This window comes from Mus caroli, unplaced genomic scaffold, assembly GCF_978045245.1.
Source record: "Mus caroli unplaced genomic scaffold, Mus_caroli_1 scaffold_20, whole genome shotgun sequence".
Lineage (NCBI taxonomy): Eukaryota > Metazoa > Chordata > Mammalia > Rodentia > Muridae > Mus > Mus caroli.
In genome coordinates, this window is record NW_028227275.1 from 35577317 (window position 1) to 35832500 (window position 255184).

The 255184-nt window shown below is 45.6% G+C and overlaps 1 protein-coding gene and 1 non-coding gene across 15 annotated transcripts; one reads left to right on the forward strand and one right to left on the reverse strand.

Annotated features, from left to right (window-relative positions):
* The first annotated feature begins 29218 nt into the window (after window positions 1–29218).
* On the forward strand, window positions 29219–29322 carry LOC115030026 (U6 spliceosomal RNA). The gene has a single exon (XR_003835619.1). It is a non-coding gene; the product is annotated as a U6 spliceosomal RNA (small nuclear RNA).
* Window positions 29323–48193: 18871 nt separating this feature from the next.
* Kank1 (KN motif and ankyrin repeat domains 1) lies at window positions 48194–243366 on the reverse strand. Of its 14 annotated transcripts, XM_085834081.1 has the most exons (17): window positions 243050–243366; window positions 224890–225036; window positions 224606–224765; window positions 207031–207117; window positions 164791–164918; window positions 159682–159840; window positions 104166–104285; window positions 70693–73371; window positions 60406–60603; window positions 59723–59831; window positions 58376–58621; window positions 56836–56923; window positions 54640–54859; window positions 52305–52447; window positions 51590–51790; window positions 49721–49819; window positions 48194–49200 (listed from the first exon to the last, which is right to left on the reverse strand). In XM_085834081.1, the coding sequence occupies exons 7-17, from the start codon at window positions 104200–104202 to the stop codon at window positions 49138–49140; spliced, it is 4083 nt and encodes a 1360-aa protein (XP_085690207.1). In that variant the 5' UTR covers window positions 104203–104285; window positions 159682–159840; window positions 164791–164918; window positions 207031–207117; window positions 224606–224765; window positions 224890–225036; window positions 243050–243366; the 3' UTR covers window positions 48194–49137. The 14 variants fall into 14 exon arrangements, with proteins under 14 accessions (XP_085690207.1, XP_085690208.1, XP_029328242.1 ...); XM_085834082.1 differs by lacking the exon at window positions 224606–224765; XM_029472382.1 differs by lacking the exons at window positions 224606–224765; window positions 224890–225036.
* Window positions 243367–255184: the final 11818 nt, after the last annotated feature.

Sequence of the window (255184 nt, forward strand, 5' to 3'; positions counted from 1 at the left end):
GGAGAGAGTAGGTAACGAAAAGGTCTGGATTGTATAGAGAAGGGCCTCTGGGGGAAGGGCAGCCCAGCCCCTGGGCTGGGGAGTTCAGGGTAGAGGGCAGGGTATGCTAGCCATACACACTGTAACAGGTCAGGACTGAGGGATACTGGGAAAATCCAGAGGCCAGATTTGCTTTGATGTGTTAAGTAGGCACCGCAGTGCTTGTAGGAGGTTTGAAACTTAACACCTGCAAAAGCCAGAAAGAAGAGGGTGTCCGATCCTCCAGAGCGGGAGTCACAGAGGGTTGTGAGCTGGGGGTTCACCAAGTTCCTCTGCCACGGCAGCCAGTTCTCTCCAACCTCCAATAAAATTTTAAAAGTTAAAAAAAAAATGGAAAAAAATAGATTTAAAACGGACGCGGTGGCATAACGCTCAATACGCCGACACTAACTGAACTGTAAACTTTGAATGCGTGGAGTTGATGGTGTGAATTAAACCTCGGGAGAAGCTGTACCTCAGATGCTGTGGTGGGAAGGTAAGGAAGATGGGGAGGAAGGAGGCCTAGAAAAAACCCAGGAGCAGCAGAGGCAAGATTGTGCCCGAAGGGTACAGCCCGGGCTCACCCTAAGAGCTTCATCTTAGTCCGTGCTCAGCCTTCAGATGGCCGAGACCTTGGGGACAGCTCCTTCAGGTCTGTGTGCTTTCTTTGCCTTGCGATATGAAACGAAGGGAGAAAGGAAGGAGAAATGAAGTGAGAAAGGGAATGGACCTCCTGACGACTTAGGTCTGCAGTTTGCCTCTTGGCTAGGCTGGAGGAGGAGCAGTGGAAAGCCAGAGATAGGCAGAGCGCAGATATTTCCCGGGGCCTTTCCCTCCCGTCCTCCTGCTCCGCATCCTGCCCTCCCCTTGACCTCCAGGTCTTTGTTCAGCTTCCATCAACCTGGAAGTCCTTGCAGTAGGACTGCGTGTGTGGCTCAGATAAGGTCAAGGTCACGAGGCGCCCGGACAGGAGCCACGCAGGCTGCTGTTACTCCATTTCTAGTGAGTTGGTAGACCTTGGAAAAGAAGCAGCTTGAGAAAAAAACACGAGGGGAAACCCACCGCGACCTCTCCAGGCAGAGAGGGCTTTTTCTATTCCTTTCTAGTATCTACTTAGAACATCCCTCATTAGCGTTCATTAGCATCTGTTAGTATATGGTAGTAAGCTGCACTTTAATTTTTTATTGGGGTGAAGTATGCATTTCCCCCCACCTTTGCCATTTTTAGTGAACCATGCAGTGGCCTTAATCTAGTAACATGGCTGTGCAACTGTCACTGTCATCCATGTCTATACGTTAGTGAGACAGAATACATAACAAGTTCAGAATCCCAAATGTTCCTCCCTGCAGCGTCTGACATTTGCATGTGCCTTGTAACTGCCACCAGGCCCTTGTCATCCATTTTATCTTAGCTCTTTGCTTTTGCTAAATGCAAGCCTTGCTTGAGGAGATGGGCTAAAAGAACAAGAGCATGGATGGTTCTTTTGCTGGAGACTTAGGTCTTCTGCAGCTCGCAGGGTCAGTATCTCAAGGTTTCATCCCTGCAGGCTTAAGTCCCCACGGACTTGGACAGGGAAGGCACAGTGCAGGGACAGGAACACAGTGCTTCCCAGATTTACTGTCTTCCAGCTCAATAGACTTCCCTTGTCCCACATCCCAGAGCCACGTCACAGATTGAAACGTTATCATTAGAGAGTTCTCAAAATTCGCAGTGCAGCCGGACAGCCCAGGATTCTTCTCAACACAATGCCAGGTGGCACTTGCTACTCCCTGTCCAGCCATTTGTCGAGCAAGACATCCACGTCTGGGCTCTGACAAGTGACTTCAAGAGGTCCATTTTCTCATTCTGTAGAAGATGAAGATGTGGAAACTTAAAAATGTTTAGAATTTGATTTTTGTTTTATTTTGGTTTGTTTTGGTTTTGGTTTTTCCTTTTCACTAAGTTGGGGATGCTTAGAGGTAAAGGGAAACTATAGGATTAGAGTGCAGTTTATCAAACAAGAAAGAGATCAGTGCCGGGCAGTGGTGGTGCACACCTTTAATCCCAGCACTCAGGAGGCAGAGGCAAGCAGATTTCTGAGTTCGAGGCCAGCCTGGTCTACAGAGTGAGTTCCAGGACAGCCAGGGCTATATAGAGAAACCCTGTCTCAAAAACAAAAAAGAAAAGAAAGAAAAAGAAAGAGATCAGTGAGAGGCTGGAAAAGGAGTTCCTGCCACATATTCAAAGAGGCAAAAAAAAAAAAAAACAAAAAACAAACAAACAAACAAAAAAACAGGAGAATCACTTTCATCCCACAGGTGGGGAGAAATTACATGAATTACATGATTTTCCCCAGAAACCCAAAAGAGGACAAAACCAAATAAAATGCAAAACCTTTCCACCCCAAGTACTCTGTTCTCCCTCCCTCCCTCCCTCCCTCCCTCCCTCCCTCCCTCCCTCCCTCCCTCCCTCCCTCCCTCCCTCCTTCCCTCCCAACTCCAACTTCACTACCTGCAAATGGTGCTGTGTGTTTTTAACCTTCATGTGAAGTCCTTGGGCATCTCTTGTGTTTTATTCACTATAGAGCATGCAGGAAATAGTCAACAGAGACACAAGGAGGAACTGAGTACAAAGGCCCAGATTCTAACACTGGAAAGGCAGAAGGGGAGGAGGTGGTCTCTAAGGAGAGTCACCTTGCTCAGAGGGAAATGTATTCCTTCTGTAAGTTCCTAAGGGAAGAAAGAAAGAAAGAAAGAAGGAAAGAAAGAAAGAAAGAAAGAAAGAAAGAAAGAAAGAAAGAAAGAAAGAAAGAAAGAAAGAAAGAGAGAGAAAGAGAGAAAGAGAGAGAGGGAGGGAGGGAGGAAGGAAGGAAGAAAGAAAGAAAGAAAGAAAGAAAGAAAGGAAGGAAGGAAGGAAGGAAGGAAGGAAGGAAGGAAGGAAGGAAGGAAGGAAGGAAGGAAAAAAGAAAGAAACTCCAGGGAAGATCTAATAAAATTTGGTGGCGATGGTGTCCTGAGACACAGTTTCTCTCACGTTGTAACTAGCCTGTAACTCACTATATAGCATGGGCTGGCCGACACTTGAAGCATTTTCCTGGAAACTGGGATTATAGCTATAGAAGAAAACAACAAAACAAAATACGTTCTTTTATGGCAAGAGAAACAAGCGTGAGAAACAATTAAGGGCAAACAGGAAGTGTGCTGAGATTTTAAATTCTGAGCTAGATGTAACCGGGCGACCGATGGCTTGCCTAGCATGTGAGAGCCAGCATCTATCCAAACATCAAATTCTCCTCTCCTTACAGAAACTAAAGGTACGTACAACCATACATCCATGTGCTGGCATCTTTTGTCAGATCAAACCATGGGCACATAGGCAGAGGGATTTCAAAGTTAGCGCTGTGGACACTCTGACATCAGAATAAGACTCACAGAATGTTACCCCCCTCCCCCCAAAAATCTGATATTTAAAATGTATTAATTTTTTTAATGTGACTTCATCTATGCTCAAAGTGGAAGCATGTTTTATGGCTGTTCAAAAATGGCTGTGATCTCAGGGAGGGTTAAACTTTTGCTTTATATACACATTGATGTATTAATTAATATCAAACAATATTAATACATATATAATATATATATTATATATATATATATATATATATATATATATATATATATATTGAGCGGGTAAACCAAACAGCAGACCAGGCCAAGGTGGTTCCACGTGAAGAGGTTTACTGTGCAGAAGTAGAGGGGCGGCAAAGTGGGTAGAAGGGCAGAGAAGAAGAAACAGAGAGAGGAGAGAGAGAGAAGAAAGAGAAGAAAAAGAGAAAGAGGAAGGGATGACCTCCTAATTTATACAGAAAATGACCTCACACCAGTGAGGGTGGGAAGTGAGCCAAGTGGGTTGTGGGATTGAGGGTCGTTGTCCTGGCAACACAGGTCAAGGGTCACATTGTTAGGCCGGGGATTTGGGCTTGGAGTGTCCTGGTACTAACACACATGTCATTTTTGTTTTCTAGATCTAGTTTCATTTTCAAATACTCTACGTCGTTGCCATCTGCTTACTTGATCTGTTGGTTTCTGAGAGATATGGTCCCAGGGACGGAGATTTGTAAGTTTCGTTTCTTATGGTAATGGGATCTTCCACCCACCCTCCCCTGCAATAATTCTGAAAGCTTGCTATTAGAGCATGAGGACCAATGGATATTACCTTTTTCTCAGTGGATTGTGACTTTTAAGAAGAGTGAAGTACGTCTCTTTGATATGTTTTTTATTTAATTTATTTATTTAATTTATTAATTTATTTATTTTGGTTTTTCGAGACAGGGTTTCTCTGTATAGCCCTGGCTGTCCTGGAACTCACTCTGTAGACCAGGCTGGCCTCGAACTCAGAAATCTGCCTGCCTCTGCCTCCCAAGTGCTAGGATTAAAGGCGTGCGCCACCATGCCCGGCCCTCCTTGACATTTTTGAATATTTTTGGACTTTAACATTGTTTTATTTTATGTGTGTGAGGATTTGCCTATGTGTATGTATATGCAGCAAGCACACCATGTTGGAAGGCTCAGTAGAGGGTCTCAGATCCCCTGGAATCAGAGTTAGCAATGAGCTTCTATGTTGGTGCTGGGATTTGAACCAGGGTCCTCTGAAAGAGTAGCAAGTGCTCCTGACTACTGAGCCATCTCTCCTGACCCCTCCCTGACATTTTAAATAATTTATTTTCTTGTATATTATTTTGTGGGAGGTCAATTTTTTTATTCTTGATCTTGTTCTCCTTTCTTCTGCACCAATTCATTCATCAACATTTTCTTTTCAAGTTGTATTCATTTTTATTTTTATTTTACATACATGAATATTTGCCTGCATGCACACCATGTGTACCTGGTGCATGAAGAGAACAGGAGGAAGCTGGGCCTTAAGTTACAGACAGTTGGATGTAACCATGTATGTGTTGGGAGCTGAACCCAGGTCCTCTGCAACAGCATCCAGGGCTCTTGACCACTGAGCCATCCTGCCAGCCCCTCTCATTACTACTTTACAGTACAGATTGAACCAACAGTAAGAAAAACCTGTAACTTTAAAATGTTTAAAGTTAAAAAAAAGTCTCCTAGATCAATGGAACAGACTTTAGTTACAAAAGCAAACAAACAAATAAAAAACCTTCACAGATGTATAATTCACAAATTATAAAATTCACGTTTCAAGTGTAAACTTGACTCTGTCTCCATGATCCATTTTAAAACATCTTTATTCCTTGCTGAACTCGTAATGAATTGTGCTTCAGGCCTGAGTGTATATGGCCTTTCCCAGCTATAAACCCACAGGTGCCTTAGAATCTGAGAAAGGAAAGAAAAGGAGGAAAAAGGAACAATTATAAGAAGCATGTGTTATATACACAGAGAAAAAATTTCCAGCCATAAAAAAAAGAATATTGGCCAGGCATGGTGGCGCATGCCTTTAATCTCAGCACTTGAGAGGCAGAGGCAGGCGGATTTCTGAGTTCGAGGCCAGCCTGGTCTACAAAGTGAGTTCCAGGATAGCCAGGGCTACACAGAGAAACCCTGTCTCGAAAAAAAAACAAAATTGAAAATATAAGCGGGCAGAGGTCTGTGAGTTTGAGGCCAGCCTGATCTACATGGCAATTCCAGACAAGTTGAAGTAGGCGGCTTAGTTTTTCAAGAGACTGCCAAAGCATTTCCCAGAGTTTGCAAGGTAGGGGTCATTTCTACTTTCAGGATGAAGTTATTGATCAGTCAGTGCCTCTGGGCGGTGCCAAACAGGTGGTGTTGTGTTCATGCCCACTAAAGTGCAGAGTCATCCTGGGTCTGCATTTCTGCTCAGAATGGAGCCCAGTGCTGTTTGTAAAGCAAGGCACAGTCTGCAAACCCACACATAGGGAGTCACTTAGAGTGGCACGTCCCGGCTGCTTGGGCAAAGTCACAGAAATGACTCCACATAACTGACCCTCTGTGTCCAGGGCTACAGGTTCCAGGACATTGTCTCCCACTGTGAACACCCAAATCCACAGGTGCTCAAGTCTCCTGTTTGAAATGACAAGTATCTGCTTAGGACTTATGTCCATCCCATGTTACACCCCACTATTTATTATAAGTTATCTCTAAAAGCTTAATTCAATATAAATGCCACGAAAATAGTTGTGGTACTGTATTGTTTTCTGGAATAAACAAAATAAACAGAGAGAGAGAGAGGCAGAGAGACAGAGAAAGAAAGAAAAAAGAAGTCTGTCCTTTTTACAGACACTTTATCCCTCTATGCTAGAGATCAGATCCAGAACCTATCACATACAAGACAAGTAGGTCTACCACTCAACTATTCCTGCTGTCCTGAGACGCAATTTATTTTATTTTATGTGTTTGGGTGTTTGACTGCATTTATGTATTTATTTATTTATATGTATGTATGTATGTATGTATGTATGTATTTACTTATACATACATACATACATACATACATACATACATACCATGAGCATGCTTGGTGCCTAGGGAAGAGGGCATCAGATCTGCAGAAACTAGAGTTACAGATGATTGTGAGCCACCACTTAGGTGCTGAGAACTGAACCTGGGTCCCCTGGAGGAGCAGCCACAGAACCATCATTTCAGTTTCCCAGACACAACTATTTCTATCCAATATTTTCAATCTGTGGTTGTTTGATCCACGGATGTGGAACCAGAAGACATAGAAAGCCATCTGCATGTGGGTGGGGTCAGGAGCGTGGTGAACGAATGCCCACAAGAGGCTGTGGCAAAGGAATGGAGGAGCAGCTGATGGGGGGTGAGGGAGGCATTAAAAAGAACCAAAGGATCTTTCTGAGGAATTAGCGCTGTGTGGAGGCCTGAAGGATGAGTCCTAGGTACTCAGGCCCAGACCGTGTGGAAGCAACAGCTGAAGGGAAAGACGTGTGCTGTATGTCCTTGTTAGTCACAAACTCACACACACAGAAGATCTCGGAGCTGGGTTCCATTCAGTGATGCTTGGGGCTTTACCTGGGTTTTCTCTGAGCTGGGTAGGCCACCCTCACCATTCCCACTTTGAAAATAAAGAGCCATGTCTAGGTTTACAAAGTAATGAAGGCAGGCTGTCAGTGCGTTTGTCTTAGTCATTGCACTCCTGTTCTGAAGAGTAACCACGGCCAAGACAATTGTTAGAAAGCATTTAACTGGAGGCCTCCTTACAGTTTCAGGGGTTTACTTCAGTATCCCTGTGGCAGGAAGCATGGAGGCATGCAGGCAGGCTGAGAGCTACATCCCAGTCGGTAGGCAGAAAGAAAATTGTCCTCAGGCCACACTTCTCCAGCAAGGCCACAGGTCTTTCTAATCCTTTTAAACAGCCCCATTCCCTGACGACTAAGCATTTAAATAAATTAGCCATTGAGGGCCATTCTTATTCAAACCACCGCACTGCACTTCAGCCCCGCTTAGCCACATCTTGATGCAAAATGCATCCAGTTCAACTTCAAAAGACTCCATAGTCTATCAAGGCCTCAACTGGGTTTAAAAGTCCAAAGTTTGTTTTTGGTTTTTTTTGGGTTTTTTTGTTGTTGTTGTTTTGTTTTTAAAGACAGGGTTTCTCTGTGTAGCCCTGGCTGTCTTGGAACCCACTCTGTAGATCAGGCTGGCCTCGAACTCAGAAATCTGCCTGCCTCTGCCTCCCAAGTGCTGGGATTAAAGGCGTGCGCCACCACGCCTGGCATTTTTTTTTTTTTTAAGTCCAAAGTTAAAAGTCTTTTCTGAGATTCAAAGCAATCTCTGTAAAATCAAACTAAAAAAAAAAAAAAAAAAAAAAAGCAGATCACATGCTTCCGGACGACACAGGGATTATCATTCCAAAAAGGAGGAAAGGAAGTATAGGAAGGAAATACTATAGCCAAAGTGAGACTGAAAACCAGCAGGGCAAACTCCAAATTCTGCAGCTCCATGTTGGATGTTAAGAGCACTTCCCTTGAGAGCTTCGTTCAGCTTTGTTGACTATAACACAGTTCTCCCTCTTGGGCTGGTTCCACATCCAGTCTGCAGCTTGCCTCGGCAGGTATCCCACGACACTGGAACCCCACAACTCTGACAACTCCAGCATCTTGGGGGTCTCCAGCACGATCCAGGTTTCACCTCACAGCTTCATGCAAAGTCCATGCAGGGGCACCCTTGACACCCGCCTGGTCTTGGTGGTTTTCCTAAGTCACAGGTGGATTTCCACAAATCCTTTCTTGTATCCTTAACCACAGTGCTGAATGTCTGCTGTTTGATGGGTCTTGGAGTTGTTCCCCTCCTATGATTACATTTGCATCAACTTTCTGTTTTCTGTGGGGGTTTTTTCCCCTCTGATTAATCTTTTCTTTACCTCCTTTTCAGAAGTTGGAAGCTTAGCTGGGTAGGATCTTGCCCTGATGTGACCACTCCCTTTAAATGCCATTTAGCATCAGGCTTGTCTCTTATCTCCTTGAGCACTGGGTTTAGTTCAATTTACACACCCTCTGCTTTTCTCCTCCAACTGTTATCTTGAGTTTCTCTTTGTCCAAGTTGCTCATTTTAATTATAGATCTTCATAAGAATCACCACTAATAACCATGTGATATAGTCAGTACTAGACTGGCTGTCTTGAAATCTCTTTTGCCAATCCCATTAAGCCAAAACTCTTTGATTTCGTTCTCAGGAAGATTTTTTTTTTTTTTTTTTTTTTTTGAGACAGGGTTTCTCTGTATAGCCCTGGTGGTCCTGGAACTCACTCTGTAGACCAGGCTGGCCTCGAACTCAGAAATCCACCTGCCTCTGCCTCCCGAGTGCTGGGATTAAAGGCGTGCGCTACCATGCCCGGCTTTTTTTTTTTAATTTTTGACAAAGACAGAAAGCAGCCACATTCTTCAAAATATCACAAGAATGGTCTCTAGGCCACATACAAATATTCTTCCCCTGTAGCCCCTGGAGCTGAGGAATCATAACCTACATCACTCTTAGCTCCACTGTCTTCCATGCTCCTACTAGGATGGCCCAGTAAGCCCGACTTACAGCCTCCGTCTACTTTTCTAGTTCAAAGTCCTAAAGTCTCCAATAAATATCATGGCCAAGCCTGTCACAGCTATACCCTGCTCCCTTGTACTAACTTATGCCATAGTCACTGTTATATTTCTGTGAAGGGACAACATGACCAAGGTAAATATTATAAGAGAAAGCATTTGATTGGGGGCTTGCTTCAGTTTCACAGGTTAATCCACTCTCACCACTGCAGGAATCGTGGAGAGGGAGCTGAGAACTACATTTTAATCTAATCTGGCAGAGACAGACAGACAGACTCTGGGCTTGGCATGGGCTTTTGAAACCTCAAAGCCCACATTCAGTGACAGACTTTCTCCAACAAAGCCGCATCTTCTAATCCTTTTAACCTTTTCAAATAGCGCCACTTTCTAGTGAGGAGACATTCAAATGTACACACACACACACACACACACACACACACAGAGTTGTTTAAGTCACTTATGTACACAAGGGAACATCAAAAGGTGCTAATGGGGGCTAGAGAGATGGCTGAGTGGTTAAGAGCACTGACTGCTCTTCCAGAGGTCTTGAGTTCAATTCCCAGCAACCACATGGTGGCTCACAATCATCTGTAATGAGATCTGACGCCCTCTTCTGGTGTGTCTGAAGACAGCTATAGTGTACTCATAAAATAAATAAATCTTTAAAAAAAAAAAAAAAAAGGTGCTCATGGTCTTATTTCAAGCAGCAGCCTGGAGCTCATCCGAGGACCAGGCAAAGAACTGGCTGTTTCAAAATCAATGGCATTTTGAATGGGGCAGAGGCTCCCGGAGGAAGCGGTCTTAGCTGGAGACTTAACTCGAAGTCACCATCATAAATAAAACTTGTTTCATTGGAACTGTAATAAGGTTCTTACGGGTGCAATGAACTGAGTTGCTCACTGCAGTGTGTGGGGTTTGCTGTCAGAGTTTGACTAATGCAGAGTTAGTGCCATAGCTATTGGCAGCACAACAAATTTCTATGGAAATTACTTTTAATATTGAATGACTACAACTTAATAGCCACATTTTAAAAAAGATTGGCTAAGTCAAAGAACACTAGCAGTTCTCATCTTTCATGAAATTAAAGATAGAACAGCCAACAGGGTGGGCACACCAACCTATCCATGAAAAACAGTTCATTCATTTTCTCTTGTTGCTAGAAATAGTATAAGTGGGTTCTGCAACAAGGCTCCACGCAATGTTTCTTCTCTGTCTTCATTTATCTTCTTCTGTCTATTCAGGTTTTGTAACCAACAATTCTGAAATGAGCACTCAGAACAACAGCTACCTCACTCCATTCTGGAAGGGGCAGTCCTAATCAGGGCGTGGGGATGGATGTGTTCTGCTGAGAGCTTGCTTTGGGGTTGCTGGCTCTCACCTTTTTACTTCTCACTTGGAGCAATAAGGACAGGAGGACTCTCTAGGGTGTCTTTTACCAGGGAACTGACCTCACTGAGAGGGTAGGACCTGGGTTTGGTTTCTAGCATCCATGCCTGCATATCCAGCTCCAAAGGATCCACATCCTTAGGTACCCAAAGCCATATGAATGTGCACACACACACACACACACACACACACACACTTAAAAATAAAATAAAATTTAAAAAGGACTGTTTGTGTCAGGTAAAGTTTGACTTCTGGAGGCTGCACACAAAAACACTTAAGATTTTGTCTCTTAAGAACAGTTTTTTACAGCTGGAAAGATGGCTCAGCTGTTAAAAGCACATAGTGTTTTTGCAGAGGATATGAGTTTGGTTCACAGCACCTGAATTAGACAGCTTTACAACTGTCTGTTGGTCCAGATCTCTGGGATCTGATGCCCTCTGCTGGCCTCCACAGGTACTGCACTAATGCACAAACCCACACTAAGTCATACTCTCACCCATATATACACATAATTTTTGTTTGTTTGTTTGTTTGTTTGTTTTTCAAGACAGGGCTTCTCTGTATATCCCCTGGCTGTCCTGGAACTTACGTTGTTGTGAGCACCCGACTTGCCAGCAAGAAAGACGCCACAACAGGATCCTTCTGCACACGTTTATTGGGAGAGCTTGATTGCAGAGGCGAAAAGACCTGAGCCCCAGAACTGGCACTGCTCATATAGGCCTAGGAGAGGCGTGTCTACATCCGATTGGTTATGCTTTCAGTACCTCATTTGCATGCCTCCGGCCAGGCATTACTCGGCAAAAAACTCTACTGCACATAATGGCGTAAGTGGCTTCCCACACTTTGTAGACCAGGCTGGCCTCAAACTCAGAAATCCGCCTGCTTCTGCTTCCCGAGTGCTGGGATCAAAGGCGTGCACCACCATGCCCGGCTTTACACATAATTTATAGTTTAAAAAAATTAAGGCAGGCCCCATATCTAGTAGTAGATGGCTAACAAAAAACAAACTCAAAGGTATTTTTGGAGATTTTTTTTCTCTCATATGACTTTGCTGGGGCTTCTTCTCTTCCTCTTCCTCTTTGCCTTACTGATCTTTTACTTTATTTTTGAATATTATGGTTTCTAATTCTGAGTTTTTATGGGTTTATGTGTGTGTGTCTTGAGTTTGTGTAGTGTGTGTTGCTCATGTTTTTTTCTTAGTGTTTTATTTTTGCTTGTTTGGTTTTTCTTAATCTCTATTTGTTTGTCTTTTTTATTGTTTGCTTTCTTAAGAGAGAAAGAAGGGGTAGTGTTGGAAGGGTGGGGAGGATCTAGGAGAGATATGAGAGAGGGGACACTGCTCAGAATATATTATATAAAAATAACTTTATTGTGCCAGGCGTGGTGGCACAAACCTTTAATCCTAGCACTCGGGAAACAGAGGCAGGCAGATTTCTGAGTTCGAGGCCAGCCTGGTCTACAAATTGAGTTCCAGGACAGCCAGGGCTATACAGAGAAACTCTGTCTCGAAAAACAAACAAACAAACAAACAAAACAAACAAACAAACAAACAAAAAACCCACTTTATTTCCAATAATAAATAAAGTAAAAAAGGTTATACAAATAGGAAAAACAAAGAAAATACACTTTTGTGTGCACACAAGCACACACACATGCATGCACATACACACATACATGGACACAAACATACACACACACACACACACACACACAAGCATGCATGCACGCATGCACAGACCATACATACACTGTGAAGCAACAACATCTTTGAGTCATGAGTTGTACTGAGTAGATTGCCACACTCATTTATTATGCTAGGCTATGACACCTGGTTGTTTTTTGCTTTGGACCTGGTCTTATGGTGTCCAAGCTGGTTTTGAACTCCCGAGATCAAGCGTCGCCCTCAGCCCCCTGGCTGCCTACAAGCTGTGTGACGTCAGGCTCTCCTGCTCCACTGTTTGACAAAAACAGTTGGTTTTGGTCCAGTTGTTTCCACAAAAATATTTTGCAGGTATAATTTACATGATACTGATAATTTAAGTAGATTTATCATTGATAGTGTGTATGAGGCTTGCAGTCAGCTGAAGGGAACACTCTAAAATCAAAATCAGGTTTTTCAACGAAGAATGAAGTTCTGCCATGATCCTGGCATGGCAACCCATGCTGGCAATTCCTCACACCGGAGGCTGAACAATGAGGATGGCAAGACCCGTGCCAGCTGCCAGCTTGGGTTATGTAACAAGACCTTGCATCTAAAAAAAAAAAGAAAAATGACAGGCATTGTGACACAGACTTGAATCCCAGCAGCACTCGAGAGGCAGAGGCAAATGGATCTCTGTGAGCTCTGGTCTACATAAGTTCTAAGACAGTCAGGGTTATATAGAGAGACCCGGTCTCTAATGGCTGAAATCCAAAACGAAGAAGAAGAGGAGGAAGAGAAGGAAGGAAGGAAGACTCTACCTTAGTTCATACTTACCATTCCACAAATCTGACTGAGCTGGTAGAGGGCTTGCTTAGCTTGGGAGAAGTCATGAGCTCATCATGAGCATCACTGAAATCAAGCATGGTAGAATTCACCCCTAATCCCAGCCCTTGAGAGGTGGAGGCAGGACCATCAGTGGGTCAAGGCCATCCTTGACTCGTAGCAAGGTTGAGGCTGGCCTGGAATACAAACAACAACAAAAACAAACCTGCTTCAAAACAATAAATAAACAAATCATAGCCATATTAAAGGACGGATAGAAATCTGAGCTCCAATGTCTTTCTAGAAAATGCTAGCAGTTTAGTTCATTGCCTGCTCTTCTCTGTTTCCTTTGGTTCCCCCCTCACTAAGTAATTTGCCCTGGACTTAAGCTCATTGTTTAGCCTACTTTTCAAATTCTAAATCTTCTCTCCTGCCTTGTTCTTGCAAGTGGCCAGGGCTACACTCCTCCACCACTGGGACCAGCTGGCTACCGGGATCTATCACCATCTCTTTTTTTATGTTTTCCCCCCGAATGGAATCCTAGTGATTCCATTTTTTAAAAAATTAGATTTATTCATTTTTTACATGTGAGTATTCTATCTGCATGCATGTATGTGTATCATGTACATACTTCATGCCCAAGGAGGTCAGAAGAGGACATTGGATCCTCTGGATCTGAAGTTACAGATGGTTGTGAGATGTTAAGTATCTGTAAATATAAGTTATAGTATCTATAGACCCTAAGAACAGAATCCAGGTATTCTGCAAAAGCAACAAGTGCTCTTAACTGCTGAGCCATCTCTCTGGCTCTCCTGGTTATTCTTTTAAAGAGCTAGGATCAGAAGTGCTGTTGTCACACGGGCAGGAAGAATAACATTTTGAGAATCAACTCTGTACTGGGTATTAACTAAAGACAGTGAGCTATGCAGACAGTGAGCTATGCTTCATTACAGCTAGGAGAGAGGAAAGGGCAGTGCTGGGACTGGGAAGATGGCTCTGTGGGTGGGCCTTTGTCACATGCCTCAGGACCAATTTGAACTTTCACAACCCACATTAAGTTGGATGTTGTATTATTCATCTATTATCCCAGCATTACTATGGGGAGGTAGGCAGTAATGACAGGAGAACCCCTTGAGGCTCTTTGAGCTAGTTAGCCTGACATCACTGGGAAAAACAAGAAACTGTGTGTCAAATAAAGCAAAGGCATGGAGGTTGCCCACAGATTTCCATACATGTACCATGGCACACATGTATCCGTATTCACACATAGTAATAGGTGTGTGCACGTGTGCACTCGAACACACACAAAGATATCTGATATGCAAACAACCCCTGTGAAAGAGTCGTTTGACCCCTGTGGTGGTTTGATTATGCTTGGCCCAGGGAGCGGCACTATTAGGAGGTGTGGCCTTGTTAGAGTAGGTGTGGCCTTGTTGTAGGAAGTGTGTCACTGTAGGGGTGGGTTTTGAGACTTAACCTTCTAGCTGCCTGGAAGACAGTCTCTCCTGGTTGCTTTTGAATCAAGATGCAGAACCCCCAGCTCCTTCTCTAGCACCATGTCTGCTGCATGCTGCCACGCTTCCTGCCTTGACGATAGTGGACTGAACCTCTGAAACTGTAAGTCAGCCCCAATTAAATGTTTGCCTTTATAAGAGTTGCCACGGTCATGGTGTCTCTTCATAGCAATGGAAATCCCAACTAAGACAACCCCCATAGGGATCCGGACAGGTGTCACAGGTTGAGAACCACTGCATCAGGTGATCACACTAATGCCGCTAGAGGTGCTGAGTCTTGTGGTCCTGTGAATACAACTGCTCTCCAGAGCAACTTTGGTGGGGAACTTAGTTTGTGAGCTATACAAAATAACACTGTTCTACATATATGCATAAACATCGGGGTACCCTGCAGGAAAGCTGCCTTCAGAATCACCTCTGCACTTACAGCCAGCTTTGACTTAGTAATTTCTAGCCATGGTCATTTAAGGATATAGCATCCACAAGAGCCATGCCAAAGAACATGGGGGCAGGGAGGACTGTGTCTTCAGGGAACCAGAATTTCTTGGATATTAAGATTACCCTGGGGGCTGGTGAGATGGCTCAGTGGGTAAGAGCACCCGACTGCTCTTCCGAAGGTCCAGAGTTCAAATCCCAGCAACCACATGGTGGCTCACAACCATCCGTAAGGAGATCTGGCGCCCTCTTCTGGAATGTCTGAAGACAGCTACAGTGTACTTACATATAATAAATAAATAAATCTTTAAAAAAAAAAGATTTATTTAAAAAAAAAAAAAAAAAAGATTACCCTGCCGGGCGTGGTGGCACACGCCTTTAATCCCAGCACTTGGGAGGCAGAGGCAGGCAGATTTCTGAGTTCGAGGACAGCCTGGTCTACAAAGTGAGTTCCAGGACAGCCAGGGCTATACAGAGAAACCCTGTCTCAAAAAAACCAAAAAAAAAAAAAAAAAAGATTACCCTGAAGAACCGTGGAGGCTGCAGGAACAAATTTGTATGTCTCAGGAGCTGCCAGTACCTATTTTAGTGTGTGTGTGTGTGTGTGTGTGTGTGTGTGTGTGTGTCCTGTGTGTCTGTGCATTGTGTGTATTGAATGTGCAGTCACAAGCCAGTCACAGCATGTAGAGGTCAGAGGTAAAGGATCAGTCCTCACCTTGTTTGAGATCGGGGTCTCTCTCTGTTTTATCTGACAAGCTAGCTGGCCTGCAAGTATCCAAGGAGTCTCTACTTCCCATCTCACAACAGGAGTACTCACGTTATAGATGCATGGTGTTGTGCCCAGCTGTTACATGGGCTCTGGGGATTTGAACTCAGATCTTGACGTTTTCATGGCAACCACTTTACCCACAGAGCCATTACCATAGACCTAGAGTCTTATTTTTTACATTTTTAGATATGCTCTTAATACCTGACTTTAAGTTCATATAGCTTAGTTTTTATTTTATTTTTAGTATAAACTACCTTCTGCTCTTTGAGCTTAGATTTTCTTGGTTCTGTTTTGTTTTGTTTTGTTTTACACGACAGGGTTTCTCTGTTGTCCTGGCTATTTGACTGTCCTGGAAGTTGCTCTATAGACCAAACTGCCCTCAAACTCAAGAGATCAGCTTGTCTTTGCTTCCAGAGTGCTGGAATTAAAGGTGTGTGCCACAATACCCAGTTCTAGATCCTTCATTTTTATAAATAAGGCAGTATAGTGCAGTAAAATGGCACCCCAGGTATTAGACTAGTAGTTAGAGTGTTAAAAAACAATCCAATATTATTTCTTTTATTTATAAGCCAGCTTTTATTAATAACCAGCAGCGATGGCCTTTAATCCCAGCACTCAGAAGGCAGAGGCAGGCAGATCTCTGAACTTGAGAGCAGCCTGGTCTACAAAGAGATTTCCAAGACTGCCAGCATGACACAGAGAAATCCTGTTTGTAAACAAACAACAGCTTCATATTTAACATGAAGAGAATTCTTTCCATCCATCACCCAGTCATTTTTTTTTCCCTGAAGCAAAATCATCTGAGTGTGTTTGAGTGGCATCCTGCAAGAGCTCATGTTTTGAAGTTCTGACTGCCAGTGTTTCTCAGTGTGCTCTTAGTTGAAGAGGGGGTGGTCTTTGCAGGTACAGTCAGTTAAGTTGATGTCATAGTGGGGTTGGGAAACCTCTAGCCCAATATACCTGTTTTTTATACAAAATGGGACATTGGACAAACTTGATCACAGACACATGCACAGAGGGGATATGATAAGAAGATGAAGGGGAACCAAAGTAATAATTCTTTAAGCTGAGAAACAGCAACAACTGCCAGCAAACTCCAACCTCTGGGAGAGGGGTCTTGAGTGAACTGCCCTCATTGCTGCCCTCAGAAGGAAGCAAGCAATCTGCCTGTGTGTGCTTCAGTGTGTGCTTCAGTCGTTTAGGCAGCCCCAGTGCGTGGGCGCACTATTCTACCTCCTGGGTAGCTAAGGGAGGGGTGAGTCAACTTTTTCTTCTTCTTTTTGTTTTTTTGTTTTGTTTTGTTTTTCTGAGACAGGGTTTCTCTGCATAGCCCTGGCTGTCCTGGAACTCACTTTGTAGGCCAGGCTGGCCTCGAACTCAGAAATCCGCCTGCCTCTGACTCCTGAGTGCTGGGATTAAAGGCGTGCGCCACTACCGCCCAGCAACTTTTTCTTCTTATAATCTCTTTTTGCCATAGAAAATTGCATATGACTTTGGACATATAGATATATAAAATAGGGTATATCAAATATTTACTGATAGTAAATCAGAAAAACATATTTAAAGTAACTCTTTGGTACACAGCCATGAAGCAGAGAGAGTAGGAGCACTAACTAGGATCACCATGGCCTTTTAAAGCCTCAGGGTCCACCCTCAGTGACACGTCTTTCCAACAAGGCCACACCTCCTAGTCCTTCTGAAACAGTTCTATCAACTGGGACCAAGTATTCAAATGGGAGCCTAGGGGGCCATTCTTATTCAAACCATCACAGTTCCTTTAAGAGCAGAAATCTTTTGATGTCAGTAACCACACTATGAAGATGACTGCTCCAGAGGAGAATAACCTATGCTCTCCTGAAGTCCGAGCCCGGGTGTGTAGAACAGCGCTCACTGGCATTGTGTGGTACGGTGGTGGCATATTCAGTGCAAAGTGTGCATGCCGTCTGTGCTCAGAACCAAGGCCGCAGCCAAGTGTGTAAAACAACAGGACTGAGAACTTCCTGAAATGCTTCCGGTTCATTGCATACTTGGAGTTATATTTTAGGTTGTTTTGCAATTAAAAACCTATTACGTTGTCAAATTTCTTATGACCCCCACCATTCAACCATCACATACACGGTCTAATAAGCTGTGACCTCGTTAGTAGATTAGAACTAATCATACCTGGTGCTTTTGGAACATACGGGGGAATCCTTACACATCCCACAGATACACAACATGGACAGCAAACCAAATGTTAGCTATGGATCCGAGTGCCACAGATTGCCAACGTTCAGATTACAAAGTTGTCCCAGTTAGGATTTCTATTGGCTGTGATGAAAGACCCTGACCAATGGCAACTTGCAGAAGAACGGTTTGTCAGACTGACACATTCAGAGTCATCGTCCATTGAGGGAAACCAAGGCAGGAACTCAAATAGGGCTGGAACCTGGAGGCCAGAGCTCGTGCTGAGGCCATGGAGGGATGCTGCTTTCTGGCTTGCTCTTTATACCTTGCTCAGCCTACCTTCTCGTAGAACCCAGGATTGCCAGCCCCAGGGGTAGCCCCACCCACCATTGGCTTGCTCCTCCCCCATTAATCACTAATTAAGAAAATGCCCTACAGGCTTGCCAGCAGCCAGAGCATATGGAGGGATTTTCACAATTGAAGCTCCCTCCTCTATGACGTCAGCTTATTATAGCTTCTGAGGATCTTCAATATATAGCCTTGTAGAACCAGAGCATGTTCAGAGAAACCTTGCTATGGTATGGGATATTCTTAAAGGATCCTGCCTCCGTCTGTGTTGGTAGAGGCTGTATCCTTTCCGTTCCAAGCTTCTGTGTTGTATACTGTATTACTGTCATTTTGGATTTTGTCTCTTTTCTTCCCCCAGCGCTATCTATGCCTTTAAATCTGGGGGGACAGTCACATTCTCATTCATTCTCTCCAAAGCTGTAGCTTCCTTCCGGTGACCCCACACACCACACATGCGCAGAGGCTATGGGGGGAGCTCAGAAGTGGTTGGCAAGTGGGATATTCTTGTTTCCTTTGGCTTGTTCACATGAGGAGAGAGGAAAGCACAGCTTTGAAAGGGAAATAGGGTTGAATTTGTTAAGTGGGCATGACAAGCTTTCTGTCCCAAGAGTCCAACAAGGAGGTGACCCTTTGGGGTGACTGACTCTTAGTTTCGCTCAGTGGTGAGAGTGCGGAATCCCCCGCACAAAATCAAGGCCAGGCTAACCTTTCAAAGCCTTTGTGCTATTAAAGACTATTTACCTGAGCTGGCAGGTGAAATTATGGCCCGGGGATGAAAACATGGAGGGCGGCAAACGGAAGAATTAGTGCCCTGTTCAAATTAGATTTGCCGTTCAAGCAGAGAAACCTTTGCCTGTTGGGGCTGCTGAGGGCACCTTCAGGGGTCTGCATCCAAGGACAAGGTTGAGAAGTGGCGAATTTTTACCATGTTTCAGCAAGGGCTCTTACCTACACCCATTTCCAAACCTGCCAAGCCAGAAGAGCCCAGGAAAGCAGGGGCTCAATGGGGCCACTGCTTTTCAAGTGTCTTCTTGGTTTTGTTTTTTTGTTTGTTTGTTTGTTTTCTGGTGTGGATCTGGTAATTATCTGCTTTGCCAGAAGACCTGCAGGTTTTCTTTTTCCTTCTGGGATGCTTTGGCTTTTTATTTTTATTTAATTTTATCTTATTATTTTATATGTAGGGGTCTTTTGCCTCCATGTATATCAGGGCACTACACACATGCCTACTGCCATGGAAGCCAAAACGAAGGGTCTTTGCTTCCTAAATAGCAAGGAAATGGGCAAGAATTACCAGCAAAAAAAAAAAAAAAGCAAAGCGTCTAAAAAACAGCTCTGTCACACTGCTTCCAGTGGCCTTTGAAGGGGGAATAATGGAATCGGTGACTGAGCGCTAAGGCACGCCGCATGCATGACTCATTAAACTGCCATTTTCAGCGCTTTGCCTTGCACTGTACAAATGATAGAATCCTATTACAATCTATGCTAAGTTTAGGCGCTTTTCTATCTGGAAAGCCTTGTGGTCCCAGCACTCACTGAGCTGTGAGCACAGACATCATCCGAAACCCACAGACAGTCATAATGGAGCTGAACCTGACAAGCCACTCGGGCGTGAGCCAGCAGCCCAAGACCCTTACGCCGGGATGCACAGTTAATTAGTACTCTTTTATTTATTATCTTTTCTCCCTCATTGGATACAGCTGACTTGCTACTTCCTGTGATGAGACCCGGGGCGACGGGTGGGAAGGAATAATTTTTAAATTATGAAGCAATTTCTTTGTTACAAATCTGAGCTCAGATGTAAATGCTAGTCATTGCTTTATACTAGGGCAGCACCCTTTGAACTTAAAAAGACGTGCTTTTCTCTCCTTCAGCTGGGGTGAGCAGGTCAGACCTAGCTAATCTTTGGCAGTCTCTGGTGGCTTTCTCGCTCTTCCTAAGGAAGCAGCCTACCTGCCCAGTGACTTCCCATGACCCGGAGTTTTCTCTTAAAACCTTCCCGATATTAGTAAACCCCACAGCCTGCTCCACTCTCCCAACTGACAGGTTTGCTCATCTGCTTATCCAGCCTTTCACCTGGGTCTCATCCAAAGAGTTAAGGATTATCTTTTTCGCTGTCTGTGGGTTTGAGTAGAGCTGGGCTGAATGAGTCAACAGGCTTGGATTTCAGAGCCACCAGGAAGTCATTTTTGATTCCTGCTTATTCAACAGCTCCTTCCCTTGTGCAGACATTGAAAAAAAAAAGTCACTCTTGGGAATTCCGTCTTTTGTCTTTGTTCCTGGTGAGGCACATTACATTTGTGGCCAGCAAAGCACTGTCAACTTCTGCAGGAGGACCTGAGTCACTCCATGGGATCCTGTCCTGGGAAGATGTTGGATGAGCACAGCGGGGGTGGGGGGGGGAGGGGGGAGGGAGAAGCTGTAGGGGAGGGGTTCAGGCTGGAATGAACACATCCAGAAGTACTGCTGATGTTCCATCCACTGGAGGCAGTGTTGACACACTGGAGAAAGGACTGGCCAGCGTGCAAACACGCACATGTCTGAAGATGCCTCTTGATTAAAAAGCGAGCTACGAAAGCAATTGATCTTCTTGTGGGAAACCTCTTCGAATACGTAAAAATGAAAATCAAATTCTAATCCTATGGTTCAGAAATATCTAACACTTTTCTCATGGAGATTGCTCATGGTTGCATAATAGCAGATCCCTTATCTAAACCAGGATCGGTTTTTGTTGATAGGAATGACATGGTAACGATTGGTAATCCCAGCTACTTCAGAAGCTGAGGCAGGAGGATGGTAAATTCAAGGTCTGCCTGGGCTATATAATGACATCAAGGCCAACATGGACAACTTAGGGAGACCCTGTTGTAAAATAAAAATAAAAATAAAAATAAACTGGTAATAAAGACAAGGAGATAGAGTTGTGTGGTAGAAGTTTCACTTAGCATTTGCAAGGCCTTAGGTTCAGCTCCTAGTACCAGATAATGAGGGAGAGAAGGAAGGAAGGGAGGAAAGAAGGAAGGAAGGAAGGAATAAATGGGAAAGGAAGGAAGGAAGGAAGGAAAAGAAAAAGGAGAAGAGCAATAACACTAGCTGACATTTACAATGCCTTCTAGGTCTCCTAAGTGCCTGCCGTTAACTCCTTGGGTCTTTATGGCAGCCTATAAGAGGCACGGGTACTATTCTCATTTTAGTGGTTGGAACGAAGTAGGAACTTGTCCAAAGCCGCAGCCAGTAAAGACTGGATTCAGAGGGTGAGTTCTTAACACTTCTGATCATTTCTCGGGCTGTATTGCCAAGATTCCATCTCTGGGGCCAGGGTTCCATAGCCTACGCAAGGCAACGAACTCGGGTGTTCTTGGCTTTTCTGGCACTCAAAACAAAGCACCTGTCTGGGCAGGAGCATTTTTGTCTCCCATTGCTGACTGAGCTAGCAGCTGAAGAGTCCATCGGGGGCAACAGGCTCGTCCATACACAGGAGCCTGAAATCCTTGATTCACAGTCGTGACTTTTTGTTTTTTGTTTTTGTTTTTCGAGACAGGGTTTCTCTGTGTAGCCCTGGCTGTCCTGGAACTCACTCTGTAGACCAGGCTGGCCTCAAACTCAGAAATTCACCTGCCTCTGTCTCCCGAGTGCTAGGATTAAAGGCATGAGCCACCATGCCCAGCTTACAGTCTCGACATTTAAGAGGTATGTAGACATGATTTCCTCTAAAGAATGTGTTGGTAAGAGATTAGAGCTCTGTGCACATTTTATCACTTGAAACCATCCATGAACATCTATTCCTGAAAAAAAAAAAAAATGAACGGAAAACTGCTAGTGTTTGACTGTGCTGTTTACCAAAACTCAGGTTGAAGTTTGGTTTGGAAGGGCAGTGGGGCTTTTAAGAGGTAACTAGGTCTTTGGGGGCTTCACCCTCAGAAATGCATTTATGTAGTGATGATACTTTTTAAGGCCTTCTGGTGCCTCTCGCACTAACTCTGTCCCACTCACGGGCCTTCGGGTGATACTTCACACACAACCAGGCAGCGAAGCGACACAAGGCTCTTGACAGCTGCAGCTACCCCATCTGGAACTTTTCAGTCTTTCAAACCGTAAGCCAGGCTCTTTTTCTTCCTAGTTAAGCATCTTTGGATATTGCTTTAGCAATGCAACTCAGACTGTGGTGGTTTGAATGAGATACCCCCTAGTAAGTTGTGGGCATTTGAACACTTCTTGGTGACTGTTTGGGAAGGCTTAAAAGGAATGAATGGCCTTGTTAAGGTAGGGGTGTCACTGAGGCCAGCTTAAGGTTTCAGAAAACTCCCCACCATTCCCAGGGTGCTTTCTGCTTCTTGCTTGTGGAATTGGTTGAGAGAGGCAGTTGCTCCAACACCATGCCTGCCTGTTTGCTGCCATGCTCCCAGCCATAAGCCTTTCCTTCTAGAAGTGGCCATGATCGTCGTGTTTTAGCACAACAATGAAAAATAATTAATTCATAGACCAAAGGGTAACCGATAGCGACATTACAGACGTCTAGTATACTCAAGAGTACAAAATCTTAAAATATGTAAAGAGAAACTCTTGTTTACATATGGGGGAAAGAGAGCAAAAAACAAAACAAAACAAAACAAAACCAAAAAAACCAAAAAACAGAACCTCAGAGAATATAGAACAGCACCAACTGGCCTGGTATTGGGAGACTGGAAACCTAATCCCCCCGCCCCCTGTATTTTCTGGGTGTTTAGCATTATACAGTTGTATAACTAACTTCTCTACACTATTGCCACATGTACATGCAGATGAAGAGAGCTTGAAGTCATAGTAAAAGAAAGCAGATTTACCCCTCTGTGCTCTTTGACTGTGGACACAATGTGACCCGCTCCTGCTGGCCTGCTCCCCCTCCTGTTGCCGTGCCTCAGTTTGATGGATGGTACCCTCAAACCTCAATGGACCCTAGATAAGGAAGATCCATAATTATGTCAGCAACTCAGGGAGCGGGCTCAGAAGTTGTTGGTTGCTGGCCTATCCAGGCGAGTTGATCCAACGAGACAGACTGTCACGAAGGAACACTGTGACGGCCCAGCCACAACCTCCAGCCTCCACAACTTACGCTTCTAAAGGAAGTGCATGGCCTCTGAGCTCAGCTCTAGCAAAGGTCCAACAGGAGAGCAAGAGAGGTGAACCCTCAGGATACAGGAGTGGCAACTGCTAGCGCAGCATAGGCGCTGTATCTTCTCTAATGTCTGTATTATATGTCTTTAAAGCTTTCCCCTATTTCTTATCATATAAAACCCTTTAATTCACCTACTTTATAAAAGTTATAACTGATTTAATATCAGTTACAAGGGACAATAGTTTTGGGTCATTTTCATTCATTTTTATCTTGCATGCTTAGACTTTGTAAACAAGTCCTGAACTGCAAAAAGAACCCCATGGTTACTGGACTGCAGATCTGAGATGGGAAAGACTTTTGTCTTAAAAATATTTGTATAAGCCGGGCGTGGTGGCGCACGCCTTTAATCCCAGCACTCGGGAGGCAGAGGCAGGCGGATTTCTGAGTTCGAGGCCAGCCTGGTCTACAAAGTGAGTTCCAGGACAGCCAGGGCTATACAGAGAAACCCTGTCTCGAAAAAACCAAAAAAAAAAAAAAAAAAAAAAAAAAATTTGTATAATTTAGTTGTCAAAGGCTGAAAACTTCAGTATGAGCTGGAAAGAAGGAAGGCGCTAGAAAGAAGGGAATTCATAAATACTGCTGTGCATCACGCGGCCCGCCAGGCGGACCCAGGTCCACATCTCCACCTAATGAGACCAACAGAGAAGGCTTATCTCTCCTAGGGCTAAAGACCCTTTCCTCCTTGTAGGGAAAGCCTCGAGTACTGCTCATTTGTCCACGCTTCCTCCTCTGTTCCTCTTTGATCACATTATTTGAAGACTTAAAGTCCATTAGTGCGGAGGGCACCTCTAGGCAAAATTGCTGCCCGTCCTCTCCTATAGATTCCCCACATAGCAGCGATGCAGCATCGCAGGCATTGGGCATGGTGGGCGCAGGGCTCCAGAGCAAACTGTGAGTGATCCCCTGGGTGTGTCTAGTGAATCCCATCATCCACCACGCCTACCCTGCCTCCTCTTCCTTGTTGTTAGAACCGCTCTTGGGCTTTTTAAGCCTTAAAGGAGCTTTGCCACAACAGATATTGAAGTGACTGGTATTAGCTTAGGACCCCAAGGACCACAGAGGGACAGAGGGCAGGGAACGAGAGAGGCAGTCAGGAGACAGAGCATGAGGCGGAAGGGGAAAAGGACAAGGAGGAGGGGACAGCCATGTTTTCCTCAAAGGACTGCGTCTGGATAGAGAGGAGACAGATGTGGCCCATAGGCAAATGCCAGTTTATAAAGGGAAAGGGGCAAACCCCAAGTTAGGATGACATGTTGGGTTTTAATTGGGCATGTTCACTAGGTGAGTCGGAGGGGGGCTTTTAATTGCTGGACTTCATTACTTAGGTAGCTGGGCCTTGGTAGTCAGCCTTAGCGGGAGGAAGTCTATAAGGGAATAGACTTTGGTAACTAGGTCTTAGCAAGGCTGAGGGAGAAGGGAGGAGAAGGGCAAGGCCTGTCAGAGCCATGTTTGTCGTGCTCGGGCTAGCTAGAGTTCCATCCTTATATCACTTAGCTTGGGAAACAAGTAGGCTGTTCCCTGGTTGAAATAATTAGTCATTCCAACTTGATGGTCTTGAAATAACGGTTTGGACTTTTATAAAAAGAAAGTTTCATAAAATGCTCAGGGAAAGGGAAATAGATTGTACTTATAATGTATTTAGCGGAGGAAATGTGAGGTAAATTCCTACTATAGCAGAAAGCGGAGGGGGGCGGGGCGGGGGACCCAGGTGTCAGGAAGCAGGACTTCATTCTCACTCGGGAGGCAGAGGCAGGCAAATCTCTATCTTTAAAGCCAGCCTGGTATATATTGTAAATTCTAGGCCAGCCAATTCTACATAGTAAAGTCCTGTCTCAACGTCTTCCCTCTATTGCCCACGGAAGGAAGGAAGGGAGGAAGGGAGGAAGAAAGGGAGGGAGGGAGGGAGGAAGGAAGGAAGGAAGGAAGGAAGGAAGGAAGGGAGGGAAGAAGGGAGGGAGGGAGGGAGAGAGGGAGAGAGGCACAGAGGGAAGGAGGGAGGAAGGGAGGAAGGAAGGAAGGAAGGAAGGAAGGAAGGAAGGAAGGAAGGAAGGAAGGAAGGCAGGAAGGCAGGCAGGCAGGCAGGCAGGCAGGCAGGCACCCACCTCCACTCACCCACAGAAGGAATCAATCAATCCTTACGTCTTTAAAGAGAGTTCATGATACCTGGGGTTTGGAACACCAGGATCCCGGAGGTTTTAACTGTGAGAACTTGATTTCTCTGTTCATTCGGGGGGTTCCATCCCAGACCCCACGTGAGGATCACGGGGTGAGCTTGTGTATATCACCAATGAGCCAGCCCCACAGAGGGAGGGTGGGGCCTGGAACTGCTTCCTCAGAGATTCCCATGTTTGTAGGAGGTTGAAACGACTGGGCTAGCCTGAGCTAGGGGATGGGAGGGTTCTATCCCCTCTTAGTGAGCAGGGATCCCATTCTTGACCCGGGCCAGCAGTGATAATTATCAAATCAGTAAATCAGTAGTTTTTCAAACCGCTCTTGGAGAAAGCAAGGTTTTAGGACCACTGGACCAAGTCTCCTGCCCCCTGGCTTTGAAAAGTGGTTGCTCTTTGCTTATAATAGCTGCTTTCCATGGGGATTTCCCTGGCATTTGGGTGTAAAGAGTATGCATTTTTAAAGCTGTCCAAATATCCATTTGTGCGGCAGACCATAACTCCTCTCCATAGGCTGCTATGCTTTATCAAGTAAATGATACACATCTAAAAACCTATCTGGAGAGACATTTACCTGAGGGACTGTTATTTGTGTGTTTGTACATGCGTGCATGTGTGTGTGCGTGTGTGTGAGTGTGAATGTGTATGCATGTGCCCTATAGTCCCATGGCACAATGGCTAAATAAATCTTCTAACCCTGATTTTAAATAGCACCTAGCAAGATGTCATTCTGTTGCTTTTACACACTGTGAAGCACCATAGTGTAAGACGGGCTCATCTAGCTGTTCTTATTATGAATTTCACATCTTATTTCATTTATTTATTCCAGTATGAATTTCACATGCTTTACACAAAGGAAAAAAATTTTAGGGCCCAGAGAGATAGCTCAATGAATAAAGGGCACACAAGCTTGCCAGCATGAGTTCCATCCCTGAAAGGAGAGAATTGATTCCCTCAAGTTGTCCTCTGACCTCTACAAGCATGCTGTGGCATATGCACACACACACACACACACACAAATAATAAATATTTATTTATTCTCTAAATAAATAAATATTTTTTAAAATAAGGAAAAGGGGATCAAATCTTACAGTACTGAGTGTGATGCAGGAATAGGGCACCCATTTCTCCCCCATTTTAATGTTGGGGCTTGAGCTCTGTCTGTCCTAGCAAGATACCTCACCACTAGCTACACCCCTGCCCCTGGTTTTCCCTCTTACTGGTTGTCTCAGTCACTGTTCTATTGCTTTGAAGAGACACCACCACCAAGGCAGCTCTTATAAAAGAAAGCATTTCATTGGGGCTGGCTCAGAGGTTTAGTCCATTATCCTCACAGTAGAAAGCATGGCATTAGGCAGGCAGGTGTGTGTGCTGGAGAAGTAGCTGAGAGCCACACCTGATCCACGAGCAGGGAGAGAGAGAGATCCACACTGAGCCTACTGTGAGGTATTTGAAATCTCCAAGTCCACCCACAGTGACATACTTCCTCCAACAAGGCCACACCCACTCCAACAAGGCCACACCCACTCCAACAAGTCCACACCCACTCCAACAAGTCCACACCCACTAATCCTTCTTAAATAATGCTACTCCTTGGTGATTAAACATCCAAATATATCGGCCTATGGGGCCATTTTTGTTCAAACCACCACACTGTTTTTTTTTGTTTTTTTTGTTTTTTTTTTTTTAATTCTTATTCACTTTTCCTTCTGTGAAGCTGGGTCAGTATGGAATTCAAGACACTTGTCCTTTAAAGTGCATAGCCTCTACCCCACCCCAACTCTTTCTGTCAAGATTCCTGACATGCTTTTTGGAGCAGGTAGAGAATGAATGGGGGGGGGGGGTACTTGGGTATGAGAACGACATCTGGGAGATAAGGAGGGAGTACTCATGAGTTATGGAACTTCACTAGGACATGGAGTCAGTGACAGAGCATCCTCACGTGTCCCTGTGGAGAAGAAGAAGAGGGACAATACTGAGTAGTTATTCAAGTTATAGTCAACTATTCCTACAAGTTCCAGCTGGGAGCAGCAGGCTCTTTGTAAATGTGTCTTTGTAGAAAGCCACTCTGATAATCCCATGCTTTCCCGGGACTGGTTGTAAGGTGTGTCAAGGTACTTGTTACCAATGGCAGAGGCTGATTTCCTTACAGCATCTGCCTGTCTTCAAGTCTAAGCAGGTCGAGGTGATGCTCAGTGAGTTCAGCTGACTGTCATCTGAGACCCGGCCTCAGCCTGACAAAGGCCCACTTCCTAGTTCAGCTCAGTCATCATCTGCCTAAGGAGAGGTGACCCAGGGCTAAGAAATGCCTCCGTGGTTAAGAGTCCTTACTGCTTTTGTAGAGGACGCAGGTCTGGTTCCCTGCACCATGGCAACGCAAACACCTCTAACTCGTTTCATGAGATATGATGCCCCCTTCTGGCCTCTATGAGTACTGCAAGAACATAGTACACAGACATGCATGCAGACTCAACATCCATACACGTAAAGTAAAATAAAAATTAAAAGAAAGAATCTCTAAAACAGATAAACAAAGGAATCACATATAGCTAATATGAACTAAGTTCCAGGGCTAGACCCCTTATGCCTATACTTTAAGTTGGCCCATCTGCTTGCCTGTCTTTTCTTTTAAAGAATGAGAGAGAGAGAAACAGAGAGAGACAGAGAGAGACAGAGAGAGACAGAGAGAGAGAGACAGAGAGAGAGACAGAGAGAGACAGAGAGAGACAGAGAGAGAGAGACAGAGATAGAGACAGAAAGAGACAGAGAGAGACAGAGAGAGACAGAGAGAGACAGAGAGAGAGACAGAGATAGAGACAGAAAGAGACAGAGAGAGACAGAGAGAGAGAGAGCACCAACCAAACAACTAACTAAGCAAACAAACAAAACAAGAAAGAAACAGATTTTTTCCGTCCAGTGTTTTTCCAGAAGGTAAATTGTGTTTAATAAGGCATGCGAATTGCATTGAGACAGCCCCGGCCTGGTGCTGTAGTTTGGTGATAGAAGATGTGCTGAGCAGGTGGTAATCGCCAGCCCCCAACATGTATGCATACATTTTTTTGTTTTAAAAAATAAGACAAACGAAACAAAACAAGACAAAACCCTTACCTCGAATACGCAGAGAAGTGTCATTAAGGGTAAAGAACAGATTAGATAATAGCCCTTGCCTGTGGGGTCGTGTGTAGACACCTTCCATCCAGACCATCTGCCCTGGCTGTGTGCTGAAGTGGAAGGAGACCTCAACAATCATGCAGAGAATGTGAGATTGGCTTCGAGCCGATCATCCCGGAAATAACCATCTGGGAGTCTATCCTCACCAGGATTTGGTTTCCTCCTGGGAATACAAATGAGACTTTGGGAGCTGGAGAGATAGCTGGGCAGTGAAGAGAATATACTTCTCTTGCAGAGAACCGAGTTCAGTTCCCAGCACCTATCTTAGAGTCTCACAACTGCCCGTAACTCCAGCTCCAGGTGAGCCAATGTCTGTGAACTCTGCAGGCACTTGCTCTCATGTATATACACCACACACACACACACACACACACACACACACACACACACACACACAATTTAAAATAATAAAAATAAATCTTTAAGGGGCTGGAGAGGTGGCTCTGAGGTTAAGAGCACTGGCTGCTCTTCCAGAGGTCCTGAGTTCAATTCCCAGCAACCACATGGTGTGGCTCACAACCATCTGTAATGAGATCTGATGCCCTCTTCTGGTGTGTCTGAAGACAGCTACAGTGTACTCACATATATAAAATAAATAAAATCTTAAAAAAAAAAAAGTGCCCGCTTCGGCAGCACATACACTAAAATTGGAACGATACAGAGATTAGCATGGCCCCTGTCAAAGGATGATACACAAATTCATGATGTGTTCTATATTTTTTTTAAAATGAGACTTGCATCAGTTGATTCTTTGGGGTTTGCTTGTTTGTTTGTTTTGCTTTGGTTTTTGTTGTTGTTTTTAAGGCAGTTTCTCTGTGTTGTCTTGGGTATTCTCAAACTCTATATAGACCAGGTTGTCATTGAGCTCAGGGATCCACCTGCCTCTGGCTCTCTTGTACTGGGATTAAAGGTATATGCCACCGTGCCCGGCTACAATTCTTCAGAGCTAGATGGATAATAAGTAACTTATACCACTGACCTCTCCAGAACTTCAAAGCCCATAGTCCCAAGGTCTTCTGAGACCTCACTTGGGATTTCAGATGGACTCTCCTATCCACCCATAGCCTGTTGCCATGGCACCTTAGCTCTGGGCCATCTGTGGTGTAGTGAATGCCCCCAGAACATCAAACACAATCTGAGGACCAAGTCCTCTCAGATAGCCAGACTAGGTCTGGCCCAAATCCAGTTGGGCCAGCTTCTCATTTTTGTGAATTTCGTGCTGGGAGTCTAAGAGCATCTTAAAATCAGCTCCATTTGGGCAGGCACCACCTGCCTCTCACCTGCCTGAGCACTTCAGAGGAGTAGACCTTGGTACTGGGAAGGACGCTAAAGTGGCTGCCCCCTGGTCCCACATCTGCTTTTGCTCGCTTCCACCGTCCTAAGCACTCACTGGCTCATACTTTTACAAATACTTTATGATATTTAATATTTACAATGCAGCCATTGGCTGTAGAGAGAACATCTTGTGTGTTGTATGGATGTGTCACCTGTCAATTAAAAATCCTATGGCCTAAGGCTTAGGCAGGAAGTAGTGGTGAGACCTCCAGGAGACAGAAAGGATGCTGGGATAGGTCAGGAAGATGTGAAGAGACAAATGGACACATAGTACCTGAGCACGGGGGTCTTAGTCAGGGTTTCTGTTCTTGCACAAACATCATGACCAAGAAGCAAGTTGGGAAGGAAAGGGTTTATTCAGCTTACACCTCCACATTGCTGTTCATCACCAAAGGAAGTCAGGACAAGACCTCACACAGGCAGGAGCTGATGCAGAGCTCATGGAGGGGTGTTGCTTACTGGCTTGCTTCCCCTGGCTTGCTCAGCCTGCTTTCTTTTTCTCTTTTCTTTTCTTTTCTTTTCTTTTCTTTTCTTTTCTTTTCTTTTCTTTTCTTTTCTTTCTTTCTTTCTTTCTTTATTTTTTTTTTTTTTGAGACAGGGTTTCTCTGTGTAGCCCTGGCTGTCCTGGAACTCACTTTGTAGACCAGGCTGGCCTTGAACTCAGAAATCCACCTGCCTCTGCCTCCCAAGTGCTGGGATTAAAGGCATGCGCCACCACGACCAGCTCAGCCTGCTTTCTTATCAAACCCAGGACCACCAACCCAGGGATGGCACCACCCACAATGGGCTGGGCCCTCCCCCTTGATCACTAATTGAGAAATTACAGTTGGATCTCATGGAGGCATTTCCTCAACTGAGGCTCCTTTCTCTGTGATAACTCCAGCTTGTGTCAAGTTGACACATAAAACCAACCAGGGCAACAGGTAACCAGCCATGTGGCAGTATGTAGGTTAAAATAATTAGGTCATTTTAGTTATGATCTAGTCAGAGAAGAGCCTAGCGATATGGTCAAGGTATTTGTAAACGTATCTTGAGTCCAAATCTTATTACTGGAAGCATGCGGGGCTGGGAGGCAGAACCAGGCCTAACTTCTACAGTCAGCTTTCTTTTTGTGTGTGTATGTACGCATGCTCATTGGTGTTCATGCGTGCATGTGTGCATATGTGTACGGGAAGCCAGAGGACAACCTAGGTTATTCCTCAGCTTTTATCCATTTGTTTTATGAGATAAGGCTGCACATTGGCCTGGAACTCATCAATTAAGATAGGCTGGCTGGCCGCTGGACTCCAGTGGCTCCTTTGTCTCTGCCCCACAGTGTTGGAACTACATGCCAACACTCTACCTGGCATTTAGAATGTGAGGTCTGGGATCAAACTTAGGTCCCCACGCTTGCAGTGCAAGCCCTTCAGTGATGTAGCTCTCTCCCCATTTGGCTTTCTTCAAGTGCAACAGTCACAGTCCCCGTTCAACAAGTGTAGAAGCTAAAGCTTAACCGTTATGCCCTTGCTCCAAGTCTGGGGTGGAAAGTGTGGCAAACGTGGTCATTCTGTCCAGTCCAAGAGCCCATGCTCTCTCCCAGCATCATGGTGGCACTTGTTCTTCAGGACATTCCTGGGCTCTCTGAATGATGAGGTGGTAGCCATGAAAGAGATGGGGGAGAGAGGATTCCATTCTTGGAAGTGTAATATGGAAGAGGCTGCAGTATCTTTTGTGGACACTAGGTGGCAGAAGACCACTGGACTCCACAGGTCCAGCTCTGCCAGATAGCTAGCTGGCCTGTGGTCTTGCTTCCTGCGAGCTGTACTTGTTAGGTCTGGCTATAAATCTTTAACTCTAGTCACCCAACTTTTAAAGGTTTCTCACTTTACTTGTGTCACCAAATACATGACAGAAACGACTTAAGGAACAAAGATTCATTTTGGCTCAGAGTTTGAGGGCACAGTTTACCATGGCAGAGAATCTGTGGCAACGTGTGCGGTGTCAGGAGCGGGAGTCTGGGACTCCTTACATCTTGGTGGACTTGGAAGCAGGGTGTTTGAGTCTGTTACCAGGCTATATCATAAGGCTGTCCTCTAGTGGCCAGCTTGTCCCTGAGGCTTCACCCCGGAAGGGGTTCCAACTTCCCAGAACAGCGCCACCCTGGGGCCAAGTGCCCAAGCACACCAGCCTGTGGGAGACTTTCATAGTCAAACCATAATATTAGGACGACAGGGCACAAAAGAGGGATTAAAAGCTGAAAAGCTGCCATGAAAGGAGAAAAGACCCGTGATACATTGTCAATACAGCAAAAGGCAAAAATTCCACTTAAATCCCTCTTTAAAAAAAAAGAGCTCAAAATTAAATCTTTGCTGTAGTTCACTTATAGACATTTAATGATAAATGTCATTTAATTCTGACCTCCCCCTCTTTTTCGTTTTTAAATAAACAAGGGCTGCTTCAGTTCTCTTCCTTCATTTTCCTGGAGAGAAAATGCTTTTCTTCCGATTGTCAAACGGAAGTTATGTAATCTCATTTCACAGGAGAGAAGCGGAGTTCTGTGGTGTCTTGTTTTGGTGTGACAGTATCTGAGAAATGTTGGTGCTAAGACATTAAAAATCATGTTGCGTAGCAGCAGTTATTGGCGGAAGTGGCCTCATCTTGTGAGTTTGTCTGTGAAGTGAATGAAGTGAAGGTGGGAGCTGGGTCTACTTTGTTCCAGAAAGCGCTCTGGAAACCATTATTTCAAGACAAATTAGGGACATGCAGTGGCCTAGAAGGGACTCTGTCTTTTTCAGAGTGGTCTGGCAAATCCCCTATAAAGCAATGGGTCCCTACCTTTAACTGCATGAAATCTAAAGCATTCATCTTTGAATGACACGATGGCTGGTCATCTTAAGCCCCCTGCTGCAAGGAAATACTCGAAGAACTATCCAGCGTTTTTTGGATCTATCCAGTAGTATTTTGGCCTGTGAGAGGTGAGAGTGGGAGCCACTAACCACAGGACCGGGAAGAGAGACCTCTGTACCAAAGCCATGCCTTCCTATCCCATGGCTTGGGATCTTGCACTGAGACAGTATTCTGCTTATTCAGTCCCTGATTAAACTGGATTCAGCTTCCAAATGGATGCATACACTAAGCTCACTCCTGACCAGTCCTGGGAGTCCACCTGCACTGTGACTAACACATCCATTGTTGTGACCAGTCCCTTGTTGAGTACTGTGATGTAGTTCTTGGCAAAGGAGACTAGTACCCAGTGTTCAAAATGAACTCAGGGCCCTTGGATCTCTACTGAATACCCTGGAAAGGAGTCTGAGAGATAGATGGAGTAACGCTACAGCTGAGGGTCAGAACCTCCTGTGGTGACTGGCTTGGCACAGTGGGAAGGTGGGAGGAGCTTAATGGGACTTAGATCTAACTTTAGAGGAAACTTCCTCAGACCTGCTTAGGGGATGAGCAGAGAGCCTTGGTAGCTTTAAGAGGGAATAATGTGCCACACTGAAGAGGCCTAGGAGAGACCAATTTAGACACACTCCAGGCAACCCAGGAGTGATGCTGCAATGCTCTGAACTGAGGAAGCAGCGGTGGGAGGAAGGAGGAGAAACTGGTGGGTGTCAGGATCCCCTGGCTGAGGTGGTGTGGTGAGGTACAACGTGACAGTATGGACACACTAGCGGCCTGTTGGGAGGTCCTGTCTGGGTGGCAGGTTAAAAGAACTGTTTCAGAGATAGGAAAGACAAAATACACAGGAATGAGTCCTGAATGTTCTAGATTGCACCAGAGAGTGATGACATAGCAGAGTCAGGTGCTGAGAACAGCACAGGTCTGGTGAGGCCCAGTGAGTGCTGCCGGCCAGAGCTCTCAGTCCTTGGAGGACAGCTTTTCTCCCTGCACTCTAAGGTAGCCTAGATCAGTGTTTCTCAACCTGTAGGCCGAGACCTGACCCTTGCACAGGGGTCTCTAAGACTATACAGAAGACATAGGCATTTACTTTATAATTTATAACAATAGCAACATTACAGTTATGAAGTAACAATGAAATAATTTTATGGTTGGGGTCACCACAACATGAGGAACTGTATTAAAGGGTCTCAGCATTAGGAAGATTGAGAACAACTGGCCTAGAGGTTCCTCAGAAGGGCCTAGTTGCTGGCCAGTGGATTGTATTCATTCGCTTGCCCTATCCCATCATAGAAACTTGCTGAGCTCAGTCAACATCACAGTGAGTCGCCCACTGTGTGTGGTAGCACAGCCATTATCCCTGTTTGTAGGGTACCCAAGAATGATGCTTGCTTTTATTTGAGCACCTCTGTACTTGTAGAGGGATGCTAGTGAGGGGAAGGAGAGAAAAGCATCCCAAACCAAAGAGAAAAACGAGCTTCCCCCAAGCAAAACTGCCACCATTTCCATGGTATTTGCGCAGGTTACAGAGCATCTTTGTCAGCGCAGGCTCCCGTGACGTCCCAGCTGTGACAGCCTCAGAGAAAGCAGCTGCAGACGCTCTTTGTCTTTCCTTCTAGAAGTTTCTTCATGGTCAATAAGTAGCCTGCAAGGACTGCTGCCTTCCTGTGGGAATGGATTCCTTCTGGTCCTAACTTGCACAAGGTAGAGCGTCAGGCTTCAGGGTCTCAGGATACTCAACTGTGAAGAACTCTGTTCAAGAGCAATGTGGTAGTTAGCTTAGTGCATCCGCTTGGGTAAGAATGCCCTTCCAGCTGATGAAATATCTCTAGGTGTGTCTATGAGGGAGTTTCTATAAGAAACTGAGAGAAAAAGGCAAATGCCATCCAGTAGAACAAAGACTTGGAAGGGCAAGCTCACCTGCCTCCGCTGGGGTCTCCATCCTCTCCCGTGATCTGACAGTGGCTCCCTGGGCCACAGGCTTTGGGTTTGGACTAGAACCACACCACTGGCTTTTCTGGATCTCTAACCTAAATAAAGATGGCGATTGTAGGGTTTGTTGGCTTTAAGGACCTCACAGGTCAGTCCCTCACCCATCACTTTCTCTGGGCCTGTGTGCTTTATTGGTCTGTTTCTCAGGTGGGCCATGACTGAATTGTAAGGATCTCACAGGGCTGTGTGCACAACTGAACATGGGAGGGGCTTCACTGAACATGGGAGGGGCTTCACATGGGAGGGGCTTCACCGAGTACCAGAGAATGGGCCAGGACCAGTAGGTGCCAGCCAGTCTGTGGAAGGAAAAACAGTGTTCTGGCGCTGTCTGCTGCCAATTACTTTTCTCTCTCTCTCTCTCTCTTCCCCCTCCCTCTTTCTTTCTTTTCCTTTCTTTCTTTCTTTCTTTCTTTCTTTCTTTCTTTCTTTCTTTCTTTCTTTCTTTCTTTCTTTCTTTCTTCCTTCCTTCCTTCCTTCCTTCCTTCCTTCCTTCCTTCCTTCCTTCCTTCCTTCCTTTCTTTCTTTCTTTCTTTCTTTCTTTCTTTCTTTCTTTCTTTCCTTTTTTCTTTCCTCTGTGTGTGTGTGTGTGTGTGTGTTCTCTCATTGTAGCCTGGCTGATCTGGAACTCACTATGTAGACCAGGCCATCTTTCAGCTTCTGGTGATTTTCCTGCCCCTGCCTCCCATGTGCAGGGACTTCAGATGAGTGATATCACTGCCAGCTAACCCTGATTTCTGAAGCACAATACTTCTGAGGCAGAAGACCTTGGGTGACTCTGGCAGGCAAGAAAGGTTAAAGAGAAAGTTTTAGAGCAAGTAGGCACGTGAGTTACCCAGGCATTTGAGCCCTGCCTGGGGACAGAAGCAGCAAGCAAGCTGGGAACTTGGGAAGGGCACCTTGAGGGACTTATCAGAGCTGCAGCCCGAGGTACAGAGGCAGCTGGTAAATACGCTCTGTTTACCTGATCAACTGATGTCCTTAGATTTGGTCCCTAAAACTATGGCCTAGAGAACTGGACAGCCACATGGCAAGGACACAGAGTCCCTGAGAACATGGACTTTCTAATGATATCTTTGTCCCCAGAGCTGGGAAATTAACTGCCTTGTTTGTTCTCCTGGAGACAGCAAGCTCCCTGCTCCCCACCCCCTCAGTTTCTCACTCCTTACGGTGGGGGTGATGGACAATAGGCTTAAAGAAAGCAGCTATGGGTTCTTTTTCATTCTAGAAGTTTCTGTCTCCATAGTTAAGAAGTCTCATGACCTAACTATAACTAGGGCAGACTTCCTGAAACTAATGTCCGACTTCTGGGCTTTGCACATCGCTGTCCTGGCTCTAGCTTATAGTGACTGCAGTAGACTAGAGGTGAATGAAACCCTGGGTAGTTGTTCTGTGAGAGCCAGGGCATCCCCAGAATCAGACCTGATGTTTCTAATTAAGTAGTAGGATCTAGAATGTTTCAGGGCAGTCACATGAGGCTGGAGGATTTCACTGTCCAGTAGTCATTTTGGCTTTACAGTCAGAGCGGGCTATTTCCTAAGCCCATGTGGTCACAGGACCGAGTTGATTGTATGAGTCAGGTATAGCTCAGCTTGCTGTCTTTTCCTGGCCCTGGGGTGAAGGAAGATACAGGGCACCAGAGCTGATACTTCCTGCCTGGAATCTTACACAAAGGGGACAATGAGGGGGCACAGCTGCCTCCTAGGTTTACGGTGAGGAGAAAGAGAACTGGTGTGGATAACATGCTCATAAGCAGAATATTGTATAGCTGAATATTATTTAGGAACTTTTGTCATTTCTATCACCGAAATGAGCAGAATATGAAATAAATGGTGTCAAGGCAAGATCACTCAGTAGCTTCTCATGAGGACAGAAGGAGGCAGGCCAAGGAGGCTTAATGTCTCTAATTAATTAGAATCTAGAATGTATCAGAGCAGTCATATGAGGGTACATATCATGTGTGTGTGTGCAGGGTGATGACAATGTTCTGGAAACAGAGATAATGGTGACAGGACACTGGGATGTGCATAATGTCACAGAATTAACATTATGGATGGTTAAAATGGCAAACTTTGCATTAGGTATATGTTACCACTGTAAAAACAGAACAACAACAACAAAAAAGCAACCAGGGATAGGGATATAGCTCATTGGTGGGTCATTTGCCCCGCAGCAGTGACAGTCTGGGTTCAGTCCCTAGGACTTTAGCCACGAGGGGGAAAAAGCAAGTCCTGAAAACAGAGAGGAACAAGGCTGCAACTACGAGTTTCCAGAGGAAGCCACGAGGCAGTGACCCTACCTCCCCACCTCCATCCTACCCAGCTCTGGCCTGCCGGGAGGGAAGCAGACGCTGTTCCTCCACCAGCCTCATGCCCATCATTTCCTTCCTGACGCAGCTCAGGGCAAACTCCCCAGCCCTGTGTCCTGTTCCCACAGCCCTTCCGCCTGCCCTTGCAAATGCTAGCTGCTTTTGGCCCAGGCACCTTCGACATTGCAACTCAGTCTTTCTTTTCTTTTTCTGTGTGACTGGTTGGTGGTCTCCTTAGTCCCCTCTGTGGCCAGGGACTGGCCCTCCTCCTGCTTTGGCATTTCTCCCCACCCACAAACCTGTGTTCTCTATCTGGTTTCCCAAACATTCCTCCTCTTCCTCCTCCTCCTCCTCTTCTTCTTCTTTTCGAGACAGGGTTTCTCTGTATACCCCTGGCTGTCCTGGAACTCACTTTGTAGATCAGGCTGGCCTCGAGCTCAGAAATCCACCTGCCTCCGTCTCCCGAGTGCTGGGATTAAAAGTGTGCGCCACCACGCCCGGCTATTTTAAACTTCTATTCTGCTCACCATGATGACTGGACTTTACTTCGTTACCCACAATTCATACACAGGTAAATCTTTATAAGTGATACTATTACTGTGTGCAGTACAACCTAAGTTTGCAAATGTGTTCTGCCTTTATAAAGTCTACATCCTGCTTGAGAAACTCCTTAGAATGGCTAGAGTGTGGGTGTGTTCATAACTGGCCACTAGGGGGAGCCGGTGGGTCAGGACTCGTTGAAGAACAAATTGGTCTGGTTTGGAAGTATGGTTGTCTCTGAGACTGACTAAAACCTGAGGACACATAGTTTCTCAGGTCCCTTTTCAAGGGACCTCCTTCTAGAGGGACCATGGTGTTGACTCGGTTTACCTATTGAACAAAGTCTACTTAGTTGATTTAACTGGGGAAACATTTTCTTGGCTTAATGTCTCCTGGGGGTTGTTTTAATTCAGTGTCTTATTTTATGGTAGTTGTTGATTCAATAGTTGCCTTTCTTTTTCTCAAATAAGGATGAAATTTGTGTCCCCTCCTCTCTACTTCCTTATTTCTTATCAAATTATTTTTCAGAAATGTGGCCTGCTACCGTGACACTTACCTTGAGCCTCATGCAGACTCCCCTCGATGGGTAGGTTCCACACTGTGCGCTGTTCCAGGCACCCTCCTATTAGCCCATCAAAGGAGGCTGCCTCTGCTTCTTGCTGCCTTGATTCTTTTGTGGGGAGAGATGTTTTCTTTCTTTTTCTTTTTTCTTTTTTTAAGATTTATTTATTTATATTTAAGTACACTGTAGCTGTCTTCAGACACCCCAGAAGAGGGCATCAGATCTCATTACAGATGATTGTGAGCCACCATGTGGTTGCTGGGAATTGAACTCAGGACCTTCAGAAGAGCAGTTAGTGCTCTTAACTGCTAAGCCATCTCTCCAGCCCTGGGAGATGTGTTTCTTATTTTTTTAAATTATTTAAAAATTTTTTGAGCTTATAATGGTGTTATTTCCCTTTCTCTTTCAACTCCAGCAAACACTCTCATTATGTATGCTCCCCTACGCTCTTTCCGATTCATAGCCTCTTTTTCTTTCATTATTGTTGATGGTGTGTATGTGTGTGTACGCATGCGCGCTCTTAAATACAAATACAGCCTGTTTCATCTGTATAATGTTATTTGTCTATATGAGTTTCCAGGGCTGAGCATTTGGTATTGGACACGAATTGATGTGGTTTTCCCTGGGGAAGAACATCCTTTAGTTGCCTGGAGCTCTTTGTCTAGGGCTGGGGCCTCACTGGCTTTCCCTCTTCCACATTAGCATCTCTTTGGGTGCACCCCTGTTCAGGTCACGTTTAGGCTGCCATGTTGGTGAGACATCACGTGCGTAGCTTCTCTGACATCTCCAGCAGACATAATCTCACAGCAAACTTCTTGAACTTCCGGTGTTTGTGCACTCTTTCTGTTACCCTCTTCTGTATTGATCCCTGAACCTCAGATACAGGTATCATGTTGTAGATCTATCAGTTGGGAATGGGCTTCATTCTTCATTCTGCATTTCAATACTTGTGGGCTTCTGTCATAGTCTTAGTCACAGGGAGAAGTTTCCTTGATGAGGGATAAAGAACTACAGTTTCCTGTGGGTATAATGAGAAAATTTAAAATGTAGTTACAGGCTGTGCTGGTTTAATAGAGGGATGGTTTAGGTTCTCCTCCAAAATCCATGATTTCAGTAGCACAGCTCCCCGCCTCCCCACTACCCCCCAACCTCTGCCCCAATAGTTGGCTAGGTTTCCAGTACGAGGCATGATTTCCTTCTCGTTGAACAGGCCTTAACACCTAATTAGAGAGCTGTTGGTTAATGGCAAGTGTGCCACTACTATACTGTGAGGGCTTCTGTGCCACGCTGTTTACAGTCATCAGAGCCAGGTAGGACTAACCGATTACTTCCTTCCTTTGAAAGCTTGGAAGTTGCTTCTGGCCATGAAAAGTTCGTCCCTAGAGAGGAGGCTTTCAGATCAGATCTAGTGTGAATCCTATGGGTCCTGTATCCTGGTGTCTTCAGCAGTAGGGATTTTCCGTACTTCTCCTCTGGAGGGCAACCAAAGACACCAGAAATAATGTTTTCGGAGTCTCTTAGATAACCCAGACCAACAAACTCAAAGGAAGATTCTCATGCCTAGTGTTGGGACTTTTGTTAAGTAGGCTATGGCACTTGGGAGGAGTACTGTCAGCCCTAGACAGGTGCATTTCACTTGAACGACATATGTATATTGATATACAGACTTGCATCTATTACAGGCATTCTTAGGTAGATAGTCATTTTGATTTTTGAGAAAAGGATGTTCCTAGACGAGACCCCCTTATAACCAGGCACAGGGGATGAGGGACCCATTTGGATGCAGACAAGAAAACCTCATGATCACCTATGCCAGCTACACTGAGGACAACGACCCTGCGTGCCTACAGAGCTGCCTGCTCTTGACTTGCTCCCTGAAGCAGATAGGAGTTATGTCTGCTGGCCCAGGACCACCTCAGTGTCTGTCTTCAGAAACAGACCAAGGCCATGAGGTTCTTCAGCCTCTGTCTGTGAGCACAAAGGGGTCAGATCGTGCGTCAACTAACTACATCATCTTTACTACTTCCGAAGTTGATGGCAGCAGAATTCTTATTCTGTTACCTCTATCTGTGTCTATAAGGCTGTTTCTCAAGCTTGACAAACAATACTGTGTGTGTTCCCCCTTTGCAGTGAGGCAAGAAGTAGGCATCTCCGCATTTTGAAGACATTCAGCATATAGTGTTGAACAGAGCAAGCCAGACAGTTAAACGAGCCTTAAGCAAAAGGAATTCTTTTGACTTCGTTAGTAAGTGGCAAATTCCTTTAACTTTGTTATTAAATCTTCTATGCCAGCTTCTTTTTTTTACCCCCACTGCAACAGTCAGGCATACTGGCATGGCCCCAAACCTTGCAAGACAGGTTAGGCTGCTGTTGGCTATCACAGGATAAGGGGGATGCCTGTCTGTCTCCTCCTAGAGACTGAGCCAGCCTTGTTAATTAGGAGCACCTCAAGGAAGCTTCATGGGCAAGAATGCAGAACCCATTTTGGACCTTTTCCCTGTTATAGGCCCCAGGAAGTAGCAATGGCTTGCAGTAAGAATGATCCTTAGCCAAGAGCTGAGGGGACCCGGCTGTGACTCGCTCCCCTATGATTCTGTCACAGAGGCTGTGGTGGTCTGGTTACCCTAAGCTTAATGCCGTCGACTCCTCGATAAGAATGTGATAGAAAAGTCTAGTTTTACCCTCCGTGGTCTCCACCTCAGGGCACCGTCTGAACTGGCTCCTAAGACTCTACGGTCAGGTGCTTCTCTCAGCTTGTGTTACCACAACAGTGTCTAAGTGGCTGCTTTCCCAATCTTCCATTCACATTCAGGCACAGCTCGCCTCAGGCTGGGTTTTCTGACGATGATAATAAATAAGCACGGTGTGCCTGAATCTTACGTCAGACCTTCATGGACAAGACTCTGCCAGAGCCAGTCAGTCTCTTGGTGGGTCAGATGTGATGTCTCCACCCTTCCCCACAGGTATCTTGGTGGGTTAAGGGAAGTCTCTCTGTCTCTCTCTTCAAGACAGGGTTTCTCTGTGTAGCCCTGGCTGTTCTGGAACTCACTCTATAGACCAGACTGGCCTTGAACTCAGAGATCTGCCTGTCTCTGCTTCCTGAGTGCTGGGATTGAAGACATGCACCACCACTGCCTAGTCAGAAGTATGTCTCTTGAGCTACCTGGCGTCCTGCAGAAGTAACAGTAGGGGATGAGCTCGTTGATAGATTTGTTTCATTTTATGCCTAACCGGCCCTTTAGAAGGTCCTTTTCTGTAGCGGTAAACACTTTGGCATATGACCTACAGTTCCTCTCACTAACGGTTTAGTTTCTCATTCTCGAAGGATCTGGGCTGGTCCTCTGACTTACTTGGGCCAGTACAATGTCATGGAAATGATGAGGTGCCAGATGAAACCCAAGCCTCCTGAATCCTGTCGTTCTGTCTCTTGCATGTTTGGATGGCCATGAGAACATGCGTAGGCTGGACACCAAAATCATGAGAATGAAATCAAGTCTTCTCTGATGCCCAGCCTGAGCGACCTACAGTGGTAAAAAGATATGAGACTGGCTAAGGTCAGGAGAGCCCCATCATGGACCCCACGTGAGCAGAGAGTGCTTACTGTGATATCCCAGGCTTAGGGATCATTCGTTGATTCTGGGGCACTAATATGGGCAAGAGTACTAGACCAGCTTGTCAAACAGTTATTAGGAACAACTTTCTCTGCTAAAGCAGGCTCCTGTACACTGCTCATCTCTTGTAGGCTTTTAACTCTATAGAGATGCCTAATATCTTTGTAGAGACAGAGTAGGTAGGTACACATTAGGAGAAAAGGAATCAAGCAAATTGGAGCCAAAGCCCACAAACGTGACTCCTTGTATTTCCAAAGATTTGGATAATGCTCTTGCTATGCAGTTGGAGCAGGTCACTGCTTGGACCAACATTCATCATGCTGGCATGGGACCAAGTTCTTCTCCACGTAGTGGTTAGTGACTGCACAGATAGTTGAAAGGGTCGCTAATGAGCAAAGGCAGTGTTTTGCTTTCCTAATATTAATATGGGTTAGAAACAAAGATAAAACTATGACCGAGCACATCTCTGAGTCTAAGACCCTGTGCTCTGGTGACTGCAGGACTATTGTTCTCTTTAGTTGAAGTCCCTAAACTCTGGCACATCAAGATAAAGCTAATCTCTACCTTTTAAAACATTTTGCAGACTAGACTCAGTCATTCACATCTGTAGTCCTAGCAGGCATTATCCGAACTAGCATGAGTCTGAAGCTAGCCTGCAATACACGGTGAATTCCAAGTGGTCATCTGGGCTACACAGCAAGACTATTTCTGAACAAAACCCACAACTAACCAACCAAAACCAAAAACCAAATCTAAATAGATAAAGCCAGCAAAACTGAAACAAACAAAACCCATAAGGACCAGGATCAAGAGTTTGTGAGGCAGACTCTGAGCGTTGATTATGTGTCTGGCCTTATATCCTGACAGTGATTGAATGGCTCACACTTTATTGATGTTCCTTTGGTCATCAAGGCCATCCATCAGTCAGTCTCAGTGATTGTACTTCCTAGAGTGGAGTCTTGGGGATTAATTTATAGACAGGAAAGATATAACCACGTTGGCTCCAGTGTCATAGTGAAACATTGAGTTCTTCTGCCTCTTTCTCATCTTAACTCAGTGTTTCACTCTAGAGCTGTGGCATGCTCTGTGTGCCTTCGGAACAATGGATACCCTCAGTTGGCTCCTAGTCCCAAAGGCTCCTGTGACTTTGCCTCACAGATGTGTCTGTCTCAGCTGCTGGCATGCATGTATGTCCAGGGTGGCCGCTGTCTTTGGCTGTCGAAGGACCATTGTGCACAGCGACAGAATGAGAACAGGGGAGGTCTCAGAGGCAGCTGCTGAGAGAAGAGAGCAGCTGTGTGGTGCACTGGGTCTTCCTCACTGGGATTCCCAGGCTCCAAAGGGGCATTCATCAGGGAGAGAGCCAAAGCACTGATGGACTCTGGGATGAGCAGCTGGGGGGGGGGGTCTAAGTGTCTGAGTGAATGTAGCCATTTTCTGTCTTTTTATAAGACTGCTATGATTTCAGTCAGGAGCACTGGCAAGTTCTGAAAGCCAGGTCTAGAGGAATGCAGGGTTTATAAACAAGGGATATGTTGGCTGAGCCGCAGAAGAAGAAGGCTTCTCATAGGCAAAGGCATCTTTTCGGAAGTATCTTTCAATTGAGAAGCGCAAATTCTACAAAGAGCACTGTGTCTACTAAGACTTAGTTTCTGAGACATCCGCAGGTGACAAATATGGACCCTGAGGTGATCTCTCAGCCCCACTCCTTCCAGATAGACCCCTTCAGCTGAGGTAAGGGAAGGGCGACTTACAGTGAGGGTTGTAGTCACTGTGTGGCCTCTAGATCAGCATTGGCAGTTGGGAACTATGTGGGAATGCTGATTCCTGGGCCATTGCTAGACTTTGTAAACGGAAACCTCGGGGACTAGCTCATGAACACTCCATGGAATTCTCTGGGCACTAGAGCTATAGAAGTCTAAGATACAATCTGACTTCCAGGCTACACAGAAGTGGCCCAGGAATACATTGCACACAGTAGGGATCTTTATTCCATGTAGATAGGATGTGTGTATTCCTGGCATAGAAAACAGTCACTTAAACTTTGGTGTTCTGTCTGCCAGGGAGTCCTCTGCTGGTCGGTTCTTTGTTGCCTACACCAACTAAGTGTCTTGGTCACAGCAGCATCCCATTCCAGGAACCAGCTTCAAGATGGCGCTGGAAATTTTAAATCATGCTATAGTTTCACGCTAGACTTTTAAAGTGTCCATCTGGAGTTGACACTTTCCTGCACCAATGTTGCACTGGCAGAGAAAATTGCACAGCCAAGGCTAACGTCAGAATCAAATGGCAAGTACACCCAATTCTGTCCCACCTCCTAAAAGCACTGGACCATGGGAGAGCATCCCTGCTGGCTAGAATCCTAGGTCGTGTGTGGCCCTCGGCACTCCTGGTGAACAGAGCTGTGCACTAACATTACAGACACTCTGTAGGGGTCAAGAGCTTCAAGTTCACAGCCACCCTCTAGCTCTTTGCATCTACTGACCTTTGGATCTAAGCCATCCATCCCTAGATCTTTGACCAGTCTTCTAACTAAAAAACACCCTGATACTAACATCCACGCACAGAGCATACACTGCAGGTATCACACAGGCGGGAAGCGACTATATGCCCGTGGGAAGCCCTGTAGCTCCCTCTGAGTCCCCTCCCCCACACCTCCCAGGCAACTCTCTCCTGATTTTCCATGGCCTTAAATTATTCTTTCACACTCATCCATTCAGCTAGTATTCATCAGCCAAGCCCTGGAACCCCTCAGTCTTGGCAAATGGTGTTAGAAATTCAAACACTACTGGGTGGGCATACACTGTCTGATGGGATTTTCCCTTTAAGTTACCGAAACTCTCCAGGATTCAACTTGGTGGATACTGTCTTTAATTGCCTGCTTATTTACATACAGCCAGTATTTCCAAAGACATCTTTGCTGCTTGGCACAGGAGGAACAAGTGGCCCTCACAGAAAGGACTTGGTCTCCTGTGCTGTTAAAGCCACCTGGAGTAACTCCTGTCCCTCCACCCCAGGGTTTTCCTCTCCGTTTAGCACCCAGCCTCATCCTTCCAGGTGGCTCAAGGACCCACAAACTGGACCCTTCTGGGATGTGGAGTGGAAAGCACCTACTGGCTTGGTTTAACTTAGACATTGGCTGGCAGTGCCTCTTATACAGGTCCCACGATTTGAAAATGAGGAGCAGACTTGCCTTCCTCTTGCCTATCAAGTCCCCAAAGGACTTACAGGAGAGGCAGCGGGATGACTAATCTCCCAAAACTCCCCAAACGCCCTCTACACCAGACATTCTATACACGTGTTCAAAACTAGCACTTGGCCTTCTAGTTTCTGCACTGCATCCTTGCCAAATCCAGAGTGGGTAGATCAGGATACCATCTGTGTCGATCATTAACTCTCAGCCCCAAGGGTACCGCTAGGGACTGCAGTGAGTGAGCTGGGGCCTGCGTAAGTCTGGGGCCACGGTGGCCAAGGGCTCACCACATCCTTTTGTGGTAACAACTCCAATAAAATGCACTTTGGATATATATTTTTATAACCTGCTGGCTTCTAAATTACAGCCATGCTGAATAAAGAGTACGGTAAACATGTGACTAGCTATTTCCTTCTGCGGAGTGTAAAATGAACTTGTTTCTTGGGCCAGGACTTTGAAACACTGTGCTTTTGGTAAAACAAAACAAAACGGGAAAGTATCATTAACTCAAAGCCAAAGCAAAGGTTCATGGTCTTCCTGACTAGCCATGATCTAGTGCCATGAGGAAGCGGGGAAGGAAAGAGTAGATGGAGAAAAAATACCAAGAACAGCCTGCTTGCCTGCTCGGCCTGTCACATGCCTCGGGTCTACTAAGCATGGAAAAATAGTGTGGTGTAAGTTGGGGTTCCTGGCCTTCTGTAAATAACTATCCCAGGAAGATCTAAATGCCCTCGACCATGGACAAGCAACGTAGAAACTAAGCATAGACGGCACAGCCAAGATACTCAGCGTTCCTGGTTATGACATAGCTCCGCCCACCTTGCCAAAACATCTGTGTAGAGAGGTAATTGGCAAGGCATTCTCAGGGTGGACCTAACTTGCACTGACAAAGTACCTGGGATGCTTGCAGACCTGAGGCACCAGATGCCAAGGGGAGAGCCAGAATCTGTGTTTCTCTATCAGCAACCCCAGTGAAATCCTTACCTGTTCTGTGAATGGAAAGCTTACACACAAAGATCTTTCTACATGTAGCAAGCAGGTCCCCTAGAAAAGAGGCACCAGGGTTTTAAAAAGGGCTGTGGTTAGCTGCTCATGATCTCCTTTATGGGAAAACCAACAGCTTTCCTTTTCTCTGTCTGCCATGCCCACAATAGTAGTTTCAGTGTTACAAAGCCAGGGATAAGGCTTCTCTCAGAGCACTGACATCTACAGGGAAGGGCTCAACGCATTTTTGTATTTGGGCACTTGTGTCAGCTGTGTGTTCCAGACAGATTTCTCCAGAAGCAAACTCCATCACCATGGTGATAGGTTTACTATGAGTACTGGCTGGTTTTGTGTATCAGCTTGACCCAGGCTGGAGTTATCACAGAGAAGGGAGCTTCAGTTGGGGAAATGCCTCCATGAGATCCAGCTGTGGGGCATTTTCTCAGTTGGTAATCAAGCGGGGGGAGGGGGGGTAAGGGCCCCTTGTGGGTGGTGCCATCTCTGGGCTGGTAGTCTTGGGTTCTATAAGAAAGCAAGCTGAGCAAGGGGAAGCAAGCCAGTAAGTAACATTCCTCCATGGCCTCTGCATCAGCTCCTGCTTTCTGACCTGCTTGAGTTCCAGTCCTGACTTCCTTTGGTGATGAACAGCAGTGTGGAAGAGTAAGCTGAATAAACCCTTTCCTCCCCAACTTGCCTCTCGGTCACGATGTTTTATGCAGGAATAGAAACCCTGAGTAGGGCCCCTCGAGTCCTGACAGTGGTTGAACATGTGGTCAGTGTCGCTTTCTTGATATCAGGATCTTAAAATTGCCAAATGTGTTGTCTTAGGGAAAATTCCAGCCTTCAGCCGTTCCATTTCCAGGGCAAAGGTTTCTAGGGAACTGGCATCACCTAAAGGTTTGGTTTCCTCTTAGACTGGATCAGAAGATAAAGGCCGCTGTCTCCTCCCTTGGGCTGCCCTTGCTTAGGGACGTGGCCCACACCTCCTTTCAGAGTCCCTTTGCAAAGTTGTGCCTCCGTAAACCACACACAGCTTTCCCAATGGGAGAAATCAGACTTATGTATACAGTGTGTGGAGATCCCAAGATAAAACACATTCGAGGTGTTATGAGAGCAAACACGACCTGGGCCAGCGCGCGCTACTCAGAGGTTAGATACACAGTGCACAAGACTTTACTCAGAGATAAAATAAGCACTTGTTTTTAATCAGAGCACAAGGGCTCCTTTCGTTTTTCTCATTCATCTACAATATTTTTTTAAGCTTTTTTTTTCCTTTTTTTTGGGGGGGGTAGAGCTGGGGATTGAACTCAGGGCTGTGTGTTTGTGTGTGTGTGTTCACGTGTGTTAGATAAACACCACCAGAAGACTCTATCCCAGCCCACAATCACAGTATTAATGCTTTTTCTGTTCAGAAAAACAAGATCCCCAGGATCATAAACCTCCTGAGAAAGAGCTCTTTGCTCAACAGGCGCTTGGGGCCATTAAGGGAGAAACAAAGCCCCGAACCACTTCCCTTCACAGACCCCCGCCACCCCCGTTAATTTATTTTACCTATTTCCGGTCCATGGGACTTTGGTTTTAATAACTTCCTGGGCCAAAATTTAGCCTGAATCCCAGAGCTCCCAGATCTGTCTGGGGAGGGAGAGAGCAGTTTGGAAGTCCCAGACTCTGTAACCTCATTCTTACAGTTCACACATGAGAACAGATTTCTGTCCTAGAAGCTCCCGGCCTCCTGCAGAGTGTTCAGCTGGCCCAGGCCGACCCGAGTCCGTCCCTACTACTTTTCTCATGACCCCTCTTAACGTTTCTCTGGAAGACACAAAACTTTCAAAAAGTCTGTCTGGCTTCCTCTCCCCGTTTAGCCAACCACAGGTAGTTACACCCCCAAATCGGTTCAGGACTCGCTAACGTCCATGCATCTGGGAAGAAACAGCTCTGGGGGCTCCCTAGAGGTTACCTGCCTGGTATTAGTGTATAAGGTTTTAAGTTTCGGCGTTGTGACATGCAGCCCGGGGGTATGGAACCTGTGTCACAGACTCGCGCACCCTCCGAAGGCTGCCCCGGTTGGAGCCCGAGGCCAATAGACCATGCTCTTGTTCTCGAAGCTCAAACCATCCATCAGAGCTTGTGGCCACTGCTGTTAGTCATCCGAGCCAGGCAGACAGCTGTCAGTGATGAAGCAGGGGCAAGCAACAGAGCTTAATGAAATTTTATTCTGAAAATATGGCAAGAGTCTAAGGCACTTCAAACATTTAAATACATATACAGGACCAAAGTAAACGTGGCGTATGACAGAAATACACAGAGAACTACACTCTGCCTCCAGAAATGCAAATCTGGCACCCAGTCCTCTAACCTAATTCAAACCTTTATCACCAGATATAGACACGGTTGGGCAGATGCTCAAAACATAACATGACATGTAGCTCTTTATGACTGTACTGTGGAATATAAAAGTTGAAAATACTGTTGTCAATTTCATATAGAAGTCTTTTATATAAAAAGCCATATAATACATCCACCTCGATAAACCAATTGAAAATATTTCTTGTAAGTTTATACATATGGTTTGAGAGTTCCATCTTCTATTTTTAAGCGGGGAAATTATCAGCGTGTGTGTGTGTGTGTGTGTGTGTGTGTGTGTGTGTGTGTAAGTTGCTGATGATCAAAGTCCTCTCCCTCAAGGTTCTTATTTTAAAAGACAAAAGAGAAGTGAACAGAAGCAAGAAGCACCCTGGAATGGAATACTGGAAGGACTTCCCAATGGCTCCACATTTCATAAGTTACTAAGCACTTGTGGAAAAGGTCAAAACTACAACGTCATAGAGAACCTGACATTTGCTTATATGGTAGAAATGGCCTGGTCAGGCCAGTCTACCATTTCCTACCACTGCAAATAACAGAGCCGGTTCAGCAGCCACGGAGCTGGGTCCAAGCTCTACTAGAGCGGAGGGCCAGAGAGGAGGCCATTTCCCAACAGCTTGGCTTTCCCTGCAGAAGCATCAGCCTTCAGCCGCTCCTTGACTCTTCTGTCTGCTGGTCAGCTTGGCGTGGTCCATTTACATTCAGTATCTGTCACCCCAACAGGAATAACTAGCAGCTTCGTGGTGGTACACACGAGGGCCATGCTTACATAATCAGTCAAAAGAACCTCGGTGAGTGGGACCAGGAGATGTCTTTCTGCCAAGCCTCGGCGTGCTCTAGAGACCAGGAAAGGGGGGACATGGAGGTTAATGACTTCAGGCAGATGTGTCCCCCCAACATTGCTTATTCACAGCTGACAACCATCTGTGTGCCGGAGCCAGGCGAGCTCTTCCTGAGAATGTGGGACAGAGATGTCCACCCTCTGCAGGCATGTTCTAAAGCCAGCTGGGCTAAGCAGGGATTGTCCAGCTGTCCTTGGAAGTCAGCCTCCTCCCACTCGGAGTCAATTCTGAGATGATGAGCAGCCTCCTGACAGTGTCAGGGACACAGTGACATGTAGCCATGAGCTCAACCTGTGCTATTTGGGTCATTGTACTTAGAATTAGCTCCTCGTGAAGAGCTGCTGTCCCTCAAGGATGACTGAGACCCAGCGTATCCTGGCATGGGGTAGAAATGATGAAGATTTAAGCTCTGGGCTAAAAACCCCATATTCAGAATCAACATGAGATTCCTGTGGCCTGTTCATTCCCCTGGGAATTCCATCCCATTTGTAAATGCCAAATGCCTGCTACTGACCGGAGACTGGGCTTTCGAGAAGTTGAGGTGGGCGTACAGAAGAACGGCAATGTCCTTGTGTCCAGCTTCCAGGGCTATGGAGAGAGCGGTGCTGCCATCCTAAAGAGGAAACGAAAACAACAGGCCAGGCTGAGTCTCTCAAGTCTCCATCATCTGGAAGGCAGCGAGCTGATAAAGTCCCCCAGGTCTAGCCATCCGTTCCGTACTTCAGGAAGTGTTTCTGGATCTTACAGGTTGGGTCGTGAGTGTGGAGGTGAGCGAGACTAGTCTCTGTCCGTAAGAGCTCAAGGAGAATCAGCACTGGCACAGGCATGTGTACACGAAGGTCCTCAGAAACTGAAGGGTGCCCACTGAGAGCCCCTATCCAACTGTCCCACCTGCCAGAGGGGCCAGTAAGAACAGGAGGGGCAGAAACTATAGTCTCTTTTTCTTACAACCACAGCCAGCCAGGTAAGAACTAGGAAGCTGTGGTCTTATAGCCTACTGCACCTCTGGTCATATCCACAGTAAGCACTCCACCCTGGAGGTCTGCCTGCAAACGCAAGTCTTCTGGAAATACCAGAGGGAGGGGGAGCACTGCCTATGGGAAGGAAGCAGTTTTTTGGGGGAGGGGGAGAGTAACTGATTTTTTATTAAATTGCAGACTCTGAGATGGATATGAAGCAATTAAGGCAAAGGACAGCACAGCTTATTTCCTGTCCGGTTTTGAAGTAAGGACTCTCGTTTGGTCATAGGAACAGGAAATGATTCCCATGTGGGTTGAATATTAGCATCCTGCCCTCCCACACTGCGAATCCAGGGAGCAGCTTCCCTTCCGGAGGTCAGGTGAGTGTCGCACTTGTGTATAAGTAAGGAAGTGGGTTGGGTAGCCAGGATTTCTGTAAGTCCCTGTCACACTACAGACTCATCACACAACGTGACAAGTTTTCAGAGAGAGCGCAATTAAGTAAAACCTTAAAACACACGCAACAGAGACGGCAGTAGGGGGGGAAATGAGCTGTGAACCCATGCTCTCTGAAGAAGTGAATGGAAGGAATTGCGTTGTCCCTGGAGGTGGGAGGGTATGGCCCTTCTACCCAGTGGCAACCTCCCCTGCTTTGCTTATTGGCGCGAGCTCAGTGGGATCTGAAATTTATGGCAAAGGAGGCTATTTCCCCTCTAACTTTATGGTGTTTTGAGACAAAGGATGCTCTAGGTTGAACCAGTGTTCGGCAGAGATAAGCTTTCAGAATGAGAACCATGGAGATCTGACCTCCATGCCCCAGCTTCACTTCCATAGCTCAAGTGCCAGTCCCATGCTTTCTCTTTGGCCTGGGTGCTCATGCAAGGTTTATCTTGGAAGGGGACAGACTGGGAGGGAGTTCAGTGAGGTTAAGTTTGGTAACGATGGGAACAGACCAAGCAGAAGTGGGAGAATGTGCTCAGAGTGGCCAAAGAACTCGTGGACTTCCTGGCTTATGTGTCACGTAAGAGTATTCACATTGATGAACCATTCATTGTACATCACCCATTGTCACTGCACTCAAATGGCTAAGTGTTCCATCCAAGGGAGAGAGAAAACCCAACCGTCTCCTGAGGGACTGCTCATACATTGTCTCTATACACTGCCTCTGAGAGTTGGATTTTGTAGGGCCAATCTGCTCACCCCCTGAGGAGCGAGCTCTGCGTCTTGCCTTCTTCCTTTCATGAACTCGAGGGTGAGGTACATGCATATATTTACTTTTGGCTAATGCAGTATCTGACTATACATGGTATACATAGCTGAGCTGGGCTATGAAGGGAAGAGGCCTGCACGCCAACACCAATCCACAAAGGAACAGGGAAGAGGGGCCCACACCCGCTCCTGGCTGGAGGCCCAGTGGCACTCACATTGTCTTCCAGGTGGCCATTGCAGCCTGGCTGGGCCAGCAGCAGCTTCACAATCTCCACATGCCCGTGTTCACTGGCACACATCAGGGCGGTGGAGCCCTCGTCGTCCTGGATATTGACATCAGCTCCACAGGCCAGCAGGCCCTTCACCATGTCTATCCGCCCATGACTGACAGCCAGCATGAGGGCCGTCTGTCCCGCCTAGGAGAGAAATGATGGTTAGAGTCAGAAGTGTCGACTGGGCGGGAGAAGGCTGGGGGGTGGGGTAGGGCAGGCGCCACACAAAGGCACTAGAGCCATGAGCTAAGGAAGGAGTCAGGTTTTCACCAGAACTCTGTGGACATCTCAGTAAAGCAAGGGAGATAGTTCTAAAGAGGTTTAGGATAGAATTGTGAACACATTTAGGCTCAGAGTTCTGACTCTGGCGTGAAGCCACGGCAGCCAGATCATTGGAATCAGTAGGCAATGAGTGTATGATGAGGACCCCGTACAGGTAGGGACCCTTGTGTGCAACCATGCTTAGTCCCCCTGCAAGCTTCCCAGGCAAAGTAGGGAGAGATTCGCAACATGGGACTGAGCCCACGTGTCACCCGGTATGCTGGTCGGTGCATGGACTACAGCTGTCAGTGGGCCACCAGCAAAATGCCCTGTCAACCTGGTCCTATGAGACACTGGCCAGGGTGCCGATGGTCAGTGTGGTGAATGAGGCACTAACCTGACTGGCCTTGGCGTTCACGTCTCCACAGCTGAAGAGTTCTTCTACAACCTGCATGTCCTTCTCTGCCTCCACGGCCGCGAGGGCTGCCAGCATGATGGGTGTGTACCCTGCCTTGTTCTGGTGATCCACATTGCACACGTCTACAAGAAAGAAATCTCAGCCGAGCGTGGTGGCGCACGCCTTTAATCCCAGCACTTGGGAGGCAGAGGCAGGCGGATTTCTGAGTTCGAGGCCAGCCTGGTCTACAGAGTGAGTTCCAGGACAGCCAAGGCTATACAGAGAAACCCTGTCTCGAAAAACCAAAAAAAAAAAAAAGAAAGAAATCTCTTTAGGGAGAGCCATCTGGAACCGTTAGCGTTCACTGGAGGTGTGATGTTTATAAGAACCCCATGAAATAAGTGCTCTGAAAATGACTAAAAAGGGAACAAATGTTTTAATGCCCTGTCCCAGCAGGCTGGCAGCAGGAGACATGACAGTAGGTGGCCACACCACAGGGCTCCCTGCTTGTGATAGGGTGATTATGGTGTGACACCCTGGCGGTGCGGGAGGAGGTTCTCAGTGTACTTGCTATGAAGCCTCAGCGGTAACGAGGGATCTAGACAGGCATATGTTCAGAAACTCAATCACATGGCTGCTAACCCTAGGGCTTGTAGTGTAAGATCAATATTAATGCTCCAAGTCCTCTAAGAAACTGCCAAGGACCACCAGACCCCGTGGGCTGGATCTCTTCTGTTCTTTAATTCTCGAGACGCTTCCCAGGGCTTTAATGGCATGCCAGGATGGAGAGAAACGGAAAGTAGCTTTCAGAGGAGCGAGTACCAAGTTAAACACTTCAGATGAGACGAGACAAAAGCTCGGCTTGGGATCCCTCTCTATTACGTAATGGGATGTACAGAAGGACCTCTGTGTAAAAAGCGAAGGCTGTGTGGTGGCAAAGTGGGTGCACACGTATACCCGCGGTCCTCAGGATCTGAGCTCCTCCACTCCTTCAGGGCTGAAGCCCCAGAGTTATATCTCATGGAGCCCAAAATTGCTCAAAATAGTAAGCACTAGAACGAAGTGATTACCTAAGACCATCTAACAGTGGAAGCAAGTCCGTTTGTCAGGATATCCACTCTAGGGAGTTCTCAGGGCAGAGAAGACACCATTTCAAGAGCAATTCTGAAATCTTGTTCTGAGTTTCCCTGGGTACAATCCATGCCCCTATTTTAACAGTATCCCTAGCTGTCTACAGTCTGGAGGGAAGGAACCTGTAACTGCTTCCTGTCATCAGATGGAAGGAGTCATTCCCTAACATGGGCACCGAAAGACTCGCTGCGCTGCGCTGTGCCGGGAGGCAGCTCAGTGTCAGAGTGCTTGTCCAGCACGCAGAAGGCTGCAGCTCCAACACCCACACCCCAAGAAAAGGGAATTCAGCAACTGAGCACAGTAACAAACGGTATGTGTGCTTGGATTATTATTTTTTTTTCTGTACTAACAACTCCAAGATGGAGTGCTGCATATCAGGCCCCTGGGTCAAGAGACAGTAAAGGAAACTAGACAATTTCATTATATACATCAAGTGTTGACATTATGTTCTCACTAGCCTTTACTGTGAATTCCGGGTTAGCTGCTTGTCAAAAACACTGTTGTGACGATGAAAGTGGTTTGGGGGCTGTCCCACCTGCAGCTGAAGGCTCCCTTCCTCAAGGGGCCCCTTCTGACCTGCCCTCTCACCTCATGGGTAATGTGACCCCACCACTGCATTCTGGGATGGCACGTTCCCACTACTGTTGTTAACAAGGTTCAGCGGTAACGGGAGACACTGCCTCTCATTTCTGTGATTCTTTTGAAGACGTTGGGCAGGGACAGTGATGATTCTGCTGTGGTTTTACTAGTCCCTGTCCTAACTCCTCACTTCTGTACAGCCACATAGTGGCTGGAGTATAAGGACAAACAGAGTGGCCACATGCACAAAAGCTGTGACTCTGGGCCTGTGAGTAACACTCTGCCTCCCAAACAACCCAGCCCAGCCGGTGTGATTCATCAAGGAACAAGTGTGAGTCACGGCTATTAGCAGGGGTACACCTCATTTGAAGACAGCTGACCTGCAGCAAGAATATCTTCACAAACTCCCTTCAAAATAGATGTGGATTCTGTTTCTTTATTGCCCAGGCTTGATGAACCTCAGGCCTCCCACCCATGACTCAAGAACAAACATTCTTGCCATGTCATGTGGAGAAGCAATGAAAAGACTTGAGGATGGCCAAAGAACTATGGTATGGGTCAACCAGCTTTATGAAGACAAGTCACAACCTGAGTGCCCTTAGGGGGACAACAGGGTCCTCTGTACCTGCATCCAGAAGCAGCTTGACGATCTGGAAGTTGGAGTGGGACACGCTGTAGTGGAGGGCGGTATTGCCATTGCCGTCCGCCATGTTGATGATGTACCGGAGCACATCCGGGGAGACAGCCTCGAATGCAGCGATGTAGTCGCCCACCATGGCTGGCACGGCGGACTTCTGACTGGACACTCGGAACCACTCGTGCTGGAGGGTGTTCAGACAGATCCTCTGCCAAAACACCAACTTGCTGTTAGTTCTATTTATAGCTCTCTCTCTCTCTCTCTCTCTCTCTCTCTCTCTCTCTCTCTCTCTCTCTCGTGCAACCAAAAGCCCAAGCAACCAGGCCTTTTATAGTCAAAATGTGTACTCTCAGCATCTGCTCTTAAAAGATGCTGCAACCCAGCACCTCAAGAGCAGCTTCAAACAACAAACTTGAACTCTCCTCTTCTGGTTTTAAATCGTCCCGTCCACACTGTGGTCACTAAGAAGCAACATGCAAGGGGGTTTAGAGCCAGAGCCAGATCCCAGAGATTCAATGCCAGACTCTACTACTTATGAATGCGTGATTCTGAGAAGCTTCCTTATTCTGCAGCTTAGTTTCCATGTCTTAAAAAAAACCCCAAACTACCACCAACAAAACCGCTCATTTTATAGTATCTATAACGAGGTCAACACTTAGGCCTGTCTCTACTTTTGAGCTGTTTGTGTTTACTGAGCTAATGGATCTTTCCAGTGATTGTTCAATGGAGTTAGGGAGAAATCAGCATTCCAGCAGCTGTGTTGCTTCCTGACCCAGTCCGACTAACTCCAACTTTTCTACCCCACCAGGCTGGGAGATGAGGCTGGCCTAGGCTACCACATAGCAAGTTCCAGACCAACGTGAGCTACAGTGTGAGGTGCTGTCTCACAGAGCAAATTGGGACAATCTAAAGTCTAGCACTAGTAGTCTGACCTGATGGCTGCCACTTTAGAGATACTTTTATTTGCTGTGTGTGGGCAAGTACACTCAGGTTAGATGCACATGCGGAGGTCAGAGGACAACTCGAAGATGTTGGTTGTTTTCTGCCACAATATGGGTCCTAGGGATCAAACTCAGGTTGTCAGGTTGACAGCAAGCATCTTTACCCACTCCACTGAGCCATCTTGTAGGCCCTGGAGACACATCTCTCAAGTTCTCAGATACTAAGGCTGGGTTTGGCTAGTGAGGTCTCATGGGCACATGTCCCTGTGTGCTTGTTTGTGTTCAAGCCTGTGACAGCCACATCCGGCTTTTAACAGACCATGCCAGGCCCTCGCCTCGGTATTCCAGCTATGTGTCTAGGATTAGATAACTCCTGAGGTCTCATTTGGTTCTCAGAGCTCCATAGTCTCAGAGCCTTGCAAGTCACCTGATCAGCGGCCACTGACTTAGATGAATCAGCCTCAGATGAACTAACCCTGCTGACACACAAAGACGTATATCCAGGTTATTATCAAATTAGTGAGAGAAGCCACATTTTCACAATGTCCTGAAGATGGAGCTGCCAATCACAGGCCTGGTCAGGTCATGCAACTACAGATCCAGCTGTCAGCACAGGAGTGAATCACCCGGCAGCACACCAGATTAGCCGCTGCCCCAGCAGTACCTGCATGTCCTGTGCTGTGCTATTCCTGACCAGTTAGACAACCACACTACCTGCTACTGAATTTACCCAGCTGTGAAATGACAGTGCAGTTATTTTTTCCATTTAAAAATAGTGACTGTTGGCATTCCACACCAGAACCTAATATATACTTTCCTAGTGGAAAGGAATGCTGACCTCAGCCCAGATAAGTTTCTTCTAAAACCTACGCTTACTTTTTAGATTGTTCAGGGATGCTGCTCTTGGGGTCAGAAGGATCTGTAGATAGAAGCAGAGCATGGAGAGAGAAGGAGATGGCCTGCAATTAGCCTTCTCTTTCTTTCTGCCAAGTATGTGCCTCCCAGATGGCTCCACCACAAGAAAAGTACAGGGTGGGCAAAGGAGTGGACGCTGGGCCTCAGGGAAACGGTGTGTTCCCTGAGCTGGGCAGAACGAGTTCATCCTGCCGGCTATGAAAGAAATGAGCGGCTCAGGGAGAGGCATGTACAACAACAGCTCAGGGGCAGGCTACCATGTTCCTGACCACGCTGCGCCGGGGCGATGCTGCAAAGCTGGGGCATTGTTCCTATCACGCAGACTTACCATATCTTTGCTGGCCAAAGCTTTGGGATCTTTTATGTTGTATTTCAGTAAGTTGCAGGCAGATAACATCTTTTCACTTAATTCATACCTAAAGAGGAGGAAGAAGAGAAAAAAAAACACACGGAACTCAGGGTATGCCATAGAACAAAAGGGATTTTTATCTCAGAGCCCACAACCATTTAATAGGCCAGGGCCATGAGCCAGCCTAGGTGGGTCCTGATGATCGGAGCGGTCTCCAGGCACTGGTGGCTGACAGCACGACAATAATCTGGCACCTCTGCAATGAAGGGCTTTGCCGAAGCGTGACTTCCAGATACATCAGCTTGGCCTTTAGGACATTACAAAATGACATTTGGAAAATTTTATTCTTTTTATTGTATGGGCTTAAAAAATTGTCTTGGCCAGGTACGATGTTGTATGCCTTTGATCTGAGTACTTGGGGGGGGGGGAGGCAGTGGATCTCTGTGAGTTTGAGGCCACCGTGGTCTACATAGTGAGTTTCAGTGTAGCCAAGACTACACACAGTAAGACCGTGTTTCCAACATGTGTATATGTATGTGTGTGTGTGTGTATATATATATACACACACACACACACACACATATATTACTCTTAAGGAGCTAGAGAGGTCTAAATTACTATATTCTATATTTCTTTATGGTGAAGTCATATCTAGTGACTCAAGTGTTTGTCCCACACATATGAAAAGCCAAAAATCAAATGACATTATAACTTTCTCAATAAAGCTGTTTGAAACTCAGAAAACATCTCAAACCCTCTGGAAACACTTACCTTGTGTTGACAGTGACCTTCCATTTGACAAATGTAATGGAATAAATGCTTGCTGAAACGTTCCAATTTATACCTCACAGAATAAAAACAAAACACGCTGACGTTTCCATCTTTCCTCGTTTTATAAGTGAAAGGTCCACCCTGACTAACAATGTCGCAAACTCAGCCCATTTCCAAGGTGCGTGTCTCAGCCAACCAGAGCACGTGAGATGACGTATAACCATCCCACATCTACTGTTGTTCCTTATCACTCAAGGCGTAACAAAGCTGAGAGTGCCTGACACACATCACCTTCCCAGTTAATCATTTTTTAGTTGAGGCTAAACGCCTTTTCCTCGCCTGCACAATGGTCCTGCGGTAACAATTCTGACATTCGCGTCAAGATAAAAATCTGAAATCGTAAACAGAGCGCTGGTCATCAGAAAGGTCAGCTATGTCTCTGTATACACGGTGATGTGTTCGAACAATGGATGCTGAGGTGGACAGCCATTTCCACATGCCAAGCTAGACAGCAAAGAGTTACCGAAGTTCAGCGAAAAGCATGAGCCACTCGCACTGATGAGCTCAGAGATCTGAAAGGCACCGTACCCTGCACTAGTACCTTGACCAGCTGTGCATGCTTCCGAGACACGGATAAGACTAAACACACACACATACTCGCAAACTACCTGAACCAGTTAATTCTATTGCCCGGCCGAGCACGGCACGCATGGAAGGCATCAGGGAGGGGAGGGGAAATGTACCACACCTCTCTCTGATTTCCTCCTTCTCAGGCTCACATTCTGGAACCTGTACTTCATCTTCCACCCTGGCAGACTTGAAACCTTCAATATTAACTGCGTGGTGCCCTTCTGCCATTCCCCGAGTGTCGAGGTCCTTCTCTTCCTCCTCCTCCTCTTCCTCGGGAGGGTACCCAATGGCGTCACACTCGTCATCTGACTCGGAAGAAGAGCTTCCATCCGAGCTGGATTCGTCACTTGAAGTTGTCTCATACCTAGGTGGCAATTGGGAGTTCAGGAGATGCAGGGTGCCCCCCTAGAGACCCAGCGACAGACGATCCTGGGAAGGGAAAAGCTGCGGCCTGACCCCAGACATCTTGCCAATGGTTTAGAGCCTGCACTTAGAAACTCAAAGCAAGGTCTATTTGAAGGCCTGGTAAGTTTACAATGGGCTTTGACTTCAAAGGGATAATTCCCAGTTGAAGACTGGTATCATATACCATTTGTTCAAAAAAAAAAAAAAGAGCCCTGATATCACCAGGTCAGAATAAATTGAGAGGAAAGTGACTTTACGGAAACCAGATCTGAAGTTGCTCTGCATTCTTCTATTTGTCCCATCCATTCTCCCACCGTCAAAGCGAACAGATTATTTAAGTAGCCAATAGCTCCTTTGAAATCTTCTGGACCACATCGTTCAATAAAACTGAAGATTTGTAAAACATGCACCATCATGTTAAATCTCTCTTGGTAGCCTCTTTGCAGTAAATACCCAACGCTGCACTGTTGCTTTCTCATTGAGTAATCAACTAATTGCTTTGCTCCAACAGGAGGAGGACAAACAGGCTCAACCACCTGGGCCAATAGCTGCTAGGCAATCTATGTAGAAAGCAAGGAACCAGAGCTATGGCCAGGTTACTCTTCAGTTGAAACATCCCAAAGTCCTGCTCCTGAACACGGAGAGCTAAGTCAAAAGCAATCCATTCCGGAGAAGTGGATGGGCCCATCACTGGGCCCTGGACTAATGCTGCCAGCCTCTTCCTGTCCCCTCCTGTATTCTAACATGTATAGATACAACTATCCAAATGAAAACAGCAACCCTAATGGCTTTTTACTGAAGACGTGTTTCCCACCCCCAGGCCAGAAGTAAGGAGATGTCACTTTCCCAGCTTCAGTGGGTATCCTTGAAAGAGGGACATATCCTTAAGGATAGCAAAAGAAGAGAAGAAGAGAAGCCCAGATGCACCTTTCTGAGGAGGGAATCTTCTATCATCAAGATGTGGCAGCATCCCAGAATAGGCACCCTGACAGCGACTTAAGTAGGTAGGAGGCAAAGGAGACAGGCGTCTCTGCACCCCAACGCCACCAGCATGCCTTACCCGCCGTTAATGCCAATGAACTGAAGATTCTTTTTGGCTCCATTCGAATCTTTATTCCCATCGCTTTTCTTCATGATGGACTTCAGTGTGTTTTCATTATTTGGACATACTGAAAAAAAAAAAAAGTAAATCCAAGTGATTGGTGTAAATCATGAGTTAAATGAGTGGGCTCTCTTTCCTCACATTTGTGAATGCAGATCTTAGTGTGGGTGTGTGAGAAACATCCATGAAACCCACTGGGAGAGTGTGTGCAAACAGAGAAAAGAATTCATCATTCTATTAATAACGTTCCTTTAAACACGGGGGAGGGAATCCATCAGTGTGCCCAGACATTACAAACATGCAGATAAGGAGCATTGGTACCAGGCTGTAATGTTTATAAAGTGATGTCATGTCTCAGTTCACCCTTCCTTAGGCATTGAGGTAGGGATCCTGGTACTTTTTCATCAGCTAAGATAACCTAAGGGGTAGAATATGCGGACTAGGATGTGAAGGAGAGGAAGGCTGTTTGTACAGTGCATAATCTGTAGCCAAGACATCACAGCTTGCTTTTGGTAAAGGATACTTTGGCCTAGCTGCCAAAACAACAAATTATATAACCTTTCTTCCAGGTCAGCATGTAAATTATCGGCTGGAAGGCTGGCAGTGTTGCCACAAACTGCACAAACTGCAAGAAGACTTACCATAGAGGCCAGTGGCTATCTGGTCATCTGTCAGGTTCACCGGGGGCAGGGTATTTCCCTGTGTGGGGAACTGCTCATGGCCCCGGCTGTGCTTGCCTTCTGCCGTCTCCTCCTCCACCCCAGGCTGGGATGGTTGTACATTTAACAGTCCTCCTGACCGAAGGCCTCCACACTTGCAGGTACATTCCAAGTGATTTCCTGTGCAGAAGGAAAAGAGTGCAGGCATGCAGGGTTAGGTTCGCATAGCATAGACTTAAAAGTCAGTTAAAAAACAGTTTCAGGGACTGGAGAGATTCCTTGGCTTAAGAGGGCTGGCTGTTCTTCCACGACCTGAGTTCAATTCTCAGTACCCACATGGCAGCTCACAACTGTCTGTAACTTCAGTTTCAGGGGAACTGTCACCCTCACATAAACATACATGAAGCCAAATCACCAATGCACATAAAAAAGTAAATTATTTTAAATTATTAAAAAAAAAAACCCACACATTTCTCTCAACCCATCCTCTTCTCTGGTGACCTCTTGTGCTTTCTGTTCAGTAAATCGCACTATTCATTTACATAGACTTGAACCCCCAAGGCCTTCAATGATTGTTAAGCTTGGCCCTTGCCCTTGGCACAATGTTGACCAAGGTTTGTCATCTGAGCCACTTTGCATCTCCTTTTTCTACTGTGGTTCCCTTCTGGTACCCTGGTGCAGAGCCGTGTTCCTACCCATCTCCAATACCATCAAGACTTTAGCTGAAACAAATCCTGGTACAATCTACAGAGCAGCCCCTCTCCCAGGGAAGCTTGGAAAACGGGGTACCCATAGCCTAGAGAATACATGGAACCACTGTGGCCTGGTACCAGCCTGCTATCCAACCTCATTTCTTTACTCCCATGGTCTTCTTGGGGAAGGAACTTCGGTCCCATGGTCCTAAGGTTGGGATTTCTCATTTCCGGACACCCTTCTCTGAAAGGCCATTCCCTTCTCAAATGCTGGCCACACCCTTCTTCCCTTCCCTCCACAACTGAAAGAACTTTTCTTTCCTCACTGCAGTTGTCTGTCCCACTATTCAAGGACAGGATGAGTTTTAGAAATACTTTCCTGTCAGCTTTCTTCTTGTCATGCTTACTAGATTATTTCCCCACGTGTAAAACATTTCATAGCTGTTTACTGGCCAAAGCAGACAAATTCACTTAAATTATATTTGTAATTCAATGTATCACAGAATTCTCAATCTGACTGACACTAAAATGATGTTTATCATAGGATTAAATTAAAAAGCAAATTAAAGCCGGGCAGTGGTGGCGCACGCCTTTAATCCCAGCACTTGGGAGGCAGAGGCAGGTGGATTTCTGAGTTTGAGGCTAGCCTGGTCTACAAAGTGAGTTCCAGGACAGCCAGGGCTACAGAGAGAAACCCTGTCTCGAAAACAACAACAACAACAAACAAAAAAACAAAACAAATTAATTGCAATACATGCATGTGTATCTGTTTGAGATAAGGTCTTACTATGTAGCCCTGGATGGCCGGGAACTTGCTACATAAGGTCAAATTGTCCTCAAATTCACAGAGCTCCTTGCCTGCCTCTGCAAGTCATTATGTGCAGCTAAATATAACAGTAGACATAAACATAACTTTATAGTGAGCTAATCTGTAAAATTCCACTAAAAGGAACGAGCTATGGAGATTAAAAATTCTCATTTATTTACTATTTTTCGATACTATATATGGATTAGCTGTATTAAAAATTGCTCTGACTTAGCACTTTAATTTTCAAAAATGTTATTCTAAGTATGCATAGAAACAAACAGGAGAAGGCTTTCATTTTGTCCATTTTTAAAACAGAAAGGAGAAGCTGACATCACAGTCTGGCCAAAGAGACTAGTGGGTGAGCAGAGCTACTGTCACTCATTCGAGAGAACGCTATGCAGTCTTTATGGGTTCTGTTTGGTGCTGTGACCAAAGTCTTCGCTCAGCAGGCTGTCCCCCAGCCTGGCACTTTGCCACTCACTTTTCACAGTTAGTTCTATCCACGCTCTTCCCGAGATGTAGACTAAACCAATTCCTTTTAATTCTGTTTTCCTAGGATGCCATTCCAGGAAGCCCTCTTTCCTCTGTTATTGCTCTGTTATTGTTATTCCCAGCCCCTGTGCACTTCCTCCTCGGGGAGCACAGGCTCCTTGAAGCCCTACTTGTTGGGTCTCTATTTGGGGTCCTCTGCACGGCTGAGAACAGTGCTGGACACCAGATTTCTTTTGGCAAGGGTTTGTGCAATTCACCTGGAAATCAGGGTTGCTGACTGAGGTCAACAGGTACCTCGAGGTCACCAGGCATCAAACCAGTTCTTGTTAGTCACGCCAGGGAGAACTGCTACTAGTATTGCTGGAAAATCTGTCCTAGGTGGTGTTCAAACTGGCCGGACTTGAATGACCTAGATGTGATTCCCTGAGCTTAACAAGGCCCTTTCTGTAGGCATGGGCATCGAGTGGAACGATACCTGTCCCAGCATGAAGCTCTGAATAGGACTGCCATGTGCAAGAAGAAAGGAGAAGTGGGGCTGGATATGCAAAAACCAGAGTGGCCAACAAAGTCCCATGAGATGATCTTAACCCTGGACATGCTTGGAAATCATGTTAGATGAAGAGGTGGGTTTTTTTAAAAATACAGGTAAGAGCTCTTACGTTGTCGTCATCATCACCATCACCATCATTTTGAGACAGGGTCTCACTATGCAGCCCTTGCTGACCTAGAACTTGCTATGAAGACCAAGCTGGGTCCTAGAAAACAGCCTGCCTCTGCCACTTAAGTGCTTGTTTTAAAGACCTGGGCCACGGTGCTCTGTGTATCTTTTAACCTCTCCCCATGATTTTGCTCAGCAGTCAGAACTGAGAACTACTCAACTATGATGAAACAAAACTCCAACTGGACTCCTGAAAAATAAGATTTCATACTTCCTCAGTCTCTGCTTATCAACTCGGCTGTGTATGGATTCTTAGAAATAACTGGCTGTTTAATGAACAGGCCTGGATCACCAATGGTAGAAGGTCCATAGCGAACATTGCATGTTACCCAGATAAGATTAAAACACAACAGTGGTGATTATGAACCCTGTCCCTGCTGAATTCTGGTCCTATAGCCCAGATGCTCCACATACCCAGTGGGGCATTAACTCATCTAATATAGTCATTGATACCAATAAAACATGAGCCTCACTTTAGGACTTGGCCAGGTTAGTGACGACTAGTGAGTGACAGAAATCCTAGTGTCCTGGAAAATAAGACACATTCATTCAATGCATTAATTCTAATTCTAAAGTGGGCTGGACTCAGGGTTTAGTATGTAGACAAGCTTAATATCTAAGGCAAACTATATTGAAAACTAAGTAACTCAAAGTGAAAACTTTATTTTATAGTGTTCTCAACTTTAGGAACCTCAGAAACAAATGAAACTAGGACCAAGACAGTTTTACAGGGCTCTTCCCCTCTGCTTCCTCTGTGATAGCTCTTCCTGGCTTTTGAAATTTTACTAAAATAATATTCTGGCAAGCAAATCCTTTTTTTTTTTTTTTTTTTTTTTGGTTATTCACAACAGGGTTTGGCTGTTCTAAAACTCATTTTGTAGATCAGGCTGGCTTCAAATTCACATAGGTTCACCTGTCTCCCGAGTCCCGAGACTAAAGGTGTGTACCACCATGTCTGGCTGCAAATCCATATTTCTATTTTTTTTTTATAGCTGATTTTAGAAAACACATCTCTAAACAATACAGCAGGCTAAACAGCTAAGCTGCAATGCCTACGTTTTAGCATTCTGACTGGATTTTAAAGACCATTTAGCGCCCCTGTCAAGAAGGAGTAGAATCATAATTCCTGATTCACCGTGGAGGCCATCCACGCCTTTACCTGTATCCCCAAAGAATAACTCTTTACCTACTGGCAAGCTGATGGGCACAAGCAGAGACCTGCCACTTTGGGTACCTACTGGTTTGAGGGAGAGACCGTGGAGATTCTATTTTTGGCACATGTCCTTTTTGGGAGAAAGTGTGTGGCTTAGATGGAGGAGCAGGACCAATCATCTTGCAATTCTGCTCCCAATGGAGGCATGTCGTTGTCAGAAACATACAGTCATTTCCAACCAAGGGACCCTGGGACCCCGTGACAGATCAGAGTAGCAGTTCGATTGTCCCTAGCACCGTCGTGATACTTCCCCGAGAACAGTTTAAAAGGCTGCTAAGACTGTATCTGAAGTGGGCATTCACTCAGAAATGACAATGCTAAAAGAGTGGATTAAGAATCAAACTCTCTTTCACCACAAACCCCACCCACATTTAATTATATACCCTCCCATGACTTGACCCAGAATTCCCAGGCTGACGGGAAGGCTGCATGAACTAAAGCTGGGTTAAAGTGTGCTCTGCATGCGCATGCCCCTCCCAGAGAAGCTAAGGTCCTCTTCCCCTCCCCAGACCTTGGAAGCCTTGACTACAGCTGAACCCTGGCCACTTTCTGCTTGCCTAACATCTCCATGGGTGATCATTCACATTTCTGCCAGGCCTCTCTTGGCTTCCCAAACAGAGGGAAAGTTATTCATGGCCCATCTGTATATCTTTTTGTTGCAGAGCTGCACTTTGTTTATGTTGACATTTATGTCCAGCTACTGATCAACATGAATATGTGGGGGCAGTATGGACTATAAACATTTTTACTAAAGCATGAATGACCCTCCAACTCAGGAAAAGACACAGTGATAACTTGATGAATTCTCTGCAGCTGCATTTGTCATTCCTGTGGACACCATGAAGTCAAGCCATTTGTGTTTCTTGAAAATTACCAACCGCCAGCCCTTAGCCTGACACCTATTACACGCTTCAAGCTTCTGTCAGAGAAGAAGTATCAAGTGAAGCCACCATCTTTTCCCAGAATACTTTTTGCAGTTCACTAATAACCATTTAGGAAGATCAGTTCGAGAGAGCAGAATTTTCAAGTCAGTGTCAACTAAAGGGCTGCCAAAGGAGAAGGCAGAGTTAAATCTTTAAAGATCTTTTCTTCTTAGCTGAAGGTCTTTCCTTTAACAAATCATTAACAAATGATCATTAACAAATGATCAAATGACCTGGGACTACAATTTCAACCTTGCAAGGGGCAGTTATCAGTTAAAAAAACCCCAAAAAACAGAAAACAAAGACTTACTTTTATTTTATGTGCGTGAGTTTTGTTTACATGTATGCATGTGTACCAAGCACATGCCAGGTGTAGAGGTCAGAAGAGGATGTTGGATCCCTTGGAATTGGAGTCACAGATGGTTATGCACCATCATGTGGGTGCTGGGAACTGAACTTGGGTCCTCTTGCATAACAGAGGACCACTGAGCCATCTCTCTCAGTCCTGTTTTGGTTGTGAGCTGTAGTCTTTAACTGTAGAACCATCTCTCCAGCTCAATTAGCTTAAAAAAAAAGTCACACTTTTTACTTCTGGCTAGCCTGGAATTCACTATATAAACCAGGGTATCTCAGACTCAGAGACCACTTGTTTCAGTTCCCTGAGTGCTGTGATTAAAGATGTGGGCCCACTAGAACAATATGCCCAGCAGAAATAATTTCTTTCTTTCTTTTTTACCAAGACAGGGTCTTATATACACTAGGCTAGCCCATTACTCCTTACATAGCCAAACTTCTGATCCTCTTGAACATTTGCCAAAAGTTGAGCCTCTACTCCTGGAGTATTGAAAATCATAGGCACGAAGGGATCATCATGCCTGTTTAGCTATTATTACTTTTGAAAGTAAGATAAAACTTATGCACTGTTTTTACCAAAAAAAAAAAAAAAAGCCAGTACGTAAAAATATTCCCAAAGTTATGGACGGACTCCAGATTAAGCTCCGATCACAGGGCTGGGGATGCAGCTTTGTGGCGGAAAGCATCCCTAGCAAGGACATGGCTTCATCTTAAGCATAGCTACAAACAACGCTCTGCTTTAAGCCCGTTTATCCCAATGCGCCTCTACATCTGGAGTGCTTATTTGGTGATGGGAGCGGGTAATGGGTGGTAGCAGTTAATACATGTTTAAATATATTCATAAGAAGATCCTCAGCTGCAATGGATGCCTTTTACACACAGCTATTTCCATAGAAAAATTCTGCTGGGAGAGAACCTGGGAGAAGTCTTCTCATTTGATGCAGACACAGGCCTCAGATAGCAGAGACAAATACACCCAGGACAAATACTCCCAGCCTAGCAGAGCCTCCCTACCTCCTGCTCCCCTCAGCCCCACTCCCACCCCCAGGCCATTTAACCACTGCAGGGTTCCAGGCACATTTGTTTTGGCTTATTCTGATGCTCTTAAAGCATTTTAAAAAGCAGCATAAACAGGAAAAACAGATACTAAGTGGTTTAGTACAAGAAAAAGAGCTAACTAGAAACACAATTCTGTAATTGTTTCACTTCCCATTCTTTTTGGTCTGGATTTCTTCCTACAATCTTACACAGCTGAGAGAAGGCCTTCAAGTTCATAAACTTTTCAAACGAACCCAAGAGAACCAAGAACGCAAGCACAGAGGCTCCTGTGAGTGTAAAGATGCATTTTCTATAAACGATGTGGTAGGCTGTTAAGTTCTGTTTGTATTTGTGCAGTGATAGTTGGATGTTTTTAGGGTATTTATAACTCTGAGTCATTTGTCTAGAATTTTCTTCCCCTTTCCAGAAGGAAAAAGGGAAAGAAAGGAAGGAAGGAAGGAAGGAAGAAAAATCCACTCTTTAAATCAACATAATTCCCTTTAGGAAAACAAAGCTTACTTCTTAAGGTTTTATTGGTAACAAGAGGGACTTCCTTCCTCCTAGCCAGGCCCAGTGTGCACCTGGACTTGGGCAGGCTGGGCCAGGAGGATCATTAAAAGGCTGGCCTGATCCCACAGTGAGGGCCTGTCAGAGGAGCAGGGAGTGAACTTATGTCCTCTGGCCATTTTAACAGTACCAGGGAGATAAATACTTCTAGTCAGCACCAACCTCTGCTGTGTCAAAAGCCATACACACTGTCCCTCAAATCCCGGGAGAATGCTTATGGCCACTTAGGTGAGAAAATACACAGGGGAATAGCAAAACTCACATTTTGCTAGAAAAAGAAAGTATGTTTCTGAAACACAAGGCACATACGCTCACTCTTGTACATAGCCACTACACAGGGGCATTCCAGGAGAAGTTAACGTTTCGGTTTTCTAAAGGGCTAACTTACAATCACACACTCCCAATGCAATTTTAAATAGAACGAGAGTATTCTGTGTGATGATGTGGTTAAAAATAACAGTTTGTAGCCAGGCAGTGGTGACACACACCTTTATTGGAAGTCCTTGGGAGGCAGAGGCAGGCAGGTCTCTCTGAGTTCTAGGCCAGCCTGGTCTACAGAGCTAATTCCAGGATAGCCAGGGTCAGGGAGGGAAGCAGCAATAGTTTGCAAGTAGACAAGTGATTCTGTCATTGAACCCTTAACTCTAGAAAGAATGAATTTGGGAGAGGGAGAGGGAAAGGGGAGGGGGAGAAGTCTCAGTGCCCCCCCCCCCCCCGAGACAGGGTTTCTTGATGTAGTCCTGACTGTCCTGGAAACCAATTTGTAGACCAGGCTGTACTCAAACTCAAACAGGTCTGCCTACCTCTGCTTCCCCAGGACCTGAATTAAAGGCATGCACCACCACTACCATCACCGCCATCCAGTAAGATGCTAAAGAGCACTTTTGCTTCTGAGGACCTAGGTCGATTCCCAGCACACGAACATTTATAATTCTAGGTCCGGGGGGGAATCTGATACTCTCTTCTGACCTTTGCAGGAAGCAGTCATTCCTGAATGATATACATTCAGGCAAACCACTCATACACACAAAATTTAAACAACAACAACACCCACAAAGGTTACTCGCCCAAGCTTTGCTTGGCAACTGCTCTGAACAAGTCCTCTTCTGGAAGGTTGAGGACAGCAGCAGCAGCGGCTTTCATTTAGCATGTGTGCAGCATGCGGCAGACTGCACCATGCTTCCCTCTTACAGTCCCCCCTGCCCCCATCCATCCCCCACTACAGGAAGGCGCAAAGATGACTGTTTGCAGACAGAATCTCACTCAGACTCCCAGGCGACTACTGATACTCTGAGACCTGTCAGACCCTGATTGTGGTGCTTTTGTTTTGTTTTGCTTTGTTTTAAGGATAAGGTTGTACGAATGAATGCCTTTTGGCAATGATATGTATTCTACACTGTGTGAGCAATTCTCTGGATTGCAATGGTTAAGTCACAGTGTCCTCTGACACTTCCTTATACACAGCTTACAGATATTAAGAATGCTGCCCCTTTCCTGTATCACGCTGGCCTAAATTTCCAGCCCACATATCCCAACATCCAATATGGAGTAAATTCTCGACCTAATTCCTTTCTTAGTAAATCTTGGTTACAATACATATGTGGCACGAGTTATATAAATGGCCTTGAAGGTTGCTCTTGTGTGCTCTGACAGGGGTCAGACTAACTGCCTGCTACTGAGACGATTTCTTCCTTTCATTCCTAGCTGCCACAAGACCTCGAGTATATTATCTGATTAATTAGGTTCATGGAGGGTCAGAGCTACACACTGATGCATGGAATGTCAGCGTGACCGGATACACTGTGGCATCAAATAAAACTTCCTGGTCTCCATGCTCAGGAGGCCATAAAAATGACTCCAGGGATCCGGCGGAGCATTCTCGACAAGAATGTGGGATAGTGATGGCAGTTTTGGGAGGAGATAGGCTGGGGCGAGCACCTTCTTATAACCCCTCTGCCATCTCTATCTGAGGCAACAAAGTTTTCTGTGACATTAACATCTGACATCATGATTTTTTTTTTTTAAAGGATGAAGAGGCAGACATGTAAGCCCCACACAGCATTCTAATCCTGTTTATTCGAAGATATAGAAAGGGTTTATGTTAGTCTACTTTCATGACTGTTCCCTTCTGGAATAAAGGGGCACACTGAGACTTCTGTGGGTGTCCTACTAATATCTATACCCCCCAAACTAACTTGATGAGCACCCTTCTCCCTAGGTAATGTTGGTTCATGAGAACTACAGCATCAGGGAATGGAAGCCGTGGACTGTGCCCAGGTCTTGTAGGGCACCGTGTACTGTCAGAGACTTAGAGCACCAGGTTCCAAGAACTGTCATTTTACTGAGCCTCTTAGGGAGCTGCTACATCCTAAAATGTCCCAGGGTGATGGCTCAAGGACTAGCTTCAACTTAAAGATAAACAGTCGAGAGCAGGATTCTCAATGGATAGGAAAAGACAAGAGGGTGTGTGCCTATCAACAGGAGCAAAGGAAAAAAAACCAACCCCGCTGTCGGTTTTTGCTTATAGGTCGCTTTCCTCAAAAGCACGCCTTCCACTCCAGCACTCCACTTGTTGTCCCCATAAATGGAAGCAAATTCTCTACAGCACTTGCTACTTACTGACCCGACACAGCTCTCTGGTCTATTGCTTGCTTAGAGGAGGTTCTAACTGGCTCAACTCCCTAACCTATCCTCAGAGCCTGTGCCGAAATGAAGTGGGAAGTCAAAGGTTACTCGCCATCTTAACAAGTCCATGAAGTGCCTACCCTCTCATAAAGGGTTAACCAAGAACATTTCCCTCTACAAGTTTTAATTGGTCGTATACTGATAATTATGTGTATAAACAATACGGGAGTTTTGAAAGCAGGTATAACAAATACATAACCAGAAGACAGACATGAAGCATCACATAACGCCTCAGAGGTCATCGCCAGGGAAGCCAGGTCTCGTGGACATGCTTCCCTGTGTTAGCCTGAAGCAAGAGGCCAAAGGAGCTAGGGAGACAGTGAGGTCAGCAAGGCTGCTTATCAGTCTTGGTCTCGGTTTGCATTCACCTCATCATCCCAAAGCTCTATGACTCTAAAAATGGCTCCAGCAGCTTAAAGAAAAGAAAAGGAAAGGAAAGGAAAGGAAAGAAAAGAAAAGGGAAGCCTTTCTTCCTAGAAGGACATTCTCCCTGCCTTCTCTCTTAGGGTTTGATGTGTTCCCAACAATTCATGATGGAAAATGTATCCCTCTGCCCTCAGGAATAGACTGATGTCGCTATCCTGGGGATAGGTGCATTCTTGCTCCATCTCACCATATTCTTTGCTATGACAGAGAAAAATAGACCTTGCTGGAAGCTGGTGCCATGCTTGGCGCTTCCTAGTCTTCAGAGCCTTGAGCTACGCAAACCCTTATTCCTTTTATGTCTCCCCGAGTCTTCATTCTCAGGTCCCGGGGTGTGGGGTAGGGGTACCGCTTACCTGTAATTTTACCCAGACTGGCTTTCTGGAAGTCAGGGTTCCTGAGCTCCTCAGTGCTTGCAGACTTCATGACGGAATTGATGGACGACAGGGTGCTGATGAGCTGCGAGTTGAGGGAGCCGATCTGTGAATGAGGCTCCCCAAAAGCCTCCGCCAGCTCACTGTAGTTCTCAGCCAGCAACGTCTGTTGCTCTGCCAGCAGCTTCTGCACGCGCTCAATGTAGTGATCCAAGCCAGTCACCATTCCAGATGCCACCCGAGGCTGAGGAGACTCCTCCGGGAGCTCTCCTACGGGCTCGTTCCCAACACCCACGCTCCTCCTGCTGCCCATCAGCCCCACAGTCAACTGTGGAGGCCCGCACGCTATGGTCCGCATTTTGAGACCAACTAGATAGTTGTCCTGAATATTTATCTGTCCCACACCCGACTCTTTGGTCTTCACAGCACATGGCTTGTCAAACTCAGAATTGCCAGACAGCACTGTCCCGACACCAACGGACCGAGTCTTAGTGGAGGGGTTGATGTCTCTGACGCGGCCTTCTCCGATGGCCACCGTTCGCATCTCCACAGTCTGGGTGCTGGTCTGCTTATCTAGAGTGCTGAGGAGAGTGTTGGTGCAGGACTCCACCAGGGTGGCTGCCTCTGTGTTAGTGCACTGGTCCACCCGCTCCAGATTCGTGCTGGTGTGCTGGTCTGTGGTATGGGGCACCGCCATGACAGCTGCTTCCTCCCGGCCTACAGCCTCTGTGTTCATGCTTCGGGAGGTGCACTCCTTGGGAAAGCAGACAATCACATCCACGGAACAATCTCCACAGCCAATGGACCGCACGTCTTTGAGGTTCAAGTTTGTCTTAAGGAGTGTCAGGTCGCTCCCAGAAGCCTCTGTGTTGCTGCCTGTTTCACAGACATTGACTTCCACACCCACACTCCGGTCACAAGTCTCAACAGACCTCCCTACGCATTGGTCATGCATTGCCACCCTCTCCTTCACGACCCACCAATTCATGGGCAGCTCGGGTCCCACGACTTGGTTCTTGCAGTCAGGATGGCAGGAGGTGCCTACGCTACTAGTTTGCACAGAGGTCCCAACACATGACTCCCTTGTGTCCACATGACTGCCAACCATTTGATCTCTGGTTGGCACCAGTGCCTCCACCAACTTGCTGAAGACAAGTGGCTGGGCCATTGTGGCCTTGTCAACTTTCTTCCTGGATCCGGCAGCCTGTAGTTCTTGCTTGAGCTTAGTCATCTCGCGGTCATGGGTGGTTTCTTTAAGCTGTACTTCTAGGCGGTAAATCTTCTCCTTCAAGGCCTCTATGGTCTGCTGCTGCAGCTCAATTTCTTTGTCAGCTTCAGTGATAACCCCAAGCATAGCTTCTGTCACGCTGATGCCAACGTTCCTTGTCTCGGTGACCGTCCCCACAGCCGTATCCTTGCAGGGCCTGAAGTCTCTGTGGTATACAACGACATCGTTCATGTTCTCGTCACTACCCACGGCCACAGACTTGCACTCCCGAGACGGGCACTGCCCATTCTCCCTGAGCTCTGATGCCACCTCGCAGCTGCTATCCTGAATCTTCTGCTCCAGTGCCTGCATGTCGGCCGTGAGCTGTCGGAACTCCTGGATCCGCTGCGTGCTCTGCTCCACGCTCTCCATCTCTTCCTCCTCGTAGTCGATGTACAATTCCCCGCCACCTCTTCGGGCTCGGGCAAGCAGTTCCAGCTGGGAGGCGTTGCCTGCACTGTAGGAGCGTTTCCTCACACCGCACACTTCGTTCTGCGACGTGGCCCTCTGGCTTTTCAGCTGCGAGGCCAACTGCCTTTTCTCTTCTTGCAAGACGGAGATCTTGACCTGGAGCACGGGGATGGTCCTCACCTGCTCCTCAAGCTCCTTCAGGCGTTTTAAGGCGATGGCCATCTGCTCTCGGATGTGCTGCAGGTGCATGGGGCTCACGTTGGTCACTGGGGTGGAGATCCCTGAACTCAATGGGCTGTGCCGGACAGAGCTTCCCATGGAAGATGTCGTAGGAGCTGCTGGGACATAGCTGCTATAATCCCCATTGCCTTGGTAGCCATTCTGAAGCTGGTGTATTGCAGAACTGTGGTTAGCAGACCCCATAAAGGACGGGAGGGAGCTCGTGGAGCCCATGCCTCCAAAACTGGCCAGCCTGGGCCTCCTGAAGTCACCCGGTGCCATCTGCATGGTGACTCTCTCCTGTTCCAGTCTTCTCCGGGTCTCCATCAATGTCTTGGTGACATGGAGGTTATGCCTGGGGAGTTGTGGTGAGGGAGGGGGCAGCAGCTGTCGGTTTTCTGACACAGCAAAAGTGGGTGAGGTCTCTAGTGGGGGAGGTGGCCGTGGGATTGGGGTTGAAGTAACGTGGCTTCTGGCTATCAGGAAGCTGGGACACTGCTTGCTGTCATCACTGTTGGAGGATGAAAGAGACTCAGTGGAAGTCCACACACCTTGATGACCAGGTATGGCCCTGACTTCTGGACATGGCACAGACGGCTTTCGCCTCTTCTGGATGTTCAGTTTCTTGATAGTATTTCCCTTTTGTATGTCATCCACGTATTTGACGAAATCTAAGTCTAGCTGAAAACCATAAGGGGTTTCCACAAAATACGGGTCTTTCTTTTCCTTGTTATGGTCTCCATTCAGAACTCCGTCTGCTTTTTCTAAGAGAGAGAAGAAGACACGGCAACACATGCATTACATATCTTAGTAAGAACAATCACTTGTGAGTGTAGCAGCCCGGTTTAAGACTTGTCGGTCCTAGTTTCTGAACTTCACCCCTCTGAATGAAAATGGAGACACTGCCCATCACAATGACAAAAAGTCTGTAATCCTAGCTACTGCGGAGACTGAGGCAGGAGGATTCTATGTTCAAGGCCAATCTGGGCAATTGAGAGAGATTTTTATTTCAACATATAGTAAGCATGGCTGGATGAAGTTCAGTAGTAGAGCCATCTACAGCACTAACCACCCCCCTTAACAAGTAAAAGGACAATTTAAGTATTCAACCCATGACATTATGAGACAGTGAGAGTCAACCACAAATTATATTGGTACTAAAAGCCTGACAATATGGCCTCGTAGAGTCACTTGTCCTCTACAGTTCTTTGAAGGAAAAGAGGGGAGTTATATCCTACCTAACATAGTGTCCGCTAAGTCACAAAATGCACTAAGAAGAGTGGGTCACAGCAGAAGGATGGAGCCAGGGACGTCAGTGTGTGTGTGTGTGTTAATTTTTCTGCAGGTTTGGTAGTTTGCCTTGCCAGTAGCCAAGAGCCACCCAGTGTCTAACTAGCTCTACATGATTCCATCTTGCTCTGACTCCTTCTTGCTTCCAAGCTGGGGCTGGGGGGCCGGGGGGAGGGGAGGGAGGAGACACTGGCCAGGAAGTGAATTTTTTAGTACCCTATGTGCAAGAACACAGTGGCAGGACAGACTTTCACCTACTGCTTAGTTTCTCTCCCCTACTTCAAACTCTCTTCCAACTGGAGGAAAGTTTCCTCCACTCTGCCCTATTTTGCTTTTGGATACACCATTTACTAACTCACAAATACCTGGTTTTGAAATCCTTAGCAACCCAGACAAGTCTAAATGGAAAGAAGGGCAAACCAAATTCAGGATCACGTGGTTATTTAGTAAACGCTACTTCTGGCTAAGCCAAACATTTCAAAAAGGAAACACAGGAACCTTTCAAAGCACAGAACTTGTTGCTGATCTGAGCCATGCATTTCAGATTTAAAAGCAAGGTCGTTTTGTTTGTCTAAACGGTAGGATTAGGTCATATGTTTTTCTACAGCCACACTGAGAAGGCTTGCATTTCTAAGACTATGGAAAGGACCAAAAGCTAAGAGTGAAAATGAGAGCCATTTGTCCCCTGCCCCAGTCCTGGTTATCTCTCCCTGTCTATACTATTGCCCAGCCCAAGGATGTGGAGCACATTTAGGCTGCTGCCTGCCTTCAGAGCACCCAACACTGCTCCAGCATACAGCTGATGCAAAATGCTTGGAGTGATCTGCTTTCGCCCCCACGTTTTTCTCTTTTAAAAACTCTGGAAAGTTTAAAAAGACCATCAAACGGGAATAAAAATGGGCACGCATTGGGCACACATTCATCGTGTCTCAATTTCTAAACAATATTAAGATAAGAGTACTTGGCTAGCCTGTGGTGTGAGTCCCAGAGTTTAACTATGCCAAACCCAAATAACCCCCAAACCCAAACCACCACCGCGGCCACCACACCACAACAAAACAGTATTAAAACCGCTTGGAGTAAAGGTTAAGGAATTCTCTTTGAAATAAGTGCCCGAGCACGAGCTGACCCAGAGTTCCAGTGCCTGGAAATTTGAGCTCATGCTAACAGAATGTATCTTCCCCTCTCTCTCCAACTCCACGGGACAGTGAGCTAGCTCAAAATATGCAGCCAGACCTGTTTCCAGAAGTGTCTGAAATTCCAAAGGAAGCAAGGAGAGAAGGACGCAGCCCACCATCTCAGGGTGGAGGGTGGGGGCTGAATACTCACGGTGTGGGGATGGGGGGTGGGGGAAGAGCCTCAGGGTCCAGCGCGGAGGGAGCTGAAGCCATCTGCTGGTCGCCCTAACCTCCTAAGCACCCGGCCCAGTTCCTTCAGCTCCCCCGGCCCCCAGCCTGAAGGCCAGCCCCTCCCCAGCTCACCTACCGCAGGCCCACAAGAGGCCAACCTCCTGCCGCCGCACCCAGGGCCCGGGTTCCGCTCCTCTCCACTTAAGGGAATGCCTGTCAACTGGTGCGCACACCTCCCAGGCCCGCAGGGACACCATAGGCCCAGCCTGCACCAATGAGGGCTCCCCTCGTCCCGCCGCCGTCACCCCGCAAAGCACACTCAGCGGTCCGGCATCCCCCCCACTGGAGTCTTAATGAAAACAGGAAGCCGCCTTCTTCGGGAAAACCTGTGCTCTTCAGTGCGACTTTTGCCAGAAGCCCAAATAAAGCCGGCAATGTGAGCCTGTCCAGGGCTCAGCCTGTCCCCGGGGCCAGACACTTCATCAAAGAGTCTGTGTTCTGGAGGCAGGCCCAGCAAACTCAGCCCGGGTCACCTGAGGAAGGGCAGGGCCACAATTGGCCACTGTTCCCGAGCACTGAAGGGCACTTCTCAGCCTAGCTCCTGACAGGTGACCGGTAACCAATAGTTTCCCTCCAATGGCTGAGCCCTTGCCACGGATCTTCAAGAAAATGAACGAAACAGGCCCTTTATCCAACGCAAACGAAGCAGAGCGAGCGAGCGAGCGAGCGTGCTTGCGAGAGTATCACAGAGACTTTACAAAGAAAAAGGCGATCGTGTCTGAGCCGGTGGCAGCTGGCATGGCTCTTCCCGTTTTTTTTTCTTGAGGGCATTCCCACTGCATCATTTTCCATAGGAAAAGGGAGTGGATTTAGTCGGGTGTTAATGTCCCCTGACCCCCGAAACATACTTTGCAGCAAAACTTAACTGTCCTATATTTAGCTACTTCCCAGGCTCAGCATGTAGATAACCAAAGGTCCGGGTCATTCTGAATTATCCCCAAGTGACACTTTGGACTTCTCCCCCTGGAAATCAGAGACAGTTAGAATTTAACCATGGCAGACTTCTTTCCAAGCACTGCTGAATCCTGAAGACAGAAAGGGACCCTGGAGTCCATATTTCTTTCTCTAGCACCACCACCACCACCACCACCACCACCACCACCACCACCACCACCAAATAAGCAAATACCTGCCCCCTCCCCCAACAAAGTGTCACCTGTTACAATTATCCTGGGTACCAAGTATTCCATTACATTAAAATATCCAGTCTCACTTAAGTAGTTTTTATTTAATTTAATTATCCTCCCCCCTTAAGTCTCATTAGGTAGTCCTGGTTGCCTTGGAACTAGCTCTGTAGCCCAGGCTAGCCTCCAACTCAGAGATTCCCCTACGTCAAGCTTCTTAAGTGTTTGGAAAAGAGGGCTGGTCACCACATCCAGGACACAATCTCACTTTTTTTTTTTTTTAATCTCCTGATCTCCAGTGTATCCGTACACAAGCACCTGTCAACATGCCTAGGTCATCTATGGGGCCCATATTTATTTTCAGGGTTTTTTTTTTTTTTTTTTTTTTGTACAAGTACCTGTCTTTTACACTATGAACATCCTCAGAGCAATAGATTACAATTTCAAAACATCTCCTCACTGACTCACATGTCCATTAACAAGATGTTAGAAAGAAAGTAGATGTTTAAAACACCTTTAGCAGTTGTTTTTAGGGTGTGGAACTAGGAGTGATATATACATATATATGTAAATGAATGTACTGCAGTAAAAATCTAAGCACACTCAAGCAAGCAGGCATGAAGGTGGCTGAGAAGACTGTTAACAGACAGCTCATGAAACAGCCCCTACTCTCACTCCGACCCCAACTCAAACCTCTCTCCAGAGACCTAGAAATAATCTTTTGAATTCTTTTTTTTCTCCCATGCAGATGTGATGCTAGGGTAGATAGCTGTCAACTTTGACTTGAGTTTACATGAGGAATGGAGGAACCTGTGGTGGAAGGAATCTGGATCTCGAGTGGCTCTGAGATTACAACTCTTGAAGACAGCCAGGCAGTGGTGGCGCATGCTTTTAGTCCCGGCACTTGGGAGGCAGAGGCAGGCAGATTTCTGGGTTCTAGGCCACCCTGGTCTACAGAGTGAGTTCCACAGGGCTATACAGAGAAACCCTGTCTCCAAAAACCAAAAACCAAACAAAACAAAAAAACCCAAAACACCATACATACACACACAAACACAAAAACCACAAAACCCCACAAACAAACAAACAAAAAAATAAACTCTTGAAAAGCCTAAAGAGTGACCTTGAGTTCTGAGAGATGCAGCAGCGTCTATCCTGTGCTATCTTCTCACCTCTCACCGTTACCCCCACATGGGGGGGGGGCTGTATTGTAAAAGGAAGAAAATGCTAAGTAACCAAACTCAGGCTTTTATTAAAATTGGCAAATTCAAGAGCAAGGACGTATAAAAACAATTGAGTTTTAGGGGAAAACTTATACCTGAATGATAAGATGACTTTTTAGTTGTCTCAAAACCCTTTTTAGAATAACAGAAATATAGCCAGGCAGGGGTGGCACACACCTTTAATCCCAGCACTTGGGAGGCAGAGGCAGGCGATCTGAGTTCAAGGCCAGCCTGATCTACAGAGTGAGTTCCAGGACACTCAAGGCTACACAGAGAAACCCTGTTTCAAAAAACCAACCCCACCCCCCAAAAAAGCAATAACAGAACTATGTCCATTCTCGCACAGCCCAAACTCCACTGGCCAGTGGAACTCAAGAAAACAACAGCTTCCAACCGGTCTGGAACTGGAGAGCTGCACAGGTGTTTACGAGACTTTTCTGAGTGCTTGGAATGCAGTACTGGAGGAGTCTGACTACCCCAGCACCCCTCTGTCCTCCTTGTATAACCTTTAATGAAAAGTTATTGGATGCAGAAAAACGAGCCTATTCTGTTGAAAGAGTGGGAGGAAAAATTCATAGGAAATAAAATGAGGTGTTAGGCTAGCTGGGGAAAAAGGAATGTCAAACACAGCCCGGCTTGAAGTTAGTTATAAAGGTATGAGATCAACAAGCCAGAAGATAATCCAGAAGATAATCCGTGAGGAGTGGCCAAGACAGAATGGGATGCTCAAAAAGAGCAGCTGAAGACCAGGGAAGTAGTGATGGTAAGAATGCCAAGGAAAGGAGGGTGGGACTGTGTCTGTGGGAGCAGGGGATGTGAAAGGTGGGGGAGGGCTGTGTCTGTGGGGGCAGGGGATGTGAAAGGTGGGGGAGGGCTGTGTCTGTAGGGGCAGGATAGGTGAGACAGGGGATGGTATAGAAGATGCTTTATACCAAGAGCTGGGCAACCTACCCCTTCCCCTTGTAGTATTTAGCCACCAACTAGGGGATAAAGGCTAATTAAGGCTATAGCAATTGTGTCCGTACTGGACTGAACTTGGCAAAGAGAGATTGAATTTAGAGCACCAATTAAAATGGTTTGGGAGTTTTCTTTTCTTTTTAAAAATACAGTCTTATGGTGTATCTCTCTGGCTGACCTGGAATTGACTGTGGGTGCCCTTGAACTCAGAGAACTCTGCTTTCCTCTCAAGTGCTGGGTTTAAAGGTGTCTGCTATTATGAGAATAGCAATAGTCTTACTAGCCACTGGGAAGTGTAGAAGAGAGAAGATAGGAATTTATGTGTTCAACTTAGAATCAATATTGAGACGAATTAAAACCTATCCTTCTGGGTTGGAGAGATGGCTTAGGGGTTAAGAGCACTGGCTGCTCTTCCAAAAGTCCTGAGTTCAATTCCCAGCAACCACATGGTGGCTCATAACCATCTGGAATGGGATCCGATGCCCTCTCCTGGTGTGTCTGTAGAGAGCAACAGTGTGCTCCCATACATAAAATAAATACATCTTTAAAACAAACAATCAAACAAACAAACAAAACCTATGCTCCATTCTCTTCACTGTTTAACACTCTCTGTAGGGATACAATGTAAAGGAAAGAAACAAGACCTCCACTCTCACTGGGCTCACAGCCTAGTGCAGATGGCACACACAGGAAAAAGAAACAGACATTAGGCTTAGCAGGAGTGGAGGGTCCTCAGCAGCCTTGACAGCAGCCCTGTCTGGGAGACTCCGCTGCTCACTGAATGTGGTTTGCAGCAGTGCCTTAGGCCAGCATCCTTCCTGAGCTGGCCTCACACCTGGAAATCAAAGGTTATCGAGTCCTTTTTCCTCTCATCTCTACCCCGTCAGTCTGGTCTGAAATTAGGGCTGACCACAAAAAACCGTGACAGCCTCAACTAGAGAAGGCTCCCCAAGTCCAGGATAGATTCCCATGAGCTCAGAGGGAAATCAGAATCATCACACCAATAAGGCTAGCCTTTATGTGTAAATTTACCTCCTGTAAAACTCCAAACCCCATAAAAAGGCCTGTCTGCGGCCTCAACAGCAGTGTAGCATGTTCTTGTGGCTCTTCTCCGTTCGTGAGTGAGATACAGACACGTTAGAAATCAGTTCACCCAGGCTCAATGCATTATTTACTTGATCAATTGTAACTTTATAAACAAGTGCCATTTTCTGTCCAAATGATATGCGATTTGGGAAGACCTGAAACGGACTCTGCTCACCAGCTAGTAGCTCAGACAGCAGTGGTTCTCAATTCAGTTTTGTTCTCCGTGGTGACATCTGGCAACATCACAAGGGAGTGCTACAATAGGCGAATGCTTCAGTGGTGGCCTGAGGTGGCACTGAATGTTTGCCCCCTCTCCCAAGATAGCCTTTAGGCTCCAAACGCCAGTAGTGCCAAAGCCAAGAAATCCTTGCTGAAGATGTCCAGCAGAGCAAAACATCTGCATACAGAAACATCTGGGCTGTTGCCTGTCACCCCTCTATTTCTCAGTGGGCTATAACATTATGTGCCAGGGACAGGGGTTCTTTTTAAAGACAGAGTCTGCTATGTATCTCTAGGGCATGGAGCTTGCTCTGCAGACCTCAGACTTTGTGATTCTCCTATGTCTGCCCTGTGAGTGGTGGCACTACAGACTTGCACCAGCATGCCTGGCTGTCCATCTTTTCAACCAGTGTATATTCATTGTCTAAAACAATGGGTTTTGTGGTGACATTCTCACCCATGGGTACCATGTACTTCTGTCATACCCCACGCCCCACTCCCTGACTCACTCCTCCTGTCTCCCACTCCCTCCCTCATGCTCCCTTTTCTAAAGAGTTCCTGTGTTACTTGACCCAGCATATGAAAGACAACACACAGTATTTATCTTTCTGAGAAAATGCCACTTTCGAGTAAGAAACACTCATTATTTTTCTAGACTTCTACCATAATGAGCTATTCTTTATTATGAGTCAAAAAGCAGGAGACATTTCCAAACGAATGTGCCTTGAACTTTTAAATGGACAAGGCTCTGATATTATAACTCTATTAGTCAGGGCACAATGGCTTCATTGTTCTGCTACATACTCTAAGCCTAATTACTGAGTGAGCCATGAAGGATAATTACACCCGTGTGCCACAACCGCACACACGATTAACATGTTTATACTCAACAGACACTGACTGCCGAAGCTAAAGAGTTAATTCCCATTAACACACTGTCCCCCTCTCACAGGAAGCACAGGGACATGGCTGAAGAGCTGAATCAGTGCCATAGAAGTGTAGCATTGCCACAGAGTCCCACCATGACAAGAGGCCGAGTATGGCGTGCCACAGTTAGGGGCATCATGGGGGACCCACAGCTATGGCTGGGAAGCAGGCATGAAAACCATGAGGATAAACTGGACAGTGCAGCTCACGAAGTGAATTCTTAGCATTTGGAGGCATCAGAGATAGCAAGACAGCTCCTCCAGGAAAAGACCGTGGTATAGAGAAAGCACGAACTAGAACTGAACCAGGCCCTTCAGAACAGGTCTAGCAGGAAGTGCTCCTGCCGACAATTGAGCCTTAAGCTTTCATATCCAAACACCTTCCCCCCCCAATACCAATCTACACTATTCACAATATGGAAAGCCACAAGCGAGATGCCAGTAACATTAGTATTCTATATTCTGCTGTTAAAGGATGTGTGGTGGCAGGTAAGGCACAGTGTCTTATATTATCAAACAGTTAACTTTGTTTCACTGACTTACTTAATTTGCTTCTTGAGACAGTCTTGATATGTTGTATCCCAGGTCGGCCTCAGCTGCCCAAGTTCTAGACAGAGGTTAGTTCCTTTCAAACCTGCTCTTTTCCAGCTAAAAGCCATTCATTCATTCAGCCACGCAGGAACGCTCGATAGGCTCTGTTTGAAGAAAGCTGGACTTCTTTGCCCTGGGAGTGTATGTATACTGCCTGTCTTAATCTTGCCTCTGCCTCCCTCCCTACAGCTAGTCCAAACACAGCATGCAAATAAGGAAAGTGAAAGGGGATTTTAAAAGCCTTAAGTACCAGATTCCCTGACACCATCCATGGCGAACAGCAGCCTCACAGTTTGCTTTGTCTATGCGGCTGCCAGACAGAGTGGCGCTTCTTTCTTTAAATCCTTAGATTTCATGGCCATGTTAGTAAGCTGTGTCACGGTTGTTAACCTGCACATGAGCCTGACACGAGCCCTCCTTCCTATATCAGCTTCACACTGCACTCCGTAAATGGTGGTAGTGGTGGGGTGTCCTCACTTTAAGAGGAAGACAGATTTAGTTTTTCACTTAGTAACTATTTATGAAGAAACCAACCTGGGCCAAGCCGCTTGGTGCTGAACAGAACAGCCATGGGCTGAGCCTGCGTAGATGGAACTTAACAATCTACAGGAGACAGACAAGTGCCTGCACAGGTTTGTGACTGCCTTAGTAGTCACTGCTGTGGAGGTGACCTCACAAGGGCAGGGTAGGGGGTGACCTTGGGATCTGCACTTGAGAGGACGGTCCACTGGGCAGCCAGCCTATAGGGTATGTGGGGGCAGGGGATGAGAAACAATCTAGCAGAAAGGCAGTATGGGGCAAGACCAGTTTTGTATCCTGAAACGCATCTTGAAGCTATTGGGTGTTTTAAACGAGGGAGTGAAATGGTCCATTTACATTTTAATAAGATTTCTCTGGCTAGTCATAGGATTATGTATTAAAATTCCCTTCTACAGCTCCTGGTAGGCTTCCAAGGATTGCTATAACAAATTTTCTCTTCGGACTCACAAGTGAGTATTGTCTGCTTAACAAGAGAGTCAGTGTGGCATGACATTAAATTACCCAAACCTACATGTTCTGGCTGACTTGCAACTTGGTGCCCATCTCTCCACCTCTCCACCCTATATTTAGGAGGAAACTGAGAAGTCCTGACAAATGTTAACCTCTGTGAGCTGAGCCAGAGATCAGACCCGGGACCAAGGCTGTGGTAGGCTCTATTCTGCTGTCCCATTCTGCTGCTAAAAAGGAAAATATTTTTCTTTAAGCCAATGACTCACTGTGGAGAAAAATGGTGGGGGAGGGGCTTCCTCTTCTGGAGGTCATTAAACAACAGTCAATCTAATCTGTGAAGGACAGAGGTGGCAGGAGTAATGGCAGGAAGCAGGCAGAGGACATCTAGGGAATCCAAGCTCTGATTTAGCACACAGAGAGAAGGAATGTGGGCTTTCTCCACACTCTGAGATTCTGGGAGAGGAACGGCAGGGATTTAAAGTGTCAACCACAAGGCTGACCTGGCAGCCAGCCCGAGTTTCTGTACTTTTAACTCTTCCTTAACTTTAATTTTTTTTTTTTTTATAAAAAGCAACATTTATTTGGGCCTGGCTTACAGGTTCAGAGGTGCAGTCCATTATCATCAAGGTGGGAGCATGGCAGTATCCAGGCAGGCATGGCGCCAGAGGAGCTGAGAGGTCTATGTCTTCATCCAAAGGCTGCTATTGGAAGACTCAGCTTTAATTTTTTCAACCCACATCTGACTAGCTGCCTCTTGGAGTTGGGGGTGGGGACTCTATAACATGGAGAGGGTCTAGGTGGACTTAAGTAACCCCCCCCCTCAAAAAACTCATTTACCACTAGATGGTCTTGCAAGGTGGGTCTGGGGTTGGCTTGTCTTTTGTCTTGAATGCTCCTGTCTGCCTAGCTCTTCCTTTGCATGATGACACTCACTGTATGAGGGAAGCATCTAGAACCCCACAGTGAACTCCACTACCTGTCAATCATCGCTCTCAACTTCCAACACATTTGCTCTTTCAAACCACTGTCAGAGGTCTGCTTGGCTCAGAAACTCTTCCGGAATCCCACTGGACACTTTGAACTCAAAATAATATAATTAGTGATAATAACCAACTGATAAGTATCTCTGAGTCCATAATGCTAGAGTGCCAGCTAATGACGGTGGCGGTAAGGATTATGGGAAGAGAAAATTACCATAGAGCGACCATCACGGTGGTGGTTGATGGAGACAGGAATGGATGCGAAGGCCGGTGGATGGAATATTTCCCACCAAAGATGAGGATAGGGCTGTGGTCTCTGAAAACCTCATGACAGAACAGACTGTCAGTTATGAAGGGGAAAGGGAGAAGCTAACTGGGATCAAGGCTGGCGTCATGCCCCTGTGAGATCCACTAAGATGGGAGAAGAATCGCATTTGCAAAGTGAGCTGTGGCCTTACTCTAGAAACATCTGTGGGTCCTACCAGAAGGTCAATCTGCAGTGCAAAGGGGCTTTCTTTAAATATTCTCAAAAGACACAAAGAAAGGAAGCGCATACCTGTTACAAACCGACAGAGACTAAATTACTTACATTTCAAATTCCTTCCTCCTTCTCGTCCTTCCCATTTCTAAGGGACATGAATGCAGCCAGGCCAGGCCCCTAATGATGTTTGCTTTGAAAATGTAGCAGTCAGGTCTGCTCTCTGGTGCATATTTGAGGACTTTCCCTTTTCTTTGAGATTTTTTTTTCTTTTTCTTGACAACATATAGCATCCCCTTCAATTCTGCAGACTGACATGTCTGGTGGCCCATTACAAAGATATCACCTGAAGTTCCTTTCTGTGGCGTTAAGTCTCCCACAGTGTAGCCTCAACCCAGCACTTCCCAGTTTCTACCCACTCACCTTGGCATATCGAACACCATTCACCCCCATCTGTGGCTTCTCCCTCAGTGCAGCCACACCATTTCCTCAGATTCTACCAACTGTCAGCATCAGCTGTGGTGCCCTGTGCCAAATGTCTGATCTTCCTCAAAGCCCCACTTACAGCCTTTGCCATTCTCTTCGGGGCACGGTAGGTTGCCTTGTTCCCACCATGCTCCTAAAGCCTTTGGGGTATCCAATGACCCACGTCATTGGATACCCCAATGACGCAGGCACATGGTTCACCCCCTACCCTCAACAGAAAATGTCTTAGGGAGGTGGGAACTGAGCAGATTTTTTTTTTTAAATCCTTCAGTGTCTGGCTAGCCTGGCACTTACCATACCACGTGCTTAGTATATGTCGGCATCAAACTTTACATCTGTGCACCTGCTGATGAGTAAGTGTGGCAGGGAACGACATCATCTATTAAAAGCAGGTAAGCCGGGGCAGACTGCCCATGCTACTTGCTAGTTATTGGCAAGCTAGATTATCCTCCAACTGTATAATTAGAAAAATAGGAGTCTACCTCACTGCTGTGAGAATCATCAGGGATGCTGGGGGGGGGTGCGGGGGGGGCGGTCCTGTGCTATGACTAGATCCGTAACAGCCCTGATAACCCAGAAATTATGCAGAACTCTACCTCTAAATCTGTCAGGACCCCATGAGGTTTGGGTCTGAGGTATGCATTAACATCAAGGGAATCTGCTAAGCATTCTCTTGAGCCCCCGAAGCAGGTATGCATGAGCACATGTATAATATATTGGAGTGGGGGCTGGTAGGTAGAGGGGTAATTGTGTCCAATTACACACAGGAAGGAAGTCAAACAAAAGTGAACAGCCACCTTAACTTCTAAAAGCATACTAGGACAAGGTAAAATATATTCTTCCCCCAGGGATATGAGAAGGTACTCGAATGGTGCTCGCTCTGCTGTCTCTGGGGACGTCCTCAGAGCAGAGGGCACCTGAACACTGCACAAAGACTGCCCAAGAACCAGCCAGTACATTTCCACGGTGGTCACTCTAGTAGGGCCTTCCTAAGCTGGGGAAAGGAATAGTTATCGTTTTGCTGAACAAGAACATGAGTATAAATGGGTCTTCATTCATGGTCAAGCAGTGGACAACTGAAACCCAGACACCAAAAACTGCAGTTATATTTTATGTGAAAAACAAGTCCACTATTATTCCATGATTTCCATGGCCACTGCTTGACTGAATAGCTTGACCAATTTTTTTGATACCAAAATTCTCTATCAGGGCATGATGCCAGTGTTTGAGTGAAAGTAGAAATTAATCTCTGTGGCTTTCAGACCAAGGGGGAGATCCAGTAGGGCCTGTGGCTTGCTCTGCAGGGCCTGTTGACCAGCACCACTCCAGTTGCCTCCTGGCCAACAAGACTGAGCCACCCTGCAAATACAGCAACCCAGTGGCAATGCCCTTGGCTCTACCTTGGACATGAGTCAAGAGGCCAGAGGCCAGGCAATAGCAGTGGGGAGGAAGAAAGTGGAAAAGGCCAGCTACTGTTCCTGGGAACAAAATAGCTTACGTCTTATTGGGGGTATGCTGGACCAGGGAGGTAGGTGCATGGAGGAGGCAGGTACCATGTGCCTGGCACAACCGTCCTTCCATCCAGTGTTCAGAACCAACAACAGATGCATCACCTCTTAGTCAAGAATCTACAGGCTTCTCACCAGTCATCCTGAGCTGTTTGCTCTCTAATGTTCACTGTCTGGCTAGCGAACCGGTATCAAATATTGCGTAGCCTCATCTCCCCCACCCAGAGGAGAGCTGCTTCCCAACCTTTGTTCTCAGGAATTCCATGCCAGAGCTAGAGAGATGGCTCAGTAGTTAAGAGCACTGGCTATTCCTGTAGAAGACCCACGTTCGATTCCCAGCACCCATCTTGCCCCTCACAGCCATCTGTAACTCCAGTTCTAGGAAATGCTATGTTTTCTTCTGACATCATCAGGCACCAGATACACACATGGTACACAGACATACATGTATGCAAAATACCATATTCATACAATTAAAAAGAAAGAAAGAAAAACAAAACAAAACACCCAAACAAACCACAAAGAAACATTGAAATTGGGAATGGTAGAGCAGACTTTAATCCCAGTACTCAGAGGCAAGGGCAGACAGATTTCTGAGTTTGAAGCCATCCTGGTCTAGATATTGAATTCTACGTCAGCAAGAGCTACATAGTGAAACCCTGTCCCCCCAAAAAAACATAAGAATTCTGGGCAACTCTAAGCACAAAGAGAAAACAGGCCAGGTATCCAAGTATCCAAGCTCCGACCCATAGAGAGGGCGCCAACTAAACTTTTGGAAATGTTTGGGGGAACTTTTGCAGGGATCCCAGACCCTACAGAGCTGATACAGGAAACCAGATTTTATATCTCGGGCAAACAGAAGAGTGAGTGCTAAAGAGGCAGCTCCATTAAGAGCACAGCTGTCTTGCGGAGGCCCTGGGTTCATTTCTCAGCACCGACAGGATTGCTCACTATAACTCTAGTTCCAGGGGCTCTGATGCCCTCTTTTGGCCTCTGTGGGCACCAGGCACACACATGGTTCACAGAGGCACACCGTTAAAACACACAAAATAGACAAAATCTTTAAAAGGGAAAGAAAAACACGTGAGAACAAATGTCCAAGGAAGGATGGACGAACAACAACATAAGGAAAACCCTGGAATTTAAGAAAGCCACGAACTCAGAAACTCAAGCTTTAACATCAATGTGAATTAGTCAGTCACCAGAGCTACAAGGACATCTTTGTGCCAAAGCCATGGGCTAAAGGGAAAGTTTTCACTGAACCGAGAGGCAAGTGCAGAGTTATTTTTTCCAGCCTGTAGTAAAGGCAAATATTTTTCATAACACACAGAGGCCCACTTTATAATTCAGGAACCCCCACCTACATGTCACGTTCCCCTGTCTTTTTTGGGGGCCTTCCTACTTACCCACCCAGGGACACAAAAGCTGCCATTCTCAGCGAGGCAGGAAGCTAAGTCTCAGCAAACTTCCCTCAGCATTAAAGGGACTCCACACACTCACAGGCACAGAGCCCAGGAGCTGCTGCGGCGGAGTATTTATTTATACCCATTTGGAATTTCCTGACCGACTAATAGCCACGGCGTCTAATTCCATGACACTGAGCACTGTGAGACAGCAAAATCACCAATGAATGAAGCTGCGTGACTCTCAGATCTTAACTGAAAAAAAAAAAAAAAAAAAAAAAAACAGGCCGAGATGGGCCTCCCCCCATCTCCTAACTCCTCAAATCACCCTCCCTCTGTGCAATACTGCCCTAGAAACAGAGCTCTGTTAACTCTAGGAAGAGAGAAAGGCAGCCAAGGTTTCTCTACTCCTCCCTCTTCCCCAACTCTCTAGCCAGAGGGAGAAGGGGTCCTTGTTATAATCTGTGCTATCACTCAGATTATAACAAGCCAGTAGTAGCCGGCTTGGGAGGAAGAGATTTGGTAGGATGCTGCCCCAGCCTGGGCTGGAGACTCTCTGAGGGTATTTTTATTTAATGCAACATGGACTCTGAAGGCTAAAAACATCACACGTAAATCACAGCCCACCTCCCACCCCACCCATAACACACAACCTAAATGACTTGAAGTTCAAAGGCTGAGAATTAATTTCAGAACACGTACGTTTTGTTGGTGCGGTGGCATGAAAGGGCACACTTTTGCTTCTGTTTTGAAAAATGAATAAACTTGTGTCTCTTTAATGATGAAGTTCATCACTTTGAGGAGGAAGGAGGAGGAAGAGTAAGAAAGAAGGAAGGAAAGAGAGAGAGAGAGAGAGAGAGAGAGAGAGAGAGAGAGAGAGAGAGAGAGCAAGTAGCCTTGACCAAAGCGCATAGGGTAGATATGGCCCTATGGAAGGCTTGCTGAATGACATCAGAACACAAACAAGAGACGCCAGTCCCAAACAATAGCACAGAGATAGCTGGTGGTTGGGGTTCTCACAGACAACCTTGTAAGACCCAAACTAGGGGCAGCTACAAGGAAAGTGGTGAGGGTTTAGCATTCACAGGCCCTGTTGGGTTTCTCTGCTCATCTCAGACGCCCATGCCCGTCTACCCATCATTTGCTCTTCTGCCCATCCTCCTGTTAGCTGAAACCATACAGGGGGGTTCTGTTTGCTCATCTGCCCAGCAGAGGGTTTTCTGTGAAAAACTACACTTATTTCAACCAAAGCCATTGAATTAATTTCTCTCTCTCTCTCTCCCAGAATAACCAATTGGTTCACAGAGAAATCAAGAGCAAAGCCCCAGTGTCACAGATTTTAAAATATCAAGCCCCAATAATTCTAAGTTACTTTACTCAATAATGCCACCATTAGGTAAGAGAACTGAATGGGGCCTCTTCACCTCCCCCAACCCCTGGTTCTGGACTAAAAATAAAAACTGATCTATAATTTACACATGCGAAGTGACCCACGTTATCTGTGAAGTTTGCATTCTAGTAAATACAGTTTGGGACCTATCATCATAAACCCAGTTTTAAATGTCCTAAACGCTTCAGTATTTGTTTTCTGTAGAGAAACTGACTTCTAGGTTTTTTTTTTTAAATACAATTCTGTATTATAGTCACATTATTTTAGTCAAAGTTGAGTACTGATATCACAAAATTGTTATTAAGAATTAAACTAAGGCCGGGCGGTGGTGGCACACACCTTTAATCCCAGCACCCGGGAGACAGAGGCATACAGATTTCTGAGTTCGAGGCCAGCCTGGTCTACAGAGTGAGTTCCAGGACAGCCAGGGCTATACAGAGAAACCCTGTCTTGAAACAAACAAACAAACAAACAAACAAACAAACAAACAACACCAAACAAACAAACACACAAGCAAACAAACAAAAGACTCAAAACAAACAAACAAACAAAGCATTGCTGTACTCTTAAGGTTTGGTTTCCGGCACAGATGCTGCGGCTCCAGTTCCCAGGAGCTCCAACGACACCCTTTCTGGCCTCTTTGGGTATTTCACACACATTAGTGTGTGAAATAAAATAAAATAAAATAATTAAACTAATGAAAACATCACAATGCAGTATTTTCTGATCCGATAAAAGCATTCTGCTACATTTTTACAAATATTATGTTCCAGTAAGAATATGATTTAGTACATAAAGCAATGGGTGCGAATTATTTGGCTTTTGTGTCCTGTACCTGATGCTGTGTGGAGCCATCTGTGTGCGTCTATGAAGGGGAGTTCTGGCAGGTCAACAGTTATTGTATGCAAATAAATGTCTAGTCTTTTGTCAGGAAGACAGAAGGTAGGGAGGGAAACACCAGAAAAGATGACTTCCTCCTGGTCTGGGAAAAATCAGCCACAAAGATGCCCGCCCAGGTAGAATGAAAGAGCCATTTTTTCTTCATTCTCTTCAGACAGAGGAGGCAAGAGGGCAAAGAGCTGAGGGGTGAGGATTCTCTGAAGCTGCTTCTCTGACAGGCTGAGAGTGGCCAGAAAAGGTGACTATCAAGAAGGAGACTCTCTGCAGTCGCCAGGCTGCTGTGGTGGTCCTACCATGGCTTTCCTCCAGGCCAGGGGCCTCGGAGCTCTGCGACTACAGGTAAACACCCATGGTCCTCAGCTCTGCCATCCAATGGAGCTACCATAGCAAGACTGTCCCCTGCAGTCTACCCTTCACCAAGAGAAGAGCAAAGCCACGTGCTAACGAGGACCCTGCGGTGGACACCTCTGGAAGCCCGTCCCACGTTGTCACCTCTGTCCCGATCGCTATTCCCTTGCTTATGTGATTCAGAGCCCTCCATCCTAACCCCACAGCAAGAACGCATGTATTAGGTGGCATTCTTGTACCAGCCTGCCCACCTGCTTCCCACCTGTCCCCGCTGCCTACTGTCTGTCATTCTGTCATTATCCACCCATAGACGAAGCACCAGCACCTTCCCAAGCAAGCGCTTTCCCCAACAATGATCTCATCCCCCTTCACAGAACCCTGCAAAGCAGGTGTGACCACCTCTGCAGTTCACAGATGAGCTGACGTCATGCGCATGCGCACGCACAGCTTCCTTCTGCTGCTGCCCTGATGGCGGAGGATTGCATTGCATAGTCGGGCATGCTCCGTCCTGTGGCTTTCATGGAGGGAAAGTGGGTCTGGGCGAGGGACCCGGTGCTCTGAAGCGTGGCGAAGGTTACATATAGGTAGATTTCAGTAAAGAATTTTTCTTCCAACTTCAGAAACAAACAAACAAACAAACCTAACCTAATACAGTCACATTGTTATATTAAAACTAAATACTAGGGGGGTGGGGTGGGCTGGAGAGATGGCTCAGTGTGTAAGAGCACAGACTGCTCTTCTGAAGGTCCTGGGTTCAAATCTCAGCAACCACATGGTGGCTCACAACCATCCGTAACGAGATCTGGCGCCCTCTTCTGGAGTGTCTGAAGACAGCTACAGTGTACTTACATATAATAATAAATAAGTCTTTAAAAAAAAAACAACTTAATATTAATCCCCTCCCCCCCAAAAAAACCTTGTCCCTAATAGGTAAGTTGAGGGAAAGCATCCACATGTCATGTCTTGATTCTGTAAAAACATTCTGCTAAATTTTACTGGTCAATATCGTGTTTTAGTAATGCTATTTTAGGGACTTGCATTTACTATTTCTTTGCTGAGTGAGGTTCATAGCTTATTTTTCTCTGGAAAAACTCATCTCATTTCCAAGGGCCAGCTAAACACCAGCTCTGGGTGCTGGAGTGTAGCCCAGTGGTAGAGGCCTTACCTAGAATACCCCAAAGCTCTAGGTTCAATCCCTAGCAATGAAGACAAACACACCCCCCACCCCCACCCCTGACCCCATGTCATGGCTAGTTTTTATGTCAACTTGACATCAGCAAGAGTCATCTGAACGGAGGCAACCTCATCCATTGTGGGTGGGGCTACCCCTGAGCTGGAGGTCCTGGGTTCTATAGGAAAGCAGGCTGAGCAAGTCATGGGGAACAAGCTAGTAAGCAGCAGCGCCCCCACCTGCAATGGCCTCTGTATCAGGTCCTGCATCCAGGTTCCTGTCCTACTCGAGTTCCTGTCCTTAATTCCCTCAGTGATGGAATATTACCTGCAAGTGTAGGGAAAATAAGCCCTTTCTCTCCAAGTTGCTCTTGGTCATGGTGTTTCGTTACAGTAACAGAAACCTAAGCAAGACCCTCTCTCACCTCTCCCAGTGCCCTCCGAGGCTGCTCCTCATTCCCTTACCTAACCACCCACCACACCCCCTAGCAGCTTGCCTCCTTTCCTACCAATGCTCTCAGAGTAGCTTGCACCTGCTCCCATCTGAGCAAACCCCTTATATCCTCTCTGTATAAAATCCGAGAGCTCTGTCCTCTCCATCTTGGACAGGGCCGTCCGTAGGGCTGTCTGTGTCTGAGGGCCTCGGGTATACAGGACAAGTTCAATTCCAACCCCCCTCAGGGAGCAGAACTCCCATATTTGTCTCCTTTCAAGGTGTTTGTGAATGCACCAGGGACTCACCTCATGGCCTCATTTCACAGCCAAGCAGGACTCTGGGCACAGAGAGGTGCCAGCAACCACCTTAGCTCTGTCATTCAAGGGGCTGGCATGCATCTCGGAACCTCCCACAAGTCCTCAGCCCCTGGACACTCACAAGCTCCCTCTGGCTTCTGTTAGAAGCCGATCTCCACACCCACCAGGAATCAAGACCTCCTGGGGCCTGGCCCGACTTGGGCAACAGCATTGTCAGAGGCTCACGAATGGATTCTGTCCTGCAGCCAGGAGTGAGAACCATACAAGGTTCTTCCTGGCTTCTGAATTTGAGTCGAGTTAAGACACTCATAAACAACCCAAGCACCCTTGGGGCTTAGGTCGGTTTAGGTGCCTTCCAGGTCAAGTATCTGAGCTGAAAGGAAAAGCACGTTAAGAAAATCGGGGGACTCAGGGAGCCCCTGTTTCTTTCTCTGGTGACTGTGTTATTGGGTCATCCATGGTCAGTGTTGCCTATATCCTGATTTTTATTTTTATTTTATTTTTTTGTCCTTAAAGAAGCTGAAGAAGAAGAAGAAGAAGAAGAAGAAGAAGAAGAAGAAGAAGAAGAAGAAGAAGAAGAAGAAGCAGAAGCAGCAGCAGCAGCAGCAGCAGCAGCAGCAGCAGCAGCAGCAGCAGCAGCAATTGTTATGTATATACAAAATGAAGCAATTTTAAATATCTGGGCAATGAACTCAAAACAAAGCTTTGGAGAAACAGAACATCACCCCTCCCCCGCTATGTTTCAGGCAGCGACACCTAATACCCCTCTGTTCCAATGTCATCCCCATTTCAATCATTTTCCTTTTCTTGTCCCCTCAGGGTTCAGAAGCTCAGGCTGCCCTTGAACTGTGTAGGTGACCTTGACCCTCTCCCCTTGCTGCTGGGCTTTGTACATGCTGGGCTGGCACACTCCACCAACTCACCTGTATCCCAAGGCCTCCAGTTTATTTGACAGTGGCTTTCATCTTGCAAAGCCATTGAAGGAAAAATAAAACACCATGTAACTCAAAATTTAAAAAGAACTAATTTGTTGCATATTAATTCGGTCATCCTTTACATTTAAATTTAGTTATTTAGCTAGTGAGAGCAGAGCAATGGCTCCGGAGGCAGAGGCAGGAAGCTTTGGGTTTGAGGCCAGCCTGGTCTACAGAGCAAGTTCCAGGACAGCTAAGGCTACACAGAGAAACCCTGTCTTGAAAAACCAAAACAATAACAACAAAACCAAGGAATCAAACAAAAACTAGAACCACAGCAAGGACAGCAGTCCAAACAACACCCCACACCCTCCCCACACGAGTAGCTTGTAGAACCTTTCTACTGACCGGTGTTCATCCTTAGAGACAGGTTGGGAGCTCTCCTAGGGCCTAGGCTGTTTCTAGTGTATTGGAGATTTCCTCCTAAGCCTTAAACATTCGAATCCCTTTAGGCTGGTGATGGGGTGTGAGTGTGGACCTCTGGGCGTCTCTGGAGAGAACTGTGGGTGCAGTTTCTTCTCAGAGCACTTGTGCTCCTTTACCCACCTTTCATTACCAACCAAGGGGGCCACAGGACTTGCAGAGGATAAGAGGGCAGGTCACCAAGACTCTGCATCCCTATTCCTTCTGTGGGGTGTATACCAGGCTCCACCCTGGGTGTTGGAAGAGGGCTCTTTTACAGGCCTGGATTAGCAAGACCTGTTCATGAGACTCAATGGAAGGGCAGGCTTTCCCAGGAGAGGCCACCCAGCATGCAATGGGAGAAGGGTGTGTCCTGGTAGCAAAGGGGTGTGGTTCTTCTCAGGAGAGTGTCAGAGGAAGGGGACACTATCTCACTGTCCTATCTTAAAGAAAGAGAAGCCTGTTTTGTTATGGCCCTGAGCGAAGTCTCACTGGGTTTCCTTCCAAGGGGCCTGCTGCCATTCATTCTTCTCACCAGATTAAAGGAGGAGATTTGGGTCTGTCTGGCCAAGATTTAAAACCAACATTTAGTTGTAGCTTTTCTTTTTACTTTGGCAGCACTAGGGATTGAACCTAGGGCCTTACAAGCAAACACACCACCTCAGAGCCATATCTCCAGCCTTCTATTTACATTTTATTTTGACTCAGGATCTCCCAAATTGTCTAGGATGGCCTTAAACTCCATTGGTAGCCTAGACAGGCCTTCAATGTGCAATCCTCTGGCCCCGGTCTCCTTAGTGTCTGGGATTACAGTCTGTGCCACCAGGCCTGGCTGAAACCAACATTTTAAAAAGTCAAATGGCAAAAATCACCTACAGGGCACAGAAATAAGTAAGGGAATTAAAACCTTAAATGTTCACAAGGACTACGTTAAAGACTGTGACCGAACAAAGGGAAGGGCGATTTATTTCTTCGTATCTTAAAAAAGATGTACAAAAAGCAGTGAGGCAGAAGTAGGGCCGACCACACTCCCAGAATCCCCAGCCCAGGTCCCACCCACAGTTCCAAGGAGTCCACCAAAACCAGACTGAATAAATAAGCTTGACCAAAGAGTGTGTTGGTATTCCGCCTCCACCCTCTGGCAGGCTTCTTAACAAGCAGTGAAAGGGACAAAGGAGCCGTAAAGAACTTTCCAAATAGCCCGAGTAACCTCCTGAGGAGAGCCGTGCCCATTACCCTCTCTCGCACACTACTCCGCACCCCTCTCCGCATCCAGAGGCTCACTGATGACGTCATTGAAGCCCGCCTTCATGAGAGAAAGCAGATACTGCCCCCTTGCACAAGTGGAACAGGAGTTAGCGCATGTGACACGGTCAAAACCACCTGCTTGTTTTACCCAAGTGGAGAGATCAAGTGTGACTATCACTTGCAGAGCAAGCGACTCGGGAGAACAGGCTGGTAGAGAACACGCTACGGCTGGACCGGTCGATGTCAGACTGGCGAGCGGCAGAGCCCACTTCAGTCCCACAATTCTGCCTTTTGCTGTGAAGCCTGTGCACACTGTTAGAGCCAGCGCATTATAGGGGCTCTGAAGATGTGACTGACCAGGAAATCGGCTGGTCCACAAAGCAAGGTCTACAGAGGCTCTATGTAGCACGACTCCTCCCTCTTGTCACAGGTGGGTGAAGCACAGGACCTTTGAAGGAGGTGATGGCGATCATTTGATAGAAATGTCAAACACTCTTGGGATTGAGAAGAGGAAAGAGGGAAGGGCTGGAGATGGCTTTTGCTGCTCTTCCAGAGGACTGGAGTTTTGGTAACCAGCATTCCTATTAGGCATTTCACAACAGCTGCAGGGTATCCAACATGCTCTTCTGGATTCTGGACTCTACCTGTCTGCACTCTCATCTACATACCCGTAGACATACACAATCAAAACAAACAAACCGAACCAAGAAAGGAGATGATGAGAAATGATTTTAAAAAGGAAAGAGAAATTCCATCGGACCTGTCAGGGAACAGCGATGCAGAGCAGAGAGTCACAGGATGAAGAGCCTGCATTCATAGACACAGGAAACGCTTTCAGGCCCAGAGAATAGTGCTTCAAGCAAAGCCTCAGGCTGGGGATCGGACCTGGGATGGAGCAGGCGCGCCTCCCGCTTGCACAGTTGTCTGGCCTCTCACTCCCTCAAGCCCTGGGGAAATCCATGTGGTTTCCTCAGGCGTCAGGTCTGATGGTAACAGAAGCAGACGATGGAGTATGTCATAGTTGGCCCCAAAGAAAGGTTCAGAGGTTGTTTTTTTTTTTTTTTTTTTTTTTTTTTTACAGTTCTAAAGTTAATGGGGAAAAAGTATTTGAGGAAACAGAAGAGCAGAAAAATCTTGCCAACCATCCCTAGCAGAACAAAACCATAACCTAGGGAGAAAGGGGAAGAAGAGGTGGAGACATTTTTTTCCAGGGCCGAAGAAGTCTGGCTTGTCACACAAAGCAGGAAACCAGCTGTGCCCCTGCCAAACGTAATTCTGAGCGGGAATTTTGAAGTGAACCGCCGAATGAATGAATCTTCTGAATTGAAGCATTTTTGCAGTTTTCCGTCACTCTCCCTACAAGTCCCTAAATGTCACTGCAGCTTAAATTCACCACCCCTGGCAAGGATTCCTTTTCCAGTGTCACAGTGTCCAGGGAATACCGAAGAATAATTCCACAGAGGAACAGCCCTGGGTGGGGCCTGAAATCCCTTTAACCATTTAAAAGGCGGCTATTTTGGGATTTTTTATTTCTCATCATTACTGTGGGGTATTGTGGGTTCCAGCTGCTATTTCCTGGTGCCCAGATAAGGTCTTAGCAATGTCATCGCGGGACAAATACCTACGGCTGCTCGTATGACTGCTGAGGGTGTGTGTGAGGGGAGAAGCATCTTGGGGACCAACAGAGGTGACCAGCCCTAAAACTCATGACATACTAGGGACATCCCTCTCACACTGTCTCTGGGGCAGATTTGGAAGCTACCTAGAACCTGGTACGAGCTGGGAAAATCTGGTGGCACGGGGCTTCGTGTTTTGTAACTTTTTCCTGTCAGCTACATTGTTGGAATGGTTTTACGGGCAAACCATCCCTCCTCCCACACTGGCCTTAACTTCCAGGTCTCCACCCTGCTGTGTTGTAAACATCAGTGTATCACCAGGCTGATTCACCCCCTGCAGGCAGAGCTCCAGTGAGGGTACATGCTACGCAGACCCAGCAGGTACTTTGGTATCCTCTGCCAGGGCACGGGATGACAAACCAGCCTTTATCTTCATAGTTGGCAGGAGCAGGCAAACAGGCCACACCCCCAAAGTTTTCCCCAGTTGGAATACAACCCCCTAGCCCATCAAAATAATACTGAAGGACAGAGAATCAGCTGTACCTTGGTAGGTCTCTGGACTTAGGCAGAGGTTGACTGATAACAGAGAAAGAAAATTTAAGAGCTGACAGACAACTGTGGCATTACAAAGACATTAAGCACTGGGTTTGTGAGCCATCGGAAACGCCCAGTTTCTCTCTCTTCCCTCATCTCTAGCTCGGAAGTGTTTGTCCCTTTTCTTGTAGGAGACTCTAACACACATCTGTGGCAGAGGAACAGCGCACCTTGGACTAAGGGGCAGCAGATATGAGAGAAAGGCAGAAGAGGGCAGGGATAGGAAATGTGGACTGGGTGTGCTTCAATCAATGTTTTTACAAAATTATTTACAAAGCTGATGGGGTTTATCCACTCAACCAACTGTTATGTGAATAAATCCAGAAGCCATGGGATTCACCTTTGGTTCTAAATAACAAGAGCATTTGAATTTTTAAAATCCCTTTTCTTTTCTTTTCTTTTCTTTTCTTTTCTTTTCTTTTCTTTTCTTTTCTTTTCTTTTCTCTTCTCTTCTTTTCTCTCTCTTTTTGGCGTATGTATGCATGTGAGTGTGTATGTACAGGTCAAGCAGATATATTCCTCCTTCATTCTCCTCTCTCTCTCCCTCTGTGTGTGTGTGTATTCACTATGTAGTTGTGGATATTCTGGAGTTCACTATGTAGACCAGGCTGGCTTTGAACTCATACACATCCACCTGCCTCTCCTCCCAAGGGCCAGGATTAAAGACTGCGCCACCCTGTCTGGCTCTACTATATCTTTTGTGACAGGGTCTCTTCCTGAACTCACTGATTGGTTACAATGGTTGGCCAGCACTCTTCAGAGTCCACCTGCCTCTGCTCAAGCGATGCTAAAGTTACAGATATCTGCAGCCACCCCTGGCTTTTCCAGGTGGGTGCTGGGGATCTGAGCTTAGGTCTCTGCAGCAGGCAGTTGTTTACCCACGGAGACATTCCTCCAGCCTCAAAAAAGTATATTCAAAATGCAAAAGATTATGTGGGAATGAGAACCCTTCTTCAGTGACATGAAGTCACAGAAAAAGAACGCAAGTGAACACAGGGCTTGTGACTTTTAATAGAAAGCACATCTCTGAATGCTTATTTCCAGCCTGGCTCCTTAAATAAAGGTTTACGTGGTGAAGAAGTGATGAAGTCTACAACCTCTGATCCGGGAGAAGGAGCTGTCAAGAATCATTCAAGTCTGGCCTCCCATACAATGAAGCAGAGCTGGGACTTCTGAAGTTTAAAGTTCCAGCTAAGTTAAATCTTGCAAACGCCACGCCCAGACCCTTGGCAACACTTTCCTGTCTGTAGTCTACTTTCTATCTACTGATGAATACTGAAGGACTGAAGAATACTGCTTAGTTTGAATTCCAGCTGTCACGGGTCCTAAGAATGGCTGGGACGAGGAATCTGGTCACCGTATTTTTAAAAATCCTCAAAATAGAAACATAATTTTTAAGTGGGGTGGCCACTTGTCTGTAGAAAACTTCCTGCCGAGATCACTAGTGCTTAGACACAAATGGGCAACATATATTTTTAAAATGTCTGTTTTTAGTCTTTCTCATGAACCATAGAGCCTAAAAGCTGAACCCAATCTTGTCTTCTAAACACGAGCATATTTTGCATAAAGAATATGAAAATGAATGGGATAATGAACAGCTTGCTCAGAATACATTTTACAGAGATGCCAAGAAAGGAAGAGAGAGAGAGAGAGAGACTTACACCGTTTGGCCCGAGAATGTCTACAGCAGTTTGAATTGATCCTGTAATATCTGATTTTCAGATCCTCAATCAAGTTTTTATTAGCAAAGTCTACTCAAGGCAATTTTATAACAATTTCCAGAAAGGAGAAAGAATTTCTTGCTTCTATGAATCTAAGACGTATGCTAATATTCTTCATGCCAGATCAACTCAAACAGCTTTTGACAGGAAAGAAGCCCAAAGCAGAGACTGGGCCCTTTGGTCAGTCCTTTTCTTCCCAGCCTATAGAAACCTCAGAGACTGCACAAAGGAGATGAACTGAAATTCTCTAGAACACAGGAAGCAGGCACAGCCTGGAGAAGGAGAGCTGTCCATGGATGGATGCCTCTAGTGCCCTGAAGCCACTTAAGAGCAAAAGTGTAAACCGTAAAAAAGGCAATACTCACCATGGGAAGTCTCAGAGCAGAGGATTTCTGAACCCTGGTGGCAAAGGCTGTGATGGCTTTGTGCAGCACTTAGAGTCACCGCAGCAGAAATCTGCAGCCCAGGGTTCCTCTGCCTTGGCCCGGCCCAGGAGCCCTTCCCCTGTCCTTCCTACTCCCACAGAGGCTGGTACTCACTGGAAGGAATCACCAGCAGCAGCTGAGCTTCAGCCCTAATAGCTCGCCTGCTTGAAACCTGATGCTTAACCCATTGTGACTGGGCGAGCCTTGGAGGGAAGAGTGCTGGGAAGGCAATGCTGTCGGCAGGTTAAGACCGAGCCTTGAGTTAATGCAGTGGGCAAGCCCTGAGCAGGGAGGATCTTTCCCAGCCTCTCCAGGGGTGGGGATCAACTCTGGGGTTCTGTTTAGCTACACTGGCAAGACTTCAAAACCCAGGGTCTTCCAGTTGTAACTGGTGTTGGCATTTTAACAGTTACAAAACCCAAAACTATTTGCCTTACCAAAACAAAACAGACGAATAAACAACAGCCCTGTCAAAGACCATTGCTATAAGAAAAATTATTATACTTATGACCTTTGGTGTGGAATGAGCCTTCAATAAAAATTAATATCTAAGTTTATTAAAAGGTAAAGGCACAATCTAGTTAAATCCAATACATACAGACAGTTAATGCTAGGAAGGAAGTGTGTGGTACCATAAAGAAATAAAAGGTATTAAAGAGGTTAATTTAACTCAATGAAACAATGCACAATAATGTGCATTTAAAAAAAGCCATAAACACAACTGTCATCATGTCCATTAAGAAACTTAACACATGGTAAAGAAAAAAAAAACTATTACCATAATTCCTATCTTAAAGGACATCTTGTTTTTAATTATTCCACTTTTCAGGTGCTAGTAAATTTGCCTGAAATAAATAAATAAATAATATATTTATTACTTATATACACAACAATAAGTACATCACAATATGTTATATGTATGTGTGTGTGTGCGTACCCCCACACATCTCTTGGTCTGTTTTGTCACGCCATCTTATCAGCTATTACATACACTGTCAGTGTCAACACTTAGCCAGTGTGAGCTTGTATTTTGCCATCTGAGAGGAGGGAGGAGAGGCCAGCAACTGAAATAAAAAAGGAACACCCTCCCTCGCCCAGCTCCTACCTGTATTTTCATGTTAAGAAATTCAGTTTTACCCTTGGTTTTTTTCTGACAGCCTAATGACAATTCTTATGGGAAAATACAAGGCTCAATAAGAACATGCAGCTAACACCCTATTACAAAGAGAATCAAGAGACCCTGAGAAGTCTTGGAACGTCCGAGATTTTTCTAAGCAGTTTGAGCTCTGCTGGTGGGGCCAGGGTAACCAATGGCAGGGCTGGGACTCACCATCATGAACACACTGTAGCTTAGCTGTGTCCTTTCTAAAGATGGTCTTGGAAAACACCACAGCAGGCTAGTCAATGTGGAGTAGTGTTTAAACTTGAAATTCCAGCTGCTAGGCTCGCAGTGGGCTCAGAGTCCTGTTTGAGAAATGTGCCTACCCAGAAAAAATATTTACACAACCCGGAGTGGGCTGTGGGCGCTGCAGCTAGCTTTGCCTGCTCTGCAGGAGTCCCAGGCTCCGTCTGCTTGACCTGGTCCTTATCAATGCCCTTTGTACCTCATGTGAGATCAGCACAGAGACAAAACCCACAGCCAAATCACTGACGCCCTGACAGTTACTGAAGCCATTACAAAAGCTGTACACTTTTAGCTCCTGTTTCTGTGAAATGACTCTTAGGAAACCACGACCAGGAGAAGAATGGCAAAAGGAAGTTCTCTGTATCACTATCTTCCACGAGGGAAGGCGTGGCTACTTTCATTCCAAACACCCCAACAAAAAAAGGAAGAGTAACCAAGCTGCTGGAAATATGGCAAGGGGGATCAGGAAGTTATTTGTAAAGATTAATTTAAAAGCTATTTTCCATGAAGGCTGGGCAGAATACAGACAGTGTTAAAGCCAATGGCTGGGTACCAAAATGTACGAAAACTTACTGAAACCCTAGGTTTGCCTGACAAGGAAGGGAAAATGCTAAAAATAAGACCTATTATGTGGTGGGAGGAGCCAGGAGGTGATGATGCATGCCTTTAATCCCAGCACTCAGGAGGCAGAGATGGGCAGATCTAGAGTTTGAAGCCAGCCTGGTCTACAAAGCAAGTTCTAGGACAGCCAGTACTACAGAGAAATCCTGTCTTGAAAAACAAGCAAACAAATGAAAAAAAAAAAAACCCTAAATATCAAAAACCTGTAAGTATCCCTCACACTTCTATTTTCCCATCAAATTCATGAATGGTATCAAATTAATTTTTTAAATGGAATTAAAAGATATTTTTATTTTATGTGTAGGTGTGTTCTCCGGCACAGATATACATGCACCACTCGAATGCCTGGTACCCATAAAGGTCAGAGGAGGGCATCAGCCAGATCCTCTGGAGCTGGGGTTAGAGATGGTTGTGAGCTGTCATCTGAGTGCTGGGAACCAAACCCAGGTCCTCTGCCAGAGCAGCAAATGCTCTTCAACCTCTGAGCATCGCTGCAGCCACAACCATTCTTAGTGTTTAACGTAGTCAGTAGTGTGTGAGCAGTCATCGTGAGGAAGCAGACATCTGCAGAAAGTTATGCTCATCTAGCTACAAGAGGGAGGGGCCACAAAGGAGGGAAAGAAACTATTAGCAAGCACGAGGATGGTCACTGGCCAGAAAAGTCACTTAATCGGCCTCATCCACTCGCTCCATGTTACTGTTAGGAGAGCAAGCTTGCTCTACCGTCTCAGCACCTGGCAGGGTTCCATAGGCACCAGAGCAGGGGCTCATGACAGGGACAACAGACCCGTCCTCTGATGTCTGACTTGCACTTTGTGTCTTAATCAACGTTCTTCTGAACAACATGCCTATCATCCCAGCGCCCATGAACCACATGTAAGGGCACATGCCTACAATCCTAGCGCTCAGGAGGAGGAAACAGGACTGAGTTCAAGGCCAGCTTGGGAGACCCCGTCTCAAAAGAACCAGGAAACAATGCATGACAAAGTTCACAGCCTGTCTTGTCTTTCCTTCCACTTGTCTTGTGAAGACGAGGGGACACATGTTATTATCTTCACCTGACAAATCCGCCACTTGGTATTCGACTTCTGAAGGAGTCCTAAGCTCTAATTAAAGTTGCACAACATTAATTAGTGTTTAGACAGGTATCAATCAGGGTAGGAGTTTGCAACATGACTTGGGAACTTGGGTGAAGAAGAGCAGGCTGTCCCCATTCTGAAACCCTGAAGACATCCAGTCGCTGTTCTCATCTGTGATCCTTGCTTACTGCCTAGCTAGTTACCAAAGAGGCAAGAACAATCAATCTATGATGAAGCAAACTCACGAGAGCAGATTCCAGTCACTAGGAGCGTTTTGAATGAATGCATACAGACTGGACCAGTGGACAAAATGGTAGAGCTGAAACTCTGCTAAAGAAGAGACAGTCATGGCAATGACTGAGGCAGAGAGGGGCAAGCGGCAAGAAGGATGCTGTAGGTGGGAGAGGTATGGGTGGGCTAGGCTTGCCCAGGTCAGCAAGCAGAAGACCACCAATTCAATGCGAACTCAGACACCAAATATTTCTGTGGTGTAAACTCATGCTCTATTTTAGCATTCCCTGAACACACAGCAGACCCAGGCTTCCACTGTATACAATCCCAGAGGGCAGAGGTTCATGCCTGCCTTGTTCACCGCTCGCTATATTGCAGTAATTGCTGTGTTCTAGTATAAAAACCGTGCCCAGCACATAGTAGGTACTCAGTAATTGCTGTGTCCTAGTACAAACCAGTGCCCGGCACACAGTAGGTACTCAGTAACTGCTGCATTCTGGCAGTTTAGTTCTTAAGCTGAGTAATGCAGATAAATTTGCACACTCCTTACCCCTATGCCAGGACTATATCCTAAGAATTTACAAATCACAGCACCAACACGCTCATTTTAGAATCAGCACTTTTGTCCGTTCTATCTCAAGGAAGATGGAGTACGGGAGGACTCAGGAGCACCCCTTACCCAGCTAGAACCCTCAGCAGTTTTAGCGTGTGGTCAACCTGTCTGATGGCAGCTGACTGTTGTTTGGTCTTGTAGTGCTTTTTATTGGCTGTTCTTCCTTGATTCATAAGACCATAAGAGGTGTTGCCTATTCGTGTTCTATGAACCCTGAACAGTTAGTTTTAGGGAAAGGGTTGGGGGACCATGTTCAAGGGAAGGCTTCTTTAACCTTTCTATACAGCCATTCTGTAGCCTATGTATCATTGTGGTATATGTAATGTATGCACTGAGTTAATATCTAAGATGGGAGTAAAAGAACCTTAGCCTGCTTACTGCCACCCCACCTAGAAAGACAAGATCTCAGTGATGGGGGCTGCAGAGACGGCTTTAAGAGCACTGACTGTTCTCCCAGAGGACCTGTGTTCAATTCCCAGCACCCACATGTCAGCTCTCAACCGTCTGTAACTTCAGATCTGACACCCTCACAAAGACAAACACGCAGGAAATTACACACCAATGCATATAAAATAAAAAATTATAAGATCACTCAGTGAATTAAGTTACTTAAAAAAACACTGACATTAGGAAAATACAAAAATGTGTCTGGGGGCTGGAGAGATGGCTCAGTGGTTTAGAGCTCCGACTGCTCTTCTGAAGGTCCTGAGTTCAAATCCCAGCAACCACATGGTGGCTCACAACCATTCCTAACAAAATCTGATGCCTTCTTCTGGAGTATCTGAGGACAGCTACAGTGTACTTACATATAATAAATAAATAAATCTTTAAAAAAAAATGTGTCTGGGCTCTGTTCACTCCATCTCCCCTGTCCATGGCTAGTCCCATCAAACGAAACTTATAAGAATTGGTTCTTAGCATCTAGACTGGTTGCCCGTCACTCAGAGAGAGGTCTCAGTTGAATTGAATATGCCTTATGCTTATATCACCATTCAAGATTTTTACTTTTCTGTCTCAACACATCAACAGAACTTTGAAGTAAAGCAAAGTCTGACCAGAAGGCTTGGTGTGGTAAAGGCACTGACTGCCAAACCTGGCCATCGGAGTTCAATACCTGGAACTACATCATGGATAGTGAGCACTGAAAAGGATGTCCTCTGATACCCCCTCCCACTAAATGTGTGTGTGTGTGCATGTGTGTTTGTGTGTGTATGTATTTTAAGGCGAGTTTTCTAATAGATTAAAGAAGAAACAACTTTAACCAGATAGAAAATTGCCGTGAAATTCTACTTCTCTAGGCTGCTTATTATGATCTCTCAATTATTAAAAGAAAAATAAAAAAAGCAGTTTGAACTGAGACATACCCTGCCTCCTCTTTTTCCCTCTGAGCACACTTACCTACAGCACAGCCATTAACTTTTGTGGTATAAGCCATGCTGGCTCAAATCCAAGGAGGGACACAGCAAACAGTGATGACGTGTGCAAATGTCATGCAGCAAGTTCCCAAAGGCTCTCCACCTGAAACGGTAAAGAGAGCCCCATCAGATGGCTAGAACTAACCTCCGTGCCTGTGGATGGAGATGCCTGCTAACAAACAAACTAGAAAGAAAACAAACTAGAAAGGAGAGAGACAGGCTCGGGGCTGCATGAAGCCTGGTCCTAAAGTATCTAGAGGAATGACGTACCCACGGACCCAGTGCCCAGGCCTTGCGAACGCTCAAAACAATCCACTCAGAGGATAGAAAAGTGACTGCCACACACCAACTGCTTAGGAAGTGGGACACCTGACGCATGTCCCTCTTCAGTATGCTTTACATTTTACAATGATATGTAATAGATACATTATACATACGTGTGCGCATGCACACCCACAGGCACATATATTCTGAAGCTCATTTGCTTTTTTAAAAAGCTGGCCCAATAATTTCATGTACCCAACTGCAATTTCTTTTCCTTCCTTTTTTTTTTTTTCCCCTGTTTTTTCGAGACAGGGTTTTCTCTGTTGTAGCCCTGGCTGTCCTGGAACTCACTCTATAGACCAGGCTGTCCTTGAACTCAGAAATCCTCCTGCCTCTGCCTCCCAAGTGCTGGGATTAAAGGCGTGCGCCACCACTGTCCGGCCCACCTGCAATTTCAAGGCAGTTCTTGTATCATATGCCCTATCCCTTGGGGATAAACGTTGTACCAATTTTTAAATATCACATCTTTTCCCCAGTCCCACTTATTTTTCTATGCAGTCACTTTGCTAAAACACTAATACAGTGCAATCAGTTCTTTCTTAAAACAACCCAAACCTTCTGCATCTCTCGCTGTTCAGTCAGGCAAGCTTCAAATGACAGCGTGACAGTAGTCGGAATCACCGGATACAATACAGCACAACACATTTCTGAGTTTACAAGTTACCTCGGGTTACTGCACAGAGGCATACAAGTAACAAGCTTTGAAACAAACATGAAACAAGCGAGGTTCAGGAAAAGAAATACTGTTCTAACCATTGCTTTTGAAAAATGCTTCTAAAAGACACTGGCAAAGCAAGCAAATAATTATACCCAGAAACACTGCCTACCCATTGTTAACTCCAGACCTATAAAGCCAGAAGAAACACACCTCACAGGGAACCGGTGTCAGCCCAGAAGCCAAATGACTTTCCAGAAACAGGCGTGCTAAAAGGGCAGCAGAAACATACGTCACCCGGCGCGGCCGCTGCGATCATGTAGATTTGTTGAGAATATGGTAAAATACTCAACGTAAGTTGACTTTTAAGAACCAAGACAGGGCGGGCGAGATGATTTAGAAAGTAAGAAACGCTCACTGCTAGCAAGCCTGCGGACCTGAGTTCAGTCCCAGGAGCACCCAGGCGTGGTGGCTCAAATTATTATAGACCCAGTAACCCCTCCTGTGAGGTAGGAGGTGGAGACAGGAGAATGGGTAGAAGTTCATGGGCCACTTAGCCTGGAGCACGCAGGCCAGCAGTAGACAGGAAAGAGGCCCTGCCTCTATAGTGTGGAAGGAGAGAAATGACCCCCAAGAGCAGTCTTCTGACGTCCACACATGTGTGTTCACACATGCAACACACAACACGAATAAATGCAACCTTAAGATTAACAGTAAGCCCTCCGTGTCTGTGTCCACACCCACTCACACAAACCAATGTGATACTAGCACGTATAATGCCGAGAACGGCCAACATTCATTAATCTCCAACTGCGGTTAAAATCAAATGTCACAGGCCTCGGGAAAGCAGGATTTTAAGTATCATCGATTTTGAAAAAAGATGCTACCGATCAAATCCTAAACTCGAATTTGTTTTCTCTTTCTCTCTCTTTCTCTCTCTTTCTCTCTTTCTCTCTCTCTCTTTCTTTCTTTCTTTCTTTCTTTCTTTCTTTCTTTCTTTCTTCCTCTTTCTTTCTTTCTTCCTTCCTTCTCTCTCTCTCTCTTTCTTTCTCTCTCTTTCTTTCTCTCTCTCTCTCTTTCTTTCTCTCTCTTTCTTTCTTTCTTTCTTTCTTTCTTTCTTTCTTTCTTTCTTTCTTTCTTTCTTTCTTTTCAAAGTGCATTTGTGCATTTAATTAAAAACCAGAAGTAAGTGAACCAGGATGTCTACAACCGCGAGTGATCGTCCCTGGCTGGCGATGATGCTACTGCTGGCTCCTTTTATTACTTCCTTTATCTCATCACCACCACCACCACCATCATCATCATCATCATCCTCGGGTTATTTCTGCCAGTGAAAGGAGCCAATTCAAGCCAGATTAGAATATATTAAAGGCAAGTTTATTGGGAAACTGCTATCAGACCAGCAAGTTCTCTGGCTCTAAGGAAGGAGGCCAGGGAAGTCGCCATGGGGAAAGCGGGAGAAGAAAGAGAGAAAGGGTGCATACGCAGAGACAAGGGAAGGAGAAGGAGAGGGCAGGAGACCAAAATGTCTGGATTATATAGGGAGGAGCCTTTGGGGGAAGGGCAGCTCAGACCCTGGGCTGGAAAGGTCAGGGTTGGGGGCAGGGTATGCCAGGTAAGGACTGAGGGATCCTGGGAGAACCTGGAGGCCAGGTCTGCTTTGTTGTTGCTGCTGTTGTTGTTTTTTAAGTAGAGAATAGAGTTTATTCAGGGCATGGGGAGGGGAGCTGAGAAGGCATGAGAAACACATCAAGGCAGAGAGGGAGGGAAGGAGGGGAAGGGGGAAGGAAGGAAGGAATGTGGGGGGAAGAGGGGGAGCAGGAGGGGAAGGACAGAGCTAGAGCAAGTATTCTAGAGCCTGGGTCTGCTTTGATATATAAAGTATACACCTTAGTCCCTTGTGGTCTGAAACCAATCACCATGCTCCTGCTCCCTGCTCCTCCCTGCTCCCTGCTCCTCCCTGCTGCCGCTCCTCCTCCTGCTCTTGCTCCGGCTCCGGCTCCTGCTCTTCTTCTTCCTCTTCCTCCTCAATAAAAATAAACCAGTGTCTAGAATCACCTTGTCATTTGGGCTTCATTTGCTTTGAAAAGGGAGATGCAAGAATACAAATCCCATGTGACAGGCAACTGTCAGGCTACATTCTGAAGACCCAGCATGTCCCTAATCCCTGTAAGAATGAAGCTGTTGCTTGTGATCACACAGGGCACGAACCTTGCTCCTTAGCTAGTGACATTCATAGCTGTAGAACTCACAAGGACTTTCTGTTGTTACAGGCTGTTTCTGCGGGGCATGCCTGCCTGCATGCTCTTCCAATAACAGCAGGGTGCTGTGCTCTGAGACCTGATCCTGCACCTTCCACTCCCTGCTGGTTCCCAGCTTCTACACGCCCTGGAGGATGGCTCTAATCTGTGCTTCCTGGGAAACAGGCCCTGAGCTTGCAAGGCAGTGAACTGTGCACAGCAAGAGCTGGCTGGGTGAAAAGGCAGGCTTTAGGGACAGAGGGGATATTAGCTTTCCAGAACAGAAGTGACTGTGGGTGTCTGCCAGGGCCTGGGGAGACCGGAGGGAGGAGAGGGGAAGGAGGGAGTCAGGGAGGAAGCCAAGCTTCTACACTCGTCACCGTGTCACCGTGTCACCCTTTTAAAGGCTACTGCACAAAAGCCAACCAAAGAAAAACAACCTCAGCCCGAACCCTGTTTTCTGGCTACTCGGTGGCCTCGAAGGTTTGTATCTTGTGTCAATCCCGAGTGGCTTGTAAATACCACCATTTAACCTGTTGAGGGCAAACAGAAGACAAGAAGAGACAAGCTGTGGGTGTTAGAAGTGAATGAAGTATGTGTCAAAGTATTTGGATGGAGAGGAGCCCAGAATCTTCCTAGCGAAGCTTCATAAACTTTGGCCCAACACTCATTCTTATTCTCTCTCTTCTTCTTCTTCCTCCTTCTCCCTCTCTCTCCCCCTCTCTTCCCTCCCTCTCCCTCCTCCCCTCTCTTTTTCTCTCCTGAACCTCTCTCACCTGGAAGATCTTTATCTCAGATCCTAATTGGTCTCTCCCACCCTCTCCTAAAACAGAACGATACAATAAAAAGAAGGAAGCCTAAAATTAGGCGCTACAAGCATGTCCCAGATTAAATAAATAACAAGGCACTCGTCATGGGATGCAGAGACTGGCAGTGTCTGCGTTGAGAACAGCTGGCTGTAAATTGGGGAGCCGTCTCTCCCAGGTGTTACCCCACCTGACAGGTGGCCTCTGGTTGTAAGGACTAATAAAATGCTGAGTCTTAGATCAGCTCACTGAAGAAAGCAGGTAACAAGGCCACGGCCCACTCCTTCTTTACGGATCAGTACAGAATTGCTTTTCTCTCTCGGAGGGAGGTGCCAACCACTAACTCTCAGGAGATGCAACAGCGGCTCAATTCTGTTCCCTATAGAAAAGCAGTTCTTGAGCCGGGCGGGCGTGGTGGCGCATGCAGGATTAAGTCTGTAAACTACCAGTGTCACCACGTCACTTAGGACCATGATGGATGGATGCAGCTAACCTGATTTCACCCCTTGCTAGGATTTCTTAAGGCTGAAATCAGAGACGTCACCTAGTGTAAGACCTCCCATTAGATGCTGATGATCTGAGACCATATTTTCTAATTAAATGATGATAAAATGATAACCAGGGCTGGAGAGACGGCTTAGAGGTTAACTTTACTGGATGTTCTTCCAGAGGGCACAGGTTTGATTCCCAGTACCCACACAATGGCTCACAATCATCTATAATTCTAGGCCTAGGGGAATCCAACGCCCTCTTCTGGCCTCTGTGGGTACTGCATGCATGTGGTACACAGTCATACATGCAAGCAAAACATCCACACATAAAAATAAACAAAAAGTTAAAAGATAAAATGCTTATTAAAATGGGGTTCCTGAAGGTACGTGGCTTGTGGTACACTAGTGTCTAGAAAGTTAAGGTCCTGAGTTTGATTCTCAGCACCATATGAAGAAGAGGGGAAGGAGGGAGAGGAAGAGGGAGAGGAAGAAGAGGAGAGAAAGAGGGAGAGGAAGAGGGAGAGAAGGAGAGAGGGGAGGAAGAGGGAAAGGAGGAGGGAGGTCAGGAGGGAGAGGAGAAGGAGGGAAAGGAGGAGGGAGAGGAGGAGGGAGGAGAGGAAGAGAGAGAGGAGAGGAAGAGGGAGTGGAGGAGGGAAGACAGAAGGGAAAGTAGGAGGGAAAGGAGGAGGGAGAGGAGGAGGGAGGAGAGGAAGAGAGAGAGGAGGGGGGAGAGGAGGAGGCAGAGGGATTGCGTTTACTCTAAGACATATTTTTTTTTGTGTGTGTTAAAATCTGAAAGAAACTGATGCCATTATGCTACATTCTGGACAGTTTTAATTAAAATGCACTTATCACCTTGTTTAGCTCTCCTAAGAACCTGTAAAAGGCTAAGAATCCATCCCTTTCCAAGTAGCAGGCTTGGAACCTACCCAGGTCACACAGTTGCAGGACTGATCAGGCACAGCTGAGCTTGCCTCTCCCTTAAGAGATTAGCAGAAAGAGCAGAAAGGCTTTCACACAAGGGAGCGTGCATGCACCAACACGTGATGCCCCTTTCAAATCCCGTACAAGGATGCATAGGCTCAGTGCACGGACGCCTTGACTCCTTCTGCCTTTAGACAGAAAGGAGTGTAAGCAAAGCAAGATAGCAAGACAGCCTAAGGAGACTCAAAGAGGAGGAAGCAGACTCTACCAAAAGCAACTGGGCACACAGATGTGCAAATGCCTCTGCTCTAATTTTAAGAAGTGCACAGCTCAACGATTTCTTTAAGTCAGTTTTCAACCAAGCCTGAAAACCTAAGGCAAGACCTGCATCACACTACATACAAATGCCTGCAGATCCCTGCGGACTGTGCAAAGGCCGTCGACAATCTAATTAACCTCAACGATTAAAAGTATGTCAGAGCGTGGCCACAGTTCAGGATCAGATTCTCTCCCAGTGGTTTCCTGTACTTACTGGCTTCCCTGCATCTGGGAGGAGGCATATGTTAACCGGCCCTTCCTTGTTTTCAGTAGGATCCAACCTCATGTGGCCCCTTTATCTATAGCAGATAGTTTTCTTTGTGTAGGAGAGAGAGGGAGGGAGGGAAAGAAAGAGGGGAGAGAGGGAGAGAGATCTTTACTATGGATCTAGATGTAAATTAGAATCTTACCTAGATACTGGATTTCATTTCTAATATAGAAAGAAAGTTTGGGTTCGATTACTGGGGTATTTTATGCTATGTTTGTCGACACAGCTATGGGTTTATCACAGAAACCAACTAAAATGCAGACACTAAGGAGAAAACAAAATAAGCACCAGTGAGCAAGTTTAACCTTCCAACCACTCACCCATCCACCCATCCATCCATCCATCTACCCACCCACCCACCCATCCATCCATCCACTCACCCACCCACCCATCCATCCACTCACCCACCCACCCATCCACCCATCCACTCACCCATCCACCCACCCATCCATCCATCCACTCACCCACCCACCCACCCATCCATCCATCCACTCACCCACCCACCCATCCATCCATTCACCCACCCACCCACCCATCCATCCACTCACCCACCCACCCATCCATCCACTCACCCACTCACCCACCCACCCATCCATCCATTCACCCACCCACCCACCCATCCATCCACCCACCCACCCACCCACCCATCCATCCACTCACCCACCCACCCACCCATCCATCCACTCATCCATCCATCCATCCATTCATCCACTCACCCATCCACCCACCTACCCATTCGTCCATCCACCCATCTACCCACCCATCCATCTATACATCCACCGATCCACCCATTCATTCCATGTTTGAACATCATAAGCCAGTCTGATTTTTGAACTGAGCACAGGTGACACACACCCAACCTTTTCTCTGAGGTAAGCTCACTGGAGATCTGTGCTTTGGGAACAGAGAAAAACGTAGGTTCCTAGGATACTTAGCGATCAGCTGCACCAAAAGCTCACCTTTCTGCCTCCCTTCCTTGAAAAGTTCCCACGATAGCATCTGCTTCCTTGTGTACTTACTTTGTCTCAAAGTGGCTGTGGGTGTGCCGTGCCCGCTCGGAGAGCCCCATTGCTCACCCACATCCACCCTACATCACAAAAGGACACCGGTATCCTTCTCATCGAGTGTAGGAGCTGTGGGCAGGTCAACACCACCTGGGAGCCCCCAGATGTTTTCAAAGCCCCGCCCTGGCTCCACTCCAGCTGGGTTGCTGGGCAGATATGGCTTCCTGGTACGTGTAATAAGAAGTAACGCTTGTGCAGTTTCTTTCCAGGAAACTTTGTGGTGAAAGTTCATCCAATGACCAACTGTGCTCCTGCCTCCATAAGTAACAGACTATGGGGAACAGGCAGGTGGAAGTCAGGAGCACGCACACAGCTCCTCTGCCTTCACGAACACCTCTCTACTTCTCGTTGACTTTGGAGGAAAGCATCCCCAAACCTCGGGTAAAGCAGAGTGACATGGCATGTTCTGACCTGCATTGGTCCCTCTGCAGTTGTCTTGGGGAAAACAATTCTAACGGAAACTAAACTTTGGTTTCACAAGTACGGCCAGATGACTGGGGTCTTGCTCCTGCTGAGAAAGAATTCTATCTGGCAGTGGTTCATGAGTTAAAGTATCAGTACGGTTTCCTCGTCAGATGTTCAGAACAAGACTAAGAGTACAGATGTAAGAGAACCCATGTGCACACCCTGTTTAAATGTTGTAGAATATTCTTTACTGCTCTAAGAGAAAGGTTCCCTTTTATTTCCTCTAGCACTATATTCTCCAGTGGCTCTAAGATTACCCTTCACCTGATCCATACTATTACTGGAGCTGTCACTAGGTTGAGTCCAGTCACAAAGCTTAAAATGGCATTTTTTTAGAGTGGAGTTCCCAAAACAGCAGTAGCAGTGTACTTGGCCCCCCGGCCCCCAGAATTTTGTAAAAGACGCTGCAGTTTAGTGTTTTCATGGGACTCCTGAGTGTGCGAACGAGTGGGTCTCTGAGTCTTGGGCCTGCTCTCGGGGTCTTTCCCTTCTGTTTGTTTGTGTAGGCCAACTCCAGTGTGACAGTTTTTGTTTTATCTTATTGCATTTCATTTTGTTCTATTCATTGTCTTATTCATTTCTATTTTGTTTTAATATTATTGTGAGATGCCTTTTCTGTGCTAATGAGAGACAGAGAGGGAGTGGATCCAGATGGGAGTGGAGGTGTGGAGGAAGCCTGACTTTTGGTGGTTTCCTTAAACCAATATTAGACCTCAGCATGTGATATCAGACAGTACCGGATACCACAGGCTAAATTAAACAGGTTCATGCTTGGGCTTTTGAGGCTCACAGGCCTTAAAACGTGATGCATTATGAGGGGAAGGACACTGGGTCTTCTTTGGAAGTCACAAAGAAGAATACACCGAAGCTATCACCAGCCTCCGGGTTCAGAAAGATTTGGTTATGCTAAACAGAAATCTTGTGTGTGTGTTTGTGTGTTCAAAGAACAAACAAGCTTCTATTTATTTAGGGTTAATTTTAAGGAGGCTAAGTGCCCGAGAGGCACTTTACAATGTGTTACTTGGTGAACGCTCTCAGTGTGAAATGACCAGTACAGAGGTCAAGCAAGGCTGAACTAGAGGAAAACTGTAACGAGCCAGCACCTCACAAGCCCCACAGTAAAAATAAAAAGTCACATCCTTGGTGCAGTGGGAGGCAGAGAAACAGGTCTACCTGTGCCCTAGATACAGAACTGAAAAACAGTGTAGTTAGTTACCAGGGAAGACTAGATGGAGGCTCTCCCAATACAAGACATAGAAGGACTCCGTGACCCAGAAAATACTGTCAAAAAACAAAACAAAACAAAACAAAACCTGGAAACAAGAACTTGAAAAAATATTTGTGCCCCAGTGCTCACTGCAGAATTAGTCATAATACCCAGCACGTGGCAACCCAGAACACTGATAGGTGAGTGCACACAGGGTCTCCACACACAGCAGAGAGTGCTCAGTCTTCAGCAAAGACAATCCTGTCAAACACTGATAAACAATCGCTAAGCATCTCACAGGGCAGAGAAACCGTGAGAGCATGTGCTTCGTACAGCTTCCCAGTTCTTCCCTGTGCTTGTATATACGTGTGTTTATTTCCAAAGGTTACTTTATAATATATAACACTGTAGCTGGGCATGGTGGTACAAATCTTTAATCCCAATATGTGGAGGCAGAGACAGAGGGAGGCAGATCTCTGGGTTCAAGGCCAGTCTGCTCTACAGAGTAAGTTCTAGGGCAGCCAGGGCTACACAGAGACATCCTGTCTCAAAAGACCAAATAGAAACACACACACACACACACACACACACACACACACACACACACAGATGCACACATATACACGTGTGCACACCCCACACACCACTATAATACAAGGAATCTAAGACAATAACTATTTCTCTTATTAACAGCTGCACAGTATTCTATCATATTTGTCCCATATTGTTTGACCTGCCTTAATCACTAGAATATTTTAACATTGCAACATTTTGACAGAGATAATTTGACAGAGTATTTTGTGTACTTTCCCAATAACTTCCTATAAATAAATTCCAAGAGGTAGGTGAGCAAGAAAAAGAAGACGAAGCCTGTTTATGTCCTACAAATATGGCTAGCAAGAACATGAGGTGGAAATGTGTAACTGAGACCATCCCCAGTTTTATTGCTTAGCACACACTGAACACATCCACAAAATGACACACCGAAAATCGATCTGTGCACAGCAAACGTGCTTTTGGAAGGTGTGGAGTTGACATCAAATCTGAGCCGTTCAACAGCGGCTCCAGTGTTTTCTCTTTGCTCTTCTTGGCTTAGCAGTTCTGATCTCAGGAGCTCAGTTCCTGCAGACAGCAAACACCGGCGGAAAGTAACCAAGAATGGTTTCAACTTTTCATCCTGGGTTAGGCCGAGTGCCCACTACCCACTGCCCTACCCCAAGCTTGGCATATACCAATCAGGCTGACTGAAGCACACGGCAGAAGAACACTTTCAGTCAAAAACGTAGTTGGACTCAAGGAACCGCTTCTGAACACCTCCAAACAAATGTTAGCAAGCCACAAATGAAGTTCTTATCAGTGCTGTGCTGTAATGTCAGAATCTCAAATTAGTGTGTGTGTTGGGGGGGGGGCACACAGAGGTTAATACAGCCAAATGTGTGTTACACACATAAAAGAAATAATTTTAAAAGTTCGAAGCCATAAAATTAAAAATTTCTCTCTCTTTTTTTTTTTTAATGGAAAAGAAAAGGACAGGGAACATAGGAAAAAAGTATTATATATTAACATATATGCTTTTATCGGAGGTGGCCTTACAGATACACAAATGCATCCCTGAAGCACAGACATGCGTACCAGATGCAACACTCAGTGAACAGAACCTCTCCTGGGTCGCTGAAATTTCTTGGAGAACAGAGAACATCCAATTACTGCCTCTGTACTTGAGGAGACTCGGTGGGGTGGAAACGGTCTCACAAGCTAGTCAGAAGCATCCCTGGTTTCCTTCAGAAGAGGAGATGGTTCATTATCCCATTCCACCCCCAGGACGGAGGCAGACGGAAAGGGACCTTACTCACTTCCTCTTTATCTTGTCCTCTGGCCCGAATTCCTGTCCTCATGGCCCCCGAGGAGCCAGCTCTGGAAATCCCACTCCTAATTGTTCGCATGAGCAGTCACATTAAAGTCCTTGTTATCCCAGGTGGTTTCTCTCGCTCCCCAGTACCTACCTCCAACTCATCACAGCCGTGCTCAAAGCTGCAGCCACCGATGCCGCTGCAACTCAGGCAAGGAGCTGTGGCATCCAGGGCCAGAGCTGGATGAAGCACCCATATCTGGACGACCTGGGTCACACAGGTTTGGGGTCTGACAGGGCGTTCCTGGACCAAACCCACCGTCTGCAGGTCCATTCGTGTCGTGGCTGTTACTACAGGCCTTTATAAGTTCACTAAGTTGCTGTCTCCTTACTTAATTTTCTCCAGGGTCTTGAGACAGAGTGACCAGCACACTTACGGTGGAAGGGAGAAACCCTGAAGATTATTAAGATGATAAATAAATGGGTTGTTAAGAATAACAGACATAGTCTCGACTCGGGTAAATTGAGACATAATTTCTTCACTTTTAAAGAATAGGGGGTAAAATGGAGAAGGCTAGTGAATAGAAATACTGGGATATCATGACAAGGACACTTTAGAAAGTAACCATGAAGCTGGCATTTAAAAAAAATGCCTTTCCATGCCACTAGACCCAACCCACTTTGTTAGTGAGATAGAAAAAGTACAGTAGCCATGCTAAGGCAGGCTGCCATGTCCCAGTGTCTGCTACTTAATATCAATGTTGACAAAATGGTTCCCAAATGAGATGTTCTCAGGAAACCTGTGGCCCAAAGTTTAATCAGTCAGTATTATCCACATAGTTTCAGACGCTAGTTCTGCCAGCTTCTATTCTAAAGCACATAAGACACCACGCATGCCCACAGCTTTACCATTCTACAACTCAAGACAGCTTTGTGAGAGAGAGTCCTGGCCTGAGACATATAGGGATAAAGGTCAGAGCAGTAAGCCTCTAGGCATGTGATGGTTCTGCCTTTCCCCACTGGGCTGCGAGCTCTCTGAGTGCAATGATGATGTCATCTCAGAGTCCTGGTACCTTGTGCTCACAGCCCAGCCAGTGTTCAACAGCATTTCCAATTAATTAAAAATCGTACTTTGAATAACTAGATATATTCCATGGGAAAGTGACTTGATACCGCTCCATTTTTTTTTTTTTGTCTAGGGATAAATCATACATAACTTAATGATGTTATTATTATGTTGTTATTAACAAAAACCTTATTTTTGTTATACAGACTAAGCATATAAATTAATTTTCCCATTTAAGATTTTTTTTTATGTGTATGAGTGCTTTGCTTTCATTAAGTGCTCACAGAGGCCAGAAAAGGGCGCTGGATCCCCTAGAACTGGAGGTACAGTTGTGTACTGCCACATGGGTACTGGGAATCAAACCCAGGTCCTCTGGAAAAGGAGCCAGTGCTCTTAACCACTGAGCCATCTCTCCAGCTTTGATATTAATTTTAAGCACTGGGGATTTCACTTCATATAATATGACTGCTGTCTGGCTATCTTACAGATATGTTTGGGTTTTTAATTTTTATGTATATGAGTGCTTACTTACATGTTTATCTGTGTATCTGTATATGCCTTGTTCCCTGCAGAGGCCAGAAAAGAGCATCCGATCCCTAGAACTGGAGTTACAGATGGTTCTGAGCCGCCGTGTGGGTGCTGAGAAGCAAACCCTTGTTCTCTGTAAGAGCCCTAGTTCCTTTCCAAACTGCTACTCATTATGAACATTTATTAAGCACCAAGTGTATACTATATGAAAAAGACAATATGACCCCATTTCCAAGCTTATAATCGAAAATGAAATATAAGAATTCTAAGCCGGGCGTGGTGGCGCACACCCTTGATCCCAGCACTCGGGAGGCAGAGCAGGCGGATTTCTGAGTTCCAGGCCAGCCTGGTCTACAGAGTGAGTTCCAGGACAGCCAGGGCTACACAGAGAAACCCTGTCTCGAAAAGACCAAAAAAAAAAAAAAATTCTATATGCCAACCTCAGATTCTTCTCAACTTAGAAAAGGCTATTTCAGGTACAGTGAGTAGCAAGACTTGGAATGTGAGCCAAGCATCTTACGTGTATCCATTTCTCCTAATACACTAGGCTTGCTTAAAACAAACCAAACCAAACCAAACCAAACCAAACCAAACCAAACCAAAACAAAACAAAACAAAAACCAAAAACTAAGAAAACAAAAAACACTTAGAAATTTGGTAAGAACAATGAGTAGCTGCCCTGCTGAGCTCTAAACAGAGATGCTCATGGGCAGGGCATCCAGGAATGTCCAAGACTACACCACTACACCAGGACTGTCTTCTCCTCCACGTAAGTGCAACCTCTTCTTCCTTTTCCACCATGGCTCTGACTATACCCACAAGGACTAAAGTGCTGTGCCTACATAAATGAGCTACAGAGTGGGAAACCGGACAAGAACAACTCCTGGGAAATATTAACTCCTATTTTAAGAGAGAACTGAGCAAAGTCAGCTATCAGATGCTTGCTCTTCTGTTATCAGTGTCTGCTGTAAGGATATAGAAGAGCTTTAGCATCAAGGCGCTATAGTGCCCAGCGTCCTATTTTAGACAGGTTTTTGTTGTTGTTTTGTTTTGTGTTGGTTTGGTTTCCGATTTGAGACTATCAAGGCACAGCTGACCTTGAACTCACTGTTTGGCCAGACAGGCCCTGAATTTGTGATCCTCTTGTATCAGCCTCTCAAGGGCTAGGACTGCAGGTGTATGCCACCATACCCACCTTAAGGGCTTAATCTTTAAACTCTTAAATGTTTCAGAATAAGACCCAAATCCTTTTTACCTGGGTTAATAGGAATTGATTCTTCTGACAAAAGGATTGGAGCTTTGTCACAAACCATAATACTGTCATGGTGACTGAACCAGAGTGGCCACACTGGTTCCAAACCAGAGCTTGGCGTAACTACTTTCCCAGGAAATGATACAGCTCATCTTCAGGCCTACAAGGCCAGAGCCCCTCTACTCCACTTCCCTGTTATAGAGGCTGAGGGTTCTCACCACAGACTCTCCATGGGGAATAACTAGGGAGATGGTGGAAGGAGATACGTGCTACACAGTGATAAGCACAGCCCACGCCAGCAGCCACCTGGTCTCACAGGCAAAGCCAATCAAAGGTAAAAAGATTCTCTGTGGACTGGATAGATAGATGGCTGAGAAGTTAGGAGTACTGGATGCTCTTCCCGAAGACCTGAGATGGAGTCCTAGCATCCATCTGCATGGTGGCTCACAATTGTCTGTGCCTCCTTCTGACCTCCTAAGGCACCAGAAATGCATGTAGTGCACAGACAAGCACACAGATAAAACACCTGACACACTCTCACACACACACACACTCACACACACACAAAATAAAAGTAATAATAATTTTAAAAAATCATTTGCTTTCACTCAAATTCTAATGGAAGAGACTGAAAGTTTGGACCAATATTTTAGGGGGAAAAAAAAAATCAAGCAAACAAGACCAGACAATTAAAAAGAAAACAGAACAGAAAATTCAATCTTTTTCTACAGAAGCAGCGTGGATTTAATTATCACAGAAAGTTATAAGATAGCAAAGGATAGATGACAAGCCATTAAATATTTTAAGGCAGTATCAGGAAGGGTATATCATAAACCTTATTAGAAAATGTGTGTGTTTGTGTGTGTGTGTGTGTGTGTATATATGCACTCACACATAAATACATGGATAGATATGTGTATATACATGTATATATATACACATATAACCACTAGTTATATATATATATATGTATATATATCATATCACACACACATATACACACCATACCAAAAACATCTAAATGAGATTTCAACGAAAGATGGAAGAGCCAGAGAAGTACCACCGCATATCCAACTCCTCACCACATTCTTGGATCAAAACTTTCATCTTGAAATATATAAACTATCATTATCAATATATAATACATTTTAAATTTTTTTTCCCCTTTCAAACCATAAGATCTTTACAAATCCCGACCTAACCCAGCACTGGAAATAACCTTCCCTGTGCTATCTGCGAGCTTTCAAATAGGCTTAAAAAGGTTACTTTGTTACAAAAACATGTCCATATAGTTAATACGGAAAACTACAAAACAAGAGGGGAAAAGACAGAGTCGGTCATGAACATGCATTTACAAAACACTTCCAGGCGTCCAAAGACACTCACCCTCCTGTCACCTTGGCCTGAGCTTTGTAGATAGGGAGCCTGCCTGCCAGGAGGCACAAAAATAAAACTCCCAAAATACCAAAAGGAGGCACCAACTTTTTTCCCATCTATAGAAGCTCAGGGATGTGGGCAAGAAAGGGGGTGGGCACCTGTTTACTGCGGAGGATGCAGAGGGAGGGATCTTGGCTCTGGGAATTCAAATATCTCAAGAATTACCTGCTACTAGCTTGTGCAGTTGAACCCTGATGATGGAGAATTTTGTCAGTAATTTAGAGAAATGCCAACCACCCCTCAGTGCTGGTGGCTGAGTTCCATCGGGAGTTTTGGGTCCGTCCATGCGGATTAGCACAATCAACAACTGGCTGATTAAAACCGGACCTGCCGTTAAATTCCACTCTCTGCTTCCCAGGTTTTGTCTGATTGATTTTGGAAATCAATTAAGGGGAAACTTTTGCATAGATGACGCCTCTCTCTAAGGTGGGGGAGAGGAAGAGAAAGGGTTCTTTGCATGGGAACATTCAGAATGCTGTCCCCTCCCTGCCCCCACCCCCACTGACTTGGTAAACTAGACAGCGACTTAACCATGATGCTTTCTGTGGACCGATTTATCCCAGGGCCCTTCCTGCTATGGGGCTACAGAAGGCAAGAGTCGGGAGACCCAGAGGGATGAGAAGTAAAAACCTCAAGGGCTGGTGTATCAGAGCACACTGGTTAGACTTGCTGAGAGATCCAAGCTAGCAGCTATCAGAGTTCTACCTCCCAGTCTGGGAATCGAGTCCCCAAGAGCAAAGCAAAGCAGATTCAGACAGAAAGAGGATAACGGTTCCGCCATCTGGCATGCAGTGGCAAGACAGGAAGGAGGTGGCTCAGGACGGCCAATCCGTTTTCTTTTTGGAACGATAGAAACATTCAAATATTGCTTCTGAGGATGGCTGTGTGATTAGGTGTCATGTCCTTGAACACGTTAATCACTGGATGGACTTCCTATGCGGTGAATTATACTTCAATTAAACGCCAATAAAATTATCAAAATTAACATGCAAGGGAAGGCGTGGGAGATGGCTCCCTGGAGGAAAGCACTTGGCCAAGCCAGTGTGGAGACTTGAGTTCAAATGCTCAGAACCTACAGAGAGCCAGGAGCACTCACATCCTTGTGACGACTGGGCCTCATTTTCCTATAGTGAGATGGGAGGAGGAGACAGGAGAATCTGGGCAGTAGCTAGCCTGGGATGTAAGAATGTAATGTACTTAGCAGAAAACAACAGGGGTGGGCATGGGATGGGGCAACACCTGAGGCTCTCCTCTGCTGCCACAGTACTGTGGTAGTACACGTGCCCATATTCATGTTCAGAGACTGTTAAAAACAAAACAAAACAAACAAAAACAGAACAAATGACAGAACCTAAAATATCTAACTTTCCTTGATCTGTAAGCACAGAGTAAAGACTCCTCCGTGAGAGGGTCTGAGAAGAAGAAAGCTGTAAGAGGGGTTGAGAAAGTACCACTGTTGTGGGTTGCCCTGGTGCGGATTGTATTCCGAAGCTAATTCTGCTTCCTCCACAGGGGCAGCCTTGGTGAGGAGGGGATCCTGTACTCAGGTGACTTCCTGTGACCCTTCTCTCCATTTTAACTGGTCAAATAAGGCTGGAGTCTGTGATTGGGCAGTGGAAGGGAAAGGTGGGGTTGAAGGTTTCAGAGAGTGGGGTAAGAGAGGGAGAGGGAGGAAGAAGACAGAAGAGGAGGTGGAAGGAAGATGGAGCAGAACCACAAATAGCCAGGGATTTCATAGCTGGGGAATGAAGTAGTGTAGTGGTAAATCCGCCCAGTCTAGGCGTGCAGCTTAGAAACATTGTAACTGAGTTGTGTGTTTTTGCACGGGCTTATTGGAGTTGGAGATTTACTGCAACAGGCTGTCCTCGTAGAATCATCTCTCCAAGCAACCGCAGGCTCAGCCTCCCCAAGGTTAGGAGGTACCTCTGATGCAAGGTCCTTAACCATAGGGGTCATGTGCCTAGAAATTCTTTGGACACCTCCCCCCCCCGCCCCCCATGCTTTGCTTTACTTTTGCAGGCTGCTCCACCTGTGTGCTGTCCCCAGTGGCGGAAAGGGCCTCGTTAACCATCGCACAGAGACTTCCGGCAGCCCTCAGAGACAGGGCAAGATGTTCCCCTGGCTTCTAAGGATGCATCTGATAAGGATTACCACACAGGAAACAATTACAAAAAAGACTTTCATTTGTTTATCTGATATATACACACATGTACAGGCGTGCGCCCGCACACGAGTGCGTGCGCACACACACACACACACACACACTCACAGGTTCAGTTCAGATGGCTCTTAAATATGTTGTGTGCAGCTGTGGGTATCTCTTTGCATTAATTAGCACTTCCATAGGGATTCTGCTTTTCCACAGCTGACATTTTCACCATCGCTGAGGCTAATTTTCCAGGCTGCAAGAATCCCTCGGTGGTGGTGGTGAAAGGAAGCAGATTTGGGCTTTTGCCAACAACTGCCAGAAACTGACATCAAGATTCGGCACTCCTTTTTACTAATTCGTTCACACTCAGATGGGCATGTAAAAGTGTCCGAGAATGAAGCTTCCTCTCAGATGGGTGGACAGTTGGGATGAGGGTGAGAGCCGAGAACCTGCAACTTCACAAAGCACAGGATCTAGGGGAGGAAGGCTTTAGGGTACCTCGCTCAGAGGTGGGGTTAATCCCAAAAGGGAACCATGAGTACTGAGAGACTGGGAGGCTGCTGGGCTTGGAACATCTCTGTCTACCCCTCACTATCCACATAAAAAGCCAGTCATGCTTGGCAAATCAGTGGGGCTCCCTGGCCAGCTTGCCTAACTGAAAACCAGCAAGCTCCACGTGCATTGAGAGACCCCTACCTCAAGTGAATGACGCTCCAGCAGGGGCATGGTGGTACACAGCCTTAATCCTGACACTCGGGAGGTAACGGCAGGCAGGATGTCTGTGAGTTCAAGGCCAGTTGGGTCTACAAATTGAGTCCCAGGAAAACCCACACAAATTAGAGGTGGGGGTGGGGAGGGCAATGGGGGAGGGGAGCAGGGCTGAAGAAAGAATAAATCTGAGAGTAATCACCGGCCTCTGCATATGAATGCTTGCACAAGCACTTCTGGGAGATCAGTTTATGGGGGCTGTGTGCTAATGAATAGGATCAGTGCCCTAAAAAAAAGGCTTGAGGGTACACAGGACACAGCCCCATTAGGAACAGGCGTTCACTGTCACCACATACTGAACTTCTGGTGCCCTGATCTTTGATGACCAGGCCTCCAAACAGGAGCTTAGGGTGCACTAAATGGCCCCACTCATAGTCTTCTATAACCGCTTCCCTGGCTAAGACAGATATCTCACGTGGAACCTGAGGCACTTAGTGTGTGGCTGCTGCACTGTTCAGGGAAACAGCCAACATCAAATCTATAAGTGCAAGAAAGTGGGCTCTTGACAATGATTACTGCCAGGTATATGGAAGAGAAGAAACTTCAAAGGATATTTAAGTGAAGCAGGGTGGAGTACAATCCCAGCCTGAGTATTTAAAAAAAAAAAAAGCAGCTTTGAACAAAAGCTTAGCAAAACAAAATGTCTAGCATCCAATTTGAGGCGAGGGTATGTTTTAGGAGTGCTTTTAGGGGGTTCTGCTGCAGGGAAGGGAGACTTTCATGATTTCTCTTTCCCCCACTCCATGTATTACACAGACTCATTCCAATGTTTTAAAAGGTGAACGTCTTAAAATGCATTTAAGATAAATACGCTAAAATCAGTCGGTTTGCTCAGGCTGCAGTTAAAAAGTGTGAACCGCTTCCAAGTCGGGGAGGTACTGCTGGGTATCCCCTCTGGGGAAGTCACAAGAGGCAGTTTCAATACTCAACATTGATTTGAGGATCAGAGGAACAGACAGAAGAAAATTAGGAAGACCGGAGTGCCTCTTCAACAGAAGTCAAATTTAACAAGATTATGAAAGAAAACATCAAGCTACTTCAAAGGGAAGGTAACCTGGCTTTGGCCCAGGACCTGAGAATAAAGAACCAACAAAGCCCTCGCCAAGTCCCCAGCCTCTGACAGACAGGACACACCAGAACGCCTCACACACTTGGTGCCAAAATGTAATTTTAGCCTCAATGCCCAGGAGGAAACAGATTCACCACAAATTTTCTTCATATGCTTCCCTTGAACAAACCTGGATCACCCCTGACCCAGATACCTTCTTCAAGGGCAAGATGGCGAGCGAGCAAGCAAAGGGGAGGGAGAAAAGGTGGAAGGGTCGGGGTCAGGGGAGCCTTCGGCTGAGCAGGCTGCAGGGACACCCTGGCTAAGGCAGGAAGACAGTGTGACATCGGCCTGTGAGGGAGCTCCCTGTGGGCAGGATCCTGTTTGCAAAGCCTCTGGCCCAGGAGGTGGGTCTGTTGGTAATTTTATGCTGCCATGCTGGACTGGCCACAGAATTCCAGATGGGCATGGCATCATTTTTTTTGTTTTTGTTTTTGTTTTTTGTTTTAGTAGCCGAGCAACAAAGTCCTCGGAACTGGAAGATCCTACAGAGTGATATACCCTGAATGTAAGATTGTTAAGACACTGATGCAGAGCTTCCTTTACTAAGGAATAGGTCGAGAAAGAACCACACAGTACATTCTTAGGTGAGCCAAGTCCTTGCTCTTCCACACCAGTCAACCTGCCTCTCTCTGGCTGCTCTGCCTACATCTCAATGATTACCAGTGCTAAAATCTCCATTTTGACTTCAGTATATCCGATAGCTCCCGACGGTGTATGTAAAAGATAGGACACGGAATGGGGTGCACCTGAACAGGACAGGAAACACCCCATACAGCAGCCAAAAGATCATCAAGGAGAACTCGGCTGAGGAGCCAGGAGCCTGAGGAGCCAAGGTGATTGCCAAAGGAAGGTAACACCACTAGCCCCAAGCCTCTCACATCACTGAGCCTACTGAGTCCATCAACCCCAAGATCTGTTTCTGGAAAAAAAAAAAAAAGAGTATTCACTTCCTTAATACTTAAGGCAACTTCCTGTATGTCTCAACTTCCTGTATGTCTCAACTTCCTGTATGTCTCAATTTAAGAATTCCCTTTTAAATATATAAGATACTGGGTATCCTGAATGAGTATCTATAGCCAGGGCAAGTATATTGAAAGGCACCTAGCTAAAATGTTCCAAATATATTAATCTGTACGTGTGTGTGTTGGAACTAGGACTTCTTGTAAACTAAGGAGGCACATTAGTCTCCACTCTGAGTTACATACCACCCTTAATTAAAAATGGCTGTTTTAAGACAGGGTCTCTAAGTTGCCAAGGCTGGCCTTGAACCCCAGTTCTAACCCTTGCCTTAACCCTATTCCTCACCCTCCCTGTAGACCAGGTAGGCTTGAAGTTCTGCCTCAGCTTCCTAGCTGAGATTCCAGTCCTGTACCAACAGGCCTGGCTAACTTCAAACGCTTAACTTAAAGAAATGTACTCATTCCTGGGCTGTTCCTTCACGGAGCTTCTCAAGTGTGGTCCCCAGATAAAGCTATACTTTCCGTGACCGGAGAGCCTACTACCCCAAGTTCCCAGGCCTCACCCCAGACTTGGTGACTCAGAAATCTTGGGTGTAGGGACCAGCAATCTGTTTGAATACGTACATTGGTGGTTTGGATGCCTGCTGAAATTTAAGAAGCTCTGCTGCTTAAGACACCAGGTATACTCACCATTAGTCACAGCCAAATAAATGTCAAACCCTGCACAATGGGCTACATAAGGGCCACCCTGCCCTCCAGTCCCTAAGCAAAGTATTGTCCCAGATCAGAGGCCAGCGAAAGAATAAACATTCGACAAGGGCTCACACAAAAGGTCTCCCATTGGTGCCACGAGTGGACAACGAGGCTAACAGGGAGTGTCCGAGGAAGAAGAAAACCTGGAAAGAGTGACCAGGGAAAAGACAGAAAGTTTTCCTTCCATGGCTGATACCAGGGAGCTGATGAAAAAGTGACACAAAGGAGGAATTGTCGAAAGTGTGTGTATAAGTGTGTATAAACGACACACATGCTCGTTTATAACTGGATGGAATAAAGCATGAAACAAAGCAAAATATCCCTGGGATGATGAGAGAAGAGAATGAAGGTGAATGTGAGCGGCGTACAGTGATGTGTGCATATCCTGACTTTAAACTTAAAGGAGAAAGTAAACAATAAGAGTACACTCCCGCAAGGCACAAAAGCCTGAACAGGGGACCAGAGAAGGACAGCAAGGGCTGGGCAGTGTGGGAATACGGCTGTGGGAGGGCTGGAGAGATGGCTCAGTGGTCAAGAGTACATGATGCTCTTTTCTGAAGGGAAATGAAGGAGGAATGGATCTGGGGGAGATGGGGAGGCATGGGGGAGGAGAGACTGGGAGGAGTGGGGGAAGGGGAAAGTACAGTTGGGATACAATATATGAGAAATTACACACATGCATGTGAACACGTGTGTGAGTGTGTGTGTGTGCATGCACACTTGTGTGTACACATTTCAGAATTCCAGTGTGAGTATCTAATACTAGGGCAAGTACCTGAAAATCACCTAGCTAAAATGTTCCAGATATATTAATCTGGGTATACACACGCATGTCTGTGTCATATGTGGGTGCACATTGCTGTTTCAGAGAACCCAGAACCCATCATTGGGTGATTCCTAGCTGCCTATAACTCCAGCTATAGGAGGTCTGGAACCTCTGCCTCAACAAGCAAAACACTCCCCACCCCCACCACACCCCCCTTGTCAGAGCACGGGCAACATGCAACTCAGCAGATGGGACCTGAGCATCTCCGACTGCTAAAATAGTGTCATGGATTCTGGGGAAAAGTAGAGACAGGAGCTGTTTATTATGCCATCAGCGAAGAAGGTAGATATTTAGTCACCAAAGGTTACCCAATCAGATCTGCTTACTTGAAACTGTCAGAGCACAACCATTGGGAATTTGAAATTATCCTGATGACTCTGTAGAAGAAGAGCTTGCTATGAAGCACTAAGGAGCATTCTCAGAAGACCCACCTCTTCCTGGGGAACAGACAGCATCCTTCCCCAGACCAAGCCACAGGTAGTTTTCAAATGACGTGCGGGTTAGCATATTTCTAAATTGCTAGCTGTCTACTGTGTGATGATTCTGATGCACAGCCGTTTGTCAGAAATAATCAGCTCAACAATGATATCAAGAGGCATAAATATCCTGTGCCTCCCCCGGCCCCAGTTAAAGGGCTGGAGTCAGCAGTTAAAGGGCTTGCTGCCCAAGCAGAGGACGATTTTAGATCCCAGAACCTATGTAAAATGCTGGGTCGGCATGGTGGCCTGCCTGGAATCCCTGTCTCAGAAGGCAGAGATGGGGTCCCCAGAGTGTAAGCTGAGCAGAGGGACCGGCCGTATGCATGCATGGGTTCTGGGTTGGATCAAGAGAATAGAGAAGGTAGAAAAGTGACAGAGAATCATTCCCGGCGCGACCCTGGACCTCCAGGACCAAATGTACACGTGTGCTTATATACATGCAAACACACATGTGCACATACGTGTATATAGAAAAGGGGGAGAAAGGAAAGGATTCATAGATTGTGAGTGCTGCAGTTACTTTTTCTTGGTCCACCAATAAGAGATTCTTACTGCTCTGATAACGGAACGGGCCCACAAGCATTCTATTTTAAGGACTAGTCTAATCTCCAAGGGGCCATGACCGGGATGCATGAACATTTCCTTCTCAGGGTTATATTAGCCTTAACGTTTCAGAGAAGAGGTTTACACAAATAAAGTCAAGGTTTGTGGTTCTCTGGAAAAGAACACGAGCAAACAGAAAGATTGCCAGAGAAGTCCTGAAGGACCTTAAAGTATGGCTGGAGAGGCTGAAGAGATGCCTCTCGTAAGTGGTTAAGAGAGCACTGGCTGCTCTTCCAGAGGAACCAGGTTCAATTCCCAGCACCTACATGGTGGCTCACAACCATCGGTAGCTCCAGGTCCAAGGGATCCGATCCACTCCTCTGATCTCTGTGGGCACTAGACACACATGATGCACAGACATACATGAAGGTAAAACATTCAAACATGCAAAAACTTAAAAATAATAATAAAGTAAAATGGCAGGGGTGGGTAGAGAGAAATAGGCTCTGAAGGTCGTGTTTTCTACCTTTTTTTTTCCCCCACAGAGGATGGTGGCCATCCTCAACCTGTCAGTCATGACGTCTTTGGGGGTTGAATGACCCCTTGACATGAGTCGCCTAAGGCTATCAGAAAACACAGATATTTACATTACAATTCATAACAGTAGTAAAATTACAGTTATGAAGTAGCCACGGAAATAATTCTATGGTTGGAGGATCACTGCAACACGAGGAACTGTCTTAAGGGGTCACAGCATCTCGAAGGTTGAGAGCCACTGCGCTAACCTCATTCTGTTTGCCAGTGATTGGTTGAGGAAAGGACTCGTGACTCAGTTCTAGTCAACAAGCTGCTCCCTGGGGTGTTTCTGTGTGCAACCTGAGGGTGCTTTGGCATGAGGAGGGTGGGAGAGTGTAGCGGCTGTGTCAATCGGGCTGCCGATGGCAGTGGCTGCGCCAGCACGTCAGTGAACCTTAAAGCTGCTCGTCTTGAATTAGAGTTATGAAACAGACAACTGGAGTCAAGATTGTTTGCTAGGGGGAGAGACTTCATTCTGAGGTGAGGGTCTCTTGTGGTAAGGAGTGGCATTGTGGGTAGAAACCTGAATGGGATGAAGAAGCGTTATTACCCAAAGCCTAGGAAATGTTTTATCCCATGACCCTCTTAGGGTTCGAGAAGGGTGCCAACGGATGGAGACCCAGAATGGAAGATAAGACCAGGGCTACACTGCCTCTGCCTTTAGCTCTGCTTAAACCCCACTTCCGTCTACTCCCTTTGAAGAGGTACTCGCTGGTGAGGCTCAATTAGAGACCGGTGAGTAGCTCATACCCATTCAGAGAGAGGCAGTCAAAAGGCATGTATGGAATGACTTTCCAAAACCCATCCCAGAGGAAGGCTTTGCCCTGTGCCTGAGGCTGCTAAACCCACACAAGCAGCAGCTCTGAAAAAAAAAGCTATAAGCTGCTGTATTCTGCACAGAGCACCCATCTGCACTGTTACAGTAAATGAAATAAGTAATTATCCCCCCACCCCATGCGCCCAGTAATTACCTGCTCCAGCCAGTTTTTAAAATAGTTTCTATTTAACTTTCCTTTTAAGAAGAACAATACAATTACTAAGCCATCCACTCCTTTAACCTCATCTCTCAGAGCCCCAAGGTAAAGGCTAATTATCCAGACAAATAATTACATACCCAGTGCATCATCCCAAAGATCAAAATCTCAGAGCATGGAATTTCAGTAAGACTTTTGAGTAAGAAAGCCTGAAAAGGCTGGTGGCTACTAACACTAAAACACAACTCCTACTAAGCATTCGCTGCTACTGTCTACAGCAGTGGCTCTCAACCTTCCTAATGCAGTTCCTCATGGTGTGGTGACCCCCAACCATAAAACTGTTTTCAATGCTAGATCATAACTATAACTTTGCTACTGTTATGAATAATGATGTAAATATCTGTGCTTCCTTATGGTTTTGGGCAACTCCTGTGAAAGGGTCCCACAAAAGGAGTCATGACCCACACGTTGAGAGCTACTGGTCTGTAGTTTGACCTCTTGATACACTAAGGGTCAAAGGTCAACTCCATAAGTCAGGTTTTTTTTAATAACTGGTTATACAGGCTATAACTTTTCCCATTAATGAGTCCAGGGCTCCAGAGATGCTGAAATACAGAGGATAATCCAAATAAGGATGTAGACAGAAGTAGGGAGAGGATACCTGGCCTTCATGGAGTCTTAGAGATGAGTAAGTTGGCCCCGGAGGGGGTATGTGGGGGAAGCAGGCTCTTCAAGGAGGGCAGGGGCAGAGCCAACAGGATGGGGTGTGTATGAAGGAGTTGTGGGAAATCAGATATCCAAGCATGGATGACTAAGGCTACGTGTGCCAAACTAAGGCATCTGCCTTGTATTTTGAAAGCAGCAGGGGTCAGTGACAGACACATGAGCTCAGAGTTGGGTGAACAGGACTGGTTTAGTCTTTTGGAATTGCTGTTCTGGCTGAAACAAAGGAAATGGCTTGACTAGAGGGAGAGGAAGCAAGGAATTCCCCAGTTGTTCAAATGGAGGAATGGGGGAGTAGGGTGGGGGGTGAATGTACAAGGAAAATAGGGGCTGGACAACAGTGTGGATAACTGAGCCCCAGGGTGTAGATGCTGGTCCTCAAGACTCGTGGGGTGGCATCCCAGGGAGAACAGAAAACTCCTTGACCACGCTGCCTAGCCTGAATTCAAAGGAATGAGTGCTTTGTGGATCCAGCACCCTAGCATTTGTGAGTTTCAGAACCTGTATAGATAAGTCTGTTTGCTGGGTACATACCGTATTGTATATTTGGTCCATTACCAACTTGCAAATTCATGGTCTTTATCTTAAGGGCAATGAATAGACAAAAAAAAACCTGTGGGCGAATTTGATGCAAAGCCTGGCAACGCTGAGCAGAAATAACAGTGCTGCCTGCTCCAACTGCTTATACAGTGACATTCCCCTACCGGCCAGCCATGTCCTCACGGCGCCCTTTTTGCTAACCTTCAAACAAGCAAAGTTTGACTTAGCTTTCTGCAGCCCCTCTCACCTCTCACCTGAACCACACTTTGGATTATTTTATTCCCATTAGTCTCTTTATTCTTAAAAGAAGCAGCCAGATTCCATTGCGGATAAGCTAACACAGGCAAAGAGCCTGGTCAAGCATAGGCCCTTCCGAGGCCCTCAGAAAATAGGTCAGTACTGCTGCTATGTGAAATCCTTGTCCCCACCCTCAGCCACTCACTGGGAATTCCACTAATCTTTTCACTTCTTGCTCTTGCACACCACAGGCGCAGGGCTGTCCCTGACATGTTTGCTCTGTAGACTATAACCCAGAGCATGGTCTCCAGGGGTTAGAGGGAATCGGGTATCATTTGTTATTTATATTTGCTTCTGGGACGGATACCTTTCTCCCAAGACATGTGTTTGGATATTTATAATCTGTTTATACAGGAGGCGCGAGACTAGTGAAGTTACTGAATCAGAAAATGTCATAGCTTTCCCGCAACTCGGCTGAACAGATGGCAAAAGACTATGTTTACGGCTCGTTTCTCCATTACATGTAGAAATATTTATTAACATTGTATTTCTGTGGCGTGTGTGCAACCAGCAGGAAGGCACGGCAGGCAGCTGCTGCAGAAATGGGGGTGGGCTGTGGGAGTGGGAGCAAGCTGGTGTTCATCTTAGCAGGCAAGCAAGTTAAGCCTCAGCGTATGGGAGGGGAGCCCCAGATATCTGCTCATCCCTGTGACCAAAAAAAAAAAAAAGTGCCATGTCAGAACTCATCAGCAGGGTTAGGAACAGACATCTCTGAGACTCCATTAAATCTGAGATATTATTTTATGTGTTATTGAGAAAGGAAAAGCATTCAAGATGTGGAGTTAAGCAAGGAACCCTCCATTGAGCCACCAAGGGCCACCTAGAAATAAATTCTCCACGGAAACAAGTGTGACAAGAAGATATATGTCAGTGTGGAAACTAGAAACTGGGTGAACTTGTCCCAGGGTGTCTCCGACTTGTCCCTGAGGGCTTGTCCCAGAGTGGCCAAATGGTCTCAAAGCAGGGACTCTAAACTTGCTCTGGTTTCTCAGCAACCAGCAGAGGCAGTGAGTGCAGAGAGAGATGTGGCAAGTGTACAAACATTCCTCAAGGAACAGAACACAGAAAGGCAGCTGAGGCCAGTGCAAGGCCCATCTTGAGAATTATTCAGGGTCCAGCACTAAGAACAAAATCAGGAAGAAGCCAGCACAGAAACCAAGGTCCAAAACCATATGGATCCAAAGATGACCCACGGCAGGGAACGGGGCTGAGGAAGACCCTCTGGCTTCTGGCTTCTTCTCCGATTTTCTACTTTCAAGTCAGGAGACAAACTCTCTGCTTTAGCCTCTTCCTAGTAATACAGAAAAAAATTTTACAACAACAAACAAACAAATACCCACTGTCTAAGGGAAGAAATGCAACAGGCAACTGTTTTAGAATACTTTGTCTATTTAAAAAATACCGTGTTAGGAAAATTGTGCTTGCTATAATTGATGTAAGAGGTGTGAATGTTCCTACAGATTTTGTGTTCTTTTTGTTTTTATTTAGCATAGGGTTGTGAATAAACAAGTAAACAAACCCTTATTAAGTAACTAAATATATACTGCTAACATTGGTCCCAACCCAATTTGGATACACGTTCCTCAGGAGGCTTAGTTATTACCTATTGCTAAAGCTAGAGGAGAGAAAATAAACTCCAAATCCATCAATCCAGGACAGGAGGTGTCTGTACTTACACAAGTGTACTCTGTCCCCACACTTCTACTCCTGGCCACACCACCAACTCCAAAATACAAGCGATGGCATTTCTTTCCCTAATAGCTGGACTTCAGCAGGTGCTCCACACTGGGAATGGACAGGAGGGCAGAGCACCCCCAACAGTGGGGAAAATCCTCTGCAGAGAAGAAAGGCATGAAGCTAGGAGAAGAAAACTTCGGAGCCTGGACCGAAGGTGAAGGCTTCCATGTCAAACAGGGGTGGTCCTGCGTACCGAGAAGGGAGAATTCCTTGTACATTAAGGAGATGAACAGGAGACAGTCCGGGAAAGATCTGCCTGCCCCTGCAGACTTAATTGTGACACTAAGAGCAGATGGGAATAACTAGGGGATGGTCTTCATTGAAGTACAGGTGTCTAAGAACAGTGTTCCAAGATGCTCGCTCTCTGCTGACCAACACCCAAGGGACTGGGAAACAGGGATGCTAGGAACTAAGAAATTAAACATAAAAGAATGAACAAAGACAAAACCAGGCAAAGAATAAGTTGGAAAGTGAAGGAGTTGAGAAGCCCTGGTATCTACCCGAACATAAGAAATTTAACAAGGGTGGGGGAGGGCATGGCAGGACATGCCTGTGATGTCAGCGTTCAGGGGCTGAGGAAGAAAGATGGGGAGGTCGGGGCCAGTCTGGTGGAGAGAGGGAAAGAAAGTGTGTGTTGAGATCAGGATGCCCTGATCTGTCTCTCTGTCTCTGTCTGTGTCTCTGTGTGTATCTGTCTCTGTCTCTCTGTCTGTGTGTGTGTGTGTGTGTCAAATTCAAGTATGTGCTAGAATTGAACTCCTGTCTTCTCCACTCTACCGTCTTTCCAGACCCTCAGTATTGTATAAAACAGTGGTTATTCAGGTTGTGCCTTGTCTCTAGAGACTCAATTCTAGGAGCTATATTTGGTTCCATTCTAAAGGCAAACGCAGGTTAACTGTGTACCTCGTTGGACATATAAACAGCTCTGCCTACCTGGCACCACCCACAAGGCCCAGACTAACCGAGAATTACTCCCAAAAGTAAACAGGAAAAGAAAATGTTCTCTAAATTTAGCCAAGAAAAATTAGGATACTATCAGGAGAGCCATACCCTGAGAATGAGCTGAGCACACCCATGTAAGGGGAAGAATCCAGCAGCCTCACCTAGATGGCCACCACGTATGTTAATGATCAACAGGCAGAGAATCCCGACTTTCTGAAGCGTTGGCTTAGTTTGGTCCCCGCTGTTGATGAGGCTTGGTTGAACTGCAGTCCATCCACCTGTCTGTGCGTTCATCTGACTGCTGCCCATCCGTTTACCTGGCCCAGCCCTGCCCTTCATCTCTACAGCCCCACAGTCCTGCAGCTCCTTTCTGCAGCTCCACTCTTATAGAGTAGCCTGACTTTAAAGCAGCAGTATCTCCAGACACACTCTTTTTTTTTTTTTTTTTTTTTTTTCCTTTTTGGTTTTTTCGAAACAGGGTTTCTCTGTGTAGCCCTGGCTGTCCTGGAACTCACTCTGCAGACCAGGCTGGCCTCGAACTCAGAGATCTGCCTGCCTCTGCCACTCAAGTGCTAGGATTAAAGGTGTGTGCCACCACTGCCCAGCTTGCAGTACACTCTTAATACAGTTCTTAACCTTCCTAATCCTGCGACCCTTTAATATAGCTCCTTATGATATGATGACACGCCCCCTCCAAACCTTACAATCGTTTTCGTTGCTACTTTGTAACTATAATTTGCTACTGTTACGAACTGTAATGTAAATACCCCACACGCAGGATATCTGACATGATATGTGACCACTGTGAAAGAGTCCTTTGACCCCAAAAGGGGTTGCCACCCATAGGTTGAGAACCACTGCTCTAAGGACCATTTCAGCCTTTAAAAAAGAGAGATTTATTTTTATTTTATGTGTATGAGTGTTTGCCTGCATGTATAAACTGCACTATCTGTGTGTGGTACCCATGGCAGCCAGAAGGGGGAGTCAGATTCCCTGGAACTGGAGTTAAGAAGAGGGCGAGTCATGATGCGGGGGCTGGGATTCAAACCCTGGTCCTCTGGGTTACCTGAAGCCAGGGGCCTTAACCACTGAGTCATCTCTCCCACCCATCTTAAAGCACAGGTGCCTAGAGGCTTGAAGCTCCTTTCTGTCCACTGCATTCTAAACCTCCACCTGTGTGACTATTTTTGTGGCACAGCTTCAGTGAGCAAGGCAGTACCATGGAGAAAATATCAATTAAAAGAGTGATTTGGGAGGTGGGAGGGGGGCTGGCGGGGGACCTTGGGTCTGGGGATTTTCCAAACATCCCTTTGCACAAGAAGGAAGGCAGAACTGTAAAAACTTTTAACAATGGGTAACTATCAGAAGAGCCAACCCACAGGTTTCCAGTAGATTCAAAGGGAAAACTGAAAAACAAAGGCACTGAGCCCAGGTTGGTTCAGGCCCACGTGGATTTCTGGGAAACCAGGAAACCAGATTTGCTTCGCCCTGGAAGGTGCTTTTGTTGGACTTGAGTTCTTAAAGATGGAAATGTTTCCTAGCCCCAGCCCTTGGCTTGCAGCTCAACTACCAAGACCTTATCAGGGGCCTGCCTGATAAGGACTTAGGAAATGCACAGAAAGCTAAGTTTTGACAAATCTCCCAGCAGTCTTTTCTTCCATACAGACGTGTATGTGCTGGGGCTGATCTGCAGGAATAGGCTGCCAAGGGAACCCAGGAGGGCTGCTGGGGTCGGGTGGGGCAGTGTTTGCTTTACTGATTCCTCATGGGAAACTGGATCGTATTTGTTTTTCTGGAATCGGCTTGGGTCATGTACTGCTGCATCTTTCAAGTTCAAACATATTGTCCCAAATGTGTTATTTATTGATACCTTAGTTGAACCAATACCTTAAGTATGATGAATATTTATCTGCTTATCGTAGGGATACAGCTATGTCTTCCATCTTTAGATAAACAGGTAAAGGGAGAATTGCTGTATCCTATTAGGGGAAATTCATATGGTTGCCATAGTGACTGCATTAACTTTCATGGTTCCTAAGAGCATGTGAGAGTCTTACCCCTGCCACACACCTTCACTAATACCTTAAAAAAAAAAGTCATTGGAAAGAGTGAAATTTCAAGGTAGATTTGATCTGCATTTCTCTGAGGCCAAATGCTGTTGAACATGTTTTCATTCACCCGTCACTCTCTCTTCAGTACAATCCCCTGTAAAGTGACTGCTTTGAGGAATGTTAAGTCTTTCATCCATGTACATGGTGCAAGATAGGTACAGTGGATAACTTCCTATCAACTTGACACAAGCTACAGTCATCAGAGAAAAAGGAACCTCAATTAAGAAAATGCCTCCATGCCAGGCGTGGTGGCGCACACCTTTAATCCCAGCACTTGGGAGGCAGAGGCAGGCAGATCTCTGAGTTCGAGGCCAGCCTGGTCTACAAAGTGAGTTCCAGGACAGCCAGGGCTATACAGAGAAACCCTGTCAAACCCTGTCTTGAAAAACCAAAAAGTCACTTGACGTTTGAGGAGTTATTTACACATTTATCATCTGCTCCAGTGAACTTTCAGCTTCTTTCAGGGTAGGCTGGGCTACAGCTATCACCTACCCTCAGAACAGAATCCCATCAGAGAGCCTGTGGAGAGCAGGGAATCATGGGACACGCGCCACTGGCTTCTTAGTACTCTAAAAGAAGTTATCTTCGAGACAAAAACCTCTAGTCACTGGCTCTAGATAAATTTGATGGGGATCCAGGTATTCCTTGGCTGAGCAAAAGGTTCTAGTCTTTATCTTCTTTCCATCATTTTTTAAGTTCCAATGACACAAAGCTATAAAAGCTTTATATGACATGAAAGCCATAAAAGCTTAAAAGTTGGAAAAAGATTAATATAAGCATTTCCCACACCCCCACCTCCTTCCTTCCTAAGAGGCATTAGTGAGATTTCCAGGACAAAGCAAAACCACTGACAGAGCACCTAGACCTCCTCGTGTCCCCTCCCACTGGGCGATCATCAGCAAGATGCCAGTCAGTGGGACGATGGTTGGCTGATACTGCGGTGGGCTTTCCTCAAGCCCACAAGGGCAGCCCATGCCAGATGCCAGCAAAGAGGAGCTGACTCCAGCTGGAAGGGAAAGGGTTATCAGAGAGCAGTCTTGTCTTTCCACTAATTCTGAGAGTCTTTGTTCCTTGAGGATTCAGGAACAGTCTCAGATGACTTCATTCTAAAGTCTTGCTTGAAGTCACATATATTTCCCCAGGATCTGGCCCCCCCTGTGTGGACACGACTCACCTGTAGCAATGACTTGAGGATTTCTACACTTCCCATGTCCATGTGACACGGAATTTGAATGTGACTCAAGGTCACCCAGAAGCCTTGCTCACACTTGTTTTACTGATATAGAGCTCATGCTCACTGACAGACTTCTGACAGAGCTAACACACACAACCTGAGTTAATCTCTCCTTGACCGTCGTCACCAACCTCTGAGGTGCTAACCTTACCCTAGAACTGTGACTTGCTCTGTTACCTGTATAAGCTGAGGCTCCAAAGTGAAAGGTTTCATTACAAAGCACAGGACTCCTGTCCCCCACCCCTGCCCGCTTCAGTCACCAACAGGCAAGTGGATTTGAGGCAAGGAACCTGAAAACAGAAAGTGAGTATTTTTGACTTCTAAACATGTTTTGGTAGCTTGGCTCTTTTAAGTGTGGCTTTCTGGATGAGAGGTGAGGAGTTAGGAAGCCTGATTCAAACGCTTCCCTCTGGGTGATCAAACGCTGACTAACGTCCAGGTGAGCCAGGGGGTGCTCTTGCTACAGCAGAGTGTTGGGCAGGTATGGTGGCACATACCTATACTCATAGCACTTAGAAGGCTGAGGCAGGAGGATCACGAGAGTTTGAAGCTTATCTGGGTTAAACACAAAGTCTTGCCCACCCTCCCCCTGAAAAAGGTATTTTTTTCTTATCTCATTAAACCCTGTATTTCCGAATTCTCCTCTATCCAGTATTTAACTTCAAAAAGTTATTATCAGTGTCCTGGAGTTGTGGCTCAGTAGTCAGGCTCATAATTATTTAGTATGTCCAAGGCCCTGGGGTCAGTCCTCAGTACTACACACATATGGAAAAGATGAGTGATTATTATGCAAAAAAAAAACCCACTTGCTGAATGATAGGTGATTTATGAGTGAATGTCCCACTCTAAGACAAGGTAGGAATTCACGGGTGTTTTTTTAGTGGCATTGGGTAATAGAAATGTAAGATCATCTTAGATACCAGTGCATCTGAAAGTTGTCTGGCTGGCCTGCATCTGAACTAGACAACTGATAGCAAAGCTAAGGGCTTAAACCATTGAACCATAGCTGTGATCAAACAGACAAACAAAACAACACACACACACACACACACACACACACACACACACACACGCACACAGCCACACCCATATGAGTGAGAAACAGCTTCCACAGACTCAGGCATTTGACAATGTGGTTGTTCAATCCCTCCCCATTTGGTGGCACTGTTCTGAGGAGGTTTCAGGGGGGTAAGTCTGTCACTGAGAGCAACATTTGAGATTAAAAGCCTCTTGCCAATTCTAGTTTGATTTCTCTGCTTGTGGTTCAAGACAGGAGCTCTCAGTTTCCAACTTGGACTGCCCCGCCTGCCTCGTGTCACGCCCCCTGCCGTCTGTATTGAGCCCATCTCTCAGGGACCATATACCCAGACCAACTCAGCCTTCTGTAAGTTGCTCAGACAACACTGGCTGTATTTTCTTTTGTGGTATTTTGTTTTGTCACAGCAATAAAAAAGTAACTACTATACCAACCAAGGAAGAGTCGGTCTTACGCGTCTTAAAATTAGATTACATTCTCAACATTCTACTGATTCAACACTTAAATATTAGGAATATGCTTTATCTAGAGCCCTTAGAAATGACTGCAAAGCAGACAGAGAAGTCTGCCCAGGCATCCACAAACTGCAGGTAAAATGACTGGGATCGTCACGTGCTTTCATCCCTTTGAATGCTGGGAAGCTGCCAGGATCATCTGGGGCTCCCTTCATTCTAAAAGAGTCACAGATTCTGAACTGACAGCAGCTCTCGGTGTAAACAGTCTCAAAATGTAAAGCAATCTTTACTGAAAAGTAACTTCGTCCTGATAAATATTTTGACTGGGAAGTAACAGACCTGGAATAGAGAACACGGTTCGTTTCTTTTCTCAATGAATGTAGCTTTACACGGTATGCCATCTAAACCGTGCATGCTAGCTACTCTTGGGAATGCTGTGGTTTGTCCAAAGGAAGTGGAATTCCGTGGGCAGTACTGCAAGTACTTCAGGTGTGCAGGGTGGGCTCCATCAGGAGTAGGTGGTCCACACTTACTTCTCTGACAACTGCCTGCATTCAGCCTGGCACCCGGGGCGGCTCGCTCCCTAAGTGTGTTGACTGACAATAGCCAAGAGTTCACTTCATCTGCCACTCTGCCCACTCCCCTTCTATAAGATGTTCCATTCTATAAATGTGTGTTTTCATCCTTATGAAAGCCACATGTCTAAGTAAAGCCCACTCCCGGGAGAAACATGAACCGGAGAGTGGACAGTTGAAGAATGTTTTCAAACGAGTCTGGGCACCTGCCAGGACCCGGAAGGCTGATCTGAGTCTGCGCCAACAGTGAAGGCTGCAGGCGGCTGCACCTCCTGCCTTAACTTACGGTGGGAAAAACAGAAGCTCTGCGAGTAGTTTTTCCTACCAGCCCATTTTTGCATGCCACCCCCCACCACCCATCTCCCATAGCCAGATGAGACAAGAACGGCTGGCTTCTTATCGACACTGAGTAGCTGTTAAGGGTGGTGCTGGCTCTGCCTGCCAGGCTGGCTTCCAAAACAAACAGAGCTCAGCTTTAGGTCCCCCACTTCTTTGGACAGAAAGATAAGATAATTATTTCTCAGATAAACCCCTGTGAATAAGAGCGGGAAAATAAAGGAAATGAAAACCAGGACACTAGATGCTGGCCATGCTTCCCCACCTCTCTTAGCTTTTGGGTTCCATTTATCAAGTGTTAGCCGTAGAATATAAACTTGATAAGGGAATGGGCACAGTCCTTAAAGATGGCTTATATACTGTAAACTCTTCATTATGAAGTGTTAGGAGGGCCACGTGCCAATCCCAGGAGGAAGGCTGAAGGCCAAGCATGGAGCCCACCTTGGTCATTTGCTCCTTGCCAGAACTAGAGGCAAATCGACGTAAATCAAAAATGCCCTGCAACAGACTGGGCCCCTCCAGCAGCGGAGCTGAGGCTCAGCAGGGATAAGGCAGACACTGCTGCTGCCTTCTCAAAGGCACTGAACTTGCGGTATGTGTGGCATAATTATTATATCAATTAATATTAGGTGTTTCCAACATGGGGAACTGATAAACTGGGGTGGAGAGATGGATGGATGGATGGATGGGTGGATAGATGGATGGATGGGTAGGTAGGTAAGTAAATGGGTGGATAGGAATTCAAAAGTTCCCATGGTAACATTTGGTATCAAGAAAACATAATTAAAGAGTATTCCTTTATAGAACATGAAGCTAAATCACACTTAGATGAAATGCCAGCTATGAGAAGGGACAAAGGTTTTGAAAATTAACATAAAGATCTGAGTTACACAGCCTGATAGTAACTTAACAGTTAAGTGCCTACTTTAACAACCAGCCCAGGATCCACCAAGGCTAATTCAAGTTGCTCCAGAAATGACTTAGCATTAAGTACATCCAAAGAAACCACTGGCTCGTTACCAAAGGCTTCCCTGAGTCCCTGTGGGTTTACCTGACAATGAGAGCACTCTGGGGATTAGATGAAAATGAAAAGTCTAGGAGTACCCATAGCCGGTCAGGTTGGCTCCTGCCCATAATCCCAACACTCAGGAGGTGGATGCAAGAGACCTTGAGGAGTCCAGCCTTGGCTACATACTGAGACTGAGCCAATCTGAGCTGCAGGAGAGAGACCCTGGCTCAAAGCAGGGGAGAAAAGGTATTGTTAATCCGAACAAGTTCTAAATTTACTTAGACCTGAAAAGGTCCTCCTTATTGCCCAATATACGGTTGCATTAAACAACATTTCTTTCAGCGTCAGTCAGGGTGTGGTGCTGCGCTGTTGCTGGGTGCGGAGGCAACTCTGGAATCAGGCTTACAAAGGAGCTCCTGCTGGCCTCCAGCGTGAGCCTCTCTGTGGGCTGTTCTGCTTGACCAGGCTTGTCTTAGGCATCCACTCACACGGCAGTCTGGCTCCCCTTCCAATCTTGGGCATATTGGCTCCTGTCTATAATCCCAACTCTTGGGAGGTGGATGCAAGAAGCTTAGGGGTTCAAGTCTAGCCTTGGCTACATACTGCTATCCAAAGAAGAGCAGTGGGCCAATTTTTCCTAGACCCGGAGGCAGAGTTCCCTATTTTCTCTTCCCTTCCTTGTGTGTGTTTAGTCAGTCACGCGCCAGATGGTGTCTTCTCTGCCACTGTTTTCTGTCTTTAGACATCAAAGGGAGTAGGTAAAATATGTTCCCGGTGTCATAGGCCTAATGTGGTGTGCTGACCTAACCTGTATTCAGAGGCTTGCATTAAAACTGCCCCAATGCAGATCAGCCAGAGAAGTAAAGAGACTAACAGCCAAATCAACCAACTGCTTACCGAGAGCCTCTTAAATATTCTTCCTCTAGCAACAACTTCTGCTTGAGAAATAGTCTCACAAGCCCAAGGATAGAAAACAATCAAACCTACGGAGCCATCTCTCCAGCCCTGAATATCCGTTTCTATAAAGTAATTTTCACATCTTATTGATTAACTATAGTAACATTGGTATTATTCTAAATGGCTGTCAATCACTCCAGCCCTGGTCTAAAAGTTCAAAGAGAAAGCAGCAAGGGACATGGCTGGGAACATGGTAGCCTTCGCCCTGAGCTGGGGGAACACACTGCAGTGAGTAGCTTTGAGTAAACCCACGTCTAAACCTCCGTGCCATCCAGAGGTGCCTGCAGCTGCCCCAGCAGCAACTCCTCCCACCCAGGAGGAAGCACAAGAGGACTCTTTCAAGCATGAGGTTTTAAGTGGCTTTCCTGCCTTAAAAAAAAAAAAAAAAAAATCAGTCACAATGCAATCGAACTCCCCAAAAGGCTGCTAATACTGCCACCTAGTGAAGAGTGGGAGAAGCAATAGAAAGACCCAGGACCCAAAGAATATCTCTAAAGCAACTCCCAGAGGCTAAGCCCCTCCCCCCCCCATCTCAATCTCCTTTGAGGCATTACTTGCAGAACACTGAGGAGAGGGAACAGTAGAAAGCCGTTGGAATGTGGATTGCTCCGTGCAAGAATTAGCCAAACTTCAGACATGAGCACAGTGGGGTGCACAAATTCCATTTTTCCATAAAGCACTGGACATTTCTGTCCATCTCCAGCAGTGACTGTCATCAGCTGTCCTCAGAGTGTCCTGCTGTGGTGTGGCCCCCCGCGTGTGGTAACTTTCTGTGGTTTTCTTGAGTTGGTGCCCATTGAACCTCAAGGGCCCTGTTAACTGAGTATCAGGTCCTACTTCCTCCTTTCCCTTGAACAGCAAGCAGAGCAGATGTCCATTTCAGTGTGCCCCCAACTCCTCACACGATGCACAGTGTCCTGCCTTCTCACCTCCTCTTCCTGCGGTCCCAGCATCTTCCTCCACTGATTCCATGGTTTATCTTATATGTTCTTCTAAGCTACCATGAAATTTTCCCTAATCAAAATTGGTGTGTACAAGTGAAAGCCATCAGGAAATGCTTGTGTATATACTGTGTTCTCGATGGGGTCCTGATGGTGCAAACACACGCATCGGACAATGGGAATCCTGACCTCTGGCATCTCTCCAATTCATACATTCTCCATTAGCGGGTCTGCTGATATACAAGCCAGACCTGTGAGCAGTGTCCTCATCAAAGCAATGACCTACCTTCTACTCACCCCAGAATGGCTTCCAAGCATGTCTGCCTTCAATTCCTGCAGCCTGTTCAGTGGCCAGGGCCGTCTTCACTTATCACCCTACAGATGCAGTCTTCATCAACACTTGTCCATTCCTCGACAGGTACCCACATGTTCCCAAGTGCTGATAGAAAAGGTTTCTGTTTTACTATAAAGCCTTATCTAAAGGCACAGAGCAAAAGATTACAGAAGCAGGCATGAGGATGACAACATTGAAACCCCTGATTCAAAACACACAGGCTGGCATAGGCTGGCTTTTCACCACATCTGTGTGTACACCCACTGAGCTGCCCACAATCTGTGTTTAGGTAATGACTGACACCCGGGAGGGGTCCACTGCCTAAGTCCTTAGTAATGAGATATTAGAAACTATAGAGGTCTCAAAAATGACCTCCTTAGTCATACACTTGGTTCTGTTTGTTTTCTTCAGAACCATCTGAAGCATAAAATAGCTGAAGGGTTCCTGTCAGCAGAGGATGGGATGAGAGATGTGGGTGGGTCGAGAAGGCAGGTATTCAGGGTAGCAGGTGTGTTTCTTACGCAATGGAAGCTGCTTTTTATTTCAGAACATTGTGTTTTATAGGCTTAGGCATGCAAGCACTGAAGGGTCACATGATCCTGGAGCTGACTAGAACTGAAACATTCCTAGGAAGATGAATGATCAAAAACCCTGGGAAAATGGGAACAGTGCCATTCGAAGGCCAGGGCATCAGCCTCCAAGCTTCTGATGTCGTCCTATACAAGAGAGGATGCTGTATCCCAAAGTGACAGAAAACCTACCTTGTCTGGAATTGGCTTCCATGCAGGGAACCCAAATCTAGATACTCAAGTGTTTGGTGAGGATACATCAGAAAGTGTGACAGACAGAGGGTCTTGTGATTTTTATTCCAATGTAACCAGCAGTTGAGGCCTCTGCTTCTTCCCACCTATGCTCTGGATGGAATCCAGAGTCTAGAGGGAAACAGAGTCCAGATATGCAATTTTAGAAATTAGGAACTAAGGCTCAGAGTGAGTGAAGAATTTGGCCCAGAGAGCTGGGCTTGGTACGGTGTTGGTGTCTGCAACTTAGTGAAATTCCTTGGTCTATTGTTCTTAGTAGAAAGCTATGGTCTAGACCAGTGCTAGCCAACAGAACTTTGGGGGTTAATAACATGACCTCTTTAATGAAGACCCAAACCCCAATGTCCAGGTCTGGCCACCTTCTCTTGGAACATGGAGACAAGGACAAGCTGACACTCAGAGTGACTTTTACCTATTGTCAGTCAGGCCTGAGTAGTAGAGGAAGTGAGCCTAGGACAGCGTTTGAAACAATCCAACAAGACAATGAATTGTAAGATCACCATCGCCACCTTCCTCGGGATCCTATAGACAGGCATCAGCTCTGTCAACAGCAGCGCTACATACCAGCCTCTTGCTTGTGGCGGTCCCTGGATAGACAGCAAGACCACGAAAATTGATTTCTACCTGTGGCTCTCAATCGACCATGAAGACAAATCTCAAAGACAGCCAGTTCACAGACAGGAAGTCAGACCAACTGTCTCAACCCACCCTCCCTGTATTGCAGGGCAAGCCAGCCATCCCTCCAGGACCCCAAAATACCGTTCTTTACTGATCCATAAGCTGGGGTTGCTGATTCCAGCCACAGCTCACAGAGCAAGGACATCACACAGGAGGTTGCCCTTCAACATCCAGCTGTGACATTACGTCAACGGTAGACACCACCAACAGCTTGCTGGGAGACAGAGCAATGCTGCATTCCATTAAAGAGGGCATCACACAGCTAACCCTGTACTTTGCTTTACTGTTTAACTACATAGTACATTGCCATCATTTCTAGCTGAGCCTGCTCCCACCAGAGTCCTCTTTCTCATTCTACGTATCACCGGCTTAAAGGCATATTTTTCATATGCTTGTGGTTCATTTCGCAAAGTGGCGCTAAGGCCAGGTAGACAATTTTTTTTTAACCTTATAGATGTCTCTAAATCGTTCTACTTTGTAAAGATAATTGTGTTTACTTTTATAGTTTAAAGAATTTTGATAAATAGAAAAGTGTTCAAAAATATTAAAATATCAAGATCTAGTTATGCTTTATGAATGTATCCCAAGGGAACAAATGACTGTGGCGAGAAGACGTCATTCAGTGATATCTAACGTAGCGAAAGATTGATCTCCGTCTACATTTTTAGCAATATACAGTTTTAGTCTATATATTATGATGTGTTGATGCAATTGAATGTTACTTATCGTAATGGTATAAACCCAACACCTCAAGAAAATTCCACGCTCCAAATAAAAATTATACCACATCAAATGTATACTAAATATATAAATGAGAATATTTGTTATATTAGTGTGGCAAAATTTATTAGGTCATTTGAAAACACTTTGCTTTCTTAAACAAACCAACATAAACTACCCGCTAGCTGGTGGCCTGTGGAAAATTAATTTTGCGGCAGTTCCAAACCAAGCTATTGATCAGGCTAGCATCTCTTTACTCCGAGTTGACTCCACTAGAATTTACAGGCTGGAATTGTAATGAAAAATCCAGTAAAGGAGAGAAGAGAAGAGAGGCACCGTGGATTGAAAGGCCAATTGTACGTGAGTAGATCGATGGCTGCCGGATGTCTTTACAATGGTTCTGTGGTCGCTGCCGATTAAAGCTAAAGAACCCCCAAAGAATTCACAAACAAATCTAACTGAGAACTCGGTAGGCTTACAGATGTTCTCTCAATTAAAACGTTGGAGAGCCATCGCAAAGCCGATGGCGCGATTACAGGGTTAATAGCAAGGTACACTTTACTCGTTGAAGGAAACTGACATTTGGTCTTTTCCTCCCTCCCTTTATCTTTCCGAAGGGTCAGGAGTCAAGTTTTCTCCCCTTTGGTTCTCAGTACATGAGGATTTTCAATGTCCTTACAGGGACTCCAGTCCCAGTGGGCAGCCAGGAAGGAGAGTAGGAGGCCGGCGGTGACCCGGGTGCTGAGAGGATCCGTGAGTACACGCCTGTGTGTTATTTCCCATGCTACCATCCAAGAACAGGCTGTACGGAGGCAGTGTGTATGAATGCGTCCATTATGCCTATCGCCCTTGCCTTATCCCACTCAAGGTCTAACACTGGCTTAGGTCACCTCCCTTGGATACAATCTGTACCATCAACTGGGGTGGAGGCTGCTAAACTATGAGTCGTTGGCTTCATCTGGGTAGCTTCTCAGGTGTGGTTCATCAGGCACACCCTAATAACTGACAACTTGTTCCCTTTAAGAGCAAGTTTTGGGTTCTGCTTATTCCGTTGGCTTGATGGGAGACCGGGTGACTGCATCTGCCTGACTGATGGCTGCACTCCGCCCCTGTAAGAGGCTGTATATCTCTGTAGAGCCAGTTCACCCCGCTAAACCTCAACCACTTGAAAGGTCTCCATCAAAATGCTTTCTGGGACACTCTTCCTCTTACATGGTCTGAAACAACTGCATTGTTCCATAGATAACACTGGCCAAGAGAGATAAAGGGGGGTTTGTGGCTCTGCTCTGACACGTTGTCCTTCCTTTGTATCCCAGGCTGGTTTTGGACTCACTGGCTAGCGTGGGCTGGCCTCTAATTCATAATTCTTCTCCTTCTTCATCTCAAGTGCTGGAATAACAGCTACGAGGCGCCACACCCAACTCCAACTGAATGTTTTAAAAGGTCTTTTAGGTTCTTAAGAGTATATACAAACACCGGTTGGGCTGGAGAAATGGCTCAGTGGTTAGGAGCACTGGTTGCTCCTCTAGATGGTCTGGGTTCAGTTCCCAGCACCTACATGGCAGCTCACAACTGTCTGTAATGTCAGTTCCAGGGGATCCATCCCAGCAGGCTCACACGTGGTGCACATAAATATGCATGCAGGCAAAAGACTCAAACACATAAAATAAAATCAATAATCTTAAAAAGAATTGGTCTGTCATTAAAAACATCACATAAAGTTTCTTTGTGTGTGCACGAGTGCATACAGTGTGTGTGTGTGTGTGTGTGTGTGTGCGCGTATGCTTTGATTATCTGCAATACTACCCTGGCCAAATATGCCCAACCATGCCTGGTGCTTTTTCTTTTTTACAACATGGTGCTATAGATTGGAACTCAAGCCTTCATGCCTATACAGCAGGTACTCTACCAACTCCCCAGCTCCACATAACGTCATACTTGTTATAATGTTGAAAGTTTTACCCCATCCTTCTAAGAGTCCACAGTACTGGATAGTCACACAGAGAAATTTCCACATGAAAAACCTCCAGTGTGATGCTTCAGATAGCCAAGGGCAACAAGCACAGGAGGAGGAAGGTTTTGTTTCGTTTGTGTTTTAGGGTGCTTCTAGATCCGCAGTTCTCAACCTGTGGGTTGTGACCCCTTTGGAGATCGCATGGCCCTTTCATAGGTGTGGCATATTAGATATCCTGTATAGTAAATATTTATAATTCATAACATTAGTAAAATTACAGCTATGAAGTACAACAAAGGTAATTTTATGGCTGGAGGTCACCACAAAAGAACTGCAGTAAAGGGTCACAGCATTAGGAAGGTTGAGAACCACTCTTTGGATCAACTGAACTCCACACATCCTCCTGGCTCTCTCCTAGGCATCTTTGCCGAGGTGCTCTGTAACCTCTCCTCCACCGCAGTATCTTGAGACCTCCCAGATCTGAGAGAATCTTTCTGGAACTCCACCTCTGGGCTGGGTGAGCTGACAGTCCGGCTCCCCTAGCTTGGGGCAAAGCACACGACATATACATGCAGCTGGTGTGGGGTCAGTATGGAAAGCAGGACTCTGCACAAGAGTCAACAAGCCCAGGACAGGAGAGCGCCAGCTGGGTCTGCGCTGCGCAAGCACAGTCACCTATTCAGGAGGGGCTGAGCACAGACAAAGGTAACCTCAAGGCTATCCTAAACTACCCAATAGCATGCAAAGAAACGGGTGTGTGTGTAGTGTGTATGCGCGTGTGAGCACTCATTATACTGAGCTTGTGTATTAAAGGATGGCCCACAAAAACTAATAAAATACAAAGTTGAGTGCCAGCCATTCCCCCGAATATAAAACACTTAAAGATCTGAGTGAGCTGACTTACTCAGCCCCTCCTGGCTTTTACACTAACTTTATAGCCAGCATCACCTCACCCAAACCTTACCAAACACAGTCTCCCTGAGAACAAGATGAATGTTGGTATTTTCCCAAACACTCCCTCTTTCTCTTAATTTCTTTTCCCTTCCATCTCTGTCTGCTATCTCCACAGAAAAACAGCATCAGGCACCCAGTAGGTCCTTCATACAGTTCTGATGAGTACACGAACAAGCATGAAGGCGCTTGCTAACTTGACTCTCATTAGCTGCAGTTGATGTATAAGAGCACTGGCTTCTACCTTAAAAAAAAAAATCACATCTTTTAAAGGACTCAGAACACAGGACCATGTGTCAGCATGAGCCCAGAGTTCCCCTTCGCCATGGTGTATGTAGCTCCCCCAAGTCACTCTCCTGCCTGTGCTTGTGATTGCTCATCCAAAGAGAATAGTTCTCTCCAGACAACTGCCTTCTTAGACATTTTCATGCCATTCTAGACACAGTGGCTTTCTGGACTAAGCTGCTTGTCCATAGGAAAGAGGAACTCTACCTCATTTTTCTCCTGATCCCCTCTTCCTCCAGTACCACTAGTATATACTGCTTTAAAAACAAAAACCTTCTGAGTATGATACTTTTCAAAAGAAAAAAATGTAAGTTTTTAAGTTTTATCTATGTGGGTTTGTACATATGGGTGCAGTATCCACAGGGGCCACAAGAGGGCATCTATCCCCCCTGGAACTGGCTTTATAGGCAGTTACTTGTGAGCTGGGTGGTAAGTGCTTGGGACTCCCCCAGAAGAGGTGTTCCTAACAGCTTAGCCATCTCTCCAGCCCTTACGCTGCTGCTTTTAGACCCACGATTTTACCATGGTGTGGATCATGTTGGCTCTCGTCAGCTGGAGGGCTGAGGAGAAAGGCTTGTGGGATCCATACGTACATCGAAGGTTCTCTTCCTCCCCTCACTCAGAATTTAATTAAGCATCCTTCATAGAAACAGAGTCAGGAGAAAATCAAGTGCTCAGCAAGCAAGAGAAGCCTCCATTGAAGGGCTTTATTTGATTGATTGATTGATTGATTTTCAGTGTATATGTATGGATTTGCCTGCATGACTATGTGCCTGGGGTTGAAGGAGGCCAGAAGAGGGTGTTGGATCCCCAGAACTGAGAGAGTTTTAAGCTACAATGTATGTGCTGGGAACTGAATGTGGATCCTCTGCAGGAGGACAAGGGCTCTTAAGTACGGTGCCATTTCTCCGGTCTCTGAAATCTTTCTCATCACATTTTATTACACATATGGAGTGCATATGCTCCCCAGGACATAGAACACTCATTTATACAGCAGGATATTTCTTGATGAAATCTGTTAGACTTTTCAGCAGCCAGACCCTGCATATACCAAACACAGACCTTGGGATCACTTCCTTCTCAGGGTGGGAAGTTCAGTCTTCCCACATTTGCCCTCCTTCCGGCTACTTGTTCAGAGGGAACCAAGCTACTGGCCCCAAAGCCTTCTGTGACAGCGGTTTTCTTGTTCCTCCCATCACCTGCTGTATTTCTTTTTTGTGTCACCCTACCGCACAGATGTCATGCATGGCTCACACATGGCACATGCTCACAGACTGGCATGGAAGGATGATTCTCTCAACTAGCTACTAAGTATCTATGATGGGGATAACCTAGGACCTGCTAAGTACTATGATGGGGATAACCTAGGACCTGCTAAGTACTATGATGGGGATAACCTAGGACCTGCTAAGTACTATGATGGGGATAACCTAGGACCTGCTAAGTACTATGATGGGGATAACCTAGGACCTGCTAAGTACTATGATGGGGATAACCTAGGATCTGCTAAGTACTATGATGGGGATAACCTAGGAGCAGATAGAGGATCCAACACCAGCACATAGTCTAGCACAGCAACAGAGCCTTCTGTTGCTGATGAATGAATGACCTCAATGTGACTTCTGTCCCCTTTCAGAGGCACTAAGACAAGATATGGCTGGGTTAAAGAAAACAAACACACACACACACACAGAGTGAACAATGGACTTGGTTGTTTTTTAAATTCCCTGATGCACATTTACACCCCAATTCTGTGTTAAGTGAACTTGGTGTTGATCACCATGAACGATTCTGAGTTCATAGCATCACATAGCATACATCTGGCATGGAAGTTCTCAGACATTTACCAGAGTCAGGGTCATTCCACTACCTCAGAGATGGGCATGGCACACTAATGGCCACCTGACTCACTTTAAAGTAGTACTGCCTGTTGTCTTCAATCCCAATTCTCAAAAAACAAAACAAAACAAAACAAAAACCCAAAAAACAAAACAAAACAAACAAACAAAAAAACCCCAAAAAACCCCAGACTCAGGGAAACATTGTTCACTACCCCATCCCTGGCCTAAAATCGGAAACAAGTCATATAAAAAGCTGTATCAACCCTTAGCTCTGAGCTTTCCAGTGTATGGGGCAAAGGATCCAGTGAGAAGAATGTTAGGCCAAGCCTTGGGGCACCAAATACACTGACAAGAAAGGATACAAAAGGGAAGAGGGGCATAGGAGAAGGGCTCCTCCCATTTTCTCCCTGCCTATTGATTACCGGGGGTCCTCTCTGGCAGTATCTTCAGAGAAGCAGAATTTTCACTCTCTCCATATTCCTGCATTCCTCACTAAACTAAAGCATTCGAAAGCAAGGGACTTCTTATGACCAGAGAAGTCCTTTCTAAGGACGCACTCTACCTACCCTGGTGAGGCTGTCTCCAGTGTGTTCTACCTCGGCTAATTCCCCAAGAGCAGAAGGGGCCTTGGCTCTGATGCAGCAAGCGTTTCCTTTGTAGTTCATTTCCTAGTCATCTCATGTTGTGTGTTAGGATAGCAAGTGTTCTCAACACCACCCAAACAAAACCAATACAAACAAAATCACCCAACAAGGACTACCCATTCTTTACTAAACTGGCCATTTCTCCAAGTTTGTTTATTCAACAAGAACGTCCTGGGATAAGTACCTGTACACGGTCGTTCTATAGACAGGTATGCTCAGAGGTGCATCAGCCGACAAAAATAACCTGGCATTTAGCTTCAAGTGTTCAGTCTTATATTCTCATATTCTATAAAAGGGGCGGTGGGTGCTATTTGGGGCTGGGGAGATGTCTCAGCAAGTAGGAGTTCTTCAGATACCCCTGGTCTTTGCCAATTTTGTGTGTGTGTGTGTGTGTCTGTGTGTGTGTGTTTATTTGCGCACCTTTATAAAAGTGTATGCAAGTGCCTGTGAGGACCAGACATGGGCACTGGGTCCCTTGAAGCTGTAATTACATACATATATATGTACATACATACATACATACATACACATCTGCTATGGGTGCCAGGACCTGAACTTTGATCCTCTGATAGAGCACCAACTGCCCTGAGCCATCTCTCCAGCCCTCCCACCCCCCAACTCTAACTAAGCACAACAAGTGTGAACCCTTGGGGTTCTCTGTGAGAGCAGGTCACACACCCTGAGCCATGTCTCCAACCCTCAAAACAAACTTTTGGCCAACAGAGAGGAGAGCAAGCGCAGTCCCTCTCCCTCCTCTCGTCCTCCCAGCATCCTTCTTGGGACACTGCACGAAAGCATCTTCCTGAGCTTATTTTGGTTAATTGAGGAAAGGCAAGCTAAGGTTTATGACCTGGGTGTCACACACATGGCAATGCTCCTCCTGGAAGCAAAGCATGGTCTGGCTTCCTTTCAGTTAGCACCTGCCATGAGGCTAGCTGTTGTTGTCAACCTGACACAACTTAGCGTCACCTGGGAAGAGTCTCAAGGAAGATTGTCTACAGTGGCTGGGCCTGTGGATACGCCTGTGGAGGATTTCGAATAATCCAGTCCAGTGTGGGTAGCACCATTCCCTAAAAAGGGAGTTCTGCACCGTGCAAGAGTACAAGCAAGCAAGCATGCATGCATGCACTCATTCTTCCCCAGCTAGGTGTGACTAGCTATTAGACCTTCTTGCCTAGACGTTTCCACAATGGTGGACTGTATCCTTGAATTGCTCACTGAAATACGTCCTTTTTGCTCTGGGTTTCTTTCTGTTCAGCCTATGTCATCACAGGAACAGAAATGCATCTCAGAGAACACTGAACACAAACCCAAGCTTTAACCTCAGAGCAAGTAAGCAAATGGCCAACCTCAAAAGATGGGACCTCGCAGAACTCGCCAACAAACAACAGATCTTTTGGCATAAGAAGCTCTTTAAGAGTGACTGCCAGAAATGGGTGGAGCAATAATAAACGTGCGTGGAGAGTGGGGTGGGGCGTGGGAAGGGCTAGGGAGAGGAACGGGTAGCATCAGGTATGTGCTGCAGCTGCTTCCTCACCTAACAACAGTAAGCTCAAGCACAAAGCAGCAAAACCACTGTGTTTACCTAGCCCGGCCACACGCCTGAGACGTTCTACTCTTCTCTACATTACTAGATATGTCGGCACACTGTATGAGAATAAGAGGACTAAGATAGACTTTTCTCCTCATCTCTCTCACACTTAATTACTCAGCGGGATGATCCTGGGCAGCAGTGGGAGGCATCTATGACCAGAAGTGATCCGATACTTTATTTTTAAAGGGGGTGGGGTTTCTGGCTGCCCATCAAAGGGCAGCGCACATTACAGTGAAGTAGGATTCAGTCTTAAAAAGTTACCAGGTCCTCATGTTACAACATAGATGGAACCCGAGGAATCCAAGCTAAAAAGTAAAATAAGGAAAGCACTGAAGGGTGAATAGTATGATAGTGCCTACAGGGGTCCTGGAAACAGTCAGACTCACAGACGCAAAAGAAAAGTGGCTGCCGGAGGAAGCAGGGAAGAAGTGGTCTAAAGAGGTCTTGTCAAGGATGAAGGATGATGAAAAAGAATTCTGAGATGGTTTGCGCAACCATGTGAATGTGCTTAGCATTACGGAACTATAAACTGAAAAAGGTCTAAAAAGGTTATACACACACACACACACACACACACACACACATATATATATAAGTAAATTGGGAAAAAAGTGTGTGTGTGTGTGTGTGAGAGAGAGAGAGAGACAGACAGACAGACAGACATACAGACAGACATACAGAGACAGAGAGAGAAGAGCTGGTTTCAGAAAGCCAGGGCCTCTTACATCCCCAGCCTGCAGTTTTCAGAATGGGATGTGTACTTTTTCTCCTCTCAGCAATTCTTTTGACCTTAGAGACAGCCAAGGAGTTACAAACTGACAGAGCACATGTTTTTGCTAACTGCTGCACTGAGAACGCGATTGCTAACTGTTGCATTGTTCGCAACAGAAAAGACTTGAAAAACAAGTAAGTGCTCATTAAAACACAACACCGATAGGAGATATCTCTGTACAATAGAGTGCTCTCCCCATTGAAGGAGAGTAAGCCTAGACATACAGAGGAAGAAATCACCCAAAATCTGCAGGCAGACGTAAGACCAAACAGGCAGACGACATTCTGAGCAGACCCTTAGGAGGAACTGCAATGGCATGTAAGTATGCAGAGAATGTGTAGCAGAACACACAACAGATGCATCCCAGGGGTGGCTCTAAAACAACCCTGATGAACAGTGACGATCCTACTCAGTCTTTAAAGTAACCCATAGACGTCATCACCACATCTTTATTATTCTGTGTGGTGCTTACACTCGAACCCAAGACCTTACACACAGCTTAGGCACGCATGGACTCACACCTCCAGTCCCAGCAATTAGTTTCTTAAAAAATAAAGGTTAGAGGCTGTTCTGCTTCTCCTCACGGGAGTGAACAGTCTGAAAGGAAACCAAGAAAATAATTCCAGGATCTGAAGAGATGGCTCACAGAGGTCTAAGTTTGTTTTCCAGCATCCATCGTGAGTGGACTCAAAACCACCTGTAAGCCCAGCTCTAGGGGATCAGACACACACACACACACACACACACACACATACACACACACTCACTCACACACACAAATACAGTAAAGCAAATGATTCTGTTGGTTGTGGTGGTAACTGATGCCTGCAAGCATAGTACCTGAGAGGTGGAAAAGGCAGGAGGATCAGGAGTTAGTTCAAGGTCATCCTCAACTATATGACAAGTTTCAAGCCACCCTAAGTGAGCTCATGAGACCCTCTGTCTGGAGAAGGGACAAAAGGGAAAGGAAGGGAGAAGAGAAGAGAGCTAGTTCTTTTTACAAGGGTAAAATACCTGTTAAAGGTAATTGGCTTGAAGCAGATCTGTAAACTAAAGACTATATAAAACTGTGCTATAAATTAAAGAAAACTCAAACAGGAAGAGACTGTAAGTACCTAGGAATGGTGGAACAGGCCTGATTTCCCAGTACTTGGTAGGCTCAGGCAAGAAGATCACAAATTCAGAACTTGTCTGGGCTACACAGAAGACCCTGTCTGAGACACACACATACACACACACACACACACACATACACACACACACACAAAACCACCCACATTCACAGAATACAAATCTTAAGGAAGACCCTGTCTGAGAAAAAAAAGAAAAACAACACCCACATTTACAGAATACAAATATTAATGTTTTAAGATGTCAATAGTAGGGCTGGAAAGATGGCTCAGCAGTTAAGGGCACTGACTGCTCTTCGAGAGGTCCTGAGTTCAATTCCCAGCAACCACATGGTGGCTCACAACCATCTGTAATGGGATCCGATGCTCTGTTCTGTGTCTGATGACAGCTACAGTGTACTCACATATATAAAATAAATAAATCTTATTTAAAAAAAAAGACGTCAAGGCTACCATGAGTCACCAATGCATTCTATATACTTACTACAAATAAACCCAAAAAAGAGAAATAAAGACATGGAGCCTTTCACTCATGTGGGGCTACAAGGGATAAGAATTCCAAATGATGCTGAACACCAGTGTAGGCACCCACGCTCGCTACTTAGGAAAGAGTTGTAGCGAGGAGACAGCATGGCCTTGACAGGGACAGACAGACAGACAGAGCAGAGGCCACCGAGTGAGCAGACAGCTCTGTCAAACAACGCTGGGAAAACAGTATATGAAAGAGTGTCGTTGGGTATAATCCCACAGCACATGAAAATCAACTCCAAACGAGTGAATGATTTCAATGTCAAAGGTAAAAGCACAAAACTCTTAAACAAACAAACAACAAAACAGAATACATTGGTAAATACATACAACCTTCAGCAATGGATTCTCAGATACATGGACGGCACCAAAATCCAAACGTTCGTCACAAGAAAGCAATGAAGAAGGTAAAAAGAGAGAGAAATATATCTGCAATCAACATCTGATTATAGCAAGCATTCAGAATATGCAAGGAATCCCATAACTCAATGATCAAAAGACAAATAATTGAACTTAAAAACCAAACAAACAAAAACCACCAAAAAAACCAAAACAAAACAAAAAAAACAGGCAAGGACTTGAATACACACCCCTCCAAAGAAAATATACAAATAGCCAATAAGCACATGGGAAAAAAAAATCATCAATACCACAGGTTCTGTAGAAATGCAAGTCCTCTGGCTGGTGAGATGGCTCAGTGGTTAAGAGCACTGACTGCTCTTCCAGAGGTCACGAGTTCAAATCCCAGCAACCACATGGTGGATCACAACCATCAGTAATGAGAAACAAACAAACAGACCACAGACATGAGACAAAAGTGAACACCTGAGTGGTAACAGTCACACAGAAAAATCTAGTAGATAAAATACACATACATACATACATACATACATACATACATACATACATAATAGTATATGTGTACCATTGGTACCAGAGTATATGTGTACCTTATACAATGGAGTATCATTCTGCCCCATACATAGCTGGTACATTCTGTCATCTGCCTAATTCTGTGAGAACACACTGAGTAAAAGAAGCAAGAAACAAAAGATCACACTAATGTCTAATTGCTTTTATGTGAAATGTGAGTTCATAGAGACTGGGGCAGATCAATGGTTGCTGGTTGCTGGGGAGGCTGCTTCTGCATCCCGGGTCTTCTTTTGTGGTGGTGAAAGGTATTTGTACATGAATTAATATTTGTGCTATGAAACTTTTGTCTTACTAAAAATAAAATTTGAGAAAGAGCACTTCGTTGGCGCAGGAGAGGTGGCTCAACAAGTAAGAACACTTGCTGCTCCTTCCAAAGGACCCAAGTTTGGTTCCGAGCACCCCTATGGCAGCTCACCACCACCTGTAAATCAGATTCAAGGGATTTAATGCCCTCTTTATGGCCTCCACAGGCACCTGCACACACATGTCAGACACACAGAGAAATTAAAATGAATACACATGAATTAAAAGTCACTTTACAAAAAGAGACTAAATCCCCAATTCTCTGTTGATGCTTTAGCATGGAGAAGCTAACGTTAGGACAGTGGGACCAGCATCTATGAGGATCCTCTGCACCTAGCTGCCACTCTGAGCAATATCCCCCGCAGGAAGGCCTATGGTGAGGAGGGGAAGAAACGCGCTCCAAATCCCGGGTCTTACGTAATCCCGGATCCCAAACACCGGGGACACGTGCCTGGAAAATAAGTGAGTTTGCTCAGTCGGGGCTGAGAGGCCATGTTCTGGCTGTTCTTGTCTTTCCAAACATGATCTATATATGAGCTATCAAATATGCTCCGTGTCCTTCCTCCTTTCTGGTAAGAAACTGAACCGAAACTGCTGCTTCCAAAGTCCATGCAAGGACCTTGGTTAGGAGATCAGGGTACGGAGATTTGCTAGAAAAGCTGTCGGGTCCCCCTTCATCAGGTTCTGTAAGTAAACAGTTCCCTGGCCTCTGGGTTAACTCATGAGCGCCCTCTCCAGGAGCACACCAGGAAATGCAGGAGGAGAAGGACAGTGTATTCCGAGAGCTCTTGCCCTCCTGATTGAGGCGAGCTTGGATCTCAGCGCTCCAGTCTCCCCGGGAGAGACTCACACCAAAACACTTATTTTCTGACAGGTCAGGCAAAGTAATTCCTAGTTAATCCTTTGCCAACAGGGACCAACTATTAAAACTTAAGACACATTTCTTGGGGTCATTTCAATGTGATTATTAAAATTCAGAATGGGAAGATGGGGGTGGGGGAAACTTCGACTAAGAGCCCTCGTTTTAAAAGCATCTTAAAATCTCTTACCTTGGGCTGGAGAGATGGCTCAGTGGTTAAGGGCACTGGCTGCTCTTCTAGGTCTTGAGTTCAATTCCCAGCAACCACATGGTGGCTCACAACCATCTGTAATGGGGTCTGATGCCCTCTTCTGGTTGTGTCTGACGAGAGCTACAGCGTACTCATATAAATAAAGTAAATAAATCGTTTAAAAAAACTCTTAACTCCTTCAATGGACATGGTCCTTAAAGTCTCTCGACTGCTTAGAGGGACATGGTTTGCATCAATGAGAGGGTTCAATTGAATAGCTTTTTATGATGTGGAAGGGTGATGGGATGCGATTTGGACTGTTGAGATTTTATGTTCAGTTGTTTGTTAAAAACTTTGTCTCGGGTGGAGAGATGGCTCAGTGGTTAAGAGCAATGACTGCTCTTCTAGAAGTCCTGAGTTCAATTTCCAGCAACTGCATGGTGGCTCACAACTGCCTGTAATGGGATCCGATGCCCTCTTCTGATGTGTCTGAAGACAGCTATGGTGTACTCATATACATAAAATAAACAAGTAAATCTTAAAAACAAAACAAAACAAAAAAACCTGCGTCATTAAAAATTCCTAATGCTGCAGGTTATGCGGGGAAGGAAATGAGAGGTGTGGACACGTCTTCTGCTTCCAGTCTCCACACCCCTCCTGGTTTCCATCAGTGCCATGTTGGATCCGGGGTTCACCGTGTCCCTGGTCCCTGACAGCCACCATGAAGTAGGGGTCTAGGGAGAATTTCCTCTAGTTCCGTGAAAAACAAGCAGCAGTTATTGCTATGATCTCCGCAAACCTTGGATCTGACTTTCTGCATCTTTATAGTAAGGCGCCAAAGAAGGATGTCGTAAGTCACTGCTCTATCAGATACAAAAATGAGAGAGGGGGGATCTCTGAGAAATGAACCAAGCTCCTGAGTTATTATAGTAGATATAGCTATAGATACATTAACAGCATGGAAAATTACAAATTTTTAAATATTCTAGAAACTACAGAAACCCCACCCAATGTTGTTGAATGTTTTAGGAGGTCTACAGTTATGGATCTAACCTCTGAGAGCAAACCCCCTGGGTTCTCTCCCTCACTTCATCTTTTCTTAAAACACCCCACAAAATACAAAGCAGCTCAGCTAATTAACAATTTAATCGTGCCTCGCATTCACTTTAATCCGGGCACACTGCCTCAAGCTTTGGAATGAAAATTCCATGTATGGAATATATGGAAGAGGATTTAGAGACTTACACAGTCAAAAAGGAATCATAATTCCTGCATTTTTAATCGTCCGTCCTCCCAGCCTATGATTTACCCCACAATCCTCACCAGAAAATAAAATGAAGAAAGTTTTGAGGAACGAGTTATTCTCAAAGTAAATCTCCTACCAGCCTCTGTCAATCATGTTAGCCCTGTCCCCCTAGTTAGCTCTTTCCCACTTCCTGCCTGAAAACCACATTACTCTTTAATTGCTTGGCGACTTCCCATTTTATTAAGAGGCAGAAAAAAAACGTAAAGAGCCAAAACATGGAGATGAGGCCCTGGCCGTAAATTGTCCCCTTAAGCAATGAAACTTAACTTCTCCAGTGTGATGTGGTGGGCTCTGTGGAAAAGCCCTACATGTGCAATTCTGCCTAAGCCCAGAGCCCCCATCACTTACAGCCAGCCCTACAGTTCTCAGGGCTGAGGGCCATTCATCAGGGCCAGGCTAGTCGACTGCATGCTCTCTAGAGCCAGTGTGAAGGGCATAGCCAGGAGTCAGCTTTGTCCACTACCTTTGCCCACCCCAAATTTCTCTTCTGTTCTCTTGGGGTGAAAAAAGCAGAAGAAACAGGTGGGATAAGTCAGTGCTGGGGGTTGATGTGGCATATGGAAGACACTAGGTTATAAATGGAGGTGGGCAAAGAGGATCTGTAAGAAGCACAGCCATGAAAAACTGTGCATCAGGACTATGCCCCATCTGCCATGCTGTTTCTAAGGGAGTCGAACTATTCTGTCATAATCCAATGAAAACTGTGGCTAAATTTTCAGACTCATGAATTCAGAAGAAACCACGTCTCTCCTGTTCATTCAATGCCCCAATCTCCATTTCTTCCTCTGTAGTGAGACAGAAATCATTATCAGATTATGCCACATCCTGGAATGTGCCAGCACGTCTGGCCTCTGAGGGCTGCTTCCAGTGGGTCGCAGAGACTAAGTGGGGTCTGGTGTTTCAAAGCCTGGGAAAGCATCCGCTGGTGACTTCTCTAGAAGGCTGCCAGCCAAGAAACAAAGGCAGCTAGTGTTATTAAAGCCACCCATTGATGGGTACAAGAAAGTAGATTTTTGATGCTGTTCAGAAAGCCTTGCAAGTGCATAGCTGAGAGAGAGAGAGAGGGAGAGAGAACAAGAAATTCAGCAGGGTTACTGCAGAGGGAGATCAGAAGGTAGGATACTCATGTGCATTTTCTTTTTTAAAGATATTTAAATTTTTATTATTTTATCTGTATGAGTATTTTACCTGCATATATGTATATGCACCACAAAAGAGAGAATTCAATTCCATAGGACTAGAATTCTAGACAGTTGTGAGCCACTATGTGGGTGCTGGGGATTGAACCTAGGACCTTAGGACCTTTGCATGAGCAAACACCAAGCCGACTCTCAAACCTTCTACTTGGTCTCTGTACCCGTTTTACTGAGTATATGAATATGCATTATTTTTGCCATTAATTTTAAAAGAGCTAAAATATGTAAGAGAATAATGACTAATACTTTTTTTCGGAACTACCAAGTCCTAATACTAGGGCTAATACCAAGTCTTAACATGAGAGTAACTGTGTCCTACATCCAGAGCCAAGATTGGGTTTGGAAAAGGCCTTTAGATACCAGAGTGCCAAAGTTTTCCAGGTCCAGTGATTTCCAAGCAAGTAGACGGGATTTCCTGAAACAAGACTGCCTTGAACACTTAGAAGCACTGGTTATTGAGTTGATGGCGTCATTGCCTAAGACAGTAGGTACCACTTCTTTTCTCCTTCTTAGAAGCGGGGCCCCGATGATCTCGGGATCATCTTTCCTGGCACCCAGCCAGCACACTCACCAGGAATTTGGCTCAAGTCTAGGAAAGGCCTCTGTGTTTACTTTCCCCACAGAGGACCACCCCATAGAGAAAACGAAACAAAATTACTGCGAGGCCCCAAGGACATACAGTTTTGAGTTGGAGGCCCCAAGGACATAGAGTTTGGGTTGGAGGCTGTTAAAAGAATTGTATTTGGCTACTTGTTTAGGGGGAGAAATGTCGATCTCAAATAGTATTTCAAGCTAAAGTTCAAGTGGATGTATTTAAAATGTCAAGGTCATAAAACAATAACAAGAAAAATGTAAGGAAATGTCCATGCGGTCTGGTGGCTGAGATACCGTTCCGCCTCATGTCTTCTAAATGCAATCAATGAACTATTTGACACCCTGTTATAGACACAACCCCTACCCCACAAGACTTACAGGGAAAAGTAAATCAAAAAGTTATTGCACTCAAATAAGTGCTCAAAGGGCAAGAAGGCAAGACCTGAAGTAAGAGAATTTTGCAGGGTATGATCAGCCCGTTAGGAGGATGCTCCCGGGAAATCTAAGCTGGAGCCTGCAAGAAGTGATAAAGGAAGGGCTGGGAACACTTCTATGCCGGGCCAGGTTTCTGAGAGCATAAATTGACCTACTTAATCTTATGCACAGTTATGAAGATGAGTCCTGAGTCGAAAGCCAGGAAGTTTGAGAAGTTAATGAACAAGAAGCCCAATGACCCCAAACACCAGGATCTAGAGTCTTCATTCTAGAGCTGCCTCTCTGAGCACTGGACTACAAGGAGTGTGTGTGTCCATCTGTGTGTGAGTGTGTGTGTGTTTTAGCATGCGTGTGTGTTTCTGTGTGAGTGTCTCCATATGTGTGTGTGTCTCCACGCTCTCTGTGAGTCTGTGTGTGTGTGTGTGTATGTTTGATACACATGAACATTCCAGCCAAATGAACAGCACCCACAGAACCCTAGAGGCAGAAAGAAGTTGGCATCTTACCCTGCACAGAGAGGCAGCCAAGCACCAGAACGCAGTGACCACGGTGACAAGAGGTGGGGATGGAGAACAGACACAGCCAGATCAGGCCCTAGCCTGCAGGCCTTGATGAAGAGAATGTCAGGATGGACTCAGGCAAGGGTGTGCCACGAGGGACCATACCTGAAAGAATTACAGACATCAGTTGCAAGGACTGCAGCATCCTTGCTTCCAAATGAGTCTATGCAGCAACGATAAAGGAACATATATACTCCACTATCTACATGTTTATATACAGTCAATAGCACCAACATGACTCAAGGCCAAAAAAAAAAACAAAAAAAGACTAATACTTCTACAGTAAGAATTTTAGAATTCTGGTAAAATAGAAACAAAAAACAAAAAGAGCCATTTCTCTAGCGAAATGAGCCAAGTGCCTGGATAGGAAAATCTACAAAAGAACAAATATGAATACATAAGAAAGAGTTCCTATGTCCATAAAGAACTCCATGCATTTCTTTGTTATTGCTTTAATCTCATGCATTTCTTGAGAGGGATGTATGTGTGGTGGTCAGAACTTGCAGGAGATGGTTCTCATCTTTCAATTGTGGCCCTGTGAAGGGAACACAGACTATTAGGTCTGGCAGCAGATGTCACCTGCTGAGCCATATCAGCTCCCCCTTCCCTGACCCCACTGTGTAAAACCTTTGTTTATTTCGTGTGAGGACGGAGGTGGTATTTGCAGGCACCATGTTGCACATGTGACTGTCAGAGAACATCTTGGGAGTCAGTTCTCTCCTTCCACCATACGGGTCTCAGGGAAAGAACTTAAGTCATGAGGCTAGGCAGCTAGTGCCTTTACATGCTTGAGCCATCTTTCCTGCCCTCTTACTACGTTTTAAATGTGGTGGCGCACGCCTTTAATCCCAGCACATGAGAGGCAGAGGCAGGCAGATTTCTAAGTTCGAGGCCAGCCTGGTCTACAAAGTGAGTTCCAGGACAGCAAGGGCTACACAGAGAAACCCTGTCTCCAGGAAAAAAAAAAAAAAAGTGTTTTTTCCCCCCATTGTAAGCAGTTATGGGAACTGAGACCTCTTACATAGTGTCAGAAGGACTATAAACTGGTTTAGTCTTCCAAGTAAACAGAGTGAAAGGGCCCTTTCTTGATTTTTACACTAAGGAAACACTTAGAATGGTTTCAAATGTACAGTTAGGAGGATGGTTATGTTAACAAACACACCCAAAGGGACTTAATAAGTAAAGCACACTTCTAAAATCAACTTCTCAGTCACCTTTGATAACTACAAAGTCACTTTCTCAACTGATAAAAGCAGGGGTGTTTTTGTCTTTAAACTCTGCGTTAGCACACACGGCCCAACACCGGGAGTCCAGTGATCTGACAGAGTTAGGATCACACTGTTTTCTTTTGTGGTGCGGAGATGGAACCCAGGCCAGCGAGCTTGGCAAAGGCGCTACTGAGTGCTGAGCGCTCTCCCCAGCACTGATGATGCAGGGTCACTCCTTTGTTCTACCTTTTCTCCATTCAATACACCTTCTTCTTAATGGTAGACAATGACTACAATTTTGAGGCCACCTGGTTACAGTGAGACTCTCTTGCAAACAAACACATGAACAAAATTAAAAAAAAAAAGCCAAATCTTCAAGAAAAGAAAAAAAAAATCAACCACCAGGAAATAAAAACATCGTATACTATTACAGTGGTTCTCAGCCTATGGGTTGAGACCCAGGGTGGAGAGGGTCACATATCACAATTCATAACAGTAGCAAGATCACAGTTATGGGGTAGCATAACTTTATGGTTGGGGGTCACCATACAATGAAAAACTGTACTAAAGGGCAGCAGCCTTAGACAGGTTGAGAGTCCATGCATCTGAACACACACATGTGTGCGCGCACACACACACACCACACACACACTACACACACACACACACACCACACACACACACCACACACACACACCACACACACACACACCACACACCACACACACACACCACACACACACCACAACACACACACACACAACACACACACACACACCACAACACACACACAAACCACACCACATACACACACACCACACACACACCACACACACACCACACACACACAAATGTGTACACACACACAAGTACATACACGTTTTTAAAAAGTGAATTTGTAGAGTTTCCAGTACATAACAAGTGATTGAGACACTATTACCAATCCCCACATCTGATCATTTATCATATCTATCTATATGTTACTACAATTCTACACTAAACTGCATAGATATATACATTATGTATCCATTTTTAAAGTAGGGTAAGGGAATTGAAGTGGTTGGAACAAGAATGGCCCCCTTCAATTCATATAGCAGTAGCCTTACTGGAGTAGGTGTGGCCTTGTTGGAGGAAATGAGTCATTGGGTTGGGCTTTGAAATTTCAAACGCCCATGCCAGGCCCAGTCTTTTATGGATTAGGATACAGTTCTCAGTTAATGCTCCAACATGCTGCCATGCTCCCGCCATGATGATAATGGCTGGACCTCTGAGACTGAACGCAAGTCCCCAGTTAAATGATTTTTCTTATACGAGTTGCCTCGGTCATGGTCTTTCTTCACAGCAACAGAACAGTGACAAAGGCAGGGAGTCAGCTTTGTCGGTAGAGTACCTTTGTCACATGCATGAAAACGCATGAAGCCCTGGGTCTGAGCCCCAGTGTTACATATGCTGGTTGTGACACACAACAGTCACCCTGGCACTCAGGAGATGAAGCCAGGAGGATTAGGGGTTCAAAGTCACTCAGAAGGATGGCTCGGAAGGCAAAGGCGCCTTCTGAACAAGGCTGGCAACCTGAATCCATCCCAGAGAACAACTAGTCAGGATGACTCTCCTTCCTCATTGACATGGCTTCTCGGGCCCTTGCTCTCCCCACCTGGCACTCTGTGGCTTATCTTTATGCGTGGAACATCAAGAATGAGGATAAGGACTCAAAAGCAGACGTCTAGAGTACACAACAGCTACGTCACAGACCATTCCGTGACGTGCAGTGGGCAAAACACTTAATCCTCTCAGTCAGTTTCCTCCCCTGTAAAAACCAGGTTAATAACAGCTGCTCACCTCTCTCACAGGTATGCAGTGAGGATCAAACAAGTGTGTGTGTGTGTGTGTGTGTGTGTGTGTGTGTGTGTGTGTGTGTGTATGTGCTCGCGCACATGCGCACCTGTGCATGCTCGCACATGCCTGTCTGTCTCCAACAGCCTGGTTATCCCTGTTTCTGCTCTGCCATTATACTTAAACTCTCTGCACTGGCTGTGGCAGAGATGGTTGTGTGTGAGCTTCAGCTCACCACAGCTAATGCTAACAGTAGGACACTGTCAGCAGTTTAGTTTCTACTGTGAATCACCGATTTGGTAACAATCACATTTCATTCAAAACAAGCATAGCATTTTTTAAAACTGCGTGAGCATGCACTTACATGTATGTCTACAAGACAGCTGTAGCAGACAACAACTATTGCGCATGTATCAAGTAAAGCACCGTCCTAAAGTGCTCTACAAGGGAGGTCTCACTGTTATTTATTTACATTGTGTAGCTAGGGAAACTGAGGCAGACTAGCCTCAGTGTGTTCTAAACCCAGGCATCTTACTCTAGAGCCTGCTCCCGTCACCCTTATGGGCTGCTGTCCTACAACTCCACTAGTGATAGCACAAAGACAGAGTGCAGAGGTGACAGTCTGTTAAATACTGGGTGAGAGGGGATATACACACAAGAAACACTGGGATCTCTAAAAACAGACAATGCTGCTCAAATTACAACCCTCAAGGGTTGCTGGGCATCACTGGTGACTTCTCTATCCTGAAGCTTAGGAGCTAGGCACAAGTTTCTGAAAAGCAACTAGAAGACTGTCCCACCAACCCCAGAAAGACCATGGTTGCAATTCATCCTACAGATGACCATGCATGTGTTCAACAAATAATCCAGTAATGAAGCTTCTAAGATCACAGAAAGAAGTGATGTGAACAGACAAGGGAAGGCCAGGGCCGAGAGACTGAGTATTAAATGCAGCCGTGTAAAATGGTGTGGAAAGGGGATTAATTAGCATGTTGTTGAAGTATGGGGAACAGCCTAGTGGTGGGGTTTATTATCTCAGGAGTCCAAGTTTACAAGGGTTACAAGCTTGGACTCGTCAGTCACTTAATTTCCCAGAGCCTCAGTTTTCTTAGAGGCAAATGATGATGGAGGTACTGACCTCACAGCATCGTTAAGTTAATAAACCGGAAGGCCGAGAAGATGGCGCTGTAGGTAAAAGTGCTCGCCTGCAAACCTGATGGCCTGAGATCAGTGCCCACAATCCACAGGGAAGGAGAGGACCCAGCCCTGAACACTGCCCTCTGACCTTTGTGCGCATGCATGCGTGCACACAGACAGAAAGACAGACAGACAGACAGACAGACAGACACACACACACACACACATATATAAACAGTAATAAAGGAAAAATAAATAATCTTTAAAGGAGCCAATAATTTAACGCCTACAAAGGGGATGATGCGGAGCCTGGCAATAGGGCAAGACTGTAGTAAATGCCAATCATTTCTAGACCAATCTAGTAACTGAACCACACACACTCCATAAACTGGGAAAATAACTCAGTGGAATGTTAGCATCTCTGCAAGGGATAATATTTTTCTCTTAAATTCCCTGTATTTTTACTTTTGTCATTTGAATTTTTAAACCAGCAATATATTAATATTTAAACATTTCCATTTATTTCAAGTAGTCTTAATAATACTCCTCTTGACCTAATAAATTCTTTCCAGTATTAAGCAGGTCTCTGCATACCATATTTATGGAAATGGAGTATTTTATTGATTTAATCTGAGGAATAATACATTTCACCTCCATTCTTCAGCGTCAAACAGGCTGCCCGTATTTCATCCTATAAAAAATATTTTCTGCACTCTTATACATTTTCAGATTAAGAGAGTTCTGAATGGAATATTAGAACATAAAAAAAAAAAAAAACCGGCGGAGGGGAATGAATTAATGTCTGTAAAAAGTAAAGTTATAGAGGACAAACATGACAACTCCGTGATGGTTATAAGAGAAGAAAGTATAACCTTACCTTAAACCACGTAAGGTCAGAGGTTACTGCAATAAACATTTCAACTCCATAGACAACTTTTGTAGTGTGGCCAGAAGATGGATGTGATTCAGTGGCTCGGCAGTCCGTCCAGGATGACCACAATCATTCTGAGAGGAAAGAGATCTCATTGAGGGAAGGGTGTCAGAGCCATCTCCTTTCTCAGTTCAGAGCAACAGACCAGCGAGACAATGATCAGGGTCAGCACTGCTTCAGAAACCAAACCTCGACCTCTTTCCTGCTGGGGGCAGGAGCAGGAAAGAACTGAGAAACTGCAAAAACCAGTCTCTCGGCTCTATGTAGAAGCTAGCCGCCACCTTTATGGTGAATTACCTTCACTCTTTCAAAGAAAAGGGCTTGGCCTCTGGTTACCTTTCATCTTCAGTCCTCACATTATCATATCATGTATATGCACTATAGCTTGCATATCTGTGATATGTAAGATATAAGAACTTCTTTTTCATGCCTCTTACTAAATCCACTGACGTAATACATGTGTCTAAGAGTTCTTTTTTTAAAAAAAGGTTTATTTATTTATGTGAGTACACTGTAGCTGTCATTAGACACATCAGAAGAGGGCATCGGATCTCATACAGATGGTTGTGAGATACCATGTGGTTAGTGGAAATTGAACTCAGGACCTCTGGAAGAGCAGTCAGTGCTCTTAACCACTGAACCATCTCTCCAGCCCCATCTATGACTTCTTAACAAGTAGCCTGGATTCCTCCTATAGATTGCCACCAGTCAGCCCTCTTGCTTAGGGACCTGCTTTCGTCCTATTACCTGCACAACCTTGAACAGATCGATGGCCCTTGTCCCTGAGTTCTTGCTTTGCTCTACTAAGCAATCAAGCTCCAATGCCAGCTTTCACACCTTCGTGGTGACATGAAATCAGAGGTTCTCTGGGTATGACTCTCGTCCCCTCCACCGTGCATAGTGTAACCAGGTTATCAGCTCTTCCATAAACCTTGGCTCCACTATAAATAAGATGAGACAACCTGGATGCCGCTGTGAAATCTGTTAAACAAGAACAGCGCATCCTTGTGTCTCACAGATCCCGTCACAGGCACTCAACAGCACTAGCCAGACCCATCCCACCTTACAGACCACCACCAACCCCAAGGCTCTCTGACCTTAAAATTTCTCAAGTCCTCTTCAACTCAGATCCTTAGTGTTAAAGATTTTGTCTTCTGCTGGCTTACAGTTCGCCCATGGTCTTCTACCAACACACTATGTGCTAACGGTTTCCAGTTCCTTCCGTCCCAGAGAGACTAGTTTGACTGGAGAAAGCCATATGTTCTTACAACTTCCTGTGTAGCTATCATGTCCCCTTGTGGGGTATAGGCTTGGGTCCCCAGTGCCAGCACAGTTTGTCATTCTCACACCTTAATGCTCACACACCACCTAACACACCTGCCTGATATGGCATTATGTATCCAGTTTAACTGTCCAGCTGGGAGCAGATGACTCGGAATAAGTTTTCCTTCAGCGTAGATAGTATTGGAGTTTTTATAAGTCAATTCTCCTCTGGATCAGCTCTACCAGTTACTCTCTGAGGTCAAAACAGGCCTTTATAAAAGGTTTCCTTTACTAAAAGGATTTGGAAAGGTTTCACCATAAAGAAATAATAAATGCTTGAGGAGATATATTTACCTGGATTTGACTCACTCACAATATGTGTGCACTTTAAAATATAGAGTTACCCAGCTATATATAATCCTTGTTCATCAGGTTCAGTAACCATGGAGTACCAGGCACATCTAACCTGCTGGGACACATAGGTTCTGGGATACGTATGAACATGGCTCAGCACACTTGTAGAAGACACTGAGAAGCAAATGACAAAAGGATGAGTACCACTTATTGACCGTTCAGTCTAAGGATCTCCTCATGTGCAGCATCCATTAGATCTCACACCTAAGTGAACATGTCCTAATTCTTCAAACTCATAACCAAGCTCTCCACAGCATCACCAATAACTTGCCATGGGAAAAGATGATGGGTTTCTACAATTTTATCCCAAAGATGATGGATAAAGAACTAAAGGAAGGTCTTGATGGGCGATGAGTGGGAGATGCAGAGACGTGGCAAGAAATGCAAGAAGAGTATCTGATGGAGAAGTGGAGCCACTACAAAGGTGAGAGAGGCACACTAACAGGAAGGGCATGCAAGCACAAAGAGATGAGCGTGGTGTCTTGGAAACACACAGGAGGCCTCAGCCTCAGCCTTGAGAAACAGGAAACAGCAGATGGCTCCTAGGTGCAGTTTTCAATATGGCTGAGATGGGGTCAGGGTGGAGGGTTGGGGGGTGGGGGTGGGGGGGAGAAACCAGGAGGGCAAATGGAAACAGTAGACTTGCCTGTCAAGAACTCTGAGGCTGACTGCCGGTCACTTTCAAAGACTCTGCCTGACCTACCATTCTGATAAAAACACCTGAATTCTTTCATTTCATTCCTGTCTCTGAGAAATCCTAATGCAGAGGAAGAAGGCCTTGTTTGGATGGACAGTTTCAGAGAGTGGAGCAGCTAGGTTTACATCTCGGTGGGCCATGAAACAGAGAGCTAGCAGGATGCAACACAGTGCGTGATGACCTTCCCCAGGGACACACTACTTCCTCCAGCCAGCTCCCGAAGTTTCCACCAGCAGCTCCCCGAAATAATACCAGCAGCAGCTGGAGACACCTCAGTCCCAAGCTGTCACAGCACATATGCCTGACCTGTCCCTGCTCCCTCCTCTCTCCTCTCAGAGTCTGACGAGGAATGGTTGCCTGCTCTGCCAACACCACCCTGCTTGCCCGGTTTTTATCTCCCTAAGAAGTCTTATAGAACCATTCAACACTTGACGCTGTCAACCCCGGAGAGCTGGCATTCAGCCGGCTGCTTCAGGAACACGATGGTTACTCACACAGATAAAAGAAAAGAGATCACAAACCGGCAGCACCGTGTTGGGTAACTTATAGAGTTAAAGCTCAATTATTTTAAAGTAACATGTTTCATCTTTGAGAGGACTGTTTGTTCTCAACTGTAGGTTTAGAAAAGTCAAGACTGAAGCTTTTAAGTGCATTAGCAAGCATTTTATTGAATCCTCTTCCACTTTGGCATATTTGCAGGGCCAATGTAAAACTATAATAAATCCCCAACCAGGAACCAGCTGGTATTATTGTAACTGGCTTTTCCCATTGATTTTAGTGGAAGCACTATGTCAGTTAATTTTCTACACCTTTATTTTAATGACTTGGTGAGGCTTTTTAAACTCCTTTAACTCACTGAAATAATTTCTTCTAAGCTTTGATTGTAAAACAATGCCATATAAGATACCCTTTCCCGTACTACTAGTTATTTTTCCAGAAAAGGTGACAGGCCCGTCACGTGAAACATAAGGAGTTGATACTGTGAAGAGCTGCCCATGAGAATGTCAAATCCACTCTCCCACAGCCCTCAAATACTAGGATAGTATTTATTTCTCAGTATTATATTCTGGCCACACATGATGACACACCTTTAATCCCAACACTCAGGAGGAGAAAGAGAAGGAGAAGCAGCTAACACCGCCACCAGACACTGACCTAGGCTTTATTTTATGTGCACACACAGGCATGCACACACACAAAAACACCAAGCCATATACCTACTGATTCTTAAGACTCTTCTCGGCTGTGTCTTTGCTTTCTCAGCTGTAATCCCAGAGGCTAAGCACACCCCTTCCACCAGCTTCAAACAGCTCCTGGCTCCATCCATTCTGTTGAGCGTCTCTAATAAACACAGACTCCAGTAAACTCACTTCTCTTCCTCTATGTTCCTTGATTCCTGAAACTATTTGTGGCTGAAAACCAAGGCTGCTCTATCAGCAAATGCTTTCCTTTCTTCCAAAGGTCCTTGAGTGGCTTATCCGTTAGCGGCGTTAACAACGTCCGTAGTAACAGTGAATGCCCGAGCCCTTTTGTCAAATGTGAAGCATGCTGTGATATATAAATATTTTATGTATAGCCCGTGCTGCAACTCTAGATGCCAAGGGCCTCACAGAACTCTATGACAATCACTGTTCTATCAATACCAGGTATAGGCTTTGGTATCCTACGTGTCCTTCCCACTTAGTCCTAATTATTAACCCAAATGTCTATTTTGCACTGCACCAGTCTGAAATTAGGACAAAAGCAAGCAGTTGATAACTAAACCTGATGGCACTCACAGCTCTTTGCTGAAGCCTGAGAGTAAGAGGTCTCACCTGTGTGACCCTGCAAGACAGGTTCTTATCAAAGACTATGAGTGGAACCAAATGACTCGTTGCCGGAAAGGGGGGAAACACACACTTTGATTAATTTATCGGAGATTCAACGATAGTGCTAGAAATTTGAAAACTAACATGGGCACAATAGAAAAGTTTGCAAATTGGCTTTAGAAAGTCAAGCAAATGTCTCAAATTCCCCCCCCCCCCCCACTCACACTCAATAGCAGGTACTGGGCCACACATCTCAGGAGCCATGAGCAAGTCCAACTGGCATCCCCAAGGTGTGGATGCAGCCACAGAAACCTTAGAAAATTGGCTAGGTGACCAGAGAAAGCACAGCCTATAGACCACTCCACGGTACCCAGCACTTAGGTAGCTCATCACTGACTTAGGGGCAGGACATTTGCTCGGTGTCTTTCTCTTTTAACTCGTAGTTACATATGACTCTAGCTTCCCAGCTTCAGGCAGGGCCACATCTGCCCTCTGCCTGCACCCACAGAAGGGTGGGAGCCCCAAGAGAAAGCCCTGAGGTTGGAAGTATACTCATGTGACCAAGCCTGACCTCAAAAGTGGTCCAAAAGTGGCAGGGACCACTATCAACACAGGACCCAAAGGCCTTCCTGACAGTGTGGCATGCAATCAGGTCTAGAAGCTTGATGCAACCCCAAGAGGGAGGTGTCAGCCCCAGGAAGGAAGACTCTCGAGAACAACCAAGGTGAACTTTGTAACACGAAGAAAGATGCTCTCAGAGAATATTCAGTCACTTAAGAAAAATGCGATAATCCCCGAGTCTCTAGACTGTGCACTAAGATTCATCCCCAAGTCAAAGCCACCATTGACTGAACAAACAAGAGGGAAGGAGCCCAGTACCCAGAGTCTATATTTTCTTAGTTCTGTGTCATTGACTTTCAACATTCTTCATAAAGGAGACTTAAAGCAGACACCGTGAGAAGGCTTGGACCACGGAGCCTTTCACTAAAACCTCAGTCTAACTTGTCATCACTGCGGGGTAAGATGTCTGCACTAACAGAGACAGGCACCACTGAAAGCATCAGGTGCTGACAGCCACGGGGCCTTGGGAACAGAATAACTAGAACGTGAACCATGCTCCCTCTGAGTCAACATCAGCCTAGAGCCCAAAGCGGTCGCTCCCCTAGGGTAAGGTTAATGGCTAAATCCACAAGGGCGAGCTAATGGTATGTGCAGAGATAACACCTCTGTCCTTTCGTGCAATCTGTGGCCTCTTTGGGGTTTTTTTGAAGAGGCCACCATATCAAAGAAAGGCCACCTTCCCACCTCCGGACACACTCCCTGTGTCCTGGCTCCATTTCTGCTGCTGTAACCAGTGGCCAGACAAAAGGCAACAGAGGGAGTGAAAGGCATCTTTCTACACAGCTGGTCTGCAGAAAGCTGAGAATGGAGCTGAGAAAAGTAGGGACAATGGGTTGGTTTTTTTGTCTTTGCTTTTTATTTTTTTGTTTTTTTTTTTCCCGAGGCTCCTAAGCTCTTAGGAGTACTTCAGGATCCTGATAGATTCGATAGATTCATTCCTAAGTCAGTTTTGTTCCTTGCAGTGAAGGATTCCCCATGGAACTATCTCTTTCATGTACCACGTTTGCTGGGTATGCTGTGGTAGGGGATGGTGGGGAGATGCCTGGTAGATTAGAGCCTGCAGCTGCAAACATCAGAGGTGGCTAGACCTCACCTCCCTCCAAACACAGGTACTTCCCCTTTCACACTTCACTCATCAAACTATTTGAAGCTGGCGACTGAAAACCCCAGTGCACATTTCTAACCCAGGCGTGTGGTCAACTACGATTTTCACCTATGTGCATTTTTTTTTAAAAGATCCAATAGATGTGAGACTTTTCCAATAGATCGCTAGCTGGAAGCAGCCACCATGAAACCTAGTTAAGGAGCAGAGTGAGTGTAAGAATAGCAGCTGTGCACGGTGGCTCACACCTTTAACCCTAGCACAAGTGGCAGAGGCAGGTGCAGCTCTGTGAGTTCTAGGCCAGCCAGGACTACATAGTGACACCCTCCTTCAAAAAAAAAAATGTTCCAGAGAGAAAAGTATGGCCTATACTACAAAGAGAAAGTGCTTTAGACACCCACAGAGGCGGTGACAGAAGAGCTGACAGTGTCAATAAAGGGGAAGGTGACACACCAGGAAGAAGCCAGAATGAACACAGCTCCAGCCTCATGGGTCCCCATAGAAGAGGGGAAGCCGACGCCACATGCCAAGCAAGCTGACTTTCCTCTCTGTGAGTGGCATTAGGGGCTGAGCCCTCAAGAACAGACTGCTCAGTAAGAAAGAGCCACAAAGTCAAGTGGAAGAGACATCGAACTAACAGGTAAACAAATATATCACAGAAACTACACATATATTCATCAAAGACACACACACACACACAGTCTTATCCCTTATACACATACACTGAAAAAGGTAATGCGATTCCACCGAAAGCCATACAGGCACAATGTCAAATACACAGAGTAAGGAGACTATGAAACATTCCAAAGGGAAGGTACTAAATCACGGCACACGGATCAGAACACATCAGATATCTCACTGGCAACCTAAAAGCATGGAACGCATGGACCATGGGAATGACATAGTTCATGCCCTAGTAAATAACTACCCATCAAGACTTCTGTAGCCAGCCAAGAAACTGTCTATCAAGATAGAGGCATAAGGGCATTTGATCACCAACTAAGGCAGAACTCCACAGGGGAGAAGAAAGACAGTGTCAATCTCAAAAGACCGACACAGACAAGAATAAAGTTCACGAGAGAAACAGATGAAGGAAAAGTAAGAAGGAATCCGTCACGCGGGACTCAGGTAAACAATAACCCCCCGCCCTCCCCGATGAAGGGGCAGAGAGAAAAGAACAAACAATAATCCAACCACCGGATTATAAGAATCTGTAAACATCTTTCAAAGAGCAACCTCCAATTGACAATTAAAACACAAAGACCAACTGACTTAAAAACCACAATCCAATAATCCGGGGGAACTAGCAAGCTAGAGACAGAAGGCGAGGATGGAAACCAAGCAAACCAAGCCACACCAAAATTAGCGATTTAATAGGTCACTGTTAGTAAATGGGAAAATTCATTGAGAAGATACAATAAGTGTAAACACACACATACACACACACACACACACACACACAGAACAATGGGACTTCCAATCTCATGCTAATAGCCATAAAACCCATTCAGTCTTGATACAATAACAGTCCATCTTTAGATGGGACATTGAAACTTCAAAATCAACAAAGAAAATTTGAAAAAACTGGAAATCTTTTTTATGTTTACTTTAATATTAAAAATTCACTTGTTAATTTGCATGTGTGTTTCTGTATATAAAAAAAAAATCAACAAAGAAACTTCAGAGCTTAAGTCACACCACTGATCAAACAGACTTAAATAAGGCTCTCTACAGAGTATCCCACATACCAGGTAACAAAATACATTCTTCTCTGCCGCCCAAGGGACCACCTCTAAAACAGGTCACAAGACAGTCTTAACAAAGACAGAGGAACCCAAATAATTCCTGTATCTTAGCAGACCAGAGTAAGCTAAAGAGCAGAAGCCAATAGCAAGAAAAAAGTTCAAAAACTACACAAATGTAAATCCTCATGACTTTTTTTTTTTTTTTGGTTTTTTGAGACACGGTTTCTCTGTATAGCTCTGGCTGTCCTGGAGCTCACTTTGTAGACCAGGCTGGCCTCGAACTCAGAAATCCGCCTGCCTCTTCCTCCTGAGTGCTGGGATTAAAGGCGTGCGCCACCACGCCCGGCTTCCTCATGACTTCTGTATGACAATTTTTTTCTTTTTAAGTTAGGCCTAAAAATAGCACTTCTCAAATATCAGCATGCTGCAAACTCTCCCATGGGATTTGTCAAATCTGACTGTTTCCCACCCGCCTCAGAACTTCTGATTCAAGAGGTTTGGGACAGAGCCTGTGTGTTGTATTCCTAAGGAGTCCCCAGGTAATGCTTCAAGTCCACAGAGCACATTTAGAGGCAGACGCTGCCAGCTCTCCGTGAGATGATGCATGGTTGGTGCTAACTAGAGATTCCTCCAAACATTGCAAACCAAAACACTTGCTCCAGGAAAGTCAAGGGGTATTAATAGCTTACAAGATAAGGTCCATCAGTCTAAAATAAAATCAGTTTCAGAAGAAGCGCCAAGTTTATCTCATGCTTCCTACATCTCTGAGGCGAACCAGCATGCACAGCCTCTGAGTCAAACATTACCGTTCCCTGTGACCCTCAACAAAGAGCCACACAGACACCCAAGGCTCGACCTGAGAATGGCAGATAGCTCCACAAAGTGCCACAATGCAGTGGACGCAGAGGGCTAAGCATAGCAGAGCGGAGGAAACTCAGCTCGCCGTTCTCAACACCACGGCTTGAGAACATGGCCCTCTGCACCTTGCGAGGCTGCCATGGTGGTCCTGGAAAGGCTGTCTATGGCAGTCCTCAAAGGAGGCTGCTTCCACTGCTGCTGCCAGGGAGAACCGTGGGGACTCTATCCCCACTGCAGGCCTGCGATCCTGCGATGGTAAGGAGAGTGCATCTAGTCTGCAGCTCCCAAACTTTACCCTATCAGAAGTAGACAGAGAGGGTTCTTTTGTTTTTCTTTCTTTTTTTTTTTTTTAAGATTTATTTATTATATATAAGTACACTGCAGCTGTCTTCAGACACTCCAGAAGAGGGCGCCAGATCTCGTTACGGATGGTTGTGAGCCACCATGTGGTTGCTGGGATTTGAACTCTGGACCTTCGGAAGAGCAGTCGGGTGCTCTTACCCGCTGAGCCATCTCACCAGCCCCTCTTGTTTTTCTAAAGCCAACAGTTTGGCACATATCTCTGGATCAGCGGCTTTCAACCTGTGGGTCTTGACCTTTTGGGGGGAATCATATATCAGATATTTATATTACAATTCATAATGGTGGCAACATTACAGTCATGAAATAATTTTGTGGTAAACAGTCTGATCTAGAGACCATGCCAGAACACCACATGACATAGGCTACTGTCAACTGCCTGCTACCTCAGCACCAGTTCTCTTAGTGACCTTATGCAGACCTACTATGTGAGGTACCTACTATGTGCTAGACCTCAGGCATGCACTGTGCAGACTACAGGCTTCACCTTTCCCCACATTAGTGGACACTTCTTATCTCCAGACTGTTATCAGTCCCCCATTACTATGCAATTTTAAAATTGTGACGTCAATGGTGGTGGCACATGCCTTTGATCACTCGGCAAAAGCAGGTGGAACCCAGAGTTGAAAGCCAGCCTATTCCACAGAGCCAGTTCCAGGACACCCAGGGTGACACAGAGAAACTCTGACTTGAATTTTTTTTTCATAACAGAAACTGTTTCTTTTCTTCGAATATTTTACCTTGTTTAATTGAAATAAGTTAGGATACTAAAACAATAATTCAGAGCCCCCATTGAAAAAATAACACATGGGAGAAAGATGCTGGACACCCCTCCCCCACCCCCCAGCTAAAGCTTGCCTTCTAAAAAAAAAAATAGAAACTGTTTTTCAATGTTTTCATTGTTCCCTCATGAAAAACAAGGTCTGTTTGTGACACGGTAGAGACAATAATACAGGTTTCAACTAAAACACACACCCACATGTTCAAATGAACACATGTGCGCGAGCACACACACACAGAGAGAGAGAGAGAGCTTTCAATAAAGCATTATAAAGCTAAGGTTTCTCCCATGTTGCTCATGTATGCATGTCCTCCTGCAATCCAGGGGAGAGAGCAGGAAGGAGGCTAGGCAAGGGGGTCCCCGCTGTTTCTCAGCACACAGAGTCTGCAGTACTGATCGACAGAGAGCCTCAGCAGAACTCGCACGCTGGTCTTGCAGCAGACACCTGTCTTGGCATACCCACATCCAAGCCTCCTCTCATGCTTGTTAGTCTCTAGGGAAGGCTACACGAGTCAAGCTTCTGCTTCTCCCAAGAGAAGAGGGGTAGGGGGTGAGCCTTTGAAGTCTCTGTAGCCAAAGAACAAAGACCACGTGATGGGGCGGGGCAAAGCTGTGAGTTTGTGGGATAAGACTCCTTCCGCCATGAAAGGCAAATTCAGGTTGCCCTGGCACGCACCCTGGAAGCACTGGGCTGTGGTGGGAGGGCTAGCCTACTAATCTCCTCTCAGGTTCCTCCACACACCTTACTCTCTTCCCTCAGCCTCTAATTAAAGTTAGCTGCAGTTACAGGAAAAAAAAATAAATAAATAAAACAAGAAGCGCATTGTTCCGGTAAGTCAACCCATCCTAACAGAAAGCCTTTCACAACTGTGATTTCATCTTGTGAGATGGGAAGACTGGCCTTCCAACTGCAGCCGCTCTTTAACTTTTCTTAATTAAATATGTGTGTGCGTGGACACACCCAGGACTGCACGTATGTGTGTGCAACACATCTATGCCTGGTGCTCCTGGAAGTGAGGAGACCGAATCAGACTGCCGGGAACTGTTGAGTTACACATAGTTGTGAGCTGGGAACTGAACCAGGTCCTTTGTGAAAGAAGCAACTGCTCTCTCTCGGGCACTGAGCCATCTCTCCAGCCACTTCTACTACAGTGAAATAATTTCTCCATCTATTCGCTCCAGGTTCGGAACACAAATGTTAATCACCGGGGCTGGGGAGAGCCGAGTTGGAGAAGGCTTTGAACATTCCAGTCACTTTAAACATCTGCTACGCTCACCAGGGGCTTTTCCCTCAATGTTCACAGCCTGCGCTGCTTCCAGTTTAAAGGAGAAAAATCACAATCATAAGTTTTATTTATTAAATGTGGAAATTGGTCAGGCATCAACTTTATTATTCCAGGTCCTTCACACTGACAAAGTATTGTTTTAAATCTTGATTTAATTTAATACCTATGGGTGTTTTGCATGCATGCGGTGAGTGCCGCGTGCATGCAGTGCCCCTAGAGGCCAGAAGAGGTCGTCGGATCCCCCAGAGATTGGAGTGACACAGGATTGTGAGCCACAGAGTGGGTACTGGGAATGGAAGCCGGGTTCTTCACAAGTGCTTTTAACCACTGAGCCAACTCTCCAGTCCCTTGTCACATTATCTCTTTACTTAGCAGTGAAGACCGCGCTGTGGTGATCTTAACCCAGAGCACTCTAGTAACCCAGGCATCAGAGCCACTCCTTCCTGAGCCCTGACAGCCAGGCTTTCTTCCTCTTCAGGCGGTAACTAAATTCCACACCAGTTCAAATGTTACTTATAAGGCAAGCTTGGAGAAAAGAGGGCTTCCTCATAAAATCAAACTCCCCTGGATCAACACATACACCATTATAAGGTTTGAAGAGACTACCAGGAATGCAAAAGCCAGTCCTGCTGAGAGCGACCCCTCCACTCAACCTCCCCATCCTAGTTCAGTAGGAGACTGTATCTCTGGAATTGCTGGCTATAATATTGAAAAATACAAAGCCATTTTGCCAGAAATCGCTTTTGTCTCCTCCTCAGTTAAAACAGGTACTGATGCAATGAACACAAATTAACATCTTAAGCTTTTCAGCTAAAATGAACACACCTCAAAAACACATAAACATATGGTTTAGTCGCTATTTGTTACACTCGCAGAAGCCTGAGATGTATTAGTGGAGGAAAAACATCAACTTCTTGGGTTCAACTTGTTTTAAACTGAACTACTCCACTGGGTGTGGCTACACCCGTCTGTAATCTTAGTACCAAGGAGGCAAAAGTGGACAGCCACGAGTTTGAGGCCAGCCTAGACCACATAGGTGATGAGCTATTTCAAAACAAAATCAACCAACCAACCAACCAACCAAACAACCAAACAAACCAGAAATAGGGGTTTCCTCAAGAATGCCTGCCCACAGGGCCCTAGCCCCACAGGGAACCTGGGCAGACTGTAGTAAATAAACTGAATAAGACTTGATTTATGAAACATGACACGAAGGAGCCAAATTCTATTTACCAAATACTTAAAGTTTTCCTATAGACCAATATTTCTCTATAGATAATTTTTCTACTGCTTTTGAAGAAAATGTGTTGGTTTTGGCTATTCTAATAATTAAGGACACGAGGACTCTGTGTGTTTAAGATTTCTCAGTTGAGACCCTGTAATGCCAATTGTATTTCTGGTATTCATTCAAAAGTCAAATTGGGGCTGAAGAGTTGACTTGGAGAGTAAAGGCTCTTCTTGCTCTTGCAAAGAGTCTGGGTTCAGTTCCCAACATCCCCAAAGTGGCTCACAACCATCTATAACTCTAGTTCCAATGGATGCACCACCCTTTTCTGACCTCAGAGAGCACGATACATGTATTTGATATACATGTTTACATATATACATACACACATACATACATACATACATTGATGCAGGTAAAACATTCATATACATGAAATAAGTAAATCTATTTAAATAATAAACTATTTTAAATCAAAATTAGGTGAGTATCTGACTGTAACTTATGTAAGATTATAAATGCCTAGACACCAAACAGTAGGTCGTGGTCATCATTGTCTTTTTTGTTTCACAATGTGTTAAATTTCTCAGCCAGTGCATGATGGCCAAACCCATGGCCTCGAATATACCCTATACCCGGCAGGTGCTCTACCACTGGCTACATCCCCAACACAAAGTTGTTTACTTAAAAGAAAAGAACCTTTGGCTGGCAGACTGATGATCCAAGTCCCATCCCTGGAGAACAGGAGTGGGAAGCCACTCCAAAAAGTTTTCCTCTGACCCCCACACAGACAGGGCACTTCCACCTACACACAGTCTTTTATTTTAGAATCTCATTTTTTTTAAATGAAGCACGGCCACATCCTTGCCTATTAAATACAAAAGAACCCACTCAGCTCAATAATGCAATCTCCTTTGGTAAGTCCTAACAAGCAACATGCATGCACAGTCCTGACTCTGGCTGTTTATCACCAAGTTTTCTCAGGTTAGATGCTGAGGCTTTCACCAGCCGGAGAAGGAGTCTAGCAAGGGGCACTGCCAGAGAAACGGTAACTTCAGCCCCAGAGCAAGCTCCAGTAAGAGTCAACAACCTGCCGCCACACAAGGTTTGTCATTGATAGGACTGTATATTATGTAGCACTCTTTGCCTTGAGGACAAGACCCGTTCTTGCAGAGAACATACACACAGCACTCACTATGGGTCACACATAAGTCACCACAGGGCTGGTCCTGGATGGAGCTGCCCTCCTCCTCCTCCTCCCCCCACCCCTGGACTGGGTCCCTCAGGACAGGTACTGTGGGACCCTTTTTGTTGTTGTTGTTTCATTTTGCTTTGCTAGTTTTGTTTTGATTGTGGAGGTGCAAATTGGTGTCATTGAGAATTAATTGATTTGGCAAGACACACCCACTATCTTTGGCACTTAAGAGTTTTTTTTCTTTACTGTTTGTAACTTCTGTTTTGTTTGAGGTGGGGGCGGGGGTTGTTGCTGCTGTTGTAGTTTTTAAGACAGGGTCAGGGTGGATCAGCAGGTGGCCTGGAACCTGGGGTCCTCTTGCCTCTGCCTCCAGAGAGCTGCCATTGCAGGCACGGACCCGCCACATCTGGCTGCATGTTTCGAACCTTCTGAAACCTACTTTTCCCTCAAAAAACACAGTAAGGAAATAATGTCCGTTAAAAAAAAAAAAATGGAGCCAGGTGTGGTGGTGCACGCCTTTAATCCCAGCACTCAAGGGGCAGAGGCAGATGGATTTCTGAGTTCGAGGCCAGCCTGGTCTACAAAGTGAGTTTCAGGACAGCCAGGGCTATACAGAGAAACACTGTCTCAAACTCCCCCCCCACCACCACCAAAATGTGTAGAAAGAAATACATGTGTTGCTTACTTCATTATTGTAACAAAAAGTCAGAAATTTAAATTATTAGACGAGCATTTAAAGAGTTGATGAAGCCTGACAATGAACTATTATGCAAATGGGGTTTAAAGTTAATAAAATCCCATTTAAAACCAATTCAATTTGCTACCTAGCATTTATGTGCATGTGTACATCTATGTATCTATCTATGTAGTGTGTGTGTGTGTGTGTGTGTGTGTATTGTGCATTATGTATGCAGCAATATAAAGTTAATAGAGGCAGATGATTTTACAAAGGAAAATGGAAGCCCTCAATTTCCATAATAAGCGGTGTTAAACAGATACCTCAAGATTTTATCAGCAGCATTAAGATGGTCCCTGCCTTTCAAGATGATGAAAGTCCTTTAACAGGTTGACCTTCTGCTAAAGAACGCCCAGTCCAGGTCACAGATGAGGTTTCTGGGGACTGTCTTGATTCCTTTTTCCTGAATTGTGCAGCCTGCCCACCAGCTGGGCCCGCTGGACCGCCAGGAACATAACTCAACCTCAGAGCTGTTCCGCCCAGAAGTCAGTCAAGGCTTCATTTATGGTCAGACTGTGCTGGGGACATTTTTTCACAGTCATGAAAATGTAGTTTTGGATTGGAAAAAAAAAATATCAAGCCTAAGTCAACTTTATATTGGTAACTTTTTTCAAATGTACATAAACACAAATCATCCCAGAATACAGGCTAGTTTCATAAACTCTTGCAGGCAAGCACAAATTAAGACAAAACATCGAAGAGATGACAGGCACTTGCGCAAATGAGTCCAAACATGTAAAAAGCAAATTCTCCCTAAATAATTACCGATTTAAAAAAAAAACACATAAATCCAGTTACACAATTATAAACATTCAGAAAGGCAGAGAAAGCACAGAATTAAAGAATATGTCCTGTGTTCAGTGACCGGGAAAACAAAGATAGATACAGCCTTAAGGAATGACAGAGAACTACCTGTCCAAATGAAAATAGCCCATTTGTTTGGAAAAGGCAACAATGAATGAATGCATTGAAAAATTACAACAAACCAAAAAACCAGAAAATAACAACTCTTACAGCCTCTCAGAAATTCTATACAAGGCAAATAGTTACAGTGAGTCAAAAATGCAGTGAGATAGCACAGGGCTATCTCAGGCTCATTGCTAGGAAACTATGCTCTTTGAGTCATGGCTGACACCAGAAGAGATCTTGGAGGAGGGTCAGGGAAGGGTAGGTTACAAGACTGGGTCACATCCAAAGAAAGAGACCCGGCACCAAGGGTGTCCCCACACAGAGGGGCTGTCCAGATGAAGCGGGCCAGTTGGGAGAGAAGGGCGGGCCATCCACCCCACTCCCTGGAGGCAGTGGAGCAGACACATTCAGCAGTGGGAGTAGAAAACAGACTCACTTCTGAAAGGAAACAATTGAGTAAAATGTATCAAGCGTTTGATGTAGTTACCATTTTGTTTCAGTGAGAGAATGTCTCATTCTGTAGCCCAGGCTGACCTTGAACATTCAGCCATCCTCTTGCTTCAGCCTCCCAAGTGCTGAGAACCACAGCAGGAACCACAGCGGGCACCACAAAGGGCACCACAGCAGGAACCACAACAGGCCTATGGTTTATTTTAATGCTACTTCTGACCCTGTAAATCTGCATCTATTAACACATAGTAAGGAGATAATAAAATGACGTTTTAAAGTCAATCCTACAGTGGAGATGCCTGCTCTGTTAGTAAAATCCTTGCCACACAAGCAAGAGGGCCTGAATTTAATCCCTCAGAGGCAATATGAGAAGGCTGAATGAACGTCGTGCCTCATACCTACAACCCTGGTGCTGAGAATGTAGTCTAGCCTCACTGGGGAGAGCTCCAGGTCCAGTGAGGGACTCTGTCTCAAAAAACATAAGGTAGAGAGTGATTGAGAAAGATGCCAAGGTAGACCTGTGTGTGTGTGTGTGTGTGTGTGTGTGTGTGTGTGTGTGTGTGAGAGAGAGAGAGAGAGAGAGAGAGAGGTGTGTGTGTGTGAGAGAGAGAGAGTCAATCCAAAGACAAGCACAAATACAGTCACTGATTGACCATTACAATGACAAATCTTTCACAAATTTGATTTTTTAACTACCAGGCAGACATTTACACATGTTTATGAAGAATCTAAGAGAGGGGAAGAAGTTACCGACTTAAGCAGAAAAGTAGGTATGATGTTCGAGAGATTTAAAACAAAACAAAACACACAGAAATGACCGGAAGGCAACCTACCAGAATGTAAGCGGTTTCGCCTTTCATCTGAAGTCTGTCCGTTAACTTTCCCCTTTCTATTGACTTATTTACATTGGGAGTCAGGAGGCAGCCATGCCACTGCATGCCTGTGAGGGTCAGAAGACAAACTGTGCGAGTCCTGCCACAGAGATTCTGGAGCGCAACTCAGGGCATGAGGCTTGGGGGCAAGCACCTTTACCAGCGGAATGCAGAGATTAAAAAAATCACACGCCTTTTCTCATTCAGAATCCAAGCCTTTTCATGCCACACTAGTCTGCAGCTAAAGACCAATGACTTAATTTTGTGAGGTGAGGAATAGTTTGTTTGAGACAGGGTCTCAGGCTGCGCAGGCTCTGCAGCCCAGGATGACCCTGTTTCAATACCGGTCTCCCGGCTTCTAACTCAGTGCTGGAATTATGGGCATGCTTGCTATACTCAACTAACTTGACTTTTGAACCTTTTTCTTCCTCCCTAAAATGGAAATCAAAGCCAGTTTAAACTACCTCTAGATTGAACTGTCCAAATTTACAAGCCTCCCTAGTATTGGGAAGTCTGACCGGCAGGCTCGGGCATTTCTCCAGGTAGTATGAAGTTTTAGCAGGAACCAGTGCAACACCAAATCTCCATGAAAGAGACTCACAGCAGTGCCACCTTCAGAAGAAAACATCGCTGCCCAGCTTCACAGTGGAGAGCCCCACATATATTCAAGCCGTCACATGTGTACCAAATGTCTATCCCCCTTGAACAAAGCCACCCGTGTGGATCCGAACGGACTTAACAGAAGCCAAAAGTAATGCTGTCGATGAGATCATCTGAGGTGAGCTTACCCGATACGGTAAGGTAGCCTGAGTCCATCAGATCTCAACTCCCAGGAACGTAGGCAAGGAAGCACGGTGAAGCAGCAGACGCTGGGGACATCTGCTGAAAGGGTGTTTATTAGGGGACGGAAGAGGAGCCACAAAGAGCCAGAGTTGGGTGCAAACTCAGATTACAGAGCTGCCACATTGTAGGAGTGAGCCGAAGGTGGAACACTGTGTGCCTCTTTGGAGGTATCTAGCCAACACTGCTGCCAGTATACTCAAAATACTGCCTTTCCAGACCCTTGTGCTATCCGGGTGTTCTGGTTGAATTTCTGCTGCTGGAATAAACATTCTGACCCAAAGCAACTCAGGCAAGGAAGAGATGTACTATCTTACAGTTCTAGGCCACAGTCCATCACTGAGGGAGACTGGGACAAAACCTCAAAACAGGAACCCGGCTCTGTGGTTCCAGCTCATCCAGCTTGCACCTGCATAGGGATGGCACCACCCACGGTGGGCTAGGCCCTCCTACCTCAATTAACTATTGAGACTCCCACCACCTGCTCAGACTTGCCCACAGGCTGATCTGATCCAGAAAGTTGTGCAATCAAGGCTTTTCTCTCAGATGACAGTAGGCTGCTAAGTTGACGATTAAAGCTAATGAGGGCATAGTACAACTACATGTACTTCATGGTATCAACATGAAACAATCAGAGCACGTGTCCTCTGTATAGATAGGCATGTGTGGGTCATTTATAATCTGTCTTTATTGAGGGTGTGGCTCAGCGTGTTTTTGTTGAAGGTGAAGTTATAATAAAAATGTTGTTTTTGTTTTTAGTAAATTTATTCATCCTCCACCCCCTACCCCATGTGTCTGTGTGTCTGTGTGTATGTGTCTGTGTGTAGGTCAGACGACAGCCATGGCAGTTGGTGTCAGAGGACAATCCATGGCGTCTGATTTTTTTTCCTTTCCACCTGTGAGCCCCAGGAACTGAACTCTGGTCATCAGGCACGGTGACATACATCTCTGCCACCTGAGCCATCTCCAAGGAACCTCTAATTTTTTTCCCCTAGTTTTTCTACACAGGGTTTCTCTGTATAGCCCTGGCCATCCTGGAACTCCCTCTGTAGACCAGGCTGGCCTCAAACTCAGAAATCCGCCTGCCTCTGCCTCCCAAGTGCTGGGATTAAAGGCGTGCGCGACCATCACTTGGCTTCAAAATATTTTTATACATAGACCTGACACAGAAAGTGTACTTTCTGTCACTGAATGACAGAGGTTAGGACACCTGCCAAGGATCAAACAATGACCCTGTCAAGGAGCTCACTAGCCATATATGTAACAGAGAAGAAAAAAGCCACATGGGAGACTTTTACCTGGAGTCCAGCAAATGTTCTCTTAGTACCCATATGAGCCCTGTAACAGTCTAGGCTCTTACATCATTTTCCAGCAACAAAGTTACCACCAATCAAGCATACTGCTGGGTCAGTGGTCTCTAAGCATCTCTGGACCACACTGCACTTTGAGATTCCTTTTGTTTGTTTGTTTGTTTGATTTAATGGACCATTTTTAGGAAAGCATGCACAAATATGACTACATTGAGTTTCATACATTTTTTGAAACATAAACAAATAATATACATAATAATCAGACTGTCCTAAACCTAGAGGACGTACTTGGAAGGCGTATTCCTAGGATCTCTCTTCGGCAGCATCATCTGAGCTGCAGTCAGGAGAAGGCCCTCCAGAGATAACACGCCACTTTATTCTCAAGCACAATACACAGAACGGACACAATGTCACTCAGCCACACAATGGCTCTTCAGACTTCCCAGTGAGTGGAATACTCATATTAAAGTCCAAGCACAATGCACAAAGGGCAGAGACACAGCTAGAGCTGCCGTATCAAGGCTGTGGGGACGCTGACTTTTAGTCACAGAGTGTTGCTGACAGATGAAGCAAAAATTCCTATTGATAAGAATAAGAAAATAAAGTCTGATACAAGACTGCATCATTGAATGATTTTACACAACAAAGTCACATGTTACAGGTCCATCTTTAAAAATAAATAAGTAGCCAGGCAGTGGTGGATTAAAGGCAGCACACGCCTTGAATCCCAGCACTCGGGAGGCAGAGGCAGGCGGATTTCTGAGTTTGAGGCCAACCTGTTCTACAGAGTGAGTTCCAGGACAGCCAGGGCTACACAGAGAAACCCTGTCTCGAAAAGCCAAAAAAAAAAAATAAAAAGAAAGAAAGAAAGAAAGAAAGAAAGAAAGAAAGAAAGAAAGGAAAAAAGAAAGAAAGAAAGAAAGCACAGATAAACAGGTTAACACCCCCTGAGAACACCAGCGTGCATCAACTGGAATCAGTTGAGACCAAGTGGCTTCAGCTTCCCCATTTTAAAGGTAAGAAGAGCAGGGTTAATGCCGTAAAGAAGACATCTTTTGAAGGCCGGGAGAGGGGGATGTGTAGATTTATTGTTGCATGACAAGTCAGGTTATAGCCCACATATTATCTTGCATTCATTCATCAAACGTGTAGTGAGATGTAGCTAAGAATCAAACATTAAAACATCAAAACCCAGTAAGATTAGAATCCCTCCTCTTAATGACACTTATCCCATTAGGAAGATGGAAAGCTAGCCGTTCTAGTGGCTGCTAATGACAGCCAATATTCGTGCAGTGGTTTATAGATTATAAAGTATATGCATCGCACCATGTAATCTTCCCAGTAACTCTGAGACATGTGGTAACTGGTCATCTGCCTCATTTACACAAGAAGGATTCAAGCTCGGTGCAAAACGGGGGCCTCCCTTTACCAGCATGGCTTCTCTTTCTCTGATCTCCTGTGGAGGAGTTTGAAACCCCCATCCCCTCTACCTGCAGAATATCCCAGAGCCTTGGTGAGATTCCAGGCTCAGCTTCTGTTCTCCTGGTAAGAACCTGTCCAGCAAGTCCCTGAGACTCCTGGGATGCCTCCCCATGCTAATGAGATAGCTTACCTTATTACGTTATTACCTTAGCCTTCAGCCAATGACCTTTGTCCACTCTGGATATTTCTACCTCCTTCCCCCAAACCATATAACCCTTGATTCATCTCGATAAAGTTGATCTGTCTCCCCAAAGCTGATTCCACAGTATCGTCATTTGTCGTACGCACGGGCCAGTGGCCAATGACCCCATAGAGAAAGGAAGACCACAGTCCCCTAAGACAGTTTTAGAAAGAGCACGTTCATAAGTGTCATTAAAGAAATTTGTAATCATGAAAAGATATACAGGCTCAATCTAATGAAAAATGCAACTGCTAGTATTAGTAATATATATGTGCATGTATATATGAATGTGTATATATGTGTATATATGAATATGTACATATGTATGTGTGTATGTATGTATGTGTGTCTATGTATGTATGTATGTATGTATGTACGTGTGTATGCAAGAATGCATGGGGAAAACTTTCCATTAATGAAATCAGGAGAGTCTCTTTATATTTATCTAAATGCCGAATTCTGAGCTCTGAAGCTGGGAATCATATTCCTTTGCTTCTCATTGCTTTTCAGTTCTTCCTGGTACTGCAGAGGCTCCTCCAGACCATGCAGAGGCTCCTCCAGTCTATTCAGAGTCTCCAGCCCCTACAGAGTCTCCAGTCTATGCAAAGTCTCCAGTCCATTCTCTCCCTGCTTTTCCCTCTTAAAATACAGATCTCATATGAAAACCCTTGGAGGCCTCCAAACCTCTACAGGACACACCAGGACAATCCCGCCTTGCTTCTGGGCCATCAGTGGCTGGAGCTGGCCAGCAACTTAAATCTCTTCAGAGCTCTTAATAACCTAGGTTTCCCACCCCACCCCACCCCAGCTTCAGCAGCATGCATTCCCCCCTCCCCACCTTGCTCTAGAAAGTTCCGTCCAGCTGAGATTACTTATATATTTATCTCATAGCCTTCTTCACCCATCATTTCTGACATCCAGTTGGTCAGCTTCTCTCTCCCAGAGAAAGATTTCAAATCTGAGCCACCTTTATTGAAGGTCTCCTTTCCCAAACTAGAATTTTTTACTGCTTGGTAAGAGCTACCCATTTTATTGAACAATAATTTAAAATTATTTTATAATATATAGATGTTTAAAATAATTAATGGATTCACTGGATATAAAAAAAGACTTCAAAGGACTTTACATACTCTTAAAGTCTCCCTCCACTTCCCCACAGCCCACAGTTGAACCTTTACCTTCCCACACTCTCCCAAAATAACTTCCACTCTCCTCTTCCATCATAAGGGTACCTTGATGGAAAATGCCCAGAGCAACCCAGGAAGGTAGCAGATGGCTCCAAGCCCAAGGGTCACACAACTGAAGCATGACGACATTGCTCACAGCATCAAGCCCTTATTTTCACATCTCACCTACAAAGAGTCTTGAGAAACTCAGCTTTGTTCTGGTATTTTATTTTATTTTCTTCTTTTTTTTTTCCCCATTCCTTATCCAAATGTTCTTTTCAGTAGGGTACTCATTTTCAAAGGAGGCAAGGTTAGCTTAGCTGGGGCGAGTTCTTGGGGGAACTCATGAGGACTCCCCCCCACCCCCAACCTTGCAACACCTGTTCCTCCCCTCCACTTCCTTCACTTGAAGATCGATTTATCTCTTCTTTTCAGAGCATGCATCTAGAAGACATTATAGAGACAGAAGCTCCTGTGCTGGTGGGGAGAGTCTGACGCGTGCACAAGCAACTACAAAGACATGGCAGAAGGCCAAGGAAGGTTCCAGAAGGGAGGCATTAATGTGCAAGAACGAATGTGCTCAGAACACAGGCATGAAGAAGGCAGAGGAAGGCCTGGTGGTAGGGACTTTTCTGTATGTAAGAATGCCACTGAGACTTCATGTGGGTCCAACAAAGCCTTCTGGGTCATGCTTGGAAAACTGAGGCACTTTCTATTTCAGAAAATTTTTATGTTTTTCCATTTCTTTTTTTTTTTTGTTTTGTTTTAGTTTTTCAAGACAGGGTTTCTCTGTATAGCCCTGGCTGTCCTGGAACTCACTCTGTAGACCAGGCTGGCCTCGAACTCAGAAATCCGCCTGCCTCTGCCTCCTGAGTGCTGGGATTAAAGGCATGCGCCACCACGCCCGGCTTGTTTTTCAATTTCTTAAAAACAGACTTTGTCTTTTTCAATTGTTTGGTCTTTCTCCTCTCAAGACTGCCAACAGACGTCTACAAATCAGAAAATGATATACATTTCTCTTCTCTTTTTTAAAAGAATCTTTTAAAAGAATTTTAAAAGATTGTGTTGAATTTTCAAACGGATCACCTTTGCAGGACCTTGAAGGATGCTAAAAATGTGATGAACTTGGGACTGAACATGCAACCCCAGCTCACTCATCTTTCCTACCTGGTCACCATCCTCACCTTCCTCAGCCTGGAGAGCTACCCATTTTATGAGTAGTTGTTCTGATCTTTCCAATTAAAAACTATCACCCCCGAGCTTTATAAGCTCAGAGGGGGAAAAGTAGTTTAAAAGAATCAGAAGTCAAAGATAGTAGTGGGGACTGTAAAAAGTCAGTGCACAACAAATTAAATCAATGACAACTGTAAAAATATTGCAGAAAAAAAAATTCTCAGTGACTTTACAGTTTGGAAAGATCTTCAAGGCATAAGAACAAGCCAGGCAACTTTTTTCGTTTGTTTGTTTTTTTTTTTTGTGTGTGTGTTTTTTGTTTTTGTTTTGAGACAGGGTTTCTCTGTGTAGCCCTGGCTGTCCTGGAACTCACTCTGTAGACCAGGCTGGCCTCGAACTCAGAAATCCGTCTGCCTCTACCTCCCAAGTGCTGGGATTAAAGTTGTGCACCACCACGGCCCGGCTGCCAGGCAACTCTTAAGATGGTACCCCGTCTTGGTTGAAAAACATTCAGTGCCTCTCAGTAAGTTTACCCCAAAAGCTAAGGAAAAGTACAGTTATCTGTTAATTTAAAAAAAAAAAAAGAGTAAGTAAAAAATACTTCTAAAATATAGAATAGATTCACTATTTACAAACTCATCTGCTCACTAAAATGTACTTGTAGTGCCAAATCAATAGATGTGCAGACCACCCAAATGCTTTTATCACTCTGCATAGATTAGCACAGGAGGTCAGATGAGGATGTAGCCACTTTCTTTCAGCTTCCCCGTTGTACATAAATGTCCCCTTTTCAGAACCTTTGAGGGGCCTTTTGTGATGATGTCACTAGACTTGAGCCTTCTCTTCCAACCCTCTCCAGACCACACTTAACCCGAGAACATGGGCATCCTTGACATGTCTGCTGCTGCCTTCGTGCAGGTCCAGCTACAAATGCTTTTCCTCAGTTGCTATGTAACCTGAGACAGCTCTTAAGACTGCCTTCTTGACCCATGAAATGCATTATTTTTACGAGCAGTCTTCTGAAACATCTATGTCTTTGGTCACAGGATTATACCTACAATTCTGTCTGTTTAAAACTCATTTTTCAGCGGGGCATGGTGGCGCACGCATTTAATCCCAGCACTCGGGAGGCAGAGGCAGGCGGATTTATGGGTTCGAGGCCAGCCTGGTTTACAGAGTGAGTTCCAGGAAAGCCAGGGCTATATAGAGAAACCCTGTCTTGAAAAAAACAAAAACAAAAAAACCACCAACAACAACAAGACAAAAAACAAAAAACCAACCCTCCCCCCAAAAAAACATCATTTTTCAATAGCTACCTGAAACAATCCCCCACCTTACAGTCTAGGACATGAATATGTCATCCACTCTTACTCAATGAGCCTTTAATTTCCTGATATGACAGTTGTATGCACAGATGCAGATACACACAAAGTAAATACACAGATGAAAGAGAAACATATGATAGGATCCCAGAACCCCATCATAAAAATCCATTATTACAAAAAGTCTTCCAACATATGCTACAATGAAGAGTCTCCAGATATTCAACACAGTGAGCTGCAGCAAGGACGGTCCCTGGCTAGTTCTTTCCATCTGGTCCTTTTATGTTTGGTTTCTTTGAAGATTCATTTTTTTATGTGTATGAGTGTTTATGTGTACACCCATGTGCATCGAATACCCAAAGGCCAGAAGAAGGCACAGGACTCCCTGCCACTGGAAGCTACAAATGGTTGTGAGCTCCTATATAGGGGCTGGGAATTGAACCCAGGTCCTCTGCAAAAGGAGCCAGGGCTCTTAACCACTGAGCCATCTCTCTAACCACTTTGCTAATCCATCTTTTTTTTTTTTTTAGATATTTTCTTTATATACATTTCAAATGCTATCCCAAAAGTTCCCTATACCCTCCCTCCACCCTGCTCCCCTACCCACCCACTCCTGCTTCTTGGCCCTGGCATTCCCCTGTATTGGGGCATATAAAGTTTGCAATACCAAGGGGCCTCTCTTCCCAGTGATGGCTGACTAGGCCATCTTCTGCTACATATGTAGCTAGAGATAAGAGTTCTGGGGGTACTGGTTAGTTCATATTGTTGTTCCACCTATAGGGTTGCAGATCCCTTCAGCTCCTTGGGTACTTTCTCTAGCTCCTCCATTGGGGACCCTGTGTTCCATCTTATAGATGACTGTGAGCATCCACTTCTGTATTTGCCAGGCACTGGCATAGCCTCATACGAGATAGCTATAACAGGGTCCCTTCAGCAAAATCTTTCTGGCATTGTGCAATAGTGTCTGGGTTTGGTGGCTGATTATGGGATGGATCCCCAGGTGGGGTAGTCTCTGGATAGTCCATGCTTTTGTCTTAGCTCCAAACTTTGTAACTCCTTTCATGGGTATTTTGTTCCCTATTCTAAGGAGGAATTATGTATCCACCCATTGGTCTTCCCTCTTCTTGATTTTCTTGTGTTTTGCAAATTGTATCTTGGGTGTTCTGTTTCTGAGCTAATATCCACTTATCAGTGAGTGCATATCTAATGACTTCTTTTGTGATTGGGTTACCTCACTAAGGATGATATCCTCCAGGTACTTCCATTTGTCCAAGAATTTCATAACTCCATTGTTTTTAATAGCTGAGTAGTACTCCATTGTGTAAATGTACCACATTTTCTGTATCCATTCTTCTGTTGAGGGACATCTGGGTTCTTTCCAGCTTCTGGCTATTATAAATAAGGCTGCTATGAACATAGTGGAGCATGTGTTCTTATTACTGGTTGGAACATCTTCTGGGTATATGATCAGGAAAGGTATTGCTGGATCTTCTGGTAGTACTATGTCCAATTTTCTGAGGAACCTCCAGACTGACTTCCAGAGTGGTTGTACAAGCTTGCAATCCTACCAGCAGTGGAGGAGTGTTCCTCTTTCTCCACATCCTCACCAGCATCTGCAGTCACCTGAATTTTTGATCTTTTGCTATTCCATCTTAAGCAAAAGTAAGCTGTGTCTCTTATAAAAGCTTATGTTTTTATAGCTAATAAAGATGTTTGCTTTTAACCATAACCACAATGTCATCATCAAACTTAAGAAAACTTGAGAGCCTTCTGAATTGGAATTCTTATGTCAAAGGTGTTATTATATCACATTTATTCAAGAACCTAGACACGGTTCCCCACTCCCCAGCGTGGTGACTGAGGTTGTATCAAGAGTAGTACAGAAATGCCCCACAAAGCCTGAAAAACAACAGCTTACTGGCCTGGAAGACTTAAGTTGGAAGGCTGCCCCAACAGAGTGGAAAATAACAAAACCTACAACCACTCAGAAGAACGTGAAGCAGGGAAAGACGCAGGGGACTCCAAAGAGGCTGACAGTAGAGAGCCAAGAATAACTGGGTAAGCCATCGAATTATCGTAATGGCATCAAGGATCTAGCCTAGAAAACTCACACTTCCGACTAATGGAGCAATGGCCAACTTTTGAAAAGGGGAATCTTCTAGATGTGGTGCCTAATTTATTTTATTTCCTAAACCTCCATGCCATGAGCATGCTGGTACATCAAGGCACCCTAATAACTGGGCTACAAGTTCCAAAGGTTCCTGGGTACAAGACTCTGTTTACTTCCTTTAAGAGACAAAAATAAAATATGCCTCAAATGGGTGATAATGGTGCAAATAGCTGTCTCTCAGCTTTTTAGTCATCTCTAGTTCTTAGATTTTTCTAGAAAAGAAAACGAACATGGCCCTCATCAGGATGACTTATCAGGATGACAGCCAACAGTACGGGTGGATCAAGAAGGGCACTTCAGAACCCTATGTGAAGGTTGTTATGATCACACCTGCTTTACAGGTGGGGAAACTGAGGCTGCAGATGACCTGACACTGTCAGGAGCATGTCTCACAACTGGCAGCATTGAGACTCCAACACCAGAAACCAAGATTCAAGGTACATTCAGCCACAGGGCAACACAGCGAGCCTACCAGGTTTTCAAATGCTTCCCTCCCGCATGGACAAATGGACAGACACAGACACAAGGATGCTTTTTACATGCTCAACAATTTTAAAAAGAAAAAAAACTTTTGCTAACAACGATAACGTTTTTTCTCTCCCTACCGCTCTCATTTGTGTGGGGGGGATGGGTGTAGGGGGGGGGCATGCACACCTGTGTGTTTATGGAGACCAGAGGTTGATTGACATCAGAGGTCTTCTTCAATCCCTTCCAACGGTCAGGTTCAGATTCAGCTTAACTAACTGGCCAGCAAGAACCAGGGATACTGTCTTTGGGATGATGTCCCCTCCAACCTGGAGTTAACAGATGTGTGCCACTGTGCCTAGCTTTTACAGGGATGCCAGGGCTTGACCTCAGGTCCTTACACTTGCCCAGCAAGCACGTTATTAATTGAGCTATTTCCCTAGCCTCTGTTTGCTTTGCTCGACCTGCCCATACAGCTGGGGATAGATAAACTTTGCCTTCTGTCCCACTCCACCTCCACTTCCTAACTGTTGGATTACAGGTGTGTGCCACCACACCCAGTTTTATAGGGAGCAAACCTAAGACTTCATGTATGCTAGTTAACACTTTACCCAACTTAGCCCTGCACCCTAGCCTCCCTTTCTCCAATTAGACATTTATTATCAAAAGTAATTTCAGATTCCCTCTCATCTATAAGACACAAATTTTGGAAATGCTTTTGTATTCAGTAATATTTATCTTCCCACCAAATAGAATCTAGAAAAAAACATTGAGCTAAGACCCACCTCCCCCACCGACTTCACAGTAACATTTTAATTAGCACTATGATTTTAAAACTAGTTGTCATAAGTATAGCTCTGAAAAAAAAATCTAATGATCACTTTACACATGGCCAGTGATGTTTATGAACACACAATTAATGACGGTATTGTAGCACTGGGAAGGTTAAAAGGTGTTTTAATTCTAAAGTAGAAGGGGCTGCCGGTATCTTTATCACCACCCAAGGGTAACTTCAGCATTTCAAAGAAATTTTTCCCTAATTGTACTTTGAGAAGCATTTTCTTTTTTAAACTACTTATGCACTGGGAATCCTCAGGTCTTGTCAAATCCAGCACTTCGTATCCCTGGTACAAGTCTGGACACAATACATCTAAAGGAATTTCTTAAGGCTCACTTGCACTAGGCTCTGTGATTTCAGCTACTCAGATACTTCTTCTCAGTCACTCCAGAGGAAGGACAGCCATGTATACCCTTCTCTGCCTGGTACAGACTGAATAGAGGCCAGCCTACTCCGTATCTGTTGTACCCACTCTGAACTTGGACGTAGTCTGATGTGCAGTCATTTGGTTATTTCAAGGAGTGCACACGCCCTTGCCTTGGGCTGAGTAGAATAGAACACTGCACTCATCCTAGATGCACGGGAATGGGCTGCATGCTTGTGTCCGGTGCTATCACATGTAAGGGGGTGGGGTGGACTCTCCCCTTACTTACCTAACAGGAGTGCTGGCTCCCTGGAGCCCTTGAACACCCAGGCCTTGGTGAGCATCCGATTGACTTTGCTATGGGTTACAAATGTAGCTACAATCAGGAAATGGCTTTCTCTGGGATTCAGGACCAGGTCCTCTGATTCCATGAGTACTAACAATGTCCAGGAGCTCCGTCTCCTAACAGTGGCGCTCCGAGTGTGTGCCCCCAGAACACTAGCAGCACCTTTACCGACTTGTTCAGTTCAGTCAAGCGGGCACACAGAGTTAGCTGAGCAAGTCTGTGAGTCTGTTTCTGCAAGAGATTTGTGCAAACTTGGAGAGTTGATGGAGAAGATCTCTCTCAGCAGTGCCGATAGGCACCCAAATCGCAACAGAGATGGGAGAAAGGCAAAATCATCCCTTAGCCCGAAACCTTGTGATTGTTTTACGTCAACTAGACACAAGGTCATCATTTGGTTGAAGAGGAATTTCAATTGAGAAAGTGTTTGCATCAGATTGCCTGTAGGCAAGTCTGAGGGGCATTTTCTTGATTAGTGATTGACAGGGAGAGGCCCAGCCCATAGTGTGGGGGTGGGAGGGCAGGTGGTACTGCAGGCTGCGCAATCTGTGGACAACAGGTAGGTAAAGTCGCGCTCTTCCACGGGCTCTGATTCAGTTCCTGACTGGAGTTCCTGCCTGACTTCTCTTCATGATAAACTGCTCTATGGAAGTATAAGCAAAATAAACCCGTATTCTTCCCGAGTTGTCTTGGGTCACGGTGTGTTTGATCAGAAACATAACTAAGGCACTTTTTCCCTCCTGCCTTCAGACATTGGGCACAGGGTCCTGACCTCAGACTGGAGTCAAAACACACACCCGAGGTCCCCACAGAGTTTGGGGGTGGGGCACTCCAGGCTCTCCTATGCACACATGGTAGGTCTTGGGACTCCCTGGCCTCCTCAGCCACATAAGCCAATTCCTCCTTGCGTATCTGTAAGTGGACAGACCAAGACCCATCACCTAGGATTCTGTCAGAAACGCCAGCTCTCTGGCCAATAACAGAAAATGGCTAGACTGGACTCAGAAAACCCCAGACTTTACACATTTCGCCCTCCAGAGGACTCACCTAGGCATAGAAATCTGAGGGTCCCCCGATAGGAATGATATATTTAAAGGGATCATTCCCTCAGATTGCCATGGTATTTGGGCTAAATTTCCACTAAATCTATTAGGTATAGTCTATTGGTTTTTTTTTTTTTTCTAATATACATTTGAAAGTAAAGTCAAATCAAAGGAAGGTTTGAATTCATCAGAAGTGGCAAAGAATAATGCAACTGACTTTCATTTTCCCCTCACTTGAGCTGTGGATTCAGTTCTTCCTAGAGTTTGGAAGGTTATACCTCTGTTTACATTTATTGGACATCCCACCACACAGGGTCTCAGCATCAGAGGCAATATCCCAGACCGGCCTAAAAACAGCCGAGGTCTCTGCTTCACCGTGGCCTACCTAGGAACTCCTGGGAAACTCTGTGACCTCGATTTCAAAACACATAAGTGAGACTTTGTCACACAGCCCTCATCTCGGAGAAGTCATAAGGATCAAGAGTCTGAAGTTACTGCCACCTGTGACCCAAGGTCTCAGAGACTGAGGCAGGGGATAACAACTCAAAAAAGGAAGGGAAACAAGAAAGGAAGGAAGGAAGGAAGGAAGGAGAGAATGAAAGGAAAAAAGGAAGTATTGAAGGGGGAAAAAGCAAACAAAACTAAAACAAAACAAAAAACTTGCTGTCCTACAGCAAGCAGGCCTCAGTGTCCAAAAATAATTTTATTATATTTTATTAATATTATATTTTGGGTTTTTTTTTTGGTTTTTTTGTTTTGTTTTGTTGTTGTTGTTGTTTTGGTTTTTTCAAGACAGGATTTCTCTGTATAGCCCTGGCTGTCCTGGAACTCACTTTGTAGACCAGGCTGGCCTCGAACTCAGAAATCCGCCTGCCTCTGCCTCCCAAGTGCTGGGATTAAAGGCGTGCACCACTACCGCCCAGTTGAATGTTATATTTTATTATAAACTGTTCAGTTATAAATGCTCCTAAACACACCTGAGTCCATAGAGGACACGGGATACAAACATCTAAAGTGCTTTTTACATGAAGCACCCGTAAGTAATGATTTAAAAGGACAGAGAGAAGAACAAAGCCAGCTACAAATAACTCATTCTGGGCTGGATCCTAAAAAAAAAAGTAACAATACAAACAAACAAACACAAACAACACAACCCACAAAAAGTGTGTGAGAGATCCAACTGCACATACTGTGACCAAGAGAAAACACCTCCTAAGAGTTTCCTTACTGATCCTTTGACTGACAGAGAGGGAGAAGCCAGGGCAAGATACAGACTTGACAGATTAGCCAAGGATGGGACTGGAAGATTTTTTTTTAAAAAATGAGATCTTGGCTGAAGTAGGAGACAGGCAACATTCCAAGTTTCTTTGACTTCATTCAGTGAGCCTTTTCCTTCCTTCTTGTGGTTAACATTATAATGCTTAATATTATAATTAAAAGACCAAAGAACCATTTACAAAGAAGTCGCTTCAGGATCTTTCACACTCATACTGGGTAACTGCAAGCGGGGGTCCATGCCTTTAACTCCAACACTCAGGAGGAGTTTAAGGCTATTCTAGTCTAAATGAGACCCTGGGTTAAAAAAATAAAAAGTAAAAAAGCTTAAATATACACTGGGCTGATATTAGCACTGTTGTGGAATATTCCTTTCAATGCTGAGGACAGAGGCGTTGAACAGGCCTGATCTGTTAGTTCACCTGAGCCCAGACCCTTAGCAATCACATAACCCCAATCTGTCCCTCAAGCAGGGAAGAGCCCCGTTCCTATCTCAGGGCCTTTGCAAATGTCCCACAGTTATGCCTCAGAGCACCTATCCCAACCTTCACACACAGCAGATGCTATTAATCCTCAGGTGTCAGTCACCTCTCAGGGAATGCCTGTGTGGTCTAGGCTAAGCCATGGGCTCCCATTTCAGGGTCTCTTTATTTATTGCCCATTAGTCATGCTGTCTAGCGTCCTTGTCGCCACTGCAAGCTGCACAGGGGCTGGCACCATGCCTGTCCTTGGCTGTGCTTCTAAAACCAGGCTCAGGGTCTGGTGCACGGAAGAGAGGGAATTTTTAACAGTTCCATGCACTGTCTTCCCAACCCAGAGCAGTCAGCTAATTTCAAAATGCCCGTCAGATTCTCAGGCACGCCATAGTGTCAGAGTGAAGCCTGCCAACAATGTTCTGGTTTCCAGAAAAAGGAAAGACAAGCAGGTATGAGCCTTTTCATTGAAATAGCCAGCAGACTCCAGGTGAAAGAGCCTAAGAACCAGGCTTGAGAGCTGACTCAGCAGCCGTGTGTGTGTGTGTGTGTGTGTGTGTGTGCGTGTACGTGTGCGTGCGTGTGCGTGTGCGTGTGTGTGTGTGTGTAGGGTGTCAGGGGGTGTTGGTGTTGTGCTCTTACAGAGAGTCTGGGTACCCTTCTCAGCACTCAATAACAACCATCTAAATCCAGTCCACAGGATTTGACACTCTGGGGCACCAGGAATACCTAAGGAACACAGACATATATGCATGCAAGTACTCATTAAGAGAAAATAAAAATGGGTAAATCTTGTGGAATCATGGTGCCATATGCCTTTAATCCCAGGACTTGGGAGGCAGAGGCAGGTGGATCCTCTGTAAGTTCAAGGCTAGCCTGGTCGAGGGCAGCCAGTGCTTTTACTCAGAGAAACCCTGTCTCGAGAAAACAAAATGAAACTATAAATCATAATGGCCTAATATATAGAATCTGGTCCTACAGCTCATTGTGGAAACTGCTATAGCTCCCAGATGGACAGCCTCATGGAGGTGGGGATGCTGTGGGGGAGGGGTCACACTATGTAGCCTTGGCTTGTCTGGAAGTCAATACGGATTCCAGGCTGGCCCTGAACTCAGGTCTATCCACCTGCATTGCCTCTCCTGTACTGGGATTATCATGAGTATTTCACCATTTCCATACTTCCCAAGGACTGACATGGCTTTCCCCCATGGACATAAGTCTCTTTCCCACTTTCCCCTTCTGCTCCCCTGTACTCAATTCTCAAGATGTAAGAGACGAGGAGACTAGATGGGCATGGACTCCTAAAGCTAAGACATCCAGAAGACATCACTCCAGAGTCAGGGGGGGAGGAGAAGGACAATAAAAAATACAAGCAGCCCAGAGAAAGAATGGAAACAAAATCGGGTAGAAAATGGAAGAAAGTGCCAGGCAGTGGTGGGTCACGATTTTAATCCCAGCACTCGGGAGGTAGAGTGGCAGGCAGATCTGAGTTTGAGATCAGCCAGGCCTACAGAGTGAGTTCAAGGACAGCCAGAGCAACACAGAGAAACACTGTCTCAAAGAACAAAGCAAAATGCACTAGGATCCAAAGGGCCTCACGAGGGAGGGAAGGCCACTGCGCTTCCCACCCTAACTCACCAGCTCTCCTGATCCAGGTCACTTCCCTGGCTTTTGGAAAAGGTGGGGTATCTATTCCTGGGGCTTAAGCTCAAAAATGGCACTGCTTAAGATCTGCAATTAGGCTCACATTCAGTTGTGGGGAGAAGGGAGGGGCTAGAAACATTGTTAAATGGCAGGCTCTGTTTTTTTTTTTTTTTTATAAACATTTTAACAGCTTGCATTAAAAAAAAAGTTAAAATGGAAACTTCTGCTTAGAGTTATTAATATCTAAAACCAATACTGAAAATTACAGCTGTCACTAACGAAGGCTGTGTGTGTGCACTTGAGTGAGCAGCACCCACATGTTTCCCAATAGGCTTGCAACTCTGTGTATCTCAAGTCCTATTTGATGGTATCAAGACTCTAACATTCCACGGGCACCCACACAAGAAAGCCAAGTCCTTGATTCCTTGATGTCAACAGCTTCAGAGAAAAGTCTAAAACCCACCAAGTAGGTTTTTTCCCAATGGCATATCTTTTTCTTCTTCTTTTTAATGTTTCCCTGGGGACCTTTCTGACCCCCACTGCTTTGTTTGTGCCACCCCCAGCCCCAATTAGGCATCACTAGATCCTCTGGAGGCCCTGAGGAGATGAAAGCAGCCCCAGGAAGAACCAGGCTGGCTTCCTCCACACAATGACCAGCCAGCCACCTGCACAGGGATTTAGTCCCCCACTTCCTGGTTCCTATGTCCTGGAGTCACTGTTTCTCAGAGTCCAGAGAACAAGGAGAAAGAACAAAGGGGCCAGGTGGCTGGGACAGAGAGGAGAGGGACTCTTCCGTTGTCACACACACACACACACACACACACACACACACACACACACACACAGCACAGCCTGTAGTTTGAGGAAACCAGGTTGCTTGCATCTCAAGCTGTGTGTTGAGACAGCTGTTAGAACCAGAATTGGGGGTCTGGGAGGGTCATTTTTAAAGATTCCCCAGACATTCACTTTACAGGAAGAGAAACTTCTCACCATGAGACAGAGGCTGTCTTGGAATACTGTGGCCTTTCCTTCTGGCATGAAAAACTCCTTTTCAAGAGCCCTGTGTGATGATGACCACCTGCAACACCCTCATTCCCACCCCGACACCGGCCCCACACTCAGGAGGCTTAGGCAGGAGCAGAAAAAATGCTGAAGGCTAGCCTACACCAGATACAAGAAAGGAGGGGGGAAAAACAAAAGTGACAACTGAAGAAAGTTTAAATGAACTAAGTCACCAACAGGCATGAGGCTCCACCACTTGTTGCTCCGCACTCTGCCCAAGAGCAGAGGCTGGGATGCTGGGATGCTGGGATGCTGGGATGCTGGGATGTTGGGATGCTGGGATGTTGGGATGCTGGGATGCTGGGATGCTGGGATGCTGGGTGGGTAGGTGGACAGGAGGCTTAGGTTGGGAGCTGGCATGCACTCATATCAAGTCCAGGGAGTTGAGATTTTACAAAGGATTCTGACCAGCTAGTCACTAGTCTCTAGAATGCTTCATGATACTAGACCAGGAAGAAATATCAAAGTAGGACAAAGGAAGAAATGAAACCAGAAACCAGTTAAATTCAAAATTTTACATACATATGCATCTCTATTTTCCAGTGGAAGTAATAACAGAGAAAGGAAGACATGCCCTTGGATTTTTTTGATGGAATCAGGATATTAACTACAGTATCACATCTATAATTTGATGCAATGCATTCTTCAGCTACATTATAAAGCTCCGGCCACTTACATTCCTTACATTTATTTTCTCCTTGTATTGTATATTTATTACATAAAGATATTATGATCAATAAAAACTTTTAAAAACCTGATTAGAAAAAAATTCAACAGCACAGGAAAATATTCTATGTTGGTTTCCTTCCAAAGATGCCTCAAGATACATTTTAAAAAGCAGTAAATAAGGCCCGTAAATAGGCTCGGGGACAGAAATCACAGCCCTCAGCACAAAAGCAGAAAAGGCCTCTGACAAAATGCAACACCCCTTCATGATTAAAGCCCTGAGGGAACCTGGAATCGAAGGAGCATAGCTAAATACCATAAAGACTCTACAAGACAAACCTATAGACAGCATTGTAAGGGCAGAGTCAAACTGATAATCAGTTACTCTAGAATCAGGAAGTGAACCAGGGTGGCCACACTCTGTTCTAATTCAATGTAATGCTAGATGTCCCAGCCAGCAGTAAAACAAGAGATTTCAAAATAAAAGGGATACATTCAGGAAATTAGAAAGTCTAACAATCCCTATTTGGAGACAATGGTCTTTATACTTAAAGACCCTAAAGACGCCACCAGAAAACTCTCAGCTCTAACAAACATGTATAAAAAAGTAGAAAAAACAAAAACAGTAGTTTTTCTATTCCTCAATAATGAAGGGACCATGTATGAGATCAATCAGAAAACAATCCCATTCGCAATGGCTTCAAGAAACAAAATATCAAAAGATAAATGTATCGGAGGGACTTAAGTATACTCTGCAACATAAACGCTGAAGAAAGAAGCTAAAGGCATATAAGATAGACCATATGCCCAGATAAACATGGTTAATAATGTAAAAATGGCTTTACCACTGAAGGCAACGAACTCTCCATTAGTATTCCAATGGCATTTTTTTCATCTAAATGGGAAGGGGACAGGGTAGTGTGTTCTAAAATTCACATGGAAACACAAAAGGCCCCAAATAGTCCAATCAACCCTGCACCAAAAAAATAAGTAAATAAAAGATGCTGACGATGTCTCAATACCAGAATCAAACGGTACAAGACTAGCCAAGTGGGACACGGGGGAAGAAGACTCAAAAATAAGCTCTTTTTTGTATTTTTTTTTTTTTTTTTTTGGACAGGGCTTCTCTGTGTAGTCCTGGCTGTCCTGGAACTCACTCCGTAGACCAGGCTGGCCTCGAACTCAGGGATCCGCCTGCCTCTGCCTCGCTAGTGCTGGGATTAAAGGTGTGTGCTACCACTAACACCACCATAGAGCTTTCCCCATCTCATTTTTAACAAGGTACCAAGCAAAACCAGACCCTGGAGAAAGAACAAGAGGAGGCAAGTGGTTTCTGGTTTGTTTCAGTTTTTGATTCTGTACAACAATGTAAGTAATGAAGAGATAGCATATTCAACGTGGGGAACACTGTTTGCCAGACATTTCACCTGACAGGAGATTAATATCCAGACTATATGAAGAACTTCAAAATTAAACATAAACAAAAATAATCTAATCGATAAGTGGGCAGGTGGATTAGACAGGTTCTTCAAATAAGTAAAAGTAGGCGACTGATGTATGTTCGAGATCCTTAGCCATCGTAGGAATGCATATTAATGGTACATTGCAGGCCAGTGGGTAAAGGTGCTCACCACCAAGCCTGATGGCTTCAGTCACATCCCCTGAACCCACACAGTGGAAGGAGAGAACAGACTCAAGTTGTCCAGCCCTCCACACTGGTGCCTGTGGAACACACATAAATGTACATGCTCAGACACCAAAAATAAATTAAAAAAAAAATAAATAAAACTACTTACAATCCCAGTCAGAACAGCCATCATAGAAACAAGCAAGCGAACAAACAAATAAACAAAAACCAAAACAAGGTGCTGGGACGGGTCAGAGAGGAGAGGGTGCAAGCCTTATATACGGCAAATGAGAACTTAAATCTGCGCATACGGAAATCAGCATGGATGTTCTACGGAAGAAAATAGCTCTGTTATCCAGACTGGCCAAGCCTATCTTGAATCAAAGCAGCTGAAATCAACCACCTCACTCTCAGGAGACCTGGGCTTTTAACGATCCTGTGGTGGAAGAAAAAAAAAAAAACAAAAAACTCACAAGATCCTCACGTGGTCCAGCCCTCCCAAGTTTATAGAAGTAGAAAACTATTTCTTGGTGGGGAAGGAGTAAAGGGTGTGACTGGACACTTGTCAGACATGAAGGTGCCCCGAGGGCTCTGTGGAGGAATTATTAGTGTGGGTTAGCAAAGCCGTGGGCGGAACTCGTCAGGGATTCAGCTTCCCCTACCGTAGTCCAGGTTTCTGGTGACAGAGCCCATTCTTCTGGAACTAACTTGCGAATACCATTCATTCACCACTTGACCCAAATCCTGTCCTTCCTCTGTCAATGCCTTCCCAGTCTGGGGTGAATAAAAGCTTTTTTTCCGTTTTCCTTTTCTCGGGAGAAGTTACTCGGGAGACAGCTACCAGTTACTTGAACTTTAGCCTTCTGTGACTCCTTGGTCCATACACAAAGAATTCTAAGTCAGCAAATCATAGAAATACTCACTCACCTGCATTCATATATAACTATGTGAATGTCTATTTGCATGGAAATGTACAGGGGCGAAAAGGGAGGGAGAAAGTGGGGTCAAGAAATGGGGGTGGGGGAAATCACAAAAGTACATGATACATACCCAAGAAAATATCATATGAAATTCATTATTTTGTACAACGAATATACACTAATAAATGTAATTACTAGAGAAATATGCCACTATTGATGCTTTTTTAAAAAATCACATCCTTTCTTATTTTTCCTAGGCAACCATGGATATGTCAATACATGACAGGTTTAGTGGGTTTTTCTTCCCAGGCTGGGGAGCAGTACTGCCACCTTTTGCATGTTAAGGAAGCATATAACACTAAGTTCTAGTCAGGCACTCTGTACAGTTTTATTTGAGGCAGTGTCCCATCAAGTTGCCCAGGCAGGCCCTGAACTGACAATCCTCCTGCCTCAGCCTTCTGAGTAGTGAGAACTACGGGCCTGTGCCGGCAGGGGCACATCTGATGGATTTTGTCACACAACTCAAGAGCACCACTTTGTAAATACGTATTAACTCATTCTCTTGTCACAGGTTCTTGGCAAACAACCCTGTTGTTTACAGTTAAAAATAGACCTGGGAAGCACTCAGGGACATCTATACCAGCCACTGAGGGCTGAACCGGAGGGTCAGTATCAAGTTCACTTGTATCAAGTTAAACAAAGAGGGATGCTCACAGTAAGCAGCAGTCCATTAGAAAGCCTTCCTAGCCCAATAACAAGACAGAAAATCTGCTGCTGGCTGCCAGGAGCAGGGAGAAATCTCTCCCTGGCCACTTTCACTAGTTGTTCATAATAGAATTGGCAATGACTACTGACATTTGTGTCTGTATTATAATTATAAAGGGTCTTTTGGGTTGTTTTGTTTTGTTTTATCCAAGACAGGGTTTCTCTGTGTAGCCCTGGCTGTCCTGGAACTCACTCTGTAGACCAGGCTGGCCTCGAACTCAGAAATCTGACTGCCTCTGCCTCCCAAGTGCCGGGATTAAAGGCATGAGCTCCCACTAGCCAGCAAAAAAGAGTCTCAATACATGTTAAGATTTAGTCGAATTAAAAAGCATGATAAATAGTTATCTTAAACACAGAAAAAAATATATTCTAACACAAATACAAACGTCACCTTATGGAAAACAGGGATGGGGGAGGGGAGAATAGAGAGCTATTTATCTACAGTCCTGACTAAATGAACACACACACTCAGATGCTTGAACACACACACATGCTGATCTGGATGGCTTTTTTGTTTGTTTAAATAGATAACCAAGTGCACATACTTGGCTAAATGTATGTGCATGGGTCCCATCCATCTAATTAACAAGTGTCTGACCTCACATAGCTGTCATATTTGTGGCGCAGGCACAAGCCATCCACTCTACTTTGCTTACTACACTTCCCTTGCTACACACTAGCTCTCTGGACATTTAATCCTCCTATCTAATGGCCATCAGCTCCCTTCCAGAATTGGAACATGATCAGCCACCGCTGGAAATAAGACTGCATCAATATCCTGCCCCAAACCCTGCTCTCCACCACATTTTCCTTAATCGGTGAAAGCTGCCGTTGGTGTCTTATGGGGTTGTAGAGCAAGGCTATCTATTATTTGTTTATTCGTGTTCACCACTTGGGAGAGAAGACTGATATCAGTCGTACTTTTAAAATACAAAGAAAACAAATAGAAAAAGACCTAAATACACCTACAGACAATAATTAGGAGTGGACCCACATCCAATGCCTAATCTGCAGTCAGTATGGCCCATAGTTATTTTAATCAGCGCTCTAGCACCAGGTTTGAGTTGAACACATTCGTCTCCACCACCCATTCTCGCTGTCTCATATAGTAAGCCAATGCTAACATTTACACTTGCTTACTTCCTTTCAATGGCTTTAGATTTATATATTGTTGCACTAGAAGATATTCCTGAGCACAGAATCAGCACCCAGCACACTCACCCAGGACTTTCCTAGTGGGTTTTGCAAATTCAACTCCTTCCCCATTGGCGTTGTGTCTCCTGGTATTTGCTTGACCCTTGGAACCCAGACACTGTTAGCCTCAGCTTGGAGAGGCTCACAAAATTTAACCAGTCATCAGTCGTTCATAGCAAATGGAACAGTATCACCAAATGAGCAACCACGGTGTTTGGACTGCCATTTGAGAAGGCTGAAAAAGGACACCAGTAGAGTTGCTAATTAATTCTTCTCCGCCCCTTCAGCCCCAAATGTTTCAAATGGTAACAGAGCTGGGAACACAGTTTTGACATTGTTGAGATAATGACTTGATTTGCTCCCAAAATGCTGAGAGGGCGACTGCCAGTCTATCTGGTGAGAACCATTCAAACCCTGTTCTCAGAGCCAGACGCAAGGCTGCCTGCAAGTCAGAGAACACTTCTGTCACTTCCCAAGACTGACAGTCAAGGGGCCACACACTAAGGCCTTGTCAACCTCTCAGAGAATTATCAGCTGCTTTTGATTAACCAAAGCAATGTCTCTGGGTTGCTAAAATAAAATGTGCTGACCCATATTATTAAAATGCAGATGTCTGACAAAGTGCCTGGAGACAGGAATGCAGACACACAGAATAGCTCCCATTTCGTACATGCGGGGTTGTGAATGGCTACAAGAGACTGAGCAGTGAGGAACTTCTACCTGGTGACAAAGACCCAGGGGTTGGGAAGACCCTACCACAGGTTGGGGAACAATGGTGACAACTGCCACAATCCGCAAAGACCTGGGCCACTGTTCTCAGACGTGCCTCCAGACCCATCTTCCTCACAACTAAAATCTTGAAAGGTCTGTCTGTCCACATGGCCTTTCTCCATCTTTGCACAAGTGTCATTTGGGGCAAGATAAAAATTGGTGCGGGGCTTTTGTGTGTACTGTTGGGTGTTTAAGAGCAGCAGTTTGCAGACTGAACAAGAGCCCCGCGCTCTGATGGCCTACAGAGGCTGAAGTTCCATCCATGATGTCCATTCACCAAGCTATGTACCCAGGAACTGTGTCCATCCAGAAGAGGTGCATTCGTCCTGGTCCCCAAAACCCATTCTCCAGGCCAGCACTGTTTGCACAGGGCTCCTGAATTCTCTATTCAAGGCCAGCCGGGCAATCACCCAATTTTATCCATGATTCTTGTTGCCAAATCCAGCAGAAATGACTCCGTTCTCACTTCTCCGCAGAATCTGACACTAGCCATTGCTCCCTCCTGGAAATGGTCCTTTCCAGCTGCTCCATACTTCTTGCTCTCAGCCTCTGCCTCCCTTGCACGCTGATCCTGGGACTTCGCCTTCAGCTTTTTCTATAACCAGGTGATAATACTGCCTCACAAATGTACTGCCTACTACAGAAAGAACCACAGGACTCAGTTCCTTCTTTCCAACTAGTCGTCTCCATTAACAATGCTCCCCCCAACCCCGTCCATAAATGAGCTCACTGCCACCATCCAACATCCCAGGGTTTCTCTTACTGAGCATCAGATTGCTGTCCCAAGAAACCTGAGCCAGCACTGACCTGGACTCTTCCCTTTGCATTCCACCAACTCAGACAGTCTACTCCTAAACTCTAATCGGTTCTCTTTCCTCCAGCCAAGCCTTAGGCTGGGCGAGCCTTCCACTCACTTGCGTACACTCCCGGGGCTCTGCCTCAGACCTTTCTCACACACTCACACTGGAGACATTTCCTCTAGCCTGCTATTTCCTAGTACCATCGCTCGCCAAACTAAAACTCACCGAGATTTCCCACCACCCTCCAGAAACAGCTCAAGTTTTCTTTCCTCGGCATACCTCTACCATCTACACACACCCCCATCCAAGGCACACCCAACTACTCTCCAGTGTCAGGTCTTGAACTTCGCTCCCTCTGGTCTAACACCACATGTTCACCCTCCTTTTAGAGCATGTGTCTCTGTTCCACCTCTCCCAGAAGGTTTCTTCTCTAACTTTCCGGATGGTTCCCACTGTTAGGTATCTATACAGGCTTGTGCTTCTCCTACCAGAACCCCGACTCTGCTTACTGGCCTATCTCTCCAACTACACAAATTCTGTTTCTTTTAGCTCCAAACCAGTTGACTTATTCTACACACTATATTGATTTGTCTCTTCGTGAACTGCCAACCTCAAACCCACTGTGACTCATTATCACCAGTGAACACAGTAAGTACCAAGCCTACGAACACCCTCTCTGTGCCATAGCTGTGTCTATGTGTGTCAAGAAATATGCCAAGGAAGGTAGACGCTTGCTGCCAAATTTGACAACCTTGAGTTGAGTCCTGGGGACCCCTGGGGTAGAAGGTAAAAACTGACTCCATATTTGGCACATGTGCACGCATGCTCACATACACACTATTCCAGATTAGTACACTTAAAAGTTGACTATAGTTCCAATCTATGTGTCATTCTGCACCCAAACTCTGCATTCAATAATCTTGACTCCAGTCATATGCAGTGTAACACATTAAATTCTTCAGCTGTTGCCTCAAAAAACAGTTGACCACACACCATGATCAGTGAAACTTATGCCTGGGATGCAAAGAGGGTTCGGCAAATATGCAAATCAATACATATGATATACCACATTAACAAAATCAAAAGCTGAAATTTCATACTCACCTTAATAGGCACAGAAAAAGCATCTGACAAAATTTTATATGCCTTGATGATTAAACAAGAAAAAACCCTCTCAAAGAGGTATAGAAGAAATATACTTCAACATAATAGTCTATATATAACAATCTCACCATCAACACCATACTCAGTAATAGAAAGCCAAAAGCTTTTCCTTTAAAATCAGAAACAACACAAGAGCACCCATTCCTGTCAGTTCTAGGCAGTATAAGACCCAACCTGAGCAATAAGACAAGGGAAAAAAAAATCCATTCAACTCACAGAGGATGTTAGATTGTCTGTTTGCAGACAATATGATCTTAAATATCAAAAACCATAAAAATTCCACCAGAAATTTGTTAAAAAATCAAAATGTGAATTATTGTTCTCTATATAGCAATTTCCTTGGAGATAAAACCTCCCAAATCTTGGATACACAGGTGAAATATTCCACTCAGCAGGGAAGCGCTTAAACTCGGGGAAATAAACAATCCAAAGGCTTCAGGAAGTTCCTGAAGCTGACTAGATTCACTACCCCCACCCCCACCACTACCCCCGCCCAATATATATGCAATAACAACTGCTGGGAGACACTCTCAGACAAGCTGAGTTGCCTAAAAGAGGCTCAAACCAACAAAGCCATCCATCAGCTGAGCTGTCTGGAGGAAGCTGAAACCAGCTGACCCTCACAGAAAGAACCATCTCCAACCCTTTGAGCTGCCTGGAGACTGTGCAGTGCACTCCCGGTTTCCAGCTTTCCTGATCTCTCACGAATGCTGGGTGGGTTTGGTGGTACAACTGTCTTTGAGTTCTATCTGCTCTCGTTTATTAACCTAAGTAATCTCATTGGCTCACCCAGCTGGACTCCTTACCTTGGACTGTCAGTGGTTCCCTATCTGGGATAAGTAGATGATTGTTCTTGTCTCTCAAGGAATAGTGTCACACGGAAGCATTCCAGGCTGTAAAGACACCATGAAATATGTTGTGAACTATCCAAAATAGAAAGTAAGAAAATAATCTCATTTACAGTAGTATCAGTAAATAAAAACGATAGGAACATAGTAAATCAAGTAGAGATCTGTAGACAGAAAGCTATATTTATAAAAGACATTGAAAAAAGTACACACACACACACACACACACACACACACACAAGCCGGGCGGTGGTGGCACATGCCTTTAATCCCAGCACTTGGGAGGCAGAGGCAGGTCAATTTTGAGGTAGCAGGGTCATCTAGAGTGAATTCCAAGATAGCTAGAGAAGGCTACAGAGTGATACCTTGCCTCAAAAAACTTTAAAAAGAAAAAAAAAAGCCAGTAACAATCTTCAAAGAAACAGAAAAAAAGTACTAACAGTAACAAAACTCTAAATGGACACGATACTTAAAAAGTGGATATTTTAACCAATAATGTTTATAAGTACGATTTTTGTTTTACTTATCAACTATGCGAGAGGTCGTACAGATATACCCTAATTTGGTTCTTTGAATAACCTTTATGAGGCTGCTACTGGTTTACAAACCGCCACAGTGGACCCAGTGCAATGGGACTCTAATGCAAATCGGACTCCTAACCTCATACCCTAAGCCAGTCTCAAACAAGGTGCTGCGTCCGGGGTACCAGCCCATAATCCTAGTAACTTGGGAGGGTGAGACAGGAGAGTTACAAGTGGAAGGTTGGTCTGTCTGGTAACTAAGAGAAGTCCTAGGAATTTTCAAGTGTGTGGGCGTGTGTGTGGTGGGTGTGAAGATGCTATTGAATAGGGCGGTGCCTGCCTATCATGTACCAGGTCCTAGGATTAATTGCCAGCAGGAGGAGGAGGAAGGGGAGGAGGACGAGGACGGAGGGAGGGAGGGAGGGAGGGAGGGAGGGAGAAGGAATATGAATCTAAACAATGAACCCTCTAGCTTCTGTCAGATCTAGGAAACCCTGAAACCCACCTGTGTGAAGGAACTGTTGGGCTCTGTAATTAAGTCAGGAATGTTACAACTTGAACTAGCTGCTGTCATCACAGTGTTAAAAATAGCTCTGGCCTGAGGCCACTTGCTTCTGAGGTACAGGGGACTGCTTTGTCCATCATGAAGTAACCTTTACTGAAGAGTTAGAAACTGCCTTTCTCTTTCCAGGGAGAGCTGAGAACAAACCCTGGATGTTTAAGACCTTTTTATGAAAATTTTAAGGTATTAAACACTTCTTCTAGGTCCCTTGTCCAAGATACCTGGGAAAGGGGCATTTACATTTTCATGTCCCATACATAACAGGCGTTTATGTTGCCTATGCAGAGGCATCTGCCTTAAACACCCACATACGCTCTAAGTTACTCATGTGACTTAAGGGAGAAGCAGAGGCTTCACGGAGCACCCCAAGCCTGGAATGTTCTTTCCATCTTTCCCCAGCTGACTCCACCACAGCTGCCATTTGCACCTCACTACTGCCCTGAATCACTCTGACCCAAGACAGAAAAGATGAAGGCCTTGACCACGGTGCAGGCCACAAGCCACAACAAAGAAGTATGTGAGCCCAGGGCAAGTGGCTTCACTTATTGAGAAACCAAGTGGCCATGCATCCCCTATCACCTAGGAAACTCAATACAGTAGTAGGGTTAAGAAATCAACAAGGTATGATAATCATGCCTTTCATCCCAGCACTGGAGAGGCAGGTAGATGTGAGTTTGGGGCCAGCCTGGTCTACAGAGCTCCAGGCTATCCAGACCTACAATAGTGAGAGACAGTGTGCTGGTTTCAGTGAGAATGGCCTCTACAGACTCATACATTGGAATGTTTGATCCTCACTTGGTGTAAGTGTTTGGAAAAGGTTAAGGGGCATGTCGTGGTTGGAGGAGGTGTGTCAGCAGGGTAGGCCCTGGCAATCAAAACCCCACACCATTTCCAGCTAGCTCTCTGCCTCCTGGTTGTGTCTCAAAATGTAAGTAAGCTCTTGGCTACTGTTCCAGCACCATGCCGATCCGCCAGCGGCCATGTACAAGATGGTTGTACACTCTTAACTCTGAAACTGCGAGGACCCAACACTGTCTTTTGTCTATAAGTTGAAGAGTCTTAGCACAGCAACAGAAAAGTAAATAAGATACCCTGTCTAGCAACAAAGGAAGGGTGGGATGGAAGGAGAGAGGTGGGTAGGTAGAAAGGAGGGGGTAGAGGAATGAAGGGAGGTAGGTTGGGAGGAAAAGAAGAAAGGAAGAAGAGGGAAGGAAGGGAGGGAGGGAGGAATGAAAGGGGAAAGGACAAAAGGAAGAAAGAGAGGAAAAAAGAGAGGGAGGGTGGGAGGGGGAAAAGGAGAGAGGGAAGGAGGGAGGGGAAGAGGGAGGAGAAGGGAGGGAGAGGGAGAAGGAAGAGAGAAAGAGAAGAAGGAAAAAGGAAAGAAAGGGGACAGGAAGAGGAGGATAAGAGAATACCCGAATAACCGAAAAGCAGAAAGCTGTCTCTGCTCAACCCAGGCTTCCTGACCTCAGGCCTTGCTGATACTCTGGGCGATACAAGTCTCAGCTGTGGCGCTGCCGTGGGTATCTCCACCCTATGTTCTGTAGATGCCAGTGACACCTCCCAAGTCACAGTGCCCAGAAATGCCTCTGCACTGCTGAGTGACCATGGAGAATTCCATGCACTCCCGTCCTGTGAGAACCAGCGCTCTGTGCAAGGCAAAAGGCGAAAGGTTAAAGGCAGGAGCTGCAATCGCCCAGGGAGGACAATTATATCAGGTCATTTACTGCAGGGCTTCCTTCACCTTACACAGGCTGGCTCAGGTTTTCAGAGTTCTTTTTAACATATTGAAACACATCAATCAAACACAGACATCTTAAAAGAAAAAAAGAAAAAAAAAAAAAAAAGAAAGAAAAACCAAAAAAACAAAGAGACTCAAAAATTCCTTGCTTATCAAGGACTTGAAAGTATTTAGAGTCAGTGTTTACAATCTCCTAACCCAGGAGTTTGTTGAAAAATTAATTTAGCCCATCCATGCTTTGATCTTCTTGCAAATTATTTCCTCAGACAAGACCTAGCTTGTAAAGACCCAACAGGCTAGCCAGCTGTCAGATGGAAGCTGGCATCAAATTCCAGGTGTCTTGAGGAGAGGGAGGGGGCTTCTGCCCTCCCCCCACACACACACACACAAAGGGACCTTGCTGGGTAACATGCCAAAATGCCACAGAGGGTCCAATTTCCCAACAAAGAACACAGGATCAAACAGCCATACAGCTCAGCTTCACCTTCAAAGGAGACCGAGCCCTGTGGAGACACCTCAGTTTTATAAACTGGCACTCATATTTCAGTTATGAATGGGTGTCTTGTGGATGGCAGGTCTATTTCTTCAATTCGTTACAATAAGGAGGATAGTCAGTCGCTAGGATAGTCCCCCCCCTCACCGGGCTTCTACTCTTCGGCGCATCTAATACAGCGGTTCTCAACCTTCCTTCCGAATGCTGCAAACCTTTAATAAAATTCCTGGTTAATACGGTCATGGTGACCATAACATTATTTTCGTTGCTACTTTATAACTATGATTTTGCTACTGTTATGAACTGTAATGTAAATACTCGTGTTTTCTTAATGGTCTTAGGTGACCTCTGAAAGGGTTGCCCCAGGGTTCTTCAGCCCCCAGAGGAGCGACCCACAGGTTGAATGTCTGCTCTAATTACTCTCTTGTAGGGTGCATGCTCCCAGTCCAGTGTGAGAGATGCTCTCTGGAGGAAATGCCCCTAGTCCCACCCATGCAAGCAGCGTCTGTAAGCTGAGACCACACAATAGACTGCATTACGGATGCACGTGCTACTCTGTAAAACAGGCAAGAAATGGTACCTCTTGAAACTGCTCTACTCCTAAGTCCTCAAACTTGTGAACGCATAATGTGCAAAGCGAAGATGATTCTGCTGGCTGGACGGAGGCTAAGGATGCTGATGTGGGGACCTTATCCTGGATTTCCCAAATGGGGCCAGTGTTATGATTATAAAAAGATAAAGATGTATAAGAATATGTTCTAAGGTGTGTGGTGAGGTGTGGGGGAAGGGGATGCCTCGGCAGGCCCATGCCAAGGCATCCCTTCCCCATGAGGGACCAGACACACACGGGTATAGAATAGAGTTTGCTTAGGGCATATGGAGGGGAGTTAAAAGAGTAGTAGAGGCAGAGAGAAAGGCAGAGAGAGGGAGAGAGTAGAGAAGTAGAGGCCGGCCATGACCATATGGAGAGATGGGGGAAGGGAACGGGGAGAGAGGGGGAGCAAGAGGGCAAGAGAACAAGAGTAAGAGAGAGAGGAGGGGGCAAGCAGCTCCCTTTACAGTGGGCCAGGCCTACCTGGCTGTTGCCAGGTAGCTGTGAGGAGGAGTCCAGACAGAATACCAATAGCCAGTCTAATCATGAATCCTAAAGAGCAGAAAGAAATGGAGAGGAAATTTGAAATGTAAATAGGGCTTACCCCTTGAAAATGGGGTGGGGGATAGTTGGGGTATCATGAGCCAGAAAATCCATGCTGCCTCTATAAACCAGGACCAGGGAAAAGGGGTTCTGTGGTGGTCTGAATGAGAATGCCCCCACAGAGCAGAATCTTTGAACGTTTGGTCCTCATTTGGTGGACCGGCTTGGGAAGGCTTAGAAGATGTGGCATGGTTGGAGGTGTGTCACGGGGGCTTGGCCTTTACAGTTTCAAAACCCCATGCTCTTCCAGCTTGCTCTCCACCTCCTGGTTGTATCTCAAAATGTAAGCTCTCAGCTACTGTTATAGCAGCATGCCTGCCTGTCTGCTGCCATGCTCCCTATCATGATGGACATGGGGTCTAACCTCTGGAACTGTAAACTCTTTCTCTTCAAGTTGCCTTGGTCACAGTGTCAGCGCAGTGATAGAGAAGCAATAACGAATCAGGTTCTTCAGAGGGAGCCAGCTTTGCCGGAGTCTGGATTTGGTCCTAGAGAGATCCATATTGAACTTTTGACCCCCATACTGTAAGGAGAGGGTTTGCATGCTCGGCATTGATATTGTGATTTATATACTCCAGCAGAGATGAGGAGGTACTGCAGGCCAGGGGACCTGGCAGTAGGTGATGCTAAAAAAGACAGGTTAAACAATGTGGGAGTGGCTTTGGAATTATGCACTGGATGGAGCTTGCAAGAATTGAGGGGAACACAGTAGAGAATTTTTGGAATGGCTTGATGGACCTCAGAGAAAACATGGCAGACAGCATAAATCACCTTAGAGAATACTCAGATTGTGAAGAACAGAAAATAGCAAAAATACCAGCCCGTTTGCGCCTGTGTGCACTGGGGAGATGAGGCCTGGTCCTCATAGCAGCTTCCCCATCTGTCTCACTCAAACTGCAGGAGGGAGTTCTCCTTAGAACATTTCCATATCCTAGCCACTAGACCAAGGTCAACAATGTCTTGGAGGCTCAAAGCCTCACTCAGCAATCAGGGTCACACATGGAAAAGCCTTCAGTTACAGGGCTTTAACAGAGTGAGCACAAAACGGTTATATGAATTATTTTCTGCTTGGAGAAGAAAATGACCAACAAGCCGCTATCTTCCTTTCTCCCACAAGAAAGCATGTGATATGATCTCTCCTAGGAAAGACTTGAGGACCTAGCACAGAGAAGGAACCAGGCAGATGGAGGACATCCAGAAAGCCAATGTTAAACAAAGGCAAGGTCTGGGGACTCAATGGGGCTCTTCCAAAACGCAGGGGGCAGAGGTACCAAAGTCCGGGGAAGCTGCCCAAGGCTGCAGAAAGCAAAGTGGGAGGCTAAGTTGTTTCTCGGAGCGACCATATGGCTGGAATCCTGCCAAGTATGGTCAGAGAACACTGGGCAGAGTCACTGCGCCACTCTGAGTGCCAACTTGGACAGGAAGTGATGTGTCGGGTCCCACAGTTGTTCAGCCAGCAGGAAGGGGTGATGGGGTAGCCTCAAAGAAAGGCATCACTCTTAATTCTCTAAGCCTGGCTTCCCACCTCAGCCTCTACCAGTCTCCACCCACATAATTATAACATAGAACTATCAAGCTAAAAAAGAGAAGACACCGTTCAACACTTCATGGGCAAGGCAAAGCAGATTTTATAGAAACATATAAAATGTTCTACAGCAGAAGAATGACAGCTTTTCTTTCCTAATGTAAAGACAGGTTTAATGTTTATGCTTTTCATAAAATGTATGTGAAGAAGACATCACTGGAAGAAGAAACATATTAAAAGCAAGTGGCCTTTTTGCCTGTTTGTATCTATAGCCTTAACTGTCACAGTAGCTCATTCCCCAGGATTATGTCACACAGGAGACGACCGTGGAACCCAGGGGGAAATCACCCTAGAACTTCTTCCCATAAAGCCAAGTAGGAGTCAGTGAGATGCTCAGTGTCTGGGACCTCCACGGTGGAAGGAGGGAACTCAATCCCACATGCTATCCGCTGACATCCACACGTGCACGGCAAAGCATACTTGTGTGGGTAGACACCCACACACAAGCAAATACACACAACACACTTTTTATTTAAAAGCCAAGCAGAGAATGATAACATCAGGCATGTTAGTCAGTCGGCACAGTCTACTCCAGAGCAGCCTTGCCCCTTCCATTCATCCTTTCTAGATCTTGTTCCTGCGGAGAAGACCTCCCACCAGGCAGCTCCCCCACTGGGAGCAGGGATACAGACTTCTGCGAGGGCAAATTGGCTTTCAAAACTGACTTCAGAAGTTCTCCCAACAGTCCCATTGTTGGGGTCACAGAAGCTGCAAGGACCTACATTTCTGTATTACATTTTCTGAATTTCCCCCAAGTCGGGCTGCTCTAAGGGCTCATTCTTCACACTCCCACGATGCATTACTGCTCAATGCCCTTTCCAAGTGAAGCAAGACAGGCAGCAAAACTCCAAGGCAGGGAATAGGGTATTGTCCCTGCTGTCCCCGACCCCCACGCTGCCAATCTCTGCTAGGGCCTGTGCAGAAGCGAGCCCAGAAGGGAAAGGTGCTGGGTGGCACAGTCTTATCTCACCCTCCTGTGGAATCTGGGCGTGTCAGCTGGTAAGCTTCCAGATCCTCCCAAACTGAACTGATTTTGTTTTGTTTTTCATAAACAGGAGAAAGGGAAGGCTTGACTCACAGTTATATAATGAACCTCGCTACAGAAAGCAAATTCCAACCGAGAGCTCAAAGGAGAGCGGTAACATGTAGAAACAGTTCCAAAGCCCTGGAGTTCATGGCTTTCTTACTCTATCACTCCAGCTGGGCCCTCTGGGGTCCCTCACTTCTTGCCAATCATGGCAACCTTCAACAGGGACAATCTGGACACCAGAATAACAAGATATATACACACATGCGCACACGCGCGTACACACGCACGTGTGCACACACACACACACACACACACACGCACACATGCACACATGCATACACCCACCCACACATTCACGCACCTATATGTACATATTAACTTATCAATCATATGTACACATGCAGTTATAGATGTATACTATATTCTAAAGACATAATTTTTCACTTCCTCGTTCCTGCCCAGGCACATAGGAAACCTCATACAGAAGGGCTAAGATCTTCAATGTGCTATGCATGTCTTATCTGTATGACCATACAAAGAGTGGGAATTTCTACGTCCACTCTTCAGGTGAGGAAACTTAACTTTAAACAACTTAACCTAAAGTCACAAGCCGGCAGCTCTAAAGCCTGGGCCAAACTCATGTGCCTAGCCCAGGGGATTAACTCCTATGACACACTCTCAATAGATGTGAAATTCAACTATGACTCCTTCAAACTGCCCTCCGGGTCCAACAAATCTTACTGGCAAAATAAAGGGTCGTCACAACCCCCACCCCCTCTTTTCTCCTACCAATCTTTGTTCCTACATAAGAAACTTTCACTCAACCAACCAACCCTGCTCCTGACCCGCAGAAAGTCACAGTCTCTCCACAGCGCTGACTTCAAGGAAATGCAAATATTCGGAAGACCTCCCTCTTCAGAGAGGACCATGCCGTGAGGTCAAATCCAGCTCCAAAACTGTTCTGACCAGCAAGGACACGGTGGTCCCTGCCACGGTGGTAGATGGTGGATTATCTTCTGCAAGCCACAGTCATCTTCCTGCCCCCTGCTGCAGCTGTGTACACATGCTTTATCATAACTCAAGGGCCACGTTGGCTCTGTGGCCAAAAACAATAAGGAAGACAAGGTTGACTGAGATGCTAGTCTAAGAAAACCTTTGATCCACACTCCAGAAGTCCAAAAGTGCCATGCTCCACAACGTGAGCTTCACCCCCTAGCAAGATGCTCCAAGCCTCCCCCCCCCCCCAAAGATCTGGCTGGCTCCCGTGGAACTGGGAGCCTGAGCCAAACAGCTTGGTGAAGACTTTACACAGAGGTTAGAGCTCCTGAGTATTAATTCTGTATCTAAATAAAACAATTACTGGCAAGCAGCAGTATAACTTTCAGCCAGGCAAGGTTTGGGGTAAGGAGTTTAGTGGAGCACAGCTTCTGTTTAGGAAGATGAAGAGGATGCTGCCCATATAGTAATATGGCTGAGCCAAACATCGTGGCACTACACTTAAAAATGCTAAAAATCAGGTCAATATGTGGTGACATATGCCTTCCATATCCCAGCACTCTGGAAGCAAAGATGGCAGATGTCTGGGAGTCTGAAGCCAGGCTGGTCTACGAAGCAAGTACACAAAGAAGCCTTGTCTCAAAAAACAAACAATGCTTATTTTAAAAAAATGCTTATAAACAGAGCTAGGAGTATAGCTCAGCGGACAGTGCCTAACGTGTGAAGTCCTGGGTTCTATACCCGGTACCAGGGGAAGGAAGGAGGGACAGACAGACAGAAGGGAGGAAAGAAGTTAAAATAGAAAATAAAAGATCCCATCTCAGTACATAGATGCTCACTCCTCCTCTGGCCTCTGGTCTGCATACACATAGCACACATATACCTATTTACAGTAAATATACCTATTCACATGCTTGCATACCACACAGATACATGCAGAAAGGGGAGAGATGAATGCTATTGAGCCCCTAAACACACACACACACACACACACATGGGGGGGGGGGTGACAGAGGGACACAAACATACAGCATACGTCTAAGTAGAGGCCAAGCTTGGCTGAGCTTAGCATAACCCATCAACTCCTTCACAGACCAGTTCTTATTGCTCCACATTTGTGTTCATATTCAACCACTAGGGTTTTGCTTATTCTTTCGCTTTTGTTTTGTTGAGAGGGAATGTCACCATGTACCCCAGAATGACCTCAAGCCTGGGACTCTCCTGCCTCAGTCTCCCAAGTGCTGGGATTACAGACCTGGATCACAATGTCCAGAGGAATGAGCCTTTAAAATTAATTAATATCCAGAGAAAAGCTTTAAAATACCTTCCTCAGCACATCTGATATGCTGTCCGGTCTTCAGGTGTGCACCTCAACCTCCCACTTTTCCCTAGTGTCTGTCAGGGGAAGACGCAGCAGAGATCTCCCTCTGGCTCCTCCGGCAGTGATCCTGCATTTTTACAGACTACTCCTGCTCACCACAGACCAAAATGACTAAGATTGAGTCTGTCTTTGGCTCTCGGCAGCCTCTTTTTCATCTCCTATAAAGGAGGCTAAATCTGAGACTGCTGCTCCCCTGGTCACCATTGACCCTGGCATTTTGTCACCTGAGTTCTTCTGAAAAGAGTGAGTTGCCCCAACTCGTCCCTGCATCTAAGGCTTTTGCTTTGCAATTAAGGTTGGGTTTTTGTTTTGTTTTTTTGTTTCTTTGTTTTTTCCCATTCCTCTAAAGCCGGATGTTCTGATAGGTAAACCAACCCTGATCCCAAAGGTGTGAGTACATCTGTGTACTGGCTAGTTTTGTGTCAACTTGACACAGCTGGAGTTATCACAGAGAAAGGATCTTCAGTTGGGGAAATGCCTCCATGAGATCCAACTGTAAGGCATTTTCTCAATTAGTGATCAAGGGGGACAGGCCCCTTGTGGGTGGGACCATCTCTGGGCTGGTAGTCTTGGTTCTATAAGAGAGCAGGCTGAGCAAGCCAGTAAAGAACATCCCTCCATGGCCTCTGCATCAGCTCCTGCTCCCTGACCTGCTTTGAGTTCCAGTCCTGACTTCCTTTGGTGATGAACAGCAATGTGGAAGTATAAACTGAATAAACCCTTTCCTCCCCAACTGCTTCTTGGTCATGATGTTTGTGCAGGAATAGAAACCCTGACTAAGACAATCTGTCTTACCTGTGCTGCAATACTGTGCTTCCCCACATTAAAAAAGAAAGGGAGAGAGAGAAAGAGAGAGAGAGAGAGAGATCCTGTCGCAATACATAGAATGATCAAGATGCCAACCTCTGGCCTCCGACCTACATACACATAAGCACACATATACCTATTTACAGTAAATATATCTATAAACATGTTTGCATACCATATAGATACATGCAAAAAGGGGAGACATGAGACAGACAGACAGACAGGCAGGTAGGCAGGCAGGCAGAGACAGAGATCCAAACCTTGGGTTAAAACCCTGACCTCTGTTGGCCTACGTCAGCAAACTTCCAAGTTACATAAGCTCTGATTGGTGCATAATTTGGGTTTAAATGCCAATATAAAACTGATGGTTAACATCAACAGTCAAATACCTAAAAATAAACTCCATCTTCCCTAATACAAAAAATATCCTTGCCGGGCGTGGTGGCGCACTCCTTTAATCCCAGCACTCGGGAGGCAGAGGCAGGCGGATTTCTGAGTTTGAGGCCAGCCTGGTCTACAAAGTGAGTTCCACGACAGCCAGGGCTACACAGAGAAACCCTGTCTTGAAAAAAAAATTTCCTTAACAATTTTGGAATACTGCTATAATTAAAACAGGAACATCCAGGCAAACCAATATAGAAAACTGATGACCAAGGGACAGGCATGTGTAAACCACTTGGCATATTATGAAGAAAGATGTCACCACCAGACATGGTGGGAAATATTATTAAATAGCCAGGAAACCTGGGCAATAGTGATAGATAGTAGCACCTAGCACTTAATCCTAGCACTTGGAAGGTAGAGGCAGGGGGATTTCTGTGAGTTTAAGACCAGCCTGGTCTACAGAGTGAATTCCAGGACAGCCAGGACTTTGAACAGAGAGACCCTGTCTTGAAAACAGGTGAAAGTAATGGTTTGTATATGCTTGCCTCAGAGAGTGGCACTATTAAAGGGTGTGGCCCTGTTGAAATAGGTATGGCCTTGTTGGAGTAGGTGTGTCAATGTGGATATGGACTTTAAGATCCTCATCCTAGCTGCCTAGAAGTCAGTATTCTGCTAGCAGCCTTCAGATGAAGATGTAGAACTCTCACGTGCCATGCCTGCCTGGATGCTACCATCTTCCCACATTGATGATAATGGACTGAACCTCTAAATCTGTAAGCCAGCCCCAATTAAATGTTGTCCTTATACGAGTTGCTTTGGTCATGGTGTCTGTTCACAGCAGAAAAACTCTAACTACGACAGTGACGAACCCAATACTTATTTGGAAAGCAAAAAAGTAAATTAGGATCCTTCCCACCTGAACAAGCTCAAGATGGAGCAACAATTTTATCATCAAAACTAAAACCTGGGGCAGGAGGTGGGGCTGAGGAGTCAAGCATTTATTTACTTTGAACAAAGCCTGGGTTCCATCCTGGCCACCAAAACACAAAACAAAATAACAAACAAAACCCCCCGAAACTATAGACAGACTAGAGGAACCCCTGGCTAATAGAAAACAAAACAAAACAAAAAACAGGCCAGATGCGGTGCTTCACAGCTTTAATCCCTAAATGAGGGAAGCAGGACTGTTAGAATCCTGTGAGTTTAAGGCTAGCCTGGTCTACACAGCAAGTTCCAGGGCAGCTGGGGCTGCATATTGAGATCCTGCCATATATATATATATATATATATATATATATATATATATATGGCATTGTGTGTGTGTGCAATTAATATATATATATGTATATATATATATATGGCATTGTGTGTAATTAATATATATATATATATATATATATAGTTTTTGTTATGACATTCAGTCTAAAAAACTAAAAGTAAGCAGCTGGTAAATTCATCTTCATGAGAACGTACAATGTAACCCAAGTTAAAAGATGAAGGATAAACTGAGAACAACTGCATTATTGTTATGGGGATTTGCTTCCTGTGCATACAAAGTGATACAATCAGACCTCTAACAAGTCCAAGAATGAAAGACTGAACAGTTCAAAGACAGACACAAATTCAAGATGGCTCATGAAAAGATACTCAGCTTCCAAAAAGAAATACAAACTAAAACCACTTGAGATATCATTTTTCATATTAAAAACCTGTAAACACCCAGAGAAGTGGAGGCTTCTGCATTTGCTGGTGGGGGCTAGCCCAGCCCAGGGCTAGCTCAGCCTGAGTGGAGAACAGTGGAGTGACCTCTCCAAGTACTGACGCAACCTGTCACCTGGCAACACCACGTGACATCATCACGTGAGCAGAATGATACACCTGCAAAGCGGAATCCTTCAGCATCATAGGATAACCCAAGATTAATAGGAAGCAGATTAAATAGAATATGAAGATGTGACCAAAACTGTCAGTGAGCAGGGTCTCTGAGGATAGATTATTGGAGCCTTCATTGCACATACAACTCTTATATTTGAGCCTTGTATTAGCCATTTGTAAATTATTTTTGAAGTCAACTAAGTGGTCAAGCAAAACTGAAGCAATTCACAAAAAACACACACAAAAAATGGATTTTAAAAAACAAGACAAAAATTAGGAAGGGGGTTAGGAAATGGTAACAAATCCAGAGAACTGCTCTTGAAAGACTAATATTTGAAAATAGATGAAGGATGGTACTACTGACCCACACCTTTAATTCCAACACTAGGGAGGCAGAGGCCGGCAGATCTCTGTGAGCTAGAGGCTAGCCTGATCTATAGAGTGAGACCCAGGACAGCTAAGGCTACAGAGGAACCTTGTCTCAGAAAAAAGAAAGAAAGGAATTTGATAAAAAGAATAAGATATAAGGGGGACCGTGAAAGAATAAATGTTGCAGAAACTAAAATAATTTGTTTCCATATTTTAAAGGCTTCTATATTTCCAGAAAAGTGAATAAAAGAGGCCATTCACAATTCTTGGGATGAAAAGTTTTAAAATGTTCACCAAGAGAATGGAAAAAAAAAATCCCACTTTCTTTATTAAAGGCCGGCCCAGGATGCACATCTTCATAGTTCTGAGGGCACACACACACACACACACACACACACACACACACACACGAGCGCTCCAGAGCCAGGGAGTCTCCCGCTAACATTGTTCCCCTTTCTGACCTTGAGACAGGGTCTCACCATTCAGCCAGGCTGGCTGGCCTACCAGCCCTCAGGATCCTCCTGTTTATTCCCCAAGGCTGGGATGAGGGCACAGTCAGCCATACCTGGCATTTTATGTAGGTTCTGGGATTTGAACCCAGATCCTCACACTTGCACAGTTAATGCTCTTACTGAGCTACTGTTCCACCACCCCATAAAGTTATAAACTATTCACAGAATAAATAGCATCCAAAGGTATTCAAAGGGGCAACGGGGGTACAGGGAGATGGCGGCGGGGGAGAGGGGAAAGAGATGGCTCAGTGGTTAAGAGCACTGACTGCTCTTCCAGAGGTCCTGAGTTCAATTCCCAGCAACCATATGGTAGCTCACAACCATCTGTAATGGGGACTGATACCCTCTTCTGGTGTGTCTGAAGGCAGTAACAATGCACTCACTTACATGAAATAAATAAATAAATAAATAAATAAATCTTTTAAAAAACAAAACAAAACAAAAAAAACAGCCCAAAACAGTTTCGTGAGAAACTACCACTTGGGACCTGGAGAACCAGCTCAGTCAATAATCTGCCACACAAGCATAAAGATCCGAGTTCAGAGCCCTAGCACACATGTTAAAAAGCCAACATGGTGGTGCAGCTCTAACCCCAGCTCTGGAGAGGGAGAGAGAAGAGGAGCGCTGGAGCTTGCAGAACAGTCTTGTCAAATCAGTGAGAGACCCTGTCACAAAAAAATAGAACGGGGCTGGAGAGACGGCTCATTGGGTAAGAGCATCTATTGCTCTTGCAGAGGACATGGGTTCAATTCCCAGCACCCACAAGATGACTCATAACCAATCATGACTCCCAATCCAGGATATCTGACACCATCTTCTGACCTCTGAGGTCACCAGGCACACACACAGGTGATCCACATAAATGCATGGAAAACACTCACACTAAAAAGTAAATACATAGACAACACTCAAGGAAGACACCCAGTATTGATCTCTGCCCCGCCATACACAAATACAGATATATACACACACAAGCACACACATACAGACATGCACACATACAAACACACAGACATACACACATTCACACACACACAAACATGCACCCACACATACATGCTCACAGCACACATATTCACACACGTACAAACACACACATGCACAAGCACATACCCACACAAACACATATGCACACTCAGATGCCACACGAACACACATGGAAAACAGAAATACTACCATCTTCATGAGCCTAACCCAACAAAGTGACAGCATTGTCTGTGGTTTAGTGACAAGGGAAGAAAGACAAGAGATTTGAAAGCAATTCCTCAAAGAAGAAGGGGTTGGGGCTAACAAAGTAGAGCAGACAGCTACTGTTTTCATGTCAAGCCTTTGTAGAACTGTCTTCTCCAAGCATATATACACGGGCTGGAGATGTAGGACAGTGGGTAGCGAGCTTGCAGGATACATGAAGGCCTGAGTTCCATCTTCAACACTGCATGAATGTGCATGGGCATGGTGGTGCATGACTATACCCGTAGCTCTTGGGAGGCTGAATCAGGTAGACCAGAAGTTCTAGGTCACCCTCAGCTACATAGCAAGTTCGAGGCCAGCCTGGGTTACAGTGACATTATGCCTCAATAAATGAATGAATGAATGAAGTATGCAAACACACATATAACCCATGGTCAGACTGGGAAACAGTGACATCATGCCTCAATAAATGAATGAATAAAGTATGCAAGCATACATAAATAATCTATGGCCAGCCTGGGTTATAGTGACATCATGCCTCAATAAATAAATAAACAAACAAATGAAGACATTATGTAAGTATTCATGAATAACCCATTGCTAAAGCCTCTCATGATCTGATAGTCCAGGGGGATCGGGAGTGGGGGAGGAATTTTTACAACAAATGAGAACCAACAAATGGCTATACCTGTACTGCCCCAATAATAACAGCTGCCTTTCAAGTAGCGGCTAAGAATAGCTGATGGTTTCTGGGTCACTGCTGCTGGTGCCGCCTACCAACTCCTACTGGTGGGTCAGGACATAGCCATCACCTTGGAGTTTCGTTCACTGCGAGAAGTATTTGGAGACAGTGCCAGGAGAGCCACACTCCTGGAAGGTTCAGCATTTCTCATGAACACCATAATTTTTTTTTATCATTTTGAAATGACTAAGATCACAAAATAAACCAGAATCCTCAATAATTCATTTTATCCAGACCTCCTTCTTGAGAGGTAGAATTAGGAATAGGCATTGGTTTGGATGCGAACTTAATTATAAGCATCTTAAACAGAAAACAAATAATCTGTATGAGCCCAATGGCTATAAGTGAACATGAGAGAGAGAGAGAGAGCGAGAGAGAGAGAGCGAGAGAGAGAGAGAGAGAGAGAGAGAGAGAGAGAACTAATCCTGTGGGTAAAATACTAGGTGTATACTTTGCTTAAGAGCTGACTTGAAATCCCCAGTTCCAGTTCTAAAAGAAATGCAGTCACCAGGACTGCAAGGACACTACCCTCAATCCCTGTGGTTCCCGGTCAGTCACAATGCCAACAGCAGCACCTACTTAAGTAGACCGTACAGCGCACTAGAGTCAGTAGCCCTAAGGTGGCCATCTCAGGCACGTGAATCACTACCAGGTTTTGTGCCCATCCATGCATCAGAACTTGCAAGGATTGCCAAATTCACAGGGAACCCCTCCAAAGACTTCAAGGAGAAAAAACAAGTTCTGGGAAGATGTTCGTTTACTCTCCAACTCTGGGTTCCTCCCACACTGCCCACATGTGAAGCCTGTAGGAAAAGCTCTTAGGTAAGAATGTTAGTGCTAGGGGCTGGCGAGATGGCTCAGTGCTTAAGAGGGCCGACTGCTCTTCCGAAGGTCCCGAGTTCAAATCCCAGCAACCACATGGTGGCTCACAGCCATCCGTAAATCTGATACCCTCTTCTGGAGTGTCTGAAGACAGCTACAGTGTACTTACATATAATAAATAAATAAATCTTAAAAAAAAAAAAGAATGTTAGTACCTATCTGAGCAAGCCGAGGATGCACACAGGGAACCAGCCTGTTCCTAGCTAGTACTGTTGCAGAGCACTGACCAACCCCATGAGGGCCCAGGACTTGGGAGAAAGATGAAAATAGGCTAGCTAAGCTGGGGCATGCCCAGCTGTCTGATACACCCATTTCTCCTCTTGGTGATTAGATAGAGTTTCTCTATGTAACAGTTCTGGCTATCCTGGAACTCGCTTTGTAGACCAGGCTGGTCTCGAACTCACTGCCTTTCCCTCCCAAGTGCTAGGATTGAAGGCATGCCCCATGTAGAAAGTTATACACCGTACCTTTCCTAAAGTTATCTGATGATTCTAACAACAAATGGCAGAGCACTTAAGAGCACTGGGTGCTCACACTGAAAACCAGGAATCGTTTCCCAGCATCCACACAGCAGCAGAAAACCATCCCTAACTCCAGTTCCAGGACCTGATGCTCTCTTCTGGCCTCTGAGGGCACCAGACATAGATACATGGTACACACACATACATGCAGGCAAAACATCCACACATATAAAATAAAGATAAATATATTTTGTTAAGATTGAGTTATCATCAACAAGTAAGCAAGGGAAATGATAAGACCACTTTTAACCAAGCAAGGGCTGGAAGAGAGAGGAGGGCAGAGCCATCTCCTTTTACTAACTCACTGAAGAATCACTGTCAAGAGTCCCAGACATCTCAATAGCTGAAGCCGAAAGGGAAATATCATGGACCATGCAATGTTCATAATAACGTGTGTGTGTGTGTGTGTGTCTGTGTGTGTCTGTGTGTGTGTCTGTGTGTCTGTGTGTGTCTGTGTCTGTGTGTGGTTTGTGTATGTGTCTGTGTAGGTCTGTCTGTGTGCCTATGTATATCTGTGTGGTTTGTGTGTATGTCTGTGTGTCTGTGTGTGTGTATCTGTGGGTCTGTGTATGTCTATGTGTTTGTCTCTGTGTGTTTGTATGTCTGTCTTTGTGTGTGTGTCTGTGTATGTATGTCTGTGTATGTATGTGTCTATTTGTGTGTGGGTCTTTGTGCCTGTGTGGTTTGTGTGTGTATGTGGTGTGTGTGTGTGCACATCCGTAATCTCCAGGGAAGCACTTTCTTACCAATGAGGATTCTGATGAGCACAATGACTCCCCACCCACAAGTGGCTCATTCCACAGAAACCTTCGGCAGTGCCTCCTGGGAGTCTGCACTCTGCTCTTGCAGCTTCATGTACATTAGCCAACAATAGTTGACGATCGTTGTAGTGCAGAGGCCCACGTTCTACCAGAGTAGACAGAGAACAACAAAAAAATAAAATAAAATACATACACTCTATAGTGGCTATTCCTGGTTGTCAACTTGACTATATTTGGAATGAACTACAATCCAGAATTGGAAGGCTCACCAGTGACCCTAATCTGGAGGCCGGGAGATAGAAGTTTCTGATCTGGATCTTGGTATGGAGATCTTGAGGCGTGGTGGCTATGGATTCCAGAAGATTAAGACAGGGAATCTCCGAGTTCAAGGTCATCTGGGATTAAAGGTGTGGTCACTTGGGAAACAGAAAGCAAAAACAGTTTGAGAAGTACTGTGCTGGCTAGTTTATGCCAATTTGACACAAACTTAAGTCATCTGAGAGGAGGGAGATTCAATTGAGAAAATGCCTCCATAAGATCCAGCCAGAGGGCATTTTCTTAATTAGTGACTGATGGAGAGGGCACAGCCCACTGTGGGTGGGGCCATCCCCTGGGCTGGTGCTCTTTAGTTCTATAAGCAGTTCTATAAGTTCTATAAGAACAGGCCATGAGGAGCAGGCCAAAGCAGGACCCCTCCGTGGCCTCTGCATCAACTCCTGCCCTGACTTCCTTCAATGAGAACAGCAATGTGGAAATGGAAGTGGAAGCCAAACAAACCCTTTCGCTCCCAACTTGCTTTTTGGTCATGGTGTTTCACTGCAGCAATAGAAACCCTAACAAGGTCAAGCAACATTCCCTGGCCTTTTCTTTTTCTTTCACCTCACACCCCGTGACTGACTATGTAACCCAAGGTGGCCTTGAAAGTGAGGTCCTACTCTGGCCTCCTCATTCTCATTCACAGTGCTGGAATTACAGGCATGTGCCAGCCTGCATGGCTCACTATCTAACTTGCTTATAAAAGGCCGCTGCCAGGCATGGACCACAATGGACTGCGGTAACACAGGAACATGAAGATGAGGCCTGTGCACAGAGAGGAGAGGTGACTTTGTGTATTCTGAGAAGGACAACCAGGACTGGTAAATAATTAAATGTGCAGTGCAGAAGAGGGAAGTAAAGGTGACCTCAGAGCTTAGAGTAGGAAGAGCCAGTCTGAGGCAGTCACCTGGCACCCAAATGCAAGTGGAAAGCGATAACTGGACAGAGGAATAGAGCTATGGGAGAGCCAGAGGAATATCAGCAAGAATGACTGGCAAGCCAATAGTACTTCAAGCCTAGAGCCAAGCCAAGGCCATCAGAGGGGTCTGCGGTCTGCAGAGAAGGCAGGTTAGGCGCCCAAAGTTGAGCTGTGGAAGAGGAAAGAGCGCAAAGGGGTGTGGCCCATGAGCTGGAGGACCTGGACTCACTCACTCATCAGTAGATACAAAGGCAGAATGACAAGTAAGATCAGAGAAGGAAAGGGGGTTGGGGGAGAGTTATATTTATTAGTGCTGGTGTTTAGCTTTGGGCCAACTCAGGTTTGGCTCCCAAACGCTCTCAGCATACAGAAGGGAAGCGAAGAGTCAGCCACAGCAGCCAGAGGCAGGTCGGGAGTGTGTGAGCAGGCACACCTTGCTAGCCCAGGGATAAACATCAGAGTTTGGAAAAGGAGCTGGGTTAGACAATAACTTATCAGAACACAGCAACTCAAAATTCCCTTCTAGATCCAGCCTGTAACTGTCCATTCTGGTGTTTGCCTTCAGTTAGGTCACGCCCACCCCGAGTCCCTGGCCTGATGCACATCAGGAGTTGCTTCCTCATTTGGGTAAGGGTTTGCTCTGCTTCTAGGAATGGAGTCCTGGGATTCTCTGTGCCTGATGAAAACCCAGAGGCCTGGGAACAGAGGTTTATGCAAACAAGTTGTTTGCTTAAAAAACAAAGTCTTAACAAGAGACTCAGCACACACCATGTGTCCTTGTGCATGACTTTGTTCCAGAACACCTGCGACAAGTTTCAAAACTGGATGAAACTTCATTGGTCTTTCTTATTTTATGTATTCAATTTATTAATTCTATGTGTGAGTGTTTTGCCTGCCTGAACGTATGTGTACATTATGTGTGTGTTCGGTGCCTTCAGAGGTCAGAATAGTGCATCAGACCTCCTGGCACAGAAGTTCATGGATGGTTGTGAGCCACCATGTGGGTACTGGGAATCAAACCCAGGTCCTCTGTAAGAGCAATGAGTGCTCTTAACGGTTGAGCAATTTCTCCAGCCCTGAAACTTCATCCATCTTAATTAAAGCAGAAAATACACAAAATTCAGAACAATGGGAATGCATTGAAATAGTTCTTATTATATGTGTTTTATATCATTCAATAAATAAGTATTTTTCCCAAAGAAGGTTCCAGCATTTCCCAGCAGCACTTTCTCCATCTCTCTGCAAAAGGGGGGCTTCTGGGAGATAGCAGTGGGACAGCAACAAGTGAAGGCTTTCTGTGACTTTATCTAACTAACTGTAACATAAGCTGAGGCCTCACAGTGCTAAGTCAAGAAGTAGAGAGAAGGTGTACTGGCTGGTGTTGTGTCAACTTGACACAGCTGGAGTTATCACAGAGAAAGGAGCTTCAGTTGAGGAAATGCCTCCACGAGATCCAACTGTAAGGCATTTTCTCAATTAGTGATCAAGGGGGAAAGGCCCCTTGTGGGTGGGACCATCTCTGGGCTGGGAGTCTTGGGTTCTATAAGAGAGTAGGCTGAGCAAGCCAGGGGAAGCAAGCCAGTAAAGAACATCCATCCATGGCTTCTGCATCAGCTCCTTCCTGCTTTCTGACCTGCTTGAGTGCCAGTCCTGACTTCCTTGGTGATTGAACAGCAATGTGGAAGTGTAAGCCGAATAAAACCCTTTCCTCCCCATCTTGCTTCTTGGTCATGATGTTTGTGCAGGAATAGAAACCCTAAGACAGAAGGCAAGCATACTACTCAACACGCTGAGAGCTGATGTGCAGGGTCCTTCAGAATTCCAGAGATGATTGCTAGTTCACAGAAAACAAGCTTTCATTGAGTTTGGCCAGGTCAGCTGTTCAGGAAGCACCCAGAGTTTAGCATCCTGGGCACCAGTGACAGGCCCAACCACTTTGGAAGTCACAACTCTAGATTCTCAGGAAACTAAAGAGTTGACCCAGCCGGGCGGTGGTGGCGCACGCCTTTAATCCCAACACTTGGGAGGCAGAGGCAGGCGGATTTCTGAGTTCGAGGCCAGCCCGGTCTACAAAGTGAGTTCCAGGACAGCCAGGGCTATACAGAGAAACCCTGTCTCGAAAAACCAAAAAAAAAAAAAAAAAAAAAAAAAAGAGTTGACCCTAGGCTCCTCCCTAAGCAGATGGTCTCTGCTTAGACAAAGGTCTGGGTGACAGAATGGCAGGAATGGCCAACTCGCCCCCCACAAGAGTTCTCAGTCACTACCCACCCACCCACAGCTGGCAATAACCAATAGGCTCACTCAAGTTCTAAGCCTCCCACTGTATGTGTTTGTATGTCAACATTCTCCCAGATGTGGAGAACTGCCCATTTGGCTGTGTGCCTTCTTCCAGCTCAGTCTATTTCTAGTCCCTGGCCTGAGAGCAGATCTTAGAGCACACTGGGAACCCCCTAGTTTATTCATCTAAAGGTTTGCTCTGAGGCTAAGTACTGGGACAGGTACCCCAGAGTGCCCTGGGCATGTTCCCACTAAGAGGAGCCTAAATGAAGATTTAATGAATGGCAAAAATGATTTCATATAAAGGCCATCAAACTTCTTGCTCATTTGTTTTTAGTTTTTTGACATTAGGGTCCCACAGTACAGCCTTGGCTACTCAGAACTCGCTATGTCTAACAGGCTGGACATGAATTTGCAATACTCCACTCCCATCCTCATCTCTGTCTCCAGAGTGCAACAATTCCATGCAGGTCCCCCAAGCAGGGTTTGACTCCTCCCCTAGGAAAGACTGTTTGGGCAAATTCATCTTTTTCTTAGTTTTTTCTTCATACTCATAAACTTAACTCTGGGGTCCAGCCAGACTTGGAGTTAGGAAAATACAGACCCTAAAGGGCACAAAGGTTACAGGGTGCTGGCAGTAGATGGGATGGAGGAGCACCCTCTAGAGCTGAGGGAGGAATGGCCTCATGCACACAAGGCTAAAGTATGAGAGTCGGCGGTGGCGTCAGCAGCAGGAGTGACTGCTCTCTGGTCTTGCCACGCTTCTGTGACGTTCATGCCATGTCTCCCTTTCCTAAGCTACATGCTCGTCCAGCAACTACTCAGCAGCAAGACGAGCACCTGAGGAGCCTTTATTCTTATCCTGCCCTTGCTGGAGACAAGTTACCAACAGCTGGGTGCTTTAGGATGGCGTTCCCATTCACAGATGTCTCCCTGCACAGGGACCTGCCACAGTCTCATTGCGCCATGTGCAGTCACCGCCCTGGGACATGGGTCCTAGAGTAATTCTGTAAAAGCAGGACCCTGAAAAATCAAACCCCCTCTCTCTCTGATGCTCCGAAAGGTTTTTTGTTTTTTTGTTTTTGTTTTTTGTTTTTTTCAGAACTTGTCTGCAAACAGCACAGAAAGAGACACAGCCCAAGGACCGGCTGTCAAAAATGTGGTGGAGCTGACCATGGCTTGGGTCAAGCAACCACAAGGGATAGAGGTTCTTTAGTAATCTTTTTTTTTTTTAAAGAAAACTGCCGAGGCAAATTTATTAGGTCCTAAAAAAAATGCTATTTTTCTCATAAGGTACCATCTTCTGTGTGTGTGTATGTATGTATGTATGTGTGTGTTCATGTGTATGTAAGCATTTGCCTATGATGCTGTGCACGTATGTGGAGACCAGAGGTCAATGTTGAGTACATTCTTCAATCGTTCTTCACTCCTTTGTCATTGCTTTCTGGTTTTGTGGGGAGGGAGACAGTCCCTTACTGAATGTAGAACGCACACACTTGGCTAGACTCAATAGCTAGCAGGTAGCCGGGCGTGGTGGCGCACGCCTTTAATCCTAGCATTTGGGAGGCAGAAGCAGGAGGATATCTGAGTTCAAGGCCAGCCTGGTCTACAGAGTGAGTTCCAGGACAGCCAGGGCTACACAGAGAAACCCTGTCTCGAAAAACAAAATCAAAACAAAACAACAAAACAAAACAAAAAATAGCTAGCAGGCCCCAGAGACCCATCTGCATGCCCCCAGTGCTCGGATTACAGCCACCCACTGCCATATATGGCTTTCAAGCAGGTGCTGGGGATCAAATTTAGGTTATCAGTCTGAAAGAGCAAGCCCTCTGCCTACTGATGCCCACCCTCCATTTCTATTCTCTGGGTAGCGCTAGCCATCTCTAGTTAGCTGGTGGCATATACATATCAATATAGGTAATTAAACAAGATTGCTTGACTCATAAGATGGAGCATGTGAGAAAGCCAGACATGAAAGCCAAGAGAATAACAAATATAATTATGGTTGGTTGGTTTTTCTTTGGGGGGTGGGGTGATGAGTGAACGCAGGGACTTGTACAGGCTAAGTCAAAACACCACTGCCATTCTAGCCCTAAGAAATAAGATTTCTTTCTGGACTCTTCATAACAATGAATGGAAAGTTACCAAGCTGTGGGTACAGCTCTCCTGCTCATGAAAGATTAATCAGCTCTGCCCAAAGAGTGGACCTTGTTTTCCAAATCTAGGCAGATTTCTGAGGCCTAACCTTTTCAAAATGAAACTTGGGAATGTACTTTAATCAATTCTAAAAAACGGCTTCGGCACTGCCAGAGAGGTCATTAAACCTTTCTGAATTAAATATAGTTTTCTATTATGGGAGATTACACTGTTTGCAATTATTTGCTCCCCTTCTGGAAGATGATACCCCTCCCATGTTTATGTGATGTACAATATTCCCAGATGGAAGAATTAATTTAATTATATCCCACCTCCTCCTGCTGGCCAGCTTGTCCTTGTGGCTGGCTTCCACCCACTGAAGAACGGAATGGATCCACAAACAGGCATGAAGAGTCATTTCCCTCTCCACCATTAGAATATATCTCAGAGTGGGTAGGTAGGGTGACCTGTTCAGTCTGGACCCAAATTAAAGAAAGTCCCCTGCATCAGAGCTCTTGCTGTCATGTAATAGAAAAAGTCATTGTTTTAAGCCACTGTCTAAGACAAGTGATAAAACCACTCTACTCTTGAAACCAAGGTATGGACCAAAGGAGGATTCACCCCCTACAGCGGTCTGAAGGAGTAGGCAGGTATACAGGTCTTACTGTCGGGGAGCGTTCAGCTAACCAATGACAAAACAAACAGGAAATAACTTCTACCTTTTTGCATTTAAAATTTCTATCTTCTGCACAGCTGCTTTGGGGAGCACCGGGACAAGAACGGAGCTATTAGCTTGGCTGACCTTTAGAAGACCCCAGTGAGAACAATAGTGGGTTCAAAGAAAACAAGGTCCGTCTTTGCACAGGCGTGCAATTAATGTCTAACCGGTGGGGGAGAAAATGAGAATCGAGGTTATAAACTTAACTGGCAGACCGAGGCTCCTGGCAAAACCAGGAAATGGAACTGTCTGCCAGTTTTATGGAAAGTAAAAAAAAAAAAAAAAAAAAAAATTTTTGTAAATCCCTGGTATGGGACTTCTTAGTCTTAGTGGCTGCCTGCAAATCTGACCTGAAGATTGGAACCATTTTTTAAACACCAATTAAAAAGAACTTGATAAACAATAATTGATCTCTTAGTTAGGGTTTCTATTGCTCTGATGAAACACCATGACCAAACGCAGCTTAGGGGGAAAAGGGTTTCTTTGGCTTATACTTCCATGGCACTGTCCACCAAGGAAGTCAGAACAACAACTCAAACGGCAGGAACCTGGAGACAGGAGCTGATGCAGAGGGACCATGGGGAGGTGCTGCTATTGGCTTATTCCCTGAGACTTGGCCAGCCTGCTTTCTTAGAGAACCCAAGACCACCAGCCTGGAATGGCCCCACCCACAATGGGCTGGGCCCTCCCCCATTAACCACTAATTACAAAAATACCTTTCAGCCTCTTATGAAGGCATTTTCTCAATTGAGGCTCCCTCATCTCAGATGACTCTAGCTTGTGGTAAGTTGGCATAAAACTAGCCAACACAATCTCACAATTTTTTTTCCCCTAAATGCTGGTCTGTTCAAACCAGTTATTTTCTTTTTTTCTTTTTCTTTTTTTTTACAAAAATCTTTCAAAATAAATAAAAATTTATTTTACTTTTAAAAAAGTGATCTGTATGCTTTAAACATGGGACAATTAGTACAATAAGAATAAAGACCCTAACACTTAAATGTTTATCTTGATGAATTCTTACAAAAGAAAAGAGCTGTCAACACTTTGATCAGAGACAGGCAACAACAATACCAGGGTTGAATCTGTTCCTCCCTCAGTATCTCCTTGCTCCAGTCTGCTCTGTCTTGGCTTCTAGCAACTGAGCTAGTTCTGTGTAGATCTGAGCTTTGTATAAGTGAAGTCGTATAATACGTAGTTGTATCCGACTTATTTCTCGTTATAGCATCTGTACATGTTTATCTTATTCTGGACAGCAGCCGATCTCCCCCTTACCCCCCAATGCTGAGTGGTAGTACTCCATTATAGGCTATCACAGCCACCTTTGACCCATTTGGAGAGTTTCTAATCAGCCTTATTTATGAAGTCTCCCAAATGCTTATGATGAATGTATATGTTAATCTTGTTGAGGATATGCATCTTATCAGGGAAGTGAGTGTAGTTGCCAAGTCAGAGTGTGTGTTCCTTCTGCCTTAACTGGCACTTCTAAACAGCTTTCGGAAGAGGGGGAGACGGGCCACTTAGAGTTTCATCAGCAGTATATAATAAAGTATACATTTCTACATCTCTGCTCCTACTCATCAGGGTTTGTTATTACTTTTAAATTTCAACCATTTGTTTGCAATAGTCTTAACAGGCATTTTTCTAATGACTTCGGATGCCATCTTGTCCAGTTTTAAAACTGAGTTTTTCTGTTTTTCTCACTCCCCTGTAAATTGTCTTCCCAGAATTCAGACAAGTCTGTGAGATGTGCACAAATGTCTTCTTCATGACCTGTCCTGACTCACTGACCTTGTACTGATGAGAGAAAAGTTTGTTTGAATGCATATGAGAGCAGACAACAAGGCGCTGTCACTAGCCCTGGAAAGTACCCGGGTTTCTTCACTGCTATCCCCAGAATTCCTCATCCGAACACTGCTACAGATGTAACAAATGTTACACATCACTATCTTCTGCTCCTCGAACTTCAGACACAACCTCGGGTAAACAGGACAGCCAAATTTATCTCTTGGGTTTATACAGAATCTCTACAGACACTGTTGCCGGACATGCATGGCTTACTCCACAGACCTGGCAAACCCCATAGAAGCTTCTAGCACAACTCCTCTCAACCTACAGCCCCACCCCCACAAGTCTCAGAAAAGATGTTTCAAGCACCAGTATGGATATGCATAGAAAAGATCTCATCTTTCTTCGACCCAGGGTCCCCCGCTGTGCCCCCCCCCCAACCAGTGGCCCAACCGCAAGAGCACGGCAGGAACACTCAGCAACACTCTTTCTTCCCAATAACCAGAGGACACGCTCTGTGATCCTGAGGATCATAATCCACTGCCTCACTGATCTATCTCCTCAGGTCTGTGTGAGATAGCCTCTGCCCACCCAGTTTGCTGACAGAAAAGGCCAAGGCAGGGACAGAGATAGGGGAGATGGTATATCTTTTTTTTTTAAAGACTTATTTATTTACTTATTACATGTAAGTACACTGTAGCTGTCTTCAGACACTCCAGAAGAGGGAGTCAGATCTCATTACGGGTGGTTGTGAGCCACCATGTGGTTGCTGGGATTTGAACTTTGGACCTTCAGAAAAGCAGTCGGGTGCTCTTACCCACTGAGCCATCTCACCAGCCCAAGAGATGGTATATCTTAATAGAGGTGGCCTGCAGGGTCCCTGGAAACCAGCCTCCATTTGTCACTTCTTAAGAGAGTTCTACTGCCCTGTCCACGTGGGCTGGCGAGTGTGGTGGCCCCTTTCACAAGCAGTAAACAAGGCAGCCCTTCCTACTTGTCTAGGGAGTTTTAGTTAGGAATGGTTGTCCCTTCCTGCTTGGACTTCCTGTGTACTCCCAGTGTTCGATCCAAATTTACCAAAATGTACTTACACCCCTCAGCATGGTGTTTTTGAGCTTCTTGTCAAACACAGGAAAAGCAAAGGAGGGAGACATGTCCAGCAGGGAAGAGTGGAGTTGAGACTTCTGGGCCCCAAGTGCCTACGCCCTGCCTTATACCCAACCAGAGCCTCTAAATCATGAGCTGGAGACCCAGGAGAGGAAACGCTGTTTTAGGAAACCAAGAGTCAAGGAGAGCGGAGCGTGATGGCGCATGCCTTTAATCCCAGCACTTGGGAGGCAGAGGCAGGTGGATTTCTGAGTTCGAGGCCAGCCTGGTCTACAGAGTGAGTTCCAGGACAGCCAGGACTACACAGAGAAACCCTGTCTCGAAAAAAAAAAAAAAAAAAAAAAGAGTTAAGGAAAGGGAAGAGAGCCCTGGCCGAAGCGCCATGTACATCGATTTGATGCCACAGGCCTCGTCTGAGCTGCGATCAACAAGGCAACAGTGGCTGAGTGAGGGCCCCATTAAATGGGTACACACTGAGCAGGCCCAGCTCTCTGGGCAACCTAGACTGAGGGCAGAGGCTCACCACACGTTTTCTTTCCAAGTTCCCAAGAAAATGATTGCTACACTGTATAAAGTCCACAGCCCCACAACTTTATGACCTCCCTTGTAACTAAATGCAGGAGCAGGTGTGACAGTTTTCCCCACAGAAGCAACTTTATGGCATCATCTGGGGCCACCGGAGTCTTCAAGGTCCTAGTGCCCTTTATGGGGGGGGGGGGAGGACCGTGTCTCAATATGTAGGGGGGGCACATTGGCTTGCTATGTAGATCAGACTGGCCTTGAACTCACAGAGACAAGCCCTACTTCTGCCTCAAGGGGGCTGGGATTAAAAAGGCATGTGCCTAGCAGGGCCCACATGGTGGGCATATGACACAAGGCGTTACTAGTTTTTCAGTGTTTTTTTTTTGGGGGGGAGGTTGTTTTCTAACGGGCTACATTTTACCTTGAGAGGTGATGACTGGCACAGCTTTCCCTCCACCAGGGAAACCCTGAGTGTCTCTAGGAAGACTCTTGAATCCTCCAGCAGGTAACATGAACTTAGGGACCAGAGTCCAGGCCACAGAGACCCTGCATTGGCTTTCCATGTTTCCATGAGAACACCCACAGAAAGTGTGTTTCTTGAGGATGACCACATGAAACCCAAAATAAATTGTGTCTGTTTCTCTTTTCCCAAAAAAAGGGATCCAGACCTGAAGTGGAAAACTTAAGTTTCTTTGGAGAGTTAGTTATGTCAAATGATGTTTTGCTGGGGCCCACAGGTGAGAGGATGTCTTGCTAAAGCAAACACTGGAAAGACTGTTTTCCTGAAGCAGACACAGTGAAAGGATGTTTAGCTATAGCAAACGGGTGAAAGGATGCTTAATGAAGGAGTATAATTCTGACCCCACAGACAGTGGGAGACAAAGACTGAGCCTTGGTTTAGTTTGCTCCGTTACATTATTCGTCGTTAACGACATACATGTATTGGTTCCCCTCACATAGTGTTGTTGAGCTCAACTTGTGGTAACACCACCATCGAGAGAAACTCCCAAGAACTGCTGTGAAGTTCCTCTGGCAGCTTGCTGCTTCTGCCGCCTCACCTCAGGCTGGCTGGCGAGCCTAGTGGTTTCTTCAGGATTGAACTACAGCTGCCCGAGGACTGACTGAAAGGACTGGACTGTAGCTGCTGGTTTGTGTATGGTGTCTGCCTGCCTAGAGGACGGGTCTGTAGTTACTGACTCCTATTTGGTGTTTGCTATAGGACTGAACTGCTACCCAAGAAGATAGAGCTCACCCCCAAAGAACTATTGCTGAATAGGTCCACTTCCCCCCCCCCCCCCCGTATCCTAATAACTTTTCTCTTCCACTACCTCTGCTGGATTGTGGGCTACAGGAGAGGTTGAACCCTTATTAAAAGTCGGTTGCAAAAAATGTATGCCTACACAGACCCTTCTGGATAGGAGGCACATCTTAAACGGTAAAGACTAGCTGATGGATGCAAGGGACTCTTCAACCAAGGGACAGGTACCAACTAACCACCTTAGGACAGGTGCCTAAACCACAGCAGTGGTGAGCGCTGAAGGAGAACCTTCAGGCATTTCTGCTACTGAGAAGATGGCTCAGTTGTGTTTTATCAAATATTTTTGAACAGCTATTAAGAGCAGCCTAGCTTCTCCCTGCACAGCCATGAGCCAGGGGCTCTGCCCTGCACCTAGCTATATTTGTCATTCCCTGCACCCCACAAGGACTCTCAGACCCAACTCTGGAGCCATTCACACACACCCCACCCCTGCCACCTCCCAGTTCACACCATCTCACAGAGGGATAAGCAAAACCAGTGTACAGAGAGGTCCATCCCCAGCGGGCTGTCTCAATGTCTTCTGATGCTCCCAGACAGCCTGCCAGGGATAACGTTTCCTTCATCCATGTCTCTCCCACTTCCGAATTTAGGCTCTAACGGAAGTTAAAGGTGGTGTCTCTAGAGGCAAAAATCTGATTCTGCACTCCAGGTTGAAGCCCAGACTCCCTCTTACATAGCCTAAGAGTCAAACTCTTCAAGCAACAGGACAGCCCTCACAGGTGTGTCACAGGTGTGTCACAGGCATTTCAGAACACAGGCACCCATCCCTTGATCATACTAATATCCAGGGCCAAGGGAAGGCACGAACGAAGAAGCACCAGTTGGGTGCTAGCTGTGCATGGCACTTTTAAAAGAGGATAATTCCTTTAAAAGAATCAGCCGAGAAGACAAAACAAACAAGAGGCCTGAAGTCGTAGGAAAAATTTCAAAACAGCCTTCAGGAAATAAATCAAAACACACCCAAGCATTCTACCCCACAGGCTACATTCCTAAGACAGTGTTCTCTCAGCATCCAAAGCTTACATCCATGCCTTGGATTCTTCCCAGTATCACCTGACTCTGGGTTGGCAGGCCCCGCCCTGGTTAGGATCCTTTCTTCCCTCCTTCCCTCCCTCCCTCCCTCCTGACCCATTCCATAGAATGACTCAGACACTGTCCCCTGCAAAAAATATTACCTCAGGAGGCAAAAATCAATGGACTAATTTAGCACACTATAAAAGCTGAAATAGCACGAGGCTGTCAGCTTTTAATCATATCTGACAACACCCTGAATATCAAATTCTTAGAGATTATCTCATACAATTCTATTCTTTCCAGTTTGATTAGACATAAACCCCTTGGAGAAATGGAAAAAAATATGAATTTTATAGTATGGAGAAGCAGACATAAATAACAGACACGAAGTTCCCTGGTAGTCAGCTGGGTGGTTTTGAGGCAGGGTTTCAGGGGCCCTGAACTCAAGATGCTGCCAAACGACTCGTGTGCTGGCACCTTTGCCACGCCCAGCTCTCGGATGAATTCTTTAACTGCTTTGGTTCCTGTTTTATTATGCTAAGCAAACAAAGAGAATGTGACCCTTTTGGGGTGGCTTGTCTTCACTAGCATCTGAGAAGTTCAATAACAGGCACTTACAGTTTGCTAAATTAAGGCAACTGCAAACACTGGCAAGAAAAGCGAGGCTTCCGGAGCACACACACCAATGCCCGGAGGAGACACCAGCAAAGTCACTTTGGCAGTACTTGTCCCAGCTCAACTTCAGCCCCAGCCATTCAACACTTAGACATATCTCCAAAATAGATGCCCATGTATGTTTAACAACAAGAGAGAGAGCACAGAAGTGCCCATGACAGGTGTCCTAATTTCTTTTCTATTGCTGTGATAACACACTGGGGTTCAGGTTAACAGCCCACCACTGAAAGAAGTCAGAGCGGGAACCTGAAGGCAAGAACTGAAGTAGAAACCATGATGCTAGTTACTGGCTCACTCCTTTGGCTTGCTCAGCTACCTCTCCTATACATCCCAGGACCACCCACCTAGGAATGGGGCTGCCCACAGGGGGCCCTCCTCTATCAATTATTAATCAAGCAAATCCCCACAGATATGTCTACACGCCAATCTGATGGAGGCAATTCCTTAGCTGCGGTTCTGTCTACCTATTATGTCAAAGGGAACAACCAAGAGTGGCCATCACAGTACCACTATTTATATTAGAAACAAAAGGGCAACCACCCAGTGCCATCCACATGAAGATGATAAAGAGTCGGATATTCAAAATACAGAACCCTAGACAGCCATTAACATGAATACAATGGAGGAAATTAATCTTAGGAACAGAACACAGAGGGAGAAAAACCAGGCACGGAAGGTCACACTCTGTGTGGTATTATGTATATAAATTTCAAAACTGACAAAATTAATGTAAATATCAGCAATAAGAGTAGTAAAAGGTTGCCAAACAAAGAGAGTTGGCTTGACAGGTGGTCCTAGGTGGGGAAAGGAAAAGAGGAAGAGGTTGGCACAATACCAACACGTGATAAAGGAGAGGCTATCCCAGCCCCCAGTGGCTACCCCTAGGCTGCTACCTTTTTACAGGGAAGGGCGGCTCAGTTCTAGGAGGAGGAGGTGGGAGGAAAGAAAAGGAGAAAGATGCTTTCAGGCCTGACAGCTGTTCTAACTCTGGTTGGTTGGTTGGTTTTCATGTTTTCCCTTAAACCAAAGCCAGGCGTGGTGAGCTGAGGTGACAGGATCTCCAGTTTGCTGTCAGTCTGGGCTACATAGAGACCCTGTCACAAAATGGGGGAGGGAATGGCATAGAGAGAGAAACAAAGAGACGGGAGACAGAAAGACTATTGCCAAGAGACCAAAAAACGATGACGAAAATCTCAACCAATACAAGTTTACATTCTTGTCTCAAATCAAGCCAACGTTTGTATTTTAAGAAACATTGAAAGTGGTTTTATCTGCAGTGTGTCAGAAAGTGGTTTTATCTGCAGGGGTGTTAGCTGCAAACCAACAGGAGTAGCAGTTCTGTGCTCCTCGGGGTTCAGCTTACACAAACAGGGATTAGTGTGCCTTCTGAGACTTAGACTAAGCTCCATTGCCCAATTCCATTAACTAAATGATTTTTTTTTTAAAGCTACCTTCTTCTGAGCTCCAGGGGCTCCTGACACTATACTGTAATTGTTTCCAATTAACGGATTGCTTCTGTAATGAAATTAGAAGGAGTTTCTTACTCTACCAAGCCAGGCTTCAAGCACAGCCACAGACAATGTTCGAAGCTGTACCTGTCCCAAGGGTCTTCATCCTGAGGATGGCATTTGCTTTCAGCATCCACCATTTAAATGCAAAGTGCAAGATGAGAAAAAGAAAGCAGGCCTAAACGTTAAAGCCTAAGAGTGAAATAAAAAACACCCACCCGGGAGACACTGCGGGCTGCGGTCAGGACCCCACCTGCCCTGGACAAAGACAACCACATCTCCAGGCCTAGGGGTGGTGCGGGGCAAGGAGGAGGCGGTCACAAAAACATCAGGGTCAGCTCTCTCTCACCCAAGCCAATTTCATTGTTCTCTTTCCTTGCCCCTCCCAAATGCACAGGTGTTTCTCCCAGGTTGGCCTCCAACACATGACCAGTCCAACATCCCCCACATCTTTGGGATTATAGATTTATGCTACACACTCAACCTATTAACACCATTTCACAGCAGGGCAAGGGAAGCAAAGAGCAGTTCAGTAACTCACCAAAACTCACAGAGCAAGCTACAGATCCTCCATTCCAATCAGGGGATCTGGGCTCAGCACAACAGTATTCACAGGCACAAGTCCATGGACAAAGGGGGCGATCTCAAACGGCCATTCAAACATCCCATGTCCAGCATTGCTGGTATCTAACTTCTATGGCCTTGCCTACTTGAGTTTCTGGTTCTCAACGTATAGTCAACCCCTTGCCTGTCACCCAGATCCCTGCTACCTACTCCTAGTTCAGTGACTACCACTGGGGCCTACCGCAGGCAGGTTTAACCCCTGCTTCCTATTCTGGCTCAGTACCTCAGTTCCTTCTCCCTTGCTAGGAGCTCAGGGTTCCTCCACCAGGACTCTGCATGTCATAGAAAGAAATATAATTATTATTTACCAAAGTTAAAGGCTATCACCTTACTCACAAGCTTTCCCATAAGGGAAATTTCCACTGAATTCCAAGAGGGGGAAGAAAAGAGGTTGCAAGCCCCAGCTACACAAAGCAGCCACACATGGATCCTAGCCCCCCAAGTCTTCAAAAGGATCCCCCACAGTGTGATGTGCACGAGGCTTTCTTCCTATAAAGTCAAGTGTTGCCCTGCCTTTCTGTTGGCTCTGTTACTTGGAATCTTCCTGAAAAAGAGTAAAGAATGGCACACCACTTCTGCTGTCCTGGAAACCAACAGTAGGTCCCTGTCCACTGTGAGGCCCCCTAGAGATGCTCAGTGGCCCTCATCTCCCCTGAGATCCCTTGAAGATCAGCCCAAGACTGACAGCTCTCAGAAACTGCTAAGCATCCACGGAAGACCCTGATTCAGAACTCAAACATAAACAGATAAAATAACCCTCAGTCCCGAGCTAGAATTTTGCTGAACTTTAAATTTTTGCATACTCTTTCTGGACAAAGCAAACAAAGCAACAAAACCAGACTTTATAGTAAGATCCTTCTTTTTATCTCCTAAGGCCCCTGGCTCAGAGCCTCTGCCACAAAGTAGCACACAAAGAAAAACTGAACGTGACTGCTCAATGAAATTGCCACTTACTCTATTTAAGAGGAAGACATTAGGGTCGCCCTCCACCATTATCTTCAGAAATAGCATTTCAACCCGCAAGAGACCCTGTCACTGTTACCAACTGAGAGATGTCTTTACTCAATTCAGTACTTGGTTCAGAGGTTCCTCAGCTTTGCAGGGAGCAGTGTGACCACAAGGATTCAGAGACACACAAAGGAGAAGTCTCAACTACAAAGCAACCAAGTATGAGAGGAAAGCTACACACAAAGATGATTCCTGCAGCATCACACACCATGCCAAAGCATGGATAAACATTCCCAACAGGATTCCCAACTGACAGGATGATCACGGTCCCATAAAGGCACACCCAGAATCATCCCAGAACCTACACCAACCATGGCGACCGACACAGCTCTGCAATCCCAGCACCTGGAAGTTCAAGATGATCCTCTGCTAGACAGTGAGTCTGAGGCTAGCCTGGGATATATATATATATATATATATATATATATATATATATATATATTGTACACACAGGTTTGGTGGTATTTTAATAACAATATTTCAAAACTATTAAAATATGTTTAAGAAGCAATATAAAAGTATTAGAATTGTGATTTTATATCAGCAGAGGGCACCACTGTTAAATCTCCTGTTGTAGTTTAAGGCCAGTATAAAGCTCATTCATACTGCTGATATCAGTATAATCTTTAAAAAGAAAAAAAGAAAGAAAAAAGAAAAAGAAAAAGAAAAAGAAAAGAAAAGAAAAGAAAAGAGAGAAAGGAAAAAACTACTTTGGAAATCTATTTGACATTATCATCTAATCTAAACACAAGCTCAGAACTCCTAAACTTTGCTCCTATTCCCAATAGACATGTATGCACATACACGGACTCAAAGTCCCATCCTAAAATGAATTAAGTGTGTTACAGTCTCACAATGGAACACTACACAGCCGTTAAAAGGAATTGTCTCCCCAAACCTTGGCTTTCTCCCCATCTAGACCCTTCCTCTCCCATCCTCCCTTGTAAAATAATGTCTCCTAGTTCCAGGACAGCCAGAGCTATACAGAGAAACCTTGTCTCGAAAAACCAAAAACAAACAAACAAACAAACAAACAAACAAAAAAGATGTCTCCTGAGCTCCAGTTCACATAGGATCATCAACCTAGTTTTTGATGTAGCAATGCCTGTAGTTTCTTTGTAGCCAGTTTGGGCAACATTTTTTTAAAAAGTACTTTTAGGCACTGGGAGTGGAACCCGATGGTAAAATACTTATTTAGCAGGACTGAGTTGGAACCCCAGTACTAAAAACAATCCTTGCTTTTAAACTTGAAGGGTCTTTCCCCCTTTAATCTCTCTCCTTTGTGCACTTGCAAGCTCTAATTTCTGTAGTCTTGTCTCCTGTCGCTCCCCACAATTCCACCCCCTCCTCCCAACCCCCAACCCACACCCATCTCCAGAACTCACTTTTGCCATAGTAACTCAGTCAACTAGCATGACCTGTGGAGGAGGCAACCCTCGCTCAGAAAGATCACCAAAGGCCCCCGTGGAAGCTAAATGAATTCCCAGCTAAGTGAATGTCTGCACGGGCAGACAGACACTCCTCCATCCTCACCCTTTTTAATCTCCCCAGTCAACTGACACACTTTCCCGCAGCCGCCCAGCTCAGCACTTTCCCAAATTTTTGCTGTAAAACAACCGAAGGTTGATTACGTGTCTTCTCACTATCTATCTATCCCTCTTACCTCGAGGGAAGAGGCAGAAACAGCAGCCGCTCGGTCCGGGAGATAGTTTTTGTGGAGAGGTGGGAGCGTTGTTGATGGCATAATTTTATTATTATATGAAAAGCCAATGACTCATGAATTTTAAAGTATATTGATGTGTATTACATCCAACTTTTAAAATAAAGCTTAAATAGATTAAACATTGAAGAGCCCAACAACTTACTGGAGAGCGATGAGAAACAAGATAACTAAGTACCGCATAAAAGCCAACTCTAACAAACTCGCCATTAAAGCAAGGAGGCTTTGGTTCCCAAGTAGCCCAGGTGACAACCAAGGTCACTGATGGGGGATCGGCATTCCTGACTAGTTTGGGCTCTCGGTCTGATTCCATACTTTAATTAGATGAACCGAGAGGCACCTCGGGAGAGAAGTGCAGAAAACAAGCACTGGGGGACGCCACAGAACATTGCCAACGCGAACAACGAGGCCTGCGCCGGGTCAGCCGCGCGGAGTCAGCTCCGGCCGGACCGCCCGCGAAAAGTTGCCTTTGAAAGTTGCAAAGGGACCTGGTGAGGGGGGATGAGACTCACCAGCTCCGCGGCTCCCGAGCGCGGGGTTTCCCACGTGCCTGCGCGATCAAGTGTGCCCCGGGACGCTGCCACCCGTCCTGCTGGACCTGACACCGCAGGTCCTCAGGAACTCAAGCAGGTCCCGGAGCTTAGGGCGGCCGCTAAAGGCCGCACCCACCCCTCCCCCACGCCCAGACCCTGCAACACCAGCTAGGGCCACCTGCCGCTCCCGGACCGGGATAAAGGAGCACTAATCGCCGCTTCCTACTGCCAGAGGATACACCAATCTTACCCTGGGACGCCTCGGAAAAGGGCGCTGCACTGCACGGCACTGCACTCCGCCTCCGAAAGGACTGCTTGGTATCAAAGGACCAGCGCGCCCCACTCCAGGTCGGGAGGCGCCGCCCCCTCGAGCGCCAGCGGTGATTCCAGGCGACTGCTAGCCAAGGCAACCCCACGGACCTTCCCAGGGCAATCTCAGGGCCAGTGTCGCCGTGCGCTCCAGTAGGCGCCAAGAGTGTGAGGCTGGGCACCCTGTTGGCTCAGGGTAGAGTCGGAGCTCAGGCGCCCCAGTTCGTCCCTGCAGGGGACAGGAGCGCAGCGTTGCCACTACTCACCTCTAGCGCCGCGAATCTGGAGCTGGCACAGGGCGGGCGGCTCGCGGGGCGGGACCGAGAAGCGCTGGGCGGGGCCTCGAACAGCGCCAGAATCAAACCCCAGTTACACTAGATCGCCGAGCAGAATCCTGCAGTGGCTGCGCAAGAGTAACTTGCGGCTGCCGGAGTGCAGGGACACAAACCGGCTGCGCCTCTAACCTAAAAGTCTGCAAGGCACCGCGCGCTCTTTGTACCCGAGAGCCGGCCGTGGAGAGCCCAGTGCGCCTGCGCGCCGCCGCGACTCTCCTAGGCGCACCTCCACACCACTGGTTTCTACCCGCCCGTGCGACCCTCCCATTCGCCCTGGAAGGGGTTCAGTGCAAGCAAGTTTTCGACCAGGGGAGCTGGGCGCGCCAGGAGCAGATTAGTACCCCAATAGCTCCTGTACCGGGCGCCGTTAAGAAGTTGGCTTGGGAACCTGAATGGAGTAGGAGACTCGAGGTTTCAAGTCCGCTCTGGAGCCGCTGGAAAGTTCTAGCCAACTTAGCAAGCCGCAGGGACCTAGATGCATTCCTTCCAGCACTCCTCACAGAGTCCTAAGTGACAAGGCCTGGCTACAGGGTGTGGAGCACAAGAAAGAAGTCCTTGTCCCTAAAAGCTTCATCAGAAGAAAGGGCAGTAGATCCACAAGAGATGAGTTGGGAACTGAGGCATAAGTCCTCTTTAAAGAAGATGGCCAGAGACAGAGCCCAGTGATCAAAAACAACATAAATGCTGGGGTAACAGAAGTCTGGAAGCCGGGCAGTGATGCCGCATGCCTTTGGTCCCAGCACTTGGGAAGCTGAGGCAGGCGGATCTCTGAGTTCCAGACAGCCAGGGCTACAAAGAAATCCAAAAAGAGAAGAAGGAGAAGAAGAAGAATCTGGAACGAGGAGGATCCTTTGCTAAATAGCAAGTTCCAGGCCAGGGTGGGCTATATGAAAAACGGATATTACTAAAACAATCATAAAGCCAGATTTGAAGGCTCTGATCGCCTCGATTGTTTCGTGCCCCACTCCAACACACACACACAGAGAGAGAGAGAGAGAGAGAGAGAGAGAGAGAAACACCCCTTACCCTAGACCAGACGGTTAGAACAAGCAAAAGGCAGTGGGTGCCAGACGTGGTTGTGCATGCCTTTAATCCCAGCACTTGGGAGGCAGAGGCAGGTGGATTTCTGAGTTCGAGGCCAGCCTGGTCTACAAAGTGATTTCCAGGACAGCCAGGGCTACAAAGAAACCCTGTCTCGAAAAAAAAAAAAAACAAACAAAAAAAAAACAAAACAGGTAGTGAGTAACAGAGAGCAAAAGGTCTCCTGGGGACCTCAGTTTCTACATGGGTTAAGAGGGTCCTTGGATTCAGTAGATGGTGTGGGAGATAGCACTCATACAGAATAATTCCTGAGAAACCTGCTAACAGGCAGAGAATCAGAACCATGGGATTCCTGCTTTTCAAACGTCCTCAGCTGGCTAGCTAGACTGCTCAGTCAGTGGGCTGTAAGTTCAGGAAGACTGGCTGCCTTGGTAAATAAGGTGGGAAGCTGTCCAGGAAGACATCTGACTTCAAGGTCTGGCTTCAACATGCTCACACAAGTATATATGTTCATCTGCACACACTAGTGTGCCTACACAGGAACATACACACACACATGCAAAAAAAAAAAAAAAAAAAGTTTGTAATGCCTACCTCTCCAGAATTCCAAGTCTTGACTTCCCCTTCATTTCTCCCTCCTTACATTTACTCAGCAAGCATTAAACATAGAATCTCAAAGAGTGGGCCTATGTGATCAATAAAAAACACAGCAGGCCCAGTGTGGTGGTGCAAGTCTTTAGCCGCAGCACTTGGGATACAGAGGCAGATGCATCTCTGGGGGTTCAAGGCCAGCCTGGTCTATGAACAGACTCCAGATTATCTAATGCTACACAGTGAGACCTTGTCTCGGGAATGAAAAATAGATTCAAATGTTCAGATTTATATTTGAAATTTTATCTTTGATTTACTCATTCTTTTACATTAAAGCCAATTGACACATCATATAACTCACCCTCACTGTGCACAGTTGGGGGGTGTTTGAGTGTACTCAGAAGTACCACTCATTGTACCCTGCAAAGAAACCCCACAGCCATCAGCAGCCTCCCCTCCCCTCCCCTCCCCTCCCCCCCCTCCCCTCCCCTCCCCTCCTGTTCCCTAGCTCCTGGCAACCACTAAACTGTTTACTTTCTGTCTCTAAGGTTTGCCTGGTTTTTGTTTCCTATGAATGAAAACATAGGATATGAAGGCTCTGAAAGCCGGGGCCTCTTTCCCTTGGAATAACACCTGAAGGTCCATTCAGGCTGTAGGATGCCTCATCCCCTCTGCAGCTCCCTGCAGTGAGACAGTACGGGAATGACCATGAGAAAACATCAGTCTTTAGAATGGAATGGTCCAGAGAGGGAGGCAATTCTTGGAAGTGCAACATGCAAAAAAAAAAAAAAAAAAAAAAAAAAAATCACCAGACGTGTTAACATATATAGAATCTCTTGAATTTATTAAAAAAAAAAAAATACAGTGATGTGCTGGTCCTTCCAGAGAAATTCTAACCCATCAAACAAGTACTCTCTGCGTGCACAGGTCTTGTTTGTTTGTTTGTTTGTTGTTGGTTTTTTTCAAGACAGGGTTTCTCTGTGTAGCGGCTGTCCTGGAACTCACTCTGTAGACCAGGCTGGCCTCGAACTCAGAAATCCGCCTGCCTCTGCTTCCAAGTGCTAGGATTAAAGGCGTGCGCCACCACGGCCCAGCGCGTGCACAGGTCTTAACACTGCTATGTAGGAAGGCTGACTCACATAAAGGAGCAGAGAGGAGTGGCCCACCTGACTGCCTCCGTTCTCTCCTATGCCAAGTGCTGAGCTCCCACTGTGTAGGGTACCTTGCCTCGCACTCATAAACATTAAGAAGCCCAGGCAATGGCTTCAAGAGTCCCGATGCTGACAGTTCGAAAACAAGGTGATCACTATCTAAATGTGGAAAGAAAAGAGGACCCAGCACAATGTGCCCGAGAGTGTGGCAGCCCCGGCGCCTGCTCCCTGGAAACAAGTGTGTGAAACCCTGAAGAACACACTCATCCGTTTACTGTCGTTTTCCTAAAAAAAAAAAAGTTAGAATTTAATCACATCCCGTGTAAGTTTTATATGTTGCTAATGGACAGAACCTTAGTTCAGGAATATTGTGCTAAGTATAATCCTTAGGCATAATTATAGTCATTATATTACTGTGGCTGCTATCAAATATTTATAGAACATCAAAAGGTGTATGATAATACCGGGATCCTAAGTAGAGGGATTATGTGTACAAGCCTGTCCCTGCACACTTGCTTCATTTAGAAATATCATTTACCAAGTACTCACTGAGTGAAGGCCTGTTCTGTGTAGAGTGCTAGCAAGGCTTGACCCAAGAAACTTGACATCTTTAAGGGGCACTGTGTACACATGTATGTGTATATGTGTGTGCGTGTAGACATAGCTGCAATGCAGAGTTTAGCTTAGAAGCCATGAAATGTTATCCATAATACTAGAATAGAGCTGGGCTGTGGTGGTTTACACCTCTTTTAATTTCAGCACTTGGGAGGAAGAGGCAGGTGGATCTTCTAGCCAAAGTGGTCTACAGAGTGTGTTCCAGAACAGCCAGGGCTACACAGAGAAACCTTATCTGAAAAACAAAACAAAACAAAAAAAAAAAACAAAACAACAACAACAAAAAAAAAACCACAAAAACGCCACAAACAATAGTATGTATATATATGTATATATATATACACAATTGAATATATATATATATATATATATATATATCCAAATAGAACCCTGCACATGGTGTTTTTCAGCTTTGTATTACTGATAAAATACCCAAGAAGGGGAAGAGAGATGGCTCAGCAGTTAAGAGCATCATTTAAAATTACATTAAAAAAAAAAAGAAGAAGAATAAAAAGAAAAGAAAAAAATACATACACATATATGTATGTGTGCATAATATTGGATAAATTATGGATAAAATTAAGCCGGGCGTGGTGGTGCATGCCTTTAATCCCAGCACTTGGGAGGCAGAGGCAGGTGAATTTCTGAGTTCGAGGCCAGCCTGGTCTACAGAGTGAGTTCCAGGACAGCCAGGGCTATACAGAGAAACCCTGTCTCGAAAAAAAAATATATGGATAAAATTATGCAGCAGAAGTTTACTTCTGTGCTTGATGTAGGCCAGTTAGCCTCCCCTGTGAGGAAGTCATGAATATTACAAACAGCGTGGCAAAGACAATAGGAGCTCCAGCTGTTGAACTCTTTGCAGGAAGCCAGGAAGCCAAGAAGCTGTTGGCAGGGGCTGCTGGAAAGTAGAGTCAGAACTCCGATCACTTTCAGCTGCTATGCTTGTTCATTAGGTCAGTGCTGTCGTTTCAGACTTCTGTTTTCATTTGGTTTGTGACAATGATGTTGTACTTAGAGTCCTGTCACCAGAACTGCCTTCCCTTGGCTGGGCAACGCCGACCCAGGGAGCTTTTGGTCTTGACCTCACAGCACTGTCCTCAAATTCAGCAGTTTCCCAACTAGGTCTTCCTTTGAGACTCAGAGCCTTTCCGTGCTGTTGAGCGCGCAGGGGGGAGGGGGGGCGTGGGGGGGGGGCTAGGGAGGAGCAATCTTCCCTCCAAGGGAGGCACCGGTGGGGTGGGGATGAGGGTCGCTATCACACATTCAGTGGAGGATAATCACTTCGGAGGTCTAATAAGGAACGCTGCTGCTAAAGAAACCTGTTACTGAGGGGACATTGAGTTCTTCACCCTGTTTCTACTGATTGACAGGAAGCGCCCTAAACGAGGCTTTAGCATCAATCATGTTTACAGCATCTTACTGTGTCTTGTGTAGCTCTCTTGAATCGGGTTCTGTGGTTGTCCTATTGTTAGTTTTCCTCTTCTTTTTTTTTTTTTCTTCAGTGCTGAGGATCCTATGTTGGGTGAGCTACAACCTCAGCCCAGCACTCCGCTGAGAGAGAAGTCACAGCCAAGAATAGCAAGGTGCCTGCCTGATAGTTCTGAACCTGTCAGGAAGGTGGATGGTGTTGGAGGTGGGTCCGCACAACCGAGGAATCTAAAGCCAGGTGGATGAACGATGGCGCTCTGCTCCTAGGGTCTGATTCTCTCTCTCTCTCTCTCTCTCTCTCTCTCTCTCTCTCTCTCTCTCTCTCTCTCTCTCGTGTTTGTTTGATCTGGTTGCTTTTCAAGACAGGATTTCTCTTTGTACCACCCCCCCCCCTCCGCTATCCAGAAACTCTCTTTGTAGACCAGGTTGGCCTCGAACCCAGAGATCTGCCTGAGTGCTGGGGTTAAAGGCACGGACCACCAGCAGAGGCTTTTCATCAGTGCTGTGCTCAGAGGAGACCTGGTATGTATAACACAGAGCTGAGTTTGAACAAAGAAAGCCCAAGTCATCTTTTCTCTTCAGGCCACAATTGTCAACTCTGACAAAGCACAGGCAAGGGAGGGGCAGAGACTCATTGGCTGGGGACAATGGCTTGAGTTCAGGGGTACCCTCACTGAAATTCTGCTTTGACACTCACAGCCATGGAAGTTATTTATAGGCCTTTTCCAAGGCCCTATTGTCTGCTGTGGTTTCTGTAGTTCTTTAGGAAACACACACAATTCTATGAAGCCATTATTACTGTCTAAACAAATAAGTTCACTCAGTCCCCTTCACTGCCATGGGTCCCCTGAAAGGTCACCCACTTATCTAACCCTTGTGTGTATTCAATATTTGCTCATAGCTGGGTACTTTAGGAGTTCTCTGTGTTGCCTTCTATGTATCTAAGAGACCTGGTCTACTGAACTCTTGGTATGCTAGCCAGCTAACTTGCAACATTTTTAAGTATGACATTTACTATTTTGAAAAGCTGGAAATAATCCAGACAGCCTGCCAGTGAGAACGTTAGCTGTAGGATAACATAGCAAATAGGCAGAACGATATACAGCCAATAGAAATGCTAAGAACCCTGCATGTGGTGTTTGTCAGCTTTGCATTACCTAAGAAGGGGAGGAGAGATGGCTCAGTAGTTAAGAGCACTGGCTGCTCTTCCAGAGGACTCAAATATGATTCCCAGCAGCTCACAACCATCTGTAAAGTCATTTCTAGAGGATCCAATGCCCTTTTCTGGCTTCCAGAGGTACCAGGCACACCTTGGTACATAGGCATACATGCAGATAAAACACTCATACACATTCAATTAAATTTAAAGAAAATTAAACGCCTAAGAAAAGTCAGGTTAAGTGCTGGGGAGGCCGCTCAGTCAATCACACATGTTTCATAAGCACCAAGACCTGAGTTTGGATATCAAGCACCCATTTAGAAACCTAGGTGTAGCAGTGCACACCTATCGATCTAGCACTGAGGAGGCAGAGACCTGGAGCTCACTGGCTAGCCAGCCTAGTTGAATCGGTGAGTATATGTGCACTGGTATTTGTACATATGTTCAGTTTATAGGCACTGTATTCCTCAATCTTTCTCCACCTTACTTAAATTTTTTAAATTATTATTTTATTTCACAGGACACAGGTTCAATTCCCAGCACCTACATTGTGTCTCAAAACTATTCCAGTTCCAGCCGGGCGTGGTGGCGCACGCCTTTAGTCCCAGCACTCGGGAGGCAGAGGCAGGCGGATTTCTGAGTTCGAGGCCAGCCTGGTCTACAAAGTGAGCTCCAGGACAGCCAAGGCTACACAGAGAAACCCTGTCTCGAAAAACCAAAAAAAAAAAAAAAAAAAAAAAAAAACTATTCCAGTTCCAAGACCTACCTCTTCTGAACTCCTCAGATAGTGAGCGTGTGTATGGTGCACAGACATACCAGCAGCCAAAATACCCATACATGTAGAATTCTTCAAACATTAATTTAATTTTATTATTTATGTATTTATCTTTTGGTTTTCCAAGTAGGGTTTCTCTGGGCAGCCCTGGCTGTCCTGGAACTCACTCTGTTAACCAGGCTGGCATCAAATTCACCGAGATCCATCTGCCTCTGCATCCTGAGTGTTGGGATTAAAGGCATGCACCTTTCAACTAAAATATAATCTATTAGTATAGCCATAAATTATCCCAGCACCCCACAGTTTCAGACAGACACCATTCCCAGGGTTCTCAAGTGCAGAACCCTCAGCTGTATGCTGAAGGTTTCTTCCTCAGGGTGCTCAGGAAACTGCATTTGTGGCTTTTGTCATCTGGAGCTGATAGATCCAGTTCCCAAAAGGGCTCTGACTCATACAATGGTTAGGGGCTTATCAAGTGGGCTGTTCCTTAGGGGCTTCCCTGTGGGTTATTCATGGCTAAGCAACCGGATCCCCTAGAGCTGGCCTGGAGAAAGGCTGGGACAAAAGATGTCAGTGACCAGAACCATAGCTGTAATGCCTTCCATCTCCTGTGACCCACCTCAGAAGTAGTATACTGCCACAGCTGTCACATCCTATGGTCACCTGGAAAAATCATGGCATGATGCGGCATGAGACTACTTGAAGACAAAGGTCATTGGGGGACACCTTAAAGGCTGGGCTTCCAGGCTTCTACGACCTTTTTTGCTTAAAATTATGTTTTCACCACAAATGTACATTTGTAAAATAGTTGTTTGAAAATACCTAATCCTGGGGTTGGAGAGATGGCTCAGCAGTTAAGAGCACTGACTGCTCTTCCAGAGCAGTCCTGAGTTCAAATCCCAGAAACCACATGGTAGCTCACAACCATCCGTAATGAGATCCGATGCCCTCTTCTGGGATGGCTAAAGATAGCTACAGTGTACTTACATATAATAAGTAAATACATCTTAAAAGAAAGAAAATATCTAATCCTTCTCCTTACAAATTTCAAGCAACATGATACTTAGTGCCCAGCACAGTCTTCTGCCTGCACCTGTTAAGGAGGCTTTCACAGCCTAGAACTTGAGGCGCAAAGCAGGGTAAGTAACTGGTCCATGGATCCCTACCCCATATGGAGTGACATCAAGACAGGCACAGAGCCATTTCCTTACCTGCACAGGTCGTCATCACCAAGTGTACTGATACCCTGTAGGCACAGGGTTTGAAATAATCTGTCAGTCTGTCCATGCCTTGAAAACTGAAAACCACCATTCCAGGTAAGTAGCTTTGGGTTTCTCCACAGTTCCAGAATAAATAAGATTCAATTGCAAGTTAGACTCACGGTCATGGGGTCTTTTACCAATGAGTATGGTAGTTGTAAGTGTCTGGCTTTTCTTGCCTCTCATCTCACTAGCCACATTCCCATCCCTGATTGTTCCTGGAATCTTCCAGACATGCTCAGGACATGTTCTTGCCTCGGGTCATCTGTGTCTGATGTTTCCTTCCTCCAGATCAGCATGTTCTTTCTGTCCTTAAGTGCCACCTTCACAGACAGGCCACTGTCATTCTCATTGAAAATTGGCATTCTAGGGGCTAGAGAGATGGCTCAGAGGTTGAGAACATTGGCTGCTCTTCCAGAGGACCCAGGTTCAATTTCCAGCCTCCACATGGCAGCTCACAACTGTCTGTGACTTCAGTCCCAGGGGATTCTGCACCCTCATATAGACACACATGTAGGCAAAAATGCTAATGTGCATAAAATAAGAATAAATAGATCATTAAAAAAAAGAGAGAAAGAAAATTGCCACGCCAGCTCTTTGCACAGTTTTTCTTTTCTCGTTCTGTCTCTACAGTAATCATCACCATCCAGATAATAATTCACTTAGAGTGTTTCTATCTGTCTACACCAGCATGGGCCATCTACACGGGCAGGAGCTTGGGTCAGTTTTGACAGTGTTGCTCAGTTGAAAATGGAATTGTCGCTCTCTATTCCAGCTGTACCTCCTTAACTCTAACTATGGGGCTACCTATCTTGATATACTTACTAACTGCCCAGTCTGTCTTTAAACAAACAAACAAACAAACAAAAAACTAGATGACGTGTACTAAGAGTGTCTAGAAACCACCCAAGACCTGGAAACAAAAGCTGCTTTAGCCTAGAACAGAGATAAACCAGATGCAAAGTGAATTATTTCCTCTGCCCCGGGAATGGGCCCATCCCTTGGCACAGTGGCCCTATAACACTGAGCAAATGTTTATCTTTGACATCAGAAGAAGTCAGTTAGGCAAACGGCCTTTCATGATGAGTGCAATGAAAGACTTCCTTCCTTTATTTATTCTGGATAATCTATTACATTTTAGTATGGGTTTATGCTCCCAGACATAGACGCATTGTTTGCTAGAAGGTCAGCATTGATTGTCCCTCTGCCTAGTCCTGTGTATTAACTATAATCTTAGTTAGTTCTGTATGCCAGTATGCTATCTGACAGTGTAGTAAATATCTTCTTGCCAGAGCACTTTCTTCAAGCCATCTACTCAGATCAACTATAGTGATACTGGCTAAGTTTCATTGTGTGTTACGTGTTAGGAGTCGCACCTGTGCTCTTTCTAATGCATTCTTCAGCTCTACATGAAACATGGTATAAGGTTACTGCTATGGTTTGTATATGCTTGGCCCAGGGAGTAGCACTATTGGAAGGTGTGGCCATGTTGGAGTAGGTGTGGCCTTGTTGGAGTAGTTGTGCCACTGTAGGTGTGGGCTTTAAGACCCTCATCCTAGCTGCCTGGAAGTCAGTCTTCCTTCAGATGAAGATGTAGAACTCTCAGCTCTGGCTGTACCATGCCTGCCCAGATGCTGCCATGTTCCCACCTGGATGATAATGGGCTGAACCTCTGAACCTGTAAGCCAGCCCCAATTAAATGTTGTCCTTGTAAGAGTTTACCTTAGTCATAGTGTCTGTTCATAGCAGTAAAACCTTAACTAAGACAGTTATGTAGCCCAGTAGCCCAGTAAGGTAAGCAATTTATCCCATTCACACAGTTGTAGCTAAGGCTCGAATAAAGAACATCTGTCTGGTTCCTAACTCTGGGCCCAGTTCAAGGTGTTCTCTGGCTCTGGTTATCTGTCCAGGAAGTTGGCCTTATCTGGTTGTCTTTATGCAAGTTCCCAACAGCTAGAGACTATTGGTTAAGTGCTGATGCCACAAGAGTTAACGTCTTGTCTTTCTGAGACTGAGTTTAACTGGCTGCTGTATGTTTCATCCGGCAGTCCATAGAAAGACTTAGGTCAGTGCTTTTTTTGCTTGGTGGTTCCCAACAAGGAGTTCTTGGTAATAGCAACCAGGAAGGCTTTTCCAAAATAGACATACAGGCTATACCCCACGCTACATCAGGATGCCAGAGTAGACCCAGGCCTTTGAACTATAAAAGGTTTCACTTATTTTTCCTTAAAATAAATGTGTATCTGCTGAGTGCGTGTCTTAGGCCAACAATCTTTGTAGGCCTTGGAGACAGCACAAAACCAAACAATGGAACAGCAACAAGAGTCTACCCTTGGGGATCTTGCTAGATATGACCCTAATCCTGGTCGTCAGCTTGACACATCTGGACAAGCGAAGTTAAACTAAGGGGTCGCTTGCATTGGGTTGGTCTGTGGACATGTCTGTGGGACATTTTCTTGATTGCTAATTGCTGTTGGAGGGCCCAGCACACTGTGGGCAGATCCACCCCGAGCAAGTGGGTTGTATAAGAAAGCTGACTTAGCATGGGCAGGAATAAGCAAGCCAGCAGGCAGTGTTCTCCATGGTTCCTGCTTCAAGTGTCTGAATTGAGTTTCTGTTCCTGCCCTAGCTCCTTCAGTGATGGACTGAGAGCTGTAAGATTAAATAAACTCTGTCTCCTCCCCTCCCAAGTTGGCTTTAGTCATGGTGTTTATCACAGCGACCAGTGCAAATGAGAACACCATGGCCACTCCAACGTTCATCTGAATTCAGAAACAATGGATTGAAAACTAGGATTGAAAGATGGCTCATAGCCGGGCAGTGGTGGTGCACGCCTTTAATCCCAGCACTTGGGAGGCAGAGGCAGGCAGATTTCTGAGTTCGAGGCCAGCCTGCTTTATAGAGCGAGTTCCAGGACAGCCAGGGCTATACAGAGAAACCCTGTCTCGAAAAACCAAAAAAAAAAAAAAAAAAAAAAAAGAAAGAAAGAGGAAGAAAAGAAAAGAAAAAGAAAGATGGCTCATGCCTGTAATCCCAGCACTGGGGAAGTTGAGGCAGAAGAATTACCATGAGTTATAGGCTGCCCTGAATTATATAGTAAGTTCCAGGCTAGCCTGGGCTATACAGACCTTGTCTCAACAACAACAGCAAAAAAAAAAAAAAAAAAAAAAAACAACCTAGAAACAAAACAAAACAAAAAACCAAGAGACTATAAGACATGATTGAGCATTCTGTTTTTAAAAAAGAATTATCTATTTTATGAATATGAGTACACTGTAGCTGTCTTCAGACACACCAAAAGAGAGCATTGGATCCCATTACAGATGGTTGTGAGCCACCATGTGGTTGCTGGGAATTGAACTCAGGACCTCCAGGAGAGCAGTCAGTGCTCTTAACTGCTGAGCCATCTCTCCAGCCCATGAGCACTCTTATTTTACATTTCATAGAAACTGAATCAAAGATGGTGCCACATTCAAGATAACAGAGGGGCTGAAGGTCTAGTCCGCAACTCTAGTCTAGGATTCACTGTAAAAAACAATATTCCGACCTCATCTCTGTTTTCTGCCATACTCTCCTTGGAATGTTCTACTATATCTCAAATAATAATCTTTGGATTGCAAATTGTGGGCACAATTTGTTATACCATTTTTACAATGATAACATAGTACCTCTTATGATTCCAGATGTTGACAGTAGCCACAGATCATCCTGCCCTCAAA

Bases quoted from the DNA above. Each gene is read 5' to 3' on its own strand.
- Kank1 (XM_085834083.1), bottom strand. From the start codon at position 75,503: ATGGTGTCCCTGCGGGCCTGGGAGGTGTGCGCACCAGTTGACAGGCAT. The intron at 56,924-58,375 runs GTGTGGTACATT...CCTCCTCTTTAG, and splicing joins AAGGAGGAAATCAGAGAGAG to GTATGAATTAAGTGAAAAGA. The intron at 52,448-54,639 runs GTACAGAGGACC...TCTTTCTTGTAG, and splicing joins CAAGCTGCTTCTGGATGCAG to ACGTGTGCAATGTGGATCAC.